Here is a 288358-nt window from a genome sequence, read left to right as displayed (position 1 = left end):
AAAATTCTGTAACAAATGGTTTATTTGAGCTGTTCTTGCCACATTATGGACTTGATCTTTTACCAAATAGGCCTATATTCTGTATACCAGCCCTACCTTGTCACAACACAACTGATTGGCTCAAACACATTAAGAAGGAATGAAATTCCACTCTTTCACACACGTTAATTGAAATGCATTACAGGTGACTGACTACCTCTTGAAGCTGGTTGAGAGAATGCCAAGAGTGTGCAAAGCTGTCATCAAGGCAAAGGTGGCTACTTTGAAGAATATAAAATATATTTTGATTATATACTTTGAAGAATATAAAATATATTTTGATTTGTTTAACACTTTTTTTGGTTAATACATTATTGCGTATGTGTATTTAATATGTTTTGATGACAACACTATTATTCTACAATGTAGAAAATAGTAAAAATAAAGAAAAACCCTTGAATGAGTAGGTGTGTCCAAACTGTTGGCTGGTAGTGTATGTATTCATATCAGTAGGCTGGTAGTGTATGTATTCATATCAGTAGGCTGGTAGTGTATGTATTCATATCAGTAGGCTGGTAGTGTATGTATTCATATATCACAAGGGTTAGTAACTAGTAGGCTGACTCATTTCATATCATCCTCCACTCACTATCACAAGGGTTAGTGGTTAGAGTGTTGGACTAGCAACCGGAAGGTTGCAAGTTCAAACCCCGAGCTGACAAACCCACGACAATCTGTCGTTCTGCCCCTGAACAGGCAGTTAACCCACTGTTCTTAGGCCGTCATTGAAAATAAGAATTTGTTCTTAACTGACTTGCCTGGTTAAATAAAGGTAAAATTAAAAAATATATATATATCAGTAGTCTGGTACTATATGTATTCATATCAGTAGGCTGGTAGTGTATGTGTTCATATCAGTAGGCTGTACAACACAAAAGGGGAATAAAACTATTCTAAAAGTGGGTAAGAGATGAAAGCTAAAAAGGGGTGGAACCTGCTCTTACCATGAGCAACAGATTTCCCAATCTCCTCCTCCTCTTCTTCATCTTTAATGTTGACATTCAGCTCCAGTGTTTGACTGCAGTCTTCCAGCTTCACTGATGCCATCTCTGGATCCTGCAGAGCAAACTGGGCTTCACTGTCACTATCAGGACCCAGTGACTGTAGGTTTGGACTCAGTGTGGAAGGAGAGAGACAGGCTGGGTTTGTCCTCACTGTTGATGTTACTGGCCTCATACATGAGTCAGCAAGGAGTTTAAGTGAAGCAGACAAAAAAGTTATTATTTTGACAGAACTGACACTTTCTTTATTCTCTATTAAATATATTGTATTTTTTCTTGTTCAATTATCTAATTCAATTCACTTGGACTGAAATAGTTGCCGATACTCATTTTGGGTGCCGGTACTGTTTATATTTACAGTGGGGAGAACAAGTATTTGATAACCTGCAAAATCGGCAGTGTTTCCTACTTACAAAGATTGTAGAGGTCTGTACTTTTTTTAAATCATAGGTACACTTCAACTGTGAGAGACAGAATCTAAAACAAAAATCCAGAAAATCACATTGTATGATTTTCAAGTAATTAATTTGCATTTTATTGCATGACATAAGTATTTGATACATCAGGAAAGCAGAACTTAATATTTGGTACAGAAACATTTGTTTGCAATTACAGAGATCATACGTTTCCTGTAGTTCTTGACCAGGTTTGCACACACTGCAGCAGGGATTTTGGCCCACTCCTCCATACAGACCTTCTCCAGATCCTTCAGGTTTCACAAGGCTGTCACTGGGCAATACGGACTTTCAGCTCCCTCCAAAGATTGTCTATTGGGTTCAGGTCTGGAGACTGGCTAGGCCACTCCAGGACCTTGAGATGCTTCTTATCACAAGAGCCACTTAGTAACCCTGGCTGTGTGTTTCCTCGTTGTCATGCTGGAAGACCCAGCCAGACCCATCTTCAATGCTCTTACTGAGGGAAGGAGGTTGTAACTGGCCAAGATCTTTCGCGATACATGGCCCCATCCATCCTCCCCTCAATACGGTGCAGTCGTCCTGTCCCCTTTGCAGAAAAGTATCCCCAAAGAATGATGTTTCCACCTCCATGCTTCACGGTTGGGATGGTGTCCTTGGGGTTGTACTCATCCTTCTTCTTCCTCCAAACACGGCGAGTGGAGTTTAGACCAAAGAGCTCTATTTTTGTCTCATCAGACCACATGACCTTCTCCCATTCCTCCTCTGGATCATCCAGATGGTCATTGGCAAACTTCAGATGGGCCTGGAGATGCGCTAGCTTGAGCAGGATTTTAATCCATGACGGCGTAGTGTGTTACTAATGGTTTTCTTTGAGACTGTGGTCCCAGCTCTCTTCAGGTCATTGACCAGGTCCTGCCGTGTAGTTCTGGGCTGATCCCTCACCTTCCTCATGATTATTGATGCCCCACGAGGTGAGATCTTGCATGGAGCCCCAGACCGAGGGTGATTGACCGTCATCTTGAACTTCTTCCATTTTCGAATAATTGCGCCAACAGTTGTTGCCTTCTCACCAAGCTGCTTGCCTATTGTCCTGTAGCCCATCCCAGCCCTGTGCAGGTCTACAATTTGATCCCTGATGTCCTTACACAGCTCTCTGGTCTTGGCCATTGTGGAGAGGTTGGAGTCTGTTTGATTGAGTATGTGGACAGGTGTCTTTTATACAGGTAACGAGTTCAAACAGGTGCAGTTAATACAGGTAATGAGTGGAGAACAGGAGGGCTTCTTAAAGAAAAACGAACAGGTCTGTGAGAGCCGGAATTCTTACTGGTTGGTAGGTGATCAAATACTTATGTCATGCAATAAAATGCAAAATAAAAATCATACAATGTGATTTTCTGGATTTTTGTTTTAGATTCCGTCTCTCACAGTTGAAGTGTACCTATGATAAAAATTACAGACCTCTACATGCTTTGTAAGTAGGAAAACCTGCAAATCGGCAGTGTATCAAATACTTGTTCTCCCCACTGTAGGTGCAGGAGCTCCACAATACATTTGATCTAAAACTTAACCTGTAGTAGATAAATGCATAAATGACTCAAACTATTTAGTACAAGGTTAGTTTGTTTTAGGCATCACTATGTGATATTTTCGTTAATAACCTTTATTCACTGTTTTACTTCAAAAAACAATTGTATTTCCTGTTCACACCATATTAACGTTTATAGATGAACACAAACTGAATGTGTCAATATTATTACACATGTAGAAAACACAATCATTAAATTTGGTTTCAAAACAGTAAAATTGTCTCTCTGCTGCATCCACACTGTCTGCACTGCAGTCCATTGACGCAGACCGAGCGGGTGCCGCCATTTAACCAGCTTGTGAATTTTTCCTTTCATGGAGATCTACGGACAATTCCTTCCACCTCATGGCTTGGTTTTTGCTCTGAAACGCACTGTCAAATGTGGAACCTTATATAGACAGATGTGTGCCTTTCCAAATCATGTCCAATCAATTAAATTTACCACAGGTTGACAACAATCAAGTTGAAGAAATATCTCAAGGATGATCAATGGAAACAAGATGCTCAATGTCGAGTCTCATAGCAAAGGGTCTGAATACTTATGTAAATAAGGCAATTGTTTTACGTTTTTTTTATAAATGTTTAAACATTTCTAAAACCCTGCGTTTGCTTTGTCATTATGGGGTATTGTGGGTAGATTGATGAGGAACGTTTTTCATTTAATCCATTTTAGAATAAGGCTGTAACGTAACAAAATGTGGAAAAGGTCAAGGGGTCTGAATACTTTCCGAATGTACTGTATGTATTCATATCAGTAGGCTGTGCAATACAAAAGGGGAATAAAATTATTCTAAAAGTACCTCATAAGTCATGAAAATTATGAGCTATATCATCCTCCACTCACTATCACAAGGGTTAGTAACTACACAGACTCACTTCATAGAACTTTAAACACTGGCAGTTTGTCTACTTCACTTCTTTAGTCTCCTCTCTGATCACTCCAGATAGCTCAGTGAATAAAACAAATGCTGACAATACTGGTGTCAAACCACCAAGTCTCAGTCGCATGAAATAATATCTACCTTCTAATTGAAACAGTTCATCATGAAATCCTGCCCTGCCTTTCTAAAGTCTTCGAAAGCCAAGTTACCTTCTCCGCTATGCAATCTGGTTTCCGAGTTGGTCATGGGTGCACCTCAGCCACGCTCAAAGTCCTGAACGATATCATAACCACCATCGATAACAGACAGTACTGTGCAGCCATCTTCATCGATCTGGCCAAGGCTTTCGACTGTCAATCACCTTATTCTTATCGGCAGACTCAACAGCCTTGGTTTCTCAAATGACTGCCTTGCCTGGTTCACCAACTACTTCTCAGATAGAGTTCAGTGTGTCAAATTGGAGGGCCTGTTGTCTGGACCCCTGGCAATCTCTATGAGGGTGCCACAGGGTTCAAATCTCGGGCCGACTCTTTTCTCTGTATATATCAATGATGTCGCTCTTGCTGCTGGTGATTCTCTAATCCACCTCTACGCAGACAACACCATTCTGTATACTTTGGACACTGTGTTAACTAACCTCCAGACAAGCTTCAATGCCATACAACACTCCTTCCAAGGCCTCCAACTGCTCTTAAATGCTAGTAAAACTAGATCCATCCTCTTCAACCGATCACTGACCGCACCCGCCCGCCCGACTAGCATCACTACTCTATACCTACAAATACCTAGGTGTCTGGTTAGACTGTAAACTCTCCTTCCAGACTCACATTAAGCATCCCCAAACCAAAATTAAATCTAGAGTCGGCTTCCTATTTCGCAACAAAGCCTCCTTCATTCATGCTGCCGAACATACCCTCGTAAAACGGACTATCCTACCGATCCTTGACTTCGGCGACGTAATTTACAAAATAGCCTCCAACACTCTACTCAGCAAATTGGATGTAGTCTATCACAGTCTTGTCTGTTTTGTCACCAAAGACCCATATACTACCCACCACTGCGACCTGTACGCTCTTGTTGGCTGGGCCCTTGCTTCATATTGGTCACAAAACCCACTGGCTCCAGGTCATCAATACGTCTTTGCTAGGTAAAGCCCCGCCTTATCTCAGCTCACTGGTCACCATAGCAACACCCACCCGTAGCAAGCGATCCAGCAGGTATATTTCACTGGTCATCCCCAAAGCCAAGTCCTCATTTGGCCACATGTTCTTCCAGTTCTCTGCTGCCAATGACTGGAACAAATTGCAAAAATCACTTTAGCTGGAGACATATCTCCCTCACTAACTTTAAGCATCAGCTATCAGAGCAGCTTACCGATCACTGCACCTGTACACAGCCCATCTGTAAATAGCCCACCCAACTACCTCATCCCCATATTGTTATTTATTTTTGCTCTTTTGCACCCCAGTATCTCTACTTGCACATCTATCACTCCAGTGTTAATACTAAATTGTAAATATTTCACCACTACGGCCTATTTATTTCCTTACCTCCCTAATCTTACTACATTTTCACAACCTGCATATATATGTTTCTATTGTGTTATTGACTGTACGTTTGTTTATCCCATGTGTAACTCTGTGTTTGTGTCGCACTGCTTTGCTTTATCTTGGCCAGGTCGCAGTTGTAAATGAGAACTTGTTCTCATCTGGACTACCTGGTTAAATAAAGGTGAAATAAAATTAAACAGTTCTACAGCAACTTTTCCTGCACAGTGGGAAGTTGGAATGAAAAACACCAACTTAGTTAGACAGAACCTGCTCTTACCACGAGAAACAGATATTCCAATCTCCTCCTCTTCTTCATCTTTAATGTTGACATTCAGCTCCAGTGTTTGACTGCAGTCTTCCAGCTTCACTGATGCCATCTCTGGATCCTGCAGTGCAAACTGGGCTCCACTGTCACAATCTGGACCCAGTGACTGTAGGTTTGGACTCAGTGTGGAAGGAGAGAGGCAGGTTGGGTTTGTCCTCACTGTTGATGTTACCGGCCTCAGACTTAATCTGTCAGCCAGTAGTAATAAAGAGAAACGGACACAAAAGTTAGTGCCAGAACTGTCAAGACTTACTTTATTCTCTAAAAATATGGTTTATTTTAGGTGCAGGAGCTCCACAATACTGTTGAGCTAATATTCTATAAGAGGAACATGAGCTCAAACAGTAGAACATTGAGGTGCTGGTACTCAGCTCTGATGAGCTCCTGTCCAAGTCAAGCACTGATCTCATTTCAATAGATCTGGAAGCTAAGCATTGACAAAACATTAATTAATTCACATAAGACAATGTATACACTTGAAATTAGGCTACACAACTTAAATGCAATTAATCTATAGTAGATTTCCTGAATTCACATAAATGCCTCAAAAACCATTTAGTACAAGGTTGCAGTATGTTTTAGGCAGCACTACGTACTATTTTCCTGAATAACCTTGTCTCACTGTATTATTCATATCAAAAACCAAAAGCATTTCCGTTCACACCATAGTAACATTTATAGATAGACAGATACAACTGAATATCTCAGTTGCACCGAATATCTCTGCTGCACCGAAGTGCGTTGATGCAGACCGAGGGGGAACCGCCATTTTACCATTTCGTGAATTTTACACAAAACCAAAAACGACATGTAAAACGAACCCAGAAATCTCAAATAAATTGATCCTTAATGAAATGACCTTGACAAAATTATATACATCCACTCAGACTAACCCAAAGTCACTATGTGATTTGTAAAAAAAAAAAGGGTGATCACGTTCACTCACGCGTTTTGACATAAAAATAGCACATAAAACCTTTATCAAACGTGATAATAACTTGACGTATTTGTTACCTAGCATGTTATTACATGTTCTTTCGATATTATAACGTGCTATTACATACCAGTAGTAATACATTTGAAAGCGAAACAGAAGTTGTCGTCTCGACTGCACAATTCTGACGTATCCTTTATTCTGAAGAATGATGTGCGCCTGCGTGGAACATCCTGTTCCCCCACTACCAGTTTCTAAACCCAGATACGTAAAAACGCGAGACTTCAGAGAACGCTTGGGAAGCAGACCAAGCCTGGGTTTGAGAAGTCAATGAGAGAAGTGAACAATTCTGATACTTTTGCAGCGGCTAATCCGGATCCTAATAAATACCAAAAAGATTCAGTCGGCACACACTTGAAACATGCCCATTCTTTTATCAATGTCATAACTGCAGTGGTTTATTCGCGTATCTTACATAATGCAGCATCACATGAGTAGGCAGACACTCTTCACTCTTTCAACGAAACTCCATATATAACACATTTTATCGGGGCCCTCCTCCGAAAAACAATGCTCCTCCTACTCTTCTGAGACGCATGAAATCAAACCAAAATCACTGCTGGTCACTCTGACAGACTCTCCCTTTCCTTATGCCTAGTTTACCATCTTCCTGACCGCAAATGATCACCCCAAAATACATAAATGTTGATGAATCGCGCTCCAAAAGAAACCAATGTTCGTTTACAACTTTTGGTCTGTTTGCTTCATTTTTCGTTGTCTCCGTCTTCCATTCCTTCTGACCAACTTTACTCAACTGGGAGATATCAGACTTGAACAGCACATCCGCTTCCGCTTGTCTCACACTGGTGCCCTCTTTACTGTGCCCTTTACATTTCATGATGGCCACATTCCTTGGCAGCTGTATCGCTTCAATTAGTCGATGCACTTCCTGTTTGTGTTTTATGGGTTCGTTTGAGCTGGTCAGGTAGCCCCTCCTCATCCATTGTGGACCATCTATATGTGCAATGCCATGTGCTTATGCAGAATCTGTGTAGATGTTCACTCTTTTCCCTTTGCTCAGTTCCAGAGCTCTTCTTCGTGCTCGGAGTTCAGCCAGCTGGGCTGAGGCCTCAGATGGGTCCAATCTCTTTGCTTCTACCACCTCGTGTGTTCCTGTCCCTCCTCCTTGCTTCACCACTGCATAGGATGCTATGTTACCTTCTCCTGGTGTCTGTGACCTGTAACAACAACCGTCCGTAAACAGAGTCTCTGCTGTTCCTTCCAACGGGACATTCGAGGTCCATCCTGACCTTTACTTGTTTTGCTGCCCTGTCTTCACAAATGTGCGGTTCTCCGTTTCCCATCCCATCCGTCATGTTGGTTACTTCTGTCACATAGGTGATGTGCTTGGCCGTGATCATTTTTGTGATGTTCGACTTCCTCTTGCTCGATAGGGTGAACAGTTTGGAGCCAATACAGACGGTCACCCCGTGATCTGTGTTGATTTCCAGAGGATGTCTCATAACGATATGAGCTGTTGCCTCCCTATTGCCCCTATTGCATTAGTTTGGCTGGAGGAATGTTTGTTACATGCATACCCTGTCCATTGCAGTATATGCTACAGCCAAGTTTAGAGAGTAGGTCCCTTCCCATCAAACCGATGGAACATTCCGGGTTGTATAGGAAGTGATGGGTGACTTTCAGGTCATCCCAGTACACATCCAGTGGCACGGTAAATGGCTTTCTCATAATATTTCCCGAGACCCCTGAGAAAGCTTGCGTCTTGGTGGTAAGGGGGTATGATGCTTGCACAGAAGACCACGTGCATCCTGTGTCAATCAACATACTCTGCTGTTTACCCCCAATCATGCAATTTTAACTACTGGTTCCTCACTAGGCGGAAATGTGTAGTTGGTGGTGTTATTTACGTTAACTGGGGTCTCTGGGCAGCTTCATTGGTGAGGTCTGGTTTCTTGGCCTAGCCAGGCCATACTTGGGATCAAGCTTGGATTAGGAAGTTGTTGCCCCAGCAGGCATACCGGGACCAGATGGCTGCTGCTGGTAGTATGGCTGTTGAGGCTGGTGACCACCTCCATATCCGCCCCAATTTCCCCGCCCAAGTGGTGCCCAGTTACTGCGTCCCCGTGGGGGCCCAGAATATCCCCTGCCCCTTGTTAGGCCTTGTTGATATGCGGGGGTCGTCCACAGTTCCTGGCATAGTGGCCATTTCCACCACATCTGTAACACATCATAATAATTGTATAATGTTGTATGAAGTGTCCCCATTGTCACCTGTTCCTCCTTGCTGCTTTCTCACTTCCTCATTCAGTCTATGTTCCTCTTCCATTCTATCTAGAGTTTGCTTCATGCGCCTCAGCTGTAGCTCCTCCCATACTCTCCTTCGTTCTCTCTCTTTCTCTCGTGTCTGGGTCAGGCTGTCTTCTGTCCATACCTGACCCCTGTCGTTTACACTTTCTCTGTCCATCTCTGCGCTTCCCGAGCATCCATTCCCATGGCTGCCCTCCATACTGTGTTGTTCGCTTGTGCACTCCCTCCCTTTTTCCTCTCTCTGTATTCTGCTCAGCTCCCTTATCCCATCTCTCAGGGAGCGGGATGCTGTTAGTAGCGCATCAATTTCCGGCCCTCAGTCTTGAGCCAAAGGGACCCAAGCTTGGTCGTGATGCCCTTCTGGTCTCTTGTTATAATTGACAGTTGCTGCTACATCCAGTACTGGGGCCATCAACTCCGACCCTTCATAAGGTGGGGGCTCAGGGGCTGTGGGTAGTTGGGAATATAATCTCCCCGTGGAGCTGGGCTTGGGTGTGGATGGTGTAGACTCGCTGCACATTTCCCGCAGCTTCTCCAGCATTGCCAACCCAATTTTCTCCTTCAGTTTGGCCTTTTCAATTGCATTTCCATTGCATCTCTTATCTTCCCTTTATTTGGTTCCCCCCCTGCTTCCATTCGGTGCTTGTCTTATGCACTTTCCGTTTGAGCGAGTCTAGGATGCGCCCCGGCTCGCCCTCTGCAGGGAGCCCGGTGGGGGAGATGATATAGCCTTCCTCAGTCCATTCTTTATACATCGTTTCACCTCGCTGCTTCCATTCCTTGCCTTCTTTACCACCATTCACTTTCAAGGTGGATTTCAATGTTTTCGATACTTTTTCAATAGTTAAGCATTCCATGGTGGGGTGTTGTCGGTTTGTTATCTGCTATACGTTTATATTTATTCGCTTGACTTGGTTAGAACACCCCTCCCGTCTTACGTCGACCACACCCGTCGCCTCGTCTCCGTACCTAGTGTATATCTTATCTATTTCTCAGTGGCTCAATTAAAACCCCACCTCGCAGGGCAAACAGAGAACTGACAGGATGTACGTAAACAGTTGTTCTTATACTGTGATAGACATAGTTCCAACCCGTCTGTTGGCCTATCACAGTAGAGGCTGAGCGTGGTTTTAGACTTGCTCAGCCTATCGCAGGCGCTCAGACTAGTCCTAATCTCTTGGCGCTTCTTGGAGTCCTCCCTCCGTCGATGTATAGATTCTTACTGTTCAGGTATCACACCCTAGTTATAACAGTTGCTCAGTTCCTGCTATTGTGTTGTTCAGTATTTTTCCATCTCAGTTAAACCTCCTCATGATGTCCACCCCTCCCTATATCTGATTAACCACAACTTTGTAAGATACAGCAAGTCACACCATGTGCTCAATATTGTCACATACAAACACAAGGACAAAGCATCTGCCGGGCTGTTATCTACAGTTTTGCAACATGCAGCAGTCTCAGCATGTTGCTCGGTCCTTGACACACACACACACACACACACACACACACACACACACACACACACACACACACACACACACACACACACACACACACACACACACACACACACACACACACAGACAACTGCTGTTCAAACAATTCAATCTTATGTGATATAGTAGTGGGTTATAGAGCATAGACAGAAAACCTCACAGGGTTCGTACAGTGGCAAGTCAAATTCAAGGACTTAAGTACTTAAGTACTTAAGAAACTGAATGTGTCTGAATATTAGTACACATGTAAAGAACTGATAATCATTACATTCAGCTTCAAAACTGTAGAGCAACTGAAATGTTCTCTCTCTGAGGCACTACCTGCACTGAAGTCTGTTGATGCAGACCTCCTATGGTATCATGGAGGTCCACAAACAAACGTTTAAGGTGCATGTCTGTCTAATTCTGTACAAAGAAAATAAACCAAGAAATACCTATTAAATTCTACCACACCCTCCCCTTCCCCAAAAAACTATCCCACACCACCCAATAAACTTGATCAATATATCCCTTTCTGTGTTTGCAAACATTGGGGTCTATATCATGCTGAGACAATCCACCCTTAGGTTATCCAGATTATCAAAAACCATGCCGACAGTAACATCTGTTACCCCCAACAACTCTGCTGCAGTTTACAAGATAACTTTAAACCTGGTATTTCTGCTTTATCCAATCCAAGTTGTTGATAAGCTTACCAATGAATGCTATGAAGTACATTTTATTCACTATTAAAGTACCCTTTGTCACATTTATTTGTCACATTTATGAGCGCAAGATTTCTGAACAGGCCTCAAAGCCATGTCAGGAATAGTAGGACTAGAGTTCTGACAGTAGGTCATCATACTACAGGAGCAGCCATGGAACCTCCATCAGTCTGACAGTAGGTCCTCTTACTACGGGACCAGGCATGGAAGCTCCATCAGTCTGACAGTAGGTCCTCTTACTACGGGACCAGCCATGGAAGCTCCATCAGTCTGACAGTAGGTCCTCTTACTACAGGACCAGCCATGGAACCTCCATCAGTCTGACAGTAGGTCCTCTTACTACGGGACCAGCCATGGAAGCTCCATCAGTCTGACAGTAGGTCCTCTTACGACCGGACCAACCATGTAAGCTCCATCAAAACCTTCTAACACCTCAACAGCACTGATAAGCTTTCACTTCTTTAACCCTCTTTCCTACTGATCAACCTTTAGGCTTCAACCACTGTCTCCCTTCACATGTTCTTTAACAATATCATCCATGGACATAGATATTGGGACCTCAGAGATGATTACTCCCTTCAATGTAGCATCAGCTCCAGGGTCATGGCTTCTGAGCTTCGTCCCATTATGATTTTCTATTTGAAGAATCTTCCCTTGCTGAAACTGACTAGCACAATATATTAACAATCTACCATTTCCAATTTTTTATTTCATCTTTAAACCAGGTAGGCTAGTTGAGAACAAGTTCTCATTTACACGGGTGAAGCCCAGTTTAACTTCACCTCTCTTTTTATGGCCTTGGTTAACCTTACATCAGAGTGTAAATGAGGCCCTGTGGTCTCCTCAAACACCATCCCAACTTTCCACTGTGACATGTTATTACTCTAGCTCCCTACCAGGGGCCTTTTTAGAGTTTCTATACCACATGCGCCACTGCTTCCAGTATCATTATCTCTGTTCTTCCTATGTCTTTCCACTACAGACCATTCACATACTAGGCCCTCGTTCTCACACTCCATATCAGCTTTGCTGTTAAATTAGAGACGTATAAAATAAATGACTGTTGTGCTTTGTAACTACTTTAACATGTGGAACTGTTGCACTAAACATGAAAATATTGATTTGACATATAGTTTAAGATTGTAAACATTGATTTGACATACAATTTAAGATTGTAAACATTGATTTGACATTCGGTTTAAGATTGTAAACATTGATTTGACATACAGTTTAAGATTGTAAACATTGTACAACTTTATGTAAACATTATCTAACTTCATATAGAACAAATTGCACTTGAAATGAACATTTATTTAAAGTTATTTTATATGCATATTCTCACTTTTTTTCTGAGACAATCACTGAATTAGTTATTGATTTCTTCGTCTTTAAATGCAATACTTGATATTTTATGTATTTCTATCAAATCAAAACGGGAATTTCTACTCAAAGCAAAGGTTGTAAAAGTATACTAGACATTAAGAGAATGAATCATACACATTTTGAAGTTTCTGTGACAAACGGTGAATTAGTTATTGATTTAAACAGTTTTAAATGATATTTGATAGATTTTATGCTAGACTTTTATAGAATATTTTTGTTTCTGTGACAATTAATTAATTAGTTATTGATTTTTGCAATTTAAATTGATTTTTTGCGAATGAATGTCTGAATATAAAACCAACTCATGTGATTTATTTAAACTAGGCAAGTCAGTTAAAAAACATCTTATTTACAATGACGGCCTACTAAGGAACAGTGGATTAACTGTCTTGTTCAGGAGCAGAACGACAGATTTTTATCTTGCAGCTCGGTGTTTCGATCCAGCAACCCAACGCAATAACCACTAGGCTACCTGTGATGCTAGGATATTTCATATGCAGTGAGAGCTATTGTGAATAAGCCACTGCAGTTATGAAATTGATAAAAGAATGGCCATGTATCAACTGTGTGACGACAGAATCTTTTTGGTATTTATTAGGATCCCCATTAGCCGCTGCAAAAGTATCAGAATTGTTCACTTCTCTCATTGACTTGTCAAACCCAGGCTTGGTCTGCTTCAAAAGCGTTCTCTGAAGTCTCGCGTTGTTACGTCTCTGGGTTTAGAAACTGGTAGTGGGGGAACAGGAAGTTCCGCGCAGGCGCACATCATTCTTCACAATAAAGGAAACATCGGAATTGTGCAGTAGAGACGACTACTTCTGTGTCCGTTTCAAATGTATGACTACTGGTAGGTAATAGCACGTTATAATATCGAAAGAACATGTCATAACATGCTAGGTAACAAATACGTCAAGGTATTATCACGTTTGATAAAGGTTTTATGTGTTATTTTTGTGTCAAACCGCGTGAGTGAACGTGATGACGTTTTTACAAGTCACAGTTAGAGACTGTGGGTTAGTCTGAGTGGATGTATATCATTTCGTTAAGGTCATTTCATTAACGATCAATTTGTTGTAGCTTTCTGGGTTCGTTTTACATGTCGTTTTTGGTTTTGTATAAAATTCACGAGCTGGTAAAATGGCGGATCCCACTCGGTCTGCATGAACGCACTTCAGTGCAGGCAGTGAGGTTACAGCAGAGAGACCATTTTACGGTTGCGCTAAATTATTAATGTAATCAGTTTTCTACATGTGAACTAGTATTGAGACATTCAGTTGTATCTGTCTATCTATACATGTTACTATGGTGTGAAGGAAAATGCTTTTGGTTTTTGACTGGAATAATACAGTGAAGACCAGGTTATTCAGGAAAATAGTACATAGTGCTGCCTGAAACATACTACAACCTTGTACTAAATGTTTTTGAGTAATTTATGCATTCATGTGAATTCAGGAAATCTACTCTAGATTAAGTTCTGTAGCCTAATATAAAGTGTAGACTTTGTCTGATGTGAATGAACTCGTGTTTTGTTGTCAATGCTTAGCTACCAGATCTATTGAAATGAGATCAGTGCTTGAATTGGACAGGAGCTCACTGGAGCTGAGTACCAGCACCTCAAATTTCTACTGCTTGAGCTCATGTTCCTCTTATAGAATTTTAGCTCAACAGTATTGTGGAGCTCCTGCTCCTAAATATAAACCATATTTTTAGAGAATAAAGTGCCAGAACTGTCAAGACTAATTTAAGTGCCCGTTTCTCTTTATTACTACAGGCTGACTCAGATTAAGTCTGAGGCCGGTAACATCAACAGTGAGGACAAACCCAGCCTGCCTCTCTCCTTCCACACCGAGTCCAAACCTACATTCACTGGGTCCTGATTGTGACAGTGGAGCCCAGTTTGCTCTGCAGGATCCAGAGATGGCATCAGTGAAGCTGGAAGACTGCAGTCAAACACTGGAGCTGAATGCCAACATTAAAGATGAAGAAGAGGAGGAGAAGATTGGGGAATCTGTTAGTCATGGTAAGAGGAGGTTCTGTCTATCCAAGTTTGTGTACTGGCAGTGGTGTGGAGACACTTGCAGAAGTTGGCGTTTTATAAACAGATTTCATGCAATCGTACATCATTTTAGATGACTGGAGACTTTCGCACAATGTTTTTTAAATACCTCACAAATTACAGGCTACATTGACACTGACAAACTGAGATCAATAAAAACAATCCATCAATAGTCTAGGCCAGGTGTGGGGAGAAACACATTGTACAATATGAGGAGGAAGTTATTGTCCTAAACAAAGCTTTCCAGTTTCACTGACTCACCGAATGATGTGCAGCTCACTCACCGGCCAAAAGCTTCTCTCTCTTGCTTTACTTTGTAAAACAATGCTGTTCGCTCAATAGGCCTATTTGAAAGATTACTTGGTAACACAGACAGATTGGTAATTTCTTTTCAGCAGGATCCATTTGCTTTACAACCTGTTTTCCTGCAATTTGTATAAAAAATATTGTGAAAGGCCTGTTAGGAGAGATGAGAGTTGCAGGCTCATGTCTATAACAACACAGAGAGGGAGAGGGATCATAGAAAGTGAATCTCATTTTAGTTCTGTGAGAGATACAGGCGTGCTTCTCTCTCACCACAGCAATGGCTACGCCTTGGTCTAAATAGGCTACAATGTTGCAGTTACGTTTACAGTTATGTTACGTTTTCACGTTGTGTTTTTTATGGGGCTGATAATTACAGAGGAATCCAAATGTGATTACTCTGATTTGCTTTTATGTGGATTTTTTGCATTGCAAACAGTGGAAATATTTTTTTGCGTCGCAAGGTAGGCTACCTGATCTTTGTGAATGGGTTCCGGAACGAAAGACTACAAAACTGAGAGGTGCCGGAGGATCTGGCTCAAATTAAGCACCGCCCTTCTCATATAATGAGGTTGGTCTATCCCAAGGATCCCTAAATGCACGGACGATTGCACTTTTTATAACTAAACCAAGACAGACCACAGCTGGTCGTTTCCAATGGGAACAGATGAGTCATACTGGGCAGAGCCAAGCACGAGTCAGCGAGATCCTATTGGTGTGTTCTACAACACATCTGCATATTTCTGTTCGGGAACGCCTCTGTGAAGCGCTTGTGTGCAATAACTCAATTCACCTTTACGTTCCTTATAAATAACGCAATTATATACACTGCTCAAAAAAATAAAGGGAACACTAAAATAACACATCCTAGATCTGAATGAATTAAATAATCTTATTAAATACTTTTTTCTTTACATAGTTGAATGTGCTGACAACAAAATCACACAAAAATTATCAATGGAAATCAAATGTATCAACCCATGGAGGTCTGGATTTGGAGTCACACTCAAAATTAAAGTGGAAAACCACACTACAGGCTGATCCAACTTTGATGTAATGTCCTTAAAACAAGTGAAAATTAGGCTCAGTAGTGTGTGTGGTCTCCACATGCCTGTATGACCTCCCTACAATGCCTGGGCATGCTCCTGATGAGGTGGCGGATGGTCTCCTGAGGGATCTCCTCCCAGACCTGGACTAAAGCATCCGCCAACTCCTGGACAGTCTGTGGTGTAACGTGGCGTTGGTGGATGGAGCGAGACATGATGTCCCAGATGTCCTCAATTGGATCCAGGTCTGGGGAATGGGCGGGCCAGTCCATAATAGCATCAATGCCTTCCTCTTGCAGGAACTGCTGACACACTCCAGCCACATGAGGTCTAGCATTGTCTTGCATTAGGAGGAACCCAGGGCCAACCGCACCAGCATATGGTCTCACAAGGGGTCTGAGGATCTCATCTCGGTACCTAATGGCAGTCAGGCTACCTCTGTCGAGCACATGGAGGGCTGTGCGGCCCCCCAAAGAAATGCCACCCCACACCATGACTGACCCACCGCCAAACCGGTCATGCTGGAGGATGTTGCAGGCAGCAGAACGTTCTCCACTGCGTCTCCAGACTGTCACGTCTGTCACATGTGCTCAGTGTGAACCTGCTTTCATCTGTGAAGAGCATAGAATTAGCCAATCTTGGTGTTCTCTGGCAAATGTTAAACGTTCTGCACGGTGTTGGGCTGTAAGCACAACCCCCACCTGTGGACGTCGGACCCTCAAAACCACCCTCATGGAGTCTGTTTCTGACCGTTTGAGCAGACACATGCACATTTGTGGCCTGCTGGAGGTCATTTTGCAGGGCTCTGGCAGTGCTCCTCCTGCTCCTCCTTGCACAAAGGCGGAGGTAGCGGTCCTGCTGCTGGGTTATTGCCCTCCTACGGCCTCCTCCACGTCTCCTGATGTACTAGCCTGTATCCTGGCCTCCATGCTCTGGACACTATGCTGACAGACACAGCAAACCTTCTTGCCACAGCTCGCATTGATGTGCCATCCTGGATGAGCTGCACTACCTGAGCCACTTGTGTGGGTTGTAGACTCCGTCTCATGCTACCACTAGAGTGAAAGCCCCGCCAGCATTCAAAAGTGACCAAAACATCAGCCAGGAAGCATAGGAACTGAGAAGTGGACTGTGGTCACCACCTGCAGAACCACTCCTTTATTGGGGGTGTCTTGCTAATTGCCTATAATTTCCACCTGTTGTCTATTCCATTTGCACAACAGCTTGTGAAATGTATTGTCAATCAGTGTTGCTTCCTAAGTGGACAGTTTGATTTCACAGAAGTGTGATTGACTTGGAGTTACATTGTGTTGTTTAAGTGTTCCCTTTATTTTTTTGAGCAGTGTATATTTTTTTGCAAAGGGTAAAGTCTACAAAACTTGGTCCACTCTGTTCATAACAGCTGTTTTCCTGTAGTTCACGATCATCTCCATCTCCTTTCATCTCCGATACCACACTCCGAGGGCCTTCACCTCCTCCCTATAGGCCGTCTCATCATTGTTGATAATCAGGCCTACCACTGTAGTGTCGTCTGCAAACTTGATGATTGAGTTGGAAGCATGTATGGCCATGCAGTAATGGGTGAGCAGGGAGTACAGGAGAGGGCTGAGAACGCACCCTTGTGGGGCCCCAGTGTTGAGGATCAGCGGGGTGGAGATGTTGTTTCCTACCCTACCTTCACCACCTGGGGGCGACCCATCAAAGTCCAGGACCCAGTTGCACAGGGCGGGGTTGAGATCCAGGGTCTCGAGCTTAATAATGAGTTTGGAGGGTACTATGATGTTAAGTGCTGAGCTGTAGTCAATGAACAGCATTCTTACATAGGTATTCCTCTTGTCCAGATGGGTTCGGACAGTCAGTGTGTAGTGTGATGGCGATTTGCATTGTCTGTGGACCTATTGGGGCGGTAAGCAAATTGGAGTGGGTCTAGGGTATCAGGTAGGGTGGAGGTGATAGGATCCTTGACTCGTCTCTCAAAGCACTTTATGATGACAGAAGTGAGTGCAATGGGGCAATAGTCATTTAGTTCAGTTACCTAGGCTTTCTTGGGAACAGGAACAATGGTGAACATCTTGAAGAATGTGGGGACAACAGACTGGGATAGGGATTGGTTGAATATGTCCGGAAACACACCAGCCAGCTGGTCTGCGCATGCTCTGATGGATGCCGACTGGACTGGCAGCCTTGCGAGGGTTAACACGTTTAAATGTTTTACTCACGTTGGCCACGGAGGAGAGCCCACAGGTTTGGTAACAGGCCGTGTCAGTTGCACTGTATTGTCCTCAAAGCGAACAAAGAGGTTGTTTAGTTTGTCTGGGAGCAAGACGTCCGCGACAGGGCTGGTTTTCTTTTCGTAATCCGTGATTGACTGTAGACCCTGCCACATACGTCTCGTGTTTGAATTGTAACTCAACTTTTTCTCTATACTGACGCTTTTGTTGTTTGATTTCCTTGTGGAGGAAATAGCTGCACTGTTTGTATTCGGTCATGTTTCCGGTCGCCTTGCCATGATTAAAAGCGGTGGTTTGCGCTTTCAGTTTTACGCCAATGCTGCCATTAATCCACGGTTTCTGGTTAGGGAAGGTTTTAATAATCAGTGGGTACAACATCGCCGATGCACTTGCTAATAAACTCGCTCACTGAGTCAGTGTATACATCAATGTTGTCTGAGGCTATCCGGAACATATCCCAGTCCACATGATAGAAGCAATCTGATTGGCCAGACCAGCGTTGTATTGACCTGAGCACGGACGTTTCCTGTTTTAGTTTCTGTCTATAGGCTGGGAACAACAACATTGATTCATGGTCAGATTTGCCGAAGGCGGGGCTTTGAATGCATCGCGGAAGTTCGAGTAGCAATGATCCCGAATATTCAGAGTAAAGAAAGCGCCAGAAATGTGATGTTAAAAAGATAACCTTGTGTCTGTTTCTATTTGTTACTAAAGGTATGTAATAGTTTAAACGTCTAATATCAAAAGAACATGTCATACCATGTTAGGTAACATCCATTAAAGGATTTTCACTTTTGGTAAAGGCTTGTTATTTTTTGTGTCAATCCAAGTGAACGTGATAAACTATTTTAAAAGTCACACAGCTAGAATCTTTGGGTTTATCTGAATGGATGGACATAATTTCTTCAAGGTAATTTTAATAAAAAATCTTTTTAGTTGACATTTCTGAGTTTTTTTGGCATGTTATTGGTTTTGTGTGAAATTAACAAGCTGGTAACATGGCTGGGCCCACTCTGTCTGCGTCAACTTCTATATTTATCTGTAAATGTTACTATGGTGTGAACAGGAAATACAATTGGTTTTTGATGTGAAATACAGTGAAAACAAGGTTAAAACTAACTAACCTTGTACTAAATGTTTTTGTCATTTATGCATTTGGGAATTTGGGACATCTACTTTTGATTAAGTTCATTTACGTTGTGTAGCGTAGCTCATTTTAAAGCGTGTACTTTGTCAAATTTGAATGAATTCATGTTTTGTTGTCAATACTTATCTACCTCATCTATTGAAATGAGATGGACAGGAGCTGATTACCGGCACCTCAAATGTTCTACTGCTTGAGCTCATGTTCCTCTTCTAGAATATTACCTCAACAGAGTTGTGGAGCTGCTGCACCTAAATATAAACCGTACCGGCACCTATTTCAGTCCAAGTCAAGCACTGAATTAGATCATTGATCAAGAAGAAATAATAATATAGACAAACCTTTTTTGTCTGTTACTCGTTGTTACTACAGGACGACTAGAATTAAGTCTGAAGCCGGTAACATCCACAGTGAGGACAAACCCAGCCTGCCTCTCTCCTTCCACACTGAGTCCAAACCTACAGTCACTGGGTCCTGATTGTGACAGTGGAGCCCAGTTTGCACTGCAGGATCCAGAGATGGCATCAGTGAAGCTGGAAGACTGCAGTCAAACACTGGAGCTGAATGCCAACATTAAAGATGAAGAAGAGGAGGAGAAGATTGGGAAATCTGTTTCTCATGGTAAGAGCTGGTACTATCTAACTAAGTTTGTGTTATTCATTCCAACTTCCTACTGGGCATGAAAAGTTGCAGTGGAACTGTTTCAATGAAAATGTAGATGTTATTTCATGCTACTGACACTTGCATGGTTTGACACCAGTATTGCCAGCATTTGTTTTATTCACTGGTCTATCTGGAGTGATCAGAGAGGAGACTAAAGAAGTGAAGTAGACCAACTGCCAGTGTTTTAAAGTTCTATGAAGTGAGTCTGTGTAGTTACTAACCCTTGTGATAGTGAGTGGAGGATGACACACCCCTTTTTAGCTTTCATCTCTTACCCACTTTTAGAATAGTTTTATTCCACTGTATTGTACAGCCTACTGATATGAATACATATGTCACCCAGTACAGCCAGAAGTGGACTGGCCACCCCTTTGGGCCTGTTTCTTCCAAAGTTCCTGCTTTCTAGGGAGTTTTTCCAGACCACTGTGCTTCTATATCTGCATTGCTTGCTCTTTAGGGGTTTTAGTCTGGGTTTCTATAAAGCACTTTGTGACAACTGATGATGTAAAAAGGGCTTCATAATATACATTTGATTGACATGTATATCACTCCAACTGATTGGTTCTTCTGATGTTGTTCACACAGGAGACCATGTTGAGACATTCTCTACATCCAGAGAGCAACAGCAGGAAGATCACAGAGCTAAGAGGTCTCACCACTGCCCACATTGTGAGGAGACTTTCCCAATTCTATCAAAGCTAAAAATACACCTAAAAATACACACAGGAGAAAATCCGTATTCCTGTACTGACTGTGGGAAGAGATTCACAACATCAAGGAATCTGACAGTTCATCAGAGTGTGCACAATGGAGTGAAGCCTTACTCCTGCTCTGACTGTGGGAAGAGTTTTTCTCGAATGGACTTCTTAAAAACACATACACGTAGACATACAGGACTGAAGCCTTACTCCTGCTCTGAATGTGTAAAATTCTTCACAACATCAGCTGAGCTAAAAGTTCATCAGAGAACACACACAGGAGAGAAGCCTTACTCCTGCTCTGACTGTGGAAAGATTTTCTCTCAACTTGGCCCCTTAAAAAGACATGAACGTATACATACAGGAGTGAAGCCTTACTCCTGCTCTGACTGTTTAAAATGCTTCACAACATCAGCTGAGCTAAAAATTCATCAGAGAACACACACAGGAGAGAAGCCTTACTCCTGCTCTGACTGTGGAAAGACTTTCTCTCAACTTGGCCCCTTAAAAAGACATGAACGTATACACACAGGAGAGAAGCCTTACTCCTGCTCTGACTGTAGAAATTGCTTCACAACATCAGGTCAGCTAGAAGTTCATCAGAGAACACACACAGGAGAGAAACCTTACTCCTGCTCTGACTGTGGAAAGAGTTTCTCTCTATTGTTTAACTTAAAAACACATGAACGTATACATACAGGAGTGAAGCCTTTCTCCTGCTCTGACTGTGTAAAATGCTTCACAACATCAACTGACCTAAAAGTTCACCAGAGAACACACACAGGAGAGAAGCCGTACTCTTGCTCTGACTGTGGAAAGACTTTCTCTCAACTGGGCACTTTAAAACAACATGAACGTATACACACAGGAGAGAAGCCTTACTCTTGCTCTGACTGTGGAAAGAGTTTCTCTCAACTGGGCCCCTTAAAAAGCCATGAACTTATACATACAGGAGTGAAGCCTTTCTCCTGCTCTGACTGTTTAAAATGCTTCACAACATCAGCTGAGCTAAACGTTCACCAGAGAACACACACAGGAGAGAAGCCTTACTCCTGCTCTGACTGTGGAAAAAGTTTCTCTCAACTGATTCTCTTAAAAAGACATGGACGTATACATACAAGAGTGAAGCCTTACTCCTGCTCTGATTGTGTAAAATGCTTCACAACATCAGGTCAGCTCAAAGTTCATCAGAGAACACACACAGGAGAGAAGCCTTACTCCTGCTCTGACTGTGGAAAGAGTTTCTCTCTACTGTGCAACTTAAAAACACATGAACGTGTACATACAGGAGAGAAGCCTTACTCCTGCTCTGACTGTGGAAAGAGTTTCTCTCTACTGTGCAACTTAAAAACGCATGAACGTATACATACAGGAGTTATTCCTCACCGCTGATCTGACTCTAGAAACTGTTTTAAAACAAGAGCTGAGCTAAAAGTTAATCAGAGACAGACACAGGAGAGGAACCTGACTCCTGCTCTTAATGTGGCAAGAGTAACTCAAGTCACCAAGTAGAATACCACTTGAGTAAAAGTATTTGGTTTAATATATACTTAAGTATCAAAACTAAAAGTATGAATCATTTCAAATTCCTTAAATTAACCTCTACGGGATGGGTGTTCCTAAAACAGGACAGTTGCTAATGTGACTATATTGACATTGTATTCAATAGCTAACTTTCTGGGACATAGACAAAGATTAACAAGAATTTAAGCAAACTTCAGTGTCAAATTAACAGTAGCTATTACAGTGAAAAAATACCATGCTAGTGTTTGGGTAAAGTGTAAAACAACAACTTATCACTGCAACTGGTTTGATACATTCAAACCAGTTGATTTGTCATCCTTAGGGTCCCAGAGATAAAATGTAGCATAGTTTTGTTTGATAAAATCAATTTTCATGTTAAATGTAGGAACTGGGTTCTACATTTTTGAACCCCTGTTGTCTCTGGCTCCACACCCACCCCGCCAGACCATCTAGATGTGTGAAAGTTAGTGAATAAGCTAATGATCCATCATGTATAAAATTCCTGGCAGTGTGTAAACTTAAATGTTTTATTACCATAGCATTTTTATATGTTCTCTATAGTTTTGTACTTAAATGTATCAATTGACCAATTCAGCACATTTGGGGAAACTCCTGGCAGACTTGATACAGTGCAGTAATGTAATTCTTCACTGGATCAGTCAAACTTTTCACACACTGCTGCCATCTGGTGGCCAAAATCTAAATTACACCTAGACTCCTTTCTGAAAGTATGGCCTTTCTTGCATTTCAGAGTTAATGAAAAAGAAAAAGGTTTTGTTTGTATGATTTTACCAGATCTAATGTGTTATTCTCCTACATTAATTTCACTCTTCAAATTGTTTCATTTCAAAAGATATCAAGAATATTCATGTCTTTGCTTCAGGTGCTGAGCTACAGGCAGTTAGATTTGGGTCATTTTAGGTGGAAATGTAAAGAAAAAAAAAGGGTAAAATCCTTAAGAGGTTTTTAGAGAACTAGTGAGTCTGCCAGATCAGAGGCAGTAGGGAGGACCAGGGATGTTCTCTGTTTAGTGAGTCTGCCAGATCAGAGGCAGTAGGGAGGACCAGGGATGTTCTCTGTTTCGTGAGTCTGCCAGATCAGAGGCAGTAGGGAGGACCAGGGATGTTCTCTGTTTAGTGAGTCTGCCAGATCAGAGGCAGTAGGGAGGACCAGGGATGTTCTCTGTTTAGTGAGTCTGCCAGATCAGAGGCAGTAGGGAGGACCAGGGATGTTCTCTGTTTAGTGAGTCTGCCAGATCAGAGGCAGTAGGGAGACCAGGGATGTTCTCTGTTTAGTGAGTCTGCCAGATCAGAGGCAGTAGGGAGGACCAGGGATGTTCTCTGTTTAGTGAGTCTGCCAGATCAGAGGCAGTAGGGAGGACCAGGGATGTTCTCTGTTTAGTGAGTCTGCCAGATCAGAGGCAGTAGGGATGACCACGGATGTTATCTTGATAAGTGTGGGAATTTGACCATTTTCTGTCCTGGTAATCATATAAAATGTAACTAGTACTTTTGGGTGTCTGGGAAAATATATGGAGTAAAAAGTACAATTTGGGCGTTGGAATTTGGTGAAATAAAAGTAAAAATGGTCCAAAATATCTAAATAGTAAAGTACAGATACACCAAAACTTAAGTAAAAGTGATTTAAAGAGCTACTTAAGTACTTTACACCACTGCATGCATCCCTGCCGTGTGTCAGCATTGGAGGCTGGTGGTGTGATGGTTGGGGTGTGTTTTCAGGACACACATTGGGCCTCTTGATAAAAGATGAGCAATGTTTGAATGCCACATGATATCTAAACATCATTGGCAATCAGGTGCATCCCTTCATGGCAGCAGTTTATCCCTCCCACAAGGCTTGTCCAGGAATGGTTCCAATAACATTACACTGAATTCACAGTAATTGTGCATCTGTGGGAGGAGATGGAACGAGCTATTCAGAGTAGATCCACTCCCAGCCAACTTGACACAATTGTAGGAAGCATTGGAGTCCACATGGACCAGCATCCCTGTGTTCTGAGGACAAAGGGGGCTGCAACTCAATATTAGGAAGGTGTTTCTTATGTTTTGTACACTCAATCTATATCAGGTAAGGATGGTGTGATGATCAGTTTTTAGCATTAGTTCGGGTGGATTATTTTATATTACTAAACAACTTTTGTTTAATGATAAACAGGCTATGAATCGACTACTTGTTTATTAAACTGTATTTTAATACTAGATTCATTGTTGTAGTCATTGATGATGAATGTATTTGAATAACTGTTGAAGTTAATTGATCTGGCGGCAGGTAGCCTAGCGGTTAAGAGTGTTGGGCCAGTAACTGAAAGGTTGCTGGTTTGAATCCCGAGCTGACTAGGTGAAAAATCTGTCATTGTGCCCTTCAGCAAGTCAATTAACCCTTATTTGTCCTATAAGTCACTCTGGATAAGAGCATCTGCTAAATGACACAAATATAATGAAAAATGTTTGTACATGAATATATGCTGGGCAACCACTTTTTTCTCTTAAATAAAATAAATGGTTTGAAATTAAATACTGTATATACAATACACAACATTACCACTTTGTTTACCCTGGCCAGAGGGACAGGGCCATAGTAAGTTAGACTATGTAGCTGCTGCTGTTAGTGCAGTATAGCATGTCAGCTCGCTAATGATTAGGTGTACAGGCTGCTACATTTAGTTTTTGCTTGTGTCGGTCGGATGTGATGTGTTATCAGGCTAAATGACTACCAGAGGGAGGTGGAGAGCGCGTCTTGATCTTTGTGCCCGGCCCGCCTTACATGGTCAAGAGACGCAGAGAACCTGCAGCAGCACCCTGATGTGAAGAACAGCCCTTACAAAAATGTAAGATTGTAGTACAATGAAAAAAATACAGCATTGTATTTTCGTGGAATGGTAGTGACCAAAACACTACATGTTTTCCATTGTACTGGGCCTAGAAACATAGAAGAAACTGCCAGATGTGTCATAATAGCCTGGATGTAAAGCTGCACTGGGACACATTTGAAATGGAATACATTGAATACATTCAGCAGGGTGGAAACAATCACAGTAAAACATGATTTAAATGTATTGTTGGAAGGGTTGTGGTCACCATTCATGTAATACATGAAATATATACATCAGATGGTATTGGGGAGCTATTTCATAGGGTTTTCATGGGTACATTATTTACCCATTTCAATCTTTTACCAACCAACCCTATGGTGGTGTGACTGTTATGGTCAGAGCAGACCATCTGATATGCCTTTAAATATTGTAATATGCAACCTGGAATTAAAATGTAAGAGGACCAGTGCTTCTACAGTGAATCACATCTGTGCTGTTTGAGAGAGATGTTGTTAGACTACATTGTATCGTTGTTTCCTCTTCTGAGGGCACTGGTGGGGAACAACATAATTTATATTCACAGAGACAATGAGTCCTTCATGTTTAGCACGATATCCACACGTTTGAATTATCTGATGATGATGGTGAAGGGGAAGATTGAATTTACAATATAGAACAGGGGTTGGCAACTAGGTTTGGCCTCCAGTCAATTTGTTGTTGGGCTTGTAGCTAGTCTGCGGGCCAGAACATAATTGACCTATTAACAAATAGCCTATAGCTTCCCAATTCATAGTCCTACACAGTGTAGGCTACACTACACATTTAACACGTGGTTAGTGGGCTAATCAATTGAATGACCATAACATAATGTTGATCTGATTACAGTGGTAAAATCACCAATGTCTAAATTAATAGGCCTAGCATGTACATACTTTTATTTTTTCCTTGCAAGTCTTCTGCTGAAGTCGGTAGTCGAAGTTTAAGCCCCTTCATTGGTCAACAGCACTCAACATTAATGACAGATTTGAGTTATCTATTTTGAGGAAGTGGCGATAGACCCTTTTTCAGTACTCGACACACTGACGTCACTCACAGAGGTGTGTGACTCTTGGCAGCAGTAGTGTAGATATACGTTTTTATTACTTCCAAACAAATAACTTTGGGTTTATATACCCTTACAATGTTGTTTTTATTCTTTCTTGAACAGTCGCTAAGATTACAGAATGCTCATTGATATAGGCTATAGCGAAAAACATTTTACTGATTAAAGTGTTTAAGTATAATGCAGTTGATTTGTGATGACAAACATTTTATGAAGCAGGACATTCATACAAACCTTAAAATCCAATTATAATTTGTGAACAGAGAAAGGGTTCTATGGCGTCTCAAAATGGACAAACAGTGCTACTGCCACTTTTTCTCATTTTTCAAGCGAAGGTCTTTTAAGGGAGTATGCGAGCACACATTAGGTTCGTCTAGCCTTCTTAAGTGATGACAAAAGCACTTTTATAAAATAAATGAATTTAGCGCATGCTTAGAGCAAATGCATATCTAATGGAACTCTAATTAAAGGGATAGTTCAATCAAATTACAAATGTCCACCTTGGTTTCCTCAAACAATCCAAATAATGTGCACTTCAGCAGTGAAGTTCTGAAGATGGAGGATTTTCAGTACAGCAGTGTTCCCCAATCCTGGTCCCAAAGGGGTGTACACGTGTGTTTTTGCCCTAGCACTATCATACCTTATTCAATTCAAAGGCTTGAGTTGTTTAGTTGAATCCAGTGTGTGAGTGTTAGGGCAAAAACAAACAAGCTCACCTCTATGGATCCCCAGGACCAGGATGGGAAAACAATGTAGTACATACCAAAAGGTGTGATGCAAATTATATGCAATTATTATTTAGCTAATTTACATATAATTTGCATAAGCATCCCACTTTTTTCTCTGTACTGAAAGTGCTCTAACTTGATTGCGAACATGCAACCTTTGGCATTGTATTAACAGTGGACTAATGAACAAAATACAGAGAAATTTTTTTTTGTAAAAACTTTCCTTTCATAGAGCCTACCACTCCATTAACAGTCTGACCCTCTATATAGTCTTTGGTATAGATTGAGCTCTAACAATGGGTCGTGGAAAAGGTCTGTTGAAATGAATACTGTAGTGGTGTGAGAAAGGTAACACAAGCTTCCTCTCTGGTTCCATTCCCCCAATAGTAACTGGGTCATTATTGGATCCTGGTTGTAATGCTGTCCCTGGACTTTGGCACCATAAAAAGACTAATAATGCATTACAATACAATGCTGACATATGGGATGGTTTTAAGAAGATCATACCATGGATTGTTTAGATCATTTATTTGGTATTTTAGGACATTAGGTATAAAAAAAAATATATATTTAAAAATGATTTGATAAAATACAGAATTTGGCCTTTACTACTATATCCCATCAAAACACATTGAATGAAACATTCATTAAATGACTAATGGTGAAAACTGATCAACACGTCATCAATATCTGATACATTTAGTATTTTTATTAGGATCCCCAGCGGCTACTCTTCCTGGGGTCAAACAGGAAACACAAAAAATGCATAGTATACATACAAGCTCTACATTTATCATTGAACAAAGGTTATTTAGTAATGTAAAATAATCCACCCAAACTAATCATCACACCATTCTTTTCTGATATACACAGAGTACAAAACATCAGAAACACCTTCCTAATATGGAGTTTCACCCACCTTTGTCCTCAGAACATCCTCAAATCGTCATGGCATAGACTGTCAAAGGTGTTGTGTGCATTTCACAGGGAACCTGGCCCATGTTGACTCCAATGCTTCACACAATTGTGTCAAGTTGGCTGGGAGTGGATCTACTCTGAATAGCTTGTTTCATCTTCTCCCACAGATGCACAATTACAGTGAATTCAGTGAGCTGTTCTTGGAACCATTCCTGGACAAGCCTTGTGGCATAATACTGCTGAAAAAAAAAACTTGCAGATGGATAAACTGCTGCCATGAAGGGAGGGACCTGATTGGCAATGATGTTTAGATATCCTCTGGCATTCAAACATTGCTCAACTTTTATCAAGTCCCCCCCAATGTGTGTCCTGAAAACACACCCCAACCATCACACCACCAGCCTGCAATGCTGACACACGGCATGGATGCAGGCAGTGTAAAGTATTTAAGTAAAAATTATTTAAATAACTACTTTAGTAGTATCTGTACTGGACTACTTATATTTGACAACTTATTTCACTACATTCCTAATGAAAATAATGCACTTTTTACTCCTTGACACCCAAACGTACTTGTTACATTTTTTTATGATTAGCAGGACAGAAAATGGTCCAATTCACACACTTATAAGATAACATCCCTGGTCCTCCCCACTGCCTCTGATCTGGCGGACTCACTAAACACAAATGCTTCATTTGTAAATGATGTCAGAGTGTTGGAGTCTGCTCCTGGCTATCTGTAATATTAAAAAAACAAGACAGTTGTGCCTTCTGGTTTGCTTAATTTAAGGAATTTGAAATTATTCACACTTTTACTTTTGATTCTTAAGTATATTTACAATCAAATACTTCTAGACTTTTACTCCAGTAGTATTTTACTGGGTGACTTTCACTTTTAATTGAGTCATTTTCTATTTAGGTACTTTTTCCACCACTGGATGTATGTCCTCGTGGTTTCCTCCATACCCCAGTCCTCCCATCAGCATGAAACAGCAGGAACAGGGATTCATCAGACCAGGCAACAGTTTTACAATTTTCAGTGTCCAGTGTTTTCATTCCTTAGCCCACCTGGGTTCAACTGGTCAGTCTGTCATGGAAAGAGCAGGTGTCCTTTTACAATAGAGCGCTCTACGCTTCATTTGCCAATTATTTAATGACGTGACAATTAAGTGGAGTGTCTAATCTTAGCTGGTCTGAGAGAACTGATGAGGCTTCTCTCCTTCATGTATACATTGGTGTCTTTTTAAATGGCCCAATCTGTAGAATCTCTTCTCACAGTCAGTGCAGTGATAAGGCTTCAGTCAAGTGTGTATCCGGTGGTGTGTCTTTACATTGCCCAATCGGGAGAAACTCTTGCCACATTAAGAGCAGGATTAAGGTTTCTCTCCTGTATGTATACGTTCATGTCTTTTTAAGTTGTCCAGTTTAGAGAAACTCTTTCCACAGTCAGAGCAGGAGTAAGGCTTCACTCCTGTATGTACACGTTCATGTCTTTTTAAGTTGTCCAGTTGAGAGAAACTCTTTCCACAGTCAGAGCAGGAGTAAGGCTTCACTCCTGTATGTATACGTTCATGTGTTTTTAAGTGGCCCAGTTGAGAGAAACTCTTTCCACAGTCAGAGCAGGAATAAGGCTTCACTCCTGTATGTATACGTTCATGTGTTTTTAAGTCCCCCAGTTGAGAGAAGCTCTTTCCACAGTCAGAGCAGGAGTAAGGCTTCTCTCCTGTGTGTGTTCTCTGGTGAACTTTTTGCTCAGTTGATGTTTTGAAGCATTTTTCACAGTCAGAGCAGGAGTAAGGCTTCTCTCCTGTATGTATACGTTCATGTGTTTTTAAGTCGCCCAGTTGAGAGAAACTCTTTCCACAGTCAGAGCAGGAGTAAGGCTTTTCTCCTGTGTGATTTCTTTGGTGAACTTTTAGAGCAGTTGATCTTTTGAAGCATTTTTCACAGTCAGAGCAGGAGTAAGGCTTCTCTCCTGTATGTATACGTTCATGTGTTTTTAAGTCGCCCAGTTGAGAGAAACTCGCCCCACAGTCAGAGCAGGAGTAAGGCTTCTCTCCTGTGTGTATACGTTCATGTCTTTTTAAGGTGCCCAGTTGAGAGAATCTCGCCCCACAGTCAGAGCAGGAATAAGGCTTCTCTCCTCTGTGCACTCTCTGATGAACTGTCAGAGCCTTTGAGGTTGTGAAATTCTTCCCACAGTCAGTACAGGAAAACAGATTCTCTCCTGTGTGTATTTTTACATGTAATTTTAGCTTTGATAGAATTGAAAAATTCTCCTCACAATGTGGGCAGTGGTGAGACCTCTTAGCTCTGTGAGCTTCCTGCTGTTGTTCTCTGGATGTCGAGAATGTCTCAACATTGTCTCCTGTGTGAACAACATCAGAAGAACCAGTCAGTTGTGTGATATACACTACAGGTCAAAAGTTTTAGAACACCTACTCATTCAATGGTTTTTCTTTATTTTTACTATTTTCTACATTGTATATAGTAAAGACATCAAAACTATGAAATAATACATATGGAATCATATGTAGTAACCAATAAAGTGTTAAACAAATCAAAATACATTATACATTTTATTTGAGATTCTTCAAATAGCCACCCTTTGCCTTGATGACAGCATTGCGCAGTCTTGGCATTCTCTTACCATGAGAAAGATATTTCTCAATCTTATCTTCTTCATCTTTAATGTTGACATTCAGCTCCAGTGTTTGACTGCAGTCTTCCAGTTTCACTGATGCCATCTCTGGATCCTGCAGAGCAAACTGGGCTCCACTCTCACAATCAGGACCCAGTGACTGTAGGTTTGGACTCAGTGTGGAAGGAGAGAGGCAGGCTGGGTTTGTCCTCACTATTGATGTTACCGGCCTCAGACTTAATTCCAGTTGTCCTGTAGTAACATTGAGAAACAGACACAGAAAGTTGTCTTGACAGTTCTGGCACTTTCTTTATTCTCAATAAAATATATAATATTTCTTCTTGTTAAATGATCTATTTCAGTGCTTGACTTGGACTGAAATAGGTGTCGGTACTCATTTTTAGGAGCAGGAGCTCCAAAATACTGTTAACATTCTGTCCAAGTTAAGCACTGATCTAATTTCAATTTCAATAGATCAGGTAGATAAGCATTTAAAACAAAACATGAATTCATTACATTTAGACAAAGTACCTGTTTTAATTAGTCTACACAACGTAAGTGCACTTAACCTATAATAGATTTTCCCGAATTCGCATAATTGACTAAAAACCATTTAGTACAAGGTTGCAGTGTTTTAAGCAGCACTATGTACTATTTTCCTGAATAACCTTGTCTTCACTGTATTATTCCAATCAAAAACCAATTGTTGTAGTATTTCCGTTCACATCAAAGTAACATTTATAGATAAAGATAGAAGCAACTGAAGGTGTCTGAATATTAGTACACATGTAGAAAACTGATGATCATTATATTAAGCTTCAAAACTGTAGTGTGACCATGAAATGGTCTCTCTGCACCAGCACTGAAGTCTGTTGGAGCAGACAGAGTGGACAGCTCCATTTTACCAGCTCGTGAATTTTACACAAAACCAATAACATGCTAAACAAACTCAGATATCTCAAATAAATAGATTCTTGAGGAAATTTTGTATATCCATTCAGACAAACCCAAAGTATCTAACCGTAGCTATGTGACTTGTAAAATTGTTTATCACGTTCTTCACTCAGTTTGACACAACATAACACATCAAACCTTTACCAAACGTGATAATACCTAAACAGGTTTGTTACCTAGCGTGGTATGACATGTTGTTTTGATATTAGAACGTTTAAACGTGCTGTTACAGACCTGTTGTAATAAATAGAAACGGACACAAAAGTTTATCTTCTTGACATCACAGTTCTGGTTCTTTCTTTATTCTGAAGAATGTTGTGTACCCAGAACTTCCTGTTCCCCCACTACCACAGTGCAGCCACAGGTAGAACAATGAGACAGATATTTCACTGGATGTAGGAATGTGAAGCATCCGCTTAGCGTTTCCACTCACTATCAAATAGGGTAGTGAGAGGAAGCCCACTGGCCGGCAGTGGGAGAAGATGGAACTAGATGGATTTTGGCCGACATTCTGCAAATGTTCTAATCGATGAAACATCTGATCTTAGTACAGTTTTCTGTTCCCAAAACTAAAATCAGTTGTGAACAGAGTGGACCAAGTTTTGTAGACTTCACCCTTTGCAAAAGTTTTTTTTTAAAGACGTTGAGAAGGAACGCAAAGTCGAATTGAGTTATTGCACACAAGTGCTTCATAGAGGAGGCGTTCCCTAACAGAAATATGCAGCTGTGCGCTAGAGCGCGCCAATAGGATCTCACTAGCTCGTGCTTGGCTCTGCCCACTATGACTTATCTCTTCCCATTGGAAACGACCGGCTGTTGTCTATCTTGGTTTGGTGGATACATGGAATGGCCCTACCCTGTTATATGAGAAGGGAAGTGCTTAATTTCAGTTGGATCCTCCAGCACCTGTCACTTTTTTTGTCTTTCGTTCTGGAACCCATTTGCCAGAATCAGGTAGCCTACCTCTTGTGGCATGAACAATAATTTCCACTGTTAGCAAAGTAAACATCCTAATTAAAGGAATCCGAGTAAATGGTTTCCATGTTCAAAGGGTGACATGTCTGGTGAGTATGCAGGCCATGGAAGAACTGGGACATTTTCAATTGTGTACAGATCCTTGCGACATGGGGCAGTGTATTGTCATGCTGAAACATGAGGTGATGGCGGAGGATGAATGGCAGGACAATGGGCCTCGGGATCTTATCATGGTTTCTCTGTGCATTAAAATTGCCATTGTTAAATTCAATTGTGTTCATTGTCTGTAGCTTATGCCTGCCCATACCATAACCCCGATATCACCACAGGGCACACTGTTCACAACATTGTCATCAGCAAACCACACGCCCACACAACGCCATATATGGTGGTCTGCCGATGTGAGGCTGGTTGGGCATACTGCCAAATTCTCTAAAACAACATTGAAGCGGCTTATGGTAGAGAAATTAATATTACGTTCTCTGGCAACAGTAGTCCTTTCGGGCTTGGAGGCCCAAAAATGTCTCAGCTGCAGATATGAGGTCCAGATTCTTGGACTTTTTGTGCAGTACAATTAATAACTGTGGCTATAAATACTAAAAACATCCACCTTCACAGTAAGTGTATCCAGATCACTTGATTGACGTACAACATTTGCAACTAGTTGCGGTGCATCCACCTCCATATCTGCATCAGAACTGTGGTCTTTTGCCCCGATAACTCTCTTCACCACCTCCACATCTATTCCACCTCCACATAAGAGATTTGCTGTACAGCCCTGATCCTTGACACCTCAATCACTTTCACCCTAACAGGGCACTCTGGGAATTCGAGAATATGACCCCCATCACAGTTTCAAAATCTTACATTCACATACTTTCAATAACATATTCCTAGCCTGATACCACAACACAGGGTATTTAGCTTGTAGCTACTGATGGATTCTGGGTACTAACTCCTGACCTTGGGATAGGGTTAATTATCAGGTATCCTATTGAAATATTGAGAGCTTAGGTTTAGAGGGTCTACACCAGAAGTAAATGGTTATCTGTAGGGGAAGGTATATGGTGTGTGCAATTAAGATTGGAATGTGCTGAGTGCAGGGAAAGCAATCACATGTCAGGTATTGATAAGGGGAGAGAGCCATGGATTAGTGATGAAGGGGATTGAGGTCAGGTCACTTTTTTTCATTTTTTTTCAGCAGGTATAGGCTAGTTGAGAACAAGTTCTCATTTACAACTGCGACCTGGCCAAGATAAAGCAAAGCAGTGTGACACAGACAACAACACAGAGTTACACATGAAATAAACAAACAAGCCAATTACACAATAAGTCAATGACACAGTAGAAAAAAAGAAAGTCTATATACAGTGTGTGCAAAAGGCATGAGAAGGTTGGCAATAAATAGGCCATAGTAGTGAATAATTACAATTTAGCAGATTAACACTGGAGTGATAAATGAGCAGATGATGCAAGTAGAGATACTGGTGTGCAAAAGAGCAGAAAAGTAAATAAAATAAAAACAGTATGGGGATGAGGTAGGTAGATTGGGTGGGCTATTTACAGATGGACTATGTACAGCTGCAGCGATCGGTTAGCTGCTCAGATAGCTGATGTTTAAAGTTGGTGAGGGAAATATAAAAGTCTCCAACTTCAGCGATTTTTGCAATTCGTTCCAATCACTGGCAGCAGAGAACTGGAAGGAAAGGCGGCCAAAGGAGGTGTTGGCTTTGGGGATGACCAGTGAGATATACCTGCTGGAACGTGTGCTATGGGTGGGTGTTGTTATCGTGACCAGTGAGCTGAGATAAGGCGGAGCTTTACCTAGCATAGACTTATAGATGACCTGGAGCCAGTGGGTCTGGCGACGAATATGTAGCAAGGGCCAGCCGACTAGAGCATACAGGTCGCAGTGGTGGGTGGTATGTGGTGATTTGGTAACAAAACGGATGGCACTGTGATAGACTGCATCCAGTTTGCTGAGTAGAGTATTGGAAGCTATTTTGTAGATGACGTCGCCAAAGTCGAGGATCGGTAGGATAGTCAGTTTTACTAGGGTAAGTTTGGCGGCGTGAGTAAAGGAGGCTTTGTTGCGAAATAGAAAGCCGATTCTAGATTTGATTTTGGATTGGAGATGTTTAATATGAGTCTGGAAGGAGAGTTTACGGTCTAGCCAGACACCTAGGTATTTATAGTTGTCCACATATTCTAGGTCAGAAGTGTGGCTAAAAGGGCAGCGAACGGTTGAAGAGCATGAATTTAGTTTTACTAGTGTTTAAGAGCAGTTGGAGGCCACGGAAGGAGTGTTATATGGCATTGAAGCTCGTTTGGAGGCTAGTTAGCACAGTGTCCAAGGAAGGGCCAGAAGTATACAGAATGGTGTCGTCTGCGTAGAGGTGGATCAGGAAATCACCAGCAGCAAGAGCGACATCATTGATATATACAGAGAAAAGAGTCGGCCCGAGAATTGAACCCTGTGGTACCCCCATAGAGAATGCCAGAAGTCCGGACAACAGGCCCTCCGATTTGACACACTGGACTATATCTGAGGAGTAGATGGTGAACCAGGCGAGGCAGTCATTAGAGAAACCAAGGCTATTGAGTCTGCCGATAAGAATACGTTAAGTGAGAAAGACACGCTGTATCACTTTGTATCTTAACTGCTTAAGGCAGAAAACTGTTTGTTCAGATGTGTAGGAGGAGACTCAGCCTAGGAGAAAGGGTTAAATATCAGTGCTTGTGTGAGCAATGTCTTTCTCTAATGCAGCTACATCCTCTGAGAAGAATAAACTTGGTTTGAGCTTTCATAGTGTCCGTTGAGTTTTTACTCTGAGAATTAGAACCTAACACTAAGTAACAAAATGGTCCATACATATATAGCGTTATCGTAGTATATATATGTATATATATATATATATATATATCCCATGATACCTTAATAAACCAAGAAAGTATCAAAGATCAGAAATGAACAGCCTGTGGAGAAAAAGTGATACCACTGAATAATGTGCTACGTTACCCAGAGGCCCTTTGCACATGATGTTAGGCTTGCATGTGAGTGACCATCATTTTAGACAAGGATATGATCGAAAATCCTCCATTATTCTTAAATGGAAAAAGTTTGGAACCACCAATAATCTTTCTAGAGCTGGCCGTCCAGCCAAACTGAGATCGGGGGAGAAGGGCCTTGGTCAGGGAGGTGACTGGGGGACTAATCAGGATCGAGTGGAAAGATGAAAGGAGCAAAATACAGAGAGACCCTTGATGAAAACCTGCTCCAGGGTGCTCAGGAGCTCTGACTGTGGCAAAGGTTCACCTTCCAACAGGACAACAACCCTAAATACACAGCCAAAACAACATAGGAGTGGCTTCAGGACAAGTGTCAATGTCCTTGAGTGGCCCAGCCTGAGCCCGGACTTGAACATCTCTGGAGAAACCAGAAAATAGCTGTGTGCCGACACTCCCCATCTAACCTGACAGAGCTTGAGAGGATCTGCAGAGAATATTGTGAGAAACTCCCCAAATACAGGTGTGCCAAGCTTGTAGCGTCATACACAAGAAGACTCGAGTCTGTAATCTCTGCCAAAAGGTGCTTCAACAAAGTACTGAGTAAAGGGTCTGAATACTTATGTAAATGTTTTTGTTTTGTTTTGTCAAATTTCTAAAAACCTGTGTTTGCTTTGTCATTATGGGGTACTGTGTAGATTGACGAGGGAAAAAAACATTTAATCTATTTTATAATAAGGCTGTAACGTAACAAAATATGGAAAAAGTCAAGGGGTCTGAATAAATTTGCAATGTACTGTATGCGGAATCCTTTCAGCAAGCTTCCCCACCTCTCTAAGGAGTGTTTTACTCTCATTCTGAAGCCTGATAAATCCCCAACAAAATGTGAAAGTTAGACCGATTTCCCTTCTGAACTCCGACTCAAGAATTAGTGCTAAAGCCTTAGCCAGGAGATTGCGTATTAAATATGGGAGCACTCTATCCAAAGACCAAAATGGCTTCGAGAAAAACCATCAAGGTTTTCACAATGTGAGGAGAGTACTAAACATAGTGCACATGTGAAGGGTCCCCTGACCCTCCTACTGCCATACTCTCACTTGATGCAGAGAAGTAATTTGATAGAATTGAGTGGTCTTAGTTATTTCAAGTGCTTAAGAGATTTGGGTTTGGGAACTACTTCTGTAAATGGATTAAGATATGATATACCGACCCCACTGCAGAAGTTGCCACTAACAACTTTATTTCCTAACCTTTTAAGCTTTTTCAGGGCACGAGACAAGGATGCCCAGACAGTCCAGTACTCTTTATTTTAGCTATGGAACCCTTTGCCATTGCAGTAAGGGCCCAACCGTCAATAAGTGGAATTAAAACAGATTTTGAACATTGAGTGGCCCTGTATGCTGATGATACCCTCTTATTCCTAACAAATCTAAAGAACTCTTCCTTCTCCATTTTTTTTATTTAACCAGGAAAAGCCTATTGAGACCCAGAGTCTCTTTTTCAAGGGAGACCTGGCCAAGAAGACAGCAACAATCAATACATTACATCATTAAAAACATACAACAACATGATCCAACCAAAAAAAAGCATTTACACTCCTCCATAAGAGTCTCCCATCAATATTTTAAATTAATTCAGTGGCACTAGGCTGCATGCATATACAACAAGTCACCATATCCAACTGCAGAGAGAAAATGTAAGCTTTGTCACAAGATTATCCACAAAAACTTTAAAAGGACAACTTGTCATCTAACCAAATACCTAGGTATTTGTAAGATGACACTTTTCAATGGATAAGCCACCAGATGTGACAATGCTAACCTTCTCTGGCAGAGTTCTAGCTCTGGGAAAGGTCATGAATTTAGTTTTTTGTACATTCAAGACCATAACTGCTGTGCTTTGGCAAAGTGGGTGGGGTTATATCCTTCCTGTTTGGCCCTGTCCGGGGGTATCATCGGATGGGGCCACAGTGTCTCCTGACCCCTCACTCACCCATTGATCATCCAGGCTATTTAATCCAGGATGGCATTGAGTAAAGAGCAGGCACAGTAACAGATACATAATGCTGGATTTTAGAGGTATTTCAGCACAGGTGTGCAACAACCAGTAGTCTGTTGTGCAGAACGTAGATGTTCCTACGGCCCAAGGTGCATCAGGTTTTCCAATCTGATAACCGCTTTTCTGCTCCTAACCTTCAGTGTGACCAGCGCTGGCGTAGCAGGCCTTGCGCGCAGACAGACGCTCCTAACCTTCAGTGTGCCCCAGCGCTGGCGTAGCAGGCCTTGCGCGCAGACAGACGCTCCTAACCTTCAGTGTGCACCAGCGCTGGCGTAGCAGGCCTTGCGCGCAGACAGACGCTCCTAACCTTCAGTGTGCACCAGCGCTGGCGTAGCAGGCCTTGCGCAGACAGACGCTCCTAACCTTCAGTGCGCACCAGCGCTGGCGTAGCAGGCCTTGCACGCAGACAGATGCTCCTAACCTTCAGTGTGCACCAGCGCTGGCGTAGCAGGCCTTGCACGCAGACAGACGTGTGCTCCTAACCTTCAGTGTGCACCAGCGCTGGCGTAGCAGGCCTTGCACGCAGACAGACGCTCCTAACCTTCAGTGTGCACCAGCGCTGGCGTAGCAGGCCTTGCACGCAGACAGACGCTCCTAACCTTCAGTGTGCACCAGCGCTGGCGTAGCAGGCCTTGCACGCAGACAGACGCTCCTAACCTTCAGTGTGCACCAGCGCTGGCGTAGCAGGCCTTGCACGCAGACAGACGCTCCTAACCTTCAGTGTGCACCAGCGCTAGCGTAGCAGGCCTTGCGCGCAGACAGACGCTCCTAACCTTCAGTGTGCACCAGCACTGGCGTAGCAGGCCTTGCACGCAGACAGACGCTCCTAACCTTCAGTGTGCACCAGCGCTGGCGTAGCAGGCCTTGCGCGCAGACAGACGCTGGCAAGTTCCAACTCCAGAAAGGTGTTGAAAACAAAAATAAAGGCCTCTCAATCCGAAATCTTTGTACAAGTATCTTTCGTAAAATAGAGACTGAGATCTAAAAAATAATATTTGTTATATACAGCATCCACCTTCACATCAAAAGTAGTTGCTTCTGTAAACAGGATAAGGGTCATTAAAACATAACTCTTAAAACTCTGATTTCAAGGACCACATACAAACGGACAGACTGATTGGCTACCATCTTGGATTTGTAAATGTAATTAATAACTTACTTAATAAAGTTAAAAAATAAAACCAAATCTTCCATCCTTTTCCTCAACAAGCAAGATACTGAATCCAGTTGTACAGCATCTATTTTTGAATACAGAACATGGTTTCACGTATCTAGGTATTAAAATCACACCAGAAATGAGCTCCTTGAGCTCAACATATTATGAACCAATGGTACCGAGTATAACATAATCCATCAACAGATGAACATTACTGCTTGTATCTACTATTGGTAGAATAAATATCATTAAGATTAATATTCTGCCCAAATTCCTTCATCTATTTCAATCTACACCAACTTTAGATCTGAAAGATACCTGAAGCAACAGAAAACAAAGGCTTAGACTTCCTCTTCTTTATCTGGCCTATGACAGAGGGGGGTTGCAACATACAGTGGTATTACTGGGCTGCACAAATTAGGGCTGCAATGTTTTGGTTCTCCAAGAAACCATACCTACTCTGGCTGCAGACTGAAATGCTATTCACAACAGGCTCAACTTTGGATGGTTAGAGCCTTGGGTCCAGTAACCGAAAGGCTGCTAGATCGAATCCCCGAGCTGAGAAGGTAAAACATGTCGTTCTGCCCCTGAACAAGGCAGTTAACCCACTGTTACTACGCCATCATTGAAAATAAGAATTAGTTCTGACTTGCCTAATTAAATAAAGGTTAAATAAAATAAAAACAACTCTGCTCCCTTTAAGAAACTAAAGAAGAATACTACTAATCCCTTTGTTAAAAACACCAACTATATGCCACAAAGTACAGCAAAAGCTGGATGAATCCCCTGTATTATCCAGTTTTACACCCATTTGGTGTGATGACAATTTCACACCTGGTAGGAATTGTAAAATTCCTCCACTCACTATCACAAGGGTTAGTAACGACACAGACTCATTTCATATCATCCTCCACTCACTATCACAAGGGTTAGTAACTACACAGACTCATTTCATATCATCCTCCACTCACTATCACAAGGGTTAGTAACTACACTCATTTCACATCATTTCATATCATCCTCACTATCACAAGGGTCCACTCATTTCTATCACAAGGGTTAGTAACTACACAGACTAATTTCATATCATCCTCCACTCACTATCACAAGGGTTAGAAACTACACAGACTCATTTCATATCATTCTCCACTCACTATCACAGGGGTTAGAAACTACACACTCATTTCGTAGAACCCTAAAACACTGGCAGTTTGTCTACTCCACTTCTTTAGTCTACTCTCTGATCACTCCAGACAGCCCAGTGAATAAAACAAATGCTGGCAATACTGGTGTCAAACCATGCAAGTCTCAGTAGCATGAAATAACATTAACCTTTCAATTGAAACAGTTCTACTGCAACTTTTCATGCACAGTGGGAAGTTGGAATGAACACAGACTTAATTAGAAAAAACTTGTGCTTACTAAGAGAAACCGATTTCTCCTCTTCTTCATCTTTAATGTTGACATTCAGTTCCAGTTTTTGACTGCAGTCTTCCAGCTTCACTGATGTCATCTCTGGATCCTGCAGAGCAAACTGGGCTCCACTGTCACAATCAGGACCCAGTGACTGTAGGTTTGGACTCAGTGTGGAAGGAGAGAAGCAGGCTGGGTTTGTCCTCACTATTGATGTTAAAAAAGAGAGAAAAGGACACAAAAGTTATTGTCTTGACAGTTCTGTCACGTTCATATTCTCTAAAAAATATTTTTTAAATTGCCAATTATGTAATTAGAATAGATCAGGTAGCTAAGCATTGACAACAAAACATTAATTCATTCACATTAGACAAAGTACATACTTTAAATTAAACAACACAAGTGCACGTAACCATAACATGCCATTTATAAAAAAGAAAACGTCTCCTTTAAGCAGTACTTCAAAGTATTATTACTTAGTTACTTTACACCACTGCCAATTGTATTTCCCGTTCACACCATAGTAACAATTATAGATAAAGATTGAAACAACTGAATGTGTCTGAATATTAGTACACATGTAGAAACTGATAATCATTACATTCAGCTTCAAAATAGTGCGACCGTGAAATTGTCTCTCACTCATGCACCTGCACTGCTACCCCATTCATAGATGCTAACTGCTTTAGTACACCTGCACTGCTATCCCATTCATAGATGCTGACTGCTTTAGTACACCTGCACTGCTATCCCATTCATAGATGCTGACTGCTTTAGTACACCTGCACTGCTACCCCATTCAAGATGCTAACTGCTTTAGTACACCTGCACTGCTACCCCATTCAGAGATGCTAACTGCTTTAGTACACCTGCACTGCTACCCCATCCTCTTCACTTCCAGATTCTACAGTGATGCTGTCTGGAAAGCTGCTAGGAAGAACGCCTTCCTTCAGAGCCATGGTTATGCGTTTCACCGAGCATCTCAGCCCGGAGGAAATAGAAAGAAGGAACAAGTTGTGGCCAACGATCAAGACAGAACGAAGTGAGGGGAAGGCTGCTTACTTCGTCGGAGGGCGAGGCTTCGTCAACGGTTCAGAAATCCATATTCCTCCCTAAAATCTCACCAGAAGGAACAGGTTGATGGTTTCAGCCATGGTATTCTCATTTTCCTTATGTTGTTTACCGAACAAGCATCAGGTGACTATTTTTTTTCTCGGAATACTCAGGTACTTCAATTTATTCGTTTGTTCTTGTATGACCAGAAGACCTATTTTGTTTACAAACTTACAAAGAAGATTGAAAGCTGCATTTATTTATTATGTATACAGTAACTAAGATACTGTTTTAAAGGGCATACAGGTCTGCTCTGACTACACGGTTATTGTTCTATTTAGTTATTAATACTCATTTACAAAAAAATGTCTTAGGAACGTGTAAAGCGTTTTTTATACAATTATTTTATGATCAGTTTTCATATGCACTTAAAATAGTAGGTACCCTTTTATTTAAATTATTATTTTGCATTTTATTTCTCAGAATAGTTCCTGAATTACACTAAAGTGGGTTTTTAGTCTCTCTTACTACAAGAACCCTTGGTTTGGTCTTGAACATAATTTTCAGTTGAGTGGAATTTCAAAACCGGATGACGTCTGGCTCAAAGGTTATGGAATAAGCTATTTTCACTTTAAATTGACTTAAATGGTGCTGATCTCGGTTCCTTATCATTTACGTTCCCTGCTCCTACGTCTTTGACTCATCCTACTACAGTTTATACTTATATATCTTTGTTGTTTTGTCTTTGTCTATAGTTTATCTTAATGCTAGGGGGTTACAAAACAATGTGAATAATAAGGCCTTTGTTTTTATTAGCTAAACAATTTCCAACAGATTTTTGCTTTTTTTCAAGAGTCTCACTCAATTTCGGCTGATGCCAACTTCTGGAGGTCACAGTGGGGCAACGATATTTGGCTTTCCCATGGATCTGAACGCTCTGCTGGTGTCACTACAATGAAAAATACCTTTGGTGGTAATATTCTACACTCGGAATGTGACCCCTTTGGTCACTTTATTTGTCTTGTGATCAGTTACAATGACATTACACTCATTACTGTACACTTCTACGGGTACAACACCAAACATTAGAATGATGAGTTGCTTGAATCTATAGAGAAACATATACTTCATTGGTTATCTAAATTTCCCAATTCGTTATTATTGATAGGAGGGGACTTTAACATTACAATAGATAATTCAACTGATAGATGGCCCCCAGGTAGACCAACCAATCAGAATTTTCGTTTAATACTTTTTATGAAAAAGTTGGATCTTACTGATATATGGAGAGAGAGGTTTCCGGCCAAAGATCATTCACTTGGAGAAACAAAACAGGTTCCAGACAATCCAGACTAGATTTTTGGCTTATATCCAAATGTATTGATAGTGAGTGTGTTACTACAAATATTTGTACAACTCCCCTCACAGACCATAGGGCCATTTACATGGATATCAAAATATTTACCCCTGATACTAACCTGGGTAGAGCATCCTACTGGAAGCTAAATAGCTCATTATTAAATAATGATATAGTAAAATTTGAGGTTAAAGATCTGCTCTCACACTTTTGGGAAAGGGCTTGTGAAGAAAAATCTTATTGCAAGAACTGGGAGCTCTTTAAATTTGAGGTGTCCAAATACCTTAGAAAATAAGGTAGTAATCTTGCGAAGACCAGAAGAGCTGAGGAGGAAAAGGTGATCATTAACTTCCCTTTCTCGGAGGTCCCCAGACGGACTCTCAGGGGAGGAGAAGATGGAACTAATTGAGTTACAAAATAAACTGGATAATATATATTTAAATATATATATATATATATATATATATAAAATAAAAATACATATCATTAAATGCAGACAGATTGCGCACCGCCATTTTACCAGCACGTGGGACTTTTTATATTTTTACACAAAGCCAATAACATCTCAAATACATTGACTCTTTATTAAATTACATATGAATGATACACGTTCAAAAAGAAAAATCTAGCTACGTGACGTTTATCACGTTTTTCACTCACTCAGTTTGACACATAAATAACACACACAACCTTTACCAAACGTGGTAATACCTTGACGGATGTGTTACCTAGCATGTTATGACGTGGTCTTTCGACATTGGAAAGTTTAAACGTGCTATTACATACCTGTAATAATGGACCCAAAAGTTACCGTCTTCACAGCACAGTTCTAGCGCTTCCTTTATCTGAAGAATGGAGCGCGCTTCCCCGGAAATACTTCTCCCTCTGCTTTGGAGTTTAACGGCGGTTGGAATCGAATATGTAGCATTACCGCCCCCAACTGGACTATAAAATAAACCCATTACACTTTATGATACAAAATGGCCAACCTCAATGAAGCATACAGTATATCACTCAAATCAAATCAAATTGTATTTGTCACATGCGCCCAATACAACCGGTGTATTTAAGTATACCGTGAAAGGCATACTTAAAGACCTTTAACCAACAATGCAGTTCAAGAAATAAAGTTGAGAAAATATTTGCTAAATAAACTAAAGTATATATATTTTTTAAGTAACACAATAAGATTACATAACTTCTAATGACTACTGACTTTTGATATATATACACTACCGTTCAAAAGTTTGGGGTCACAAAGAAATGTCCTTGTTTTGAAACGAAAAGCGCATTTTTTTGTCCATTAAAATAACAAAAAAAATAAAGAAATACAGTGTAGACATTGTTAATATTGTAAATGACTATTGTAGCTGGAAATGACTGATTTTTAATGGAATATCTACATTATCAGCAACCATCACTCCTGTGTTCCAATGGAACATTGTGTTAGCTAATCCAAGTTTATCATTTTAAAAGGCTAATTGATCATTTTTCAATTATGTTAGCACAGCGGAAACTGTTGTCCAGATTAAAGAAGCAATAAAACTGGACTTCTTTAGACTAGTTGAGTATTTGGAGCATGAGCATTTGTGGATTCAATTACAGGCTCAAATGGTCAGAAACAAATGACTTTCTTCTGAAACTCGTCAGTCTATTCTTGTTCTGAGAAATGAAGGCTATTCCATGCGAGAAATTGCCAAGAAACGAGGGATCTCGTGCTACTCCCGTCACAGAACAGCGCAAACTGGCTCTAACCAGAATAGAAAGAGGAGTGGGAGGCCCCGGTGCACAAATGAGCAAGAGGACAAGTACATTAGAGGGTCTCAACATCAACAGTGAAGAGGCGACTCCGGGATGCTGGCCATCTAGGCAGAGTTCCTCTGTCCAGTCTCAACGTCAACAGTGAAAAGGCGACTCTGGGATGCTGGCCATCTAGGCAGAGTTCCTCTGTCCAGTGTCTGTGTTCTTTTGCCCATCTTTCATTTTTTTTGGCCAGTCTGAGATATGGCTTTTTTTTTCTTTGCAACTCTGTCTAGAAGGCCAGCATCCCGGAGTCGCCTATCATATCACCTATCATATATACAATACAGTAATTGGCTTGCGGCCATACCAGCTGTAATAAGCCTGGTCTCGGAAGCTAAGCAGGGTCGGGCCTGTTTAGTACTTGGATGGTACGCTGCCTGGGAATACCAGGTGCAGTAAGCTTTTTTGTCCAGCAGGGTGTACTCTTGTACTATTTAATCAGGGAGCAACCGTCTTTATGTATTACAGTTTCTCTCAATCGCAACAAGCGAAACAGAGTCAGCAAGACACACAACTTTTGCAAAACAGTAAATGCTTTTCGAAAAGGTAGTTGTCTTTTTAAAACATAAAAACATTCATTAAAAAAATATATTATACAGTCAAAATTACAAATACATGAATCAAAAGAAAATGAGTGCCTGTAAAAAGCTGGAAGAACAACTATCAAAAGGTGCAGAATTATGGGAAATTACTCTCCTTTTATGCATATTTCACCAAACAAATTCATACACAAAAAAATGAAATAATAAAATGAGCACATTGTGCATGATTCATTCATGGTGTAAGTAAGGACTTGGTGGAGTGTATATTCTTTAGGTTAGGTTCTACTTTATGTATTTCTCTTCCTGGTGCTGGTAAGGGCACAGATGACAGACAGGTAGGATTCCAGTTGAAGTGGTTTAATAACGCTGAAGATGTACAGGCACAGAACAGCACCGCACAGTGTACGTAGTATAGATGGGCTAAGGAACTTAGTGGTCTGGCAACTTTTTTATTTTATTTATTTTACCTTTATTTAATGGTTCCCCACGGCTTGGATCTAGATGAAATCATCCTGACAGAAAATCTAGACTAGGGCAAATCAGACTATTTTAAACCATATCTGCAAAAAGCCATTTTAGTTACTAGAGTTTAAAAGTGCAATTTATTCTAGGATTAGGCTTAATCTATGTCCACAGAACTGCACCATAGAGTTTACTAGATGAATGAAGTGACGATCCATTCAGACCAGCCTTACTGATTGAACTTTCATAACTACATAAGTTGGAAGTTCTTCATGGATGTCTAATGTCAGAATTCAACATAACAATAGACTGGGTCATAATTTATGGAGGTTTAATTTATGAATAGCATTTATATCTAGAACCTGGTTTTACCATGAATAACAGATTTCCCAATGTTCTCCTCCTCTTCTTCATCTTTAATGTTGTCATTCAGCTCCAGTGTTTGACTGCAGTCTTCCAGCTTCACTGATGCCATCTCTGGATCCTGCAGTGCAAACTGGGCTCCACTGTCACAATCAGGACCCAGTGACCTTAGGTTTGTACTCAGTGTGGAAGGAGAGAGGCAGTCTGAGTTTGTACTCACTAGTAATCTGGAAACTCTAAATAGGATCCTAGTCCCGAAATAGAAGTCTGAGATCAATCTCCTGGTCCTCCCCTGTGGAAGCCATTGTTACTGTGTGTATGAACACATTTTGTACAATGGCTTCCTAAAATGCTGTAGTGCTGAATTACACAATAGGAAAGGTTGTGGTAGATGTGGGCCATCACAGGAGAGTTCTCAGCTCTTCCACTCTGGAAAGGGTAACACAAGCTTCCTCTCTGGTTCCATTCCCCAATAGTAAGTGGGTCATACTTGAATTGTGGTAGTAATATTGTCCCTGGACTTTGGCACCATAGAAAACACTTTAAAATGATTTATGAAAACATGGCCTTTATACTGCAAAACATTGTAGAACATACTGGGAGCTAGCTAATTGGCATGCAGAGGTGTAGAGACATGTATTGATTAGATACATAGACATTTAATATATTTATCATGGTATCAATTAGTTATGAGAATTTTGTTCTCAATGTTCATAAACTGAACTTCAATTAAACTACTCTGTCTGTTACTAAGAATATGCAAGGTTCTTATTGAAATTAAACAGACAGAAGCCGGTCTACAATAGTCAGCATGTTTATTTACGAGAGCTCTGCTGTGCATATACAAAGACGTTCCTTTTATAATATTCTCTTACCCTACGCACATACATACACACCAACATTAGGATTTTCTCATGAAGTCTCACCACAGTTTATTACCACTCAGCTGACAGTTCCAGTCTCCCCCAGATACGGGAAACCTGTAGGAGCTCTGCCTGCCCTATCTTATCTTCCCAGAATTACAGCTGGGTCGGTTCAAACATAGTTTAATGATCCTCTTTGTTTTCTTTAGGCACACACATACATTCCTTTCTTCCAGGTCTATGCTACATAACCTTTCTTATGAACAAACATTATTTATCATTATAGAAAGACAGGGTAGAATTCTATAGTTCTATGTTAAATGTATACATCATTTAGTCATTATTCATAAAATTCATAACACAATTAAACAAACACATTTTCTGTATATATAACCCATAGATAGGATGAGCAGTAGAATGTAGAATATTTATTTTTCATTAGCGGATCAATCAAGTTCCATGCAGTTATCCAAACACATTCTTCATCATCAAGGACGAAAATAATACATCTAGTTTTAAAAGACAATTTAATAAACATATGTAGTAGTTTCTTCTCTCTTCAACTGTTGTCCTCATCTCCATGTTGGAGTTCCATATCGCTGGATTTTACAAATGTGCCATCCCGAGAATAACCCAATACTTCATTAATTGGGGTCCCGAGTGCCGCAGCAGTCTAAGGCACTGCTAGAGGTGTCACTACAGACCCTGGTTCGACTACTGATTCCAGGCTGTACAAACATTGTGAGTCCCATGAGGCTCGTCATTCGGTTCAGGTTAGGTCCTCTGGCAGTCCTCCAGGCTGTATCACAAACGGCCGTGATTGTGAGTCCCATAGGGCTGAGCACAATTGGCCCAGCGTCGTTCGGGTTCAGGTTAGGGTTTGTCCATTGTAAATAAGAATTTGTTCTTAACCCAGAAATCATTGCCTTTGTCTCGATTTGACAGTCTGGTCCAGATCATTCATGGAACCTGTAGTTCTTTATGATAGCCACATTAGCAGCTAATTAGCATTTCATTTTGGGGGGGTCCATTATTGAAGAGTTTGTGAATGTAAAATGTTTCAACTGTGGTGGGGATCATATTCCCGAAATTCCAGAGTGCCCTGTTAGGGTGAAAGAGGTTGAGGTGTCATGGATCATGTCTGTACAGCAAATCTCTTATGTGGAGGTGGTGAAGAGAGTTATAGGGGCAAGAGGCCACAGTTCTATAGAAGATATGGAGGTGGATGCACCTCAACCAGTTGTAAATGTTGTACGTCAATCAAGTGATCTGGATACACTTATTGTGAAGAAGGTGGATATTTTAGTATTTATAACCACAGTTATTAATTGTACTGCACATGAAGTTCAAGAAACTGGACATAATTATATCTGCAGCTGAGAGGTTTTTGGGCCTCCAAGACTACAAGGACTACTGTCGCCAGAAAATGTTCCGCCATTAGAGGATCCTTCTGAACCTGTGTAGGAACCTGATTAGAACAGGCTGATTTTAGTTTAATTAACATTTTGTTATTGATAGTTTGTATAATATATATTTTTTTATATTGTATGCACTGAACAAAAATATAAATGCAACTTGTAAAGTGTTGGTCCCATGTTTTATCCTAGAAATGTTCCATACACACAAAAAACGTATTTCTCTCAAATGTTGTGCACACATTTGTTTACCTCCCTATTAGTGAGCATTTCTCCTTTGACAAGATAATCCATCCACCTGACAGGTGTGGCATATGAAGAAGCGGATTAAATAGCACGATCACCATTACACAGGTGCACCTTATGCTGGGGACAAGAGTAGCTGAGTAGGTGCTGCCTTAGCAGCAGCTAATGGGGATCCCTAATAAATATAAATAAAATGTGCAGTTTTGTCACACTACCCAATGCCATAGATGTCTCAAGTTTTGAGAGAGAGCATGCAATTGGCATGCTGACTGCAGGAATGTGCACCAGAGCTGTTACCAGATAATTTAATGTTAATTTCTCTACCACAAGCCTCCTCCAAGTTGTTTTAGAGAATTTGGCAGTATGCCCAACACGCCTCTCAATTGCAGACCACCTGTATGGTGTTGTGTGGGGAGTGGTTTGCTGATGTCAATGTTGTCAACAAAGCACTCCTTGGTAGCATAGCGTTAGGGTATGGGAGATAACGAACACAGTTGCATTTTATCATGGTAATTTGAATGCACAGAGATACCATGACAAGATCCTGAGGCCCATTGTCCTGCCAATCATCCGCCACAATGTCTGAAGGACCTGTACACAATTCCTGGAAGCTGAAAATGTCCCAATTTTTCAATGGCCTGCATACTCACTAAACATGTCACCCATTGAGCCTGTTTGGGGTGGTCTGGATCGACGTGTACCACAGCTTGTTCCAGTTCCCGCCAATATATAGGAACTTCGCACAGCAATTGAAGAGGAGTACCAGCTAGCGATGAGGAATCGGCCCAGAAGCGGCCCTCTTCCAAGGACCGGTGTTATGCCGAAAATCTGGCAGTGTGGGGATTTTCGGTACAATACCGTCAACGAACTACCAGCTGGAGTAACGCAGTAACCCAGTGTCTAAGACACTCTACTTCACTGTAGTAACCCAGTGTCTTAGACCGCTGCGCCAATCGGGACAGTCCATCCGAAAAGTTTTTAATGCTTATCAATTGCCTTGCACAAAGTATCAAAATACTAAAATACAACTTAAACAGGACTCTTAAATAATTTAATTTAAATAGTATTTTTTGATCACAGAAACAATGATAAAATATGGACAAATAAATTAATAATGAAATGTCAATTATATAAAGCAGCCCGTGGAATCATCTGCCAGAGAGTCGCCCCAGTCGGTCCGAGACCCAAGCAATACATTTGGGCCCGATAACTCGGTAATACTGCCTCAGGCGGCCCAGACTCGGGCCATGACGTCGGCCGAGTCTGACTCTCAGCCGGAATCGGCACAGATCCACTGTGCTAGCTGGGATGGGACATCATTCTAAAGGCCACAATCAACTCTATACAAAATAGATGTGTGCCGGAGGAGGCAGCGACCCCATCTCATGTGATGAGGTTGGGTCATCCCAAGGATCCCGAAAGGCACGGACGGTGTTCGTGGGGGAACAGGAAGTTCCGGACAGAAGCGCACCATTATTCAGTGTAAAGAAAGCGCCAGAACGGTGCAGTCAAGAAGATAACATTCTTGTCCTTTTCTATTTATTACTACAGGTATGTAATAGCACGTTTAAACATTCTAATATCGAAAGAACATGTCGTACCATTTTAGGTAATACATCCGTTAATGTGTTATCACGTTGGGTAAAGGTGTGATGTGTTATTTTTGTGTCAAGCCGAGTGAAGAACGTGATAATGTTAACTATTTTACAAGTTACATAGTTAGAGCCTTTGGGGTTTGTCTGAGTGGATGTACATCGTTTTCTCAAGGTACTTTCATAAAGAATATATTGACTTGAGATGTCTGAATTCGTTTTACAATTTATTAGTTTTGTGTAAAATTCACGAACTAGTAAAATGGCGGCGCCACTCGGTCTGCATCAACAACCTTCAGTCCAGGCAGTGTGGACGCAGCAGAGAGAACATTTCACGGATGCACCACTGTTTTAAAGTTTAATGTAATGATTATCAGTTTTCTACATGTGTACTAATATTCAGACTATTTAAGTTATTGCTGTCTATACATGTTACTATGGTGTGAACGGAAATACTATTGTTTTTTGATTGAAATAACACAGTGAAGACAAGGTTATTCAGGAAAATAGTACATAGTGCTGCCTAAAACATACTGCAACCTTGTACTAAATGGTTTTTGAGTCATTTATGCATTTATGTGAATTCGGGAAATCTACCATAGATTAAGTGCGCTTAATTGTGCAGCCTGATTTAAAGCGTAAACGTTGTCTAATGTGAAGCAATTCATGTTTTGTTGTCAATGCTTAGCTACCAGATCTATTGAAATGAGATCAGTGCTTGACTTGGACAGGAGCTCACTGGAGCTGAGTACCATCACCTCAAATTTCTACTGTGTGAGCTCATGTTCTTCTTATAGAATATTAGCTCAACAGTATTGTGTAGCTCCTGCACTTGAATTTAAGTAGTCTTTTTTGAGAGTAAAGAAAGTGCCAGAAATGAGAAGACAATAACTTTAGTTTTTTTCTCTTTATTACTACAGGCCGACTCAGATTAAGTCTGAGGCCGGTAACATCAACAGTGAGGACAAACGCAGCCTGCCTCTCTCCTTCCACACAGAGTCCAAACCTACAGTCACTGGGTCCTGATTGTGACAGAAGAGCCCAGTTTGCACTGCAGGGTCCAGAGATGGCATCAGTGAAGCTGGAAGACTGCAGTCAAACACTGGAGCTGAATATTGACATTAAAGATGAAGAAGAGGAGGAGAAGATTAGTCATGGTAAGAGCAGGTTCTGTCTATCCAAGTTTGTTTACTGGCATAGAGCAGTGGGGTGGAGACACTTGCAGAAGTTGGCCTTTTATGGTAAGAGCAGGTTTCATCTAACTAAGTTTGTTGTTGGTTCCAACTTCCCACTGTGCATGAAAAGTTGCAGTAGAACTGTTTCAATGAGAAGGTAGATGTTATTTAATGGTACTCAGACTTGCATGGTTTGACACCAGTATCGTCAGCATTTGTTTTATTCACTGGTCTATCTGGAGTGTTCAGAGAGTAGACTAAAGAAGTGAAGTAGACAAACTGCCAGTGTTTAAAGTTCTATGAAGTGAGTCTGTGTAGTTACTAACCCTTGTGATAGTGAGTGGAGGATGATATAGCTCATAATTTTCATGATTTATGAGGTACTTTTAGAATACTTTTATTCCCCATTGTATTGCACAGCCTACTGATATGAATACATACAGTACCAGCCTACTGATATGAATACATACAGTACCAGCCTACTGATATGAATACATACAGTACCAGCCAACTGATATGAATACATACAGTACCAGACTGATATGAATACATACAGTACCAGACTACTGATATGAATACATACATTACCAGACTACTGATATGAATACATACAGTATCAGACTACTGATATGAATACATACAGTGCCAGACTACTGATATGAATACATACAGTGCCAGACTACTGATATGAATAGATACAGTGCCTGCCTACTGATATGAATAGATACAGTGCCAGCCTACTGATATGAATACATACAGTACCAGCCTACTGATATGAATACATACAGTACCAGACTACTGATATGAATACATACAGTACCAGAATACTACTGATATGAATACATACAGTACCAGACTACTGATATGAATACATACAGTGATATGAATACATACAGTACCAGACTACTGATATGAATACAGTAGACACTGATATGAATACATACAGTGCCTATTGAATGAATATTTAGACCCCATGACTTTTTCCACATTTTTTATGAATACATACAGTACCAGACTACTGATATGAATACATACAGTGAATTCGCAAAGTATTTAGACCCCATGACTTTTTCCACATTTTTTACGTTACAGCCCTTTTCTAAAATTGATTAAATAAATTTCTCTCATCAATCTACACACAATACGCCATAATGACAAAGTAAAAAAAGGTTTAGAATTGTTTTCACATTTATAAAATATTTAAAACAGAAATAACTCATTGACTTAAGTATTCAGACTCTTTGCTAGGAGATTTGACATTGAGCTCGGGTGCATCTTTTTCCATTGATCATCCTTGAGATGTTGTCAACCTGTGGTAAATTCAATTGATTGGACATGATTTGGAAAGACACACACCTGTCTATATAATGTCTCACATTTGACAGTGCATGTCAGAGCAAGAACGAAGCCATGAGGTTGAAGGAATTGTCCGTAGAGCTCAATGAAAGGAGAAATTCACAAGCTGGTAAAATGGAGGCGCCCAGTCGATCTGCAGTAACAGACTTCAGTGCAGGCAGTGAGGTTGCAGCAGAGAGACAATTTTACGGTTGCACTACTGTTTTGAAACCAAATGTAATAATTATCTGTTTTCTACATGTGTCATAACATTCAGACACATTCAGTTGTTTCTGTTTTTATCTATAAATGTTACTGTGGTGTGAACAGGACATACAAATGGTTTTTGATGTAACCTTGTATTCACTGTTTTAAGTAAAATAGCACAGTGCTGCAACCTTGTACTAAATGTTTTTTGAGTCATTCATGCATTTTTCTACTATAGGTTAAGTATTGTCTCAAACATATTGTGGAGCTCCTGCACCTAAATATAAACAGTACCGGCACCCAAAATGTTTATCGGCAACTATTTCAGTCCAAGTCGAGCACTGAATTAGATAATTGAACAAGAAAAAATAATATATTTTTAGAGAATGAAGAAAGTGCCAGAACATAAGACAATAATGTTTGTGTCCGTTTCTCTTATACCACTTTCCGACTCAGGTATGAGGCCGGTAACATCAACAGTGAGAACAAACCCAGCCTACCTCTCTCCTTCCACACTGAGTAGAAACCTACAGTCACTGGGTCCTGATTGTGACAGTGGAGCCCAGTTTTTACAGCAGGATCCAGAGATGGCATCAGTGAAGCTGGAAGACTGCAGTCAAACACTGGAGCTGAATGTCAACATTAAAGATGAAGAAGAGGAGGAGAAGATTGGGGAATCTGTTTCTCATGGTAAGAGCAGGTTCTAACTAACTAAGTTTGTTGTTGGTTCCAACTTCCCACTGTGCATGAAAAGTTGCAGTAGAATGAGTGTGTAGTTACTAATAACCCTTGTGATGTTGAGTTGATGATATAGCTCATAATTTTCTTGACTTATGAGATACTTTAATAGTTTTTTAGTCCCCTTTTGTATTGCACAGCCTTCTTACATGAATACGTACAGGTAGCCTAGTGGTTAGAGAGTTGGCCAGTCAATTAAAGGCTGCTGGATCGAATGACAAGGTAAATATTGGTCGTTCTGCCCCTGAGCAAAGCAGTTAACCCACTGTTCCCTCGGCGCCAGAGATGTGGATGTCGATTATGGCAGCCCCCCGCACCTCTCTGATTCAAAGCGGTTGGGTTAAATGTGGAAGACACATTTCAGTTGAATGCATTCAGTTGTACAGCTGACTAGGTATCCCCTCTCCCATTCAGAAAGTATTTAGACCCCTTGACTTCTTCCTCGTTTTGTTACATTACAGCCTTATTCTAAATGTATTAAATAAAAAATGTTCCTCAATCTACACACAATACCCCATAATGACAAAGCAAACAGGTTTTTAGAAATGTTTTCACATTTTATACTTAAAAAACCCCAAACTGAAATACCTTATTTACATAAGTATTCAGACCCTTTGCTATGAGACTCGACATTAAGCTCAGGTGCATCCTGTTTCCATTAGATATGTTTCTACAACTTGATTGTTGTCAACCTGTGGTAAATTCAATTGATTGGACATGATTTGGGAAAGCACACACCTGTTTATATAAGGTCCCACAGTTGACAGTGCATGTCAGAGTAAAAATCACATTTTTATTTACACTGACTGCCTAACCGGACGATGCTGGTTCAATTGTGCGTCGCCCTATGGGACTCCTGATCACGGCCAGTTGAGATACAGCCTGGAATCAAACCAGTGTCTGTAGTGATGCCTCAAGCACTGAGATGCAGTGCCTTCGACCGCTGCGCCACTCGGGAGCCCCTTGAAGCGTTGAAGGTCCCCAAGAACACAGGGGCCTCATCATTCATTGTTTAAATTTTTTTGACACATATTTATTAGTTCCAATTAGGACAGTCCACAATTACAGAAATACTATTTTATTTTGGTGCAGCCAGAGGAATTGATTGAAATAGACGAAGGAATTTGGGCAGAATATGAGTCTTAATGATATTTATTCTACCAATAATAGATACAAGCAATGATGTCCATCTGTTGGTGGATTATGTTGCATTTGTTACCATGGGTTCATAATTTGCTGAGCTCAAGGAGCTAATTTCTGGTGTAATTTTTAATACCTAGATATGTGAAACCTTGTTCTGTATTCACAAATAGATGCTGTACAACTGGATTCAGTATCTTTTTTGTTGAGGAAAAGGATGGAAGATTTGGTTTGATTAACTTTAAACCCCAAAAATTGACAAGTTTATTAATTAAATCGGAGAGGGGCGAGTTCTTTAGATCTGTTAGGAATAAGAGGGTATCATCAGCATACAGGTCCATTTTTTTGTTCAAAATCTGTTTTAATTCTACTAATTGACGGTTGGGCCCTTACTGCAATGGCAAAGGGTTCTATAGCTAAAAGAAAGAGTCCTGGACTGTCTGGACATCCTTGTCTCGTGCCCCGAAAAATCTTTAAAATGTTGTGAAATCAAGTTGTCAGTGGCAACATCTGTAGTGGGGTCGGTAAATCATCTCTTAATCCGTTTTACAGAAGTAGTTCCCAAATCTCTGAAATAAGACCACTCAACTCTATGGAATGCCTTTTCTGCATCAAGTGAGAGTATGGCAGTATCAGGGGACCCTTCACATGTGCACTATGTTTAGTACACTACTCACATTGTGAAAACCTTGATGGTTTTTCACATAGCCTTTTTTGGTCTTTGTATATTAGATTTGGGAGCACTCTATCCAATCTCCTGGCTAAGGCTTTAGCACTTAATTCTTGAGTCGTAGTTCAGAAGAGAAATTCGTCTAACTTTCACATTTTGTTGGGGATTTATCAGGCTTCAGAATGAGAGTAAAACACTCCTTAGAGAGGAGGGGAAGCAACCATGCTGAAAGGATTTAGCACACAGTGCATTGGGAAATTATTCAGACCCCTTGACTTTTTCCACATTTTGTTACGTTACAGCCCTATTATAATATATTAAACTGTTTCGGTCCCCCACCAATCTACACACAATACCTCATAATGACAAAGCAAAAACAGGTTTTAAGAAATTTTACCAAATTTATAAAAATCACATACCACATTTACATAAGTATTCCGACCCTTTACTCAGGACTTTGTTGTAGCACCTTTGACAGCGATTACAGCCTTGAAGCTTGAGTATGACGCTACAAGCTTGGCACACCTGTGAATGCACAGAGATACCATGACAAGATCCTGAGGGCCGTTGTCCTGCTATTCATCTGCCGCCATCACCTCATGTTTTCAGCATGACAATGCACAGCCCCATGTCGCAAGGATCTGTACACAATTGAAAATGCTGAACATGTCCCAATTCTTCCATGGCCTGCATACTCACCAGACATGTCACCCTTTGAGCGTGTTTGGGATGGTCTGGATCGATGTGTACGACAGCTTGTTCCAGTTCCCGCCAATAACCGGGAATTTCGCACAGCCATTGAAGAGCAGTGGGACAACATTCCACAGGCCACACTCAAATCAAATCAAATTTATTTATATAGCCCTTCGTACATCAGCTGATATCTCAAAGTGCTGTACAGAAACCCAGCCTTAAACCCCAAACAGCAAGCAATGCAGGTGTAGAAGCACTGTGGCTAGGAAAAACTCCCTAGAAAGGCCAAAACCTAGGAAGAAACCTAGAGAGGAACCAGACTATGTGGGGTGGCCAGTCCTCTTCTGGCTGTGCCGGGTGGAGATTATAACAGAACATTGCCAAGATGTTCAAATGTTCATAAATGACCAGCATGGTCGTATAATAATAAGGCAGAACAGTTGAAACTGGAGCAGCAGCACGGTCAGGTGGACTGGGGACAGCAAGGAGTCATCATGTCAGGTAGTCCTGGGGCATGGTCCTAGGGCTCAGGTCCTCCGAGAGAGAGAGAGAGAAAGAGAGAATTAGAGAACGCACACTTAGATTCACACAGGACACCGAATAGGACAGGAGAGGTACTCCAGATATAACAAACTGACCTTAGCCCCGCGACACATAAACTACTGCAGCATAAATACTGGAGGCTGAGAAAGGAGGGGTCAGGAGACACTGTGGCCCCATCCGAGGACACCCCCGGACAGGGCCAAACAGGAAGGATATAACCCCACCCACTTTGCCAAAGCACAGCCCCCACACCACTAGAGGGATATCTTCAACCACCAACTTACCATCCTGAGACAAGGCTGAGTATAGCCCACAAAGATCTCCGCCATGGCACAACCCAAGGGGGGCGCCAACCCAGACAGGATGACCACATCAGTGAATCAACCCACTCAGGTGACGCACCCCTTCCAGGGACGGCATGAGAGAGCCCCAGTAAGCCAGTGACTCAGCCCCTGTAATAGGGTTAGAGGCAGAGAATCCCAGTGGAAAGAGGGGAACCGGCCAGGCAGAGACAGCAAGGGCGGTTCGTTGCTCCAGAGCCTTTCCGTTCACCTTCCCACTCCTGGGCCAGACTACACTCAATCATACGACCCACTGAAGAGATGAGTCTTCAGTAAAGACTTAAAGGTTGAGACCGAGTTTGCGTCTCTGACATGGGTAGGCAGACCGTTCCATAAAAATGGAGCTCTATTGGAGAAAGCCCTGCCTCCAGCTGTTTGCTTAGAAATTCTAGGGACAATTAGGAGGCCTGCGTCTTGTGACCGTAGCGTACGTGTAGGTATGTACGGCAGGACCAAATCAGAGAGATAGGTAGGAGCAAGCCCATGTAATGCTTTGTAGGTTAGCAGTAAAACCTTGAAATCAGCCCTTGCTTTGACAGGAAGCCAGTGTAGAGAGGCTAGCACTGGAGTAATATGATCACATTTTTTGGTTCTAGTCAGGATTCTAGCAGCCGTATTTAGCACCAACTGAAGTTTATTTAGTGCTTTATCCGGGTTGCCGGAAAGTAGAGCATTGCAGTAGTCTAACCTAGAAGTGACAAAAGCATGGATTAATTTTTCTGCATAATTTTTGGACAGAAAGTTTCTGATTTTTGCAATGTTACGTAGATGGAAAAAAGCTGTCCTTGAAATGGTCTTGATTAATGCGAGTGTAGCATTTCGCTACACTCGCATTAACATCTGCTAACCATGTGTATGTGACAAAATAAAATTTGATTTGATTTGATTTGATATGTTCTTCAAAAGAGAGATCAGGGTCCAGAGTAACGCAGAGGTCCTTCAGTTTTATTTGAGACAACTGTACAACCATTAAGATTAATTGTCAGATTCAACAGAAGATCTCTTTGTTTCTTGGGACCTAGAACAAGCATCTCTGTTTTGTCCGAGTTTAAATGTAGAAAGTTTGCAGCCATCCACTTCCTTATGTCTGAAACACATGCTTCTAGCAAGGGTAATTTTGGGGCTTCACCGTGTTTCATTGAAATGTACAGCTGTGTGTCATCCGTATAGCAGTGAAAGTTAACATTATGTTTTCGAATAACATCCCCAAAAGGTAAAATATATAGTGAAAACAATAGTGGTCCCAAAACGGAACCTTGAGGAACACCGAAATTTACAGTTGATTTGTCAGAGGACAAACCATTCACAGAGACAAACTGATATCTTTCCGACAGATAAGATCTAAACCAGGCCAGAACTTGTCCGTGGAGACCAATTTGGGTTTCCAATCTCTCCAAAAGAATGTGGTGATCGATGGTATCAAAAGCAGCACTAAGGTCGAGGAGCACGAGGACAGATGCAGAGCCTCGGTCCGATGCCATTAACATGTAATTTACCACCTTCACAAGTGCCGTCTCAGTGCTATGATGGGGTCTAAAACCAGACTGAAGCATTTCGTATACATTGTTTGTCTTCAGGAAGGCAGTAAGTTGCTGCGCAACAGCCTTTTCTAAAATTTTTGAGAGGAATGGAAGATTCGATATAGGCCGATAGTTTTTTATATTTTCTGTGTCAAGGTTTGGCTTTTTCAAGAGAGGCTTTATTACTGCCACTTTTAGTGAGTTTGGTACACATCCGGTGGATAGAGAGCCGTTTATTATGTTCAACATAGGAGGGCCAAGCACAGGAAGCAGCTCTTTCAGTAGTTTAGTTGGAATAGGGTCCAGTATGCAGCTTGAAGGTTTAGAGGCCATGATTATTTTCATCATTGTGTCAAGAGATATAGTACTAAAACACTTGAGCGTCTCTCTTGATCCTAGGTCCTGGGAGAGTTGTGCAGACTCCGGACAACTGAGCTTTGAAGGAATACGCAGATTTAAAGAGGAGTCCGTAATTTGCTTTCTAATAATCATAATCTTTTCCTCAAAGAAGTTCATGAATTTATCACTGCTAAAGTGAAAGTCATCCTCTCTTGGGGAATGCTGCTTTTTAGTTAGCTTTGTGACAGTATCAAAAGGAATTTCGGATTGTTCTTATTTTCCTCAATTAAGTTAGAAAAATAGGATGATCGAGCAGCAGTAAGGGCTCTACGGTACTGCACGGTACTGTCTTTCCAAGCTAGTCGGAAGACTTCCAGTTTGGTGTGGCGCCATTTCCGTTCCAATTTTCTGGATGCTTGCTTCAGAGCTCGGGAATTTTCTGTGTACCAGGGAGCTAGTTTCTTATGAGAAATGCCTGATGAACAGCCTGATGAACTCCAGGCAATGGAGATGTGTCCCAGGGTAGGCAGCAGCAGCTACCCACTTCTCCAGCGCCTCATTTGTAAGTTGGGAGGTCCTGGATCCAAAGTGAGCCTGAGAGGGGGGGTGACCTGGGGGTCTGAGGTTCCAGAACACATTAAATAAAATACCTTTATAATAAAGCATTGCATGCATTATCATGGCTTTAGCGTACTGGCATAGAGCAGTGGTGTGGAGCTGCTTGCAGAAGTTGCAGTACATTTATTGTAGCCTGGAGTCCTGGAAAAATGTGGCCTTTTTATAAACAGATTTCATGCAATTCTACATCATTTTAGATGACTGGGGACTCTTGCAGAATATTTTTCAATACCTCACAGATGACCAAAATGACAGACTACTTTGACACTGAGATCAATAAAAACAACCTTGTCTCTAATCCATCAATAGCCTAGGCCAGGTGTGAGGAGAAACACATTGTACAATATGAGGAGGAAGTTATAGTCCTAAACAAGCTTTCCAGTTTCACTGACTCACCCAATGATGTGCAGCTCTTGCTTTACTTTTTAAAACAATGCTGTTCACAGTAGTCATGCCTTGTGATTTGGCTACACACAATTCACAGCTAGGATATTTAAAAAATAAATATCTATTGATCCTCTGTAGCTAAATACTCCTGGTGTTGTATTGGGAATGATTTAGTTTCTTTCTGAACAGACTGCAGAGTCCTGCAGCACCTCAACACACTTCACACAGCTATTATTCTATCAGTAAATAAATGAAGAAGTGCAATGCTGGAGAGATGAGTTGATGGCTCATGTCTATAACAGCACAGAGAGGGAGAGAGATCATAGAAAGTCAATGTCATTTTAGTTCTGTGAGAGATACAGGCATGCTTCTCTCTCACCACAGCATTGTAGCCTATTTAGGCCAAGGCGTGGCCAATGTTGCACAAACCATAAACCTGGGACGGCCCAACATTAATACATTCTTAGAATGTAATTACTCTGATTTTATTAGGATTTTTACATTGCAAACAGTGGAAATTATTTTTCATGCCACAAGGTAGGTTACCTGATCCTGTCAAACGGGTTCCCGGAACGAAAGACTACAAAACTGAGAGGTGCGGTTGGATCCGGCTCAAATGTAGCACCAACCTTTTCATATTATGGGGTAGGGCCATCCCAAGGATCCCTGAATGCATGGACGTTTGCAACAAAGATTTTTTATAACTAAATCAAGATCGACCAGAGTTGGTCGTTTCCAATGGGAACAGATGAGTCATAGTGGGCAGTGCCAAGCCCGAGCTCCTATTGGCGCATTCTAGCACAAATCCTGCATATTTCTGTTAGGGAACGCCTCTGTGAAGAACTTGTGTGCAATAACTCAATTCACCTCAGCGTTCCTTCTAAATAACGTGATTATTTAAAACTTTTGTAAAGTGTGAAGTCTACAAAAGTTAGTCCACTCTGTTCACAACAGATTTTAGTTTTGGGAACAGAACTGTATTAAGATCAGATGTTTCATAGATCCATCTTCTCCCACTGCTGGCCAGTGGGCTTCCTCTCACTACCCTATTGTTTTATCTGAGGCTGCACTGTGGTAGTGGGGGAACAGGAAGTTTCAGGCAGGCACACACCATTCTTCACAATAAAGAAAGCGGTGTGAACGGAAAATACGTTTGGTTTTTAATGTGAAGACAGTTATTCAGGAAAATAGTACATAGTGCTGCTTAAAACAAACTGCAACCTTGTACTAAATGGTTTTTGAGTCATTTACGCATTTGGGAAATCTACTATAGGTTAAGTTAATTTACGTTGTGTAGACTAATTTTAAAGGGTGTACTTTGTCCAATTTGAATGAATTCATGTTTTGTTACCGACTTCCTCTTTTGAAATGAGATGGACAGGAGATTGGACAGGATCTGATTACCGCCACTTCAAATGTCTAGTGTTTGAGCTCATGTTCCTCTTATAGAATTTTAACTGTATTGTGGAGCTGCTGCACCTAAACATAAACGGCACCTATTTCAGTCCAAGTCAAGCACCGAATTAAATAATTAAACAAAAATAAATATAATATATATTTTTGAGAGTAAAGAAAGTGCCTGAACTGTTAAGACAACTTTTTTTCTGTTACTCGTTGTTACTACAGGACGACTAGAATTAAGTCTGAAGCTGGTAACATCCACAGTGAGGACAAACCCAGCCTGCCTCTCTCCTTCCACACTAAGTACAAACCTACAGTCACTGGGTCCTGATTGTGACAGTGGAGCCCAGTTTGCTCTGCAGGATCCAGAGATGGCATCAGTGAAGCTGGAAGACTGCAGTCAAACACTGCTGAATGTCAACATGAAAGATGAAGAAGAGGAGGAGAAGATTGGGGAATCTGTTTCTCATGGTAAGAGCAGGTTCTATCTCACAAAGTTTGTTGTTCATTCCAACTTCACACTGTGCATGAAAAGTTGCAGTAGAACTGTTTCATGATGAACTGTTTCAATGAGACGGTAGATGTTATTTTATGCTACTGAGACGTGCATGGGTTGACACCAGTATTGCCAACATTTGTTTTATTAACTGGGCTATCTGGAGTGTTCAGAGAGTAGACTAAAGAAGTGAAGTAGACAAACTGCCAGTGTTTTAAAGTTCTATGAAATTAGTTTGTGTAGTTACTAACCCTTGTGATAGTGAGAGGAGGACTCTAACCCACTTTTAGAATTGTTTTATTCCACTATATTGTACAGCCTACTGATATGAATACATATGTCACCAGGTACAGCCAGAAGAGGACTGGCCACCCCTCTGGGTCTGGTTCCTCTCTACCTTTCTCCTAAGGACCCTGCTTTCTAGGGATTTTTTCCTGTCCACTGTGCTTCTACATCAGCATTGCTTGCTCATTGGGGATTTTAGACTGGGTTTCTGTAATGCACTTTGATATTTGCTGATGTAAAAAGGGCTTGATTGACATGTATATCACACCAACTGACTGGTTCTTCTGATGTTGTTCTCACAGGAGACCATGTTGAGACATTCTCTACATCCAGAGAGAAACAGCAGGAAGATCACAGAGCTAAGAGGTCTCACCACTGCCCACATTGTGAGGAGATTTTCCCATTTCTATCAAAGCTAAATATACACCTAAAAATACACACAGGAGAGAATCCGTATTCCTGTACTGACTGTGGGAAGAGATTCACAACACCAAGGGCTCTGACAGTTCATCAGAGAGTGCACCCTGGAGAGAAGCCTTACTCCTGCTCTGACTGTGGAAAGATTTTCTCTTGTCCGGGCCACTTAAAAAGACATGAACATATACATACAGGAGTGAAGCCTTACTCTTGCCTTGACTGTGTAAAATGCTACACAACATCATCTGAGCTAAAACTTCATCAGAGAGTGCACACTGGAGAGAAGCCTTACTCCTGCTATGACTGTGGGAAGAGTTTCTCTCGACAGGGTTTTTTAAAAGCACATGAACTTATACATACAGGAGTGAAGCCTTATTCCTGCTCTGACTGTGGGAAGATGTTCTCTCAACTGGGCCACTTAAAAAGACATGAACGTATACATACAGGGGTGAAGCCTTACTCCTGCTCTGACTGTGTAAAATGCTTCACAACATCAACTGAGCAAAAAGTCCACCACAGAACACACACAGGAGAGAAGCCTTACTCCTGCTCTGACTGTGTAAAATGCTTCACAACATCAACTGACCTAAAAGTCCATCAGAGAACACACACAGGCGAGAAGCCTTACTCCTGCTCTGACTGTGGAAAGAGTTTCTCTCAATCGTGCCACTTAAAAAGACACCAAGGTAAACATAAAGGAGAGAAGCTTTACCACTGATCTGACTGTAGAAAATGTTTCAAAACAACAGCTGAGCTAAAAGGTCATCAGAGAACAGACACCGGAGAGAAGCCTTACTTCTGCTCTTAATTTGGCAAGAGTAACTCAAGTAAAAGTCTAAAGGTATTCTGTTGTAAATATACCTTAGTTTCAAAAGTAAAAGTGAATAATTTCAAATTGCTTAAATGAACCTCTATGCGATGGGTGTCCTCTAACCAGGACGGTTGTTGCTAACTTCTCCAATGTGACTAGAATTATGTTGTATACAACAGCCAACTTTCCAGGACATAGACATGTCTTTACAGTGGGGCAAAAAAGTATTTAGTAAGCCACCAATTGTGCAAGTTCTCCCACTTAAAAAGATGAGAGGCCTGTAATTTTCATCATAGGTACACTTCAACTATGACAGACAAAATGAGAAAAAAAATCCAGAAAATCACATTGTAGTGACATGACTTTATATCGTCAGAAAGCTTAAATTCTTGTTAATCTAACTGCAGTCTCCAATTTAACAGTAGCTATTTCATTGAAAAAAATACAGTGCTATTGATGAGTAGAGTGCACAACAACTTTTATCATGGCAACTGGTTTAATACATTCACCTCTGAAGGTCAATAGTGTACTTGCATTCAGTAATCTTTCTCTGATTTGTCATCATGAGGGTCCCAGAGATCAAATGTAGCATAGTTTAATTTGCTAAAATGTTCAAATGTAGGAACTGGGTTCTACATTTTGAACCCCTGTTGTCTCTGGCTCCACACCTACCCCGCCTGGCCATCTAGATGTGTGAAAGTTAGTGAATAAGCAAATTATCCATCATGTATGAAATTCCTGTCAGTGTGTAAACTTAAATGTTTTATTACCATAGCATTTTTGTATGTTCTCTATAGTTTTGTACTTAAATGTATCAATTGACCAATTCAGCACATTTGGGGAAACTCCTGGCAGACTTGATACAGTGCAGTAATGTAATTCTTCACTGGATCAGTCAAACTTTTCACACACTGCTGCCATCTGGTGGCCAAAATCTAAATTACACCTAGACTCCTATCTGAAAGTATGGCATTTCTCTTGCATTTCAAAGATGAAAAAGAAAACGACAGGTATTTTGTTTGTATTATCTTTTACCAGATCTAATATGTTATTTTCCAACATTAATTTCCTCAAACTTCAAATGGTAGCAAGAATATGCATATCCTTCAGGTGCTGAGCTACAAGCAGTTAGATTTGGGTATGTGTTGTATCCTTAAGATGTTTTTAAGCAAACCAGACGGCACAATTGTGTGTTTTATTTGTTATACAGGTAACGCCACTACCCCCCACCCCCAACCCCAGTCTGATGGCCACTCCCTGCAGAGGACAGGTAACCCCCCCCCCACCCCAGTCTGATGGATAACCAGGGGCACACTCTAACACCAGTTACAAGCCAAGCATTTGTGTTTAGTGAGTCTGCCAGATCAGAGGCAGTTCGGAGGACCAGGGATGTTATCTTGATAAGTACGTGAATTGGACCATTTTCTGTCCTGCTTATCATAAAAAATGTACTTTTGGGTGTCAGGGAAAATGTATGGAGTAAAAAGTATTATTTAGTGAAATAAAAGTAAAAGTTGTCGAATATAAATAGTAAGGTACAGATACCCCCCTAAAACTATTTAAGTAGGTCTTTAAATATTTTTTACTTCAGTACTTTACACCACTGCATCCCTGCCGTGTGTCAGCATTGCAGGCTGGTGGTGTGATGGTTGGGGTGTGTTTTCAGGACACACATTGGGCCCCTTGATAAAAGTTGAGTAATGTTTGAATGCCACAGGATCTCTAAACATCATTTGCAATCAGGTGCCTCCCTTCATGGCAGCAGTGTATCCATCTGCAAATAGATTTTCTTCAGCAGGATTATGCCACAAGGTTTGTCCAGGAATGGTTCCAATAACATTATTTATTTGTCCATCTGTGGGAGGAGATGGAACGAGCTATTCGGAGTAGATCCATTCGCAGCCAACTTGACACAATTGTGGGAAGCATTGGAGTCCACATGGACCAGCATCCCTTTGGAACGCACACAACACCTTGGACAGTCTATGCCCCGACGATTTGAGGCTGTTCTGAGGGCAAAGGGGGGTGCAACTCAATATTAGGAAGGTGTTTCAAATATTTTGTACTAGGGATGCACCGATATGGCATTTTTGGCCAATACGATATCCAATATTTTCCTTGCCGAAAGAACGATACCGATATTTACCATGTTAGCGGCCTTTTAAGCATTTTAGCACAGTTAAATAGTTAACACACACACACACGGATGCAGCGGTCTGCAAGAGGCGTCATTACAGTCCCTGGTTTGAATCCTGGCTGTATCAAATCCGGATGTGATTGAGAGTCCCATAGGGCCGGGCACAATTGGCCCAGTGTCGTCCGGGGTAGGCCGTCCTTGTAAATGAGCATTTTGTTCTTAACCGATTTGCCTAGTTAAGTAAAGGTTACACACACCATACCGACCAAAAAGTTATTTTGTTGGCATTTACGTATGTCCCCATTACCAGTAAAACATCATCAAAACCGATTTATTTCATTTGCTGTGCTGTTTCTTTGTTCAGTCGTTTCATTCTCAACCAGGATTTCATCATACATGTCAAGCAGTGAAGTTTCAGCTGTCTGTCCGTAGCCTCTCTTCCTCGTGTGCTCTTTCACTGTGTCAGTTTCCATCTTGTCCAGCTGTTTATGTAACATGAACCCTGTTACTTGTCTGCATCGAAGTAGCGGTCCTTGTACCGAGCATCGAGCGTGATGGCGACACAGTAAAGAGGCTCAGAGAGAATGCCATCGAATCGCTTGTTTACAGCATCAAGTACTTTTGTAAGTTAACCCCACGGTCTGTGTCGGGCAGTTTGGTTGAGCAGGGGTTTCAATGCCATGACAGAGGGTAATTTTAATTTTACCTTTATTTAAAAAAAACAATAATAATAATAAATAAATCAACCTTACGGTTACTAGTCCAATGCACTAACCACTAGGCTACCCTGCCGCCCCGTATAATTTCTGCTGCAGTTGCAATAGGGCTTTCCTCAGTACGAAATCCTCATCAACCCACTGTGCTGTCAGACTCAGTATGCTCGTGGGGCTGACATCGCTGGTCCAAATATCAGTTGTGAAGCTAATAGCAGTGACACCCATAGATGTGCGTTTTAACAATTCTGTGTAACCCCGGTAGGGCACCATATGAAAAATACTGTGTTCTGGGGATTGACCAGTCGGCGAAAGCCAACGTCATCCACGACAGAGGACGGTTGATTGTCAAGGGCAATGAATTCCATTATCTTGGCGTTAACGGATTTCGCCTTTGAGTTGTCTCGCTGAAATGTCCTTACTCTTTCAAATGACTGCTTGACTTGAACTTGTTTAGTTGTTGGAAGTGTGCGCTTAGTATTTTTCTGCTTTTGTTCTGAGTCGTGCTGTATTTTTTTTGTGGCGTCATTACGTCATCTACCAAGGTTATATAGGTATGCATGTCTACTTTGACATCGGTTTTTCACATCCGCATTAAATCGGGCCGATGTTGGCATTTTTAGCTATTGTCGTCCGATTCCGATATGCTCAACGATATACTGTGCATCCCTATTTTGTACACTCCGTGTATATCATATAAAGATGGTGTAATGATCAGTTTTTAGCATTAGTTTGGGTGGATTATTTTATTACTAAACAACTTTTGTTTATTGATAAACAAGCTATGAATCAACTACTTGTGTTCATTAAATTGTATTTTAATACTAGATGTATTATACCATCTGCAGTAACGCGCCACTCGCGACACTCCATCCGAAAAGTTTTTAATGCTTATCAATTGCCTTGCACAAAGTATCAAAATTCTAAAATACAACTTAAACAGGACTATTAAATGATTTAATGTAAATGTTAAATAGTATTTTTTGATCACAGAAGCAATGATAAAATATGGACAAATAAATTAATAATGAAATGTTAATTATATAAAGCAGCCTGTGTAATCATCTGCCAGAGAGGAGCCCAAATCGGCCCGAGCCACAAGTAATACATTTGGGCCAAATAATTCACATCGGAATCGGCCCGAGCTCAATCCCGGTATCCTAGCTTTTAGTAATACTGCCTAAGGCGGCCCAGACTCGTGCCACAAGACTTCGGACGTGTCTGACTCTCAGCGGAGTATCGCGACTCTCTTGAATCGGCCCAGATCCACTCTGCTAGCTGGGATGGGACAACATTCCACAGGCCACAATCAACTCGCTGCAAAATAGATGTGTCCCGGAGGAGGCAGCGACCCCTTCTCATGTGATGAGGTTGGGTCATCCCAAGGATCCCGGAATGCACGGACGGTGTTCGTGGGGGAACAGGAAGTTCCGGACAGAAGCGCACCATTATTCAGTGTAAAGAAAGCGCCAGAACGGTGCAGTCAAGAAGATAACATTCTTGTCCTTTTCTATTTATTACTACAGGTATGTAATAGCACGTTTAAACATTCTAATATCGAAAGAATATGTCGTACCATTTTAGGTAATACATCCGTTAATGTGTTATCACGTTGGGTAAAGGTGTGATGTGTTATTTTTGTGTCAAGCCGAGTGAAGAACGTGAAAATGTTAACTATTTTACAAGTTACATAGTTAGAGCCTTTGGTGTTTGTCTGAGTGGATGTACATCGTTTTCTCAATGTAATTTCACAAAGAATATATTTACTTGAGATGTCTGAATTCGTTTTACAATTTATTAGTTTTGTGTAAAATTCACGAACTGGTAAAATGGCGGCGCCACTCGGTCTGCATCAACAACCTTCAGTCCAGGCGGTGTGGATGCAGCAGAGAGAACATTTCACGGTTGCACCACTGTTTTAAAGTTTAATGTAATGATTATCAGTTTTCTACATGTGTACTAATATTCAGACTATTTAAGTTATCGCTGTCTATACATATTACTATGGTGTGAACGGAAATACTATTGTTTTTAAATTTAAATAACACAGTGAAGACAAGGTTATTCAGGAAAATACTACATAGTGCTGTCTAAAACATGCATTTATGTGAATTCGGGAAATCTACCATAGATTAAGTGCGCTTAATTGTGTAGCCTGATTTAAAGCGTAAACGTTGTCTAATGTGAATGAACTCGTGTTTTGTTGTCAATGCTGAGCTACCAGATCTATTGAAATGAGATCAGTGCGTGACTTGGACAGGAGCTGAGTATCGGCACCTCAAATTTATATTGTTTGAGCACAAATTCCTCTTATAGAATATTAGCTCAACAGTATTGTGGTACTCCTGCACCTAGATTTAAATAATATTTTTTGAGAGTAAAGAAAGTGCTAGAACTGAGAAGACAATAACTTTAGTCTTTTTCTCTTTATTACTACAGGCCGACTCAGATTAAGTCTGAGGCCGGTAACATCAACAGTGAGGACAAACCCAGCCTGCCTCTCTCCTTCCAAACTGAGTCCAAACCTACAGTCACTGGGTCCTGATTGTGACAGTGGAGCCCAGTTTGCACTACAGGATCCAGAGATGGCATCAGTGAAGCTGGAAGACTGCAGTCAAACACTGGAGCTGAATATTGACATTAAAGATGAAGAAGAGGAGGAGAAGATTAGTCATGGTAAGAGCAGGTTCTGTCTGTCCAAGTTTGTTTACTGGCATAGAGCAGTGGGGTGGAGACACTTGCAGAAGTTGGCCTTTTATGGTAAGAGCAGGTTTCATCTAACTAAGTTTGTTGTTCATTACAACTTCCCACTGTATGAAAAGTTGCAGTAGAACTGTTTCATGATGAACTGTTTCAATGAGAAGGTAGATGTTATTTAATGGTACTCAGACTTGTATGGATGACACCAGTATTGCCAGCATTTGTTTTATTCACTGGATCATCTGGAGTGTTCAGAGTGTAGACTAAAGAAGTGAAGTGAACAAACTGCCAGTGTTTTAAAGTTCTATGAAATTAGTCTGTGTAGTTTCTAACCCTTGTGATTTTATTTTTTTAAATTTTATTTCACCTTTATTTAACCAGGTAGGCTAGTTGAGAACAAGTTCTCATTTGCAACTGCGACCTGGCCAAGATAAAGCATAGCAGTGTGAGCAGACAACACAGACTTACACATGGAATAAACAATTAACAAGTCAATAACACAGTAGAAAACAAAGGGGGGAGTCTATATACAATGTGTGCAAAAGGCATGAGGAGGTAGGCGAATAATTACAATTTTGCAGATTAACACTGGAGTGATAAATGATCAGATGGTCATGTACAGGTAGAGATATTGGTGTGCAAAAGAGCAGAAAAGTAAATAAATAAAAACAGTATGGGGATGAGGTAGGTGAAAATGGGTGGGCTATTTACCAATAGACTATGTACAGCTGCAGCGATCTGTTAGCTGCTCAGATAGCTGATGTTTGAAGTTGGTGATGGAGATAAAAGTCTCCAACTTCAGCGATTTTTGCAATTTGTTCCAGTCACAGGCAGCAGAGTACTGGAACGAAAGGCGGCCAAATGAGGTGTTGGCTTTAGGGATGATCAGTGAGATACACCTGCCGGAGCGCGTGCTACGGATGGGTGTTGCCATCGTGACCAGTGAACTGAGATAAGGCGGAGCTTTACCTAGCATGGACTTGTAGATGACCTGGAGCCAGTGGGTCTGGCGAAATATGTAACGAGGGCCAGCCGACTAGAGCATACAGGTCGCAGTGGTGGGTGGTATAAGGTGCTTTAGTGACAAAACGGATGGCACTGTGATAGACTGCATCCAGTTTGCTGAGTAGAGTGTTGGAAGCCATTTTGTAGATGACATCGCCAAAGTCGAGGATCGGTAGGATAGTCAGTTTTACTAGGGTAAGCTTGGCAGTGAAGGAGGCTTTGTTGCGGAATAGAAAGCCGACTCTTGATTTGATTTTCGATTGGAGATGTTTGATATGAGTCTGGAAGGAGAGTTTGCAGTCTAGCCAGACACCTAGATACTTATAGATGTCCACATATTCAAGGTCGGAACCATCCAGGGTGGTGATGCTAGTCGGGCATGCGGGTGCAGGCAGCGATCGGTTGAAAAGCATGCATTTGGTTTTACTAGCGTTTAAGAGCAGTTGGAGGCCACGGAAGGAGTGTTGTATGGCATTGAAGCTTGTTTGGAGGTTAGATAGCACAGTGTCCAATGACGGGCCGAAAGTATATAGAATGGTGTCGTCTGCGTAGAGGTGGATCAGGGAATCGCCCGCAGCAAGAGCAACATCATTGATATAAGCAGAGAAAAGAGTCGGCCCGAGAATTGAACCCTGTGGCACCCCCATAGAGACTGCCAGAGGACCGGACAGTGATAGTGAGTGGAGGATGATATAGCTCATAATTTTCATGACTTATGAGATACTTTTAGAATAGTTTTATTCCCCATTGTATTGCACAGCCTACTGATATGAATACATACTGTAACGACCCTTATAAGCGCGTAAATCAGCCACACGAGCATGACTACTGATATGAATACATACAGTACAAGCCTACTGACATTTGCAACTTGACTTTTTCCACATTTTTTACGTTACAGCCTTTTTCTAAATGGATTAAATAAATGTTTCTCATCAATCTACACACAATACACCATAATGACAAAGCAAAAACAGGTTTTTATAAATGTTTTCACATTTATAAAATATTTAAAACAGAAAACTTATTTACATAAGTTCATAAGTTGATCATCCTTGCTGTTTCTACAACTTGATTGTTTTTAACCTGTGGTAAATTCAGTTGATTGGACATGATTTGGAAAGGCACACACTTGTCTATATAAGGTCCCACAGTTGACAGTGCATGTCAGAGCTAAAACTAAGCCATGAGGTTGAAGGAATTGTCCGTAGAGCTCCATGAAAGGAAAAATTCACAAGCTAGTAAAATGGCGGCGCCTACTCGATCTGCATCAACACACTTCAGTGTGGATGCAGCAGAGAGACAATTTTACGGTTGCACTGCTGTTTTGAAACCAAATGTAATGATTATCGGTTTTCTACATGTGTCATATTCAGACACATTCAGTTGTTTCTGTCTTCATCTATAAATGTTACTATGGTGTGAACAGGAAATATAATTGGTTTTTGAAGTAAAACAGTGAATACGAGGTTAAGTAAAATAGCACGTAGTGCTGCCAAAAACAAACTGTAACCTTGTACTAAATGGTTTTTGAGTCTTGTATGCATTTATCTACTACAGGTTAAGTATTAGCTCAAATGTATTATGAAGCTCCTGCACCTAAATATAAACAGTACCAGCACACAAAATGAGTATCGACAACTATTTCAGTCCAAGTCAAGCACTGAATTAGATAATTGAACAAGAAAAAAATAGAATATATTTTTAGAGAATGAAGAAAGTTCCAGAACTTATGACAATAATGTTTGTGTCCGTTTCTCTTATACCACTTTCTGACTCAGGTATGAGGCCGGTAACATCAACAGTGAGAACAAACCCAGCCTGCCTCTCTCCTTCCACACGGAGTCCAAACCTACAGTCACTGGGTCCTGATTGTGACAGTGGAGGCCAGTTTTTACAGCAGGATCCAGAGATGGCATCAGTGAAGCTGGAAGACTGCAGTCAAACCCTGGAGCTGAATGTCAACATTAAAGATGAAGAAGAGGAGGAGAAGATTGGGAAATCTGTTTCTCATGGTAAGAGCAGGTTCTATCTAACTAAGTTTGTTGTTCGTTCCAACTTCCCACTGTGTATGAAAAGTTGCAGTAGAATGAGTGTGTAGTTACTAATAACCCTTGTGATGTTGAGTTGATGATTTAGCTCATCATTTTCTTGACTTATGAGATACTTTAAAAGTTTTTTATTCCCCTTTTGTATTGCACAGCTTTCTTACATGAATACGTACAGGTAGCCTAGTGGTTAGAGAGTTGGCCAGTCAATTAAAGGCTGCTGGATCGAATGACAAGGTAAATATTGGTCGTTCTGGAGCAAAGCAGGTAACCCACTGTTCTGCCCCTGAGCAAAGCAGTGGAAGACACATAACCCACTGTTCCCTCTCCCATTCAGGCGCCTTCCTCGGAGATGTGGATGTCGATTATGGCAGCCCCCGCACCTCTCTGATTCAAAGCGGTTGGGTTAAATGTGGAAGACACATTTCAGTTGAATGCATTCAGTTGTACAGCTGACTAGGTATCCCCTCTCCCATTCAGGAAGTATTTAGACCCCTTGACTTCTTCCTCGTTTTGTTACGTTACAGCCTTATTCTAAGATTATATTTTTATATCAAATTTAACACTCATCAATCTACACACAATACCCCATATTGACAAAGCAAACAGGTTTTTAGAAATGTTTTCACATTTTATACTTAAAAAAACCCAAACTGAAATACCTTATTTACATAAGTATTCAGACCCTTTGCTATGAGACTCGACATTAAGCTCAGGTGCATCCTGTTTCCATTAGATATGTTTCTACAACTTGATTGTTGTCAACCTGTGGTAAATTCAATTGATTGGACAGGCGCACACCTGTCTATATAAGGTCCCACAGTTGACAGTGCATGTCAGAGTAAAAACCAAGCCATGAGGTCGAAGGAATTGTCCGTAGAGCTCAATGAAAGGAAAAATTCACAAGCTGGTAAAATGGCAGTCGGTTTGCGTCAACAGACTTCAGTGCAGGCAGTGAGGGTGCAGCAGAGAGACATTTTTACTGCTGTTTTGACGCTAAATGTTATGATTATTGGTTTTCTACATGTGTACAATTATTCAGACACATTTGTCCGTAGAACTCCATGAAAGGATTATGTCGAGGCACCGATCTAGGGGAGGGTACCAAAACATTACTGCAGTGTTTATTTGTTTTTTATTTAACTAGGCAAATCGGTTAAGAACACATTTTTATTATTCACTGACTGCCTAACCCGGACGATGCTGGGTCAATTGTGCGCCGCCCTATTGGACTCCCAATCACAGCCAGTACAGCCTGGAATCGAACCAGTGTCTGTAGTGATGCCTCAAGCACTGAGATGCAGTGCCTTCGACCGCTGCGCCACTCGGGAGCCCCTTGAAGTGTTGAATGTCCCCAAGAACACAGTGGCCTCCATCATTCATTGTTTAAAATGTTTTTACACATATTTATTAGTTCCAATTAGGACAATCAACAATTACAGAAATACTATTTTATTTTGGTGCAGCCAGAGGAATTGATTGAAATAGACGAAGGAATTTGGGCAGAATGAGTCATAATGATATTTATTCTACCAATAATAGATACAAGCAATGATGTCCATCTGTTGATGGATTATGTTGCATTTGTTACCATGGGTTCATAATTTGCTGAGCTCGAGCTAATTTCTGGTGTGATTTTAATACCAAGATATGTGAAACCTGGTTCTGTATTCACAAATAGATGCTGTACAACTGGATTCAGTATCTTGTTTGTTGAGGAAAAGGATGGAAGATTATTATTAAATTATTAATTAAATTGGAGAGGGAAGAGTTACCAACATTAATATATTCTTAGAATATCAGGCACGCTTTCACATTACGTTTTTTTAGGAGGCATGACAATTACAGAGGAATCCAAGTGTAATTACTCTGGTTTTATTAGGATTTTTACATTGCAAACAGTGGAAATCATTTTTCATGCCACGAGGTAGGTTACCTGATCCTGTCAAACGGGTTCCCGGAACGAAAGACTACAAAACTGAGAGGTGCGGTTGGATCCGGCTCAAATGAAGCACCAACCTTTTCATATTATGGGGTAGGGCCATCCCAAGGATCCCTGAATGCATGGACGGTTGCAACAAAGATTTTTTAAATAAATAAACCAAGATCGACCACAGTTGGTCGTTTCCAATGGGAACAGATGAGTCATAGTGGGCAGTGCCAAGCCCGAGCTCCTATTGGCGCATTCTAGCACAAATCCTGCATATTTCTGTTAGGGAACGCCTCTGTGAAGAACTTGTGTGCAATAACTCAATTCATCTCAGCGTTCCTTCTAAATAACGTGATTATTTAAAACTTTTGCAAAGGGTAAAGTCTACAAATCTTAGTCCACTCTGTTCATAACAGATTTTAGTTTTGGGAACAGAACTGTATTAAGATCAGATGTTTCATCGATTAGAACATTTGCAGAAAATCGGCCAAAATCCATCTCGTTCCATCTTCTCCCACTGCCGGCCAGTGGGCTTCCTCTCACTACCATATTTGGCAACGCTACGCGGATGCTTCAGTTATACTTCCGGTAAAATATCTGTCTCGTTGTTCTATCTGAGGCTGCACTGTGGTAGTGGAGGAACAGGAAGTTCCGGGCAGGCACACACCATTCTTGAGAATAAAGAAAGCCAGAACTGTGATGTTTGTTTAGCATGTTATTGGTTTTGTGTGAAATTCACAAGCTGGTAACACGGTGGCACCCATTCTATCTGCGTCAACAGACTTCTGTGCTGGTGCAGAGACAATTTCACGGTCGCACTACAGTTTTGAAGCTGAATGTAATGATTATCATGTGTTGTAGTATTCAGACACATTCAGTTTCTATATTTAGCTGTAAATTATGGTGTGAACGGGAAATGCGATTGGTTTATGATGTGAAGACAGTTATTCAGGGAAATAGTACATAATGCTGCTTAACAAACTGCAACCTTGTACTAAATGGTTTTTGAGTCATTTACGCATTTGGGAAATCTACTATAGGTTAAGTTAATTTACGTTGTGTAGACTAATTTTAAAGGGTGTACTTTGTCCAATTTGAACGAATTAATGTTTTGTTACCTACTTCATCTTTTGAAATGAGATGGACAGGAGATTGGACAGGATGTGAGTACCGGCACCTCAAATTTCTAGTGTTTGAGCTCATGTTCCCCTTATAGAATATTAGCTCAACAGTATTGTGGAGCTGCTGCACCTAAATATAAACAGTACCGGCACCTATTTCAGTCCAAGTCAAACACTGAATTAAATAATTGAACCAAAATAAATATAATATATATTTTAAAGTGCCTGAACTGTCAAGACAATTTTTTGTTACTATAGGACGACTAGAATTAAGTCTGAAGCCGATAACATCCACAGTGAGGACAAACCCAGCCTGCCTCTCTCCTTCCACATTGAGTCCAAACCTACAGTTACTGGGTCCTGATAATGACAGTGGAGCCCAGTTTGCTCTGCAGGATCCAGAGATGGCATCAGTGAAGCTGGAAGACTGCAGTCAAACACTTGAGCTGAATGTCAACATTAAAGATGAAGAAGAGGAGGAGAAGATTGGGAAATCTCTTTCTCATGGTAACAGCAGGTTCTATCTAACTAAGTTTGTGTTATTCGTTCCAACTTCCCACTGTGCATGAAAAGTTGCAGATTAACTTTTTTAATGAGAAGGTAGATGTTATTTCATGCTAATGACACTTGCATGGTTTGACACCAGTATTGCCAGCATTTGTTTTATTCACTGGGCTGTCTGGAGTGATCAGAGAGGAGACGTGAAGTAGACAATCTGCCAGTGTTTTAAAGTTCTATGAAATGAGTCTGAGTCTTCTGATGTTGTTCACACAGGAGACCATGTTGAGACATTCTCTACATCCAGAGAGAAACAGCAGGAAGATCACAGAGCTAAGAGGTCTCATCACTGCCCACATTGTGAGGAGATTTTCCCATTTCTATCAAAGCTAAAAATACACCTAAAAATACACACAGGAGAGAATCTGTATTCCTGTACTGACTGTGGGAAGAGATTCACAACATCAAAGGCTCTGACAGTTCATCAGAGAGTGCACACTGGAGAGAAGCCTTACTCCTGCTCTGACTGTGGGAAGAGTTTCTCTCGACTGGGCCACTTAAAAAGACATGAACATATACATACAGGAGTGAAGCCTTACTCCTGCTCTGACTGTGTAAAATGCTACACAACATCAGCTGAGCTAAAACTTCATCAAAGAAAAATACACCTAAAAATACACACAGAGTCCGCACACTGTGGGAAGAGATTCAGCTCTGACAGTTCATCAGAGAGTGCCACTGCTCTGCTCTGACTGTGGGAAGAGTTTCTCTCGACAGGGCCACTTAAAAAGACATGAACATATACATACAGGAATGAAGCCTTACTCCTGCTCTGACTGTGTAAAATGCTACACAACATCAGCTGAGCTAAAACTTCATCAGAGAGTGCACACTGTAGAGAAGCCTTACTCCTGCTCTGACTGTGGGAAGAGTTTCTCTCGACAGGGTTTTTTAAAAGCACATGAATTTATACATACAGGAGTGAAGCCTTATTCCTGCTCTGACTGTGGGAAGATGTTCTCTCAATTGGGCAACTTAAAAACACATGAACGTATACATACAGGAGTGAAGCCTTACGCCTGCTCTGACTGTGTAAAATGCTTCAGAACATCAACTGAGCAAAAAGTCCATCAGAGAACACACACAGGAGAGAAGCCTTACTCCTGCTCTGACTGTGTAAAATCCTTCACAACATCAACTGAGCTAAAAGTCCATCAGAGAACACACACAGGTGAAAAGCCTTACTCCTGCTCTGACTGTGGAAAGAGTTTCTCTCAATTGTGCCACTTAAAAAGACACCAAGGTAAACATGAAGGAGAGAAGCCTTGACACTGATCTGACTGTTGAAAATGTTTTAAAACAGCTGAGATAAAAGGTTATCAGAGAACAGACACCGGAGAGAAGCCTTATAACTCTTCTTAATTTGCCAAGAGTAACTTGATTGAAAGTCAAAGTATTTGGTTATAAATGTACCTTAGTATCAAAAGTGAATCATTTAAAATTCCTTAAATGAACCTTTACGCAATGGGTGTCCCTTAACCGGGACGGTTGTTGCTAACTTCTCCAATGTGACTAGAATTATGTTGTATACAACAGCCAACTTTCCAGGACATAGACATGTCTTTACAGTGGGGCAAAAAAGTATTTAGTCAGCCACCAATTGTGCAAGTTCTCCCACTTAAAAAGATGAGAGGCCTGTAATTTTCATCATAGGTACACTTCAACTATGACAGACAAAATGAGAATAAGAATCACATTGTAGGCTTTTTTTAATGAATTTATTTGCAAATTATGGTGGAAAATAAGTATTTGGTCGCCAACAAACAAGCAAGATTTCTGGCTCTTGCAGACCTGTAACTTCTTCTTTAAGAGGCTCCTCTATCCTCCACTCGTTACCTGTATTAATGGCACCTGTTTGAACTTGTTAACAGTATAAAATACCCTGTCCACAACCTCAAACAGTCACACTCCAAACTCCACTATGGCCAAGACCAAAGGGCTGTCAAAGGACACCAGAAACAAAATTGTAGACCTGCACCAGGCTGGGAAGACTGAGTCTGCAATAGGTAAGCAGCTTGGTTTGAAGAAATCAACTGTGGGAGCAATTATTAGGAAATGGAAAACATACAAGACCACTGATAATCTCCCTCGATCTGGGGCTCCACGCAAGATCTCACCCCGTGGGGTCAAAATGATCACAAGAACGGTGAGCAAAAATTCCAGAACCACACGGGGGGATCTACTGAATGACCTGCAGAGAGCTGGGACAAAGTAACAAAGCCTACCATCAGTAACACACTACGGCGCCAGGGAATCAAATCCTTCAGTGCCAGACGTGTACCCCTGCTTAAGCCAGTACATGTCCAGGCCCGTCTGAAGTTTGCTAGAGAGCATTTGGATGATTCAGAAGAAGATTGGGAGAATGTCATATGGTCAGATGAAACCAAAATAGAACTTTTTGGTAAAAACTCAACTCGTCGTGTTTGTAGGACAAAGAATGCTGAGTTGCATCCAAAGAACACCATACCTACTGTGAAGCATGGGGGTGGAAACATCATGCTTTGGGGCTGTTTTTCTGCAAAGGGACCAGGACGACTGATCCGTGTAAAGGAAAGAATGAATGGGGCTATGTATCGTGAGATTTTGAGTGAAAACCTCCTTCCATCAGCAAGGGTATTGAAGATGAAACGTGGCTGGGTCTTTCAGCATGACAATTATCCCAAACACACCGCCCGGGCAACGAAGGAGTGGCTTCGTAAGAAGTATTTCAAAGTCCTGGAGTGGCCTAGCCAGTCTCCAGATCTCAACACCATAGAAAATCTTTGGAGGGAGTTGAAAGTCCGTGTTGCCCAGCAACAGCCCCAAAACATCACTGCTCTAGAGGAGATCTGCATGGAGGAATGGGCCAAAATACCAGCAACAGTGTGTGAAAACTTACAGAAAACGTTTGGCCTCTGTCATTGCCAACAAAGGGTATATAACAAAGTATTGAGAAACTTTTGTTATTGACCAAATACTTATTTTCCACCAAAATTTGCTAATAAATTCATAAAAAATCCTACAATGTGATTTTCTGGATTTTTTTTTCTCTCATTTTGTCTGTCATAGTTGAAGTGTACCTATGATGAAACTTACAGGCCTCTCATCTTTTTAAGTAGGAGAACTTGCACAATTGGTGGCTGACTAAATACTTTTTTGCCCCACTGTATATAGGCAGAAAGCTTAAATTCTTGTTAATCTTCTGCAGTGTCCAATTTAACAGTAGCTATTACAGTGACAAAATACCGTGCTATTTTTTGAGGAGAGTGCACAACAACTTTTATCATGGCAACTGGTATAATACATTCACCTCTGAAGGTCAATACTGTACTTGCATTCAGTAATCTTGCTTTGATTTGTCATCCTGAGGGAGATTAAATAATAAAAAGATAAAATGTAGCATAGTTTAATTTGCTTAAATTGTATTTTTATGTTCAAATGTAGCAACTGGGTTCTACATTTTGAACCCCTGTTGTCTCTGGCTGCACACCCACCCTGCCCAGCCATCTAGCTGTGGAAGTTAGTGTATAAGCTAATGATCCATCATGTATGACATTCCTGGCAGTGTGTAAACTTAAATGTTTTATTACCATAGCATTTTTGTAAGTAATTGTATCAGTTGACCAATTCAGCACATTTGGGGAAACTCCTGGCAGACTTGATGCAGTGCAGTAATGTAATTCTTTACTGGATCAGTCAGAAACATTGCACACTGCTGCCCAAAATCTAAATTACACCTAGACTCCAATCTGAAAGTATGTATTTTCCTGTTATTTTACCAGGTAAGTTGACTGAGAACACCTTCTCATTTACAGCAACGACCTGGGGAATAGTTACAGGGGATGAATGAGCCAATTGTAAACTGGGGATTATTAGGTGACCATGATGGTTTGAGGGCCAGATTAGGAATTGAGCCAGGACACCAGGGTTAACACCCCTAAATGCCATGGGATCTTTAATGACCTCAGAGAGTCAGGACACCTGTTTTAAAGTCCCATCTGAAAGACAGCACCCAACACAGGGCAGTGTCACAGCATTGGGATATTATTTTAGACTAGAGGAAAGAGTGCCTCCTATTGGCCCTCCAACACCACTTCCAGCAGCATCTGGTCTGCCATCCAGGGACTGACCAGGACCAACCCTTGGCCCTCCAACACCACTTCCAGCAGCATCTGGTCTGCCATCCAGGGACTGACCAGGACCAACCCTGCTTAGCTTCAGAAGCAAGCCAGCTGCATCTGTTCTCCCATCCAGGGACTGACCAGGACCAACCCTGCTTAGCTTCAGAAGCAAGCCAGCAGCATCTGGTCTCCCATCCAGGGACTGACCAGGACCAACCCTGCTTAGCTTCAGAAGCAAGCCAGCAGCATCTGGTCTCCCATCCAGGGACTGACCAGGACCAACCCTGCTTAGCTTCAGAAGCAAGCCAGCAGTGGGATGCAGGGTGGTATGCTGCTGGCTATATGGCCTTTCTCTTGCATTTCAAATATGAAAAAGAAAAACACTGTTTTTTTGTTAGTATTATATTTGACCAGATCTAATGTGTTATTCTCCTACATTCATTTCACATTTCCTCAAACTTCAAATGGTAGCAAGAATATGCATATCCTTCAGGTGCTGAGCTACAAGCAGTTAGATTTGGGTATGTATTTTTATGGCGAAAATGATTTTTTTTTTTTTTTTTAAGTGGTACAATCCTTAAGAAGTTAAGCAAACCAGACGGCACAATTGTGTTTTATTTTTTATATTACGGGTAACCAGGGGCACACTAACACCATTTACAAGCCAAGCATTTGTGTTTAGTGAGTCTGCCAGATCAGGGCAGTGGGGAGGACCAGAGATGTTATCTTGATAAGTGCATGAATTGGACCATTTTCTGTTATGCTAATCATAAAAAATGTAAAGAATAATTTTGGGTGTCAAGGAAAATGTTTGGGGTAAAAAGTACATTATTTACTTTGGGAATTTGCCACAGGATGTCTAAACATCATTACCAATCAGGTACATTCCTTCATGGCAGCAGTGTATCCATCTGCAAATGGATTCTTTCAGCAGGATTATGTCTTATGCCACAAGGTTTGTCCAGGAATGGTTCCAATAACATTACTTCTTTGTCCATCTGTGGGAGGAGATGGAAGGAGCTATTCGGAGTAGATCCATTCGCAGCCAACTTGACACAATTGTGGGAAGCATTGGAGTCGACATGGACCAGCATCCATTTGGAACGCACACAACACCTTGGACAGTCTATGCCCCGACGATTTGAGGCTGTTCTGAGGGCAAAGGGGGGGTGCAACTCAATATTAGGAAGGTGTTTCAAATATTTTGTACTAGGGATGCACCGATATGGCATTTTTGGCCAATACGATATCCCAATATTTTCCTTGCCGAAAGAACGATACCGATTTACCATTTACTTTTAAGCATTTTAGCACAGTTAAATAGTTAACGGATGCAGCTCTGCAAGAGGCGTCACTACAGTCCCTGGTTTGAATCCTGGCTGTATCAAATCCGGATGTGATTGAGAGTCCCATAGGGCCGGGCACAATTGGCCCAGTGTCGTCCGGGGTAGGCCGTCCTTGTAAATGAGCATTTTGTTCTTAACCGATTTGCCTAGTTAAGTAAAGGTTACACACACCATACCACACCACACCGACCAAACAGTTATTTTGTTGGCATTTACGTATGTCCCCATTACCAGTAAAACATCATCAAAACCGATTTATTTCATTTGCTGTGCTGTTTCTTTGTTCAGTCGTTTCATTCTCAACCAGGATTTCATCATACATGTCAAGCAGTGAAGTTTCAGCTGTCTGTCCGTAGCCTCTCTTCCTCGTGTGCTCTTTCACTGTCCGTTTCCATCTTGTCCAGCTGTTTATGTAACATGAACCCTGTTACTTGTCTGCATCGAAGTAGCGGTCCTTGTACCGAGCATGATGGCGACACAGTAAAGAGGCTCAGAGAGAATGCCATCGAATCGCTTGTTCACAGCATCAAGTACTTTTGTAAATTAACCCCACGGTCTGTGTCGGGCAGTTTGGTTGAGCAGGGGTTTCAATGCCATGACAGAGGGTAATTTTACCTTTATTAAAAAAAACAATAATAATAATAAATAAATAAACCTTACGGTTACTAGTCCAATGCACTAACCACTAGGCTACCCTGCCGCCCCGTATCATTTCTGCTGCAGTTGCAATAGGGCTTTCCTCAGTACGAAATCCTCATCGACCCACTGTGCTGTCAGACTCAGTATGCTCGTGGGGCTGACATCGCTGGTCCAAATATCAGTTGTGAAGCTAATATCAGTGACACCCATAGATGTGCGTTTTAACAATTCTGTGTAACTCCGGTAGGGCACCATATGAAAAATACTGTGTTCTGGGGATTGACCAGTCGGCGAAAGCCAACGTCATCCACGACAGAGGACGGTTGATTGTCAAGGGCAATGAATTCCATTATCTTGGCGTTAACGGATTTCGCCTTTGAGTTGTCTCGCTGAAATTTTCTTACTCTTTCAAATGACTGCTTGACTTGAACTTGTTTAGTTGTTGGAAGTGTGCGCTTAGTATTTTTCTGCTTTTGTTCTGAGTCGTGCTGTATTTTTAGTGGCGTCATTACGTCATCTACCAAGGTTATATAGGTATGCATGTCTACTTTGACATCGGTTTTTCACATCCGCATTAAATCGGGCCGATGTTGGCATTTTTAGCTATTATCGTCCGATTCCGATATGCTTAACGATATATTGTGCATCCCTATTTTGTACACTCCGTGTATATCATATAAAGATGGTGTAATGATCAGTTTTTAGCATTACTTTGGGTGTATTATTTTTCTACAAACAACTTTTGTTTATTGATAAACAAGCTATGAATCAACTACTTGTGTTTATTAAATTGTATTTTAATACTAGATGTATTATACCATCTGCAGTAACGCGCCACTCGGGACACTCCATCCGAAAAGTTTTTAATGCTTATCAATTGCCTTGCACAAAGTATCAAAATTCTAAAATACAACTTAAACAGGACTATTACATTATTTAATTTAAGTGTTAAATAGTATTTTTTGATCACAGAAACAATGATAAAATATGGACAAATAAATTAATAATAAAATGTCAATTACATAAAGCAGCCTGTGTAATCATCTGCCAGAGAGGAGCCCCAGTCGGTCCGAGCCCCAAGTAATACATTTGGGCCAGATAACTCACACCGGAATCCACCCGAGCTCAATCCCGGTATCCTAGCTTTTAGTAATACTGCCTAAGGCGGCCCAGACTCGGGCCACAAGACTTCGGACGTGTCTGACTCTCAGCGGAGTATCGCGACTCTCTTGAATCGGACCAGATCCACTGTGCTAGCTGGGATGGGACAACATTCCACAGGCCACAATCAACTCGCTGCAAAATAGATGTGTCCCGGAGGAGGCAGCGACCCCTTCTCATGTGATGAGGTTGGGTCATCCCAAGGATCCCGGAATGCACGGACGGTGTTAGTGGGGGAACAGGAAGTTCCGGACAGAAGCGCACCATTATTCAGTGTAAAGAAAGCGCCAGAACGGTGCAGTCAAGAAGATAATATTCTTGTCCTTTTCTATTTATTACTACAGGTATGTAATAGCACGTTTAAACATTATAATATCGAAAGAATATGTCGTACCATTTTAGGTAATACATCCGTTAAGGTATTATCACGTTGGGTAAAGGTGTGATGTGTTATTTTTGTGTCAAGCCGAGTGAAGAACGTGATAATGTTAACTATTTTACAAGTTACATAGTTAGAGCCTTTGGGGTTTGTCTGAGTGGATGTACATAGTTTTCTCAAGGTACTTTCATAAAGAATATATTGACTTGAGATTTCTGAATTCGTTTTACAATATATTAGTTTTGTGTAAAATTCACAAGCTGGTAAAATGGCGGCGCCACTCGGTCTGCATCAACAGACTTCAGTCCAGGCGGTGTGGATGCAGCAGAGAGACCATTTCACGGTTACACTACTGTTTTAAAGCTTAATGTAATGATTATCAGTTTTCTACATGTGTACTAATATTCAGACTCTTAATAAGTTATCGTTGTCTATACATATTACTGTGGTGTGAACGGAAATACTATTGGTTTTTGATTTAAATAACACAGTGAAGACAATGTTATTCAGGAAAATAGTACATAGTGCTGCCTGAAACATACTGCAACCTTGTACTAAATGTTTTTTGAGTCATTTATGCATTTATGTGAATTCAGGAAATCTACCATAGATTAAGTGCGCTTAATTGTGTAGCCTGATTTAAAGCGTAAACGTTGTCTAATGTGAAGGAATTCATGTTTTGTTGTCAATGCTGAGCTACCAGATCTATTGAAATGAGATCAGTGCTTGACTTGGACAGGAGCTCACTGGAGCTGAGTACCAGCACCTCAAATGTATATTGTTTGAGCTCATGTTCCTCTTTTAGAATATTAGCTCAACAGTATTGTGGTACTCCTGCACCTAGATTTAAATAATATTTTTTGAGAGTAAAAGAAATTGCCAGAACTAAGAAGACAATAACTTTAGTATTTTTCTCTTTATTACTACAGGCCGACTCAGATTAAGTCTGAGGCCGGTAACGCCAACAGTGAGGACAAACCCAGCCTGCCTCTCTCCTTCCACACTGAGTCCAAACCTACAGTCACTGGGTCCTGATTGTGTCAGTGGAGCCCAGTTTGCACTGCAGGATCCAGAGATGGCATCAGTGAAGCTGGAAGACTGCAGTCCAACAATGGAGCTGAATATTGACATTAAAGATGAAGAAGAGGAGGAGAAGATTAGTCATGGTAAGAGCAGGTTCTGTCTATCCAAGTTTGTTTACTGGCATAGAGCAGTGGGGTGGAGACACTTGCAGAAGTTGGCCTTTTATGGTAAGAGCAGGTTTCATCTAACTAAGTTTGTTTCATTCCAACTTTCCACTGTGTATGAAAAGTTGCAATAGAACTGTTTCATGATGAACTGTTTCAATGAGAAGGTAGATGATATTTCATGCTACTGAGACTTGCATGGTTTGACACCAGTATTGCCAGTATTTGTTTTATTCACTGGGCTGTCTGGAGTGATCAGAGAGTAGACTAAAGAAGTGAAATAGACAAACTGCCAGTGTTTTAAAGTTCTATGAAATGAGTCTGTAGTTTCTAACTCTTGTGATAGTGAGTATTTATGAGGATTTATGAGATGAGATTTGAGATACTTTTAGATTAGTTTTAATCCCTTTTGTATTGCACAGCCTGCTGATATGAATACATACAGTACCAGCCTACTGATATGAATACATACAGTACCAGCCTACTGATATGAATACATACAGTACCAGCCTACTGATATGAATACATACAGTACCAGACTACTGATATGAATACATACAGTACCAGACTACTGATATGAATACATACAGAACCAGCCTACTGATATGAATACATACAGTACCAGCCTACTGATATGAATACATACAGAACCAGCCTACTGATATGAATAAATACAGTGCCAGCCTACTGATATGAATACATACAGTACCAGCCTATTGATATGAATACATACAGTACCAGCCTACTGATATGAATACATACAGTACCAGACTACTGATATGAATACATACAGAACCAGCCTACTGATATGAATACATACAGTACCAGACTACTGATATGAATACATACAGTACCAGCCTACTGATATGAATACATACAGTACCAGCCTATTGATATGAATACATACAGTGCCAGCCTATTGATATGAATACATACAGTGCATTCACAATGTATTTAGACCCCATGACTTTTCCCACATTTTTTACGTTACAGCCTTTTTCTAAAATGGATTAAATAAATGTTTCTCATCAATCTACACACAATACACCATCATGACATTTATAAAATATTTAAAACAGAAAACTTATTTACATAAGTATTCAGACTCTTTGCTAGGAGACTCGACATTGAGCTCAGGTGCATCTTGTGTCCATTGATCATCCTTGCTGTTTCTACAACTTGATTGTTTTTAACCTGTGGTAAATTCAGTTGATTGGACATGATTTGGAAAGGCACACACCTGTCTATATAAGGTCCCACATTTGATAGTGCAGGTCAGAGCAAAAACCAAGCCATGAGGTTGAAGGAATTGTCCGTAGAGCTCCATGAAAGGAAAAATTCACAAGCTAGTAAAATGGCGGCGCCTACTCGATCTGCATCAACACACTTCAATGTGGATGCAGCAGAGAGACAATTTTACAGTTGCACTACTGTTTTGAAACCAAATGTAATAATTATCTGTTTTCTACATGTGTCATAACATTCAGACACATTCAGTTGTTTCTGTTTTTATCGATAAATGTTACTGTGGTGTGAACAGGACATACAAATGGTTTTTGAAGTAAAACAGTGAATACGAGGTGAAGTAAAATAGCACGTAGTGCTGCCTAAAACATACTGCAACCTTGTACTAAATGGTTTTTGAGTCATTTATGCATTTTTCTACTATAGGTTAAGTATTGTCTCAAACATATTGTGGAGCTCCTGCACTAAATATAAACAGTACCGGCACCCAAAATGAGTATCGGCAACTATTTCAGTCCAAGTCAAGCACTGAATTAGATAATTGAACAAGAAAAAAATAGAATATATTTTTAGAGAATGAAGAAAGTTCCAGAACTTATGACAATAATGTTTGTGTCCATTTCTCTTCTACTACTTTCCGACTCAGATATGAGGCTGGTAACATCAACAGTGAGGACAAACCCAGCCTGCCTCTCTCCTTCCACACTGAGTCCAAACCTACAGTCACGGGGTCCTGATTGTGACAGTGGAGCCCAGTTTGCACTGCAGGATCCAGAGATGGCATCAGTGAAGGTGGAAGACTGCAGTCAAACACTGGAGCTGAATGTCAACATTAAAGATGAAGAAGAGGAGGAGAAGATTGGGAAATCTGTTTCTCATGGTAAGAGCAGGTTCTATCTAACTAAGTTTGTTGTTTGTTCCAACTTCCCACTGTGTATGAAAAGTTGCAGTAGAATGAGTGTGTAGTTACGAATAACCCTTGTGATGTTGAGTTGATGATTTAGCTCATAATTTTCTTGACTTATGAGATACTTTAATAGTTTTTAGTCCCCTTTTGTATTGCACAGCCTTCTTACATGAATACGTACAGGTAGCCTAGTGGTTAGAGAGTTGGCCAGTCAATTAAAGGCTGCTGGATCGAATGACAAGGTAAATATTGGTCGTTCTGCCCCTGAGCAAAGCAGTTAACCCACTGTTCCCTCGGCGCCGGAGATGTGGATGTCGATTATGGCAGCCCCCCGCACCTCTCTGATTCAAAGCGGTTGGGTTAAATGTGGAAGACACATTTCAGTTGCATGCATTCAGTTGTACAGCTGACTAGGTATCCCCTCTCCCATTCAGGAAGTATTTAGACCCCTTGACTTTTTCCTCGTTTTATTACGTTACAGCCTTATTCTAAATTGTATTAAATAAAAAATGTTCCTCAATCTACACACAATACCCCATAATAACAAAGCAAACAGGTTTTTAGAATTGTTTTCACATTTTATACTTAAAAAACCCCAAACAGAAATACCTTATTTACATAAGTATTCAGACCCTTTGCTATGAGACTCGACATTAAGCTCAGGTGCATCCTGTTTCCATTAGATATGTTTCTACAACTTGATTGTTGTCAACCTGTGGTAAATTCAATTGATTGGACATGATTTGGGAAAGCACACACCTGTTTATATAAGGTCCCACAGTTGACAGTGCATGTCAGAGTAAAAACCACATTTTTATTTACACTGACTGCCTAACCGGACGATGCTGGTTCAATTGTGCGTCGCCCTATGGGACTCCTGATCACGGCCAGTTGAGATACAGCCTGGAATCAAACCAGTGTCTGTAGTGATGCCTCAAGCGCTGAGATGCAGTGCCTTCGACCGCTGCGCCACTCGGGAGCCCCTTGAAGCGTTGAAGGTCCCCAAGAACACAGGGGCCTCATCATTCATTGTTTTAATTTTTTTGACACATATTTATTAGTTCCAATTAGGACAGTCCACAATTACAGAAATACTATTTTATTTTGGTGCAGCCAGAGGAATTGATTGAAATAGACAAAGGTATTTGGGCAGAATATGAGTCTTAATGATATTTATTCTACCAATAATAGATACAAGCAATGATGTCCATCTGTTGGTGGATTATGTTGCATTCGTTACCATGGGTTCATAATTTGCTGAGCTCAAGGAGCTAATTTCTGGTGTGATTTTTAATACCAAGATACGTGAAACCTTGTTCTGTATTCACAAATAGATGCTGTACAACTGGATTCAGTATCTTTTTTGTTGAGGAAAAGGATGGAAGATTTGGTTTGATTAACTTTAAACCCCAAAAATGGACAAGTTTATTAATTAAATCGGAGAGGGACGAGTTCTTTAGATCTGTTAGGAATAAGAGGGTATCATCAGCATACAGGTCCATTTTTTTGTTCAAAATCTGTTTTAATTCTACTAATTGACGGTTGGGCCCTTACTGCAATGGCAAAGGGTTCTATAGCTAAAAGAAAGAGTCCTGGACTGTCTGGACATCCTTGTCTCGTGCCCCGAAAAATCTTAAAATGTTGTGAAATCAAGTTGTCAGTGGCAACATCTGTAGTGGGGTCGGTAAATCATCTCTTAATCCGTTTTACAGAAGTAGTTCCCAAATCTCTGAAATAAGACCACTCAACTCTATGGAATGCCTTTTCTGCATCAAGTGAGAGTATGGCAGTATCAGGGGACCCTTCACATGTGCACTGTGTTTAGTACACTACTCACATTGTGAAAACCTTGATGGTTTTTCACATAGCCTTTTTTGGTCTTTGTATATTAGATTTGGGAGCACTCTATCCAATCTCCTGGCTAAGGCTTTAGCACTAATTCTTGAGTCGTAGTTGGTAACATGGTGGCGCCCATTCTATCTGCGTCAACAGAATGCAGTGCTGGTGCAGAGACAATTTCACGGTCGCACTACAGTTTTGAAGCTGAATGTAATGATTATCATGTGTAGTAGTATTCAGACACGTTCAGTTTTTATATTTAGCTGTAAATTATGGTGTGAACGGGAAATACGATTGGTTTTTAATGTGAAGACAGTTATTCAGGAAAATAGTACATAGTGCTGCTTAAAACAAACTGCAACCTTGTACTAAATGGTTTTTGAGTCATTTACGCATTTGGGAAATCTACTGTAGGTTAAGTTAATTTGCATTGTCTAGACTAATTTTAAAGGGTGTACTTTGTCCAATTTGAATGAATTAATGTTTTGTTACCTACTTCATCTTTTGAAATGAGATGGACAGGAGATTGGACAGGATCTGATTACCGCCACTTCAAATGTCTAGTGTTTGAGCTCATGTTCCCCTTATACAATATTAGCTCAACAGTATTGTGGAGCTGCTGCACCTAAATATAAACAGTACCGGCACCTATTTCAGTCCAAGTCAAGCACTGAATTAAATCATTGAACCAAAATAAATATAATATATATTTTTGAGAGTAAAGAAAGTGCCTGAACTGTCAAGACAATAACTTTTTTTCTGTTACTCGTTGTTACTACAGGACGACTAGAATTAAGTCTGAAGCCGATAACATCAACAGTGAGGACAAACCCGGCCTGCCTCTCTCCTTCCACATTGAGACCAAACCTACAGTCACGGGGTCCTGATTGTGACAGTGGAGCCCAGTTTGCACTGCAGGATCCAGAGATGGCATCAGTGAAGCTGGAAGACTGCAGTCAAACACTGGAGCTGAATGTCAACATTAAAGATGAAGAAGAGGAGGAGAAGATTGGGAAATCTGTTTCTCATGGTAAGAGCAGGTTCTATCTAACTAAGTTTGTTGTTCGTTCCAACTTCCCACTGTGCATGAAAAGTTGCTGTAGAACTATTTCAATGAGAAGGTAGATGTTATTTCATGCTACTGACACGTGCATGGTTTGACACCAGTTTTGTCAGCATTAGTTTTATTAACTGGTCTATATGGAGTGATCAGAGAGTAGACTAAAGAAGTGAAGTGGACAAACTGCCAGTGTTTTAAAGTTCTATGAAATAAGTCTGTAGTTACTAACCCTTGTTATAGTGAGTGGAGGATGACATGCCCCTGTTTAGCTTTCGGGTTTGAACCACTTTTAGAATAGTTTGATTCCCCTTTTGTATTGTAAAGACTACTTATATGAAAAATGTCACCCGGTACAGACAGAAGAGGACTGGCAACCCCTCTCGGCCTGGTTCCTCTCTACCTTTCTTTCTTCTGCTTTCGAGGGAGTTTTCTTCTTCTACATCTACATTGCTCTTTGGGGATTTTAGGCTGGGTTTCTGTAAAGCACTTTGACATCTGCTGATGTAAAAAGGGCTTCATAAATATACATTTGATTGACATGTATATCATACCAACTGACTGGTTCTTCTGATGTTGTTCACACAGGAGACCATGTTGAGACATTCTCTACATCCAGAGAGAAACAGCAGGAAGATCATGGAGCTAAGAGGTCTCACCACTGCCCACATTGTGAGGAGATTTTCCCAATTCTATCAAAGCTAAAAATACACCTAAAAATACACACAGGAGAGAATCCGTATTCCTGTACTGACTGTGGGAAGAGATTCACAACATCAGGGAATCTGACAGTTCATCAGAGAGTGCACACTGGAGAGAAGCCTTTCTCCTGCTCTGACTGTGGAAAGATTTTCTCTCGACTGGGCCACTTAAAAAGACATGAACATATACATACAGGAGTGAAGCCTTACTCCTGCTCTGATTGTGTTAAATGCTACACAACATCAGCTGAGCTAAAACTTCATCAGAGAGTGCACACTGGAGAGAAGCCTTACTCCTGCTCTGACTGTGGAAAGAGTTTCTCTCGACAGGGTTTTTTAAAAGCACATGAACTTATTCATACAGGAGTGAAGCCTTATACCTGCTCTGACTGTGGGAAGATTTTCTCTCAACTGGGCAACTTAAAAACACATGAACGTATACATACAGGAGTGAAGCCTTACGCCTGCTCTGACTGTGTCAAATGCTTCACAACATCAACTGAGCTAAAAGTCCATCAGAGAACACACACAGGCGAGAAGCCTTACTCTTGCTCTGACTGTGGAAAGAGTATCTCTCTACTGTGCAACTTAAAAACACATGAACGTATACATACAGGAATGAAGCCTTACTCCTGCTCTGACTGTGTAAAATGCTTCACAACATCAGCTGAGCTAAAGGTTCATCAGAGAACACACACTGGAGAGAAGCCTTACTCCTGCTCTGACTGTGGAAAGAGTTTCTCTCAAATGTGCCACTTAAAAAGACACCAAGGTAAACATAAAGGAGAGAAGCCTTACCACTGATCTGACTGTAGAAAATGATTTTAAAATGCTGAGCTAAAAGGTCATCAGAGAACAGACACAGGAGAGAAGCCTTACTTCTGCTCTTAATTTGGCACGAGTAACTCAAGTAAAAGTATAAAGGTATTTGGTTGTAAATATACCTTAGTATCAAAAGTAATCTTGATAAGTGCATGAATTGGACCATTTTCTGTCCTGCTAATCATAAAAAAATGAAGTTGAGTACTTGTGTGTCAGGGAAATTTATGGTGTTAAAAGTATTATTTACTCTAGGAATTTAGTGAAATAAAAGTAAAAGTTGTCAAAAATATAAATAGTAAAGAAAAGAACCCCAAAACTACTTAAGTAAAAATTATTTAAAGAACTATAAGTACTTTACACCACTGCATGCATCCACGCCATGTGGCAGTGTGGTGGTGTGAAGGTGTGGGGTGTGTTTTAAGGGCACACATTGGGCCCCTTGATAAAAGTTGTAATGTTTGAATGCCACAGGATATCTAAACATCATTGCCAATCAGGTGCATCCTTCATGGCAGCAGTATATCCATCTGCAAATGGATTCTTTCAGCAGGATAATGTCTTATGCCACTCTGAGGACAAAGGGGGGTGCAACTCAATATTAGGAAGGTGTTTCAAATATTTTGTACTAGGGATGCACCGATATGACATTTTTGGCCAATAAGATATCCAATATTTTCCTTGCCAACAAACTACACCGATATTTAAAATGTTAGCGGCCTTCTAAGCATTCTAATACAGTTAAATAGTTAAAACACGGACGCAGCGTTTCACTACATGATAGAGGAAATTATGGTTGAAATGACTAATTATGTATACATTCCAATCAGAACTGACTAGTCCAAATGCTATAATGTACTGTACATGTGAAGTTTCTCTCTTGCTCCCTTTTCCAATTGTATATAATGTAGTCAGGAGTTTAGTAACAATGGAGGTCTGTTCCTTAGTTCATTCATTGTACAATCTCCAGGTGTCAGGAACTGCCGATCTCCAGACTGTCAAAGAATGCTGATTTATGCTGACTGACCTTGACTTCGTGCTGATAACGCGAAGGCTTGAGAGCTAGAGGGCCCCTCTACTTGTGGAATAGATAGAACGTTTAGAAAACGCTGACGTCATTTTCAGTTTATAACCTGTGGAAATATGTGTATGTGGCAGTACTCTCTGGAATTAAACGCTCTTACCTGGCTTTTAAGACTGGTCTCGATCTACTTCATGCATAATTAATGAACTTACACCACATTAATGAACTAGAGAGAGTGTGAAATTGACTTTGGCTATAAAACATATAGGAATTTAGAAATTCCACTATCACTACAGTCCCTGGTTTGAATCACACCCGAACGTGATTGAGAGCGCACAATTGGCCCAGCCTCGTCCGGGGTTGGTCGTTATTGTAAATAAGAATTTGTTCTTAACTAATTTGCCTAGTTAAGTAAAAGTTACACACCACAAACCACACCGACCAAACAGTTATTTTGTTGGCATTTACGTATGTCCCCATTACCAGTAAAACATCATCAAAACCGATTTATTTCACTTGCTGTATGTACTGTTTCGTTGTTCAGTCGTTTCATTCTCAACCAGGATTTCATCATTCATGTCAAGCAGTGAAGTTTCAGCTGTCTGTCCGTAGCCTCTCTTCCTCGTGTGCTCTTTCACTGTGTCCGTTTCCATCTTGTCCAGCTGTTTATGTAACATGAACCCTTTTTCTTGTCTGCATCGAAGTAGCGGTCCTTGTACCGAGCATGATGGCGACACAGTAAAGAGACTCAGAGAGAATGCCATCGAATCGCTTGTTCACAGCATCGAGTACTTTTGTTAGTTAACTGTCGACACACACAGTGGGGTTTTGTTGAGTGGGGGTTTCAATGCCATGAAAGAGGGTATCACGTCTGCTGCAGGTGCAGTTGATTAGCTTATTTCTCGAGACAGTTGTTGGATTGGCGCTAGGAGTGTGTTCATGTTTCCAAGTTTCAAACACCTTGGAAATGGCAGCAGCGGTATGAGAACCAGCACATTCTTGAACATGCAATACTGTGTTCTGGGGATTGACCAGTCGGCGAAAGCCAACGTCATCCACGACAGAGGACGGTTGATTGTCAAGGGTAATGAATTCCATTATCTTGGCGTTAATGGATTTCGCCTTTGAGTTGTCTCGCTGAAATGTCCTTACTCTTTCAAATGACTGCTTGACTTGAACTTGTTTAGTTGTTGGAAGTGTGCGCTTAGTATTTTTCTGCTTTTTTTCTGTTTAGGGCTGTATTTTTTGAGGCGTCATCTATCCACGTTATATGGGTATGCATGTCAGCTTTAATTAACATCGGTTTTGCACATCGGTGTTAAATGAAACATCGGGCCGATGTTGGCATTTTTAGCTAATATTGTCAGATTCCGATATGCTCAACGATATATTGTGCATCCCTATCCGTGTATATCATATAAAGATGGTGTAATGATCAGTTTTTAGCATTAGTTTGGGTGGATTATTTTATTACTTAACAACTTTTGTTTAATGATAAACAGGCTATGAATCAACTACTTGTGTTTATGAAATTGTATCTTAATACTAGATTCATTATTTTAGTCATTGATGATGAATGTGTTTGAATAACTGTGTTGAAGTTAATTGTTCTGGTGGCAGGTAGCCTAGTGGTTAAGAGTGTTGGGCCAGTAACTGAAAGGTCACTGGTTTGAATCCCAAGCCGATTAGGTGAAACATCTGTCATTGTGCCCTTGAGCAAAGCAATTAACACGTATTTGTCCTGTATGTCTCTCTGGATAAGAACATCTGCTAAATGACAAGAATGTAATTAAAAATTATGTTTGTACATGAATTTATGCTGGGCAACCTCTTTTCTCTTGTGTATAATTAAATTAAATAAACTGTTTGAAGTGAAATACTGTATATACAGTTGAAGTCAGAAGTTTACATACACCTTAGCCTAATGCATTTAAACTCAGTTTTTCACAATTCCTGATATTTAGTCCAAGTAAAACATTCCCTGTCTTAGGTTAGTTAGGATCACCACTTTATTTTAAGAAAGTAAAATATCAGAATAATATTGATTTATTTCAGCTTTTATTTATTTTATCACATTCCCAGTTGGTCAGAAGTTTACATACACTCAATTAGTATTTGGTAGCATTGACTTTAAATTGTTTAACTTGGGTCAAATGTTTCAGGGAGTCTTCCACAAGCTTCCCACAATAAGTTGGGTGAATTTTGACACGTTCCTCCTGCCAGAGCTGGTGTAACTGAGTCAGGTTTGTAGGCCTCCTTGCTTGCACACGCTTTTTCAGTTCTGCCCAAAAATGTTCTATGGGATTGAGGTCAGGGCTTTGTGATGTCCACTCCAATACCTTGACTTTGTTGTCCTTAAGCCATATTGCCACAAGTATGCTTGGGGTCATTGTCCATTTGGAAGACTCATTTGCGACCAAGCTTTAACTTTCTGCCTGATGTCTTGATGTTGCTTCAATATATCCACATCATTTCCCTTCCTCATGATGTCATCTATTTTGTGAAGTGCACCAGTCCCTACTTCAGCAAAGCACCCCCACAACATGATGCTGCCTCCGCCGTGCTTCATGGTTGGGATGGTGTTCTTCGGCTTGCAAGCCTCCCCCTTTTTCCTCCAAACATAACGATGGTCATTATGGCCAAACAGTTCTATTTTTGTTTCATCAGACCAGAGAATATTTCTCTGAGAAGTACTATCTTTGTCCCCAAGTGCAGTTGCAAACTGTAGTCTGGCTTTTTTTATGGCAGTTTTGGAGCAGTGGCTTCTTCCTTCTTTCTTCCTTGCTGAGCGGACTTTCAGGTTATGTCGATATGGGACTCGTTTTACTGTGGATATAGATACTTTTGTACCTGTTTCCTCCAGCATCTTCACACGGTCCTTTGCTGTTGTTGTGGGATTGATTTTCACTTTTCGCACCAAAGTACATTCATCTCTAGGAGACAGAACACATCTTCTTCCTGAGCGGTATGGCGGCTGCGTGGTCCCGTGGTGTTTATACTTGCGTACTATTGTTTGTACAGATGAATGTGGCTGAGCTATTTTGATTTTCCCATGATGTCAAGCAAAGAGGCACTGAGTTTGAAGGTAGGCCTTGAAATACATCCACAGGTACACCTCCAATTGATTCAAATGATGTCAATTAGCCTATCAGAAGCTTCTAAAGCCATGACAATTTTTGCGAATTTTCCAAGCAGTTTAAAGGCACAGTCAACTTAGTGTATGTGAACTTTTGACCCACTGGAATTGTGATACAGTGAAATAATCTGTAAACAATTATTGGAAAAATTACTTGTCATGCACAAAGTAGATGTCCTAACCAACTTGCCAAAACTATAGTTTGTTAACAAGAAATTTGTGGAATGGTTGAAAAACGAGTTTTAATTACTTCAACCTAAGTGTATGTAAACTTACGACTTCAACTTTATATCTCCCTCACTAACTTTAAGCATCAGCTGTCAGAGCAGCTTACCGATCACTGTACCTGTACACAGCCCATCTGTAAATAGCCCACCCAACTACCTCATTCCCATATTGTTATTTATTTTTGCTCTTTTGCACATCAGTATCTCTACTTGCACATCTATCACTCCAGTGTTAATGCTAAATTGTAATTATTTCACCACTATGGCCTATTTATTGCATTACCCCCCTATACTTACTACATTTGCACATACTGTATATAGACTTTTCTATTGTATTATTGACTGTACCTTTGTTTATTCCATGTGTATCTCTGTGTTGTTTTTGTCGCACTGTTTTGCTTTATCTTAACCAGGTCGCGGTTGTAGATGAGAACTTGTTATCAACTGGCCTACCTGGTTAAATAAAGGTGAAATAAATCAAATCCCTATGGATGCGATCCGCCAACCCAATACCGAAGAAGAAGTGTTAGACTTTAGTAAAATATTTAGCTTTTCTTTTTTTAAAGTGTCCTTTCATTGTATATTATTAGATACAGAGGAGAACATGATATCATGGTTTGTTATAGTGTTTAAGTTGATCTTTTAACCTAAACCATTTTACTTGTGAATCTATTGGGATAGGGACATCCCAAGGATCCCGGATTGCAAGTAAAGTGGAATGAACAAGTTCCGGGAATGCACGCACAGTTCTTCAGAATAAGGAGTGTCCGTTTCAATTGTATTACTACAGTTATACAACAAATAGCACGTTTAAACGTTCAAAACATGCTAGCCAAACATCTGAAAAGGAATGATTGGTATATATTTTGTGTTATTTGTGTTTTTAAATCCGAGTGAACGTGATTACTATTTTACAATTCACATAGCTAGAGACTTTGGGTCTGTCGTGAATGTACATCATTTCCTCAAGGTAATTTCATAAGTAATCGATTTATTTGAGGTTTGAGTTCGTTTTGCATGCTATTGGTTTTGTGTAAAATGAGTTTTAATGACTTCAACCTAAGTGTATGTAAACTTACGACTTCAACTGTATATCTCCCTCACTAACTTTGAGCAGCTTACCGATCACTGCACCTGTACACAGCCCATCTGTAAATAGCCCACCCAACTACCTCATTCCCAGCTGCACCATCAAGAGCATCCAGGCCTACCACTGTTGTGTCATTGGCAAACTTAAGGATGGTGTTGGAGTCGTGCTTGGCCGTGCAGTCATGAGTGAACAGGGAGTAGAGGAGGGGACTAAGCACGCACCCATGAGGGGCCCCTGTGTTGAGGATCAGCATGACGGATGTGTTGTTACCTACCCTGATCACCTGGGGGTGGCCCGTCAGGAAGTCCAGGATCCAGTTGTAAAGGTAGGTGTTTAGTCCCAGGGTCCTTAGCTTACTGATGAGCTTTGAGGGCACTTTTGTGTGTAGTCATTTAGGCAGGTTGCTTTTGTGTTCTTGGGCACAGGGACTATGGTGGTCTGCTTGAAACATGTTGGTATTACAGACTCAATCAGGGACATGTTGAAAATGTCAATGAAGACACCTGCCAGTTGGTCAGCACATGCCCGGAGTACATGTCCTGGTAATCCGTCTGGCCCTGCAGCCTTGTGAATATTGACCTGTTCAAAGATCTTACTCACATCGGCTGCGGAGAATGTGATCACACAGTCGTCTGGAACAGCTGGTGCTCTCATGCATGTTTTAGTGTTATTGACTCGAGGTGAGCATAGAAGTAGTTTAGCTTTTCTGGTAGGCTCAAGTCACTGGGCAGCTCTCGGCTGTGCTTCCCTTTGTAGTCTGTAATGGTTTGCAAGCCCTGCCATATCTGACGAGCGTTGGAGCTGGTGTAGTACAATTCGATCTTAGTCCTGTATTGATGGTTCGTCGGAGGGCACATCAGGATTTCTTTAAAGTTTTTGGGTTAGTGTGAAAGCGGCAGCATCTAGCCTTCTGTAATCCAGGCAACATCTGCACAATGGCTTCTGGTTGGGGTATGTAAGTACGGTCACTGTGGGGACGACGTCGTCGATGCACTTATTGATAAAGCCAATGACTGATGTGGTGTACTCCTCAATGCCATCGGAAGAATCCCGAAACATATTCCAGTCTGTGCTAGCAAAACAGTCCTGTAGCTTAGCATCTAAACATCACAAATCTGAGGTAAAAAGGATGTGTAATTCCATTAAATGTTATGGGGTGAAAATACAAGCTTGTGTAAGGTAGTAACAGTAGCACAAAATGTCCAGATTGGAGAAATTAAAGCATTATACAATAGTTCAATGACAAAATAATTTAACATGCCAATTTGAAATTATAGCATATGTTGCCCACTCACAAACTATTGCAACAATGACATCTATTTCTTACTCATTTAACTATTGAGAGTTTAAAATACTCTTAACACACAGTTTAACCAGGTGCTCTAAAGCCTCCATAGACTCTGTGCAGCAGGCTGAACCTTACTAACACAATAGGAGAGGTTGTGGTAGACGTGGGCTATCACATATTCCAGTCTGTGCTAGCAAAACAGTCCTGTAGTTTAGCATCTGATTCATCTGACCATTTTTTTATTGATCTAGTCACTGGTGCTTCCTGCTTTAATTTTTGCTTGTAAGCAGGAATCGGGAGGATAGAATTATGGTCAGATTTGCCAAATGGAGGGTGAGGGAGAGCTTTGCTTGTATCTCTGTGTGTGGAGTATTGGTGGTCCAGAGTTTATTTTCCTCTGGTTGCACATTTAACATGCTGATAGAAATTTGATAAAACGTAAAACATCACAGTATGTCCTTTTGAGTTTTGAATCAGAGTCTTTACACGACAATCATGTTAGGATATATCAGTTATCCTGTTAGAAGACGTGTTTCCGAGGTGATCAGGAGGATTATGATATGGAGTTACGTTGAGATGCCACAAGACCGCTAGCAAAGCTGGGAGAAGAGGAGTATTGGGACAGGGACACAGAGGAGGGAGAAGAGGAGTATTGGGACAGGGCCACAGAGAGGAGGGAGAAGAGGAGTATTGGGACAGGGACACAGAAAGGAGGGAGAAGAGGAGTATTGGGACAGGGACACAGAGGAGGGAGAAGAGGAGTATTGGGACAGGGACATGGAGGAGGGAGAAGAGGAGTATTGGACAGAGACACTGAAAGGATGAAGGAGGAGGAGGGAGAAGAGGAGAATTGGGACAGGGCACAGAAAGGAGGGAGAAGAGGAGTATTGGGACAGCCTCCAGTATTTATGCTGCAATAGTTTATGTGTCGGGGGGCTAGGGTCAGTCTGTTATATCTGGAGTAATTCTCCTGTCTTATCCGGTGTCCTGTGTGAATTCAAGTATGCTCCCTCTAATTCTCTCTCTCTCTTTCTCTCGGAGGACCTGGGCCCTAGGACCATGCCTCAGGACTACCTGGCCTGATGACTCCTTGCTGTCCCCCATTCACCTTGTTGTGCTGCTGCTCCAGTTTCAACTGTTCTGCCTGCGGCTATGGCACCCTGACCTGTTCACCGGACGTGCTACCTTGTCCCAGACCAGCTGTTTTCAACTCTCTAGAGACAGCAGGTGCGGTAGAGATACTCTGAATGATCGGCTATGAAAAGCCAACTGACATTTACTCCTGAGGTGCTGACCTGTTGGACCCTCTACTAACACTGTGATTATTATTATTTGACCCTGCTGGTCGTCTATGAACATTTGAACATCTTGGCCATGTTCTGTAATAATCTCCACCCGGAACAGCCAGAAGAGGACTGGCCACCCCTCATAGCCTGGTTCCTCTCTAGATTTCTTCCTAGGTTCCGGCCTTTCTAGGGAGTTTTTCCTTGCCACCGTGCTTCTACAGTACACCTGCATTGCTTGCTGTTTGGGGTTTTAGGCTGGGTTTCTGTACAGCACTTTGTGACATCAGCTGATGTAAGAAGGGCTTTATAAATACGTTTGATTGATTGATTATTGGGACAGGGCCACAGAAAGGTGGATTTCAGAGGAGGAGGGAGAAGAGGAGTATTGGGACAGGGCCACAGAAAGGTGGAATCAGAGGAGGAGGGAGAAGATGAGTATTGGGACAGCCACAGAAAGGTGGATTTCAGAGGAGGAGGGAGAAGAGGAGTGTCACAGTCTGTCCTTTTGAGTTTTGAATCCGAGTCTTTACCCAACAATCATGTTAGGATATATCAAGTTATCCTGTTAGAGCTTTTGTACCGAATCCATTGCAGTGTTTCAGGTGACACACTTATGGTCATGTCACAGCAGAGTGCAGGAGGGAGATTCCAAGATGTGGGAAGTGTGCAGGAGGGCATCAGACAGGGGATTGTGTAGTTTCGGTGGATAAAGTTGTGTGTCAACCAATTCCACTGAGCAAATTTCAGGTCTTATGAAAATTCTGTTCAACTTCCAGTGCCTGTTTACTGTGAGCACAGAGGCTGTACTCACTTTAAGTTACAGTTTCACCCGTGTCCAAGTAGGCTACTGTGACTATTTGATCATAATGTAGGCTTACCAGGGTGGTATACCATCAAAAAAACAATGGAGAAAATGCATCTCATAATATTTTAACATGGAAATAGCTGATCTATCATTCAGCCTACAGTAGCAGCCAATGAGTGGTGTTCGATGTAGGCCTACATTCCATGAGACTTTTGAAAATAAAAAAAAACACGCAGGGCTTGACATGAATCTGTTTATCCACTTGTCCTTCAGACAATGAGGTGACAAAAAATGTGTTTGATGCAAGAAACCACTTTAGAAAACAAAATTCATTATTATTCCCATACCATTATTACATGATATCAGACAAATTAAGCTACCCTCTAGCTTATTTAAGACCTCAAAATAAAACTGCCCTTTTAAGACATAAAAAAAGCTCTTTACCTGACTTTCTTTTCAAAGATGTCTAGAAATGTATTGTAGGAAGCAATCACTCTCCCATTGTTGACTACAAATCATCTATAACTGGGCTAATAACTCACTAACTAGCAAAGGACATGTCCAAAATGTGCACACGTGGCTACATGCAGCTCCTGCTTTGATTTCAAAACAACCGCATCAACTCACGACCCTTCATGCTGTAAAAACAGTCCAGTTCAAACTAAATGGCACAGATCAATATATGGCATATATCTATATACATATAGGCCTACTGCAGCTCTGATTGGTTAGGCTGCACCAGTCTGCGTCGAGCACGGGCTGAGTTGTGCATGTCAACGCAATAGAATCTTACTCTGATGTGTTCTGCCTACAACAAAGTATCTTGCATAGTTCATTTTGTTTTCGGTATGTTATATTGAAAGTGGCTAATATTGTGTTGATTCAATCATAGTTGCCACAGTAAAGGGAGAAGTTGTTAAATAACAAGGAAAACTCTAGAAAGTTTGAGTGAAATTCAATCTCATGCCTCTCTCCATGGGCTGACACTTCTGTGCTGCAGTCCTGGGGGAGCTGCCTCTCTCCATGGGCTGACACTTCTGTGCTGCAGTCCTGGGGGAGCTGCCTCACTCCATGGGCTGACACTTCTGTGCTGCAGTCCTGGGGGAGCTGCCTCTCTCCGTGGGCTGACACTTCTGTGCTGCAGTCCTGGGGGAGCTGCCTCTCTCCGTGGGCTGACACTTCTGTGCTGCAGTCCTGGGGGAGCTGCCTCTCTCCGTGGGCTGACACTTCTGTGCTGCAGTCCTGGGGAGCTGCCTCTCTCCGTGGGCTGACACTTCTGTGCTGCAGTCCTGGGGGAGCTGCCTCTCTCCGTGGGCTGACACTTCTGTGCTGCAGTCCTGGGGGAGCTGCCTCTCTCCGTGGGCTGACACTTCTGTGCTGCAGTCCTGGGGAGCTGCCTCTCTCCGTGGGCTGACACTTCTGTGCTGCAGTCCTGGGGGAGCTGCCTCTCTCCGTGGGCTGACACTTCTGTGCTGCAGTCCTGGGGGAGCTGCCTCTCTCCGTGGGCTGACACTTCTGTGCTGCAGTCCTGGGGGAGCTGCCTCTCTCCGTGGGCTGACACTTCTGTGCTGCAGTCCTGGGGGAGCTGCCTCTCTCCGTGGGCTGACACTTCTGTGCTGCAGTCCTGGGGAGCTGCCTCTCTCCGTGGGCTGACACTTCTGTGCTGCAGTCCTGGGGGAGCTGCCTCTCTCCGTGGGCTGACACTTCTGTGCTGCAGTCCTGGGGGAGCTGCCTCTCTCCGTGGGCTGACACTTCTGTGCTGCAGTCCTGGGGGAGCTGCCTCTCTCCGTGGGCTGACACTTCTGTGCTGCAGTCCTGGGGGAGCTGCCTCTCTCCGTGGGCTGACACTTCTGTGCTGCAGTCCTGGGGGAGCTGCCTCTCTCCTTGGGCTGACACTTCTGTGCTGCAGTCCTGGGGAGCTGCCTCTCTCCATGGGCTGACACTTCTGTGCTGCAGTCCTGGGGGAGCTGCCTCTCTCCGTGGGCTGACACTTCTGTGCTGCAGTCCTGGGGGAGCTGCGCGTCAGTCTCTGAGTTACTGCGTGCCCAAGTGCAGTTTAGAGGGAACATTGGTGTCAACTGTAGGGGTGCCCATGTTGCTGGGGATTGGAAATGTCTGGTGCGAGAGAAGCAGGTTGAGATGTCCAGAGTCACAGTAGTGCAGAAGGTGTCATGCTGAAGCAGTGAAGAAAGTAGAGGAGATTGGGTCAAAGGTGAGGGATCCTGAATGAGATTTGACTTCAGAAGAGTTACAGTGTGTGTTGAGTGTTGGTGTCCCGTCCTCCCAGGCCGTTGGCGTGGTGCAGGAGCAGATAGGGTTCAAAGTAGTGGAATGGTGTAGTGGGTTTTTAATTGTGTGTAGGGTAAGTTGGAAGAGTGTTATTTAAAAAATATATTTTTTATTTATTTTAGCCTGTTTTCTCCCCAATTTCGTGGTATCCAATTGGTAGTTACAGTCTTGTCCCATCGCTGCAACTCCCTTACAGACTCGGGAGAGGCGAAGGTCGAGAACCGTGCGTCCTCCAAAACACAACCCAGCCAAGCTACACTGCTCGCATAACCCGGAAGCCAGCCGCACCAATGTATCTCTGAGCCTCTCTACACCTGGCGACCATGTCAGCATGCATTGCACCCGGCCCGCCACATCGTGCTACTGCATGATGGAACAAGGGGGGCAATTGTGCAGCATTTGGTGGATGCCAGGTGCAGAGAGAGGCTCAGAGATATAGAATCAGTCATGGTGTATCATATGCAGAGGCTGTAAGACAGACTGGTGGAACTACATTGTGGACTGATGGAGCTTCCATGGCTGGTCCCGTAGTAAGAGGACCTACTGTCAGACTGATGGAGCTTCCATGGCTGGTCCCGTAGTAAGAGGACCTACTGTCAGACTGATGGAGCTTCCATGGCTGGTCCGGTACTAAGTGGACCTACTGTCAGACTGATGGAGCTTCCATGGCTGGTCCCGTAGTAAGAGGACCTACTGTCAGACTGATGGAGCTTCCATGGCTGGTCCGGTACTAAGTGAACCTACTGTCAGACTGATGGAGCTTCCATGGCTGGTCCGGTACTAAGTGGACCTACTGTCAAGGCTGGTGCTTCTGCTGGTCCGGTACTAAGTGGACCTACTGTCAAGGCTGGTGCTTCTGCTGGTCCCAACCTATTGCACATTCCCTAAATACCACTCTCTCTTTATGTTTTAGCACAACCCTATGTTCCCCTATAACTCTGTTTAAATATCCATCATTGTAATGTATGTAGGAGGGATCTTAGACCAACACTTACAAACCCTCCAGTGTATGAGTCTCATAGTATTTACTGAAACAGAAGCAGGCACACCTGGTGGCTCTCCAGGAACAGGGTTGGTGGCCAATGCCCTACATACCATGACAGGTCAGGAAAGCCTGATCCCTAGTATGGGCAAACCTACTATATTTAATAGCACAAATAGTCTCGTGTTATTTTGGTGTTGATCTGGGCCTGAACTCAGAGACCAGGGTCTTGGTTCATTGGCACAAATCCCTGAAAACCCCAATAAACCCCTAGTAGATCTTATTGTGTAGATCTGGAAGTATTGGATAGATGTAAGCAATATGCTGATAGCTCCATCTGGAACTCTGATAGGCCAGGTAGGATTAAGGAAATGTCCTGTTGTGTTGTTTTTTGTATTTGAAATTGGTATTGGTACACACTGTTGTTGGGTTGCTAGCTACAGTAGCTAGGTCTCAAAACAAGCTTGCTGGAGCTCTGATCTTTACTCTGCAAGACACTACTTATCTCTGCAATATAGATACAGACAATTAGTTAGGTATACATGCAGGTAAATATAATACATATAACTATTTGCCTTGTTAACACATTAAATATGCACTATCTATCTATCTCTCTTTCTCTCTATATATATACATCTATCTATCCCCATTTCTGATGATCCATTGATGTCATCCATGATGTCTTACTAGTACAATGTGTTACTATTTTCTTTTTATCTATTTGTTAATTTTCTTATTTTTTAACTACATTGTTGGGAAGGGCTGGTAAGTAAGTATTTCATGGTAAGGTATACGGTTGTTGTATAAGGCGCGTGTGACAAATACAATTTAATTTGATGGCGGTGTCGCAAGCTACATGCAAAAACTTAAGAAAATCGTTAGGACCAATGAGAGTAGAGCTACTGAGTTCGGCGTCACAAACACTTGTCCATATATGGTATTGCGTTGGCAGCCATATTGGATTTCTATCGAGTGATGTCCCTGCAACCGGGAAACGTTATACCTCCTATTCGGGGTTGCCATGTTTGCAGTTTTCCTGTGGGCTACTTGGAAAACGATGTCGGGTGAAAATGTAATGGTGGCGGGTTGCGGGTTTTTGGGCTACTTCTTAATTGCACCGCAGCCGCTATAGCATTTTTCTTTTAAAATATTTATTTCAATGTGACCTGCTGCTGACTATTAGGCAGTGAGGCAGTCTGTTGCTGAGCAAGTGAGTGGTGGGGAGTGGGAGGGCCGGAGGCCGAGGTGTGTGTGGTTTGAGACTGAGCGCTGCAGCAGGCAGCTGAGTAACGTGAGTGACGCCTTGATAGCGTCGTCTGGATATGTGTGCAACAAAAGTTCAACATTCACCTTCTGCTACCATTTCTGTCAAACCGTTTACGCATACAGTTTTACTCACACGTTCGATACATTCAACACCACACATAACGCACTACAACTACCTCTGCAACGCAATGCTGCAAGGCAAACAAAGCGTTCCATTGGAAACAAGTTGTACTTCTGGTGTACAATTCGCTGTCGGTGTGATCGAGGCGTGAGAGGAGACCGAACGGACGCGCGAAAACCATATAAAGCGAAGGGTTTTAAGCATACTCAGTTCTTGGATCTCGAGCGGGACATTTTAAATAGAAGTTATGGAACTCCCTCGCGTGCTTCTGTTACGGAAAAGTCCACAATGAAACTGATATTACATGTGGAGAATGATACATATGTTGGCCATTAAGTAGCCTATTAATTTGTATGCCTATGTAAGCTACTGTAGCCTACCATTTCATACAATAAACATGTTGAGATGACGATATCACTGGAGTCATTGCAAATACATTTGTGCCACTTGTGTAGCCTACCTGGAAATCAAACGGATTTAATCCATAGCCTATAACTTCAGTTTATTGTTCTTGTAGCCTTGTGTAATTATGCTATTATTAATGGCCATGTTTAGTTAATGAAATGGGAAGTTATCAGTTGTGATTATGGTCACAGTTCAATCTATCAGCTGTTGCTAGAATGCATTAGATTGAAGGTAATAGTCAGTCAGATTAGGCTACAGGTAAATATACAAATTATTAATATATGATTCAGTGACTGAAATTCAAGACCCCATCCTCAGTAGCTTATTCCAGGAGGCTATTGGGCAACATAACCCTTTCTTACGTAACAATCGCCTCGCTATTCATGTTAACTAAATGCTCTGTCAATGTGAATTAAGCAAGCTGCTAAATCATTAATCTTATATATTGCCTAGGCTACTGTGGGCTATCTGGCTATATACTATTTGCATCTAGCTAACCAAACCATGGCAAAGTTGAATTACAATCATAAACGCAGATTTGAGTCAGTAAGCCTAGCCTATGCATATTTGAAATGACAAGTCAATAGCCTTCCTTGTAAAGGGTTTAAGTCAATAGCCTAATTCGTTTTTTGAAGTTCGTCCAAGTGTTTCTTGCACAGAGATCTCGAAATCCTCTGTCCAACTTTCATCCCTCAAACTCTCCTGTTGGATTGATCAATAGTTATGCACATGCGCACAAGGGATTTATTTACACTCATAGCAGTTACATCTACATCCAATGACTGAAAATGATCTGGCGAGTTTAATAAGAGCGAATTGTCTTTAGTCTTGAGACATATTCAAATTCCTTTATTAGTCATGTTAGCTTGCAATAATTATTATTTTGATGGAAAACCAAAGGTAACTTCTTACGTCGATATTCCTTCTTAATTCGCTCCATAACGTTGTGGAAAAGGCGATAACTATGGCAAAATGTGTCAACTCCTCTCTTGCGGCTGAAAAAAAAATCGACACGTTTTCAGGCCTTGTGGACTGGTTTTGATCATTGAGCTAGACATTTTGATACACCTGGCAACCCCAATCGCATTCTTCAGAATAAAGAAACGCCATAACTGTGCTGTCAAGAGGATAACTTTTTGTGTCCGTTTCTCTTCATTACTGAAGGTATGTGATAGCAAGTTTAAACAGTCTAACATCGAAAGAACGTCATAACATGCTAGATAACAAATCCTTCCGGTTTTATGCGTTATTGTTTGTGTCAAACCCAGTGAGTGAAAAACGTGATTAAAAACTATTTTACATGTCACGTAGACTTGGGGGTCTTCCGAGTGAATGTACATCATTTCGACAAGGTCATTTCATAAATAATCTATTTGAGATTTTTTTGTTCGTTTTTACATGTTATTGGTTTTGTGTAAAATGAAGCTCCTGAGTTGGTAAAATGGCGGCGTCCACTCTGTCTGCGGAGGAGCCCCTCGACTTCTTTTGGAAGTCTATTTTGGGGGTCTTTTTTGGTGCGGACCGGCGGACTGGATTTCAAAATCCACGGACCGGACCAAACTTATCAAATTATAGACGTTTATGTTTTACAATTTCGGCCGACCCTTGGCTTGGCCCAAACATTTGACTGGTCCAAATTCATGCAGCTTTAAGTAGAGGGGTCCAGCTGCAACGTCATCTCTCAGAGCAGTCGCCCCTCAGGGTCTCTGTGCTGCCTGCCCACTACGGATAGGTCGTCTATCGATGCAGTGCGTCTCTTAGGAAAAGTGGGGCTTTCGAAAGGTGCCACTCAATACTTCGTTTGGGTTATCAGACTTTAGTCATGATCTGCAGAAATTACAGTAAGGAATTTCAGTTATGCAAAAAAAAAAAAACTCTTCACTCACTGAACTGTATCTTTGAACTTTACCTACCTAACCGTAGTTAACCTGTTGTTCGTAAATGTAAATGCTAGCTAACGTTAGCTACCTTATAAAACACATTTATTTGACTATGTATTATTTGTTATTGGATATTTTAACCACCACTTCTCCTGATATTGTTCATTTGGAAACGCCCACTTCTCCATATATCGTTCCTTTGGAAACGCCCACTTCTCCATATATCGTTCCTTTATCCTGAGAGCTGCACTGCACTGAGATGACATATCAGTAGGTGGCAGGCAGCATAGAGACTCTGAGAGATGACGTCACAGCTGGACCCTACTGGCTTTAGGGTTTGTTTGTAAATGTACTCTAGAGTGCGCTCTGGGCGTTGGTAAATTCAGAGGATTGTCAGATTGTCTGCGTTTCGCTCAGTGCAGGTAGTAAGGGGGCAGCAGTAGAGACGGACAGTTTCACACAGTCACACTACAGTTTGGAAGCTGAATGTAATGATTATCAGTTTTCTACATGTGTAGTAATATTCAGACACAGTCACACTACAGTTTGGAAGCTGAATGTAATGATTATCAGTTTTCTACATGTGTAGTAATATTCAGACACATTCAGTTGTTTCCGTCTTTATTTATAAATGTTACTATCGTGTGAACGGGAAATACAAGAGATTTTTGTTAGTTGAAATAATATGTCGGAGACATGGTTGTTCAGGGAAATAGTTCATAATACTGCCTAAAACAAACGGCAACCTAAATGGTTTTTGAGTCATTTATGGATTTATGTGAATTGAGGAAATCTACTATAGGTTAAGAGTACTTATGTTGTGTCATTTAAAGTGTGCACTTTGTGTCTAATGGGAATGAATGTTGAGTTGTCAGTGCTTAGCTACCTGATCTATTCAAATTAGATAATTGAATTAAAAAATATAGAATATATTTTTAGAGAATAAAGAAAGCGCCAGAGCTGTCAAGACTAACTTTTGTATCTGTTTCTCTTTATTACTACAGGCCGACTCAGATTAAGTCTGAGGCCGATAACATGTGAGGACAAACCCAGCCTGCCACTCTCCTTCCACACTGAGACCAAACCTACAGTCACTGGGTCCTGATTGTGACAGTGGAGCCCAGTTTGCACTGCAGGATCCAGAGATGGCATCAGTGAAGCTGGAAGACTGCAGTCAAACACTGGAGCTGAATGTCAACATTAAAGATGAAGAAGAGGAGGAGGAGATTGGGAAATCTGTTAGTCATGGTAAGAGCAGGTTCTATCTATCTAAGTTTGTTGTTCATTCCAACTTCCCACTGTTTTAATCTATTCTGTAATTCTGACATTACACATCCCTGCCAAATTCCAGACTTACATTTGAGTCATTTAGCAGACGCTGTTATCCAGAGCGACTTATCTTCATCAGTTCATTCATGTTAAGATAGCTTGTCAACCACGTCATAGTAAATAAACTCAGTAAAAAAAGAAATGTCCCTTTTTCAGGACCCTGTCTTTCAAAGATCATTTGTAAAAATCCAAATAACTTCACAGATCTTCATTGTAAAGGGTTTAAACGCTGTTTCCCATGCTTGTTCAATGAACCATAAACAATTAATGAACATGCACCTGTGGAGTGGTCGTTAAGACACTAACAGCTTACAGACGGTAGGCAATTAAGGTCACAGTTATGAAAACTTAGGACACTAAAGAGGCCTTTCCACTGACTCTGAAAAACATCAAAATAAAGATGCCCAGGGTCTCTGCTCATCTGCGTGAATGTGCCTTAGGCATGCTGCAAGGAGGCATGAGGACTGCAGATGTGGCCAGGGCAATAAATTGCCATGTCTGTACTGTGAGACGCCTAAGACAGCGCTACAGGGAGACAGGATGGACAGCTGATCGTCCTCGCAGTGGCAGACCACGTGTGACAACACAGGATCGGTACATCCGAACATCACACCTGCGGGACAGGTACAGGATGGCAACGACAACTGCCTGAGTTTCACCAGGAACGCACAATCCCTGCATCAGTGCTCAGATGCTCAGACTGTCCACAATAGGCTGAGGCTGGACTGAGGGCTTGTAGGCCTGTTGTAAGGCAGGTCCTCACCAGACATCACCGTCACAAACCCACCATCACTGGATCAGACAGGACTGGCGAAAAGTGCTCTTCCCTGACGAGTCGCGGTTTTGTCGCACCAGGGGTGATGGTCGGATTCGCGTTTATCGAAGGAATGAGCATTACACAGAGGCCTGTACTCTGGAGCGGGATCGATTTGGAGGTGGAGGGTCCATCATGGTCTGGGGCGGTGTGTCACTGCATCATCGGACTGAGCTTGTTGTCATTGCAGGCAATCTCAACACTGTGCGTTACAGGGAAGACATCCTCCTCCTTCATGTGGTACCCCTCATGCAGGCTCATCCTGACATGACCCTCCTGCATGACAATGCCACCAGCCATACTGCTCGTTCTGTGCGTGATTTCCTGCAAGACAGGAATGTCAGTGTTCTGCCACGGCCAGCGTGTTCTGTGTTACTGTAATTTAAATATACCAATGTGTTTTTATTAATTGAATTCCCTTAATCTATTTCATGAGAATTTGTAAGATTCTTGTTTGTATAAAATAGACGGAGACCAGTCTTATCAATAATAGGTAACAGAATTTATTCTCGGAGCGCGCTGCCACGTTACCACGAGCAACAGTTTATATACAATAACATGATGTCATTTCATTGCTCCTAAAATGAATCTCCTCCTCCAGACCGGGTCAAAGGGAACTTTAAAAGTTCATTCTGAGTTCATTCTGACCCCCCCCCCCAGCACATACACAGGACACACAACACAACTGATTTAACTTTTGACTCCTCACCATTATCGATCACCACTTAGCTGACAGTTCTAATTAACAGAAAAGGCAGTGAGTGCATTCCTAGGTTATCTAAAACACCCCAGAGCTCAGTTTCGTCGGTTCAACCATAGGTTAACTACACTGCTCAAAAAAAGAAAGGGAACACTTAAACAACACAATGTAACTCCAAGTCAATCACACTTCTGTGAAATCAAACTGTCCACTTAGGAAGCAACACTGATTGACAATAAATTTCACATGCTGTTGTGCAAATGGAATAGACAACAGGTGGAAATTATAGGCATTTAGCAAGACACCCCCAATAAAGGAGTGGTTCTGCAGGTGGGGACCACAGACCACTTCTCAGTTCCTATGCTTCCTGGCTGATGTTTTGGTCACTTTTGAATGCTGGCGGTGCTTTCACTCTAGTGGTAGCATGAGACGGAGTCTACAACCCACACAAGTGGCTCAGGTAGTGCAGCTCATCCAGGATGGCACATCAATGCGAGCTGTGGCAAGAAGGTTTGCTATGTCTGTCAGCGTAGTGTCCAGAGCATGGAGGCGCTACCAGGAGACAGGCCAGTACATCAGGAGACGTGGAGGAGGCCGTAGGAGGGCAAAAGCCCAGCAGCAGGACCGCTACCTCCGCCTTTGTGCAAGGAGGAGCACTGCCAGAGCCCTGCAAAATGACCTCCAGCAGGCCACAAATGTGCATGTGTCTGCTCAAACGGTCAGAAACAGACTCCATGAGGGTGGTATGAGGGCCCGACGTCCACAGGTGGGGGTTGTGTTTACAGCCCAACACCGTGCAGGATGTTTGGCATTAGCCAGAGAACACCAAGTTTGGCAAATTCGCCACTGGCGCCCTGTGCTCTTCACAGATGAAAGCAGGTTCACACTGAGCACATGTGACAGTCTGGAGACGCAGTGGAGAACGTTCTGCTGCCTGCAACATCCTCCAGCATGACCGGTTTGGCAGTGGGTCAGTCATGGTGTGGGGTGGCATTTCATTGGGGGGCCGCACAGCCCTCCATGTGCTCGCCAGAGGTAGCCTGACTGCCATTAGGTACCGAGATGAGATCCTCAGACCCCTTGTGAGACCATATGCTGGTGTGGTTGGCCCTGGGTTCCTCCTAATGCAAGACAATGCTAGACCTCATGTGGCTGGAGTGTGTCAGCAGTTCCAACAAGAGGAAGCCATGGACTGGCCCACCCGTTCCCCAGACCTGAATCCAATTGAGCACATCTGGGACATCATGTCTCGCTCCATCCACCACAGACTATCCAGGAGTTGGCGAATGCTCTAGTCCAGGTCTGGGAGGAGATCCCTCAGGAGACCATCCGCCACCTCATCAGGAGCATGCCCAGGTATTGTAGGGAGATCATACAGGCACATGGAGGCCACACACACTACTGAGCCTCATTTTGACTTGTTTTAAGGACATTACATCAAAGTTGGATCAGCCTGTAGTGTGGTTTTCCACTTTAATTTTGAGTGTGACTCCAAATCCAGACCTCCATGGGTTGATAAATTTGATTTCCATTGATAATTTTTGTGTGATTTTGTTGTCAGCACATTCAACTATGTAAAGAAAAAAGTATTTAATAAGAATATTTCATTCATTCAGATCTAGGATGTGTTATTTTAGTGTTCCCTTTATTTTTTTGAGCAGTGTACCATATCTGTTTACTTAATCCACAAACCATTCCTTTCTTCCTAGTTGGAATGGTGTTCATTAACTTTTATTACTCCTTGTACGTGTCACACAATCCCTTCTTATGAACTCATATTGTTCATTAGATATAATAAAACAGAGTATAAGTTTACTTAGTTACGAACCCATTTGAAACGGCCTATTTCTCAGGCCCAGAAACTAGAATAAGCATACAATTGTCAGATTAGGATAGAAAACACTCTAAAGTTTCCAAAACTGTCAAAATACTGTCTGTGAGTATAACAGAACTGATATTGCAGGTGAAAACCTGAGGAAAATCCAACAAGGAAGTGCTGTTTTTCCTGAAAGCTCTCTGTTCCATTGGATGCCTTGCCTCCATTTAAAGGGATATCAACCAGATTCCTTTTCCTATGGCTTCCTCAAGCTGTGAACAGTCTTTAGACATAGTTTGAGGCTTTTCTTTTGAAAAATGAGCGAGAAAGAACCCATTGCGCAAGTTGATGGCGGGTGCCAGCAGAGTTTTTCATGCGCTACAGCCATTTTCTCTCTCTCGCCTATGGAAGAAGCTACATTCCGGTTGACATATTATCGATTATATATTGTAAAAACAACCTGAGGATTGATTATAAAAAACATTTGACATCTCTCTACGCACATTAAGGATACTATTTGGAATTTTCGTCTGCGATGCCGTGACTGCTCAAGCCTGTGGATTTCTGAACATAACGTGCCAAACAAATGGAGGTATTTTGGATATAAAAATAATCTTTATGGAACAAAAGGAACATTTATTGTGTAACTGGGAGTCTTGGGAGTGCAAACATCCGAAGATCATCAAAGGTAAGCGATTTAATTTATTGCTTTTCTGACTTTCGTGACCAATCTACTTGGCTGCCTGCTGTTTGTAATATTTTGTCTACTGAGAGAGATGTTCTTACATAAACGCTTGTAATGCTTTCGCCGAAAAGCTTTATTGAAATCTGACACGCCAGGTGGATTAACAAGCTAAGCTGTGTTTTGCTATATTGCACTTGTGAATTCATGAAAAAAAAAAAGGTCATTTAATTTGAATTTGGCACTCTGCAATTCAGCGGATGTTGATGAAAATGATCCCGCTAACGGGATGGGTGCGTCAAGAAGTTTAAAGCAAAAACTCAAACAGGACATACCAGTGACGCGCTCAATACGGAAGAGGTCCGACGTAGCGGATGCTAAGCTACAGGACTGTTTTACTAGCACAGTGACCGTATGTACATATCCCAACCAGAAGCCGTGGATTACAGGCAACATCTGCACTGAGCTAAAGGCTGGAGCAGCTGCTTTCAAGGAGCAGGACACTAATTCGGACGCTTATAAGAAATCCCGCTACGCCCTATGATGAACCATCATACAGGCAAAGCGTCAATACAGGACTGAGATCAAATCCTACTACACCAGCTCTGACAGTCGTCAGGTTGTGGCAGGGTTTACAAACTATTTCAGATTACAAAGGGAAACCTAGCCGCGAGCTGCCCAGTGACGCGAGCCTACCAGTTGAGCTAAATGCCTTTTATGCTCGCTTCGAGGCAAGCAACACCGAATCATGCATGAGAGCACCAGCTGTTCCAGCCGATGTGAGTAAGACCTTAACATTCACAAGGCTGCAGGGCCAGACGGATTACCAGGATGCGTACTCAGAGCTTGCGCTGACCAGCTGGAAAGTGTCTTCACTGACATTTTCAACCTCTCCCCAACCCAATCTGTAATACTTACATGTTTCAAGCAGACCACCAAGGTAACATGCCTAATTGACTACTGACCTGTAGCACTCACATCTGTAGCCATGAAATGCTTTGCAAGGTTGGTTATGGCTTACATCAACACTATCATCCCAGGACCCACTCTAAATAGCATACAACAGATCCACAGACAACACAATCTGCATTGCACTCCACACTACCCTTTCCCACCTGGACAAAAGGAACACATATGTGAGAATGCTGCCCATTGACTACAGCTCAGCGTTCAACACCATAGTGGCCTCTAAGCTTATCACTAAGCAAAGGACCCTGGAACTGAACACCTCCCTCTGCAACTGGATCCTGGACTTCCTGACGGCCCGCCCCCAGGTGGTGAGGGTAGGCAATAACAAATCCGCCACGCTGACCCTTAACACGAGGCCCCCTCTGGGATCCATGCTTAGTCCCCTCCTGTACTCCCTGTTCACCCAAGACTGCATGAGCATTAAGTTTGCAGACGGCACGACAGTGGAAGGCCTGATCACCGACAATGACAAGAACGCTTATAGGGAAGAGGTTTGAGACCTGGCAGTGTGGTGCAAGACAAAGGAGCTGATCATGGACTACAGGAAAAGGAGGGCCAAGCACACCTCCATTCACATTGATGGGGCTGTAATGGAGAAGGTCGAGAGCTTCAAGTTCCTCGGTATCAACATCACCTTTCATGGTCTAGGCACACCAATACAGTCGTTAGGAGGGCACAACAATGCCTATTCCCCTTCAGGATGGTTAAAAGATTTGGCATGAGTCCTTCGATCCTCTCAACATTCTACAGCTGCACCATCGAGAGCATCCTGACTGATTGCATCACTGCTTGGTATGGCAACTGCTCGGCATCCGACTTCAAGGCGCAACAGAGGGTAGTGCGTACGGCACAGTACCTCACTGGGGCCGAGCTCCCTGCCATCCAAGACCTCTATACCAGGCGGTGTCAGTGGAAGGCCCTAAAAATTGTAAAAGACTCCAGCCACCAAAGTCACAGACTGTTCTCGCTGCTACCGCACGGCAAGCGGTACCGGAGCACCAAGTCTGGTACCAAAACGCTCCTTAACAGCTTCTACCCCCAAAGCCATGAGACTACTGAACAGTTAATCAAATGGCTTCTACCCCCATAAGACTACTGAACAGTTAATCAAATGGCTTCTACCCCCATAAGACTACTGAACAGTTAATCAAATGGCTTCTACCCCCATAAGACTACTGAACAGTTAATCAAATGGCTTCTACCCCCATAAGACTACTGAACAGTTAATCAAATGGCTTCTACCCCCATAAGACTACTGAACAGTTAATCAAATGGCTTCTACCCCCATAAGACTACTGAACAGTTAATCAAATGGCTTCTACCCCCATAAGACTACTGAACAGTTAATCAAATGGCGACCTGGACAATTTGCATTGACCCCCTTATTTCATTCTTATCTATTATTATGTTTTGCACTGACTCCGGCTCGATGTACACTCACTCGACTCTAAACACACACACCACTAATACACACAAAACACACACACATATTGACGGCACACATTCCTTCACGCTCTGAATACTTATATAAATAAGTTATTTTTGTTTTTAATACATTTGAACCATTTTAGAGTAAGGCTGTAAAACATAACAAAATATGGAAAAAGTCAAGGGGTCTGAGTACTTTCGAAATGCACTGTATGTGAATTCAGGAAATCTACTATATAGGTTAACTGCACTTACGTTGTGTAATTTAAAGTGTGCACTTTGTGTCAAATGGGAATACATTTTTGTTGTCAATGCTTAGCTACTTGATCTATTGAAATTAGATAATTGAACAGGAAAAAACATATTTTACAGAATAAAAAAGTTCCAGAACTGTCAAGACAATAATCTTTGTGTCCGTTTGTCTTTATTACTACAGGCCGACTCAGGTCAAGTCTGAGGCCAGTGACATCAACAGTGAGGACAAACCCAGCCCTCCTCTCTCCTTCCACACTGAGTACAAACCTTCAGTCACTGGGTCCTGATTGTGACAGTGGAGCCCAGTTTGCACTGCAGGATCCAGAGATGGCATCAGTGAAGCTGGAAGACTGCAGTCAAACACTGGAGCTGAATGTCAACATTAAAGATGAAGAAGAGGAGGAGAAGATTGGGAAATCTGTTAATCATGGTAAAGGCAGGTTCAATCTATTCTGTAATTCTGACATCACACATCCCTGCCAAACTCCAGACTGCACAGCAATGGTTGTTTTGTACATTTTTACACATACATTTGAGTAATTTCGCTCGGGTTGGGATTTGAGCATAACCTGGAAGTAGGGAGGGGCAGTTCCCTTTGTTTCTCTGTAGGCAAGCACCATGATCTTGTAGTGGATGTGAGCTTCGACTGGAAGCCAGTGGAATGTACGGAGGAGCAGAGTGACATGGGGGAACTTGGGAATGTTGAACACCAGACAGACTGCAGTGTTCTGGATAAGTTGCGAGACAAAGCGACTAGACGTAATTAGTGCCTGAAATAATGTGATTTGCCTTGTATGAGACATGTTGCTAGGCCTATGGGGCGGCAGGTAGCCTAGTGGTCAGAGCGTCGAATCCCCGAGCTGCCAAGGTAAACATCTGTTGTTCTGCCCCTGAACAAGGAAGTTAACCCAGTGTTCCCCGGTAGGCCGTCATTGAAAATAAGAATTTGTTCTTCACTGACTTGCCTAGTTAAATAAAGGTATAAAAAAATATGAGCTGAGGTCCACTAGAGTTAACAATTATTTGTGAGAACTGCAAACTACTTACCCTAAACATCCCCCAAACCTACACGGATGGGAAGCATGTGTGATAAGACCTGTACTCAGAAGCCGACTGTCTAACCCATGAAACTTTGAGACCATGGAAACTGTAGGACCACCCGTGAAAAGGCCCTTGAGTAAAAGTATTATGAAAAACTGAGCGCTAACCAAGGACCGATGAACCAGTAAGGGAACCAATGTGGTAAAAACCCGTTGCTGTGTAGCCTTCATTTGCAACTAGAAAGTGGTGACTGGGACCAAATCGTTGTTAGTAGGTTAGGATGTTGAAACTTGCATAGAGAAGCATTTCCCCGAATAAATTCAGGCAAGGTGAATCCTGGTACATAGAAACTGAAGCAAATGAACAAATTGTTAGAATTATGGAGAAGAAAACCCATGTATTTAACATTAATAGGCTACAGACAAAGTGACTGAAGCTTAAAGCCACAGTTCTTATTCGATACATTATTGACGATAGCCACCTTGACACTTGGTTTGCAGCTGGGAGGAGAATGTATCATTATGAGATGGGGACTAATGGCCAAGACTGATGCAACAAGATATTGCAGAAGACATTTTGTTTATAACGAGATGAAATGCAAGTAAAAATGTAAATACCTAAAATGAGTAAAAGGCAACTAAACTCATAAAGCATGGATGAAGTATTACTTTTATCGCTGAAGAATCAATTGATAAAATGGCTGATATTGTAAATCAACACTTGTAAAATAGGCTACGATTATGCATGTAAGCCAACTTAATGTCAAATATGACTGTGCTGGTGAGAAGAAGAAATAAGGATCCATGATTGCTGGCGATGGCTCTTGGGTACACCTCAGTTCAAGTCCACTCCTATCCAGTTATTAAATAAGAATAGAAGATGTTTCTAAACACTTCTACGTTAATAATTATGAGTGAGAAAGTAACAGATGCAAAACACATCATACCCCTCCGCCAAAACAAATGCTAACCTCCCCTCTTATTTTAATGGTGAGAGGTTAGCATGTATTGTGGGTATGATATTTGTGTGTCTGTAACTTTCTCACTCATCATTATTCACAATATACAAGGGTACTATACTAAGCCTGCTAATGATAATGACATTACTTATTATTTTAACGATGATCATAACAATAGTTATAATAATAACAGGAAGAAGGATAGCAAGAGTGGTACAGTGGTCGTAGACACTGCATCTCAGTGTCACTGCAGTACCTGGTTCGAATCCAGGCTGCATCCCATCCGGCTGTGATTGGGAGTCCCATAGGGCGGCGCACAATTGGCCCAGCGTCATCCCGGGTTTGTAAATAAGAATTTGTTCTTAACTGAGTTCTCTAGTAAAAGAAAAATGAAAAGGATGGTATTGGAGTGAGAGCTGCATGCGTAGCCTATTGTGTGGCAAACAGGTGCTGTTAGATTACAATATTATATTTCTGACCACTTGGAACAGTTGTAAACAACACTTAATAAATTATTATAATGTGTTCTAAAGGAACATTATTGTAAAACCTTTATTACAGCATACCACACATTAAAACCTTTATTACAGCATACCACACATTAAAACCTGTATTACAGCATACCACACATTAAAACCTGTATTACAGCATACCACACATTAAAACCTGTATTACAGCATACCACACATTAAAACCTGTATTACAGCATACCACACATTAAAACCTGTATTACAGCATACCACACATTAAAACCTTTATTACAGCATACCACACATTAAAACCTGTATTACAGCATACCACACATTAAAACCTGTATTACAGCATACCACACATTAAAACCTTTATTACAGCATACCACACATTAAAACCTTTATTACAGCATACCACACATTAAAACCTTTATTACAGCATACCACACATTAAAACCTGTATTACAGCATACCACACATTAAAACCTGTATTACAGCATACCACACATTAAAACCTGTATTACAGCATACCACACATTAAAACCTTTATTACAGCATACCACACATTAAAACCTTTATTACAGCATACCACACATTAAAACCTTTATTACAACATAGCACACATTAAAACCTTCTACAGCATACCACACAATAAAACCTTCTACAGCATACCACACATTAAAACCTGTATTACAGCATACCACACATTAAAACCTGTATTACAGCATACCACACATTAAAACCTGTATTACAGCATGCCACACATTAAAACCTTTATTACAGCATACCACACATTAAAACCTGTATTACAGCGTACCACACATTAAAACCTTCTACAGCATACCACACAATAAAACCTTTATTACAGCATACCACACATTAAAACCTTTATTACAGCATACCACACATTAAAACCTGTATTACAGCATACCACACATTAAAACCTTTATTACAGCATACCACACATTAAAACCTTTATTACAGCATACCACACATTAAAACCTTTATTACAGCATACCACACATTAAAACCTTTATTACAGCATACCACACATTAAAACCTGTATTACAGCATACCACACATTAAAACCTGTATTACAGCATACCACACATTAAAACCTTTATTACAGCATACCACACATTAAAACCTTTATTACAGCATACCACACATTAAAACCTTTATTACAACATAGCACACATTAAAACCTTTATTACAACATAGCACACATTAAAACCTTCTACAGCATACCACACAATAAAACCTTCTACAGCATACCACACATTAAAGCCTTTATTACAGCATACCACACATTAAAACCTTTATTACAGCATACCACACATTAAAACCTGTATTACAGCATACCACACATTAAAACCTTTATTACAGCATACCACACATTAAAACCTTTATTACAACATAGCACACATTAAAACCTTCTACAGCATACCACACAATAAAACCTTCTACAGCATACCACACATTAAAACCTTTATTACAGCATACCACACATTAAAACCTGTATTACAACATACCACACATTAAAACCTTTATTACAGCATACCACACATTAAAACCTTTATTACAGCATACCACACATTAAAACCTTTATTACAACATAGCACACATTAAAACCTTCTACAGCATACCACACAATAAAACCTTCTACAGCATACCACACATTAAAACCTGTATTACAGCATACCACACATTAAAACCTGTATTACAGCATACCACACATTAAAACCTGTATTACAGCATACCACACATTAAAACCTTTATTACAGCATACCACACATTAAAACCTTTATTACAGCATACCACACATTAAAACCTGTATTACAGCATACCACACATTAAAACCTTTATTACAGCATACCACACATTAAAACCTTTATTACAGCATACCACACATTAAAACCTGTATTACAGCATACCACACATTAAAACCTGTATTACAGCATACCACACATTAAAACCTTTATTACAGCATACCACACATTAAAACCTTTATTACAGCATACCACACATTAAAACCTTTATTACAGCATACCACACATTAAAACCTTTATTACAGCATACCACACATTAAAACCTTTATTACAGCATACCACACATTAAAACCTGTATTACAGCATACCACACATTAAAACCTTTATTACAGCATACCACACATTAAAACCTTTATTACAGCATACCACACATTAAAACCTTTATTACAACATAGCACACATTAAAACCTTCTACAGCATACCACACAATAAAACCTTCTACAGCATACCACACATTAAAGCCTTTATTACAGCATACCACACATTAAAACCTTTATTACAGCATACCACACATTAAAACCTGTATTACAGCATACCACACATTAAAACCTGTATTACAGCATACCACACATTAAAACCTTTATTACAGCATACCACACATTAAAACCTTTATTACAACATAGCACACATTAAAACCTTCTACAGCATACCACACAATAAAACCTTCTACAGCATACCACACATTAAAGCCTTTATTACAGCATACCACACATTAAAACCTTTATTACAGCATACCACACATTAAAACCTGTATTACAGCATACCACACATTAAAACCTGTATTACAGCATACCACACATTAAAACCTTTATTACAGCATACCACACATTAAAACCTTTATTACAACATAGCACACATTAAAACCTTCTACAGCATACCACACAATAAAACCTTCTACAGCATACCACACATTAAAACCTTTATTACAGCATACCACACATTAAAACCTTTATTACAGCATACCACACATTAAAACCTTTTACAGCATACCACAAAAAAAATCTCAAATTGGGAAATTGCTTTATCTGACATGTTGCAATTGCGTGAGGCTTGGAGCTCACAGAATCAATAGGCTATCAAACACACTCAAACAGGCAACAGAAGCAGGATCTATCTTCTTTCTGTAAATACAGTGCATTCTGAAAGTATTCAGACCCCTTGACATTTTCCACATTTGGTTAACTTACATCCTTATTCTAAAATTGATAAAAGTTTTTTCCCCCTCACTTGTCCCGTGTAATGACAATGCGAAAACAGATTAGCTCCCTGGATGCAATTCCTATGGCTTCCACAGGGTGTCAGCAGTCTATGTGCAAGGTTTCAGGCTTGTAACTTCCAAAAACTAATAAGAAATATCAGTTTAAGTACAGGGACACAGTCTTGGAAATTTGTGTTTGCGCGCGCCATGAAGACAGTTTCCTATTGAACATACTTCTTTCCGTAAGAAATATTATAGTTTGATTACATTTTAGGGTATCTGAGGAGTAAATAGAAATGTATTTTGACTTGTTGAAACAAAGTTTAGGTGTAGATTTTCGGTTTCCTTTCTCTGCATGTTGAACGAGTGGATTACTCAAATCGATGGCGCCAACTAAACTGACTTTTTGGGATCTAAAGAAGGATTATGTCTAAGAAACGACACTACATGTTATAGCTGGGACCCTTTGGATGACAAATCAGAGGAAGATTTTCAAAAAGGTAAGTGAATATTTAATCGCTATTTGTGAATTTATGAAACCTGTGAAAAATATTTTGATGTGGGGGCACCGTCCTCAAACAATCGCATAGCATGTTTTCGCTGTAATAGCTACTGTAAATCGGACAGTGCAGTTAGATTAACATGAATTTAAGCTTTCAGCCGAAATAAGACACTTATATTTACCTAAATGTTTAATATCCATAATTTGTAGGATTTATTTATTTGAATTGCGCGCCCTCCAGTTTCACTGGAAGTTGTCCCGCTAGCAGGACGACTAGGAACCTTAAATGCTGCAGACAATTTTTAGTGACCTTCTCCAGATCTGTGCCTCTATACAATCCTGTCTCTGAGCTCTACGGACAATTCCTTTGACCTCATATGGCTTCTTTTTGTGTGTGTTTTTTTCAATATTTGGAAGGTGTGCTTAATGTTTCATACACTCAGTAAATATGGATGATTTCTAAAACCCGGTATATTTAACAATTAGGCTATTGATTACAGACCTATTTAAGTTGGTTTCCACACTCCTCAAAAATATTGTTTCAGAATCGCAGACAGTGACCGCTATCTAAACGTGGAAGAAAAAGCAACATGTTATAAAATAATGTCATTTGTATTAGTGTTGCACCATTGTTCTTACATAATATAACCATATACAATTTCAGTAGCACATGTCTTAGTGATGTACTGTGCCATCCCTATGGCCTCCGCAATGGATTAGTCCACCCAGACAGGAGCCAATCAGTCTTGTGCGCCATGAGAAAATGAATCTATTTGTTCGACTGCTACCATACACATCATGTATGGTTCACACTCTCCTTCATGCCCTGGAACCTTCCAGTGCTTGTAGCACTCTATGCCATATGGCCTCAAATGATACTGTTCTGTTTTTCTCATTACACCCTTTCAATATTTGAAATATTACATTTGATTCATCCACTGTCGAGGAGATGGAGGATCTTTTTTCCAAATCATGGATGAGAAAAGCATGGTCTACCCCACGGCACCCCCATATGCCATGTCTTGAAATATGCGGATGGACAGATTCAAAGTAAATTTACATTGTAAAACTTCTGCTAACTTTCTAACTCCGCCCATAACTTTTTAAATGTATTGCACTCCAAGAAGGCATGGATTATTGAGTCATCGTTAGTTTTACACTTAAGACATGGGGAGCAGCCATTGGTGGGCCTGGGAGGGCATAGGACCACCCACTTGGAAGCTAGGCTCCAAAAATCTTAATGAGTTTTTCCCCACAAAAGGGCTGTATTACAGACCGAAATACTCCTCAGTTTCATCAGCTGTCCGGGTGGCTGGTCTCAGACGATCCCACATGTGAAGAACCCGGATGTGGAGGTCCTGGGCTGGCGTGGTTACACATGGTCTGAGGTTGTGAGTCCGATTGGACATACGGGCCAAATGCTCAAATTATGTTGGAGGTGGCTTATGATAGAGAAATTAACATTAAATTCTCTGGCAACAGCTTTGGTGGACATTCCTGCAGTCAGCATGCCAATTGCACACTCCCTCAAAACTTGAAACGTCTGTGGTGGTGTTACAAAACTGCACATTTTAGTGGCATTTTGTCCCCAGCTGAAGGTGCACCTGTGTAATGATCTTGTTGTTTAATCAGCTTCTTGATATGTCACACCTGTTAGGTGGATGGATTATTTTGGCAATGGAGAAATGCTCACTAACAGAGATGTAAACATTTTTGAGAAATAATCTTTTTGTGAATATGAAACATTTCTGGGATATTTTATTTCAGCTCATAAAACCTTTCGACCAACACTTTACATGTTGCATTTATATAGACCACAAGCCAGACTGTTACCCACTTTTAGAATAGATGTATTCCCCTTTGGATTGTACAGCCTACTGATGAGTTCATATGTTACTGGTACAGCCAGAAGAGGACTGGCCACCCCTCAGAGCCTGGTTCCTCCTTTCTAGGGAGTTTTTCCTAGCCAATGTGCTTCTACATCTGCATTGCTTGCTCTTTGAGGGTTTAAGCTGGATATATTTTAAAGCACTTTGTGAAAACTGCTGATGTAAAAAGGGCTTCATAAAATGCATTTGATTGACATGTATATCACATCAACTGATTGGTTCTTCTGATGTTCTTCACACAGGAGACCATGTTGAGACATTCTCTACATCCAGAGAGCAACAGCTGGAAGATCACAGAGCTAAGAGGTCTCACCACTGCCCACATTGTGAGGAGATTTTCCCAATTCTATCAAATCTAAAAATACACCTAAAAATACACACAGACCAGAATCTGTATTCCTGCACAGATTGTGGGAAGAGATTCACAACATCACAGGCTCTGACAGCTCATCAGAAAGTGCACACTGGAGAGAAGCCATACTTCTGCTTTGTCTGTGGGGAGAGTTTCTCTCAACAGGGCCATCTAAAAACCCACCATCGAATACACACAAGAGAGAAGCCATACTCCTGCTTTGACTGTGGGGAGAGTTTCTCTCAACAGGGCCACCTAAAAACCCACCAACGAATACACACAGGAGAGAAGCCTTACTCCTGCTCTGACTGTGGAAAGAGTTTCTCTCAACTGGGCAGCTTAAAAACACACCAACGTATACACACAGGAGAGAAGCCTTACTCCTGCTCTTACTGTGGGGAGTGTTTCTCTCAACTGGGCAACTTAAAAACACACGAACGTATACACACAGGAGAGAAGCCTTTCTCCTGCACTGACTGTGGGAAGAGCTTCACAACATCACAAGCTCTGACAGTTCATCAGAGAGTGCACACTGGAGAGAAGCCTTACTACTGCTCTGAATGTGGAAAGAGTTTCTCCCAATTGGATATGTTAAAATGTCACCAACGAATACATACAGGAGAGAAGCCTTACTCCTGCTCTGACTGTGGTAAGAGTTTCTCTCAACTGGGCAACTTAGAAGCACACCAACGTATACACACAGGAGAAAAGCCTTACTCCTGCTCTGAGTGTGGGAAGTGCTTCACAACATCAGCTGAGCTAAAAGTTCATAAAAGATCACACACAGGAGAGAAGCCTTACACCTGTTCTGACTGTAGAAAGAGTTTCTCCCGATTGGATATGTTAAAATGTCATCAGCGAATACATACAGGAGAGAAGCCTTATTCCTGCTCTGACTGTGGAAAAAGGTTCTCCCAACTGGGCAACTTAGAAGCGCACCAACGTATACACACAGGAGAGAAGCCTTACTCCTGCTCTGACTGCGGGAAGAGTTTCTCCCGATTGGATACCTTAAAACGCCACAAATGTATACATAAAGGGCAGAAGCCTCATCAGTTCTCTCAGACCAGCTAAGACTTAAAGTCACTCCATCACTTAAAGATGCACTATGTAGAAATCACTCCACCATTTCCTGCATGTTAAAATTGCAATAGTTCTAAAATAAGCAGTCCTTGTTGTGTAGTGAAACATTGTACCATCTAAACCACTGTGAAATATATTTTCCATTCTCAAAATATTGTATTTTCAGCTGTTGTACAAAAATGGAAGTAAAAAAAACAAAACTTCAGAACGGGAAGCATAGAAATAGTGCACATAGAACAGATCTACTGCTTCTTAGACTGAGAGAAGCCTTACTCCTTGTCTGACTGTGGAAAAGGCTTCACAGCACTGGGTGATCTAAAAGTTAATCAGCGAACACACACTGGGGAAAAGCTTGTGTGTACTGCACTGCCTGTGGGAATATTTTATCTCTATTGGACACCTTAGCTAGGCTTGGGTGTTATACAGATTGTCATACCTTCATACTGACCTTGTGCCATACCAGAATATTAGATAACTGCACGCAAATATATATATATATATATATATATATATATATATATTAGACAGCATATAATAGACAGCATCCAGGAGAAGTTAGCTAACTAACTACTAAATTAGCAAACCAAATGCACAACTGCAGAGCATTTAGCACATTTTAGACTGTTAACTTAAAGGGATATTCCTCATATCCAGCACCACCCCAACATCAACATGTGAATATTGCGTGTTTCTGTAGTAAAAAAAGATTGAGGAAGATAAGTGTTTCTAATGACATCATCGGTGGGCATCGTGTGATTTTTGACCAATTTATGAGGAGGCATTGCCTACTAATTGGTTGATGATGTCATTTTCACGTGTTGATGTTTGGTTGGTGCTTCATTTCCCTTTAATTAATAGAGCTAGTTATAAGATATTATATATTTGTCACATATATGTACCGACAGATGTAGCCTATTGAATATTATAAAATATGCATTAAATGCATCCTCCAATTGTAAAGTCTGTCTATGCCCATACAGGAGACAGTGTTGAGAGCAACAGCATGAATAGAGCAAAGAGGTCTCACCACCGCCAGTTCTCTCAGAACAGTTAAGATTAGAGTCATAAAATAAGTTGTAACAGTAAATTGGATTAAATGAAGAAAGTGTAGAACACTATTGTAATCCTATAGTTTCTCACTGTGAGAGAACAATGCAGAGGAAAGGGAGTGTTATAGAATGTTAACCTCTTACTTTACATATCACTGTGCACCTTGTCTGTTTTGGTGTGTTTTGTTAGCTTCTAATGTAAAGATATTGAGATGACCTTGGATTTTCACTTAGTGTTAAATATCTTCTGAGGCTTCTCATTTTAAAAACAAACAAGTTTATAGTTTAACAGTTGACGTGGTGGTACTGCTTCCCTCTCAGCCTGGTCTGACTCTTTCTGTGGGGAGAGTTTCAACTGGTCAGCTTAAAAACACACCAACTGTATACACACCGGAGAGAAGCCTTACTCCTGCTCTTTGGATGGCTGGGTGTATAACACGAACATATAGCAACCCAAAGGTTGCATGTTTGAATCTCATCACAGATGACTAGCTTATTTTAGCTAATAAGCAACTTTGCAACGTCTTACTACTTTTTAGATACTACTTAGCATGTTAGCTTAGCATGCCGCTCCTTAGCATGTTAGCTTAGCATGCCGCTCCTTAGCATGTTAGCTTAGCATGCCGCTCCTTAGCATCTTAGCTAAAAGTTTTTCCCCTAACCCTAAACTTAACCCAAAGCATAGCCACCTAGCTAGCATTAGCAACAATAAATTGTAATTCGTAACATATTGAACATTTGTAACATATTTTACAAATTCCAATTCATAACATATCATATAAATTGTAATTTATACGTCCTACAATTTGTATTCTACATTACATGACCAAAAGCATGTGGACACCTGCGCATCGAACATCTCATTCCAAAAACATGGGTATTAATATGGAGTTGGTCCCCCTTTTGCAGCTATAACAGGCTCTTCCGGGAAGGCTTTCCACCAGATGTTGGAACATTGCTGTGGGCACTTGCTTTCATTCAGGTTGTCCCTCTGCAGTTCTCTGTGGGAATGAACTAGTAGACACAACATGTATCAGATAGAGCATTAGTTTGGGGGGATTATTTTTGCTATTAAACAACTGTTTAATGATACACAGGTTATGAAACAACTACATGTGTTTATTAAGTTATCTTTTAAAAGCAGATTTGTTTTAGTCATTGATAATGAATGTGTTTGGATAACTGCATAAGTTAAGTTAATTGATCTGCCAATTAAAAATAAAGTTACATGAATTTGTACTGGTCAAACTCTTCTGTTTTGTATTCAGTTCTTCATGTTAGATCTGACAGTATGAATGTTTCTTATGGTTGTATTCAGTTCTTCATATTAGATCTGACAGTATGAATGGTTCTTATGGTTGTATTCAGTTCTTCATATTAGATCTGACAGTATGAATGGTTCTTATGGTTGTATTCAGTTCTTCATATTAGATCTGACAGTATGAATGGTTCTTATGGTTGTATTCAGTTCTTCATATTAGATCTGACAGTATGAATGGTTCTTATGGTTGTATTCAGTTCTTCATATTAGATCTGACAGTATGAATGGTTCTTATGGTTGTATTCGGTTCTTCATATTAGATCTGACAGTATGAATGGTTCTTATGGTTGTATTCGGTTCTTCATATTAGATCTGACAGTATGAATGGTTCTTATGGTTGTATTCAGTTCTTCATATTAGATCTGACAGTATGAATGGTTCTTATGGGCTGAGTGCCTGGAGTGTTTTGGTATGACTACAATCAGGAGTTCTCTCTGACCCTGTGATGTCACCAGGACAGAACCACATGTCTCTATCCCACTCCAGGCCAGGTGGCAGTGATGCACATTTAACGTTGGTCTGAACACCACCAATAAACACCAAACAAGAAGAACGCACGCTCAGTGATCATGCCCCCTCCCCATGCTGCAAAGCAATCGAGAGCAATAGTAATGGTCTTTTTGTAGGCACTAAAAGAAGGTCTGTGGTAAACACAAGCTTAGGAGATCTCATACGTTTTGTTCTATGAGTTAATCTTCATCAGCTAACATCACTTTTTTTGCGTTTTGCTGCAGTTATGTATCATATAAAGCACATAAAATGCTTCATAATTCATACAGGTCATGTTAAATGACTGATATGATCCTGTAGAACAAAAACGTATAAGATCTCCTAAGCCTGTGTTAACCTCAGACTTATTTCCTGGATTCATCCCAAACCATATTCTTTCCCCATAGAGATGGCTCAACTCCTTTCCAGTCTTTAGGACCACATGCTGGTGAGTTCTATAAAAGATCGCACAGCGAGTGCACACAATCAAACATTTGTAAGTACTTTTAATCTAACAAAATGATGAATACACTTGGTTTCATTGCACAATATAATTTTTATTGAACTGTTATTTAATAAGAAACACATGTAAGTCTTTTCTACTACAAAACATCTTTGTGTGCATTGTAGCTATTACTGGTGGCTAGCAAATTGGCTTGTCCCCATGGTGATGTGTAAAGGTGTAGTGACATGTTTTGAGTAGATAAACATGTCAATTAGAAATTAACATTGTTTTTTGGGTTATCTATACAGAAAATACAAAGGTTGACCAGCACAAATTCATGTAGAATGTTTATTTTTCATTAGCAGATAAATGAAGTTCATTACAGTTATCCAAATGTATTAATTATCAATTACTATAATAATGAATCTAGTTTTAAAAGACAATTTAATAAACAGGGAAGTCGTTTCATAGCAGGTGTATCATTAAATAAAAGTCATTATGTAGTAAAAAAGAATCCACCCAAAGTAATGGTGAAAACTGATCATCACACCATCTCTATCTGATACATGTGTCTACTAGCTCATTCCCAACAGAGAACTGATCATCACACCATCTCTATCTGATACATGTGTCTACTAGCTCATTCCCAACAGAGAACTGCAGAGGGAGAACTTGGTGTCAGAGCAAAACCATACCACTCAATTTAGTATGATACAGTATGTTATGTTACATTGTCCTATGAATGTAATACGATTTCTAAGATGTATGAATTACAATTCGTACAATATGTTACGAATTTGCGATACGTATGATATTTTACAAATTCCAATTTGTTGTTGCAAACATTAATTAACATGCTAAGTACACTATATATACACACAAACTAGTGGATTTGGCTACTTCAGCCACACCCGTTGCTGACAGGAGTATAAAATCGAGCACACAGCCATGCATTCTCCATAGACAAACATTGGAAGTAGAATGGCCTTACTGATACTGAAGAGCTCAGTGACTTTCAATGTGGCACCGTCATAGGATGCCACTTTTCCAACAAGTCAGTTCGTCATGTTTCTTCCTTGCTAGAGCTGCCCTGTTCAACTGTAAGTGCTGTTATTATGAAAACATCTAGGAGCAAGAACGGCTCAACCACAAAGTGGTAAGCCACACAAGCTCAAAGAACGGGACCACCGAGAGCTGAAGCGCTTAGCACGTAAAAATTGCCTGTCCTATCGAGTTCCAAACTGCTTCTGGAAGCAACAGCAGCAGAAGAACTGTTCATCGGGGGCTTCATGAAATGGGTTTCCATGGCCGAGTAGCCGCACACAAGAATAAGATCACCATGTGCAATGCCAAGCATTGGCTGGAGGGGTGTAAAGCTTGCCTCTATTGGACTCTGAAGAAGTGTAAACGTGTTGTCTGGAGTGATGAATCACTCTTCATCATCTGGCAGTCCGACGGAAAAATCTGTGTTTGGTGGATGCCAGGTGAAAGCTACCTGCCCCAATGCATAGTGCCAACTGTAAAGTTTGGTGGAGGAATAATGGTGTGGGGCTGTTTTTCATGGTTCGGGCTAGGCTCCATACTTCCAGTGAAGGGAAATCTTAACGCTACAGCATACAATGACATTATAGATCACTCTGTGCTGCCAACTTTGTGGCACCAGTTTGGGGAAGGCCCTTTCCTGTTTCAATATGACAATACCCCCGAGCACAAATACACGTCCATACAGAAATGGTTTGTCAAAAACGGTTTGAAAGAATTTGACTGGCCTGCACAGAGCCCTGATCTCAACCCCATCAAACACCTTTGGGATGAATTGGAATATCGACTGCGAGCCAGGCCTAATCGCTCAACCTCACTACTGCTCTTGTGGCTGAATGGAAGCACGTCCCCATAGCAATGTTACAACATCTAGTGGAAAGCCTTCCCAGAAGAGTGGGGGCTGTTATAGCAGCAATAGGGGGACCAGGTCCACATTAATGCCCATGATTTTGGAATGAGATGTTCCACGAGCAGGTGCCCACATACTTTTGTCCATGTAGTGTAGTTGGAAAAGGTGCTTATTAGTTAAAATGCAAAAATTGTCCGTGATGAGATTCGAATATGAAACCTTTGGGTTGCAATACGTTCATGTTATATGCTGACCCATCTATCCACCCCGACCAACCACCCTCCTTTTGTTTTGTCTTAAAGGGAAATTTCTTCATATTCATCCTCTCCAGCACCACCACAACATCAACACATGTGCAAATGGCGCATTAAAAAAAAGATAGACTTTCCAATGACATCATTCTATAACGCACTCTTTCCTCTTCACAGTTCCCTCGCAGTGAGAAACAATAGGATTACAATAGTGTTACTCTTTCTTAATGTTACCACTTCTTTTATGAGATGAGGATTAATTGATGGAGTGACTTTAATCTTAGCTGGTCTGAGAGAACTGATGTGAATTCTCTTCTTTACGTATACATTGATGTGTTTTTAAGGTAGCCAATCGGGTGAAACTCTTCCCACAGTCGGAGCAGTAGTAAGGCTTCTCTCCTGTGTGTCTTCTTTGATGAACTTTTAGCTCAGTTGATGTTGTGAAGCACTTCCCACAGTCAGAGCAGGAGTAAGGCTTCTCTCCTTTATGTATACGTTGGTGTGTTTTTAAGTTGCTCTGATTTGAAAAACTCTTCCCACAGTCAGAGCACGCATAAGGCTTCTCTCCTGTGTGTATACGTTGGTGTGACTTTAAGCCACTCTGTTGAAAAAAATTCCTCCCACAGTCAGAGCAGTAGTAAGGCTTCTCTCCTGTGTGTATTCGCTGGTGACATTTTAAGTGGCCCTGTTGAGAGAAACTCTTCCCACAGTCAGTGCAGCAGTAAGGCTTCTCTCCTGTGTGTGTTCTCCGATGAACTCTTAGCTCAACTGATCTTGTGAAACATTTTCCACAATCAGAGCAGAAGTAATGCTTCTCTCCTGTATGTATAAGTTGGTGTGACTTTAAGCTGCTCTGCTGAGAGAAAATCGCCCCACAATCAGAGCAGTAGTAAGGCTTCTCTCCTGTGTGTACACGTTGGTGTTTTTTTAAGCTGCTTGATGAGGTGAAACTCTTCCCACAGGCAGAGCAGGAGTAAGGCTTCTCTCCTGTGTGCATACGTTGGTGTGTTTTTAAGCTGCTCTGTTGAGAGAAACTCTCCCCACAGTCAGAGCAGGAGTAAGGCTTCTCTCCTGTATGTATACGTTGGTGTGTTTTTAAGTTGCTCTGATGCGAGAAACTCTCCCCACAGTCAGAGCAGGAGTAAGGTTTTTCTCCAGTGTGCACTCGCCGATGAACTGTCAGAGCCTGTGATGTTGTGAAACTCTTCCCACAGTCAGTGCAAGAATACAGAGTCTCCCCTGTGTGTATTTGTAGATGTATTTTTAACTTTGATAGTATTGGGAAAATCTCCTCACAATGTGGGCATTGGTGAGACCTCTTAGCTCTGTGATCTTCCTGCTGTTGCTCTCTGGATGTAGAGAATGTCTCAACATGGTCTCCTGTGTGAACAACATCATAAGAACCAGTCAGTTGGGGTGATATACACATGGCTTCATAACAGTAGGCTGTACAATATAGGGAATAAAACTATTAGGGCTGTCCTGACAAAAAAAAAAAAATAATCCTGGTCGACCGAGTCTTTATTTTTTTCGACCAATTGTTCCCTAGTCAATTTAAAAAGTAAAACGTTTATTTTATCATATATATGTGTTGAAATAAAATCAACTATATGGAGGCTACTGAGCTTGTCGGATGCTTTAAGCACTGCGATTAAAAATGAAGACATAAAATACTCAAGAGGGAGCTAGATTTTTTGTAGAAACAGACTTCGCTCACTTGCAATTTTTTATTTGACGGTGAGTCAAGACAATCAGAAATTATATCAGATTCACTCAGACAAATGTCTAGTGTGTCTCAGTCCTAAAAGCTGTTCAGCAGTTGAGGGCAAAAAGGGGTGAATATTATGAGTCATATAATCCTCCACTCACTATCACAAGGGTTAGTAACTACACAGACTCATTTCATATCATCCTCCACTCACTATCACAAGGGTTAGTAACTACACAGACTCATTTCATATCATCCTCCACTCACTATCACAAGGGTTAGTAACTACAGACTCATTTCATATCATCCTCCACTCACTATCACAAGGGTTAGTAACTACACAGACTCATTTCATAGAGATTACTTGTTGGTTATTACTGCATTGTCAGAACTAGAAGCACAAGCATTTCGCTACACTCGCATTAACATCTGCTAACCATGTGTATGTGACAAATAAAATTTGATTTGATTTGAACTTGTTCAAGGATGTCTGTCAGATTTACAGAATTAAACCTATCAATAACTTATGAAGATAACTTATAGACAGAACCTGCTCTTACCATGATTAACAGATGTCCCAATCTTCTCCTCCTCTTCTTCATCTTTAATGTTGACATTCAGCTCCAGTGTTTGACTGCAGTCTTCCAGCTTCACTGATGTCATCTCTGGATCCTGCAGTGCAAACTGGGCTCCACTGTCACAATCAGGACCCAGTGACTGTAGATTGGGTTTGTCCTCACTTTTGATGTTACCGGCCTCAGACATAATCGGAGTTGGCCTGTAGTAATGAAGAGAAAAAGGCCCCCCAAAAGTTATTGTCTTGAGAGTTCTGGTACTTTCTTTATTCACAAAAAATGATATTAGATCAGGTAGCTAAACATTGAAAACAAACCATTTATTAATTTCACATGAGACAAAGTGCACACTTTAAATTACAGTGCACTTAACCTATAGTAGATTTCCTAAATTCACATACAGTGGGGCAAAAAAGTATTTAGTCAGCCACCAATTGTGCAAGTTCTCCCACTTAAAAAGATGAGAGGTCTGTAATTTTCATCATAGGTACACTTAAACTATGACAGACAAAATGAGAAGAAAAAAAATCCAGGAAATCACATTGTAGGATTTTTAATGAATTTATTTGCAAATGATGGTGGAAAATAAGTATTTGGTCAATAGCAAAAGTTTCTCTCACTACTTTGTTATATACCCTTTGTTGGCAATGACAGAGGTCAAACGTTTTGTGTAAATCTTCACAAGGTTTTCACACACTGTTGCTGGTATTTTGGCCCATTCCTCTATGCAGATCTCCTCTAGAGTAGTGATGTTTTGGGGCTGTTGCTGGACAACACAGACTTTCAACTCCCTCCAAAGATTTTCTATGGGGTTGAGATCTGGAGACTGGCTAGGCCACTCCACGACCTTGAAATGCTTCTTACGAAGCCACTCCTTCGTTGCCCGGGCGGTGTGTTTGGGATCATTGTCATGCTGAAAGACCCAGCCATGTTTCATCTTCAATGCCCTTGCTGATGGAAGGAGGTTTTCACTCAAAATCTCACGATACATGGCCCCATTCATTCTTTTCTTTACACGGATCAGTCGTCCTGGTCCCTTTGCAGATAACAGCCCCAAAGCATGATGTTTCCACCCCCATGCTTCACAGTAGGTACGGTGTTCTTTGGATGCAACTCAGCATTCTTTGTCCTCCAAACACAACGAGTTGAGTTTTTACCAAAAAGTTCTATTTTGGTTTCATCTGACCATATGACATTCTCCCAATCTTCTTCTGGATCATCCAAATGCTCTCTAGCAAACTTCAGACAGGCCTGGACATGTACTGGCTTTATGCAGGGGTACACGTCTTTTTGAGTCCCTGGCAGCGTAATCAAACACAGTTGATTTCTTCAAACCAAGCTGCTTACCTATTGCAGATTCAGTCTCTCCAGCCTGGTGCAGGTCTACAATTTTGTTTCTGGTGTCCTTTGACAGCTCTTTGGTCTTGGCCATGAGAGTGGAGTGGAGTTTGGAGTGTGACTGTTTGAGGTTGTGGACAGGTGTCTTTTATACTGATAACAAGTTCAAACAGGTGCCATTGATACAGGTAATGAGTCGAGGACAGAGGAGCCTCTTAAAGAAGAAAATGCATAAATGACTCAAAAACCATTTAGTACAAGGCTAACAGTATGTTTCAGGCAGCATTATGTACTATTTTCCTGAATAACCTTGTCTTCACTGTATTATTTAACTCCAATTGTATTTCGCGTTCACACCATAGTAATATATAAGGATAGATACAACTGAATGTGTCTGAATATTAGTACACATGTAGACAACTGATAATCATTACGTTCTGCTTCAAAACAGTAGTGTGATGTAATGTAACCTTGAAATTGTCTCTCTCATGCACCTGCATTGCCTGAACGGAAGTCCGTTGACACCACAGAGTTAGCGCCACCTGCAGTGCTGGAGTCCTGAACCAATTAGTGTCATTCGGTTATTGGCCACTAGATGGCGGTGTCAAATATTTACAAACTATAGCACCCAATTTGAAGAAGACAAGGCACTAATAATTGGCTGATTGCTCCTAACCCATAGGAATCCCCACCCATTTGACTACTTTAAAATGGTGGAAAGCCTCAATGACAATGTCCATGCTAAAACGGGTTACATAGAGGTTGAGTCTTCTCTCCATCTCTATGCTTTATATGCAGACACAGGCCGGTCCTGGCTGAAATACCGCCCTCCTCCTATGAACTACAATAGTCCTAGTAAGCAAAAAAACATCTAAAATACTTATTTTTCCAAACGTTGAAGTTAGATTCATTTTAGGTTATGAATGAAAGTTGAAAAGTCATATCTGCACATTTAAAATAAGTATTTTCTGGATGTTGAAATCAGTTAATTGAAAGTTGAAAAAACATCTTGAGTGCACAACATTAGAGTAAAGTAGGGTACAATCCAGTACATTATACTCTACTATACTCAGGGCTGGGTGATATATAGAATTCATTCAAATGTATGTTTTTGCGCGACACTCCAAAAGCCTGTATTTACTTTCATTTGTATGAGTGTTTATGTCCTCTTGTTGTCTCGTCTCCTTCGCTCCTCTATGCCGTGTGCACCTTCCCATTTACACCAGAGATCTGTATATAATGACAAGATGCACGTCTTCACCCTAACAATGGGAGTTGTTGTCCCAAAGGCGGAAGTCAGGCAACAAACTTAGGTCCAAAACAAGCCCATAGAAACGCATTGGGCTAATTTTTAGACAGAATTTAGCGAGAGTGAAACCTCTTGCTTCGCCTCTTTCTCTATGACTTACACACACCAAGCCCCTCCCCTGACTTTCACGACAACAAAGTTGTGAGATCACATCTTCCTCTCTGGCAAGCAGTTTCAACTAGCTATTTACATTTGTGGTTTAGTCCAAAAGAATGGTTCATATTGACACCAAAACACATTGAGACATTATTTTACTGTAACAGAGGAGAAGTTACCTTTTCTATCAATACCCTTTTTATGTCTCAACTACTCAGATTGAGAGCAGAGCTTCACTACAAAACGGGAGTATCAATGAACATTTATTCTGGAAAATGAATGCTCAGATTGTCTCGTACGGTATTGGTACCGCTAGCAGAATTTTAGCCAAAGGCTTTTATACTAGCTGTCTAGTCTGTGTTGATTATTATTATACTTTTTTGGGGGGTGGTAGATCAGCTTTAATATTGCAGACAGATTGTGGCTTCCATCAATGTAATTGTCTGCATCATTTCCAATAATCCATTAAAAATTTAAATATACACAGTACCAGTCAACAGTTTGGGCACACCCACTCATTCACTCATTCAAGGGTTTTTCTTTATTTTACTATTTTCTACATTGTAGAATAATAGGGAAGACTTCAAAACTATGAAATAACACATGGAATTGTGTAGTAACCAAAAATAAAAGTGTTAAATAAATCCAAATATATATTATATTTGAAATTCTTCAAAGTAGCCACCATTTGCCTTGATGACAGCTTTGCACACTCTTCGGGCAAACTTAGTGATGGTGTTGGAGTCATGCCTGGCCATGCAGTCATGAGTGAACGGGGAGTACAGGAGGGGACTGAGCACGCACCCCTGAGAGGCCCCTGTGTTTAGGATCAGCGTGGCAGATGTGTTGTCACCTACCCTTACCACCTGGGGACAGTTGCAGAGGGAGGTGTTTAGTCCCAGTGTCCTTAGCTTAGTGATGAGCTTTGAGGGCACTATGGTGTTGAACGCTGATCTGTTGTCAATGAATAGCAATCTCACATAGGTGTTCCTTTTGTCCAGGTGGGAAAGGACAGTGTGGAGTGCAATAGAGATTGCATCATCTTTGGGGCAGTAGTTCTAGGGTTTCTGGGATAGTGGTGTTGATGCAAACCATGACCGGCCTTTCAAAGCACTTCATGGCTACAGACGTGAGTGAAACATGTAGGTATTACAGACTCAGTCAGGGACAGGTTGAAAATGTCAGTGAAGACACTTTCCTGTTGGTCAGTGCATGCTCGGAGTACACGTCCTGGTAATCTGTCTGGCCCTGTGGCCTTGTGAATGTTGACCTGTTAAAAGGTCTTACTCACATCGGCTACGGGGAGCGTGATCACAGTCGTCTGGAACGGCTGATGCTCTCATGCATGCTTCAGTGTTGCTTGCCTGGAAGTGAGCATAGAAGTAATTTAGCTCATCTGGTAGGCTCGTGTCACTGTGCTTCCTTTTGTAGTCTGTAATAGTTTGCGAGCCCTGACACATCCTTGTAAGCAGGAATCATGAGGATAGATTTATGGTCAGATTTGCCAAATAGAGGGCGAGGGAGAGCTTTGTATGTGTCTCTGTGTGTGGAGTAAAGGTGATCTAGAGTAGTTTTATTTGCATCCGTGACATGCTGGTAGAAATGGGGCAAAACAGATTTCAGCTTTCCTGCATTAAAGTTTCCGGCCACCTTTGGATGAGCATTTTCTTGTTTGCTTATGGCCTTATACAGCTCATTGAGTGCAGCCTTACTGCCAGCATTGGTTTGTGGTGATAAAAGACAGCAATGAAAAATATAAATGAAAACTCTCTTGGTAAATAGAGTGGTCTACAGCTTATCATGAGATACTCTACCTCAGGCGAGCAAAACCTTTAGAATTCCTTAATATTAGATTTCGTGCACCAGCTGTTGTTTACAAATATACACAGACACCACCCCTTGTCTTACAAAAGGCAGCTGTTCCATCTTGCCGATGCAGCGCAAACCCTGCCAGCTGTATGCTATCTGTGTCATCGTTCACCCACAACTCCGTGAAACATAAGACATTACAGTTTATTTGTGAACGTAGCTCGTCTATTTTGTCATCCAATGATTGTACGTTGGCTAATAGGACTGAGGGTAGAAGAAGATTACCCACAATGCCAAAAAACACACAATAGCACAATTGGTTAGGAAACCATAAAACAGCAGCCATCTACTCCGGAGCCATTCTAATCCATTTTAAATGAAGTAACAACATTCTAACCATGTTTAGTGTTGCCTAGTCCAAATGTGAAATTATTCCACTATTTTGTATCAGTTTGCATCAATTTCAATGTGGGCCTTTTATGTTGAGGGAGAACCAACAATTGTGGCTATTTGTTATTCTGGCTAGCTTCACATAGCTAGGGACAAGCGGGTACCATGGCTGCTTCCAGGAGGAGGACAGAGACGTTGGCCACATTCAGATAGAAATGTATTATGTAGAACAAACATGCCTCTGATTCGAAGGAATCGTGTCAGTTCTATTCAGGCCATTTCTGTCTGCAACTTTCCACAACGTTTTTATACTGAACATCCCCAGGCGAACACAACTCAGTTATGTATGAACCTGGAACGCCTCACAAATTAACGTGTGGTGGACACCGCTCCGTGTGCTTGTAAAATATTTTTTTTATCGCGTTCTTCACTCACTCGGTTTGACACGAGAAATTACACAAAACCTTTCCCAAACGTGATAATATCTTATACGTTGTGTTATCTAATACGTTATGACGCTCTTTCGCTATTAGACAGTTTAAACGCGCTATTACATACCTGTAGTAATAAAGCGAAACTCACAACACCGTTCTGTTGTTTTCTTTATTCCGAAGAATGGTGGCAGGCAACCCGGAACTTCCTGTTTCCCACTACCGGAGTGCAACAGCGACATGTATTGGACTAACTACTGCTGAACATTACATATGCATTGTAGATGGTCTCTGTGGAAGGCCACAGAGATAATGCCAGTTGAATAATGTTTACATATCTTGCATTACTCATCTCAAACGTATGTATTCTATAATATCTATTGCATCTTAGCCTATGCCACTCTGACATTGCTTATCCATATATTAATACATATTCTTATTCCATTCCTTTACTTAGATTTGTGTGTATTAGGTATTTGTTGTGGAATTGCTAGATATTACTTGCTAGATATTGCTGCACAGTCGGAACTAGAAGCACAAGCATTTCGTTACACACGGAATAACATCTGTTAACCATGTGTATGTGATCAATAACATTTTATTTGGAAGATCAAGAACCTCATCCACCCAAGCCACGGCCTGTTCCCCCTGCTACCATGTAGCAAGCAGAGACGGTACAGGTGCATCAAAGCTGGTACCAAGAGAATGAAACTGCTTCTATCTCCAGGCCATAAGACTGTTGAACAGTCTCACTGATTTGATTTTGAGAATATTGGTGACTAGTAAATTGTCTTGTCCCAGTGTGTAGAGGTGTCATGACATGTATTGAGTAGATAAATACAGATATGTATTTGTTGGAATGTCATGAATTAAACAAAAGCATTATTTACTGTAAAGATAACCCCCGATAACTACAATGATCAATAAAGTTCCAGTACTCTAGCAGGTCTCACAGCTGCTTATGCTGACATAACATGTTAGAGAATAGGTCAGATTTAGCTTTGTGGTGCCCCTTTCAACTTCCTGTCTTGTTCAGCTTCAGAAAAACAGCAAATGTCACTTGAAACATTGTTTTTTGGTAATTCATTATACAAAAGGGAAGAGTTTGACCAGTACAAATTCATGTAAGTTATCTAAACATATTCATCATTAATGACTAAAATAACTCATCTAGTTTTAAAATACAATTTAAGAAACAAAAGGTATCCACCCAAATGAATGGTGAAAACTGATGTTCACACCATCTCTATCTGATACATGTTGTGTCTACCAGCTCATTCCCACAGAAAACTGCAGAGGGAAGCAGTACCACCCAGTCAACCATCCCCATAGAGGATATTCTACCCTAAAGACAAATCCAAGGTAATCTCAACATCTTTACAGTTGAAACTAACAAAACACACCAAAACTGACAAGGTGAATACTCATCAGTAAAGTAAAGAGGCTAACATTCTATAACGCTCCCTTTTCTCACAGTGAGAAACAACAGGTTTACAGGAGTAAGGCTTTTTTTGCCAAGACTTAAACCCCACAGAGCAAAGCAATGCAGACGCCCAGTGGCGATGAAAAACTCCCTAGAAGGAAGGAACCTAGAGAGGAACCAGGATCCGAGCAGTGCCCAGTCCTCTCCTGGCTTACAATAGTGAGCTACTATTTCTTGAGAATTAATCAATCTACAGTCATGGCCAAAAGTTTTGAGAATGACACAAATATTAATTTCCACAAAGTTTGCAGCTTCAGTGTCTTTAGATATTTTTGTCAGATGTTACTATGGAATACTGAAGTATAATTACAAGCATTTCATAAGTATCAAAGACTTTTATTTGCAATTACATGAAGTTGATGCAAAGAGTCGATATTTGTTGACCCTTCTTTTTCAAGACCTCTGTAATCTGCCCTGGCATGCTGTCAATTAACTTCTGGGCCACATCCTGACTGATGACAGCCATTATTGCATAATTAATGCTGGAAGTTTGTCAGAAGTTTGTCAGAATTTTTTTATTTTTTTTATTTATTTAAAAAAAAATAATAATAATTTTTACCTTTATTTTACTAGGCAAGTCAGTTAAGAACAAATTCTTATTTTCAATGACGGCCTAGGAACAGTGGGTTAACTGCCTGTTCAAGGGCAGAACGACAGATTTTGTATCTTGTCAGCTTGGGGATTTGAACTTGCAACCTTTCGGTTACTAGTCCAATGCTCCAACCACTAGGCTACCCTGCCGCCCCGTTTGTCCACCCTCCTCTTGAGGATTGACCACAAGTTCTCAATGGGATTAAGGTCTGGGGAGATTCCTGGCCATGGACCCAAAATATATATGTTCTGTTCCCGGAGCCACTTAGTTATCACTTATGCCAAGGTGCTCCATCATTCTGGAAAAGGCATTGTTCGTCACCAAACTGTTCCTGGATGGTTGGGAGAAGTTGCTCTCGGAGAATGTGTTTGAAGAAGCAACCCCACACATGAATGGTCTCAGGATGCTTTACTGTTGGCATGACACAGGACTGATGGTAGCGCTCACCTTGTCTTCTCCGGACAAGCTTTTTTCCCGGATGCCCCAAACAATCGGAAGGGGGATTCAGAGAAAATGACTTTATCCCAGTCCTCAGCAGTCCAATCCCTGTACCTTTTGCAGAATATCAGTCTGTCCCGGACGTTTTTCCTTGAAACCTTCACAACAATTTTACCACTCTCCTTGACGTTCTTGATGATCCGATAAATGGTTGATTTAGGTGCAATCTTACTGGCAGCAATATCCTTGCCTGTGAAGCATTTTTGTGCAAAGCAATGATGACGGCACATGTTTCCTTGCAGGTAACCATGGTTGACAAAGGAAGAACAATGATTCCAAGCACCACCCTCCTTTTGAAGCTTCCAGTCTGTTATTCGAACTCAATCAGCATGACAGAGTGTTCTCCAGCCTTGTCCTCATCAACACTCACACCTGTGTTAATGAGAGAATCACTGACATGATGTCAGCTTGTTCTTTTGTGGCAGGGCTGAAATGCAGTGGACATGTTTTTGGGTGATTCTGTTCATTTGCATGGCAAAGAGGGACTTTGCAAATAATTGCAATTCATCTGATCACTCTTCATAACATTCTGGAGTATATGTAAATTGTCATCATACAAACTGAGGCAGCAGACTTTGTGAAAATGAATATGTGTAATTCTCAAAACTTTTGGCCACGACTGTAAACACAATACCCCAGAATGACAAAGCAAAAACAGGGTTTTAGAAATGGCTATTTTGATATATTATGGAAATATCACATATCACATTTTCCTACCCTTTACTCAGTACTTTGTTGAAGCACCTTTGGCAGTGATTACAGCGTCGAGTTCTCTTGGGTATGACACGACAAGCTTGGCACACATGTATTTGGGAAGTTTTTCCCCCATTCTTCTCTGCAGATCCTCTAAAGCTCTGTCAGGTTGAAAGGGGAGCGTTGCTGCACAGCTATTATCGGGCCAGCTCTAGCAGGCGTCTTGGTGGTTCCAAACTTCTTCCATTTAAGAATGATGGAGGCCACTGTGTTCTTGGGGACCTTCAATGCTGCAAACATTTTTTGGTACCCTTCCCCAGATCTGTGCCTCCACACAATCCTGTCTGAGCTCTACAGTTATTTCCTTCAACCCCACGGCTTGGTTTTTGCTCTGACATGCACTGTCAGCTGTGGGACCTTATATAGACAGGTGTGTGTCTTTCCAAATCATGTCCAATCAATTTAATTTACCACAGGTGAACTCCAATCAAGTTGTAGAAACATCTCAAGGATGATCAATGGAAACAGGATGCACCTGAGCTCAATTTCGAGTCTTATAGCAAAGGGTCTGAATACTTATGTAAATAAGTTATGTAGAATTTTTTTATTTTAATTTAACAACCTGTTTTCGCTTTGGCATTATAGGGTAGTGTGTGTAGATTGCAGAAGGAAAACTTTTATGTAATCAATTTTAGAATAAGGCTGTAACGTAACAAAATGTGGAAAAACTCTAGGGGTCTGAATACTTTCCAATGCACTGTAGCTAATTTAGAAAAACAGGATTGTCTTTTTCTCCCCTTTTTAACATTACAAATAACAATGGAAATCAACAACTCTGTCTCTGTTGTCATATGTTTCTTTCTGGTAAGCATTTCCCATCCTGGAGACTGAGACCTTGTGGAAATCTGTGGTAGAGAATAATGTATGACAATTTGGACACTATGTTACCCTATAGTAGTTATCATCATCATGCTTTCCATGGTTTAAGCCTATAGCTAGCTATGCCTTGCTAACTAGTTATTGTGTTATCCAGCTAGCTATAAAAGTGCATGCTAACACGAAAGATTTGTATAACTAAAACAAGATAGACCACACCTTGTTGTTTCCAATGGGGGACGTTTATTAGGAAGGCGAACCGTAAATTATACTGTTGTGGATAATCGTTATTGTGGCTAACAAAGGCTAGCTAGCGAGTAGCGACCATAACATAGGTATTTGCCAGTTTATTTTAGGTAATTTAGCTACAGTGGCTAGTCAAGGTCAGAAAACTATCCATCGTGCTAGCTAATCCACACAAAACTCAACATACTACATGGTAAATCTATTCCGTACAATGTGCTATGTTAACCTGTTAGCTAGCTAGCCTAGTTGGTAAGCCTAACATCAACGCCAGCTAACGTTAGGATGCTACAGTTATGGCTCTTCCGTTAGCTAGCTAGCCTTCCATTAGCTAGGTAGCTGCCAAATGCTAGCTAGCTAGTTATCTAACGTCCTATGCTAAATCGTCCAGCACTATTCATGTATTCCCAAAAGGAAACGAAACAAATTGCATGGAAAACGTACCTTTTCTCTTCTGTCTTGACGTTTTTATCTTGTCTATAACACTCTTTTTCCCCCGCGGCAATCTATCATGTCCAGATTTTGCACACTGACCTTCTCGACTCCTGTTCTAAAGACAATCATGTACTTTTTACTCAATACATTTTCCATGACACCCAGAAGTACTCATTACAGTTGGAATGCTTAGCAGGACAGGAAAATGGTCCAATTCACAGTTACCAAGAGAACAACCCTGGTCATCCCTACCTCCTCTGAGCTGGTGGACTTACTAAACATAAATGCTTTGTTTGTAAATTATGTCTGAATGTTGGAGTGTGCCCATTGGCCATCCATAATATATTTTTCAAATTGTGCCATCTGGTTTGCTTAATATAAGGAATCTGAAATTATTAATGCATTGACTTTTGCATTAGACTTTTTTTTGTATATTTAAAACCAAATACTTTTAGACTTTTACTCAAGGAGCATTTTACTGCGTGACTTTCTATTAAGGTGTCTTTACTTTTACTCAAGTATGACAGCTGGGTACTTTTTCCACCACTGGCTATTGGTTCACTGTAATTACAAGTAAGTACCCCACCAGATAGACTTCATTATCACTATCATCAATTTGTTCTTAACTGACTTGCCTAGTTAAATAAAGGTAAAAATTAAAATTAAATATACTCTGTGTTGTACTAGTGTATTTGTTATGTCACTTCCACAAGCTTTAAATTGAGGGCCAGGTTGTCAGGGTGGGTAATGTACAGGTAAACATTAATTACTCCTAAAGATACACTTCATTTTAAATAGCTAAATCCTGTGTAAGAACTAGACATTACATTGCCTAAATACAAAGATTACATGTGCTTTGAATGTTTCTTATTCCTCATCTGGGATGACACTTGTATTATATTTGTTTTCGTAAACTCTACCAAGTTAACCCAGATCGGACACTTTATTTTGGAGGCTAGTGCTAGACACAGCGTTGACTGTAGATATAGTTTGAACAGTGCACATTAATGTTTAAGTAATTACATTTTTATTTTACCAGGGAAGTTGACAGAACACGTTCTCATTTACAGCGACAACCTGGGGAATCGTTACAGGGGAGAGGAGGGGGGATGAATGAGCCTGGAAGCTGGGGATGATTAGATGGCAATGATGGTCAGAATGAGAATTTAGCCAGGACTCCGGGTTAACACCCCTACTCTTATGATAAGTAAGAGAAAGGTAACACAAGCTTCCTCTCTGGTTCCATTCCCTAATAGTAACTGGGTCATTATTGATTTGTGTGAATGCTGTCCCTGGACTTTGGTACCATATACAACTCTTTAAAATGACAATACTTTTCCCCATTTTATTAAACAAGAAACATATGTAAGTCCTTTATACTGCAAAACATCTATTTGTGTGCATTGTAGCAATTACTGGTGGCTAGCAAATTGGCTTGTCCCCATGGTGATGTGTAAAGGTGTAGTGACATGTTTTGAGTAGATAATAGACATGTAAATTATTTTGAATTCCACGAATTAAACAAAAACATTGTATTTTATGTATAGATAACCCAGAGAACAAAGGTTGACGGCACAAATTCATGTAGCATGTTTATTTTTCATTAGTATATCAATTCATTTCATTACAGTTATCCAAATACCTGAATCAATGACTAAAATAATGAATCTAGTTTTAAAAGACAATTTAAGAAAACACATGTAGTCATTTCATAGCCTGTGTATAAATCAAACAAAAGTCATTATGTAGTAAAAAAGAATCCACCCAAAGTAATGGTGAAAACTGATCATCACACCATCTCTATCTGATACATGTACAGTTGAAGTCAGAAGTTTACATACACCTTAGCCAAATACATTTAAACTCAGTTTTTCACAATTCCTGACATTTAATCCCAGTAAAAAATTCCCTGTTTTAGGTCAGTTAGGATTACCACTTTATTTTAAGAATGTGAAATGTCAGAATAATAGTTGAGAGAATTATTTATTTCAGCTTTTATTTCTTTCATCGCATTCCCAGTGGGTCAGAAGTTTACATGCACTCAATTAGTATTTGGTAGCATTGACTTTAAATTGTTTAACTTGGGTCAAATGTTTCGGGGAGTCTTCTACAAGCTTCCCACAATAAATTGGGTGAATTTTGGCCCATTCCTCCTGACAGAGCTACTGTAACGGAGTCAGATTTGTAGGCCTCCTTGCTCGCATACGCTTTTTCAGTTCTGCCCACACATTTTCTCTAGGATTGAGGTCAGGGATTTGTGATGTCCACTCCAATACCTTGATTTTGTTGTCCTTAAGCCATTTTGCCACAATTTTGGAAGTATGCTTGGGGTCATTGTCATTGCCCATTTAACTTCCTGACTGATGTCTTGAGATGTTGTTTCAATATATCAACATAATTTTCCATCCTCATGATGCCATCTATTTTGTGAAGTGCATCAGTCCCTCCTGCAGCAAAGCACCCCCACAACATGATGCTGCCACCCCCGTGCTTCACGGTTGGGATGGTGTTCTTCGGCTTGTAAGCCTCCCTCTTTTTCCTCCAAACATAACAATGGTCATTATGGACAAACAGTTCTACTTTTGTTTCATCAGACCAGTGGACGTTTCTCCAAAAAGTACAATCTTTGTCCCCAAGTGCAGTTGCAAACCGTAGTCTGGCTTTTTTATGGTTGTTTTGGAGCAGTGGCTTTTTCCTTGCTGAGCGGCCTTTCAGGTTATGTCGATATAGGACTTTTTTTACTGTGGATATAGATACTTTTGTGCCTATCTTCTCCAGCATCTTCACAAGGTCCTTTGCTGTTGTTCTGGGATTGATTTGCACTTTTCGCACCAAAGTACATTCATCTCTAGGAGACAGAACGCGTCTCCTTCCTGAGCGGTATAACGGCTGCGTGGTCCCATGGTGTTTGTACTTGCGTACTATTGTTTGTACAGATGAATGTGGTACCTTCAGGTGTTTGGAAATAGCTCCCAATGATGAACCAGACTTGTGGAGGTCTACAATTTATTTTCTGAGGTCTTGGCTGACATCTATTGATTTTCCCATGATGTCAAGCAAAGAGGCACTGAGTTTGAAGGTAGACCTTGAAATACATCCACAGGTACCCCTACAATTGACTCAAAGGATGTCAATTAGCCTATCAGAAGCTTCTAAATCCATGACATCATTTTCTGGAATTTTCCAAGCTGTTTAAAGGCACAGTCAACTTAGTGTATGTAAACTTCTGACCCACTGGAATTGTGATGCAGTGAATTATAAGTGAAATAATCTGTCTGTAAACAATTGTTGGAAAAACGACTTGTGTCATGCACAAAGAACATGTCCTAACCGACATGCCAAAACTATAGTTTGTTAACAAGAAATGTGTGGAGTGGTTGAAAAACAAGTTTTAATGACTCCAACCTAAGTGTATGTAAACTACCAAATTCAACTGTATCTACCAACTAATTCCCACAGAGAACTGCAGAGGGACAACTTGGTGTCAGAGAAAAACGTACTATATGAAGAAAAAAAAAACATACCACACAATTTAGTATGTTGTTACATTACATTACATTGGCCTATAACTGTAATACGATTTGTAGGATGTATAGTATGTTATGAATTACATTTCGTACAATATGTTACAATTTTCTATACGTATGATATTTTACGAATTCCAATTTGTTGTTGCTAACATTAACATGGTAAGCACACTATATACACAAAAGTATGAGGACACCCCTTCAAATTGTGGATTTGGCTATTTCAGCCACACCCGTTGCTGACAGGAGTATAAAAATCGAGCACACAGCCATGCATTCTCCATAGACAAACATTGGCAGTAGAATAGCCTTACTGAAGAGCTTAGTGACTTTCAATGTGGCACCGCCAGTTCATCAAATGTCTGCCCTGCTTGAGGACTGCTGAGTGCTGAAGCATGTAAAAATTGTCTGTCCTCGGTTGCATCACTCACAATCAAGTTCCAAACAGGTTCTGGAAGCAATGTCAACAAGAACTGTTCGTTGGGAGCTTCATAAAATGGGTTTCCATGGCCGAGCAGCAGCACACATGCCTAAGATCACCATGCGTAATGCCAAGCGTTGGCTGGAGTGGTGTAAAACTAAACACCATTGGACTGACGCAGTGGAAACATGTTCTCAGGAGTGATGAATCACGCTTCATCATCTAGCAGTCCGACGGACTAATCTGGGTTTGGTGGATGCCAGGAGAACGCTACCTGCCCCAATGCATAGTGCCAACTGTAAAGTTTGGTGGAGGACAACTAATGGTCTGGGGCTGTTTTTCATGGTTCGGCTTAGTTCCCTTTGTTCCAGTGAAGGGAAATCTTAACGCTACAGCATAAAATGACATTATAGATGATTCTGTGCTGCCAACTTTTTGGCAACAGTTTGGGGAAGGCCCTTTCCTGTTTCAGCGTGGCAATGCCCCCGAGCACAAATAGACGTCCATACACAAATGGTTTGTTGAGATCAGTGTGGAAGAACTTGACTGGCCTGCACAGAGCCCTGACCTTAACCCCATCGAACACCTTTGGGATGAATTGAAACGTTGACTGAGAGCCAGACCTAATCGCCCAACATCAGTGCCCGACCTCACTAATGCCCGTGGTTGAATGGAAAAAGTCCCCAGAGCAATGTTCCAAAATCTAGTGGAAAGCCTTCCCAGAAGAGTGGAGGCCGTTATTGCAGCAAAAGGGGGACCAAGTCCATATTAAGGCCCATGATTTTGGAATGAGATGTTCGACGAGCAGGTGCCCACATACACTACCGTTCAAAAGTTGTTTTTTGTCCATTAAATAACATCGAATTGATCAGAAATACAGTGCGGTCTCAACGTCAACAGTGAAGAGGTGACTCCAGGATGCTGGCCTTCTAGGCAGAGTTCCTCTGTCAAGTGTCTGTGTTCTTTTGCCCATCTTAATCTTTTATTTTTATTGGCCAGTCTGAGATATGTCTTTTTCTTTGCAACTCTGCCTAGAAGGCCAGCATCCCGGAGTCGCCTCTTCACTGTTGACGTTGAGACTGGTGTTTTGCGGGTACTATTTAATGAAGCTTCCAGTTGAGGACTTGTGAGGCATCTGTTTCTCAAACTAGGCACTCTAATGTACTTGTCGTCTTGCTCAGTTGAGCACCGCCTCCCACACCTCTTTCTATTCTGTTCTGTGAAGGTAGTACACAGCGTTGTATGAGATTTTCAGTTTCTTGGCAATTTCTCCCATGGAATAGCCTTCATTTCTCAGAACAAGAATAGACTGACGAGTTTCAGAAGAAAGTTATTTGTTTCTGGCCATTTTGAGCCTTTAATCAAACCCACAAATGCTGATGCTCCAGATACTCATCTAGTCCAACTTAACCAGCACAACTGTTTTTAGCTGTGCTAACATAATTGCAAAAGGGTTTTCTATTGATCATTTAACCTTTTTAAAATGATCAACTTGAAATCGCTAACACAACGTGCCATTGGAACACAGGAGTGATGGCTGCTGATGATGGGCGCCTATGTAGATTATCCATAAAAAAATCTGCCGTTTCCAACGACAACAGTAATTTACAACATTAACAATGTCTACACTGATCAATTTGATGTTATATAAAACAGACAAAAAAAATAGCTTATCTTTCAAAAACAAGGACATTTCTAAGTGACCCCAAACTTTTGAACGGTATACTTTTCATCATGTAGTGTAGTTGCAAAGTTGCTTATTAGCTACAATTGTCCGTGATGAGATTTGAACACGCAACCGTTGGGTTGCTAGACTTTCATGTTTTTGCTGATCCACCCCACCAACCACTATCCTATTGTTTTTGCCTTAAAAAGGGACATTTTAAAATGTTCCAATCAACATATGTGAAAATGGCGCGTTTATGTTTTGTAGTAAAAAAAAGTTGGAGAAAGATGATTTCCAATGTCATAATTCTATAACACTCCCTTTCCTCTGCACAGTTCTCTCACATTGAGAAACAACAGGATTACAAGTGTTCTATGCTTTCTTCTTCTCGATCCAATTCACTGTTACCACTTCTTTTACGAGATGAGGATTAATCGATGGAGTGACTTTAATCTTAGTTGGTCTGAGAGAAGTGATGAGGCTTCTCTCCTTTATGTATACATTGATGTGTTTTTAAGGTAGCCAATCGGGAGAAACTCTTCCCACAGTCAGAACAGCAGTAAGGCTTCTCTCCTGTGTGTGTTCTCCGATGAACTTTTAGCTCAGTTGATGTTGTGAAGCATTTTCCACAGTCAGAACAGGAGTAAGGCTTCTCTCCTTTATGTATACGTTGGTGTGTTTTTAAGTTGCCCTGTTGGGAGAAACTCTTCCCACAGACAGAGCAGGAGTAAGGCTTCTCTCCTGTGTGTATTCGCTGGTGACATTTTAATATATCCAAATGGGTGAAACTCTTCCCACAATCAGAGCAGGAGTAAGGCTTCTCTCCTGTGTGTATTCGCTGGTGACATTTTAAGTTGCTCTGTTGAGAGAAACTCTTCCCACAGTCAGAGCAGCAGTAAGGTTTCTCTCCTGTGTGTGTTCTCTGATGAACTCTTAACTCAGCTGATGTTATGAAGCATTTTCCGCAGTCAGAGCATAAGTAATGCTTCTTTCCTGTATGTATATGTTGGTGGGTTTGTAAGTGGCTCTGTTGAGAAAAACTCGCCCCACAGTCAGAGCAAAAGTAAGGCTTCTCCCCAGCGTGTATTTTTAGGTGTGTTTTTAAGTTGCTTGATACGGAGAAACTCTTCCCACAGTCAGAGCATGAGTAAGGCTTCTCTCCTGTGTGTATACGTTGGTGTGTTTTTAAGCTGCTCTGTTGAGAGAAACTCTCCCCACAGTCAGAGCAGGAGTAAGGTTTTTCTCCAGTGTGGACTCGCAGATGAACTGTCAGAGCCTGTGATGTTGTGAAACTCTTCTCACAGTCAGTGCATGAATACAGATTCTCTCCTGTGTGTATTTTTAGGTGAATTTCTAGTTTTGATAGAATTGGGAAAATCTCCTCACAATGTGGGCAGTGGTGAGACCTCTTAGCTCTGTGATCTTCCTGCTGTTGCTCTCCGGATGTAGAGAATATCTCAACATGGTCTCCTGTGTGAACAGCATCAGAAGAACCGGTCAGTTGGTGTGTTATACATATGACTTCATAACAGTAGGCTGTACAATACAGGAAATAAAGCTATTAGGGCTGTCCCGACATTTAAAAAAAATTCCTGGTCGACCGAGAGTCTTGTTGTCTTTCTACCAAATGTTTACATTTTAAAACGTGTATTTTTCCATACAAATGTGTTGAAATAAAATGACTCAAGAGGCAGCCAGAGATCAATATAGTCTAACCAGAAGTTAAAAAAAAGATATATATTCCCGACTCTCCTCCTCCCGCTGCTGCCGTCTTTCCGTTATGCTCCTGACGTTGCCGGTCGGCAACCTTTTCCATGTTGAGTGCCAGGATATAGTACCATTTCTACTGATCTGTTATGATTTTCATCGGAACAGTTTCATTCAATTTATAATAAAGTTTTCATATCTCAAATCAATGTCATGTGGTTAATCAAAAATGATACAAATCTAAAAGTAACGATATGTAAAACTAGCTTTCATAAAGCCAACAAATAAAAACATTGCAGCGTGCAGGTAGAAAATATCCTGATGAAAATAGTTATCCTATCAATCAAATTGGCTGCACATGGTCTGTCTGTCTGCAAGAAACATTGTATCAACTAATCATCTGGTCTGGCCTGTGTTAGCAAACTTGCATCATTGTATAAAATATTTAGGGCCCTCAGAGTTTCCCGTGCCAGCCAGCGAGAGAGCGAGACAGGCAGACAGACAGAGGCAGACATACATACATACAGACAGACAGAGCTGTAGGCTATTTACACAAAGGATAAGACGTTTCTACCGGATCAATGCATGACATTTCTTCCCCTTTCATGTTGAGTGGTTATCAAAAGGTAGAGAACTGGAATTTTTTGTAGAAACAGACTTCGCTCACTTGCTGTTTGAGATGACATTTTTTTATAAGAGAAACTTCACAGTGACGGTGAGTTAAGACAATCAGGAAGAGTATCAGATCCCCAAATGGGCACATTTATAGGTCTACATTTACACAGAGGCCAGCTAGCCTCTAGGCCTACTTCTATGTGTAATCAGGCCAGCTAGCCTATAGGCCTACTTCAATGTGTAATCAGGTCAGGTAGCCAATAGGCCTACTTCAATGTGTAATCAGGCCAGGTAGCCAATAGGCCTACTTCTATGTGTAATCAGGCCAGGTAGCCAATAGGCCTACTTCTATGTGTAATCAGGCCAGGTAGCCTATAGGCCTACTTCTATGTGTAATCAGGCCAGGTAGCCTATAGGCCTACTTCTATATGTAATCAGGCCAGGTAGCCTATAGGCCTACTTCTATGTGTAATCAGGCCAGGTAGCCTACAGGTGTAATCAGGTGTGTGTCCTTACTCAACATTGACAGGAGCACAAAAGACAAATAATAAATTGTAAACTCGTAAATGAAAGGAAATAAACCAAAACCTTTCACACAAGCATAGCCAAGGTTGTATATGCTCTACAAACAACGTGTCCACTTCTACAATGACAATGGTAAGACTGTAATAATATATTGAATGCATTACCGTAACCAAACAAACATTGTAGATTAGAAATGATGGGAATTAAATGGTAGGCTAAATGTACTACTAGTGAGCCATGCCCTCCGCAATGGACTAGTCCACCCAGACAGGCAAATGGACTAGTCCACCCAGACAGGCAAATGGACTAGTCCACCCAGACAGGCAAATGGACTAGTCCACCCAGACAGGCAAATGGACTAGTCCACCCAGACAGGCAAATGGACTAGTCCACCCAGACAGGCAAATGGACTAGTCCACCCAGACAGGCAAATGGACTATTCCACCCAGACGGGCAAATGGACTATTCCACCCAGACGGGCAAATGGACTATTCCACCCAGACGGGCAAATGGACTATTCCACCCAGACGGGCAAATGGACTATTCCACCCAGACGGGCAAATGGATTAGTCCACCCAGACGGGCAAATGGATTAGTCCACCCAGACGGGCAAATGGATTAGTCCACCCAGACGGGCAAATGGATTAGTCCACCCAGACGGGCAAATGGATTAGTCCACCCAGACGGGCAAATGGATTAGTCCACCCAGACGGGCAAATGGATTAGTCCACCCAGACGGGCAAATGGATTAGTCCACCCAGACGGGCAAATGGATTAGTCCACCCAGACGGGCAAATGGATTAGTCCACCCAGACGGGCAAATGGATTAGTCCACCCAGACGGGCAAATGGATTAGTCCACCCAGACGGGCAAATGGATTAGTCCACCCAGACAGGCAAATGGACTAGTCCACTCAGACAGGCGTGAATCAGACAGATGTCTCGTGTATCATACCTTTTTTATAAATACAGTATCAATCAAAAGTTGACACACTCACTCATTCAAGGGTTTTTCTTTATTTTTACTATTTTCTATATTGTATAATAATAGTGAAGACATCAAAACTTTGAAATAACACATATGGAATCATGTATTAAACAAAAAAAGTGAAATCAAAATATATTTTATATTTGAGATTCTCCAGAGTAGCCACCCTTTGCCTTGATGACAGCTTTGCACAGTCTTGGCATTCTCTCAACCAGCTTCAAGAGGTAGCTAGTTACCTGGAATGCATTTTGTGGATCACATGCAGCGACCAAAAAAAAAAACGACTCAGAAAAAGAGGGAAACGAAGCGGTCTTCTGGTCAGACTCCGGAGACGGGCACATCGTGCACCACTCCCTAGCATTCTTCTTGCCAATGTCCAGTCTCTTGACAACAAGGTTGATGAAATCCGAGCAAGGGTAGCATTCCAGAGGGACATCAGAGACTGTAACGTTCTCTGCTTCACGGAAACATGGCTCACTGGAGAGACGCAATCCGAAGCGGTGCAGCCAGCGGGTTTCTCCACGCATCGCACCGACAGAAACAAACATCTTTCTGGTAAGAAGACGGGCGGGGGCGTATGCCTTATGGCCAACGTGACATGGTGTGATGAAAGAAACATACAGGAACTCAAATCCTTCTGTTCACCTGATTTAGAATTCCTCACAATCAAATGTAGACCGCATTATCTACCAAGAGAATTCTCTTCGATTATAATCACAGCCGTATATATCCCCCAAGCAGACACATCGATGGCTCTGAACGAACTTTATTTAACTCTCTGCAAACTGGAAACGATTTATCCGGAGGCTGCATTCATTGTAGCTGGGGATTTTAACAAGGCTAATCTGAAAACAAGACTCCCTAAATTTTATCAGCATATCGATTGCGCAACCAGGGGTGGAAAGACCCTGGATCATTGTTACTCTAACTTCCGCGACGCATATAAGGCCCTGCCCCGCCCCCTTTCGGAAAAGCTGACCACGACTCCATTTTGTTGATCCCTGCCTACAGACAGAAACTAAAACAAGAAGCTCCCACGCTGAGGTCTGTCCAACGCTGGCCCGACCAAGCTGACTCCACACTCCAAGACTGCTTCCATCACGTGGACTGGGAGATGTTTCGTATTGCGTCGGACAACAACATTGACGAATACGCTGATACGGTGTGCGAGTTCATTAGAACGTGCGTTGAAGATGTCGTTCCCATAGCAACGATTAAAACATTCCCAAACCAGAAACCGTGGATTGATGGCAGCATTCGTGTGAAACTGAAGGCACGGGTGAAACTGCGGTCTCTCCTTCACTGCAGCCGAAGTGAGTAAGACATTTAAACGTGTTAACCCTTGCAAGGCTGCAGGCCCAGACGGCATCCCCAGCCGCGCCCTCAGAGCATGCGCAGACCAGCTGGCCAGTGTGTTTACGGACATATTCAATCAATCCTTATACCAGTCTGCTGTTCCCACATGCTTCAAGAGGGCCACCATTGTTCCTGTTCCCAAGAAAGCTAAGGTAACTGAGCTAAACGACTACCGCCCCGTAGCACTCACATCCGTCATCATGAAGTGCTTTGAGAGACTAGTCAAGGACCATATCACCTCCACCCTACCTGACACCCTTGACCCACTCCAATTTGCTTACCGCCCAAATAGGTCCACAGACGATGCAATCTCAACCACACTGCACACTGCCCTAACCCATCTGGACAAGAGGAATACCTATGTGAGAATGCTGTTCATCGACTACAGCTCGGCATTCAACACCATAGTACCCTCCAAGCTCGTCATCAAGCTCGAGACCCTGGGTCTCGACCCCGCCCTGTGCAACTGGGTACTGGACTTCCTGACGGGCCGCCCCCAGGTGGTGAGGGTAGGCAACAACATCTCCTCCCCGCTGATCCTCAACACTGGGGCCCCACAAGGGTGCGTTCTGAGCCCTCTCCTGTACTCCCTGTTCACCCACGACTGCGTGGCCATGCACGCCTCCAACTCAATCATCAAGTTTGCGGACGACACAACAGTGGTAGGCTTGATTACCAACAACGACGAGACGGCCTACAGGGAGGAGGTGAGGGCCCTCGGAGTGTGGTGTCAGGAAAATAACCTCACACTCAACGTCAACAAAACTAAGGAGATGATTGTGGACTTCAGGAAACAGCAGAGGGAACACCCCCATCCACATCGATGGAACAGTAGTGGAGTGGGTAGCAAGTTTTAAGTTCCTCGGCATACACATCACAGACAAACTGAATTGGTCCACTCACACAGACAGCATCGTGAGGAAGGCGCAGTAGCGCCTCTTCAACCTCAGGAGGCTGAAGAAATTCAGCTTGTCACCAAAAGCACTCACAAACTTCTACAGATGCACAATCGAGAGCATCCTGGCGGGCTGTATCACCGCCTGGTATGGCAACTGCACCGCCCTCAACCGTAAGGCTCTCCAGAGGGTAGTGAGGTCTGCACAACGCATCACCGGGGGCAAACTACCTGCCCTCCAGGACACCTACACCACCCGATGCTACAGGAAGGCCATAAAGATCATCAAGGACATCAACCACCCGAGCCACTGCCTGTTCACCCCGCTGTCATCCAGAAGCGAGGTCAGTACAGGTGCATCAAAGCTGGGACCGAGAGACTGAAAAACAGCTTCTATCTCAAGGCCATCAGACTGTTAAACAGCCACCACTAACATTGAGTGGCTACTGCCAACACACTGTCAATGACACTGACTCTACTCCAGCCACTTTAATCATGGGAATTGATGGGAAATGTAAATATATCACTAGCCACTTTAAACAATGCTACCTTATATAATGTTACTTACCCTACATTATTCATCTCATATGCATACGTTGATACTGTACTCTATATCATCGACTGCATCCTTATGTAATACATGTATCACTAGCCACTTTAACTATGCCACTTGGTTTACATACTTATCTCATATGTATATACTGTACTCGATACCATCTACTGTATCTTGCCTATGCTGCTCTGTACCATCACTCATTCATATATCCTATGTACATATTCTTTATCCCCTTACACTGTGTATAAGACAGTAGTTTTTTTGGAATTGTTAGTTAGATTACTTGTTCGTTATTACTGCATTGTCGGAACTAGAAGCACAAGCATTTTGCTACACTCGCATTAACATCTGCTAACCATGTGTATGTGACAAATAAAATTTGATTTGATTTGAATTAACAGGTGTACCTGTCTTCCAGCTTCACCTCGGATGGCAGACCAAATAAATGCTTCACAGAGTTCAACAGACACACCTCAACATCAACATTTCTGAGGAGACTGCATGAATCAGGCCTTCATGGTCGAATTGCTGCAAAGAAACCACTACTAAAGGACACAAATAAGAAAAAGAGGCTTGCTTGGGCCAAGAAACACGAGCAATGGACATTAGACCGGTGGAAATCTGTCCTTTGGTCTGATGAGTCCAAATGTGAGATTTCTGGTTCTAACCTCTGTATTTGTGAGACGCACACTAGGTGAACAGATGATCTCCACATGTGTGGTTCCCACTGAGAAGCATGGAGGAGGAGGTGTGATGGTGAAACTGTCATTGATTTATTTAGAATTCAAGTCGCACTTAACCCGCATGGCTACCACAGCACTCTGCAGCGATACGCCATCACATCTGTTTTGTGGGATTATCATTTGTTTTTCAACAGGCAAATGACCCAAAACACACCTCCAGGAGTGATGGAGTGCTGCATCAGATGACCTGGCCTCCACAATCACCTGACTTCTATCCAACCCAATGGTCTGGGATGAGTTGGAGCGCAGAGTGAAGGGAAAGCATCCAAGAAGTGCTCAACATATGGGAACTCCTTCAAGACTGTTGGAAAAACACTCCATGTGAAGCTGGTTGAGAGAATGCCATCGGATGGGGCCACAGTGTCTCCTGACCCCTCCTGTCTCAGCCTCCAGTATTTATGCTGCAGTAGTTTGTGTGTCAGGGGGCTAGGGTCAATCTGTTATATCTGGAGTATTTCTCCTGTCTTATCCTGTGTCCTGTGCAAATTTAAGTATGCTCTCTCTAATTCTCTCTTTCTTTCTCTCTTTCTTTGTTTCTCTCTCTCAGAGGACCTGAGCCCTAGGACCATGCCTCGAGACTACCAGGCATGACGACTCCTTGCTGTCCCCAGTCTACCTGGCCGTGCTGCTGCTCCAGTTTCAACTGTTCTGCCTATGGCTATGGAACCCTGCCTGACCTGTTCACCAGACGTGCTACCTGTCCCAGACCTTTCAACTCTCTAGAGACAGCAGGAGCGGTAGAGATACTCTCAATGATCGGCTATGAAAAGCCAACTGACATTTACTCCTGAGGTGCTGACCTGTTGAACCCTCGACAACCACTGTGATTATTATTATTTGACAATACTGGTCATTTATGAACATTTGAACATCTTGGCCATGTTCTGTTATAAACTCCACCCGGCACAGCCAGAAGAGGACTGGCCACCCCTCATAGCCTGGTTCCTCTCTAGGTTTCTTCCTAGGTTCTGGCCTTTCTAGGGAGTTTTTCCTAGCCACCGTGCTTCTACACCTGCATTGCTTGCTGTTTGGGGTTTTAGTCTGGGTTTCTGTACAGCACTTTGAGATATCAGCTGATGTAAGAAGGGCTATATAAATACATTTAAATATATTTTGATTTGTGTGTCCAAACTTTTGACTGGAACTGTATATAAGCTAATTATATATTTCCCGCTGCTCGATTTAAAAAAGCTTAGTAGACCAACATCCTATCTATCGACCAAACAATTGACCAGTCTTCTAAATGGGGTTGGCCCTAAAAGCTGTTCAACAGTTGAGGGCAAAAAGGGGATTTTGAGTCATATAATCCTCCACTCACTATCACAAGGGTTAGTAACGACACAGACTCATTTCATATAATCCTCCACTCACTATCACAAGGGTTAGTAACGACACAGACTCATTTCATATAATCCTCCACTCACTATCACAAGGGTTAGAAACTACAGGCTCATTTCATAGAACTTGTTCAAGGATGTGTTAGGTTTCATTCTGTAAATCTGTCATATCAATAACTTATGGAGGTCTAATTTATGAAGATAACTTATAGATAGAACCTGCTCTTACCATCATAAACAGATTTCCCAATCTTCTCCTCCTCTTCTTCATCTTTAATGTTGACATTCAGCTCCAGTGTTTGACTGCAGTCTTCCAGCTTCACTGATGCCATCTCTGGATCCTGCAGAGCAAACTGGGCATCAGGACCCAGTGACTGTAGATTGGGTTTGTCCTCACTTTTGATGTTACCGGCCTCAGACATAATCGGAGTTGGCCTGTAGTTATGAAGAGAAAATGGCCCCCCCAAAAGTTAGTCTTGAGAGTTCTGGTACTTTCTTTATTCTCAAAAAATGATATTAGATCAGGTAGCTAAACATTGAAAACAAACCATTTATTCATTTCACATTAGACAAAGTGCACACTTTAAATTACAGTGCACATAACCTATAGTAGATTTCCTAAATTCACAAAAATGCATAAATGACTCAAAAACCATTTAGTACAAGGCTAACAGTATGTTTCAGGCAGCACTATGTACTATTTTCCTGAATAACCTTGTCTTCACTGTACTATTTAACTCCAATTGTATTTTCTGTTCACACCATTGAAACATTTATAGATAAAGATGGAAACAACTGAATGTGTCTGAATATTAGTACTAGAGGTCGACCGATTAATCGGAATGGCCGATTAATTAGGGACGATTTCAAGTTTTCATAACAATCGGAAATCAGTATTTTTGGGCGCCAAGTTGCCGATTTAAAAAAAAAAAAAAAACATTCATTCAAACAGCACTTTCGTGCGTTTTGCCAGCAGCTCTTCGTTGTGACTTCAAGCCTATCAACTCCCGAGATGAGGCTTGTGTAACCTAAGTGAAATGGCTAGCTAGTTAGCGCGCGCTAATTGTCGTTGTGTTGCTGGTTCGAGCCCAGGGAGGAGCGAGGAGAAGGATGGAAGCTATACTGTTACACTGGCAATACTAAAGTGCCTATAAGAACATCCAATAGTCAAAGGTTAATGAAATACAAATGGTATAGAGGGAAATAGTCCTATAATTCCTATAATAACTACAACCTAAAACTTCTTACCTGGGAATATTGAAGACTCATGTTAAAAGGAACCACCAGCTTTCATATGTTCTCATGTTCTGAGCAAGGAACTGAAACGTTAGCTTTCTTACATGGCACATATTTTACATGGAACATATTGCACTCTTACTTTCTTCTCCAAGACTTTGTTTTTGCATTATTTACTTGAGGCTAAATTGATTTTATTGATGTATTGTATTAAGTTAAAATTAGTGTTCATTCAGTATTGTTGTAATTGTCATTATCACAAATAAAATAAAATAAAAATTGCCTGATTAATCGGTATCGGCTTTTATGGTCCTCCAATAATCAGTATCGGCGTTGAAAAATCATGCTGGAGTCCTGAACCAATTAGTGTCCTTCAGTTATTGGCCACTAGATGGCGGTGTTCAATATTTCAATATTTACAAACCATAGCACACAAGTTGAAGAAGACAGGGCACTAATAATTGGCTGATTACTCCTAACCCATAAGAATCCCCACACATTTGACTACTTTAAAATGGTGGAAAGCCTCAATGACAATGTCCATGCTAAAACGGGTTACATAGAGGTTGAGTCTTCTATCCATCTCTATGCTTGATGCAGACACAGGCCGGTCCTGGCTGAAATACCGCCCTCCTCCTATGAACTGCAATAGTCCTAGTAAGCAAAAAAACATCTAAAATACTTATTTTTCAAAACGTTGAAGTTGGATTCATTTTAGGTTATGACTGAAAGTTGAAAAGTCATATCTGCACATTTAAAATAAGTATTTTCTGTACTTTGAAATCAGTTAATTGAAAGATGAAAAGACGTCTTGAGTGCACAACAGAGTAAAGTAGGGTACAACACAGTACATTATACTCTACTATACTCAGGGCTGGGCGATATATACACTGCTCAAAGAAATAAAGGGAACACTTAAACAACACAATGTAACTCCAAGTCAATTACACTTCTGTGAAATCAAACTGTCCACTTAGGAAGCAACACTGATTGACAATAAATTTCACATGCTGTTGTGCAAATGGAATAGACAACAGGTGGAAATTATAGGCAATTAGCAAGACACCCCCAATAAAGGAGTGGTTCTGCAGGTGGTGACCACAGACCACTTCTCAGTTCCTATGCTTCCTGGCTGATGTTTTGGTCACTTTTGAATGCTGGCGGTGCTTTCACTCTAGTGGTAGCATGAGACGGAGTCTACAACCCACACAAGTGGCTCAGGTTGTGCAGCTCATCCAGGATGGCACATCAATGCGAGCTGTGGCAAGAAGGTTTGCTGTGTCTGTCAGCGTAGTGTCCAGAGCATGGAGGAGCTACCAGGAGACAGGGCAGTACATCAGGAGACGTGGAGGAGGCCATAGGAGGGCAACAACCCAGCAGCAGGACCGCTACCTCCGCCTTTGTGCAAGGAGGAGCACTGCCAGAGCCCTGCAAAATGACCTCCAGCAGGCCACAAATGTGCATGTGTCTGCTCAAACGGTCAGAAACAGACTCCATGAGGGTGGTATGAGGGCCCGACGTCCACAGGTGGGGGTTGTGCTTACAGCCCAACACCGTGCAGGACGTTTGGCATTTGCCAGAGAACACCAAGATTGGCAAATTCGCCACTGGCGCCCTGTGCTCTTCACAGATGAAAGCAGGTTCACAATGAACACGTGACAGAGTCTGGAGACGCCGTGGAGAACCTTCTGCTGCCTGCAACATCCTCCAGCATGACCGGTTTGGCGGTGGGTCAGTCATGGTGTGGGGTGGCATTTCTTTGGGGGGCTGCATAGCCCTCCATGTGCTCGCCAGAGGTAGCCTGACTGCCATTAGGTACCGAGATGAGATCCTCAGACCCCTTGTGAGACCATATGCTGGTGCGGTTGGCCCTGGATTCCTCCTAATGCTAGACCTCATGTGGCTGGAGTGTCTGCAGTTCCTGCAAGAGGAAGGCATTGATGCTATGGACTGGCCTGCCCGTTCCCCAGACCTGAATCCAATTGAGCACATCTGGGACATCATGTCTCGCTCCATCCACCAACGCCACGTTGCACCACAGACTGTCCAGGAGTTGGCGGATGCTTTAGTCCAGGTCTGGGAGGAGATCCCTCAGGAGACCATCCGCCACCTCATCAGGAGCATGCCCAGGCATTGTAGGGAGGTCATACAGGCACGTGGAGGCCACACACACTACTGAGCCTAATTTTGACTTGTTTTAAGGACATTACATCAAAAGTTAGATCAGTCTGTAGTGTGGTTTTCCACTTTAATTTTGAGTGTGACTCCAAATCCAGACCTCCATGGGTTGATACATTTGATTTCCATTGATAATTTTTGTGTGATTTTGTTGTCAGCACATTCAACTATGTAAAGAAAAAAGTATTTAATAAGAATATTTCATTCATTCAGATCTAGGATGTGTTATTTTAGTGTTCCCTTTATTTTTTTGAGCAGTGTAGAATTAATTCAAATGTATATTTTTGAGCTAAATTCCAAATGCCTGTATTTACTTTCATTTTCATGAGTGTTCATGTCCTCTTGTTGTCAAATTGTATTTTTGCTCCTCTATGCCGTGTGCACCTTCCCATTTACACCAGAGATCTGTATATAATGACAAGATGCATGTCTCCACCCTAACAATGGGAGTCGTTGTCCCAAAGGCAGGAAGGCAGGCAACATGGTTAGGTCCAAAACAAGCCCATAGAAACGCATTGGGCTTATTTTGGACAGAATTTAGCGAGAGTGAAACCTCTTGCTTCGCCTCTTTCTCTATGACTTACACACACCAAGCCCCTCCCCCTGACTTTCACGACAACAAAGTTGTGAGATCACATCTTCCTCTCTGGCAAGCAGTTTTAACTAGCTATTTACATTTGTAGTTTGGTCCAAAAGAATGGTTCATATTGACACCAAAACACATTGAGACATTATTTTACTGTAATAGAGGAGAAGTTACCTTTTCTATCAAAACCCTTTTTATGTCTCAACTACTCAGATTTGAGAGCAGTTACACTACTAAAACCAGAGTATCAATGAACATTTATTCTGGAAAATGAATGCTCAGTTTGTCTCGCACGGTATTGGTACCGCTAGCAGCATTTTAGCCAAAGGCTTTTATACTAGCTGTCTAGTCTGTGTTTATTATTATTATACTTTTTTGGGGGGGTGGTAGATCAGCTTTAATATTGCAGACAGATTGTGGCTTCCATCATTGTAATTGTCTGCATAATTTCCAATTCCCCATAAAAAAATGTAAATATACACAGTGCCAGTCAAACATTTGGGCACACCCACTCATTCAAGGGTTTTTCTTTGTTTTACTATTTTCTATATTATAGAATAATAAGACATCCAAACTATGAAATAACACATGGAATCACAAATCAAAATACATTTTATATTTGAAATTCTTCAAAGTAGCCACCCTTTGCTTTGATGACAGCTTTACACACTCTTCGGCAAACTTAACGACTGTGTTGGCGCCACGCATGAGTGAACGGGGAGTACAGGAGGGGACTGAGCACGCACCCCTGAGGGGCCCCCGTGTTTAGGATCAGCGTGGCAGATGTGTTGTTACCTACCCTTACCATCTGGGGACAGTTGCAGAGGGAGGTGTTTAGTCCCAGTGTCCTTAGCTTAGTGATGAGCTTTGAGGGCACTATGGTGTTGAACGCTGATCTGTAGTCAATGAATAGCAATTTCACGTAGGTGTTCCTTTTGTCCAGGTGGGAAAGGGCAGTGTGGAGTGCAATAGAGATTGCATAATCTGTGGATCTTTGGGGAGGTATGCAAATTGTTGTGGGTCATGAGATACTCTACTTCAGGCGAGCAAAACCTTTAGAATTCTTTAATATTAGATTTCATGCACCAGCTGTTGGTTACAAATATACACAGACGCCACCCCTTGTCTTACAAAAGGCAGATGTTCCATCTTGCCGATGCAGCGCAAACCCTGCCAGCTGTATGCTATCTGTGTCATCGTTCACCCACAACTCCGTGAAACATAAGACATTACAGTTTATTTGTGATCGTAGCTCATCTATTTGGTCATCCAATCATTGTACGTTGGCTAGTTGGACTGAGGGTAGAGGCAGATTACCCACAAATAATGCCAAAAAACCCCACAATAGTTTTGAAAACCATAAAACGGCAGCCATCTACTCCAGCGCCATTCTTCTCAATTTTAAATTAAGTAACAACATTCGAACAATGTTTATTGTTGCCTAATCCTAATTTGAAATGATTCCACTAATTTGTATCAGTTCGCATTGCTTTCAATGAGGGTCTTTTATGTTGCGGGCGAACCGCAAATTCCATTATAGTGGCTAATCGTTATTCTGGCTAATTTTTACGTAGCTAGGGACAAGCGGGTACCAGGGCTGCTTCCATGAGGGGGACGGAGACGTTGGCCACATTCAGATAGAAATGTATTATGTAGAACAAACATGCCTCTGATTCTAAGGAATCATCTCAGTTCTATTCAGGGCATTTCTATCTGCAACTTTCCACAACGTTTTTGTACTGAACATCCCCAGGAGAACACGACTGAGTTATGTATGAACCTGGAACGCCTCACAAATGAACGTGTGGTGGACACCGCTCCGTGTGCTTGTAAAATATTTTTGATCACGTTCTTCTCTCACTCGGTTTGACAGAGAAATTACACAAAACCTTTCCCAAACGTGATAATATCTCGAGGATGTGTTATATAATACGTTATTTCGATAATAGACTGTTTAAACGTGCTATTACATACCTGTAGTAATAAAGCAAAACGCACAACAACGTTCTGTCGTTTTCTTTACTCCGAAGAATGGTGGCAGGCAACCCGGAACTTCCTGTTTCCCACTACCGTAGTGCAACAGCGACATGTATTGGACTGATGGACTAACTACTGCTGAAGCATGTAAAATATAAAGGGAATTTGATTAGCAAGACAAATAAACCTTGGTTCAAGAAAACTAAAGGTGTGTCTGTTTTAATGTCTAAGTTTTTTTAAACATTACATATGCATTGTACATGGTCTCTGTGGAAGGCCACAGAGATAATGCCAGTTGAATAATGTTTACATATCTTGCATTACTCATCTCATATGTATATACTGTATTCTATAACATCTATTGCATCTTAGCCTATGCCGCTCTGACATTGCTTATCCATATATTCATTTCTATTCTTATTCCATTCCTTTACTTAGATTTGTGTGTATTAGGTATTTGTTGTGGAATTGCTAGATATTACTTGCTAGATATTGCTGCACAGTCGGAACTAGAAGCACAAACATTTCGTTATGCTCGCAATAACATCTGTTAACCATGTGTATGTGATCAATAACATTTTATTTGGAAGATGAAGAACCTCATCCACCCGAGCCACGGCCTGTTCCCCCTGCTACCATGTAGCAAGCAGAGACGGTACAGGTGCATCAAAGCTGGTACCAAGAGAATGAAACTGCTTCTATCTCCAGGCCATAAGACTGTTGAATAGTCATCACTGATTTGATTTAGAGAATATTGGTGACTAGTAAATTGTCTTGTCCCAGTGTGTAGAGGTGTCGTGACATGTATTGAGTAGATAAATACAGATATATTTATTTGAAATTCATGAATTAAACAAAAGCATTACATTTACTGTAAAGATAACCCCCAAAAAACTACAATGATTCAGTAGATCAATACAGTTCCAGTACTCCAGCAGGTCTCACAGTTGCTTACGCTGACAAAACATGTTAGAGAATAGGTCAGATTTAGCTTTGTGATGCTCATTTCAACTTCCTGTCTTGTTCAGCTTCAGAAAAACAGCAAATATGTCACTTGAAACATTGTTTTTTGGTAATTCATTTTCCAAAAGAGAAGAGTTTGACCAGTACAAATGTACAAACTTTATTTTTAATTTGCAGATAAATTAAGCAGGTTTCAGTGAATACTGATCAGTAAAGTAAAGAGAGGCTAACATTCTATAAACGCTCCCTTTCCTCTGCACAGTTCTCTCTCAGTGAGAAACAATAGGATTACAATAGAGTGTTCTACGATTTCTTGATAATTAAGTGAAGGAATGATTTTAATCTTAGATAGTCAGAGAACAGATGAGGAATCTCACATTTATGTATATGTTGGTGTGTTTTTAAGTGGCCATGTTGAGAGAAACTCTTCCAACAGTCAGAGCAGGAGTAAGGCTTTTCTCCAGTGTTGAATGTTGAACTGTCAGATCCCTTGAAATTTTGCAGCTCTTCCCACAGTCAAAGCAGGGATAAATATTCTACATTGTCTGTATTTTTAGGTGTATTTTTAGCTTGATAGAATTGGAAAATCTCCTCACAACGTGGGAAGTGGTGAGACCTCTGAGCTCTGTGGTCTTTCTGTAGTTGCTCTCTGGATGTAGAGAATGTCTCAACATGGTCTCCTGTGTGAACAACATCCAAAGAACCAGTCAGGTGGTGTGATATACATTTCAATCAAAAAAATGTATAAAGCCCTTTTTACATCTGCAGTTGTCATTAAGTGCTTTACAGACACCCTAACCTAACGTATAACCTAATGTATAAGGTGTACAGATATACGTTAGATATACGTTAGGTTAGGCTAAGGTGTAAAAAAAAAATGCCTCAATGAGGTTGACAGAAACCAGAAGCTTCTAGGTTTCAGGCTTTGGCTTCCTCTCTGCCTTCTTCCTGAAAAATGGATGCTCCCGGTGTTTGATCGACTCCACTGAGGGGGCAGGAACCAAGACTAAAACCCCAAAGGGAAACCAATACAGAAGCAGAGGGACTAGTAAAAACTCCTTAGAAGGAACCTAGGAAAACTCTAGAGAAGAACCAGGCTCCGAGCAGTGGCCGCTCCTCTTCTGGCTGTACTAGGTGACAAATGACTTGATATATAGTGCCTTCGGAAAGTATTCAGACCCCTTGACTTTTTCCACATATTGTAACGTTACAGCCTTATTCTAAAACAGATTAAATAGTCCCCCCCCCCCTCATCAATCTACACACAATACCCCAGAATGACAAATAAAAAAAAGTTTTTTAGAAATGGCAATTTATATATTTTTTTAAACCGGAAATATCACATTTTCCGACCCTTTACTCAGTACTTTGTTGAAGCACCTTTAGCAGCGATTACAGCATCGAGTTCTCCAGGGTATGACGTTACAAGCTTGGCACACTTGTATTTGGGGAGTTTTTCTCCCATTCTTCTCTGCAGATCCTCTCAAGCTCTGTCAGGTTGAAAGGGGAGCGTTGCTACACAGCTATTTTCAGGTCTCTCCAGAGATATTTGATCGGGTTCAAGTCCGGGCTATGGCTGGGCCACTCAAGGACATTACAAAACTTGTCCCGAAACCACTCCTGCTGTGTCAGAGTGACCATCAGGTTCTGCTCACCTACCTGACCAAGGCCCTTCTCCCCTGCTTCCTCAGTTTGCCCGGGCTGCCAGCTCAAGCAAGCATCTTGGTGGTTCCAAACTTCTTCCATTTAAGAATGATGAAGGCCACTGTGTTCTTGGGGAACTTCAATGCTGCAAACATTTTTGGTACCCTTCCCCAGATCTGTGCCTCCACACAATGCTGTCTCTGAGCTCTAAGGACAATTCCTTTGACCTCATGGCTTGGTTTTTGCTCTGACAAGCACTGTCAACTGTGGGACCTTATATAGACAGGTGTCTGCCTTTCCAAATCATATCCAATCAATTGAATTTACCACAGGTGGACTCCAATCAAGTTGTAGAAACATCTCAAAGATGATCAATGGAAACAGGATGCACCAGAGCTCAATTTCGAGTCTCATAGCAAAGGGTCTGAATATTTATGTAAATAAGGTATTGATGTTTAATTTTTTTGAAAAAATATCTAAAAACCTGTTTTCGCTCTGGCATTATGGGGTATCGTGTGTAGATTGTAGAGTGGAAATCTGTGGTAGAAAAAATGTATGACAATTGAGACACTACGTTACCCTATTGAAAGATTAGTGGAATCTGTGTGGGTAGCTGGACAGGTAGGATGACTGACAGTGAAGGTGAACAGGTGGTCACGTGTCAGGTGACAGAGGAATGGATGAGACTGAGGCAGGAATTAGTGGATTCATGGATGCACAGAACTTCTGGATCAGACAGAGTTAAGGAAGAGAAAGCAGTGAGCTCAGGCGATGGCAATATCCTCCTTTTATGGAGTTGAGATCTGTCTGACATTTCCACCTGACCTAATTAAAGCGCCCCTGGCCCAGCTGAGTAAGTGGCAATGAATTAAAGGATTATTCCACCAACTCCATGGGCCTTTTCTACAGACACCCTGGAAATTTGTTAAATTCCACACTCCTCAAAAAAGGCTCATTGCTCCCCGTCCTCTGTCATCTCAGGGAGAGGAATTAGTCGGGCAAATGGCCGGATATATGTCCGGATTCTTCACCTGGATCTCCACTGATCTAACACGACCATCGGTTCCAGGCATGGTCTTAGTGATATGGCCCACCGGCCAGGAGGCTCGAGGCAGCTGAGGGTCCACCAGCTAAGATCTGGCTGTGTCGCCACCGGCGTCTGCCAACGAGGTTGGTATGAGCATACATGGCTTGAGGAAGTGATGCATCTCTGCGTCCCATCAAGGGCATATTCGGTGTACCGGATCGGGGTCAGCGATGTCTGCAGAGAGATATCCCCAGGGTTTGGAGTTCAGTATCTCTTCCACCTCTATCAGGACGTACTAGGGGACAGTTTGGTCCCCTAGTACGACTCGTAAGGCTGTCTTTTTCAGATTTGATCTCTTGCTCCCATGTTCCTCCAAAATGAGGAGCTCCTGGAGGGTTAAATTTGAATGAGATTTGTTGGTCCATCAGCTGATCCTGGAGGCTGGGTTCCATGGCTTGGAAGGCTTCCTCCAACCTGGCTTCTCCTGCCTTGAAGTTCGTACCTCTGTCAGCCAGGATCTCGTAGGGTTTCCCCCGTCGGGAGATAAACCGCCATGGGGCCATGAGGAAGGCTTCAGTATCCAAACTCTCCAGTAGGTCCAGGTGGACACATCTAGTTGTCAAACACTTGAATAGAATGCCCCAGCGCTTTTCCACACGGCGTCCTAGCCTGATCATCAAGGAACCAAAGCAGTCTACTCCTGTTGACCAGAAGGGTGGTTTAAGGAGGCGCAAGTGAGCAGGGGGTAAATCTGCCATTTTGGGCATCGTGGCTCCGGCCCGCCATCTCTGACATTCTACGCAGGCGTATTGGTGCTTACGAATGACTCCTCACCCTCCAATTATCCAGTACTTCCACTTCATCTCCCCATAGACCCTCTCTGGCCCTGGGTGGAGAAGCCTCTCATCATAACTCTTAATGAGGAGCCTGGTAAGAGGGTGTCTGGAGTCAAGGATAATTGGGTGGATAGCATCGGGGTCCAAAACTTCTGCTTGGCGCAGCCTCCCCCCGACTCTGATCACTCCAAGGATTGGATCATATTCTGGGGCGAGAGAGAGAAGACGGCTCTCCTTAGCAACTTCCCTACCGGCTTTCAGAGCTTTTAACTCCTCAGGGAAGCTAACTGCTTGTGCATGCTGGAGGAGTAGTGTCTCTGCCGCAAGGGAGGTGGGTATAGAAGCCACCCCATCTGAGGTCTGGTTTGTGGCGGCGATCAGATCCGGCAGTGTTTGGGATTGTGCTAGGTCAGGGAGAGCTGTTGTTGGTTCCGTAGAGATGCTGTAGCATTGGGCGGACTTGCTTAACTCATGAGCTTCAGTTGGTTGCGGAGGGGCCACACACCCGGGGGCTGTCGGTCACTCGTTCTCTGGTTGGGACAAGAATGGTGGTCCCAAGCTCCAGCGATGGGGTTGAGCCAGTTCCTTAAGGGTTTTACCGCAAGTAACGTCATCAGCAGGATTGTTTATGCTATCAACATACCTCCAGTCCTGGACTTCTGTTAGGTCTTGGATTTCCGCAATGCGGGTTCCAACGAACACCTTATACCTGCAGGACTCCGACTTGAGCCAGGTCAATACAGTGGTTGAATCACTCCAGTAGATGACCCTTTGGATTGGCAAGGTGAGCTCGGCTCGCAAGGTAGAGGTCAACTGGGCTCCGGAAAGGGCAGCACTGAGTTCCAGCCTAGGCATTGACAACTGCTTCTTGGGTGCGACCCTGGACCTGGCCATGACAAAGGAGACATGGGTGTGGCCTGCCTTATCCTCCAACCATGTGGCCAGGTCTCTGAGAGCATTGGTGCTTCTCGAGCCCTCTCTCAGGATGCCCTTATTCAAACAATGTTCAATGAAACTGTCTCTGAGGTACACTGGAAGTTTGATAAGAAGCCTGTCCATGTGGGAGCCACATTTCAGCGATGAAGTAGTTATCATCATCATGCTTTCCATAGTTTAAGCCTGTAGCTACCTAGGCCTTGCTAACTAGTTATTGTGTTATCCAGCTAGCTATAAAATTGCATGCTAACACAAAAGATTTGTATAACTAACCCAAGATAGACTACACACTGTTGTTTCCAATGGGGGACTTTTATTATGAAGGCGACCCATAAATTATACTGTTGTGGATAATCATTATTGTGGCTAGCTTCACACAAAAGTGAGCCCAGCTAGCTAGCGAGTAGCGACCATAACATAGCTATTTGCCAGCTTGATGTTAGGTAATTTAGCTACAGTGGCTAGTAAAGGTTAGAAAACTATCTAGCGTGCTAGCTAATCCAAACAAAACTCAACATACTACATGGTAAATCTATTCCGTACAATGTGCTATGTTAACCTGTTAGCTAGCTAGCCTAGTTGGTAAGCCTAACATCAACGCCAGCTAACGTTAGGATGCTACAGTTATGGCTCTTCCATTAGCTAGCTAGCCTTCCGTTGGCCTTCCACCACTGGCTATTGGTTCACTGTAATTACAAGTAAGTACCCTTCAAGATAGACTTCATTATCACCGGCCAAATCCTGTGTAACACCTAGTAATTACATTGTACTTGTGCAGATATTAAATATACTCTGTGTTGTACTAGTGTATTTGTTATGTCACTTCCACAAGCTTTAAATTGAGGGCCAGGTTGTCAGGGTGGGTAATGTACAGGTACACATGAATTACTCCTAAAGATATACTTCACTTTAACTAGCTAAATCCTGTGTAAGAACTAGACATTACATTGCCTGTGCTTTGAATGTTTCTTATTCCTCATCTGGGATGACACTTGTATTATATTTGTTTTCGTAAACTCTACCAAGTTAACCCAGATCGGACACTTTATTTTGGGGGCTAGTGCTAGCAACAGCGTTGACTGTAGATATAGTTTGAACAGTGCACATTAATGTTTAAGTAATTACATTTTTTAAAATTATATTTATTTGACCAGGGAAGTTGACAGAACACGTTCTCATTTACAGCAACAACCTGGGGAATCGTTACAGGGGAGAGGAGGGGGGATGAATGAGCCTGGAAGCTGGGGATGATTAGAGGGCCATGATGGTCAGAATGAGAATTTAGCCAGGACTCCGGGGTTAACACCCCTACTCTTACGATAAGTAAGAGAAAGGTAACACAATCTTCCTCTCTGGTTCCATTGCCTAATAGTAAGTGGTTCATTGTTGATTTGTGGTGGTAATGCTGTCCCCTGGGCTTTGGTACCTTATAAAACACTTCAAAATGACAATACTTTTTTTTCCATTTTATTTAACTGTTATTTAATAAGAAACATATGTAAGTCCTTTATAATGCAAAACATCTATGTGTGTGTATTGTAGCAATTACTGGTGGCTAGCAAATTGGCTTGTCCCCATGGTGATGTGTAAAGATGTAGTGACATGTTTTGAGTAGATAATAGACATGTAAATTACTTTGAATTCCATGAATTAAACAAAAACATTGTATTGTCTGTATAGATAACCCAGAAAACAAAGATTGACCAGCACAAATTCATGTAGAATGTTTATTTTTTCATTAGCAGATCAATTAAGTTCGTTACAGTTATACAAATGCATTAATGATCAATGACTAAAATAATGAATCTAGTTTTAAAAGACAATTTAATAAACATGTAGTTTCATAGCCTGTGTATCATTAAACAAAAGTTGTTGTGTAGTAAAAAAAGAACTGACACCATCTCTAGCTGATACATGTGTCTACTAGCTCATTTTCACAGAGAACTGCAGAGGGACAACTTGGTGTCAGAGCAAAATGTACTGTATGTAAAAAAAAAAAAAAAGATTTAAAAAAAAAGAACATTGCGCACTATTTAGTATTTTACGGTATGTTATGTTACATTGGCCTATAACTGTAATACGATTTGTAGGATGTATAGTATGTTACGAATTAGATTTTGTACAATATGTTACGAATTTGCTATACGTATGATATTTTACGAATTCCAATTAGTTGTTGCTAACATTAACATGGTAAGTAGTTGAATGCTAGGCTAACATGTTAAGCAGACTATATATACAAAAGTATGAGGACACCCCTTCAAAATAGTGGATTTGTATATTTCCGCCACACCCTTTGCTGACAGGAGTATAAAATAGAGCACACAGCCATGCATTGGCAGTAGAATGGCCTTAATGAAGAGCTTTGTGACTTTCAATGTGGCACCGTCAGTTCATAAAATTTCTGCCCTGCTTGAGCTGCCCTGTTCAACTGTAAGTGCTGTCATTGTGAAATGGAAATGTCTAGGAGCAACGGCTCAGCCGTGAAGTGGTAAGCCACACAAGCTCAAAACACAGGACCGCTGAGTGCTGAAGCATGTAAAAATGGTCTGTCCTCGGTTGCAACACTCACTATCAAGTTCCAAACAGCTTCTGGAAGCAATGTCAACAAGAACTGTTCGTTGGGAGCTTCATAAAATGGGTTTCCATGGCCGAGCAGCAGCACACATGCCTAAGATCACCATGCGCAATGCCAAGCGTTGGCTGGAGTGGTGTAAAACTAAACACCATTGGACTGACGCAGTGGAAACATGTTCTCTGGAGTGATGAATCACACTTCATCATCTAGCAGTCCGACGGACTAATCTGGGTTTGGTGGATGCCAGGAGAACGCTACCTGCCCCAATGCATAGTGCCAACTGTAAAGTTTGGTGGAGGACAACTAACGGTCTAAAACGAATGGTTTTTCATGGTTCGGACTAGTCCCCTTAGTTCCAGTGAAGGGAAATCTTAAAGCTACAGCATACAATGACATTATAGATGATTCTGTGCTGCCAACTTTGCAGCAACAGTTTGGGGAAGGCCCTTTCCTGTTTCAGCGTGACAATGCCCCCGAGCACAAATAGACGTCCATACACAAATGGTTTGTCGAGATCGGTGTGGAAGAACTTAACTGGCCTGTACAGAGCCCTGACCTTAACCCCATCGAACACCTTTGGGATGAATTGAAACGTTGACTGCGAGCCAGACCTAATCGCCCAACATCAGTGCCCGAACTCACTAATGCTCTTGTGGCTAAATGGAAAAAGTCCCCACAGCAATGTTCCAACATCTAGTGTAAAGCCTTCCCAGAAGAGTGGAGGCCGTTATTGCAGCAAAAGGGGGACCAAGTCCATATTAATGCCCATGATTTTGAAATGAGATGTTTGACGAGCAGGTGCCCACATACACTACCGTTCAAAAGTTCGGGGCCAATAAGAAATGTCCTTGTTTTTTTTAAAGAAAAGCCTTCTTTTTTTCCCATTAAAATAACATCAAATTGATCAGAAATACAGTGCAGTCTCAAATTCAACAGTGAAGAGGCGACTCCGGGATGTTGGCCATCTAGGCAGAGTTCCTCGGTCCAGTGTCTGTGTTCTTTTGCCCATCTTAATCTTTTCTTTTTATTGGCCAGTCTGAGACTGCCTAGAATGCCAGCATCCCGGAGTCGCCTCGTCACTGTTGACGTTGAGACTGGTGTTTTGCGGGTACTAATTTAATGAAGCTACCAGTTGAGGACTTTCTCAAACTAGACATTAATGTACATCTTGCTCAGTTGTGCACTGGGGCCTCCCACTCCTCTTGATATTCTGGTTAGGGCCAGATTGCTCTGATCTGTGAAGGGAGTAGTACACAACATTGTACGAGATTTTCCGTTTCTTGGCAATTTCTCCCATGGAATAGCCTTCATTTCTCAGAACAAGAATAGACTGACGAGTTTCAGAAGAAAGTTATTTGTTTCTAGACATTTTGAGCCTGTAATCGAACCCACAAATGCTGATGCTCCAGATACTCAACTAGTCTAGTTTTATTGCTTCTTTAATCAGCACAACTGTTTTCAGCTGTGCTAACATAATTGCAAAAGGGTTTTCTATTGTTCAATTAGCCTTTTTAAATGATAAACTTGGATTAGCTAACAACGTGCCATTGGAACACAGGAGTGATGGCTGCTGATGATGGGCCTCTGTACACCGATGTAGATTTTCCATTTAAAAAATCTGCTGTTTCCAGCTACAATAGTCATTTACAACATGAACAATGTCTACACTGTATTTCTGATCAATTTGATGTTATTTTAAATGGACAAAAAAAAAGATTTTCTTTCAAAAACAAGGACATTTCTAAGTGACCCCAAACTTTTGAATGGTAGTGTACTTTTGGTCATGTAGTGTAGTTGCAAAGTTGCTTATTAGCTAAAATGCTAAAGTTGTCCGTGATGAAATTTGAACACGCAACCGTTGGGTTGCTAGACTTTCATGTTATATGCTGACTCATCCATCCACCCGACCAACCACCATCCTATTGTTTTTTCCTTAAAGGGACATTTTAAAATGTTTCAACTTCCTATTCATCATCCCCAGCACCACCCCAACATTAACACATGTGAAAATGGCGCATTTCTATGTTTTGAAGTTTAAAAAAAGTTGGAGGAAGATGATTTCCAATGTCATCATTCTAGAACGCTCCCTTTCCTCTGCACAGTTCTCTCACAGTGAGAAACGTGTTCTAAGCTTTCTTCATTTGATCCAATTCACTCTTACCACTTCTTTTATGAGATGAGAATTAATTGATAGAGTGACTTTAATCTTAGTTGGTCTGAGAGAAGTGATGAGGCTTCTCTCCTTTATGTATACATTGATGTGTTTTTAAGGTAGCCAATCGGGAAAAACTCTTCCCACAGTCAGAGCAGTAGTAAGGCTTCTCTCCTGTGTGTGTTCTCTGATGAGATTTTAGCTCAGTTGATGTTGTGAAGCATTTTCCACAGTCAGAACAGGAATAAGGCTTCTCTCCTTTATGTATACGTTGGTGTATTTTTAAGTTGCCCTGTTGGGAGAAACTCTTCCCACAGTCAGAGCAGGAATAAGGCTTATCTCCTGTATGTATTCGCTGGTGACATTTTAATATATCCAATCGGGTGAAACTCTTTCCACAGTCAGAGCAGGAGTAAGGCTTCTCTCCTGTGTGTATTCGCTGGTGACATTTTAAGTGGACCTGTTGAGAGAAACTCTTCCCACAGTCAGAGCAGCAGTAAGGCTTCTCTCCTGTGTGTGTTCTCTGATGAACTCTTAACTCAGCTGATGTTGTGAAGAATTTTCCGCAGTCAGAGCAGAAGTAATGCTTCTCTCCTGTATGTATATGTTGGTGGGTTTGTAAGTGGCTCTGTTGAGAGAAACTCACCCCACAGTCAGAGCAGAAGTAAGGCTTCTCCCCGGTGTGTATTTTTAGGTGTGTTTTTAAGTTGCTTGATACAGAGAAACTCTTCCCACAGTCAGAGCATGAGTAAGGCTTCTCTCCTGTGTGTGTACGTTGGTGTGTTTTTAAGCTGCTCTGTTGAGAGAAACTCTCCCCACAGTCAGAGCAGGAGTAAGGTTTTTCTCCAGTGTGGACTCGCAGATGAACTGTCAGAGCCTGTGATGTTGTGAAACTCTTCCCACAGTCAGTGCAGGAATACAGATGATCTCCTGTGTGTATTTTTAGGTGTATTTCTAGTTTTGATAGAATTGGGAAAATCTCCTCACAATGTGGGCAGTGGTGAGACCTCTTAGCTCTGTGATCTTCCTGCTGTTGCTCTCCGGATGTAGAGTATATCTCAACATGGTCTCCTGTGTGAACAACATCAGAAGAACCGGTCAGTTGGTGTTATACATATGACTTCATATCAGTAGGCTGTACAATACAGGAAATAAAGCTATTAGGGCTGTCCGTACAAAAAAATGATTCCCGTTCGACCGAGAGTCTTGTTTTCTTTCAACCAAATGTTTTGATTTTAAAAACGTGTATTTTTCCATATATATGTGCTGAAATAAAATCACCTATATGGAGGCTACTGAGCTTGTCTGATGCTTTAAGCACTGCGATTTAAAAATGAAGACACACAAAATACTCACGAGGGATCCAGAGATCAATACGGCGTAACCAGAATAAAATACATCTGTTCTCGACTCTCCTCCTCCCGCTGCTGCGTTATGATTTTCATATCATTTATAATAAAGTCTTTATATCTCAAATCAATGTCATGTGGTTAATCAAAATTATATCTAAATTAAAATGAATCTAAAAGTAACTTCTATTGCCGATATGTAAAACTAGCCAACAAATAAAAACATTGCAACCTGCAGGTAGAACATACCCCGATGAAAATAGATATTCTATGAATCAAATTGGCTACACATGGCCTGTCTAGCAAACTTGAAACATAATTTCAACAAATCATTTGGTCTGGCCTGTGCTAGCAAACTTGCAACATTGTATAAAATATTCTGGGCCCTTATGAGTTTCCCATGCCAGCGAGCTCCAGACAGACAAGAGCTGTAGGCTATTTTGCGTAAGGGATAAGAAGTAATCAGGTCGGCCTATTTTATGACATTTCCACTGGATCAGAGCATTACAATTTTTACCCTTTCATGCTGAGTGGTTATCAAAAGGGAGAGAGATGGAAAGACTTTTTAAATAGGCTACATTGAGGAACTATTTTCATTCTCAATGGATATAGAAACAGACTTTGTTTACTTGCTGTTTGATGTGAAGACATTTTTTATTTGAGAAACTCCACAGTGACGGTGAGTTAAGACAATCAGAAATAGTTTCAGATCCCCAAATGGGCACATTTATAGGCCTACATTTGCACTGAGGCCAGCTAGCCTATAGGCCTACTTCTATGTGTAATCAGGTCAGGTAGCCTATAGGCCTACTTCAATGTCTAATCAGGCCAGCTAGCCTATAGGCCTACTTCTATCTGTAATCAGGCCAGCTAGCCTATAGGCCTACTTCTATGTCTAATCAGGCCAGCTAGCCTATAGGCCTACTTCTATGTGTAATCAGGCCAGCTAGCCTATAGGCAGGCCAGCTAATCTTCTATGTGTGTGTGTAATCAGGCCAGCTAGCCTATAGGCCTATTGGCCAGCTAGCCTCTTAATCAGGCCAGCTAAAAAAAATCAGGCCAGCTAGCCTAAACTTCTATGTGTAATCAGGCCAGCTAATGGAACTTCTATGTGTAATCAGGCCAGCTAGCCTAACCCTACTTCTATGTGTAATCAGGCAGCTAGCCTATAGGCACTCTAAAAGGTTGGCCTATACACTCTGTGTGTGACCACTCCTACATTGACAATGGTAAGACTGTAATAACAAATATTGAATGCAAAACTGGTGAAAAAATAATTGTCAACTCGTAAATGGAAGGAAATACACCAAAACCGTTCTCACAAGTGTAGCCTAGGTTGTATACACTCTGCAAACAATGTGTCCACTCCTACAATGACAATGGTAAGACTGTAATAATAATATATTGAATGCATACACTGGTGATAGTGGTGTGCCATCCCCTCTGCAGTGGACGAGTCCACCCAGACAGGCAAATGGACGAGTCCACCCAGACAGGCAAATGGACGAGTCCACCCAGACAGGCAAATGGACGAGTCCACCCAGACAGGCAAATGGACGAGTCCACCCAGACAGGCAAATGGACGAGTCCACCCAGACAGGCAAATGGACGAGTCCACCCAGACAGGCAAATGGACTAGTCCACCCAGACAGGCAAATGGACTAGTCCACCCAGACAGGCGTGAATCAGACAGGTGTCTCGTGTATCATACATTTTTTATAAATACAGTATCAATCAAAAGTTGACACACTCACTCATTCAAGGGTTTTTCTTTATTTTTACTATTTTCTATATTGTATAATAATAGTGAAGACATCAAAACTTTGAAATAACACATATGGAATCATGTATTAAACAAAAAAGTGAAATCAAAATATATTTTATATTTGAGATTCTCCAGAGTAGCCACCCTTTGCCTTGATGACAGCTTTGCACAGTCTTGGCATTCTCTCAACCAGCTTCATGAGGTAGTTACCTGGAATGCATTTCAATTAACAGGTGTACCTGTCTTCCAGCTTCACCTCAGATGGCAGACCAAATAAATGCTTCACAGAGTTCAACAGACACACCTCAACATCAACATTTCTGAGGAGACTGTGTGAATCAGACCTTCATGGTTGAATTGCTGCAAAGAAACCACTACTAAAGGACACCAATGATAAGAAGAGACTTGCTTGGGCCAAGAAACACGAGCAATGGACATTAGACCGGTGGAAATCTGTCCTTTGGTCTGATGAGTCCAAATGGGAGATTTCTGGTTCTAACCTCTGTCTTTGTGAGACGCACACTAGGTGAACAGATGATCTGACCCCTCCTGTCTCAGCCTCCAGTATTTATGCTGCAGTAGTTTGTGTGTCAGGGGGCTAGGGTCAGTCTGTTATATCTGGAGTATTTCTCCTGTCTTATCCTGTGTCCTGTGCAAATTTAAGTATGCTCTCTCTAATTCTCTCTTTCTTTCTTTGTTTCTCTCTCTCGGAGGACCTGAGCCCTAGGACCATGCCTCGGGACTACCTGGCATGACGACTCCTTGCTGTCCCCATACCACCTGGCCGTGCTGCTGCTCCAGTTTCAACTGTTCTGCCTGTGGCTATGGAACCCTGCCTGACCTGTTCACCGGACGTGCTACCTGTCCCAGACCTTTCAACTCTCTAGAGACAGCAGGAGCGGTAGAGATACTCTCAATGATCGGCTATGAAAAGCCAACTGACATTTACTCCTGAGGTGCTGACCTGTTGAACCCTCGACAACCACTGTGATTATTATTATTTGACAAAACTGGTCATTTATGAACATTTGAACATCTTGGCCATGTTCTGTTATAATCTCCACCCGGCACAGACAGAAGAGGACTGGCCACCCCTCATAGCCTGGTTCCTCCTCTACCACCTGGCCTTTCTAGGGAGTTTTTTCCACCCAGACAGGCAAATGGACTAGTCCACCCAGACAGGCAAATGGACTAGTCCACCCAGACAGGCAAATGGACTAGTCCACCCAGACAGGCAAATGGACTAGTCCACCCAGACAGGCAAATGGACTAGTCCACCCAGACAGGCAAATGGACTAGTCCACCCAGACAGGCGTGAATCAGACAGATGTCTCGTGTGCCATACATTTTTTATATATTCAGTACCAGTCAAATGTTTGGACACACCTACTCATTCAAGGGTTTTCTTTATTTGTACTATTTTCTACATTGTAGAATAACAGTGAATACATCAAAACTATGAAATAACACATATGGAATCATGTAGTAACCAAAAAAGTGTTAAACAAATCAAAGATAATTTTATATTTGAGATTCTTCAAAGTTGACACCCTTTGCCTTGATGACAGCGCTACACACTCTTGGCATTCTCTCAACCAGCTTCATGAGGTAGTCACCTGGAATGTATTTCAATGAACAGGTGTGCCTTGTTAAAAGTTCATTTGTGTAATTTCTTATCTTCTTAATGCGTTTGAGCCAATCAGTTGTGTTGTGACATGGTAGGGGTAGTATACAGAAGATAGGGCTATTTGGTAAAAGACCAAATCCATATTATGACAATAACTGCTCAAATAAGCAAAGAGAAACAACAGTCCATCATTACCTAAATACACAGTCAGTCAATCCGGAAGATGTCAAGAACTTTTAAAGTTTCTTCAAGTGCATTCGCAAAAACCATCAAGTGCTATGATGAAACTGGCTCTCATGAGGACCGCCACAGGAAAGGAAGACCCAGACTCTGCTGCAGAGGATAAGTTCATTAGAGTTACCAGCCTCAAAAATTGCAGCCCAAATAACTGCTTCACAGAGTTCAAGTAACAGACATCCCAACATCAACTGAGATTTTTGATATAAAACCACTGTGTCTTTGTGAGGCGCAGACTAGGTCCTCCTTCCCACCGTGAAGCATGGAGGAGCAGGTGTGATTGTGTGGGGGTGCTCTGCTGGTGACACTGTCAGTGATTTATTTAGAATTCAAGGCACACTTAACCCACATGGCTACCACAGCATTCTGCAGCGATACGCCATCCCAACTGGTTTGCGCTTAGTGGGGCTATTATTTGTTTTTCAACAGGACAATGACCCAACACCTCCAGGCTGTGTAAGGGCTATTTGACCAAGAAGGAGAGTGATGGACTGCTGCATCAGATGACCTGGCCTCCACAATCACCCAACCTCAACCCAATTGAGATGGTTTAGAATGAGTTGGAGCGCAGAGTGAGGGAAAAGCAGCCAACAAGTGATCAGCATATGTGGAAACCCCTTCAAGACTGTTGGAAAAGCATTCCTCATGAAGTTGGTTGAGAGAATGCCAAGAGTGTGCAAAGCTGTCATCAAGACAAAGGGTGGCTACTTTGAAGAATCTAAAATATATTTTGATTTGTTTAACACTTTTTTGGTTACTACATGGTTCCATGTGTTATTTCGTAGTTTTGATGTCATCAGTATTATTCTACAATGTAGAAAATAGTAAAAAATAAAGAATGGGTGTGTCCAAACTTTTGACTGGTACTGTATATTTGCTCGACTAAAAAAAATCTTGGTCGACTAACAGCCTATTGACCAACAATTGACCAGTCAACTAAATGGGGTCTATGGCCCTAAAAGCTACTCCACAGTTGAGGGCAGAAAGGGGTAAATATTATGAGTCATATCATCCTCCACTCACTATCACAAGGGTTAGTAACTACACAGACATTTCATATCATCCTCCACTCACTATCACAAGGGTTAGTAACTACACAGACTCATTTCATATCATCCTCCACTCACTATCACAAGGGTTAGTAACTACAGACTCATTTCATATAACTTTAAAACGCTGACAGTGTGTCTACTTCACTTCTTTAGTCTACTCTCTGATCACTCAAGATAGCCCCAGTTATTCAGGGATATGTTGTCAGAATTCAACCTATCAATAGACTGGGTCATAACTTATGGAGGTCTATTACTCAAACTTCTGAAGATATAGTTAGAACCTGCTCTTACCATGAGAAACATATTTCCCAATCTTCTCCTCCTCTTCTTCATCTTTAATGTTGACATTCAGCTCCAGTGTTTGACTGCAGTCTTCCAGCTTCACTGATGTCATCTCTGGATCCTGCAGTGCAAACTGGACTCCACTGTCACAATCAGGACCCAGTGACTGTAGGTTTGGACTCCGTGTGGAAGGAGAGAGGCAGGCTGGGTTTGTCCTCACTGTTGATGTTACCGGCCTCAGACTTAATCTGAGTCGGCCTGTAGTAATAAAGAGAAAAGTACACAAAAATGAGTCTTGAAAGTTCTGACACAATCTTTATTCTCAAACTATATTAGATCAGGTAGCTAAGAGCTGACAACAAAACATTCAATTCATCCTTACATTAGACAAAGTTCACACTATAAAGGGTTCACTACGTAAATGAACGTAGCGTATGCTAAACTAGATTTCCTAAACAGTGCATTCAGATAATATTCAGAACTCGACATTTTACACATTTTGTTACGTTTCAGCCTTATTCTAAAATGTATTAAATAGTTTTTCCCCTCATCAATCTACAGACAATACACCCCATAATGACAAAGCGAAAACAGGTTTTAAGAATTTTTTGCAAATGTATTAAAAATTTAAAACAGAAATATCATATTTACATAAGTATTCAGACCCATTTACTCAGTACTTTGTTGAAGCACCTTTGGCAGCGATTACAGCCTTAAGTCTTTTTGGGTTTGACATTATAAGCTGTATTTGGTGAGTTTCTTTCATTCTTCTTTGCAGATCCTATCAAGCTCTGTCAGGATGGATGGGGAGCGTCGCTGCACAGCCATTTTCAGGTCTCTCCAGAGATGTTCAATCTGGATCAAGTCCGGGCTCTGGCTGGGCCACTCAAGGACATTCAGAGACTTGTCCCAAAGCCACTCCTGCATTGTCTTGACTGTGTACTTAGGGTCGTTGTCCTGTTGGAAGGTGAACCTTTACCCCCAGTCTGAGGTCCTTAGCAGGTTTTCATCAAGGATCTCCCTGCTCCATTCATCTTTCCCTCGATCCTGACCTTTCTCTCAGTCCCTGCCGCTGAAAAACATCCACACAACATGACGCTGCCACCACCATGATTCACTGTAGGGATGGTGCCAGGTTTCCTCCAGATGTGACACTTGGCATTCAGCCCAAAGAGATTCATCTTGGTTTCATCAGACCAGAGAATCTTGTTTGTCATGGTCAGAGTCCTTTAGGTGCATTTTGGCACTCCAACCGGGCTGTCATGTGCCTTTACTAAGGAGTTGCTTCCGTCTGGCCACTCTACAATAAAGGACTGACTGGTGGAGTGCTGCATAGATGGTTGTCCTTCTGGAAAGTTCATTCTCCCATTTCCACAGAGGAAGTCTGGAGTTCTGTCAGAGTGACCATTGGGTTCTTGGTCACCTCCCTGACCAAGGACCTACTCCCCCTATTGCCCAGTTTGGCCGGGCGGCCAGCTCTAGGAAGAGTCAATCCTGTCTCAGAGCTCTACGGACAATTCCTTCGACCCCATGGCTTGGTTTTTGCTCTGACATGCACTGTCAAATGTGGGACCTTATATAGGCAGGCGTGTGCCTTTCCAAATCATGTCCGATCAATTGAATTTACTAGAGGTGGACAACAATCAAGTTGTAGAAACATCAAGGATGATCAATGGAAACAGGATGCACCTGAGCTCAATTCTGAGGCTCATAGCAAAGGGTCCGAATACTTATGGAAATAAAGAATTTGTTTTGAATTCTTTTGTAAATTTGCAAAAAACTCGAAAACATGTTTATAACATTTCTCATATCTGCCGCCGCAAAGATTTTTGTCAAATTACTTTTGTCGAACGCACCCGGGTCAATGAAAACCTGCCTAATGATGTGATTGGTTCAGATCTGGTCCGGTCTAATGTTTGGGCCAAGTCAAAAAAGGCATCCTAAAGACGTCGGTCCATGTTTACTGGGGTGTATCCTACAGTGTCGGCCTATAACTTTATGAATGTCCATCCATGTGGAAGGCCTAGCGTTTGTAAAACAGCCAGTTGCATTGGCTTTATTAGTCCTGGTTCCTGTGACTAATCATGTTGTCTATTTAAGCTCTGAATAGGCCCATCAGCTAAACAACTTCATCAGGAGTTATCCTGAGCCTTTTGGCAATGAGAATCAATGTGTTTAACACAGCGGGAAATGCAGAAGTATTCATTTATTGCTGTGATCATCTCCTCAAAAATGTACAGAGAAACTTGAAACCACTGATGATCATGACAATTTAGCTGACGGGGTTCAACTCCCAGACAACAGAGGTTTCAGAGTCCTGCAGTAGAGCTGAGATGCTAATATTTGTGTAAACTCTACATAGTTGTGTTCTGTGGGTGTCACTGAGTAGGCTGAACAATCCATAGGTAAGACTGTAGAGTGCAATATGAATGTCCAACATAAACAAAAGACCCTCCATACTCAACTGGTGGACCTCGGTCCGGGTCCAGAATCCAGAATGGGGTCAATACGGACGACGGTCCGGCTCCAGAATACGGACCACGGTCCGGATCCAGAATGGGGTCACGGATACGGACGAATGGGGTCAATACGGACCACGGTCCGGCTCCAGAATGGGGATCAGATACGGACCACGGTCCAGCTCCAGAATGGGGTCAATACGGACCACGGTCCGGCTCCAGAATGGGGTCAATACGGACCACGGTCCGGATCCAGAATGGGGTCAATACGGACCACGGTCCGGATCCAGAATGGGGTCAATACGGACCACGGTCCGGATCCAGAATGGGGTCAATACGGACGACGGTCCGGATCCAGAATGGGGTCAATACGGACCACGGTCCGGCTCCAGAATGGGGTCAATACGGACCACGGTCCGGATCCAGAATGGGGTCAATACGGACCACGGTCCGGATCCAGAATGGGTCAATATGGACCACGGTCCGGCTCCAGAATGGGGTCAATACGGACCACGGTCCGGATCCAGAGCGGGTCAATACAGATCACGAGATCCAAAAAATATACATAATATTTTTTGGGGTTGGGTTTCAACCCCTGGTGTCATATAAACACATAAGACATGGAAACGTGTAGAACTGTAGGAAATTAGCTTTAAAACTGCAACAACAGAACATTTTGCCCCATCGCAAAATGTGTAGAATTGTGTGATATTACATTTAAACCTGCCAACAAGAGGGTTGTGAAGATTTTGGGGTTGCAAGTTGGGAGTTTGTTACTACGGCAATAAATGACAATATCCATCTGGACCTTTGCCACCTAGGAAACTTGTGTGACCGGACCTTCGCAAATAGTACTGGAGAACCCCTGTAATAGACTGACTGGGAAGGTGAGTTTTCAGACAAAGTCCTGCAATAGGAGCTAAGACATTAATATGTGTTAACTCTCGGTAATTGTATTCTGTGGGTGTCACCCGTTATATGGATGCACAATCCAACCCGCTTCATAAGTTCATATAAAAATGTCCCCAATGCAATTATGTGGTCTATAACATCCACAGTGGGATTTCAAACGTTGTTTTCTCTTTATTTTCAATTTAATTAATTATTGTAATTCATTTTAAATTAACATTCCAAACATGTTATCATTATCTAGCCCAAATATGGAATGATTCCACTATTTTCTATCCGTTTGTCTCACTTTCAATGAGGTACTTTTACTTTGAGGTTGAACCGCAAATTCCACTATTGTGGCTAATCGTTATTGTAGTTATCTTCACATACGTAGGGACAAGCGGGGAGGACGGAGACGTTGGCCACGATCAGATATACTTGTATTATGTAGAACAAACATGCCTCTGATTCTAAGGAATCATGTCAGTTCTATTCAGAGGATTTCTATCTGCAACTATCCACAACGTTTTTGTACTGAACATCCCCAGGCGAAACACACTGAGCTAAGTACGAACAATGAAAGCTTTACAATTGAAAACGTGTGGCGGACACCGCGCTGTGTGCTCGTAAATGTTTTTTTCTCACGTTCTTCACTCACTCGGTTTGACACAAAACCTTATCCAAACGTTATTTCGATGTTAGTCCGTTTAAACGTTATATTACATACCTGTAATAATAAAGAGAAACGGTCAGCACAGTTCTGGCGTTTTCTTTATTCTGTAGAATGGTGGGCACCAACCCGGAACTTCCTGTTCCCCCCACTACCACAGCGACATTATTGGACTGATGGACTAACTACTACTAAACCATGTAGAATATAAAAGGGAGATTGATTAGCTAGACAAATAAGCCTCGTTTTTTTTTAACTAAGGGGGTGTATGTTGTAGTGTCTAAGTTTTTCAACTCATTACATATGCATTGTAGATGATCTCTGTGGAAGGCTAGGAAGATCATCAAAAACTTCAGCCACCAGAGACACGGCCTGTTCACCCTGCTACCATCTTGGAAAGGGGGATATCTAGTCAGTTGTACAACTGAACAGCTTCAACTGAAATGTGTCATCAGCATTTAACCAAATCCCTCTGAATCAGAGAGGTGCGAGGGGCTGCCATAATTGACATCCACGTCTTCGGCGCCCGGGGAACAGTGGGTTAACAACAGATAGTTAACTTGTCAGCTCACTCTGACCACTAGACTACCTGCAGTCCCTAGCAGTTGGAGACGGTACAGGTGCATCAAAGCTGGGACCGAGAGAATGAAGCCACTTCTATCTCCAGGCCATAAGACTGTTAAACAGTCATCACTAATTTGATTTAGAGAATATTGGTGACTAGCAAATTGGCTTGTCCCAGTGTGTAGAGGTGTCATGACACATATTGTGTAGATAAATACAGATATATTTGTTGGAATTTCATGAATTAAACAAAGCATTATATTTACTGTAAAGTTACCACCCCAAAACTATGATGATTCAGTAGATCAATAAAGAGAATAGGTCAGATTTAGCTTTGTGATGCTCATTTAAACTTCCTGTCTTGCAAGCTTCAGAAAAGCACTAAATATGTCACTTAAAGTATATATTTTTTGTAATTCGTTACCCAAAAGAGAAGGGTTTGGCCAGTACAAATGAATGTACAATCTTTACTTTTCATTGGAAGATACATTAAGCAGGCTTCAATTAAGTTATCCAAACATATTTATAATGAATAACTAGTCTAGTTTTAAAATACTATTTAATAAACAAAAATAATCCACCCAACCAAATGGTGAAAACTGATCATCACACCATCTCTATTTGATACATGTTGTGTCTACCAGCTCATTCCCACAGAACACTGCAGAGGGAAGCAGCACCACCCAGTCAACCAGCCTCACAGAGGGTATTCAACCCTCAGGGCAAATCCAAGGTCATCTCAACATCTTTACAGTAGAAGCTAACAAAACACACCAAAACTGACCAGGTGAATACTCATCAGTAAAGTAAAGAGGCTAACATTCTATAACGCTCCCTTTTCTCACAGTGAGAAACAACAGGTTTACAGGAGTAAGGCTTTTTTTTGCCAAGACTAAAACCCCACAGAGCAAAGCAATGCAGACGCCCAGTGGCGATGAAAAACTCCCTAGAAGGAAGGAACCTAGGAAGAAACCTAGAGAGGAACCAGGATCCGAGCAGTGCCCAGTCCTCTCCTGGCTGTACTGGGTGACAAATGACTTAGGGAAAGTATTCAGACCCCTTGACTTTTTCCACATTGTTACATTACATCCTTATTCAAAAATGTATTAAATTTTGTTTTTTTATTCTTCATCGATCTACACACAATACACAATAATGACAATAATGAACAGGTTGAGACTTTTTTTATAAATACATTTTTGCTAATCTACCATAAAAGCCTGATTGTTGGAGTGCTGCAGAGATGGTTGTCATTCTGGAAGGTTCTCCCATCTCCACAGAGGAACTCTAGAGCTCTGTCAGAGTGACTATGAGGTTCTTGGTCACCTCCCTGACCAAGGCCCTTCTCCCCCGATTGCTCAGTTTGGCCGGGGCGGCCAGCTCTAGGAAGCGTCTTGGTGGTTCCAAACTTCTTCCATTTAAGAATGATGGAGGCCACTGTGTTCTTGGGACCTTTAATGCTGCAGAAATATTTTGGTACCCTTCCCCAGATTTGTGCCTTGATACAATCCAGTCTCGGAGCTCTACAGACAATTCCTTCCACCTCATGACTTGGTTTTTAATCTGACATGCACTGTCAACTGATGGACCTTACATAGACAGGTGTGTGCCTGTCCAAATCATGTCCAATCAATTGAATTTACCACAGGGGGACTCCAATCAAGTTGTAGAAACATCTCAAGGATGATCAATGGAAACAGGATGCACCAGAGCTCAATTTCGAGTCTCACAGCAAAGTGTCTGAATACTTATGTTTATAAGGTTGTTTTTTTAAAGATATATTTTGAAAAAATATAAATATAAAAACCTGTTTTCGCTTTGGCATTATGGGGTATTGTGTGTAGATTGCAGAGGACATTTTAACTTAATCAATTTTAGAATAAGGCTGTAATTTAACAAAATGTGGAAAAAGTCAAGGGGTCTGAATACTTTCCGAATGCACTGTAGCTAATTTAGAAAAACAGGATTGTCTTTTTCTCCCCTTTTTAACATTACAAATAACAATGGAAATCAATAACTCTGTCTCTGTTGTCGTATGTTTCTTTCTAGTAAGTATTTTCCATCCTGGAGTCTGAGATCTTGTGGAAATCTGTGGTAGAGAAGAATGTATGACAATTTAGACACAACATTACCCTACAATAGTTATCATCATCGTGCTTTCCATAGTTTAGGCCTACAGCTACCTAGGCCTTGACAACTAGTTATTGGGTTATCCAGCTAGCTACAAAAGTGCATGCTAACACTTAATATTTGTGTAACTAACCCAATATTGACCTCAAATCAAATCTATTTATATAGCCCTTCGTTCATCAGCTGATATCTCAAAGTGCTGTATAGAAACCCATCCTAAAACCCCAAACAGCAAGCAATGCAGGTGTTGAAGCACGTTGGCTAGGAAAAACTCCCTAGAAAAGCCAAAACCTAGGAAGAAACCTAGAGAGGATCCAGGCTATGAGGGGTGGCCAGTCCTCTTCTGGCTATGCCGGGTGGAGATTATAACAGAACATGGCCAAGATGTTCAAATGTTCATAAATGACCAGCATGGTCAAATAATAGGTCTGGGACAGGTAGCACGTCTTGTGAACAGGTCAGGATTCCATAGCCGCAGGCAGAACAGTTGAAACTGGAGCAGCAGCACGGCCAGGTGGACTGGGGACAGCAAGGAGTCATCATGCCAGGTAGTCCTGAGGCATGGTCCTAGGGCTCAGGTCCTCCGAGAGAGCGAAAGAGAGAATTAGAGAGAGCATACTTAAATTCACACAGGACACCGGATAAGACAGGAGAAGTACTCCAGATTTAAGAAATTGACCCTAGCCCCCCGACACATAAACTACTGCAGCATAAATACTGGAGGCTGAGAAAGGAGGGGTCAGGAGACACTGTGGCCCCATCCGATGATACCCCCGGACAGGGCCAAACAGGAAGGATATAACCCCACCCACTTTGCCAAAGCACAGCCCCCAGACCACTAGAAGGATATATTCAACCACCAACTTACCATCCTGAGACAAGGCCGAGTATAGCCCACAAAGATCTCCACCACGGCACAACCCAAGGGGGGGCGCCAACCCAGACAGGAAGATCACATCAGTGACTCAACCCACTCAAGTGATGCACCCCTCCTAGGGACGGCATGAAAGAGCACCAGTAAGCCAGTGACTCAGCCCCTGTAATAGGGTTAGAGGCAGAGAATCCCAGTGGAGAGGGGAATCGGCCAGGCAGAGACAGCAAGGGCGGTTCGTTGCTCCAGAGCCTTTCCCTTCACATTCACACTCCTGGGCCAGACTACACTCAATCATACGACCCACTGAAGAGATGAGTCTTCAGTAAAGACTTAAAGGTTGAGACCGAGTCTGCGTCTCTCACATGGGTAGGCAGACCATTCCATAAAAATTGAGCTCTATAGGAGAAAGCCCTGCCCCCAGCTGTTTGCTTAGAAATTCTAGGGACAATTAGGACAATTTCTAGGGACAATCTTGTGACCGTAGCGTACGTGTAGGTATGTACGGCAGGACCAAATCAGAGAGATAGATAGGAGCAAGCCCATGTAATGCTTTGTAGGTTAGCAGTAAAACCTTGAAATCAGCCCTTGCCTTGACAGGAAGCCAGTGTAGGGAGGCTAGCACTGGAGTAATATGATCAAAAACATTTTTGGTTCTAGTCAGGATTCTAGCAGCCGTATTTAGCACTCACTGAACTTTATTTAGTGCTTTATCCGGGTAGACGGGAAAGTAGAGCATTGCAGGAGTCTAATTAACAAAAGCATGGATTAATTTTTCTGCATCATTTTTGGACAGAAAGTTTCTGATTTTTGCAATGTTACGTAGATGGAAAAAAAGCTGTCCTTGAAACAGTCTTGATATGTTCGTCAAAAGAGAGATCAGGGTCCAGAGTAACGCCGAGGTCCTTCACAGTTTTATTTGAGACGACTGTTGTTTCCAATGGGGGACTTTTATTATGAAGGAGACCCGTAAATTCCACTGTTATTTATAATCGTTATTGTGGCTAACTTCACACAAAGGTGAGCACCGCTAGCTAGCGAGTAGCGAACTTAGCATAGCTATTTGCCAGCTGTAGGTTGGGTAATTTAGCTAGCCACAGTAGCTAGTCAATGTTAGAAAACTAGCTAGCTAATACAAAAACAAACTCAATATACCACATGGAAGGTATACTCTGTACAATGTGCTATGGTAACTTGTTAGCTAGCTGGCCTAGTTGTTAGGCCTAATAATATCGCCAGCTAACGTTTGCTACCAAGCTAAATTTAGTTAAGTACGTTTGCTAACGTTAGCTAGCTACAGTTATGCCTTTGCAGTTAGCTAGCCAACACTTGGTGAGCATAATAATAAAGAAATCCCCATCAAAAACCTTCTGTTTAATAAGCATTAGATGTATTCTTGCATGGGCTGCGTCTCAATCCACCGATGTCTTTCCGTGGCAGAGCTGCGGTGTTGTTTGTCAGACCAGGAGACACCAACTTCTGTCTGTATCGGCCGTTCGGCCTACAAGCTGAGACTCACGAACAAGTACATTTTTCTCTAGGACGCCCACAAGTGTCTGAATGTAGCAGGTACCAGTAAAAAAACATATTTTAAGTATATATTGAAGTACTTTAGTTTTTAAAAAAGGTGCTAAATACAGGTAAATATGTTTTACTGATCTTAATCTCTCAGATTCAGAAACTTCAATACCAACTTCCCTTTGAAAAGTGTTAGCTATATCATCCCCCACTCATTATCGCAAAGGGTTATCAACTGTCAGGGTCAATTCCATTTAAATTAGTCAATTCACAAAGTAACCCAAATTCCAATTCCACATTTTCCTCATTCAAAAGCGTTGAAGAGAATTGGATGTCAGAATTACAGAATTCAACCTAATAATAGACTGGGTCATAATGTATGGAGGTCTAATTTATCAAGATAGTTAGATAGAACCTGTTCTTACCATGATTAACAGATTTCCCAATCTTCTCCTCCTCTTCTTCATCTTTAATGTTGACATTCAGCTCCAGTGTTTGACTGCAGTCCTCCAGCTTCACCGATGCCATCTCTGGACCCTGCAGTGCAAACTGGGCTCCACTGTCACAATCAGGACCCCGTGACTGTAGGTTTGGAGTGTGTAATTTGTCAACTCTGAATAGTATCCCAGTCCTAAATAGAAGTCTGGGATCAACTTCCTCCCCTGTACATGCCACCACCCCCTCTCATTGTAATGTACATATAAACACAATTTGAACAACAGCTTCCTAAAATGCGGTGGTGCTTACTAACACAGTAGGAAAGGTTGTGGTAGATGTGGGCCATCATAGGTGAGTTCACAGCTCTTTCACTCTGAACATTCATATCAATGACTCACCCTCAAATGAACCATCAATACCAGAGTTCTCCAATACTATTTACATAATCAACTGGGCATTACAACAGTCTGACCCTCTATATAGTCCTGGGTATATATTGAGCTCTAACAATGTGTCGTGGAAAAGGTCTGTTGAAATGGATACTGTAGTGGTGTGTGAAAGGTAACACAAGCTTCCTCTCTGGTTCCTTTCCCCCAATAGTAACTGGGTCATTGTTGATTTGTGGTGGTAAATGCTGTCCCTGGACTTTGGTACCATATAAAACACTTTAAAAATGACAATTTATTTTGTTTTATTTAACTGTAATTTAATAAGAAACATTTAAGTCCTTTACACTGCAAAACATTCATTTGTATGAATTGTAGCAAATTGGATTGTCCCAATGGTGATGTGTAAAGGTGTAGTGACATGTTTTGACTAGATAGATATTTTGAATGGCATGAATTAAACAAAAACATTGTTTTTTGGGTTAACTATATAGAAAATACAAAAGGTTAAACCAGCACAAATTCATGTAGAATGTTTATTTGTCATAGTCAGATCAATTATATTCATTGCAGTTATCCAAATAAATGTATCAATGACTACTAAAGTAATCAATCTTGTTTTACAAGACAATGTAATAAACACGTAGTCATTTCATAGCCTGTGTATCATTAAACAAAAGTCATGTCGTAAAAAAAGAACCCCACCCAAACTAATGTTGAAAACTGATCATCACACCATCTCTATCTGATACATGTTGTATCTACTAACTCATTCCCACAGAGAACTGATCATCATCACACCATCTCTACCTGCAGAGGAATAGCTTTTTATTTTATTATCATTGTTGAATATTGAAAACATACAATCTATTTGCAGTGAAGCCGCTCGACATCTACATCACATTAGTCATCTGACAGATGCCCATCCAGGGCGAGCCACAGATGCAACAATGGTCAAAGCCCTGAGGGACAACTTGGTGTCAGATCAAAACGTATTATATCTTACAAAAATCCATACCGCTCACTTTAGTATGATACCAGTATATTATGTTACATGACATTGGCCTACGAATGTAATATGAGTCGTACAATATAATACGATTTGTAGGATGTATAAGTATGTTACGAATTACAATATGTAATACGTATGATATTTTACTAATTCCAATTTGATGTTAACGTTAATTAACATGCTAAATAGTTGCATGCTAACTTAACATGCTGAGTACACTATATAAACTCAGCAAAAAAATAAACATCCCTTTTTCAGGACCCTGTCTTTCAAAGATAATTTGTAAAAATCCAAATAACTTCACAGATCTTCATTGGACTGCAGATGTGGCCAGGGCAATAAATTGCAATGTCCGTACTGTGAGACGCCTAAGACAGCGCTACAGGGAGACAGGATGGACAGCTGATCGTCCTCGCAGTGGCAGACCACGTGTAATAACACCTGCACAGGATCGGTACATCCGAATATCACACCTGCGGGACAGGTACAGGATAGCAACAACAACTGCCCGAGTTACACCAGGAACGCACAATCCCTCCATCAGTGCTCAGACTGTCCCCAATAGGCTGAGAGAGGCTGGACTGAGGGCTTGAAGGCCTGTTGTAAGGCAGGTCCTCACCAGACATCAAAGGCAACAACGTCGCCTATGGGCACAAACCAACCTTTGCAGACAGGACTGGCAAAAAGTGCTCTTCACTGACGAGTCACGGTTTTGTCTCACCAGGGGTGATGGTTGGATTTGCATTTATTGTTGAAGGAATGAGCGTTACACCGAGGCCTGTACTCTCGAGTGGGATCGATTTGGTTGAGTGTCTGTCATTGGTCTGGGGCGGTGTGTCACAGCATCATCGGACTGAGCTCGTTGTCATTGCAGGCAATCTCAACGCTGTGCTTTACAGGGAAGACATCCTCCTCCCTCATGAGGTACCCTTCCTGCAGGCTCATCCTGACATGACCCTCCAGCATGACAATGCCACCAGCCATACTGCTCGTTCTGTGCATGATTTCCTGCAAGACAGGAATGGCCAGCGAAGAGCCCGGATCTCAATCCCATTGAGCACGCCTGGGACCTGTTGGATCAGAGGGTGAGGGCTAGGGCCATTCCCCCCAGAATTGTCCGGGAACTTGCAGATGCATGGGTGGAAGATTAGGGTAACATCTCACAGCAAGAACTGGTAAATCTGGTGCAGTCCATGAGGAGGAGATGCACTGCAGTACTTAATGCAGCTGGTGGCCACACCAGATACTGACTGTTACTTTTGATTTTGACCCCCCCCCCTTGTTCAGGGACACATTATTCAATTTCTGTTAGTCACATGTCTGTGGAACGTGTTCAGTGTATGCCTCAGTTGTTGAATCTTATGTTCATACAAATATTTACATGATAAATTTGCTGAAAATAAACGCACTTGACAGTGAGAGGACGTTTCTGTTTTTGCTGAGATATATATATATATATATACACACACACAAAAGTATGTGGACACCCCTTCAAATGAGTGGTTTCGTCCATTTCAGCCACACCCTTTACTGACCGGTGTATACAATCGAGCACACAGCCATGTAATCTCCATAGACAAATGTTGGCAGTAGAATGGCCTGAAGTGCTCAGCAACTTTCAAAGTGGCATTGTCATAGGATGCCACCTTTCCAACAAGTCAGTTTGTCAAATTTCTGCACTGCTAGAGCTACCCCGGTCAACTATAAGTGCTGTTATTGTGAAGTGGAAACATCTAGGAGCAACAATGGCTCAGCCACGAAGTGGTAGGCCACACAAGCTCACAGAACGGGACCGCCAAGTGCTGAAGCGCGTAAAAATAATTTGTCCTCGGTTGCAACACTCACTAATGAGTTCCAAACTGCCTCTGGAAGCAACGTCAACATAAGACATTTTTGTCGGGAGCTTCACAAAAAAGGTGTTTCCATTGGCCGAGCAGCTGCACAGAAGACTAAAATCACCAAGATGTGCAATGCCAAGCGTCAGCTGGAGTGGTGTAAAGCTATTGGACTTTCTGGAGTGATGAATCACGCCTCATCTGGAAGTCTGATGGACAAATCTGGGTTTGGTGGATGCTAGGCGAACGATACCTGCCCCAATGCATAATGTCAAATGTAATGTGTGGTGGAGGTATAATGGTCTAGGGCTGTTTTTCATGGTTCGGGCCAGGCCCCTTATTTTCAGTGAAGGGAAATCTTAACGCTACAGCATACAATGACAGTCTTGATGATTCTGTGCTTCCAACTTTGTGGGAACAGTTTGGGGAAGGCCCTTTCCTGTTTCAGCATGACAGTTCCCCTCTGCACAAAGCAAGGTCCATACAAAAATGGTTTATTGAGATCGGTGTGGAAGAACTTGACTGGCCTGCACAGAGCCCTGACCTCAACCCCATCGAACACCTTTGGGATGAATTGGAACGCTGACTTTGAGCCGAATGAAAGAAAGTCCCCACAGCAATGTTCCAGCATCTACTGGAAAGTCTTCCCAGAAGAGTGGAAGCTGTTATAGCAGCAGAGGGGGGGGAACCAAGTCCATATTAATGCCCATGATTTTGTAATGAGATGTTCGACGAGCAGGTGTCCACATACTTTTGGTCATGTAGTGTAGTTGCAAAGTTGCTTATTAGCTAAAATGCAAAAGTTGTCTATGATGAGATTCGAACATGAAACCTTGGGGTTGCAATACGTCCATGTTATATGCTGACCCATCCACCCCGACCAACCAACCACCCTCCTTTTGTTTTTGCCTTAAAAAGAAAATGTTTAAACTTCATATTCAATATTCATCTCCAGCACCACCCCCTCTGCACAGTTGTCAATGAGAAACAATAGGATTACAATAGTGTTCGTCTTAATGTTATCAAATTCCCTGTTACCACTTCCTTTACGAGATGAGAATGAAGCGATGGAGTGACTAATCTTAACTGGCCTGAGACAACTGATGAGGCTTCTTGCCTTTATGTATACGTTGATGTGTTTTTAAGGTAGCCAATTGGGAGAAACTCTTCTGACAGTCAGAGCAGGAGTAAGGCTTCTCTCCTGTGTGTCTTCTTTGATGAATTTTTAGCTCAGTTGATGTTGTGAAGCACTTCCCACAGTCAGAGCAGGAGTAAGGCTTCTCCCCTTTATGTATACGTTGGTGTATTTTTAAGCTGCCCTGTTGGGAGAAACTCTTCCCACAGTCAGAGCAGGAGTAAGGCTTCTCTCCCGTGTGTCCTCTTTGATGAACTTTTAGCTCAGTTGATGTTGTGAAGCACTTCCCACAGTCAGAGCAGGAGTAAGGCTTCTCTCCTTTATGTATGCGTTGGTGACATTTTAAGTTGCTCTGTTGGGAGAAACCCTTCCCACAGTCAGAGCAGGAGTAAGGCTTCTCTCCTGTGTGTATTCGCTGGTGACATTTTAAGTGGATCTGTTGAGAGAAACCCTTCCCACAGTCAGAGCAGTAGTAAGGCTTATCTCCTGTGTGTGTACGTTGGTGTGTTTTAAAATTGCTCTGTTGAGAGAAACTCTCCCCACAATCAGAGCAGTAGTAAGGTTTCTCTCCAGTGTGCATTTTCTGATGAACTGTCAGAGTCCTTGATGTTATGAAACTCCTCCCACAGTCAGAACAGAAGTAAGGCTTCTCTCCTGTGTGTGTTCTCTGATGAACTCTTAGCCCAGTTGACGTTGTGAAACATTTTCCACAGTCAGAGCAGTAGTAAGGCTTCTCCCCTGTGTGTATACGTTGGTGTGTTTTTAAGTTGCTCTGATGAGAGAAACGCTCCCCACAATCAGAGCAGGAGTAAGGTTTCTCTCCAGTGTGCACTCTCTGATGAACTGTCAGAGCCTGTGATGTTTTTAAACTCTTCCCACAGTCAGTGCAGGAATACAGATTATCTCCTGTGTGTATTTTTAAGTGTATTTTTAGTTTTGATAGAAATGGGAAAATCTCCTCACAATGTGGGCAGGGATGAGACCTCTTAGCTCTGTGATTTTCCTGCTGTTGCTCTCTGGATGTAGAGAATGTCTCAACATGGTCTCCTGTGTGAACAACATCAGAAGAACCAGTCAGTTGGTGTGATATACATATGACTTCATAACAGTAGGCTGTACAATACAGGGAATAGAGCTATTAGGGCTGTGCCGACAAAAAAAAATACATCCTGGTCGACAGTCGTCTGTTCTTTCGACCAATCGATTGGTATACATTTTAAAACGTGTATTTTTCCAAATTTTAGACACACCCTTTGTTTGAATAAAATCAACTATATGTAGGCTAGTGAGCTTGTCTGATGCTTTAAGCACGGCAATAAATTAAGACATACATTCCTAAAGAGGAAGCCAGAGATCAACCTGTTCCCGACCCTCCTCCCCCCCACTGCTGCTGGCCTTCTCAGATTCTGCTGTTACCCTCCTGACGTTGCTGATAATAGGCTACACCAGCAGTCAACAGATTTTTCCATTTGGAGTGGCAGATTATCGTGCCATTTCTACTGATCTGCGTGTCAGTTATGGTTTTCATGGAACCTTTTCATTTAATTTAAAATAACGTCTTCATGTCTCAAATCAATGTCACGTGGTTAATAAATTATATCTAAATTAAAATGATTCCATTCAAAAAAGTTACTTCTATTGCCAATATGTAAAAACAGCCTACAAACAGCCAACAAAAACACTACAGCCTGCATGTAGAACATATCCTGATGAAAATAAATATTCTATAAATCACATTGGCTACACATGGCCTGACTGCAAGGAACTTGAAACATTGCATCCAACTAGTAATTTGGTCTGGCCTGTGCTAGCAAACTTCCAACATTGTATAAAATATTCTGGGCCCTCAGAGTTTCCTTGGCCAGCGAGCTCCAGACAGACAGAGCTGTAGGCTATTTGCGCAAGGGATAAGAAGTAATCTGGTAGGCCTATTTTATGACGTTAAACCGCATCAGAGCATGACATTTTTCCCCTTTCATGCTGAGTTGTTATCGAAAGGGAGAGAGATGGAAAGATGAGTAAAATAGGCGACGTTGAGGAACTATTGTCATTCTCACTGGTTGTAAAAACAGACTTTGTTTACTTGCTGTTTGAGGCGAAGAAAAATGACTTTGAGAAACTCCACAGTGATGGTGAGTTAAGACGATCAAAATTGGAAAGAAGTTGAAGGTGCTCAACCAACGTGAGTAGAGGTGCAACCTAAAAATGTGTAAACATCATTACACAGGAAAAGGCGCAACACTCTCACCATTTAAAAAAAATCGTAGTTTTGTTAAGCAAGTTTAAAAGAGTGACGTTTCGTTCTTCAATGCCCTTCAAACGGAAATATTTTAAACTTGCTTAATTTAAACAAAAACAAAGTCATTATGAGTGAGAGTTGCGCCTTTTCCTGTCCAATGAGTTAAGACATTCAGAAATATTATCAGATCCCTAAATGGGCACATTTATAGGCCTACATTTACACAGAGGCCAGGTAGCCTATAGGCCTACTTCTATGTGTAATCAGGTCAGCTAGGCTATAGGCCAACTTCTATGTGTAATCAGGTCAGCTAGCCTATAGGCCTACTTCTATGTGTAATCAGACCAGGTAGCCTATAGGCCTACTTCTATGTGTTATCAAGCCAGCTAGCCTATAGGCCTACTTCAATGTGTTATCAGGCCAGGTAGCCTATAGGCCTACTTCTATGTGTAATCATGTCAAGTAGGCTATAGGCCAACTTCTATGCTTAATCAGGCCAGGTAGCATAGGTGCATGTCCTTACTCAAGATTGTTTCATGTTTGGAGCGCTCCTGTCAATGAATAAATTGACAACTCGTAAATGCAATGAAACAAACCAAAATGTTTTTCTCACAAGTGTAGCCTAGGTTGTTCCTTTGCAAACAATGTGTAAACTCTTACAATGACAACGGTAAGACTGTAATAATAATAATAATATATTGAATGCATTACCATAATTAAACAAACATTGTAGATTAGAAATTATGTGAATTAACAGTAAAAGTACTACTGGTGATACTGGTGTGCCATCACCACGGCCTCTGCAATGGACTAGTCCACCCAGACAGGTGTGAATATGACAGGTGTCTTGTGTGCCATACATTATTTTATTTATATATATATGCCACTGCTCGACTAAAAACATATTGGTCGACCAACAGCCTATCGACCAAATTGGGTCAGCCTTAAAAGCTACTCAACAACCTAAGCCAAAAAGGGGGCGAAAATGATGAGTCATATCATCCTCTACTCACTATAACAAGGGTTAGTAACTACACAGACTCATTTCATATCATCCTCCACTCACTATCACAAGGGTTAGTAACGACACAGACTCATTTCATAGAACTTTAAACACTGGCAGTTTGTCTACTTCACTTCTTCAGTCTCCTCTCTGATCACTCCAGACAGACCAGTCATTCAGGGATATGTTGTCAAAACTACAGAATTAAACCTAACAATAGACTGGGTCAAAACGTATGGCAGTCTATTACTCCTGCTCTTACCATGAGTAACAGATGTCCCAATCTTCTCCTCCTCTTCTTCATCTTTAATGTTGACATTCGGCTCCAGTGTTTGACTGCAGTCTTCCAGCTTCACTGATGCCATCTCTGGATCCTGCAGTGCAAACTGGGCTCCACTGTCACAATCAGGACCCAGTGACTGAAGGTTTGGACTCGGTGTGGAAGGAGAGAGACAGGGTGGGTCTGTCCCCACTGTTGATGTTACCAGCCTCAGACTTAATTCTGGTCGGCCTGTAGTAATAAAGAGAAACGGACACAAAAAGTCTTGAAAGTTATTTTCAAACTATATTAGATATTAGTACCTAAGCATTAACAAACCATTCAATTAATTTAAAATTAAACACAAGGTTCACCCTATAAATTAGTCTACACAACGTAAATGCACTAAACTTAAAGTAGATTTCCTAAATTCACAGACAGTGCAATCAGAAAGTATTCAGACCCCTTGACTTATTCCACATTTTGTTACATTACAGCCTTATTGTAAAAGGATTCAATTGTCCCCAATTTACCACAGGTGGACTCCAAGTTGTAGAAATATCAAGGATGATCAGTGGAAACAGGACGCACCTGAACTCAATTTACAGTCTCACAGCAAATAGTGTACAATGATTTTATTATTTTACAAATTTGCAAAAAAATCTAAAAAACGGTTTGCTTTGTCATTATGGGGTACTGTGTGTAGATTGACGAGGTAAAATTTGAATAAGGCTAACTTAACAAAAAGGGTCTGAATACTTTCCGAATGCACTGTAAGGAATTAGCCACTCGTTCTCATTCTGAGAAATAAGGTAGGCCCCTTTATTTAACATCTGAACAAAGTGGACAGGCTAACATGCTTTTCAAACAGTTGGAGACAGAAAGAAGGGTGTGTTCATAACAATTCAACTGTTCAACCTTGTTATCTAACAAATGGATCCAATTTGGCTAAACTTGAAATATAAAGATTAGCTGGCTAATCACTAGCATGTGGGCTTGAGAGATTGTTGATGAGACGTGTTAATATTCTGTAGCCTAATGCCTGCTACAAGAAGTAAGTCATTGTTAGTGAATGTGCATTATGCATGGTTCTAGTTACATTTGTAACTAAAAAAAGGGCATTTTCATAGACTTGAAAGCCAGATCAGTGATTGTAAAAACAATAAAAACCAGGTTAAACCATTTTGATAAAATAATACAATTATTAGTTGGTCTTATGCTTGTGGAAGGCTTTTATTTAGCCTCGGTTTAACTTCACAAGCCCTGAATTCATTTGATTATTGACTGTTAGAAAGGCAGTGTATTCAACCTTTAATTGTACAACGCTTATTTAGAGAAAAACTAAATGTAGATATCTTGAATCACCCAGAAGTTTGAAAAACTGAAGATACAGCTGTATGATATTTAGTCCATATCGCCCAGCCCTAACGGAGAACATTAGAGTAGAGTACAATACAGTACGTTATACTGTACTATACTCTGTACTGTTGTACTCTACTGAACTAACTGTTACTTTTCTTTCCTGTACTCTACTGTACTGTTGTACTCTACTGAACTAACTGTTACTTTTCTTTCCTGTACTCTACTGTACTGTTGTACTCTACTGAACTAACTGTTACTTTTCTTTCCTGTACTCTACTGTACTGTTGTACTCTACTGAACTAACTGTTACTTTTCTTTCCTGTACTCTACTGTACTGTTGTACTCTACTGAACTAACTGTTACTTTTCTTTCCTGTACTCTACTGTACTTCTTTCCAACCTTGTGAAATATTAGCTATGTTTCCAAAAACTTGTCCAGTAACTTTTTTGTCGACATTTAGAAATCGTTTGCATAGAAAACAGATCCGACAATTGCCAGCTAGGTTGTTTCCATTTAATTATCTTGTGTTGATAAAAACAGCTGGACTTAATGACGCACCTCGTACTGTCAAAATGATCCCACAATCATTATTATATATATTTTTAACACTTTCTATCCTCAAATGCTCATTTTATTTTGAGCTTTTGAACATTTCTCCTGCCGTCCAAGTCAAAAAATGACATCCAAAAGACGTCGGTCTGTGCTTACTGGGGAGTATCCTAGGATCGGCCTGCAATGGAATTTTATGAATGTCCATCCATGTGGAAGGCCTACCGTTTGTAAAACAGCCAGTTGCATTGGCTTTATTAGTCCTGGTTCCTGTGACTAATCATGTTGTCTATTTAAGCTCTGAATAGACCCATCAGCTACCCAACTTTATCAGGAGTTATCCTGAGCCTTTTGGCAATGAGAATCAATGTGTTTAACACAGAGGGTTCTACTCCCGGACAACAGAGGTTTCAGAGTCCTGCAATAGAGCTGAGATGCTAATATTTGTGTAAACTCTACATAGTTGTGTTCTGTGGGTTTCACTGAGTAGACTGAAAAATCCATAGGTAAGACTGTAGAGTGCAATATGAATGTCCAACACAAACAAAAGACCCTCCATACTCAACTGGTGGACCTCGGTCCGGGTCCAGAATGGGGTCAATACGGACCTCGGTCCGGATCCAGAATGGGTCAATAGGGACCTCGGTCCGGATCCAGAATGGGGTCATACGGACCTCGGTCCGGATCCAGACTGGGGTCAATACGGACCTCGGTCCGGATCCAGAATGGGGTCAATACGGACCTCGGTCAATACGGACCTCGGTCCGGATCCAGAATGGGGTCCGGACCTCCGGAGAATGGGGTCAATACGGACCTCGGTCCGGATCGGATAGAGAATGGGGTCAATACGGACCTCGGTTCGGATCCAGAATGGGGTCAATACGGACCTCGGTCCAGAGAGGGTCAATACGGACCTCGGTCCGGATCCAGAATGGGGTCAATACGGACCACAGAACCCAAAATATATATAATAATACTTTTTTGATTGCAAAAAAAATGTTGCTCCATCGCAAAATGTATAGAATTGAGTGTTATTACATTTAAACCTGCCAACAAGAGGGTTGTGAAGATTTTGTGGTTGCAAGTTGGGAGTTTGTTACTATGCCAATAAATGACAATATCCATCTGGACCTTTGCCACCTAGGAAACTTGTGTGACTGGACCTTCTCATAGTACTGGAGAACCCTTGTAATAGACTGACTGGGAAGGTGAGTTTTCAGTCAAAGTCCTGCAATAAGAGCTAAGACATGAATAAGTATTAACTCTCGGTAATTGTATTCTGTGGGTGTCACCCGTTATTTGGGTGCACAATCCAACCAGTTTCATAAGTAAATGTCCACAATGCAATTATGCGTCTAATACATCCACAGTGGGATTTCAAACGTTGTGTTCGGTCTATCTTCAAATTAATGAATTGTAATTCATTTTAAATTAAGTTACATTCCAAACATGTTTAGCGTTTCTAGTCCAAATATGACACGATTCCATTCAGTTGAATCAGTTTGCATCATTTTCATTGAGAGCGAAACGCAAATTCCACTATTGTGGCTAATCGTTATTGTAGTTATCTTCACATACGTGGGGACAAGCGGGGAGGACGGAGACGTTGGCCACGATCAGATATAAATGTATTATGTAGAACAAACATACCTCTGATTCTAAGGAATCATAACAGTTCTATTCAAGGCATTTCTATCTGCAACTTTCCAAAACGTTTTTGTACTGAACATCCCCAGGCGAAACACACTGAGTTATATACGAACAATGAAAGCCTCACATTTGAAAACGTGTGGCGGACACCGCGCCGTGTGCTTGTAACATATTTGTTATCACGTTCTTCACTCACTCGGCTTGACAGAACCACAAACCCTTTCCCAAACGTGATAATACATTGACGGATTTGTTTTTTAACATGTTATGACGTTCTTTCGATGTTAGACAGTTCAACGTGCTATTACATACCTGTAGAAACAACGATAAACGGACAGCACAGTTCTGGCGTTTTCTTTATTCCGAAGAATGGTGGGCACCTACCGGAACTTCCTGTCCCCCACTACCACAGTGCAACAGCGACATTATTGGACTGATGGACTAACTACTACTACTACTACTAAACCATGTAGAATATAAAAGTGAGATTGATTAGCTAGACAAATAAAACTTGGTTTAAAAAACTAAACTGGTGTCTGTTTTAATGTCTAAGTTTTTCAACTCATTAGATATGTATTGTAGATGATCTCTGTGGAAGGCTAAGAAGATCTTCAAGAACCTCCGCCACCCGAGACACGGCCTGTTCACTCTGCTACCATCAGGCGGAGACAGTACAGGAGCATCAAAGCTGGTACCAAGATAATGAAACTGCTTCTATCTCCAGGCCACAAGACTGTTAAACAGTCATCGCTGATTTGATTGAGATAATATTGGTGAATAGCAAATTGGCTTGTCCCAATGTGTAGAGATGTCGTGACATGCTCATTTCAACTTCCTGTCCTCCTTGGCTTCAGAAACAAACTAAATATGTCACTTGAAACATCGTTTATTGTAATTCATTATACAAAAGTTTGACCAGCATAAATTCATATACAAACTTTATTTTTCATTGGCAGATCAATTTAGTCGACTTGAATATGGTTTTCCCAAACACATTAATTATCAATGACTAACATAATAAATCTAGTTTTGAAAAGACAATTGAATAAATACATGAAGTTGTTTCATAGACTGTTTATCATTAAAGAAATAGTCATTTAGTAGTAAAGAATGATCCCAAACTAGTGGAGAAAACTGATCATCACACCATCTCTATCTGATACATGTTGTCTACCAGCTCATTCCCACAGAGAACTGATCATCACACCATCTCTATCTGATACATGTTGTCTACCAGCTCATTCCCACAGAGAACTGATCATCACACCATCTCTATCTGATACATGTTGTCTACTAGCTCATTCCCACAGAGAACTGATCATCACACCATCTCTATCACCATCTCTATCTGATACATGTTGTCTACCAGCTCATTCCCACAGAGAACTGATCACACCATCTCTATCTGATACATGTTGTCTACTAGCTCATTCCCACAGAGAACTGATCACACCATCTCTATCTGATACATGTTGTCTACTAGCTCATTCCCACAGAGAACTGATCACACCATCTCTATCTGATACATGTTGTCTACTAGCTCATTCCCACAGAGAACTGATCATCACACCATCTCTATCTGATACATGTTGTCTACTAGCTCATTCCCACAGAGAACTGATCATCACACCATCTCTATCACCATCTCTATCTGATACATGTTGTCTACCAGCTCATTCCCACAGAGAACTGATCATCACACCATCTCTATCTGATACATGTTGTGTCTACCAGCTCATTCCCACAGAGAACTGATCATCACACCATCTCTATCTGATACATGTTGTCTACTAGCTCATTCCCACAGAAAACTGATCATCACACCATCTCTATCTGATACATGTTGTCTACTAGCTCATTCCCACAGAACTGATCATCACACCATCTCTATCTGATACATGTTGTCTACCAGCTCATTCCCACAGAGAACTGATCATCACACCATCTCTATCTGATACATGTTGTCTACCAGCTCATTCCCACAGAGAACTGATCATCACACCATCTCTATCTGATACATGTTGTCTACCAGCTCATTCCCACAGAGAACTGATCATCACACCATCTCTATCTGATACATGTTGTCTACTAGCTCATTCCCACAGAAAACTGCAGAGGGAAGCAGCACCAAAGCACCCCCACACCATCACACCTCCTCCTCCATGCTTTACGGTGGGAAATACACATGCAGAGATCATCTGTTCACCTACACCATGTATCACAAAGACACAGCAGTTGGAACCAAAAATCTCCAATTTGGACTCCAGACCAAAGGACAAATTTCCACCGGTCTAATGAACATTGGTCGTGTTTCTTGACCCAAGCAAGTCTCTTCTTTTTATTGGTGTCCTTTAGTTATTGGTGTCCTTTAGTTATTGGTGTCCTTTAGTTATTGGTGTCCTTTAGTTATTGGTGTCCTTTAGTTATTGGTGTCCTTTAGTACTGGTTTCTTTGCAGACATTTGACCATGAAGCCTGATTCACACAGTCTGCAATGAACAGTTGATGTTGAGATGTGTCTGTTACTTGAACTCTGTGAAGCATTTATTTGGGTTGCAATTTCTGAGGCTGGTAACTCTAATGAACTTATCCTCTGTAGCAGAGGTAACTAATGAACTTATCCTCTGTAGCAGAGGTAACTCTAATGAACTTATCCTCTGCAGCAGAGGTAACTCTAATGAACTTATCCTCTGCAGCAGAGGTAACTCTAATGAACTTATCCTCTGTAGCAGAGGTAACTAACTTATCCTCTGTAGCAGAGGTAACTCTACTTATCCTCTGTAGCAGAGGTAACTCTAATGAACTTATCCTCTGTAGCAGAGGTAACTCTAATGAACTTATCCTCTGTAGCAGAGGTAACTTATCCTCTGTAGCAGAGGTGAACTTATCCTCTGCAGCAGAGGTAACTCTAATGAACTTATCCTCTGTAGCAGAGGTAACTCTAATGAACTTATCCTCTGCAGCAGAGGTAACTCTAATGAACTTATCCTCTGTAGCAGAGGTAACTCTAATGAACTTATCCTCTGTAGCAGAGGTAACTCTAATGAACTTATCCTCTGCAGCAGAGGTAACTCTGGGTCTTCCTTTCCTGTGGCGGTCAAAACGCTTGATGGTTTTGCGACTTGAAGAAACTTTCAAAGTTCTTGGCATTTTCAGTATTGACTGACCTTCATGTCTTAAGGTAATGATGGACTGTCATTTCTCTTTGCTTATTTGAGCTGTTCTTGCCATAATATGGACTTGGTCTTTTACCAAATAGGGCTATCTTCTGTATAGGTATATTGATTGAGGGATCAATATCTTGTCACAACACAACTGATTGGCTCAAACGCATTAAGAAGGAAAGAAATTCCACAAATTGACTTTTAAGAAGGCTCACCTGTTAATTGAAATGCATTCCAGGTGACTACCTCATGAAGCAGGTTGAGAGAATGCCAAGAGTGTGCAAAGCTGTCATCAAGGCAAAGGGTGGCTATTTGAAGAATCTCAAATATAAAATATATTTTGATTTGTTTAAGCCTTTTTCGGTTACTACATGATTCCATGTGTTATTTCATAGTTTTGATGTCTTCACTATTATTCTACAATGTAGAAAATAGTAAAAATAAAGAAAAACCCTTGAATGAGTAGGTATTATAAAACATTTGACCAGTAGTGTGTATATATATTTTTTGATGTATATATCTATATATATATATGTTTGTGTGCAGCTTTATTAACGCAATATATATTTTTTTACATTGTTTGCAAACTGATAAGTGACACGTATTAATGCCAAAATAACATTTTATTTTTAGCTAAACAGGTGGGGCTCAAAACAGGCTCTGTTCCACCTGCCCTGAATGAAGCGTCACCACTATTATCACTGCGCTTTCAACCATATAAAAGCACAACAAAGTTCAAATGGGAAAACAATGAGATATTTTGTTTATTTATCCAACAACAATGTGTTCTCACTGTGAGTTTGCATTAATAGTACATGGTGCAAGTGATAAACGCTGTTCAATAAGGTTCTGACAGATTATTACAACAATTATGAAGATCTCACAGAAGTAAACCTGCTGTCCTGAACAAGCACATTTTCTCTGATTACATAAGACAATTATAATTACAGTAACCCCAAAATATGTCCATGGTTGTTTTATTTGTTTAAAGGTTGAATAAATACTTTTACATTAGTTTGTAAGAACCAAAAAAGTCAAAAGTGAAGGTTAGTACATGATTCCATATGTGTTATTTCATAGCTTTGAGGTCTTCACTATTCTACAATGTAGAAAATAGTACAAATAAAGATATATTTGAGTTAAGGGGTTGGTGATGTTCTCTAGTTTCCTCGTGATTGGCTCAATGTTCTGTCACTCATGGGGACACAACGTCACCGCAAAATCTATGGGTAGAGTTAAAAAATCCTAGGCCCTTGGGTGCTGGCATAGACTCCCATTATAAATGGCCACCCAAGAAAGCTCAAGGTCAGATAAAATGACGTCAAATCATGTGCGCTGCACTATGGGACCCCTGATCACAGCCGGTTGTGACCCAGCCCAGGATCGAACCAGGATCTGTAGAGCAGAGAAATTATAGATAAAACGTATATTGGTGCTCATTGGCCATAAACATTACACAACAAGTTGGAAATTGCAAATTCAACAATGAGTGCCAAGGCGCCACTGCAGCCCTGGGATCGATCCAAGGCTGGATCACATGACCCATGAGGAGGCGCACAATTGGTCCAGCATCGTCCATTTTAGGGAGGGATTGGCTGGCCGGGATGTCTTTGTCTCATGGAGCTCCAGCGACTCCTTGTGGCGGGCTGGGGCGACTGCAAGCTGACTCATCAGTTCAACAGTGTTTCCTCTGACACATTGGTGCGGCTTGGCTCTAGAGTTAAACGAACAGTGTGGTTTGGCTCTCGACCTTTGTCAAGTCCGTAGGGGAGCTGCAGCAATGAGAAAAAAGGGGGTAACGCCAGGGGCCAGAAAAGTGTGAATACATTGGCCATAATGTCAATCCAGCATGACTTCTGTTGCGTTCAAAACAACTGGAAAGTCAGAACTGGGAAATCTCAGACTTCAGTGAGTTCAAGACAACTGGGAAGTCGGACAAAACTAGCTCCAACTGGTGAAAATACAGAAAAACAAACATTTTGAACGGTCATCCAACTCTGAATTCCAAGTTGGGAACTCGGGCCTCTTTCTAGAGCGCACAAGAAGGACCGTCGCGCCACATTCCTGTTCAAGTGAACACGGCACAACAAGGCGAGTCCAAAAATGTCTTGTATGCTGGTGCATAAATGATGTAATATGCCAGGGAGATGTGTATACTGTAGCTAAGAAAGTAATACTAAGGGTATGTTGTGTAGTAAGATGTTAGTAGCCCATGTGCCTCACCCTATTTTCAACACAATTGGCTGGAAGACCTCAATGATTCAGGAAACTTTGATTCCCCATCACTGGAAACAATTAACAAAAAAACCTGATGTTGTTAAAATAAATGTACTTACAAAATGTTTAATTGTGTGTGGTCACTGAATGCACACTCATTGTTTTGCAGCATGGGGAATGGGTGTGGTCACTAAGTATACATTCTTCTTCTATGGTGTTTAGTGGTAGTGTGCAAACCAACATTAACTGTACATCACTGCCACATTCTGGGCTGGAGTGTAATAGAGACATGTGGTTCTGTCCTGGTGACATCACAGGGTCAGAGAGAACTCCTGATTGTAGTCATACCAAAACACTCCAGGCACTCAGCCCATAAGAACCATTCATACTGTCAGATCTAATATGAAGAACTGAATACAACCATAAGAACCATTCATACTGTCAGATCTAATATGAAGAACTGAATACAACCATTCATACTGACAGATCTAATATGAAGAACTAAATACAACCATAAGAACCATTCATACTGTCAGATCTAATATGAAGAACTAAATACAACCATAAGAACCATTCATACTGTCAGATCTAATATGAAGAACTGAATACAACCATAAGAACCATTCATACTGTCAGATCTAATATGAAGAACTAAATACAACCATAAGAACCATTCATACTGTCAGATCTAATATGAAGAACTGAATACAACCATAAGAACCATTCGTACTGTCAGATCTAATATGAAGAACTGAATACAACCATAAGAACCATTCATACTGTCAGATCTAATATGAAATAACTAACTTTAAAAGAAAAGTGTTTGAACAGTACACATTCATGTACAATTGAATGGTTTTTTTTTAAATTCTTTTTTTAAAGTTGGCAGATCAGTTAAGTTGCAGCGATCTAAACATATTCATCATCAATGACAAAAATAGCGAATCTAGTTTTAAAGTGCAACTGAATAAACAAATGTAGTTGTTTCATAACCTGTATATAATTAAACAAACAGTTGTTTAATAAATCAAATAATCCCCCCAAACTAGTGGTGAAAACTGATCATCACACCATCTCTATCTGATACATGTTGTGTCTACTAACTCAATCCCACAGAAAACTGCAGAGGGAAGCAGCACCACCAGCCTCACAGAGGATATTCAACCCTAAGGGCAAATCCAAGGTCATCTCAATATCTTTACAGTAGAAGCTAACAAAACACACCAAAACTGACAAGGTGCACACTGATCAGTAAAGTAAAGAGGCAAACATTCTATAACGCTCCCTTTCCTCTGCATTGTTCTCTCACAGTGAGAAACAATAGGATTACAATGGATTATACTACGATTTCTTGAGAATTAAGTGATGTAATGACTTTAATTTTAGCTGGTCTGAGAGAACTGATGAGGCTTCTCTCCTTTATGTATATGTTGGTGTGTTGTTAAGGTATACAATCTGGAGAAACTCTTCCCACAGTCAGAGCAGTAGTAAGGCTTCTCTCCTGTGTGTGCTCTTTTATGAACTTTTACATCAGTTGATGTTGTGAAGCACTTCCCACAGTCAGAGCAGGAGTAAGGCTTTTCTCCTTTATGTATAAGTTGGTGTGTTTTTAAGTTACCCAGTTGGGAGAAACTCTTCCCACACTCAGAGCAGCAATAAGGCTTCTCTCCTGTATGTATTCGCTGGTGGCATTTTAAAATATCCAATCGGATGAAACTCTTCCCACATTCAGGGCAGGAGTAAGGCTTCTCGCCTGTATGTATTCGCTGGTGACATTTTAAGTGGTTCTGTTGAGTGAAACTCTTCCCACAGTCAGAGCAGCAGTAAGGCTTCTCTCCAGTATGAATATGTTGGTGTTTTTGTAAATGGATCTGTTGAGAGAACCTCTTCCCACAGTCAGAGCAGGAGTAAGGCTTCTCTCCAGTGTGCACTCTCTGATGAATTGTCAGAGTTCCTGATGTTGTGAAGCTCTTCCCGCAGTCAGTACAGGAATACGGATTCTCTCCTGTATGTATACGTTCATGTATTTTAAAGGTATCCAATCGGGAGAAAGTCTTCCCACAGTCAGAGCAGGAATACGGATTCTCGCCAGTGTGTATTTTTAGGTGTATTTTTAGCTTTGATAGAATTGGGAAAATCTCCTCACAATGTAGGCAGTGGTGAGACCTCTTAGCTCTGTGATCTTCCGGCTGTTGCTCTCTGGATGTAGAGAGTATCTCAACATGGTCTCCTGTGTGAAGAACATCAGAAGAACCAGTCAGTTGGTGTGATATACATGTCAATCAATTGTATATGATGAAGCCCTTTTTACATCTGCAGTTGTCAGAAAGTGCTTTACAAAATCCCCAAAGAGCAATGCAGATGTAGAAGCACAGCAGCCAGGAAAAACTCCCTAGAAGTCAGGAACCTAGAAAGAAACAGAGGAACCAGGCTCAACGGGGTGGCCAGTCCTCTTCTGGCTGTACCGGGTGACATATGTATTCATATCAGTAGGCTGTACAATACAGGGGAATAAAACTATTCTAAAAGTGGGTAAGAGATGAAAGCTAAAAACAAGGGTAACTACACAGAGTGTCATCCTCATCCTCTACTCACTATCACAAGGTTAGTTAGTAACATCCTCTACACTATCACAAGACTTATTTCATATCATCCTCCACTCACTATCACAAGGGTTAGTAACTACAGACTCATTTCATATCATCCTCCACTCACTATCACAAGGGTTAGTAACTACACAGACTCATTTCATAGAACTTTAAAACACTGACAGTTTGTCTACTTCACTTCTTTAGTCTACTCTCTGATCACTCCAGATAGCTCAGTTAATAAAACACTCCCTTTACAAGTGTTAAACCATGCAAGTCTCAGTAGCATTAAATAACATCTACCTTCTCATTGAAACAGCTCATCATGAAACAGTTCTACTGCAACTGTTCATACACAGTGGGAAGTTGGAACGAACAACAAACTTAGTTAGATAGAACCTGCTCTTACCATGAGAAACAGATTTCCCAATCTTCTCCTCCTCTTCTTCATCTTTAATGTTGACATTCAGCTCCAGTGTTTGACTGCAGTCCTCCAGCTTCACTGATGTCATCTCTGGATCCTGCAGTGCAAACTGGGCTCCACTGTCACAATCAGGACCCAGTGACTGTAGGTTTGGACTCAGTGTGGAAGGAGAGAGGAGGGCTGGGTTTGTCCTCACTGTTGATGTTACCGGCCTCAGACTTAATTCTAGTCCTGTAGTAACAATGAGAAACAGACAAAAAGTTATTGTCTTGACAGTTCTAGCACTTTCTTTATTCTCTAAAAATACATGATTATTTCTTCTTGTTCAATTCTCACTTCAATAGATCAGGTACCTAAAGCATTGAGAACAAAACATTCATTCATTCACATTAGACACAAAGTACACACTTTAAAATGACACAACGTAAGTCCACTTAACCTATAGTAGATATCCTGAATCAAAATAAATGACAAAGCCCATTTAGTACAAAGTTAGTATGTTTTAAGCAGCACTATGTGCTATTTTACAATAACCTGGTCTTAACTATTATTTCAGTCACACACATTGTATTTCCCATTCACACCATATTAACCATTATAGATCAAGACAGAAACAACTTAAAAGTGTCTGAACATTAGTACACATGTAGAAAACTGATAATCATTACATTCAGCTTCAAAACAGTAGTGCGACCGTGAAATTGTCTCTCTCTCTCTCTCTCTGATCAGAGCTCATTCTGACTGGGGCACGGAGCAAGATTCCCACCGGCTGGAGTGTCAGCCTTCTCGCCCGCTCCAAATCTCTCTCCAGCAGCACACACTTCATGAGCTCAGGGCCCAGCTTGTATTGGTAGTGTACTTGTGTGCTGCTATAACCCCGTGCTTTAGCTACAGTCATGGAGTTCGCTAAATATTTTCATAAAGAAACAAAATCAAGGTGACTTACAAAGATGAGGACCAAGAGCCATTTCTTGTGATGTAAATGTCCACAACTAAAGAACCATAGTGGAATCTGAAAAGACATATCCTGAAAGCATGATGGTGTACTTTACTACATGCACATGCTAAAAGAAAGGAACGAGGTGGGTAGCTAATGAAGTGTGTCATTGTAGCAAAGTATTTATAAACTAAAAATCAGATATCTTAAAAGTTTCCTTCATTTTGGTTCTATTATCTATTCAATAGGCCATAATTGAATTAGGCCCAATAGGCCTGGCATAGTCACACTTTCAAGGAGCTTTATATTTAGGTTTGAGTTATTTTGCCTAAAAACTTTAAGGCCTATCTATAGGAAAAACAACAACTCTGCATCCCTGCCCAGCCTGGAATGAGTGGCCAAAAAGGTGTTTGCCATCCCCAGCGGCTCTGCAAGCGCAGAGAGGATATTCTCCGCTGCTGGCCTGCTCTCCAGGCACCATCACATGAACCAGAAGCAAACAAACTCTGGCCAAACTGGTGTTTCTAAATATAAATTCAAAGTCACTGAGCCTAAGCAAGTCACAGCCTACAGTACATTCAGAAAGTATTCATACCCCTTCCTTTTTTCAAAACATTGTTACGTTACAGCCGTATTCTAAAATGTATTAAATCATCCCCCCCCCATCAATCGACACACAATAACCCAGAATGACATCACAATAACCCAGAATGACATCACAATAACCCAGAATGACAAAGCAAAAACAGGTTTTTATACATTTTAGCAAATATATTCAAAAAATATATATAGAAATACCTAATTTACCTAAGTATTCTGAACCTTTGCTATGAGACTTGACATTGAGCTCAGGTACATCCTGTTTCCATTTATCATCCTTGAGATGTTTCTACAACTTAATTAGAGTCCACATGTGGTAAAAATCAATTGATTGAACATGATATAGAAAGGCACACACCTGTCTATAGAAGGTCCCACAGTTGACAGTTCATGTCAGAGCAAAAACCAAGCCATGAGGTCGAAGGATTGGTCCATAGAGCTCCGAGACAGGATTGTGTCGAGGCACAAATCTGGGGAAGGGTACCAACAACATTTCTGAAGCATTGAAGGTCCCCAAGAATAGCGGCCTCCATCATTTTTAAATGGAAGAAGTTGGAACCACCAAGACTATTCCTAGAGCTGGCACCCCGGCCAAACTTAGCAATCGGCGGCGAAGGGCCTTGGTCAGGGAGGTGACCAAGAACCCGATGGTCACTCTGACAGAGCTCCAGAGTTCCTCTGTGGAGATGGGAGAACTTTCCAGTAGGACAACCAACTCTGCAGCACTCCAACAATCAGGCCTTTATGGTAGAGTAGCCAGATGGAAGACACTCCCCAGTAAAAGCCACGTGACAGACCGCTTGGAGTTTACCAAAAGGCACCTAAAGGACTCTCATACCATGAGGAACAAGATTTTATGGTCTGATTAAACCAAGATTGAACTCTTTGGCCTGAATGCCAAGCGTCAAATCTGGTGGAAGCATCATGCTGTGGGGATGTTTTTCAGAGGCAGGGATTGTGAGACTAGTCAGGAACGAGGGAACGATGAACAGAGCAAAGTACAGAGAGATCGTTGATGAAAACCTGCTCCCGAATACTCAATACCTCAGACTGGGGCGAAGGTTCACCTTCCAACAGGACAATGACCCTAAACACACAGCCAAGACCACACAAGAGTGGCTTCGAGACAAGTCTCTGAATGTCCTTGAGTGGCCAAGCTAGAGCCCGGACTTGAACTCGATCGAACATCCTGGGAGAGACCTGAAAATAGCTGTGCAGCGACGTTAACCATCCAACCTGACAGAGCTTGAGAGGATCTGCAGAGAATGGGAGAAACTCTCCAAATACAGGTGTGCCAAGCTTGTAGCGTCATACCCAGAAGCCTCGCCTCAAGGCTGTAATCGCTGCCAAAGGTGCTTCAACAAAGTACTGAGTAAAGGGTCTGAATATGGAAATGCTATATATATATATATATATATACTTTTTTATAAATTGACAAAAATGTCTAAAAACAGTTTTTGCTTTGTCATTATGGGGTATTGTGATGTCATTATGGGGTATTGTGATGTCATTATGGGGTATTGTGATGTCATTATGGGGTATTGTGTGTAGATTGATGAAGGAAAAAAACGATTTAATCCATTTCAGAATAAGACTGTAATGTAATAAAATGTGGGAAAAGTCAAGGGGTCTGAATGCACTGTATATTCTATATTATTATAGACTGATTTAATACAACTAAATGCTGTTAAAATGCTGAGCGCTTAAAGTCCCTGACTCCCTACCAGTCTAGTGTCGCACTTAGGGTTGCCAACTGTCCCGTATTAGCCGGGATGTCCCTTATATTGGGCTAAATGGGTTTGTCCCATACGGGACCTCCCTTGTCCCGTATATTCATCACAGTATAGCGTAAACGCGCCAATTCCTGCAAAGTAATGTATGTTGTTGTTCGCTCGGTTTTGCATATCAAGGAAATATGGATAAACCTGCAAAAAAAAGAGAAGGCTGTGCAGCTACAACAAACAATGTGAATTAACAAAGTCGTGGGTTAAGCCCGTCAGTGGTGACTCGACGAAAGCTTTCTGTACTTTATGCCGTCAGGAATTCTCAATTGGCCAATGGAGGGGAGAGTGACCTAACTCCGCATGCATCCACAGAAATGCACAAGAAGGCCACGCTAGCTAAAGGTGCTAGCAATATCGGCGCATTCTTCGTGACGTCTACTGCGGAAAATGATGATCTGCCTCCTACGGAAGGTGAGCGTGTATTTCTCAGTTGCCAGTGATGCCTCAAACAAGGGATGGTGCAGTGCAAGTTTCTTTACTTTTAATGAAGACAGTGATGAAACTGCAAATGGCAAACATCAAGCTCTGATGAACTGTCTGGAAAAGCATGAACAGGATATTAGACACATCACAGCCTATGCAGCAGATAATGCCCATGTCAACTTTGGAAAACACCACTCCGTTTACCAGTTATTGAGCAGTGACAACAATCGCATTCTGAAAGCTACTTGCCCAGCTCACATAACTCATAATGCCTTTTGCCTTTCCAATTGAATACACTGTATATTCATACCCACACCGCCGTGTCACCGTGCACGCCACCTTTTGTACCTTATTTGGTAGTGAGAAAGTTGGCAACCCTAGTCGCGCTCGCTTCACAATGTATTTCTTTGTTGGCTATAGCCTTGAAATAAATCATTGAAATAATATAACTTAAATGATTCATTTCCTTCTTAGGCTCCCTGTCTGGCACCTGGCCTATTTATGGTGTTATATGCTGTTTAATATGACAGGTAGCCTATTTATGGTGTTATATGCTGTTTAATATGACAGGTAGCCTATTTATGGTGTTATATGCTGTTTAATATGACAGGTAGCCTATTTATGGTGTTATATGCTGTTTAATATGACAGGTAGCCTATTTATGGTGTTATATGCTGTTTAATATGACAGGTAGCCTATTTATGGTGTTATATGCTGTTTAATATGACAGGTAGCCTATTTATGGTGTTATATGCTGTTTAATATGACAGGTAGCCTATTTATGGTGTTATATGCTGTTTAATATGACAGGTAGCCTATTTATGGTGTTATATGCTGTTTAATATGACAGGTAGCCTATTTGAAATGAACGCTTCTTACATTCACCTTTTCATGTTGATTAACGTTTAATTCAAATGGCTTGGTTTCAATACTTCAAAACCAAGATGGTAGGTCCGTGTAGTCACAAAAATAGACGGGTGATGGTTACATTGTGATTTTAATGAATGGAGCGGCAATTTTCTTTCCTGTAAATTATAAATGCAGTTGTTAGCGGAGCATTTGGAAAGAACGTGGAACGCCGGAGCAGTGAGCGGGATTTCCGAGCGCTCATCTACTCTCTGTCTCTGATGCATCCTTTTGTAATTGTTTTTATTAATATCAAATCAATACATAAAGCACATGATGGAACACAAGCATGCATAGATTACAAATAATAGACAATCGAGCTAGGGGCGGGGCTAGGGGCGGGGCTAGGGGGTACAATATCACATTACAATTACATAAGGACCTTAAGGGACATGCATATACTTACAATTCTAATAGCTTTTTTGTTAGTAGAGCATTTAACTGTCTTAAAATACAGTTCAATTTCTTTTTGTAGGGTACGAAAATGTGGTTTTCTGTTTGTAAATTTACATTTGTGTATATGAAATTTGGCCAAAAGAATAATGAAATTAATGACATGATTCTGCTTATTTCTATTGTATGTAAAGAATCCAAACAGTACATCTCTCCACAATAGTGTAAAATCTTCATAAATGTGTTCAATTATAAACCTACTGATGTCTTGCCACAGTTTTCTTACATGCATACAATGCCAAAAAAGATGCAACACTGTTTCTGGGTGGTCATTACAAAAGGAGCAATTTGAGTTGATGTTTTCCTTAAACTTCTTCATATAGTGGTTGGCAGTCTCTGATGCATCCGCACTGCCTGTACTGAAGTCTGGTGACGCAGTTGTTGGCGCCGCCATTTTAGCAGCTCGCGTCACTAATTTAGAAATGTCAAATAAATGGATTCTTTATGAAATGACCTTGCTGAAATGTACATTCACTTAGACAAACCAAGGTCTCTAGCTATGTGACTTGTAAAATAACTTTTATCGCGTTCTTCACTCATTCGGTTTAACGGGGGGGAAAAACAGCACATAGAAACCTTTACCAAACGTTACACCTAACATGATACTATACCGATTTGTTACCTGATATGTTATGACATATTCTTTCGAAATGAGGTTTAAACGTGCTATTACATACCTGTAGTAATGCAAAAGCTATCGTTTCGACAGCACAGTTCTGCGGCTTTCTTTGTTTTGTTTTTACTTCCTGTTCCTCCACTACCACAGTTCAACAGCGACATCACAGATAGAACAATGAGACCGATATTTCACCGGATGTATAAATGTGAAGCATCCGCTTGGCGTTCACACTCTGGCTGGCAGTGGGAGAAGATGGAAAGAGATGGATTTGGGCCGACATTTAGCATTTTCTCATCGAAGAAACATCTGATCTCAATACAGTTTTTTGTTCCCAAAACTAAAATGCTATGAACAGAGTAGACTGCGGGTAGTAGACCTCACCCTTGCAAAAGTTAACAATCGCGTCGTTTATAAGGCGTGCAAAGGCGAATTGAGTTATTGCACAAGTGTACTTCAAAGAGGAGGCGTTACCGAACGAAATATGCAGATGAATGCTAGAATGCGCCACTAGGATCTTGCTTGCTCGTGCTTGGCTCTGCCCAGCTCCTTGCTTATTCTGCACACTATGACTCATTTGGTCCCGTTGGAAGGCTGTAGTTTATCTTGGTTATAAAACCCTTTGGCGACATCTAATTTTTGGTATAATGGCATTCTGCCACCTACACTACAGGTGGGTAATAAATAAATAAATATAAAGACGAATCCATACAAACTATCAACATTTAAATTAGACTGAATCAGCCTGCTTTTCTGTTGCAGTGAGGTCTTGGAGGCCCAAAAACTCCTCAAATGCAGATATAAGGATGTCCATCTTACTGAATTTCTTGTGCAGTACAATTAATAACTGTGGCTATAAATGCTACAAAATCCATCTTCTTCGCAATAAGTGTATCCAGATCACTTGATTGACGTACAATATTTGCAACTGGTTGCGATTTTCTTCAAAACTGTGGCCTTTTTCCCCTTCAACTCTCTTCACTGTCTCCACATTGGCGATTTGCTGTACAGCCCTGATCCTTGACCCCTCAACCTCTTTCACCCTAACAGGGCACTCTGGGAATTCAGGAATATGACCCCCACCACAGTTGAAACATTTTACATTCAGACTCTTCAATAACATATTCCTACTGTCTGCAAACACTTGACACTTTTTAGACTTCTTCCATTGCATCAGGTTTTACACAAACGCTCTTACTACGTAACTGATATATCCCGGCTTTACATAGTGTGGTGACAGAAATTAAGATTATTAGGAATTAAGGTTTGTTTGTGATTAAATGCTTAAACTACTGCATTAATGAACTTGTGTGTGGGAAGACAGACCTATGACCATAAGAGAACAAGCACTGCAGACTTCACAAGTTTCTCTGTGGCTTCCTCTTAGGACGAAGGCTCTGTTCCTCTTTCTCCTAAATATTCTCTGTACCTCTTTCTCCTAAATATTCTCTGTACCTCTTTCTCCTAAATATTCTCTGTTCCTCTTTCTCCTAAATATTCTCTGTACCTCTTTCTCCTAAATATTCTCTGTTCCTCTTTCTCCTAAATATTCTCTGTACCTCTTTCTCCTAAATATTCTCTGTACCTCTTTCTCCTAAATATTCTCTGTTCCTCTTTCTCCTAAATATTCTCTGTACTTTCTTAAATATTCTCTGTACCTCTTTCTCCTAAATATTCTCTGTTCTTTCTCCTAAATATTCTCCTAAATATTCTCTGTACCTCTTTCTCCTAAATATTCTCTGTACCTCTTTCTCCTAAATATTCTCTGTACCTCTTTCTCCTAAATATTCTCTGTACCTCTTTCTCCTTAACGTCTAGATGTAGCACCAATATAGCTTGCAACCATGATAATGTATGGGGTCAATTTCACGCCATATGTATTGAATTCAAAAATCATTTGTGAACATAAAAATAAAGTTGAGAATGTAAACATATTTTTGAGGACGGGTGAAATAATAGATGTTTAAATCAAAAACCAATCAATTGAAAGCAAAATGTAATAGAATTGTAAACAAAAATAAGACGTCAAAAGCAAAACCCCAAAACTTGTAAGCAAATCATTTTAAAAACTGACAAATTCTTTTTTTAAATATTTGAATTGACTAGTTTTTGATTTAAACATCCATTATTTCACCCGTCCTCGAAAATATGTTTACATTCTCAACTTTATTTTAATTTTTCACAATTTATTTTTTTGAATTCAATATGACGTGAAATTGACCCCATAATAATGCATCCTATTGTTGAGACGAACAAAGTAACATAGTCAACATGACTCAGCATAATGAGCTGGGGGGGCCCTGGCATGTGTCCTGTTGGCTAGGGCCTAGAGAAAAGGAGAACGACTCTTCACTCTGCACCTATGATTATTGGGTAGAATGTTGTGCAAAGGGCGTTTATGCATGTACTATAAAATAACTTATCTTTGTATCATTGGGCTCTCAACCATACACCATTGAGGTGATGTTTCACCAGTCTCAGTTTTGCAAATCTTAATTCAAATTCAGGTTGTTTGAAGAATCTAGTCTCTCTCCTTTCTCGTTAGAATTTCCATGACAACAAGGCGGTACACACTCAGCAAAACATCAATACTACAGATAAACTTTGCTTCTATTCCCCACTCTCCATACAGCGGTACACACTCAATAAAAGAGCTTTTACCGGTGTCCTGCTCTGAAAATCAAAGCAGTCCACTTCATGCGTTAACTTCGTGATCCACAATGCACGCTCATTTTGCTCTTTAGATACACACGATATCAACACCATACCACTCTTGGTTACTATGACTACACGATATCAACACCATACCACTATTGGTTACTATGACTACACAATATCAACACCATACCACTCCTGGTTACTATGACTACACGATATCAACACCATACCACTCCTGGTTACTATGACTACACAATATCAACACCATACCACTCCTGGTTACTATGACTACACGATATCAACACCATACCACTCCTGGTTACTTAGACTGCATCCACTTCTCCCCGCGCCTTCTTCACTGTCCCCGCGCCTTCTTCACCGTCCCCGTGCCTTCTTCACCGTCCTCGGGCCTTCTTCACCGTCCTCGGGCCTTCTTCACTGTCCTCGGGCCTTCTTCACTCCCCGTCCTTCTTCACTGTCCCGTGCCTTCTTCACGTGCCTTCTTCACTGTCCCCGTGCCTTCTTCACTGTCCCGTGCCTTCTTCACTGTCCCCGTGCCTTCTTCACCGTCCCCGCCTTCTTCACCGTCCTCTTCACCGTCCCCGTGCCTTCTTCACCGTCCCCGTGCCTTCTTCACTGTCCCCGTGCCTTCTTCACTGTCCCCGTGCCTTCTTCACTGTCCCCACTGTTCTTCACCGTGCCTTCTTCACCCCGTGCCTTCTTCACCTTCCCCGTGCCTTCTTCACTGTCCCTGTGCCTTCTTCACCGTCCCCATGCCTTCTTCACCGTCCCCGTGCCTTCTTCACCGTCCTGTGCCTTCTTCACTGTCCCTGTGCCTTCTTCACTGTCCCTGTGCCTTCTTCACTGTCCCTTCACCGTGCCTTTCTTCACCGTGCCTTCTTCACCGTTCTTCACTGTCCACCGTCCCGTCTTTCTTCACCGTCCCCGTGCCTTCTTCACTGTCCCCCGTGCCTTCTTCACTGTCCCCGTGCCTTCTTCACTGTCCCTGTGCCTTCTTCACTGTCCCTGTGCCTTCTTCACCGTCCCTGTGCCTTCTTCACTGTCCCTGTGCCTTCTTCACCGTCCCCGCGCCTTCTTCACTGTCCCTGTGCCTTCTTCACCGCCTTCTTCACCGTTGTGCCTTCTTCACCGTCGTGCCTTCTTCACCGTTCTCGTGACTTCTAAAGGGTTTCCCAAATGAACATCCTTTTCCTAAAAAACGTTCTCCAACAAGCAACGATTCATCAGAATCATTTTCCACACCAATTTTTAGCCCTTTTTTTTTCCATTCTGGGATGGAAAGTAATTTGCCCTTGTAGTTGGTAGTTTAAAGCAAGGTTTACATCCTATCACTGATGAAGAACAGTCTGGTTTTCTGCATGGTCAACACATTAGTAATAATCTCAGGTTGATCTTAGATATGATTGACTATAATGACCTCATCCTTTATGATAGTTTTCTTATGTTTATTGATTTTTATAAAGCATTTATCCCGCTAAACATGTTTTGGAAAGATTCAAGCTGAATAATGAGTATAATTGGGATTTCTGTGGATGTTTATTTTGCCTGTATTTATAGTATAATTGTTTTAATTAACATGCATAACTTTGTTACAAAGATAACAGGACATGTTGTACAATTGAATGGTTTTGATATGATTTAGTTTAGAAATTCAGACATGGATAAGGAATTAGTATATTTCAGTCTTCTCAGGAGACTGAAAAGATTTGGTATGGGTCCCCAGATTCTGAAAAAGTTCTACAGCTGCACCATCAAGAGCATCTTGACCAGTTGCATCTCTGCCTGGTATGGCAACTGTTCGGCATCTGACCGTAAGGTGCTACAGAGGGTAGTGCGTACGGCCCAGTAAATCACTAGGACCAAGCAGGACCTATATACTAGGCGGTGTCAGAGGAAAGCCCCAAAAATTGTCAACGACTCCAATCACCCAGGTCATAGACTGTTCTCTCTGCTACCGCATGGCAAGAGGTACCGGAGCAAAAAGGCTCCTTAACAGCTTCTACCCCCATATGTCCGTAAACACTCCAGCCAGCTGTACACAAGAATAATACAAAAGAGAAGAGATTGACCAACACAAATACACGTACCAAATGTATTGGCAGATCAATGCAGTTATCCAAACATGTTCATCATCAATGACTAAAATAACAAATGTAGTTTTAAAAGACAACTTAATAAATATGTAGTCGTTTCATAGCCTGTGTATCATTAAACAAACAGTAGCAACAAATAATCCAGCCAAATTTATGGTGAAAACTGATGTGATGATCTCTATCTGATACAACATGTATCTACTAACTCATTCCCACAGAAAACTGACCATCACACCATCTCTATCTGATACATGTTGTATCTACTAACTCATTCCCACAGAAAACTGACCATCCCACCATCTCTATCTGATACATGTTGTATCTACTAACTCATTCCCACAGAAAACTGACCATCACACCATCTCTATCTGATACATGTTGTATCTACTAACTCATTCCCACAGAAAACTGACCATCCCACCATCTCTATCTGATACATGTTGTATCTACTAACTCATTCCCACAGAAAACTGACCATCACACCATCTCTATCTGATACATGTTGTATCTACTAACTCATTCCCACAGAAAAGTTTAGATGAAAGCAGTACCACCCAGTCAACCCTCAGACTTTATTGTTTCAATGAGAGACACCTCAGAGGGAATCCAACCCTAAGGGCAAATCCATGGTGATCTCAATATCTCTACAGTAGAAGCTAACAAAACACACTGATCGGTAAAGTAGAGGCTAACGTTGTAGAAAACGCTCCCTTTCCACTGCACAGTGAGAAACAACAGTGTGCTACGCTTTCTTCTTTTGATCAAATGAACTGTTTGTTACTACTTCCTATATGAGATGAGAATTAAGTGATGGAGTGACTTTAATCTCCACTGGTCTGAGAGAACTGATGATGCTTCTCTCCTTTATGTTGGTGTGTTTTTAAGGTATTCAATCTGGAGAAACGCTTGTCCACAGTCAGTGGTAAGGCTTCTCTCCTTTATGTATATGTTGGTGTGTTTATAAGGTATTCAATCTGGAGAAACTCTTGTCCACAGTCACAGTGGTAAGGCTTCTCTCCTGTGTGTTCTGCGATGAACGTTTACCTCAGCATTTATCACGAGCAGAGCAGGAGTAAGGCTTCTCTCCTTTATGTATACAATGGTGGGTTTTTAGGTTGCCCGATATGGAGAAACTCTTCCCACAGTCAGAGCAGGAGAATGGCTTCTCTCCTGTGTGTATACGTTGGTGGGTTTTTAGGTTGCATGATACAGAGAAACTCTTCCCACAGACAGAGCAGGAGAATGGCTTTTCGCCTGTGTGTATACGTTGGTGGGTTTTTAAGGTATTCAACCTGGAGAAACTTTTCCCACAGTCACAGTGGTAAGGCTTCTCTCCTGTGTGTGTTCTCCAATGAACATTTACCTCTGCTGATGTTTTGAAGCATTTCCCACAGTCAGAACAGGAGTAAGGCTTCTCTCCTTTATGGATACGTAGGTGGGTTTTTAAGTTGCCTGACATGGAGAAACTCTTCCCACAATCAGAGCAGGAGAATGGCTTCTCTCCTTTATGTATACGTTGGTGAGTTTTTAGGTTGCCAGATACTGAGAATACCTTCCCACAGTCAGAACAGGAGAATGGCTTCTCTCCTGAGTGTATACGTTGGTGGGTTTTTAAGTTGCCCAGTTGAGAGAAACTCTTCCCACAGTCAGAGCAGACGTAAGGTTTCTGTCCTTTGTGTATTAGTTGGTGACTTTTTAAGGCATCCAATCGGGAGAAACTCTCTCCACAGTCAGAGCAGAAATAAGGCTTCTCTCCAGTGTGCACTCTCTGATGAATGGTTAATTTAGCTGATTTAATGAAGCATTTCCCACAGTCAGAGCAGGAGTACGGCTTCTGTCCTTGATGTATTAACTGGTGATTTTTTAAGGTGTCCAATCGGGAGAAACTCTTTCCACAATCAGAGCAGAAATAAGGCTTCTCTCCAGTGTGCACTCTCTGATGAATTGTCAGTGCCCTCGATGTTGTGAAGCTATTCCCACAGTCAGCGCAGAAGTATGGCTTCTCTCCGGTGTGTATACGTTGGTGTGATTTTAAGTGGCCATATTGGGAGAAACTCGATCCACAGTCCGAGCAGGAGTAAGGCTTCTCTCCTGTGTGCACTCTCTGATGAATGGTTAATTTAGATGATCTATTGAAGCATTTCCCACAGTCAGTGCAAGAGTAAGACTTTTCTCCAGTGTGCTCTCTCTGATGAACTGTCAGAGCCCTTGATGTTGTGAAGCTCTTCTCACAGTCAGTGCAGGAATACAGATTCTCTCCTCTTTGCATTTTTAGGTGTATTTTTAGCTTTGATAGAATTGGGAAAATCTCCTCACAATGTGGGCAGTGGTGAGACCTCTTAACTCTGTGATCTTCCTGCTGTTGCTCTCTGGATGTAGAGAATGTCTCAACATGGTCTCCTGTGTGAACAACATCAGAAGAACCAGTCAGTGAGATATACATATGACTTCATATACAGTGTGTTCAGAAAGTATTCACACCCCTTGACCTTTTCTACATTGTGTTGTGTTTCAGCCTGAATTTAAAATGGATTAAATTGAGATTGTATCATTGGCCTACACACAATACCACACACATGCAAGGGCATGGATACATGACTAGATATTGGATATCGTTGTATCAACATGAATTCTACAACGACTATTTACCATCTGAATATGAAAACCACATCTGTAGATTCTAAACCACCAGTTGGCCAGAAAGTGTTATATATGGCAGGCCTGTAAACAGTTTAGTCTTTACCCCATAACGCCAGTGGAGTACCCCATAACGCCAGTGGAGTACCCCATAACGCCAGTGGAGTACCCCATAACGCCAGTGGAGTACCCCATAACGCCAGTGGAGTACCCCATAACGCCAGTGGAGTACCCCATAACGCCAGTGGAGTACCCCATAACGCCAGTGGAGTGGAGTACCCCATAACGCCAGTGGTGTACCCCATAACGCCAGTGGAGTACCCCATAACGCCAGTGGAAGTACCCCATAACGCCAGTGGAATACCCCATAACGCCAGTGGAGTACCCCATAACGCCAGTGGTGTACCCCATAACGCCAGTGGACGCCCCAGTGGAGTACCCCATGGTGTACCCCATAACGCCAGTGGAGTACCCCATAACGCCAGTGGAGTACCCCATAACGCCAGTGGAGTAGTAACCCCATAACGCCAGTGGAACGCCCCATAGTGGAGTACCCCATAACGCCAGTGGAGTACCCCATAACGCCAGTGGAGTACCCCATAACGCCAGTGGAGTACCCCATAACGCCAGTGGAGTACCCCATAACGCCAGTGGAGTACCCCATAACGCCAGTGGAGTACCCCACGCCAGTGGAGTACCCCAGTGGTGTACCCCATAACGCCAGTGGAGTACCCCATAACCCCATAACGCCAGTGGAGTACCCCATAACGCCAGTGGAGTACCCCATAACGCCAGTGGAGTACCCCATAACGCCAGTGGAATACCCCATAACGCCAGTGGAACCCCATAACGCCAGTGGAGTACCCCATAACGCCAGTGGAGTACCCCATAACGCCAGTGGAGTACCCCGCCATAACGCCAGTGGAGTACCCCATAACGCCAGTGGAGTACCCCATAACGCCAGTGGAGTACCCCATAACGCCAGTGGAGTACCCCATAACGCCAGTGGAGTACCCCATAACGCCAGTGGAGTACCCCATAACGTTGAGTCAATAAGTATTCAACCCCTTTGTTATGGCAAGCTTAACAAGTCACATGGTCTCACTCTGTGTGAAATAATAATGGTTATCATGATTTCTGAATGACTACCTCATCACTGTAACCCACAAATACAATTATCTGTAAAGGTCCCTCAGTCAAGTAGTGAATTTCAAACACAGATTCAACCATAAAGACCAGGGACATTTTCTAATGCCTCACAAGGAAGGGCACCTATTAGTAGATGGGTAAAACATTTTATAAAAGACATTGACTATCCCTTTGAGCATGGTGTAGTTATTAAATTAACTCTGGATGGTATATCAATACACCCAGTCACTACAAAGATACAGCCGTCCTTCCTAACTCAGTTGCCAGAGAGGAGGGAAACTGCTTAGGGTTTTCACCATGAGGCCAATGGTGACTTTAAAATAGTTAGACTGAGGATGGATCAACAACATTGTAGTTACTCCACAATACTAACATTAACAACAGAGTAAAAAGAAGCAAAGCTGTACAGAATAAACATATTCCAAAACATGCATCCTGTTTGCATTAAGGCACTAAAGTAAACTGCAAAAAAAACATGTAAAAAATAATTAACTTCAAATCAAATTTTATTAGTCACATGCGCGCCGAATACAACAGGTGTAGGTAGACCTTATAGTGAAACGCTTACTTACAAGCCCCTAACCAACAATGCAGTTGAAAAAAATACAGATAAGAGTAAGAAATAAAAGTAACAAGTAATAAAAGAGCAGCAGTAAAATAACATGTGCGGGGGAACCGGTTAGTTGAGGTAATATGGACAAGGTAGAGTTATTAAAGTGACTATGCATAGATGATAACAGAGAGTAGCAGTGGTGTAAAACAGGGGGGGGCACCTCCGGCACCTCCTGGTACAGAGGTCCTGGATGGCAGGTAGCTTGGCCCCAGTGATGTACTGGGCTGTTCGCATTACCCTCTGTAGTGCCTTGCGGTCGAGAAGTTGCCATACCAGGCAGTGATGCAGCCATATTCATATCCTGAAAACAAAGCGTTATGTTTGGGGCAAATCCAACACATCAAGAGTCCCACTCTACACATGGTGGTAGCTGCATCATGTTATGGATATGCTTGTCATCAGCAAGGACTTGAATGTTATTGGGGGATAAAAAGAAATGGAATAGAGCGAAGCACCGGCAAAATCCTAGAGGAAAACCTGGTGCAGTCTGCTTTCCAACAGACACTGGGAAACAAATTCACATTTCAGAAGGGCAATAACCTAAAAAATAAGGCCAAATATACACTGGAGTTGCTTACCAAGACCATATTAAATGTTCCTGAGTGGCCTAGTTACAGTTTTGACTTAAATCGGCTCGAAAATCTATGGCAAGACATGAAAATCGCTGTCTAGCAATGATCAACAAACAACTTGACCGGGCTTAAAGAATTTGTACAACATTGTACCATCCAGGTGTGCAAAATTCTTAGAGATTTACCCAGAAAGACTCACAGCTGTAATTGCTGCCAAAGGTGTTTCTACAAATGATTGACTCGGGGGTGTGAATACTTATGTAAATGAGATATTTCTGCACTTCAATTTGTATAAATTTGCAAACATTTCTAAATACATTATGTATGTCATTATGGGGTATTGGGTATATTAAATATCAATTTCATCCATTTTGAATTTAGGCTGGAACATAAAATGTGGAATAAGTCAAGGGGTATGAATACTTTCTGAAGGCTCTATACTGTCCAATACAAAAGGGGAATACAACCATTCTAAAAGTGGACAACAGCTGATAGCAAAAAGGAGTGAAAATTATGAGCCATATCATCCTCCACTCACTATCACAAGGGTTAGTAACTACACAGACTCATTTCATATCATCCTCCACTCACTATCACAAGGGTTAGTAACTACACAGACTCATTTCATATCATCCTCCACTCACTATCACAAGGGTTAGTAACTACACAGACTCATTTCATAGAACTTTAAAACACTGGTAGTTTGTCTACTTCCCTTCTTTAGTCTACTCTCTGATCACTCCAGATAGCTCAGTTAATAAAACAAATGCTGACAATACTGGTGTTGGAAAGAACAACACAAGCTTTGTTGTACAGTCTGGTGTTCTTCAGGGATGTGATGGCAGAATTACAGAATTTACAATAGCAATAGACTGGGTCATAACTTAGTAAGATAGAACCTGCCTTTACCATGATTAACAGATTTACCAATCTTCTCCTCCTCTTCTTCATCTTTAATGTTGACATTCAGCTCCAGTGTTTGACTGCAGTCTTCCAGCTTCACTGATGCCATCTCTGGATCCTGCAGTGCAAACTGGGCTCCACTGTCACAATCAGGACCCAGTGACTGTAGGTTTGGACTCAGTGTGGAAGGAGAGAGGCAGGCTGGGTTTGTCCTCACTGTTGATGTTACAAACCTCAGACTTGATCTGAGTCGGCCTGTAGTAATAAAGAGAAACGGACACAAAAGTTATTGTCTTGACAGTTCTGGCACTTTATTCTCTAAAAATATATTATATTTTTTCTTGTTCAATTATCTAATTTCAACAGATCAGGTAGTTAAGTATTCACAACAAAACATTAATTCACATTAGACACAAGTGCACAAATTTACACAACGTAAGTGCACTTAATCTATAGTAGATTTCCTAAATTCACATAAATGACTCAAAAAAACATTTAGTACAAGGTTGCAGTATGTTTTAGGCAGCACTATGTGCTATCTTTCTGAAAAACCTTGTCTTCACTGTGTTATTTCACTCAAAAAACAACAGGATTTCCCGTTCACACCATAGTAACAATTATAAAGATAGAAACTGAATGTGTTGAAATTCTACTACACATTCATCTTCAAAACAGTAGAGCGACCTTGAAATGCTGTCTCTCAATCACCCACTTTGCCTGAACTGAAGTCCGTTGACGCTACTGAGTTAGCGCCACCTGCAGTACTGGAGTAAACATATTGAATGAATATGAATTTGTTTTTGCGCTATATTCCATATGCCTGTATCGCAAGGCTTTGTTATTTTTCATTTTTATGAGCGTTTTGTCGGCTTGTTGTCATGTTGTATTTTTGGTCTCTGTTGCCGTGTGCACCTTCCCATTTACACCAGAGATCTGTATATAATGAGGAGATGCCCGTCTCCGCCCTGACAATGGGAGTCGTTGTCCCAAAGGCGGGAAGGCAGGGGACAAGCTTAGGTCCAAAGCAAGCCCATAGAAAAGCATTGGCCTTATTTTGGACAGATTATTTGTGAGAGTGAATTCTCTCGCTTCGCCTCTTCCTCTAGGATATCCAAACACACCAAGCCCCTACCGTTCACGCCAGGAAAGTTGTGAGACCACATCTACCTATTTTTTGACAGCCAAACCCGGACGACGCTGGGACAATTGTGCGCTCTGTCAAGCGGTTTCAACTAGCTATTTACATTTGTGGTTTGGTCCAAAATAATGGTTCATATTGACACCAAAACACATTGAGACATTATTTTACTGTAATAGATAAGTTACCTTTTCTATCAAAACCCTTTTTATGTCTCAACTACTCAGATTGAGAGCAGAGTTACACGACTAAAATGGGAGTATCAATGAACATTGATTCTAGAAAATGAATGTTCAGTTGGTCTCATGCGGCATTGGTACCGCTAGCAGTATTTTAGTCAAAGACCATCATACCAGATGTCCAGTCTGTGTTTTATAAATGTGTAATAAGCATAAAAACGCAATTATATAAAGTATTGGCAACTCGTTCTCATTCTGAGAAATAAGGTAGGCCACTTGATTTTAACATCTGAACAAAGTGGACAGGCTAACATGCTTTTCAAACAGGGTGTGTTCATAACAATTCAACTGTTCTACCTTGTTAGCTAGCAGATAGATCCTTGTTGGCGGTCCGGATCCAGAATGGGTCAATACGTACCACGGTCCGGATCCAGAATGGGTCAATACGTACCACGGTCCGGATCCAGAGTGGGTCAATACGGACCACGGGTCCAGCTCCAGAATGGGTCAATACGGACCACGGTCCGGATCCAGAATGGGGTCCGGATCCAGAATGGGGTCGGACCCGGTCCGGATCCAGAATGGGGTCAATACGGACCTCGGTCCGGATCCAGAATGGGGTCAATACGGACCACGGTCCGGATCCAGAATGGGGTCAATACGGACCACGGTCCGGATCCAGAATGGGGTCAATACGGACCACGGTCCGGATCCAGAATGGGGTCAATACGGACCACGGTCCGGATCCAGAATGGGGTCAATACGGACCACGGTCCGGATCCAGAATGGGTCAATACGGACCACGGTCCGGATCCAGAATGGGTCAATACGGACCACGGGACCCAGAATATATATAATAATAAATCATTGATATATATATATATGTAAAATATATAACACTTTTTTTGGTTGGGCTTTGACCCCTGGTATCATATAAACACACATAAGACATGGAAATGTGTAGAACTGTAGGAAATTAACTTTAAAAAGAGAACAAATCTCAGCCCCATCCTAATGTGTAGAATTGTGGGATATTAGCATTAAAACGGATAAATGTTCTCTCTGCCAACAAGAGGGTTGTGAACAGTTTGAAGAATTGCAAGATAGTTTGTTACTACGCCAATAAATGACAATATCCATCTGGACCTTTGCCACCTAGGAAACTTGTGTGACCGGACCTTCCCAAATAGTACTGGAGAACCCCTGTAATAGACTGACTGGGAAGGTGAGTTTTCAGTCAAAGTACTGCAATAAGAGCTAAGACATGAATAAGTATTAACTCTCGGTAATTGTATTCTGTGGGTGTCACCCGTTATTTGGGTACACAATTCAACCCGTTTCAGTTCGTAGAAAAATGTCCCCAATGCAATTATGCGTCTAATACATCCACAGTGGGATTTCAACCGTTTTTCCTGTTTATTCTCAATTTAATGAATTATTGTAATTAATTTTTAATTAGGTAACATTCCAACCATGTTTAGCGTTTCTAGTCCAAATATGGCATGATTCCACTATTTTCTATCCGTTTGTAATCACTTTCATTTGGGACTTTTATTTTGAGGTCGAAACGCAAATTCCACTATTGTGGCTAATAGTTATTGTAGTTATCTTCACATACGTAGGGACAAGCGGGGAGGACGGAGACGTTGGCGACGATCAGATATACATGTATTATGTAGAACAAACATGCCTCTGATTCTAAGGAATCATGTCAGTTCTATTCAAGGCATTTCTATCTGCAACTATCCAAAACGTTTTGTACTGAAATCCCCAGGCGAAACACACTGAGCTGTATACGAAAGCCTCACAAATGAAAACGTGTGTGCTTGTAAAATAGTTTTCTTCACGTTCTTCACAGAAAAACAAGACAAAACCTTTCCCAAACGTGATCCTACCTTGAAGGATGTGTTATCTAACACGTTATGACCTTATTTCGACATTAGACAGTTTAAACGTGCTATTACATACCTGTAGTAATAACGATAAACTGACAACACCGTTCTGGCGTTTTCTTTATTCCGAAGAATGGTGGCAGGCTACCCGGAACTTCCTGTCCCCCACTACCACAGTGCAACAGCGACATTATTGGACTGATGGACTAACTACTACTAAACCATGTATAATATAAAAGTGAGATTGATTATCTCGACAAATAAACTTTGGTTCAAGAAAACGAAAGCAGTGTCTGTTTTAGTGTCTAAGGTTTTCAACCACATTACATATGTATTGTAGATGATCTCTGTGGAAGGCTAAGAAGATCATCAAGAACCTCCGCCACCCGAGACACGGCCTGTTCCCCCTGCTACCATGTAGCAAGCAGAGACGGTACAGGTGCATCAAAGCTGGTACCAAGATAATGAAACTGCTTCTATCTCCAGGCCATAAGACTGTTGAACAGTCATCACTGATTTGATTTAGAGAATATTGGTGACTTGCAAATTGATGTCATGACATGTATTGAGTAGATAAATACAAATATTATTATTTTGAATTCCAATAATTAAACAAAAGCATTACATTTACTGTAAAGTTAACCCCCAAAAAACTACAATGACTCAGTAGATCAATACAGTTCCAGTACTCTAGCAGGTCTCACAGCTGTTTATGATGACAAAACATGTTAGAGAATAGGTCAGATTTAGCTTTGTGATGCTCATTTCAACTTCCTGTCTTGTTCAGCTTCAGAAAAACAGTAGATATGTCACTTGAAACTTTTTTTTTGTAATTCATTACAGAAAAGAGAAGAGTTCATTCAGAATAAATTCATATACAAACTATATTTTTCATTGGCAGATGAATTTATTTGGCTTGAATGTGGTTTTCCAAACACATTTATTATCAATGACTAAAATAACAAATCTAGTTTAAAAAAAACTATTGAATAAATGCATGAAGTCGTTTCATAGCCGTTTATCATTAAAGAAATAGTCATGTATTAGTAAACAATTATCCCAAACTACTGGTGAAAACTGTTCACATCATCTCTATCTGATACATGTTGTATCTACCAGCTCATTCCCACAGAAAACTGCAAAGGGAAGCAGTACCACCCAGTCCACTGTCAGACTCCGTTGTTTACATTATTATGAACCGTCCTCCTCTCAGCAGCCTCCATTGAGATCATATCTATTTCAATGAATAACAATGCAACTGTCTACACTTCACTTCCATGGCTTTGTGAAGTCCAGAAAACTGATGCTGGATGCTGGTTGGGCCAAGTGTGATTGTTCTGGGTAGCTGCATCATGTTATGGGTACCTTTTATTTAACTAGACAAGTCCGTTAAGAACAAATTATTATTTACAATGACAGCCAAACCCGGACGACGCTGTGCGCTGCCCCTCTGGCAAGCGGTTTCAACTCGCTATTTGTGGTTCGGTCCAAAAGAATGGGTTCATATGGACACCAAAACACATTGAGACATTATTTTACTGTAATAGAGGAGAAGTTACCTTTTCTATCAAAACCCTTTTTATGTCTCAACTACTCAGATTGAGAGCAGAGCTTCACTACTAAAACCAGAGTATCAATGAACATTTATTCTGGAAAATGAATGTTCAGTTGGTCTCATGCGGCATTGGTACCGCTAGCAGTATTTTAGTCAAAGACCATCATACCAGCCACCCAGTCTGTGTTTTATAAATGTGGAGCGCCAAGTCTAGATCCAAGAGGCTTCTAAACAGCTTCTACCTCCAAGCCATAAGACTCCTGAACATCTAATCAAATGGCTGCCCAGACTATTTACACTTTACACCGCTGCTACTCTCTGTTGTTATTATCTCTGCATAGTCACTGAAATAACTCTACCTATATGTACATATTCCCTCAACTAACCGGTGCCCCCGCACATTGACTCTGTACCGGTACCCCCCTTTATATAGTCTCACTATTGTTATTTTACTGCTGCTCTTTAATGACTTGTTACTCTTATTTCTTATTCTTATCTGTATTTCTTCTTATACTGCATTGTTGGTTAAGGGCTCGTAAGTAAGCATTTCACTGTAAGGTCTACTACACCTGTTGAATTCGGCGCATGTGACTAATAACATTTGATTTGATAATAGGCTGGCAGCACCTCCTAGTGGAGAGTTGATGTATCTACAGTTATCCTTCTGGTCTCTGGGTGGACATACTAAAATGAGTAGGTGAGCTGATGTCACCTCACCTGAGGCGAAGCAATACACATGATTGGCTGTTCAGATATAGCTCAACAGACCATAATATTGATAGATTTAATTAGTGATTTTTCCAGACTTTGGTGATTACATCTGCCTTCGTTCCAAATAAATACAATATAAATGTAGTTTTCACTGTGCATTCCCTTCATCCTAGACCTGCTTAGCAGGTCACTGTCACTGACTATAATCAATGTTCTATCTTGAGATGAATTATTAAGGCACAATGTTCCCTCTAATCTGTGCGACTTGCTCGGGCACTCAGCTCCCCTCAGGCAGCCCTGCAGAAGAAATGTCAGCCAGCGCAGAGAAGCACAAGATTGAACTTCACTCAACTTTCCAGAGTTTTCCCCCCTTTAGTTAACACTATCAACGTTTCACTCTACTGTGGGAATTGTGCTCGAATCAACGCAATATTAGCCACTTTCAATGTAACAGACCCAATCAAAACAAACTATGCAAAGACTTTTAGTACGATAAACTGTGCAAGGAATGTTCTTGTAGACAGAGCGCATTGGAGTAAGATTCTATTTCATTGACAGACAATATGCAGGTCATTACTCTACACAGACCATTGCGCCAAAACCAATCAGAGCTGCTGTAGACCTAAATGCAAATAGCCCATGGATCTGCCATTCACTTTGAACTGGACTGTGTTTACAGTACGAGTGGTCACAAGTAGATGTGCTTGTTTTGAGATCAAAGCGAGAGCTGCATGTAGTCACCTGTGCACCTTTGTTCATAATCTTTGGTAGTTAGTGAGTTATTATCCCAGTTATAGATCATTTCTAGTGAACAATGGGGGACTGGTTGCTTCCTACAAGAGCACAAAATGTCTGCATTTATAGCCATCTTTGAAAAGCCAGTAAAGGTAAAAAGCTTATTTTTTTTAAAACCTCTTAAAGGGGCACTGTTGTATTTTGAGAAGGTCTTGAATAAGCCAAGTAGCCAATAGGCAGAGGGTAGCATAATTAATCCCATTCTTTATGATAATGATATGGGAATAATAATGCATTTTGTTTTCTAAAGTGATTTCTTGCATCAAACAACATCTGTTTAGTCACTTCCTTGTCTGACTTTGTTGTGCTTTTATATGGTTGAAAGTGCAGTGATAATAGATTTAGGACAGTGGCCACGTGACAAGTGGATAAACAGGTTAATGTCAAGACCTGCATGTTTTTATTTTAAAGTCTCATGGAATGTAGGCCTACATTGAACACCACACATTTTCTGCTACTGTAGGCTGAATGATAGAACAGCTATTTCCATGTTAAAATATTATGGGATGCATTCTTCTCCATTGTTTTTGATGGTATGCCACTCTGGTAGGCCTACATTATGATTAAATAGCCACAGTAGCCTACTTGGCCACTGTTAGAACTATAACTTAAAGCAGGTACAGGAAGTTGCAAAGAATTTTGACAACATTCATGTTTTTTCTCAGCAGACCTGAATTTTGCTCAATGCCCAAAACAATTATAGGGAACATTGATTGAGGGATCTCAATAATTGACATGTTCGATTCACGTCTCCATCTCAACCAATAATCCAAGTTAAAGAATAGGACTAAGCCAGTGGCACATATGGAACTATCCAAGCAGCATAAACATCTCCTTCAAATGTTATTATTAAATGCAATTCAATATTACTTTTGTGATAAAGTATATAGTCAGAAGTGAAGGTTAACTTACAAACTAATGTAATAGTATTTATTCAACCTTAAAACAAATAAAACATCCCATGGACATATTTTGGGGTTACTGTAACTATAATGTTCTTATGTAGTCAGAGAAGGTGTGCTTGTTCAGGACAGCAGGTTATACGTCTGTGAGATCTTCATAATTGTTGTAATAATCTGTCAGAACCTTATTGAACAGCGTTTACCACTTGCACCATGTACTATTAATGCAAACTCAACTAAAGCACAGTGAGAACACATTGTTGTTGGATAAATAAACTAAATATCTAACATTGTTTTCCCATTTGGACTTTGTTGTGCTTTTATATGGTTGAAAGTGCAGTGATAATAGATTTAGGACAGTGGCCACGTGTCATTCAGGGCAGTGCCTGTTTTGAGCCCCACCGGTTTAACAAAAAATAAATACATGTTAATCGCAAATTCAACAATGAGTGCTAAGGCGTCACTACAGACCCGGGTTCAATCCCAGGCTGTGTCACAGCCGGCCGTGACACCCATGAGGTGGGGCACAATTGGCCCAGCATCATCTGGGTTAGGGGAGGGTTTGGCCGGCCAAGATGTCCTTGTCTCATGGTGCTCTAGCGACTCCTTGTGACGGGCTGAGTGCCTGCAAGCTGACTTGGTCATCAGTTCAACAGTGATTCCTCCAACACATTTGTGTGGCTTGGCTCTCGGGTTAAGCGAGCGGTGCGGCTTTGCTCTCGACCTTCGCTGAGTCTGTAGGGGAGGTGCAGCGATGAGACAAGATCGTAACTACCAATTGGATATCACAAAAAATGGGGTAACGCCATGGGCCAGAAGAGTTTGAATACATTGGCCATAATGTCAATCCAGCATGACTTCTGTTGCGTTGACTTCAGACTTCAGTGAGTTCAAGACAACAAGGAACTCCGATAAAACTAGCTCGCAACTGGGAAAATATGGGAAATAATTTTGAACGGTAATCCAACTCGGAATTCCAATTCGGGAACTCTGGCCTCGTTCCCACAAGAAGGATCGCCGCATCACCTTCCTGTTCAAGTGAACACGGCACAACAAGGCGAGTCCAAAAATGTCTTGTATGCTGCTGCATAAATAATGTAATATGCCAGGGAGATATGTATACTGTAGCTAAGAAAGTAATACGAAGTGTATGTTGTGTAGTAATCTGTTAGTAGCCCCTGTGCCTCACCCTAATAATTTGGTCCCTTTCCACCCCATAACTTAGCCTACTGACTTGGTGGTGCACATGTAGCCTATAGCCTGTTTTAGAGAACTGTAATCATTGAATATTGTACGAGCTTTCATTGTCTCCTTACATTACCCCTTTATTTATCCTACAGTTCTGACTTGGTATACAAGGGGAATACTTTAAGAACGGCCCATGTTCTGAATTCTGTCACTGTACATTTCAAAAGTGCTGAACAAATAGTTATTGACTACGTCCGTCCTGGCTCGCTCATTAATGTCTCATTAAATTTATGGATTGCCTCTTATCCGCTCATTGTCCCCTTATGCCATAGTTTGTACATCTGAATTGTCAATAGAAACCACATTTGTTTAAGCAAGTCAGCCATATCAGCTATGTTTTATATAGGCAGTAAATTAGGCTGGATGTCTGTTTCACTGCCAGACAAAGGTCTGGTGTAGCAGTGGTAAGAATTCACTCCATGTTGCTGAAATAAAAGCTCTGATGTTGGGACAGCTTTATGTAGGCCCTAACAGTTTGTGTGTTATAGTGAAATTGATGTATTGTGCAGTGACATTGCAGGCATGCATCAAAAACATTTTGAGGGAGTATTCCCCACCAAGATTTACATGCTAAAATCAACACTGCATTTAGGTGACAATTAGTGATGTTAGGTTTAATGCCAGAGCACTGAGGCATGCGTCATAATCGCTAAGCAGTGTACTTGGAAGAAGTGTGCTGATGCCTATTTCACTTTATCAGAAGGACGTGATCAATGACGTCCGAAACTTTGTTTCTTCAAACAACCACCTCATTGGTTTGCTTGAAGGGAAAAAGACTACGGTGCGCACGCGCTACAGGACAGTAGATCTCCAGGAAGAGGGTCGGACTGAACACCTACAGGACAGTAGATCTCCAGGACAGTAGATCTTGGCTGGAACACCTCAATGATTCAGGAAGCTTTGATTTCCCATCACTAGAGACAAACCAAAATCTGACATCGGTGTTAAAAAAAAAGTACTAACAACTAAACTAAAGTTTAATTGTGTGCAGTCACTGAATGCACATAAATTGTTTTCCTGCATGGGGAGGTGGTTAGGTCACTAAGTATGCAGTCTTCTTCTATGGTCTTTATTTGTAGTGTGCAAACCAACATTAACTGTGCTTCGCTGCCACCTTCTGGGCTGGAGTGTGATAGAGACATGTGGTTCAATTCTGTTGAGATCACCGGGTCAGAGAGAACTCCTATCTGTAGTCATACCAAAACACTCCAGGCACTCAGCCCATAAGAACCATTCATACTGTCAGATCTAATATGAAGAACTGAATACAACCATAAGAACCATTCATACTGTTAGATATAATATAAAAGAACCAACTATAAAAGAAAAGAGTTTGACCAGTACAAATTCATTTACAATTTCATTTACTTTTTATTGGCATGTCAATGAAGTTGGCTTCAATAGAGTAACCTAAACATATCCATCATCAATGATGAAAATAACTAATCTAGTTTTTAAATACAATGTAATAAAACACATGTAGTTGTTTCATAAACTGTATATAATTAAACAAATAGCTAAAATAATACCCCAAAATAATGGTGAAAACTGATCATCACATCATCTCTATCTGATACATGTTGTCTACTTACTCATTCCCACAGAAAACTGATCATCACAATCTGATACATGTTGTGTCTACTAATTCATTCCCACAGAACTGATCATCACACCATCTCTATCTGATACATGTTGTATCTCTTTCCTCACAGAAAAATGCAGAGGAAAGCAGTACCACCCAGTCAACCAACCTCACAGAGGATATTCAACCCTAAGGGCAAATCCAAAGTCCTCTCAATATATGTAAAGTAGAAGCTAACAAAACACATCAGAACTGACCAGGTGCACACTGATCAGTAAAGTAAAGACAGGCTAATGTTCTAGAACGCTCCCTTTTCTCGGTACAGTTCTCTCACAATGAGAAACAATAGGATTACAATAGTGTGCTATGCTTTCTTGAGAATTAAATGATGCAATGACTTTAATCTTAGTTGGTCTGAGAGAACTGATTAGGCTTCTCCCCTTTATGTATACATTGATGTGTTTTTAAGGTATACAATCTGGCAAAACTCTTACCACAGTCAGAGCAATAGTAAGGCTTCTCTCCTGTGTGTGCTCTTTTATGAACTTTTACATCAGTTGATGTTGTGAAGCACTTACCGCAGTCAGAGCAGGAGTAAGGCCTCTCTCCTTTATGTATAAGTTGGTGTGTTTTTAAGTTGCCCAGTTGTGAGAAACTCTTCCCACAGTCAGAGCAGCAATAAGGCTTCTCTCCTGTATGTATTCGCTGGTGGCATTTTAATATTTCCAATCGGATGAAACTCTTCCCACATTCAGAGCAGCAGTAAGGCTTCTCTCCTGTATGTATTCGCTGGTGAGATCTGAAGTGGTTCTGTTGAGAGAAACTCTTCCCACAGTCAGAGCAGCAGTAAGGCTTCTCTCCTGTATGTAGACGTTTGTGTTTTTGTAAGTGGATATGTTGAGAGAACCTCTTCTCACAGCCAGAGCAGGAGTAAGGCTTCTCTCCAGTGTGCACTCTCTGATGAATTATCAGCGTCCCTGACGTTGTGAAGCTCTTCCCGCAGTCAGTACAGGAATACGGATTCTCTCCTGTATGTATACGTTCATGTATTTTAAAGGTATCCAATCGGGAGAAAGTCTTCCCACAGTCAGTACAGGAATACGGATTCTCTCCTGTATGTATACGTTCATGTGTTTTTAAGGTATCCAATCGGGAGAAAGTCTTCCCACAGTCAGAGCAGGAGTATGGCTTCACTCCTGTATGTACATGTTGGTGTATTTGTAAGTGGAACTGTTGAGAGAACCTCTTCCCACACTCAGAGCAGGAGTATGGCTTCACTCCTGTATGTACATGTTGGTGTGTTTGTAAGTGGATCTGTTGAGAGAACCTCTTCCCACATAAAGAGCAAGAGTAAGGCTTCTCTCCAGTGTGCACTCTCTGATGAACTGTCAGAGATTGTGATGTTGTGAATCTCTTTCCACAGTTAGTGCAGGAATACGGATTCTCTCCTGTGTGTATTTTTATGTGTATTTTAAGCTTTGATAGAAATGGGAAAATCTCCTCACAATGTGGGCAGTGGTGAGACCTCTTAGCTCCGTGATCTTCCTGCTGTTGCTCTCTGGATGTAGAGAATGTCTCGACGTGGTCTCCTGTGTGAACAACATCAGAAGAACGAGTCAGGTGGTGTGACATACATACGACTTCATATACAGTGCGTTCAGAAAGTATTCACACCCCTTGACTTTTTCTACATTTTGTTGTGTTTCAGCCTGAATTTAAAATTGATTAAATTGGAGGATTTATGTCATTGGCCTACACACAATACCACACACATGGATACAACATTGTACCAACATGAATTCTACTATGACTATTTACCATCTGAATATGAATACCACATCTGTAGATTCTAAACCACCAGTTGGTGGACCGATCAGGACAGAAAGTGGTAGGCCCGAAAAGTGTGTAGTCCTTACCCCATAACGTCAGTGGATTACCCCATAACGTCAGTTTATTACCCCATAACGTCAGTTTATTACCCCATAACAGCAGTTTATTACCCCATAACAGCAGTGGAGTACCCCATAACACCAGTTTAGTACCCCATAACACCAGTTTAGTACCCCATAACGCCAGTGGAGTACCCCATAATGTCAGTTTATTACCCCATAACGTCAGTTTATTACCCCATAACGCCAGTTTAGTACCCCATAACGTCAGTTTATTACCCCATAACGTCAGTTTATTACCCCATAACGTCAGTTTATTACCCCATAACGTCAGTTTAGTACCCCATAACGTCAGTTTATTACCCCATAACGTCAGTTTATTACCCCAGTTTATTACCCCATAACGCCAGTTTATTACCCCATAACGTTTATTACAGTTTTATTACCCCCCCATAACGCCAGTTTATTACCCCATAACGTCAGTTTATTAGTACCCCATAACGCCAGTGGAGTACCCCATAACGCCAGTGGAGTACCCCATAACGCCCCATAACGCCCCATAACGTGGAGTACCCCATAACGCCAGTGGAATACCCCATAACGCCAGTGGTGGAATAACCCCCCCATAACGCCAGTGGAGTACCCCATAACACCAGTGGAGTACCCCATAACGTCAGTAGAGTACCCCATAACGTCAGTGGTAGTACCCCATAACGCCAGTGGAGTACCCCATAACGCCAGTGGAGTACCCCATAACGCCAGTGGAGTACCCCATAACGCCAGTGTGGAGTACCCCATAACGCCAGTGGAGTACCCCATAACGCCAGTGGAGTAGTGGAGTACCCCATAACGCCAGTGGAGTACCCCATAACGCCAGTGGAGTACCCCATAACGCCAGTGGAGTACCCCATAACGCCAGTGGAGTACCCCATAACGCCAGTGGAGTACCCCATAACGCCAGTGGAGTACCCCATAACGCCAGTGGTGGAGTACCCCATAACGCCAGTGGAGTACCCCATAACGCCAGTGGAGTACCCCATAACGCCAGTGGAGTACCCCATAACGCCAGTGGAGTACCCCATAACGCCAGTGGAGTACCCCATAACGCCAGTGGAGTACCCCATAACGCCAGTGGAGTGGAGTACCCCATAACGCCAGTGGAGTACCCCCAGTGGAGTACCCCATAACGCCAGTGGAGTACCCCATGGAACGCCAGTGGAGTACCCCATAACGCCAGTGGAGTACCCCATAACGCCAGTGGAGTACCCCATAACGCCAGTGGAGTACCCCATAACACCAGTGGAGTACCCCCCATAACGCCAGTGGAGTACCCCATAACGCCAGTGGAGTACCCCATAACGCCAGTGGAGTACCCCATAACGCCAGTGGAGTACCCCATAACGCCAGTGGAGTACCCCCATAACGCCAGTGGAGTACCCCATAACGCCAGTGGAGTACCCCCAGTGGAGTACCCCATAACGCCAGTGGAGTACCCCATAACGCCCCAGCCAGTGGAGTACCCCCCCATAACGCCAGTGGAGTACCCCCATAACGCCAGTGGAGTACCCCATAACGCCAGTGGAGTACCCCATAACGCCAGTGGAGTACCCCATAACGCCAGTGGAGTACCCCATAACGCCAGTGGAGTACCCCATAACGCCAGTGGAGTACCCCATAACGTCAGTAGAGTACCCCATAACGCCAGTGGAGTACCCCATAACGCCAGTGGAGTACCCCATAACGCCAGTGGAGTACCCCATAACGCCAGTGGAATTAAGTTTTTCTGAATGTTTACAAATTAATTTTAAATGAAAAGCGGAAATCTCGAGTCAATAAGTATTCAACCTTTGCTAAAATGTTGCATAACAAGTCACATAAGCAGCGTGGACTCATTCTGTGGGCAATAAATAATAGTGTTTAAAATTAATACTGTGGTAGCAGGATTACAAGATTGTTAAGATTGCACCAAATGGTAGTTTTATTAAATAAATCCTAATGGCGCAGAGTGATGATGTCAGAGAGGGATGTGGTGAGAATGGGATGGTCTGAGTAAGGTTCTTAGGACTCTCTCTCTCTCCCTTTCTTTGTTAACTGAGAGGAGTCTTTTTGAAGCTTGGGCTGGCAACTAATAAAGAGATAGTTTCCAGTCTAGCTTCCTGCAGTTAGTCTGGGTGTAGGGTCAAGGAAATGGGTTTTTGCTAGATAGCTTGGGCTGACAATGACTTGGTGATAATTACCTAAAGCTGTCATTCCATAGACAATATGTGGTGTGTGTGACCCGAGATAGCCTGGAAGGGTTTAGAACAATGCCTCATTGTCTCATCTTCCTGGCATCTGGGAAACTAAGCCGGGTTGGGGGTAGAACACCATCCTGTGTAAATAACCAAGGTGGCTTATGGGAGTTGGAACCAGCCTGACTTAGCATTTTTAAGTCTCGGTTTTATCATTATCGGTTAGGCTGCTCAGCTCAACAGTCAAGACTGTTGGGCTGACTGGTGTCATTATTGCAATAATTAATGAATATTAAAAAATAGGATTTTTTAAAAGAAATGACCAAGTCTCTTACTTGAATAGAATATTCCACCACACTACCTCATCTCTGTAACCCACACATACAAATATCTGTAAGGTTCCTCAGTCAAGCAGTATATTTCAAACATAGATTCAACCACAAAGACCAGGGAGGTTTTCTAAGAGCACCTTTTGGTAGATGAGTAAATGTTTTAATAAAAGACAATGAATATCCCTTTGAGCATGGTGAAGTTATTCATTTCACTTTCGATGGTGTATCAATACAGCCAGTCACTCCAAAGATACAGGCGTCCTTCCCAACTCAGTTCCCGGAGAAGAGGCCAATCTTACACAACACATCATTGAGTACCACTCTTCACATGGTGGTAGCTGCATCATGTTATGGGTATGCTTGTCATCGGCAAGGACTTGGATGTTAATTTGGGGATATAAAATTAAACGGAATAGAGCTAAGCACTGGCAAACTCCTAGAGGAAAACCTGGTTCAGTCTGCTTTCCAACAGACACTGGAAGACAAATTCACATTTCAGCAGGACGATAACCTAAAACATAAGGCCAAATATTCACTGGAGTTGCTTACCAAGACAACATTGAATGTTCCTGAGTGGCCTAGTTACAGTTTTGACTTAAATCGGCTTGAAAATCTATGACAAGCCTTGAAAATGTCTGTCTAGCAATGATCAACCAACTTAAGAGAGCTTTAAGAATTTAAAAAACAATAAATGTGCAAATATTGTACAATCCAGGTGTGCAAAGCTCTTAGAGATTTACCCAGAAAGACTCACAGCTGTAATCACTGCCAAAGGTGCTTCTATAAAGTATTGACCCAGGGGTGTGAATACTTACGTAAATTAGATATTTCTCTATTTACATTTCAAAAAACATGTTTTGTCTGTCATTTCCCTAGGGTATTGTGTGTGCAGATGGCTCAGAAAAAATATAAATTTAATCCATTTTGAATTTGGGATGTAACATAACAAAATGTGGAATAAGTCAAGGGGTATGAATACTTTCTGAAGGCCCTGTAAGTAAGTATACTGCACAATACAAAGGGGGAATACAACTACTCTAAAATAATGAGCCATCTCATCCTCCACTCACTATCACAAGGGTTAGTAACTACAGACTCATTTCATATCATCCTCCACTCACTATCACAAGGGTTAGTAACTACAGACTCATATCATCCTCCACTCACTATCACAAGGGTTAGTAACTACAGACTCATTTCATATCATCCTCCACTCACTATCACAAGGGTTAGTAACTACACAGACTCATTTCATAGAACTTCAAAACACTGGCAGTTTGTCTACTTCACTTCTTTATTCTACTCTCTGAACAATCCAGACAGACCAGTTAATAAAATAAATGCTGGCAATACTGGTGTCAAACCATGCAAGTGTCAGTAGCATAAAATAACATCTACCTTCTCATTGAAACAGTTCATCATGAAACAGTTCTACTGCAACTTTTCATACACAGTGGGAAGTTGGAATGAACAACAAACTTGGTTAGATAGAACCTGCTCTTACCATGACTAACAGATTTCCCAATCTTCTCCTCCTCTTCTTCATCTTTAATGTTGACATTCAGCTCCAGTGTTTGACTGCAGTCTTCCAGTTTCACTGATGCCATCTCTGGATCCTGCAGAGCAAACTGGGCTCCACTGTCACAATCAGGACCCAGTGACTGTAGGTTTTGACTCAGTGTGGAAGGAGAGAGGCAGGCTGGGTTTGTCCTCACTGTTGATGTTACCGGCCTCAGACTTAATCTGAGTCGGTCTGTAGTAATAAAGAGAAACAGACACAAAAATTATTGTCTTGACAGTTCAGGCACTTTCTTTAAAAAAAATATATATATATTTTTTTTTCTTGTTCCAAGTATCTCATTACAATAGATCAGGTAGCTAAACATTGATAACAAAACATTCATTCACATTAAACAAGTGCAAACTTTAAATTACACAATGTAAAGTGCACTTAAAGTGGAACTGACAGCGTTTTCACTACTTTGCAGATATAAAACAAACAGACAATCACTATATCAGTCAAAAATATTTTAAAAAATCACAGTTTATGCTCCAAAACCCACTTCATAAGACGTTTTAAAAACAGGTCCATTTGACTCAACATTCCATGACGTACAGTAAGACATTGTTGGCAGAATAGATGGATGCAGTTCAATGTGTCATGGTTTTCCCTTCTGGGTGACAATCAGAGAGAGCCCCCCCCCTCCCACCAGAGAGGAAGGGGGGAATGGGGTAAAGTTGGCCAGTTTGATGACGGTCGTAAATACCTTACAGAAACTCTCTCTTCCTTGTCATGCAATAATGAGGGAGAGAACCTTTGTGGAACAACGGGAGTCCTCCCTCAAACTCCCAACATCAACAGACTGGATAATGATACAATGTCTCTGTAATCCAATCATTTGGAATGGTCCCGTGGGTCCTTAGAGAACAATCCTGTTGAATTCATTACGCATTTGTGATGTCACTAAGGACAGTAGAACAACATAACTGTATCTCTGAAAGTGTACATTTCCCAGTTATCAGATTCACATCTAAATGTTGGGGAGACTTATATGATTAAATATGAAACTATTTGTGAGGAGATGAAATGTGATGTGAGCCTTCTAAATGAGAATAGTTTTTCATATGAAAGTTCTACCCAGTCAGTGACCACACCCGCGAGAGCACAGGCGTTATTTCGGCGTCATGGAACACCCCCTTTTGTGAGTGCATAAAACCACTCGTTAACTAAATCTACAATAGACCAAGCACGCAGACGTAAGCCGGACGTCGGGTAATGGTTAAAACTATTAGACCAGTACATTGCCGGGTTGCTACTGGCATTTAAAATGGTCGGGAGCTGAACCCTGAATAATCAACCATTGAGACCAGCGTGACTGACAGCATGACCGACAGCGTGACCGACAGCGTGACCTGATCCCTGAATAATCAACCATTGAGACCAGCGTGACTGACAGCATGACCGACAGCGTGACCTGAACCCTGAATAATCAACCATTGAGACCAGCGTGACCGACAGCATGACCGACAGCGTGAGCTGAACCCTGAATAATCAACCATTGAGACCAGCGTGACTGACAGCATGACCGACAGCGTGACCTGAACCCTGAATAATCAACCATTGAGACCAGCGTGACTGACAGCGTGACCGACAGCGTGACCTGAACCCTGAATAATCAACCATTGAGACCAGCGTGACCGACAGTGTGACCGACAGTGTGACCGACAGCGTGACCGACAGCGTGACCGACAGCGTGACCGACAGCGTGACCTGAACCCTGAATAATCAACCATTGAGACCAGCGTGACTGACAGCATGACCGACAGCGTGACCTGAACCCTGAATAATCAACCATTGAGACCAGCGTGACTGACAGCGTGACCGACAGCGTGACCTGAACCCTGAATAATCAACCATTGAGACCAGCGTGACCGACAGTGTGACCGACAGTGTGACCGACAGCGTGACCGACAGCGTGACCGACACCGCGTGACCGACAGCGTGACCTGAACCCTGAATAATCAACCATTGAGACCAGCGTGACCGACAGCGTGACCGACAGCGTGACCGACAGCGTGACCGACAGCGTGACCGACAGCGTGACCGACAGCGTGACCGACAGCGTGACCGACAGCGTGACCGACAGCGTGAGCTGAACCGTACGAAATGGTTAGAAACTCTGAAACATTCAACAAAGAAGAAGACTAGACTCCACATTCAGTCTGCAGCTGGATATGTAAAATACTCTAGTAAACTCAACCGAAGACGAGAACAACATATTCCTCTCATCAAGACGAGAGGAGAACAACATATTCCTCTCATCAAGACGAGAGGAGAACAACATATTCCTCTCATCAAGAGGAGAACAACATATTCCTCTCATCAAGACGAGAACAACATATTCCTCTCATCAAGACGAGAGGAGAACAACATATTCCTCTCATCAAGACGAGAGGAGAACAACATATTCCTCTCATCAAGACGAGAACAACATATTCCTCTCATCAAGACGAGAGGAGAACAACATATTCCTCTCATCAAGACGAGAACAACATATTCCTCTCATCAAGACGAGAGGAGAACAACATATTCCTCTCATCAAGACGAGAGGAGAACAACATATTCCTCTCATCAAGAGGAGAACAACATATTCCTCTCATCAAGACGAGAGGAGAACAACATATTCCTCTCATCAAGACGAGAACAACATATTCCTCTCATCAAGACGAGAGGAGAACAACATATTCCTCTCATCAAGACGAGAACAACATATTCCTCTCATCAAGACGAGAGGAGAACAACATATTCCTCTCATCAAGACGAGAGGAGAACAACATATTCCTCTCATCAAGACGAGAGGAGAACAACATATTCCTCTCATCAAGACGAGAACAACATATTCCTCTCATAAAGACGAGAGGAGAACAACATATTCCTCTCATCAAGACGAGAGGAGAACAACATATTCCTCTCATCAAGACGAGAACAACATATTCCTCTCATCAAGACGAGAGGAGAACAACATATTCCTCTCATCAAGACGAGAACAACATATTCCTCTCATCAAGACGAGAACAACATATTCCTCTCATCAAGACGAGAACAACATATTCCTCTCATCAAGACGAGAACAACATATTCCTCTCATAAAGACGAGAGGAGAAGAACATATTCCTCTCATCATTGTGGTACTCTTGTAGTATTAATTCTAACGAACACTCCAGAACAAAATCCTAATACAACTACAAAAGACATTGTGACCTCCGGGTTACAAACCAGAGTCTTCTGTTGAACTACTCTCCACAGAGGGACCGGCGATTTCAACAGAGAGACAACAAAGACATACAAGCGTAAATACGTACGTAGCAATTATTTTCGAATGAGCGGCCGTTCATATGCAAAGTATTAGAATTTCCATGAGCATAGTTATCAACTGTATGTAGAGGGTCCATTCTGTCTTTCCCGCTCTTTATCTGTCCCCACCTCTTTCCATTGTCTACAAAGCCGTCATATCGGGTTAGTCCACTAGGGACCTTTCATTGCATTATGTTAGTATTCTATAATCATCCTGTGTGTGTGTTTATGTATTTCTGTGTGAATTTTTCATTAGTTAGTAAATAAATTATAATTAATTGAAACGTTCATTATGAGACTGATGAGGTAATAATTAATAATTGATTAATATGATGACGGGTAGGATATTGAGATATTCTGATCTACATTTGAGTTAATTTGGGAAACGGTAACTCGTTAAATAAACTTTTCCCGTGGTGCCCCAGGTTACTACTTAATCAATTGTTATATGATTAATTTAACCGCGTAATAATTGACCGTGGTATGTAATTATTAGATGAATAGCCATCATTGCATTAATGGTAGCAACAACACGACAAATGCATGATTTATATAATTCACCAATACATTCTAAATGTTTTATTTCATTGAATATTACAACATACAATCTACCTGCAGTGAACAGTAGGTAACAATATGGTTATGTCATTACCTTGCCTTCCTATTGATGGGGCATCAAATAAACAATACACATGTTATGTTACCAACGTTATGAGTTTAGAAAAGAGGTTATAGCAGAGGGCCATTTCTGAGCCTTCGGCAAATTAGATTACTGTTCTACTGTAATGGTCCCGGTCAATGCACGTGTGGTGAGGGAAGTCAATGTGATTGGCTTAGAGCTCGGGTGAGAACACAGGTAATTGTGTTAGTATTGGATGAAGCATTAGGATGACAGGAACCCCTCCAAAAGGGACAAAGTGTGCCATGGAGGTACTGCTCGGCCCCCTGGGTATCAGTGACTGTACCTGGATCTTTCTAGGTTAGTCATTTATTTAACAGGTCTGGTGTCATGTATTTGGTTGGATCACCATGTCTTCCTCTACAACTCACTGTATACTGGATCCATTGTGGGTTACAGCGGAACTGTAATACTGGATCCATTGTAGGTTAAAGAGGAACTGTATACTGGTCCATTGTAGGTTACACAGGAACTGTAATACTGGATCCATTGTAGGTTACACAGGAACTGTATACTGGATCCATTGTAGGTTACAAAGGAACTGTATACTGGATCCATTGTAGGTTACAAAGGAACTGTATACTGGATCCATTGTAGGTTACAAAGGAACTGTATACTGGATCCATTGTAGGTTACAAAGGAACTGTATACTGGATCCATTGTAGGTTACAAAGGAACTGTATACTGGATCCATTGTAGGTTACAAAGGAACTGTAATTCTGGATCCATTGTAGGTTACAAAGGAACTGTAATACTGGGTCCATTGTAGGTTACAAAGGAACTGTAATACTGGATCCATTGTAAGTTACACAGGAACTGTATACTGGATCCATTGTAGGTTACACAGGAACTGTATACTGGATCCATTGTAGGTTACACAGGAACTGTATACTGGATCCATTGTAGGTTACACAGGAACTGTATACTGGATCCATTGTAGGTTACACAGGAACTGTATACTGGATCCAAAGCTACCTTTCACTGGTGACTGTCAGCAGCATTACTTTGAAAGACATACTACTGGGCTTATTGTCTGTGTCTCTCTCTCTGTGTCTCTCTCTCCTCTCTCAAATTGGACCTCTGGGAGATAACACTGACAGGAGATTTATGATGTCTTCTGGGTGATAAAACCTAAAGAGCATTCCAGAGCATGAGTTAATGTTTCTGTTCTATACCATACCAGGGAGAGATGGTTCCAGTAGGGCCAGACACTGGTCTCTACCATACCAGGGAGAGATGGTTCCAGTAGGGCCAGACACTGGTCTCTACCATACCAGGGAGAGATGGTTCCAGTAGGGCCAGACACTGGTCTCTACCATACCAGGGAGAGATGGTTCCAGTAGGGCCAGACACTGGTCTCTACCATACCAGGGAGAGATGGTTCCAGGAGGGCCAGACACTGGTCTCTACCATACCAGGGAGAGATGGTTCCAGTAGGCTAACTAGTTAGGGGGTTGCGCGCTAATAGCGTTTCAAACGTCCCGCGCTCTGAGACTTGGAGTAGTTGTTCCCCTTGCTCTGCATGGGTAATGCTGCTTTGAGGGTGGCTGTTGTCGATGTGTTCCTGGTTCGAGCCCAGGTAGGAGCGAGGAGAGGGACGGAAGCTATACTGTTACACTGGCAATACTAAATTGCCTATTAAGAACATCCAATAGTCAAAGATATATGAAATACAAATCGTACAGAGAGAAATAGTCCTATAATTCCTATATTAACTACAACCTAAAACTTCTTACCTGGGAATATTGAAGACTCATGTTAAAAGGAACCACCAGCTTTCATATGTTCTCATGTTATGAGCAAGGAATTTAAACATTAGCTTTGGGGCGGCAGGGTAGCCTAGTGGTTAGAGCGTTGGACTAGGTTGCAAGTTCAAATCCCCGAGCTGACAAGGTACAAATCTGTCATTCTGCCCCTGAACAGGCAGTTAACCCACTGTTCCTAGTCCGTCATTGAAAATAAGAATTTGTTCTTAACTGACTTGCCTAGTTAAATAAAGGTAAAAAATAAACATGGTACATATTTCACTTTTACTTTCTTCTCCAACACTTTGTTTTTGCATTATTTAAACCAAATTGAACATTTTTCAATATTTATTTGAGGCTAAATTGATTTTATTGATGTATTATATTAAGTTAAAATAAGTGTTCATTCAGTATTGTTGTAATTGTCATTATTACAAATAAATAAATAAAAATATTGCCAGATGAATCGGTATCAGCCTTTTTTTGGTCCTTCAATAATCGGTATCTGTATCTGTGTTGAAAAATCATAATCGGTGACCTCTAGGCTTGATCACCAACAAGTAAAAATTGCCTCTTCTCGGGTTGCAACACTCACCACCGAGTTACAAACTGCCTCTGGAAGCAAAGTCAGCACAAGAACTGTTACTCGGGAGCTTCACGAAATGGGTTTCCATGGCCGAGCAGCCGCACACAAGCCTAAGATCACCATGCACAATGCCAAGCGTCGGCTGAGTAATGTAAAACTCGCCACCATTGGACTCTGGAGCAGTGGAAACGCATTCTCTGGAGTGATAAATCACGCTTCACCATCTGGCAGTCTGACGGACAAATCTGGGTGTGGCGGATGCCAGGAGAACGCTACTTGCCCCAATGCGTAGTGCCAACTGTAAAGCTTGGTGTAGGAGGAATAATGGTATGGGGCTGTTTTTCATGGTTCAGCCTAAGCCTCGTAGCTCCAACCTCCCTAATGCTCATGGCTGAACGGAAGCAAGTCCCCTCAGCAATGTTCCAACATCTAGTGGAAAGCCTCTGTTGTGGAAAATGACATAATTAGTCATGTTATCCCATGTTTTACTGCTTAAAGAATAGTCTCTTGTTATATGCTAGTGTTATTTCTAACCTGATACAAACTTGTCTTTGTGGGACTCAGCCATAAGCCATAACTAAGGTCCGTTTGGGTGAAACCGCAGCATGTGACATCCCGTGGGTTTACTATCTACAGGAAGTCACATGTAAGGAAACTTGCAGAAAGGAGCACATTATAGTGTTTACTGTTGGGAATACAGTTAGACGGTGGAGACCTCGGGCTATCAACCTCGTGCTATCTTAAATCTGCACAGACAACTAATGACCTTTTACACACTATCTGCTCACTGCCACGTATACAGAAAGGATGTACTTCTCCATAAAAAGCAGACACCCGACTGTTTGTTAAGCTTTCAACTCTGAACCTTTCTTGGTGATGGTTGATTGCTTCATTTTTGCAAATCTTATAATAAAGCTGTTACAAGAATCTAGTCTCGCTCTTCCTATAGTATTGCTACCACACCTTCCCAATGCAGTGGAGGCTGTGATAGCAGCAAAGGGGGGACCAACTCCATATTACTGCCTATGATTTTGGAATGAGCGGTTTGACGAACAGGTGTCCACATACTTTTGGTCATGTAGTGTAGTTATGGGATAGCTAGGCTAATATTCTCCTTTGCTTGCTAGCTAGAAAACTAAAGCTAACACACAATCACATCAAGCAGCTGAAATGACAGCAAACTATGTGAATTTTCATTTGTTTTAGCTACTACCTTTGCTTCTATTGCCAATTCTATGGATATATCATTAGAATGATCCAGATAAATGAATTGGCCTGGATCAGAGAAGCTGTCAGTCTCGTCACGTCCATATGCATGGCACAGTGGAGATGCAACATGTTGCACAGGTCAGATAGACTAGTAGCATGGAGAAATATTGTCCAGAGGCGCTTTTTTCCAAGGGAGGTTTATAAATTGACTGGCTGGGCTGTGGGACAGTGGATGTGGTAAAACTAATGGAACTGCTAACAGGCATTATGCATGAATATTGGTGATAACTCCTTGCTATCAACCAATCAGCATCCAGGATCCAAACAACCCGTTTTATAATGTGACAAAGAGATTGGTAAATGATATAACACTCCGTTATGACATCTGGTATGTAGACACTTATGTCCTATTCTATTGCATGCTACATAAGTTGTCATGCAGACCGTGTAATACCAGTTGTTATTAACAGTAGACATTAGCGCATATGACAACAGGATAAACAGTCATCTATAAACACCCATTATGAACTAGTTTCATAAGATTGTATGCCGTTACTCATTACTGTTGTTATATAGGTGTTATAAAAGGCTTTATTAACACATGACTAAGGACACCTACAGTAAAGTGTTACCCCAACTTCTCCTGATCATTTCATAGAACTTCAGAACACTGGCAGGTTGTCTATTTCAATTCTTTAGTCTGCGCCAGGTCACAGTTGTGAATGAGAACTTGTTCTCAACTAGCCTACCTGGTTAAATAAAGGTGAAATTTAAAAAATAATATAAAGTCTACTAAAACTTTCAACGCAGGTTGAAGTTGAAATGAACAACAGTCTGGAGCTCTTCAGGGACGTGTGAGTCAGAATTATAGAATCAACCTGAAGATAGAACCTGCTCTTACCATCATAAACAGATTTCCCAATCTTCTCCTCTTCATCTTTAATGTTGACATTCAGCTCCAGTGTTTGACTGCAGTCTTCCAGCTTCACTGATGCCATCTCTGGATCCTGCTGTGCAAACTGGGCTCCACTGTCACAATCAGGACCCAGTGACTGAAGGTTTGGACTCAGTGTGGAAGGAGAGAGGCAGGCTGGGTTTGTCCTCACTGTTGATGTTACCTACCTCAGATTTGACCTAAGTCAAAAAAAATGTTTTAATAATTTTCACAGAACAGTAGTTCACCTGCCTCACAATTAATGCTTGGGTTGTTTGCTTAAGAATCTTTCCTGGTAAATATTTAGCTATCCTTCTGATAAAGCATGCAGTTTATGCAGCACTATTTACTATGTTCCTGAATAACCATGTCCTCACTGTATTATTTCACCTCACAAAAAAATATATTGTATTTCCCATTTGTCACAACATAGTAACAATCATAGACAAAGATAGAAACACCTGAATGTCTGAATATTGTTACACATGTAATAATAATAATAATAATAATAAGTGAACCCGCGCTGCCTGCACTGAATTCAGTTGACGTAGACACAAGGGGAGCCGCCATTTTACCATCCCGTGAATTTTACACAAAACCAATAACGAACTCAAAAATCGCAAATAATTTGATTTTTTAAATTGAAATTAGCTTTACTAAATGCTTTTCATTCAATCAGCCAAACCCAAAGTCTCTAGCTATGTGACTTATAAAATAGTTATGCTCACTCGGCTTGAGACAAAAGTAACACGTAAAACCTTTACCAAACGTGATAATACCATAACGGATGTGTTACCCAGCACGTTATGACATGTTCTTTGGATATTACAAAGTTTAAACGTGCTATGACATACCTGTAGTAATACATGTGAAACGGACACAAAATATATCGTCTTCACCACACAGTCCTGGCGCCTTCCCGGAACTTCCTGTTCCACCACCGCAACAGAGCAAATGCGACAGATATGTCATTGGATGTATAAATATGGTAGTGAGAGGAAAGCCCACTGGCAGAGAGTGGGAGGAGATGGAACGATATGGGTTTTGGCCGAAATTCGGCAAATTTTCTCAAGGATTAAACATTTTATCTCAATATAGTTTTCTGTTCCTTTAAACTAAAATCTGTTATGAACAGAGTGGACAACGTTTGCTTAGGAATCCAAAGGCAAATTGAGTTAATGCACACAAGCGCTTCCCCCGAGTAGGCGTTGCCTAAAGGAAATAATCAGAGGTTTGCTAGAACACGCCAACAGGATATCAAAATCAAATCAAATGTATTTATAAAGCCCTTCTTACATCAGCTGATATCTCAAAGTGCTGTACAGAAACCCAGCCTAAAACCCCAAACAGCAAGCAATGCAGGTGTAGAAGCACGTTGGCTAGGAAAAACTCCCTAGAAAGGCCAAAACCTAGGAAGAAACCTAGAGAGGAACCAGGCTATGAGGGGTGGCCAGTCCTCTTCTGGCTGTGCCGGGTGTAGATTATAACAGAACATGGCCAAGATGTTCAAATGTTCATAAATGACCAGCATGGTCAAATAATAATAATCACAGTAGTTGTCAAGGGTGCAACAGGTCAGCACCTCAGGAGTAAATGTCAGTTGGCTTTTCATAGCCGATCATTAAGAGTATCTCTACCACTCCTGCTATCTCTAAAGAGTTGAAAACAGCAAGTCTGGGACAGGTAGCACGTCCGGTGAACAGGTCAGGATTCCATAGCCGCAGGCAGAACAGTTGAAACTGGAGCAGCAGCACGGCCAGGTGGACTGGGGACAGCAAGGAGTCATCATGCCAGGCAGTCCTGAGGCATGGTCCTAGGGCTCAGGTCCTCCGAGAGAGAGAAAGAAAGAGAGAATTAGAGAGAGCATACTTAAATTCAGAGGACACCGGATAAGACAGGAGAAGTACTCCAGATATATCAAACTGACCCTAGCCCCCGACACATAAACTACTGCAGCATACATACTGGAGGCTGAGACAGGAGGGGTCAGGAGACACTGTGGCCCCATCCGATGATACCCCCGGACAGGGCCAAACAGGAAGGATATAACCCCACCCACTTTGCCAAAGCACAGACCCCACACACTCCCATCAGTGCAGTGCAATTGATCACAATGACTATAACCACAAGGAATTCGACCTTACTAAAACTCATCCTCAGCAAGACTACAAATTCCTGCAGGAAGCTCCCACAGGTAGTCTCTAGCCGACACTGTCAGCTACCGTTCACCACCGCGATCAGCGAGACCTCCTGGGTCCAATCCATGAATGTACATCCCCTTTCTCTGTTTTAGCTACTCACTGGCTACATGTTAGCTAGCTAGTTAGCAGAGCAGTAGATCAAACATCATTGTTTTACTTAGCCTAGGTAATTGTTTGTATAGTATGTCAACGTTGGTGTCTATTTCAGACCTCATGGTATTTTTCAAGGATAAGCATAAGAGCATTGGAAGAGGAGAAGACCACTAGAAGTCTAGCCATGTGGAGAAGTGCAGCTATAGTAAGCAACAATTTACCGGTTAGATCATACCCAGCATGAGGGATAAAGATGATCCTGTGTCTGGTGAGTGTAGCTATTAAATGAAGTTTGAGCATCTTTGCAATACAATATGTTCTATACAGTTGTCAACATTCTACAAGGAAAGAGCCACTTAACTATATAATCATTAACCAGATTACCCTGGATACCAGATTACCCCGGATACTAGACTTCGATGAGTGATAACTTAGTTCTAGAATGTTGCCATTGATGAGAATGAATCTAAATCTATTGACATTCAGAATTGATTTGGTTTAGACATCCAGCCTGTTTTGTAGTTTAATGACCAGACACAGATCTTCAAAAGGCACTGTATTTATTTATTCAGAGGGGTACATGCATTCACAGTCTTGATCTTGTCGTGTCTTTGGCATCATTAAAGTGAAGACTTATTTTATCAAATCAATTCTCTGTAATTATTAAAATGTGATTAAACTAATCATGTAAATGTAATTATCTAGGAAGTCAGGGGAACCAAGAAAAATCTTCAGATTACAAAGTTATAATTTTCCTAATAACTCTTCAGATATTTTAATATCTGATCAATTAGTCTTCTAATTAATGAATTATTCTTTACCTCACATTAGTCTCATTCCAAATGTCATAAATTGTTGGTTATCTGCACGAACCCAGCCTTTACTATGAATCATCCATACATCAATTCTCTTAATCATTTATTTACTAACTAACTAAACAATCACAGAAATGCATAAACAAACAACAGTAGCTATGGTTACAAGGAAATGATAGGGGAGGTTCCCTAGTGGGCTAAGCCAATATGAAGGCTTGATGGACAAAGGGAAGTGGGTGTGGACTGAAGAGGGCGGGAAAAACAAAAGGAGTTAAGACACAGTTGATATTTATATTAATTGAAATGCTAATCCTTTGCACATTCGGGAATAATTGCAATCAATATATATTTACGCCCAGTGTGTCGTCGTGATCTCTGTTGGAATCGTCCGTCTGTCTGTTGGAGAGACAGTTCATCATTATCTCTCTCGCTGCCTCCCTGAAGATCAAGTCTTTTGTGGTTAAAATGGATACTTCAGAAGACTATTCAGAAATGTTTTCATAGAATAGCTGTTTCGGCGGTTGTCGGTCTTCGCATCCCAGTTTGACATAATTTGTAGCTGCAGACTAGTAAATAGTATCTAAGATTTTCTCTTATTCTGTCGGGATCGATAGTCTCAGAGTTTAACCATTTCCACCCATGTAGCCAATGCTCCATGTGGTATGGTTAGGAATTCAATAACCATTACAACCTTAGCTTATAGTGAGGTTTTTGAGTCATTGGCTTACTAGGGCTCTTTCATACCGTCCCTAGGAGGGGTGCGTCACTTGAGTGGGTTGAGTCACTGATGTGATGTTCCTGTCTGGGTTGGCGCCCCCCCCTTGGGTTGTGCCGTGGCAGAGAACTTTGTGGGCTATAGTCGGCCTTGTCTCAGGATGGTAAGTTGGTGGTTGAAGATATCCCTCTAGTGGTGTGGGGGCTGTGCTTTGGCAAAGTGGGTGGGGTTATATCCTTCCTGTTTGGCCCTGTCCGGGGGTGTCCTCGGATGGAGCCACAGTGTCTCCTGACCCCTCCTGTCTCAGCCTCCAGTATTTATGCTGCAGTAGTTTATGTGTCGGGGGGCTAGGGTCAGTTTGTTATATCTGGAGTACTTCTCATGTCCTATCCGTGTCCTGTGTGAATTTAAGTATGCTCTCTCTAATTCTCTCTTTCTTTCTCTCTCTCGGAGGACCTGAGCCCTAGGACCATGCCTCAGGACTACCTGACATGATGACTCCTTGCTGTCCCCAGTCCACCTGGCCGTGCTGCTGCTCCAGTTTCAACTGTTCTGCCTGTGATTATTATTATTTGACCATGCTGGTCATATATGAACATTTGAACATCTTGGCCATGTTCTGTTACAATCTCCACCCGGCACAGCCAGAAGAGGACTGGCCACCCCACATAGCCTGGTTCCTCTCTAGGTTTCTTCCTAGGTTTTGGCCTTTCTATGGAGTTTTTCCTAGCCGCCGTGCTTCTACACCTGCATTGCTTGCTGTTTGGGGTTTTAGGATGGGTTTCTGTACAGCACTTTGAGATATCAGCTGATGTACGAAGGGCTATATAAATAAATTTGATTTGTGGTCTGAAGAGGATTTCCTCAGGAGAGGGTTTTATTCCTAACAGTTGAAAAGGGCTGTTCCATGACGCCAGATCGTGTCTGTGTTCACGGGGGCGGGACAATGACTTGGTTGAACTTTAAAGGGTATACAATTCTCTTTCATTAAAGGCTTAACATCATTTCACAAATCGTTTCATCTTTACTCATTCATTTTATACAAGAATTAGATGCAAACCCCATAATTGAGAAATGTACATATTCAGAGATATAGTCATGTGTTTTTCCTGTCCTCTCTGAGGTCATCAAATGAAACACATTCGTCATACCCATCCCTTAAGTGTCCACGGACCATTCCCACCTTCTCACATGTGGACATATTGTACCAAATCCTAATTTTGGGAATTTAGGAGTTCGCCATGTGAAATCCTTTGTTCTCTCTAGTTGTCCCTTTCTGCATGCACAGGGGGAGAGTCTCCTTCAGGAATTTACGATATGAGATAAAAGAACCTGGGTGTTGGAGAGAGAGAGAGAGGAGGGGGAAGCCACTAGCTATGCCCAGAAAGGGCCACGTCATGACAATCTATAGGGTCCTTCCCACTGTGTGATTGATGCCAAGTGATAAAATCCCAAGTTATCAATTAAAAGGTCATGGAAAAACCACTTGTCCTGAAAATGACAGTTTATTAAATATTCTACAGCGGTAATGTCATCAATCAAATCAAACTTTATTTATTTGGCACATTTCTTACAACGAATGCATTTCAAGGTGTTCCAAGTCATTCATTGAAAGGAATGTGTCACTTAACATCCTTCCTGTTGGCAGGTCTCTATAGGTGACCAGGGGATTCTCTCTACCACATGAGAATGCCTCCGCGGAGCTCATCAGTGGAGCCATGCAGCCTATTTTGTCGATTCACAATATCGTCTTTACGGATGCCAGCCGTGCCCAACCAGGTGCAGTCAGTGGAGGACCTGTACCCGGCTGAAGACTACAGCCCTCTGTCCCGAGAGCTCACAGAGGAGGATCATCAGAGGGTAAGGAACAGTCTCTGGGGCAGGTTCAGTGGAAGGAAATGTCTTCTTGAACCTGAGCCAGAACAACCGCTACCCTCCACGTCATCCCTGTCTGTACCGGACATTGTTAGAACAAGGGCACCTGGGGCATGCAGGCGTCCTGGCTGGCAGGGTGCTGTCGGTGGAGCAGCAGGAGGCTAAACGACAGGCAACAGGTGGACAGCGCACCAACAGTCACACCGCGAGGAGGGAGGATGACGGACAGCAATTATGGAGTATTGGTTATGACCACGGGCGTTACTCCGTTACTGCTAAAAACTGTCCTCAGATCAGTCGTTGGATTGGATGTTGTCTGATAACGAAGAGGCATTCAAATGGCTAGAGGGATGGATGTGCAGGAGTCAGAGTTTTGGGTCGCAGGGTCTGGGTGCCTCACCGGATGGTCTGGTGGGCCTCACAGCAATGTCTTTATGGTGCAAGGGACCTTACTATTGAATAGGACGGATTTCAACTTCACTGAACAATGTGAATGTTCTAACATTTAGTTTCCCTGGCTGATATGGTTGCTACTTAGAAATACTAGAACAGTACATTCATTAGATTACATTCACTGCTATAAAATCGATCTCCAATTTAAATCGCATAGTTACATAGGTCCATGGTGGACCTTTGACAAATAAATCTGTGTAAGAAAAGGATTTCCACGGTCTGTTTTGTCAACGAACTCAATGTATTCCAAACACTGGTGGTATTAGATGGTCCTAATAAATGATGTAGCCTAGTAAACGATGCCCTCCTCTGGTGTGTTCTATTGAACTGCCTGGGCCTCGTTGTTTCCCTGCTTACTACTCAAAGATATTTCCCTGATTAGGTCAAAGAAGAAATTAACTTCAATGCACTGGTCTCAAATGTATTAGCATAACTAGGCTACACAGAACCAAGGCTGACCCATTGTAGAATGAGAGGCTTTATTATATGAAAAGGTGTCCCAGTCCAACGTGCCTAGCTCCGCCCACTGGGGCGTGGTTTCCGGAACGCTCTCTGAAATAAACGCTCTTATCGCCTCATTCCAACAGATGGAGTTCTCACCACACCTGTGGTTCCAAAACGTGGAGTCATGTTTCTGTCAAGCCGCTTTGTTGACAACTCTAACCATCTCGCCAAGTGCCTTTGAACGGGGTAATGTAGTAGGTGCCAGGCACATCCAGCCAACTTGACACAATTGGGAAGCATAGGAGTCAACATGGGTCAGCATCCCTGTGGAACGCTTTTGACACCTTGTAGAGTCCATGCCCCGACGAATTGAGGCTGTTCTGAGGGAATAAAGGTGCAACTGAATATTAGGAAGGTGTTGTTAATATTAAATACCTGTTATGCTGACGACATAACATAAACACTACCATGGATACCTGCTATGCTGACGACATAACATAAACACTACCATGGATACCTGCTATGCTGACGACATAACATAAACACTACCATGGATACCTGCTATGCTGACGACATAACATAAACACTACCATGGATACCTGCTATGCTGACGACATAACATAAACACTACCATGGATACCTGCTATGCTCATGAGGAAACGTTATAATCATTACCATTGCCACAGGAAGTAGAGGTGCTGGGATCCAGTCACCATCAGGAACCAGTGACTGTAGTAGTGATGGGTCGTTCGCGAACGAGCCGGCTCTTCTAGGTGAACGTTGGGAGCCGGCTCGCATATCAGAAGAGCCAAATCTATTTATAAAATATAAAACAATTAAGATATGAAAATTAATAGAATTAACTAATTAACTAACACAATAATATAGGCCTAAATGCTCAAGCACACACACATTCGTTCTGAAAGATCTCCAGATCCTCTGAGCTGGTGGAAGAACAAGGCCTCTGTCTACCCTCGGCTTATTAAAGTCATGACAGGGAGACTCTGCATAGTGGCCACATCCGTTCCCTCTGAGAGGGTCTTCTCGAAAACGGGACAAATAATTACAAAGAGAAGAAACCGCATCAGCCCCTTGAAAGCGAGGCAGCTTGCATTTCTGAATGCAAATCTCTCATAAAAGCTCAATCTGGTCAGCATTGCTGTGTGCTGCTGGTAATAACATGGCAATAAAGAAGAGAATAGAGGGACCAGTTTAATGTTTTAAGTGGGATGCTGCAGTTTTGCAAATTGTAATTTTTCTTTGATATGGTGCAATATTATATTATGCTTTTCCGATTGTATTAATTTTGAATGGTTAGATTTATATGCACTTTGTTAAAATACATTAAAAAGTTATACTTTAAATGCAAATGTTTAATAGCAATCTATTTCATTACAAACCAATGCATTTTTAAATACATTGTGGTTAAGGTAGAGTATGATTTCATTAAATCATTTAATTAGAATTGTTTTAACACCAATCATAGTCAAACTATCGCAAACTGTTTGACTTGAAAAATAACAAAACATACTTTTTTTAAAGAGCCGTTTGGGAGCTGTCATGGTAATCGCCTGTATTACTAAGTGAAAGGAGAGTTTACAAACCACACACCAGACTGAGTTATACATAAACTTCATATTTTAATTAAATGAGCTTCACCATAGACCTGTGACTCTCAGATCAATTCAGTGTCTATAAATGAATTCTGAGAGTCAACATTATGGCAACTGGGATCTTTTATAGCAAAGATCCACCCCTCCCAACTCACAATGATGAACCACAGGTCTTAGGAAAACTGCACACAGGAATACTTTTACTTGAGAGAGGAGTATCCCATAGCCAGACAGCATTAGCTATAAATTATTGTTCAGTTCCCTCTCTTAGACGAGGTTCTACTTCTCGTTCTTGGTCCTTCCCATTACCAAACATTACCTCATCCAATGGCATATATCAATTGTCAATTCTAGATACTCTCATCTCAAATACACCCCCTCCACCTGGACAAGCTCACAGAGGAGAGTGAGCCTCTAGGTCATATACTAGGTCAAGAAAAGGGCAACATCAGAGGGGACATACAACGGTTCCAGACACTGCCATACTCTTCCCCCAAATGGGAAAAGTAGGGAGTGACTAGCACACAGACATTGTGGAGCCAAGAGATAATTGGTTCCCCCTCAATCATCCCTTCACGTGTTTTAAAAGATACGTTCACACATGAAGACAAGCCTGACCCCTCCCCTCTCTGGGGCCCAAGTCATTTCCCCACATAAGCATATTTATGAAAGTATATGTTACCTATCAATGTTACCTAACTAATTCTGATTCTGCTACGACAGAGCCAAAAGAGCCGGCTGGAATGCCCATCACTAGACTGTAGGTTTTGACTCAGTGTGGATGGAAAGAGGCAGGCTGGGTTTGTCCTCACTGTTAATCTGTGAACTCTGGATAGAATTCCATAGATAGAAGTCTGAGATCAACCTCCTGGTTCTCCCCTGTGCAGGCCAAACCCCCGCACCATTGTACTGTATGTATGAAAACATTTTGAACAATGGCTTCCTAAAATGCCGTGGTGCTTACTAACACAATAGGAAAGGTTGTGGTAGACGTGGGCCATCACAGGTGAGTTCACAGCTCTTCCACTCTGAATAATGAGGCAGGGAAAGGGTAACACAAGCTTCCTCTCTGGTTCCATTCCCCAATAGTAAGTGGATCATACTTGAATTGCGGTAGTAATATTGTCCCTGGACTCTGGCACCATAGAAAACACATTACAATTATACATTGACAAAATAAATGTTATTTTATTTAACTTTTATTTAAATATGAAAACATATCCTTTAAACTGCAAAACATTATTTGTATGTATTGTAGAACATACTGGGGACTAATTGGCATGTAGAGGTATAGTGACATGTATTGACTAGATACATAGACATTTAAATTAGTTTGAATAACATCAATTAAACAAAAAACATTGCATTGTCTGTATAAATAACCCAACGTTTGACCAGCACAAATTCATGTAGAATATTTATTTTTCATTCGCACATCAATTAAGTTCAATGCAGACATCCAAATACATTCATCAATGACGAAAATAATACATCTATTTAAGACAATTTAATGAACATATTTATCGTTTCAAAGTATGTATATCACTAAACAAAAGTTGCTTAGTAGTAAAACAACAAAACAACAACAAAAAACAACCAAACTAAATGGTGAAAACTGATCATCACACCATCTCTATCTGATACATGTTGTCTACTAACTCATTCCCACCATCTCTATCTGATACATGTTGTCTACTAACTCATTCCCACAGAAAACTGATCACCCACAGAAAACTGATCATCCCACCATCTCTTTCTGATACATGTTGTCTACTAACTCATTCACACCATCTCTATCTGATACATGTTGTCTACTAACTCATTCCCACAGAAAACTGATCATCCCACCATCTCTATCTGATACATGTTGTCTACTAACTCATTCCCACCATCTCTATCTGATACATGTTGTCTACTAACTCATTCCCACCATCTCTATCTGATACATGTTGTCTACTAACTCATTCACACCATCTCTATCTGATACATGTTGTCTACTAACTCATTCACACCATCTCTATCTGATACATGTTGTCTACTAACTTATTCCCACCATCTCTATCTGATACATGTTGTCTACTAACTTATTCCCACCATCTCTATCTGATACATGTTGTCTACTAACTCATTCCCACCATCTCTATCTGATACATGTTGTCTACTAACTCATTCCCACCATCTCTATCTGATACATGTTGTGTCTGCTAACTCATTCCCACAGAAAACTGATCATCACACCATCTCTATCTGATGCATGTTGTGTCTACTAACTCATTCCCACAGAAAACTGATCATCACACCATCTCTATCTGATACATGTTGTGTCTACTAACTCATTCCCACAGAAAACTGATCATCACACCATCTGTATCTGATACATGTTGTGTCTACTAACTCATTCCCACAGAAAACTGACCATCACACCATCTCTATCTGATACATGTTGTCTACTAACTCATTCCCACCATCTCTATCTGATACATGTTGTCTACTAACTCATTCCCACCATCTCTATCTGATACATGTTGTCTACTAACTCATTCCCACCATCTCTATCTGATACATGTTGTGTCTGCTAACTCATTCCCACAGAAAACTGATCATCACACCATCTCTATCTGATACATGTTGTGTCTACTAACTCATTCCCACAGAAAACTGATCATCACACCCTCTCTATCTGATACATGTTGTCTACTAACTCATTCCCACAGAAAACTGATCACACCATCTCTATCTGACACATGTATCTACTAACTCATTCCCACAGAAAACTGATCATCACACCATCTCTATCTGATACATGTTGTGTCTACTAACTCATTCCCACAGAAAACTGATCATCACACCATCTGTATCTGATACATGTTGTGTCTACTAACTCATTCCCACAGAAAACTGACCATCACACCATCTCTATCTGATACATGTTGTCTACTAACTCATTCCCACCATCTCTATCTGATACATGTTGTCTACTAACTCATTCCCACCATCTCTATCTGATACATGTTGTCTACTAACTTATTCCCACCATCTCTATCTGATACATGTTGTGTCTACTAACTCATTCCCACAGAAAACATCATCACACCATCTCTATCTGATACATGTTGTGTCTACTAACTCATTCCCACAGAAAACTGATCATCACACCATCTCTATCTGATACATGTTGTGTCTACTAACTCATTCCCACAGAAAACTGATCATCACACCATCTCTATCTGATACATGTTGTCTACTAACTCATTCCCACCATCTCTATCTGATACATGTTGTCTACTAACTCATTCCCACCATCTCTATCTGATACATGTTGTCTACTAACTCTTCCCACAGAAAACTGATCATCACACCATCTCTATCTGATACATGTTGTGTCTACTAACTCATTCCCACAGAAAACTGATCATCACACCATCTCTATCTGATACATGTTTTGTCTTCTAACTCATTCCCACAGAAAACTGATCATCACACCATCTGTATCTGATACATGTTGTCTACTAACTCATTCCCACAGAAAACTGATCATCACACCATCTCTATCTGATACATATCTACTAACTCATTCTCACAGAAAACTGATCATCACACCATCTATCTGATACATGTTGTGTACTAACTCATTCCCACAGAAAACTGATCATCACACCATCTCTATCTGATACATGTTGTCTACTAACTCATTCCCACAATCTCTATCTGATACATGTTGTGTCTGCTAACTCATTCCCACAGAAAACTGATCATCACACCATCTCTATCTGATACATGTTGTCTACTAACTCATTCCCACAGAAAACTGATCATCACACCATCTCTATCTGATACATGTTGTCTACTAACTTATTCCCACCATCTCTATCTGATACATGTTGTCTACTAACTTATTCCCACCATCTCTATCTGATAATGTTGTCTACTAACATCCCACCATCTCTATCTGATACATGTTGTCTACTAACTCATTCCCACCATCTCTATCTGAAAACTACTAACTCATTCCCACCATCTCTATCTGATACATGTTGTGTCTGCTAACTCATTCCCACAGAAAACTGATCATCACACCATCTCTATCTGATGCATGTTGTCTACTAACTCATTCCCACAGAAAACTGATCATCACACCATCTGTATCTGATACATGTTGTGTCTACTAACTCATTCCCACAGAAAACTGATCATCACACCATCTCTATCTGATACATGTTGTGTCTACTAACTCATTCCCACAGAAAACTGACCATCACACCATCTCTATCTGATACATGTTGTCTACTAACTCATTCCCACCATCTCTATCTGATACATGTTGTCTACTAACTCATTCCCACCATCTCTATCTGATACATGTTGTCTACTAACTCATTCCCACCATCTCTATCTGATACATGTTGTGTCTGCTAACTCATTCCCACAGAAAACTGATCATCACACCATCTCTATCTGATACATGTTGTCTACTAACTCATTCCCACAGAAAACTGATCATCACACCATCTCTATCTGATACATGTTGTGTCTACTAACTCATTCCCACAGAAAACTGATCATCACACCATCTCTATCTGATACATGTTGTGTCTACTAACTCATTCCCACAGAAAACTGATCATCACACCATCTCTATCTGATACATGTTGTGTCTACTAACTCATTCCCACAGAAAACTGATCATCACACCATCTCTATCTGATACATGTTGTGTCTACTAACTCATTCCCACAGAAAACTGATCATCACACCATCTCTATCTGATACATGTTGTCTACTAACTCATTCCCACCATCTCTATCTGATACATGTTGTCTACTAACTCATTCCCACCATCTCTATCTGATACATGTTGTCTACTAACTCATTCCCACCATCTCTATCTGATACATGTTGTGTCTGCTAACTCATTCCCACAGAAAACTGATCATCACACCATCTCTATCTGATACATGTTGTCTACTAACTCATTCCCACAGAAAACTGATCATCACACCATCTGTATCTGATACATGTTGTGTCTACTAACTCATTCCCACAGAAAACTGATCATCACACCATCTCTATCTGATACATGTTGTGTCTACTAACTCATTCCCACAGAAAACTGATCATCACACCATCTCTATCTGATACATGTTGTGTCTACTAACTCATTCCCACAGAAAACTGACCATCACACCATCTCTATCTGATACATGTTGTCTACTAACTCATTCCCACCATCTCTATCTGATACATGTTGTCTACTAACTCATTCCCACCATCTCTATCTGATACATGTTGTCTACTAACTTATTCCCACCATCTCTATCTGATACATGTTGTCTACTAACTCATTCCCACCATCTCTATCTGATACATGTTGTCTACTAACTCATTCCCACCATCTCTATCTGATACATGTTGTGTCTGCTAACTCATTCCCACAGAAAACTGATCATCACACCATCTCTATCTGATACATGTTGTCTACTAACTCATTCCCACAGAAAACTGATCATCAAAAATCTGATACATGTTGTGTCTACTAACTCATTCCCACAGAAAACGGATCACCACACCATCTCTATCTGACACATGTATATACTAACTCATTCCCACAGAAAACTGATCATCACACCCTCTCTATCTGATACATGTTGTGTCTACTAACTCATTCCCACAGAAAACTGACCATCACAATCTGATACATGTTGTCTACTAACTCATTCCCACAGAAAACTGATCACACCATCTCTATCTGACACATGTATATACTAACTCATTCCCACAGAGAACTGATCATCACACCATCTCTACCTGATACAACATGTATCTACTAACTTATTCCCACAGAGTACAACACAGTCAACAATCAGACTTAATTGTTTCAACGTAAGGATATTCAACCCTAAAGGCAAATCCAAGGAACTCTCAATATCTTTAGAGTTAAAGCTAACAAAACACAATAAAAAAACTGACATGGTGCTCACTGATCAGCAAAATAACAAGAAGCTAACATTCTATAACACGCCCTTTCCTCTGCACAGTTCTCTCACAGTGAGAAACAATAGGATCACAATAGTGTTTTATTCTTTCTTAAATGTTATCAAATTCACTGTTACCACTTCATTTATGAGATGAGAATGAAGTGATGTAATGACTTTACTCTTAGCTGGTCTGAGAGAACTGATGAGGCTTCTCTCCTGTATGTATACATTGGTGACATTTTAAAGGTATCTAAATCAGGGGAAACTCTTCCCACAGTCAGAGCAGAAGTGAGACTTTGTCTATTTGTATTCGCTGGGGACATTTTAACTCTTCCAATTGGGAGAAACTCGTTCCATTGTCAGAGCAGAAGTAAGGCTTCTCTTCTGTGTGTGTTCTTTGATGAACTGTTAGCTCAGTTGATGTTTTAAAGCACTTGCCACAGTCAGAGCAGGAGAATGGCTTCGCTATGTGTATTAGTTGGTGACTTTTTAACTTATCCAATCTGGAGAAACTTTTCCCACAGTCAGAGCAGGAGTAAGGCTTCTCTCCAGTGTGCACTCTCTGATGAATTGTCAGAGCTTGTGATGTTGTGAATCTCTTTCCACAGTCAGAGCAGAAGTAAGGTTTCACTCCTGTGTGTGTCCTCTGATGGACCTTTACCTCAGTTGATGTTTTGAAACATTTACCACATTCAGAGCAGGAGAATGGCTTCTCTCTGTGTATTTGCTGGTGACTTTTTAACTTATCCAATCGGGAAAAACTTTTCTCACAGTCAGAGCAGGAGAAAGGCTTCTCTCCAGTATGCACTCTCTGATGAATTGTCAGAGCTTGTGATGTTGTGAATCTCTTTCCACAGTCAGAGCAGAAGTAAGGCTTCACTCCTGTGTGTGTTCTCTGGTGAACTTTTACCTCAGTTGATGTTTTGAAGAATTTACCACAGTCAGAGCAGAAGTAAGGCTTCTCTCCTGTGTGTGTTCTCTGATGAACTGTTAGATCAGATGTTGTGGTGAAGCATTTTCCACAGTCAGAGCAAGAGTATGGCTTCTCTCCTGTATGTACACGTTCATGTACTCTTAAGGTATCCAATCGGGAGAAACTCTTTCCACAGGCAGAGCAGAAGTAAGGCTTCTCTCCTGTGTGTGTTCTCTGGTGAACTTTTACTTCGGTTGATGTTTTGAAGCCTTTGCCACAGTCAGAGCAGGAGAATGGCTTCTCTCTGTGTATTAGTTGGTGACTTTTTAACTTATCCAATCTGGAGAAACTTTTCCCACAGTCAGAGCAGGAGAAAGGCTTCTCTCCAGTGTGCACTCTCTGATGAACTGTCAGAGCCTGTGATGTTGTGAATCTCTTCCCACAGTCAGTACAGGAATACAGATTCTCTCCTGTGTGTATTTTTAGGTGTATTTTAAGCTTTGATAGAAATGGGAAAATCTCACAATGTGGGAGGTGGTGAGACCTCTTAGCTCTGTGATCTTCCTGCTGTTGCTCTCTGGATGTAGAGAATGTCTCAACATGGTCTCCTGTGTGAACAACATCAGAAGAACCAGTCAGTGAGATATACATATGACTTCATATACAGTGTGTTCAGAAAGAATTCACATCCCTTGATTTTTTTCTACATTTTGTTGTGTTTCAGCCTGAATTTAAAATGGATTAAATTGAGTCATTGGCCTACACAATACAAGGGCATGGATACATGACTAGATATTGGATATTGTTGTACCAACATGAATTCTACTATGACTATTTACCATCTGAATATGAAAACCACATCTGTAGATTCTAAACCACCGATCAGGACAGAAAGTGGTAGGCCCGAAAAGTGGGTAGTCTTTACCCCATAACGCCAGTGGAGTACCCCATAACGCCAGTGGAGTACCCCATAACGCCAGTGGAGTACCCCATAGAGTACCCCATAACGCCAGTGGAGTACCCCATAGAGTACCCCATAACGCCAGTGGAGTACCCCATAACGCCAGTGGAGTACCCCATAACGCCAGTGGAGTACCCCATAACGCCAGTGGAGTACCCCATAACGCCAGTGGAGTACCCCATAACGCCAGTGGAGTACCCCATAACGCCAGTGGAGTACCCCATAACGCCAGTGGAGTACCCCATAACGCCAGTGGAGTACCCCATAACGCCAGTGGAGTACCACATAACGCCAGTGGAGTACCACATAATGTAAAACAAAAACAAGAGAAATAACAGACATTGAATATCCCTTTGAGCATGGTGAAGATATTAATTACACTTTGGATGGTGTATCAATACACCCAGTCACTACAAAGATACAGGCGTCCTTCCTAACTCAGTTGCCGGAGAGGAGGGAAACCGCTCAGGGATTTCACCATGAGGCCAATGGTGACTTTAAAACAGTTAGACTGAGGATGGATCAACAACATTGTAGTTACTCCACAATATTAACATCAATAACAGAGTGAAAAGAAGGAAATCTGTACAGAGTAAAACTATTCCAAAACATGCATCCTGTTTGCATTAAGGCACTAAAGTAAAACTGCAAAAAATGTGGCAAAAATAATTAACTTAATAAGTGTTATGTTTGGGGCAAATCCAACACAACACATCACAGAGTACCACTCCTCACATGGAGGTGGCTGTATCATGTTATGGGTATGCTTGTCATCGGCAAGGACTTGGACGTTTTTTGTTTGTTGATAAAAAATAAATGGAATAGAACTAAGCACTGGCAAAATCCTAGAGGGAAACCTGGTTCAGTCTGCTTTCCAACAAACACTGGTATGCAAATTCACCTTTCAGAAGGACAATAACCTAAAACACAAGGCCAAATACACACTGGAGTTGCTTACCAAGACATTGAATGTTCCAGAGTGGCCTAGTTACAGTTTTGACTTAAATCATCTTGAAAATCTATGGCAAGACATGAAAATGGCTGTCTAGCAATGATCAACAACCAACTTGACAGAGCTTGAAGACTATTTTTCCAGAATAAATGTGCAAATATTGTACAATCCAGGTGTGGAAAGCTCTTAGAGATTTACACAGAAAAACTCACAGCTGTAATCACTGCCAAGGGTGCTTCTTCCAAGTATTTACTCAGGGGTGTGAATACTGTGGTGGTTAATTTCTTTACTATCAAATGAGGAGAGACAAACTTATCACACAAGTCAGAGTTATACTTAAACTAAATCTTTAAATCTCTTATTAATAAGGGAGCAGGTTAATACAACGCACACATATATGAAGTGAATCGATTGAGTGCTCTACGATACTGATGGCTGGTCATGGCTGGTGGACAAATTCACGCTCACATGATTCATTGAGAGCCCAGAGACAAAAGTACAAAGTCCATCCTCTTTCAGTCTACATGACACACGACAGATGTATAGAATGGGTCATAAGGTTAAGATCTGTATGAAATATACCTATAATATATAGCAGACAGCATATATTGTGTCAACAGTTTTCATTGTGTAGAGACCAGTGTCTGGCCCTCCTGGAGCAATCTCTCCCTGGTACCATATAGAACAGAAGCATTAACATGCTATGGAATGCTCTTTAGGTTTTATCACCCAGAAGACATCGTAAATCCCCTGTCAGTGTTATCTCCCAGAGGCCCTTCCTCAGTAGAACACACACACACACAACAGTTCAGAATACTCTGTTCTGTCGAATAAAACAACCATTTGATGCAATAAAAGTATTATAACATAACCTTGCAATCTTCCACCATAATACTTATGTAAATGAGATATTTCTGCATTGTTATATATTTTTTAAACATTTACAAACATTTTAAAAAACATGTTTTGCCTGTCATTATGGGGTATTGTGTGTAGATGGCTCATTTTTTTATATTTTTTTTATTTAGGCTGCAACATAAAATGTGGAATAAGTCAAGGGGTATGAATACTTTCTGAAGGCTCTATACTGTCCAATACAAAAGGGGAATACAACCATTCTAAAAGTGGACAACAGCTGATAGCAAAAAGGAGTGAAAATTATGAGCCATATCATCCTCCATTCTAACAAGGGTTAGTACACACAGACTCATTTCATATCAACTCACTATCACAAGGGTTAGTAAAAACTCATTTCATATCATCCTCCACTCACTATCACAAGAGCCATATCATCCTCCACTCACTATCACAAGGGTTAGTAACTATACAGACTCATTTCATATCATCCTCCACTCACTATCACAAGGGTTAGTAACTACACAGACTCATTTCATATCATCCTCCACTCACTATCACAAGGGTTAGTAACTACACAGACTCATTTCATATCATCCTCCACTCACTATCACAAGGGTTAGTAACTACACAGACTCATTTCATATCATCCTCCACTCACTATCACAAGGGTTAGTAACTACACAGACTCATTTCATATCATCCTCCACTCACTATCACAAGGGTTAGTAACTACACAGACTCATTTCATATCATCCTCCACTCACTATCACAAGGGTTAGTAACTACACAGACTCATTTCATATCATCCTCCACTCACTATCACAAGGGTTAGTAACTACACAGACTAATTTCATATCATCCTCCACTCACTATCACAAGGGTTAGTAACTACACAGACTCATTTCATATCATCCTCCACTCACTATCACAAGGGTTAGTAACTACACAGACTCATTTCATATCATCCTCCACTCACTATCACAAGGGTTAGTTACACAGACTTTTCAATCATCCTCCACAGACTCATTTCATATCATCCTCCACTCACTATCACAAGGGTTAGTAACATCCTCCACTCACTATCACAAGGGTTACTCATCATTTCATATCATCCTCCACTCACTATCACAAGGGTTAGTAACTACACAGACTCATTTCATATCATCCTCCACTCACTATCACAAAGGTTAGTAACGACACAGACTCATTTCATAGAGCTTTAAAACACTGTCAGTTTGTCTACTTCACTTCTTTATTCTCCTCTCTGATCACTCCAGACAGCCCAGTGAATAAAATAAATGCTGACAATACTGGTGTCAAACCACTTTTCATACACAGCGGGAAGTTGGAATGAAAAACAAGTTTTGTACAGTCTGGTGTTCATCAGGGATGTGATGTCAGAAGGACAGAATTCACAATAGCAATAGACTGGGTCATAACGAATGGAGGTATAACCTATGAAGGGAACTTATCGATAGAACCTGCTCTTACCATCATAAACAGATGTGCCAATCTTCTCCTCCTCTTCTTCATCTTTAATGTTGACATTCAACTCCAGTGTTTGACTGCAGTCTTCCAGCTTCACTGATGCCATCTCTGGATCCTGCAGTGCAAACTGGGGTCCACTGTCACAATCAGGACCCAGTGACTGTAGGTTTGGACTCAGTGTGGAAGGAGAGTGGCAGGCTGGGTTTGTCCTCACTGTTGATGTTTCTGGCCTCAGACTTGACCTGAGTCGGCCTGTAGTAATAAAGTCAAACGGACAAAAGTTGTCTTTTAGTTCTGGCACTTCCTTTATTCTCAAAAAAAAAAAAGAAAAAAAAAATTGTTCAATGATCTAATTTCAATAGACCGGGTAGCTAAACATTGACAACAACAAAAATTAATTCACATTAGACGAGGGCACACTTTAAATTACACGGTAAAAAAAAATTGCGCTTAAAAGAAATTAAAAGTGCAACTGACAGCGTTTGAACTACATTTCAGACATGAACGTGACAGACAGACAATCATAATATCAGTAAAAAATATCAAATTCCCAGTTTCTGCTACAAAACCAACTTCATAAGAGGTTTGTCTCAACATTTCATGACGTCCACTAAGGCATTGTTGGTAGAATAGATGGGTGCAGTTCAATGCATAATTCATATAATTTACTAATACATTTATTATTAAGAGAGGCCCACAGACCCCCACCCAGAGAGGCCCACAGACACCCACCCAGAGAGGCCCACAGACACCCACCCAGAGAGGCCCACAGACACCCACCCAGAGAGGCCCACAGACCCCCACTCAGAGAGGCCCACAGACCCCCACCCAGAGAGGCCCACAGACCCCCACCCAGAGAGGCCCACAGACCCCCACCCAGAGAGGCCCACAGACCCCCACCCAGAGAGGCCCACAGACCCCCACCCAGAGAGGCCCACAGACCCCCACCCAGAGAGGCCCACAGACCCCCACCCAGAGAGGCCCACAGACTCCCACCCAGAGAGGCCCACAGACTCCCACACAGAGAGTCCAACAGGAGCAACCAGGGTCAAGCACTCTGCCCAAAGGCAGGTCAACAGATCTCCCGAACCAGCGACTTATTGGCCACCAGCCCAAGCTCCCAACTGCCAGGCCACCAACCATCCACAATCCCCCTACAGATCCCTGAGAGCTGCCCCTCAACCTTCCCAGAACAACCACGCTTTTGGGCTTGTACACCAGCTTCAAAGCTGAAAATACGGTATTTTTGGTTATCAGAAAAATATATATATTTCACAGCGCTTCAGATGGTGCAATGATTCTCTACACAATGACTGCTTGTTTTGCTCTATGGTAGGTTAGCCTACCACAGAGAGAGAGACCCAGACTCAGCGGTTAGCCTACCACAGAGAGAGGACCCAGACTCAGCGGTTAGCCTACCACAGAGAGAGAGAGACCCAGACTCAGCGGTTAGCCTACCATAGAGAGAGAGACCCAGACTCAGCGGTTAGCCTACCACAGAGAGAGACCCAGACTCAGCGGTTAGCCTACCACAGAGAGAGACCCAGACTCAGCGGTTAGCCTACCATAGAGAGAGAGACCAGCGGTTAGCCTACCACAGAGAGAGAGACCCAGACTCAGCGGTTAGCCTACCATAGAGAGAGAGACCCAGACTCAGCGGTTAGCCTACCATAGAGAGAGAGAGACCCAGACTCAGCGGTTAGCCTACCATAGAGAGAGAGAGACCCAGACACAGTGGTTAGCCTACCATAGAGAGAGAGAGACCCAGACTCAGCGGTTAGCCTACCATAGAGAGAGAGACCCAGACTCAGCGGTTAGCCTACCATAGAGAGAGAGACCCAGACTCAGCGGTTAGCCTACCATAGAGAGAGAGACCCAGACTCAGCGGTTAGCCTACCATAGAGAGAGAGAGACCAGACTCAGCGGTTAGCCTACCATAGAGAGAGAGAGACCCAGACTCAGCGGTTAGCCTACCATAGAGAGAGACCCAGACTCAGCGGTTAGCCTACCATAGAGAGAGAGACCCAGACTCAGCGGTTAGCCTACCATAGAGAGAGGACCCAGACTCAGCGGTTAGCCTACCATAGAGAGAGAGAGACCCAGACTCAGCAGTTAGCCTTCCATAGAGAGAGGACCCAGACTCAGCCCTACCATAGAGAGAGAGACCCAGACTCAGCGGTTAGCCTACCATAGAGAGAGAGACCCAGACTCAGCGGTTAGCCTACCATAGAGAGAGAGACCCAGACTCAGCGGTTAGCCTTCCATAGAGAGAGGACCCAGACTCAGCGGTTAGCCTACCATAGAGAGAGAGACCCAGACTCAGCGGTTAGCCTACCATAGAGAGAGGACCCAGACTCAGCGGTTAGCCTACCATAGAGAGAGAGAGACCCAGACTCAGCAGTTAGCCTTCCATAGAGAGAGGACCCAGACTCAGCGACTCAGTTAGCCTTCCATAGAGAGAGGACCCAGACTCAGTGGTTAGCCTACCATAGAGAGAGGTCCCAGACTCAGCGGTTAGCCTTCCATAGAGAGAGAGACCCAGGCTCAGCGGTTAGCCTACCATAGAGAGAGAGACCCAGACTCAGCGGTTAGCCTTCCATAGAGAGAGAGACCCAGACTCAGCGGTTAGCCTACCATAGAGAGAGGGACCCAGACTAGGCGGTTAGCCTACCATAGAGAGAGGACCCAGACTCAGCGGTTAGCCTACCATAGAGAGAGAGGACCCAGACTAGGCGGTTAGCCTACCATAGAGAGGAGGACCCAGACTAGGCGGTTAGCCTACCATAGAGAGAGGGACCCAGACTAGGCGGTTAGCCTACCATAGAGAGAGGACCCAGACTCAGCGGTTAGCCTACCATAGAGAGAGAGACCCAGACTCAGCGGTTAGCCTACCATAGAGAGAGACCCAGACTCAGCGGTTAGCCTACCATAGAGAGAGGACCCAGACTCAGCAGTTAGCCTTCCATAGAGAGAGAGACCCAGACTCAGCGGTTAGCCTTCCATTTGAAGTATTTCATTTGTCCTATGTGGTCTAAAAAATGAAGGACGATACAATCACGAGGATCCACTTGTATAGACAATATACAATATATTATTGGGACTGAAAGCACATTGAGCAAACAAAACTACCCTTGCAATATGAACTGGAATAACATGGGTCTATTACTGAACCGTCTGTTGAACAAGAGACTGTCACTGGCAACCATGGTTACGAGGGGATACTACAATATAATGTTGTTGGGTCTGTAACTTACCACCCTCCTCGTAGAGAAAAGCACCAGAGATAATTATATAACACACAAAGTAAGAAAAACAATGAAATGCATCGTTCTCACGCTGCCTAAAATGATGAATAAGATACTAATGAGATGGACCTTTATGAGAAATATTACAATGCTGATGTACAAACTATGACATAAATGGCTATAAGAGGGTAAGAGGAAAGCCGTCATTTCCATTAAGACATGAGCGAGCTGAGACAGATGTAGTCTATTTATTCAGCATTTTTTAAATGGACAACGACATAATTCAGAACATGGGCCATTCTTACAGTTTTGTCCCTGTACACCAAGTCAGAACAGGAGGATAAATTAACAGGGGTACATAAGCAGACAATGAAAGTTCTTACAATGGGGGCAGGTACGCAGCCTGTTACAATATTAAATTACATTTTTCTAAAACAGGCTATAGGCTACATGTGCACCACCAAGTCAGAACAGTAGGCTAAGTTCTTAGGGGGGTACCAAATTCTTAGGGTGAGGCACATGGGCTACTAACATACACTTAGTATTACTTTGACATTCTCTGGATGATGTCATGCTGGATTGACAGCATGGCCAAAGCATTTAACCTTTCTGGCCCATGGAGTTGCGTATGACGGTTTTTATCCTTTTAAAAAGGTAGAAAAGTTTCTCTCTGACTCGGCAGTTGTCATCAGAGTGGTGATGATGATGATTTTGAGAAGAGAGACCGTCTCAGACAAGGCCTCCTGCAGGTTATTCTGGTAGAGTGATTTCAATAAAGAAAGTGCCGTCTTTCCAGTGTGCAGCTCAGGATGCCGGTAGACAGTGAACAGCTCCCTTTTCATCTTCTCCTGGTTACCCACAAGCCACAGCTGGGTAGAACACTGGAGTTCTGCAGTCCAGAAAGGAATCCATCAGCAGCGGTTGGACACCACGTACATTACCACTCATCAGCGCTGACCAATCGTAGGTTTGTGCAACCAGTTTCTCCTTGACATTCAGTGGAGCTAGTACTTGTTTGATGGTGTTGGAGAGGCCAACACCAGTTTTGTCCTTCACCTCTACAAACACCTCTCACACACACTGTTGTCTGGTGTTGGAATCGGCTAAACTTTGAACATTGAGATATTAAATAAATGATAGAGACAAAGCCTTGAATAGAAAGAGTTTGTAAAAAGCCAGGCTTTGGAATGTGTTTGATGGAGGAGAGGAGAGCGATGTGTTGATATAGGGAAGACAGATGGATATCTGTGGGTCAGGAGGTGAGAGGTGAGGACAGTTCCCCTTAAGGGAGTAATCAGGGTTGCTACAGTGGGGAGAACAAGTATTTGATACACTGACAATTTTGCAGGTTTTCCAGACATGTAGATGTCTGTATTTTTTTATCATAAGTACACTTCAACTGTGAGAGACGGAATCTAAAACAAAAATCCAGAAAATCACATTGTATGATTTTTAAGTAATTCATTTGCATTTTATTGCATGACATAAGTATTTGATACATCAGAAAAGCAGAACTTAATATTTGGTACAGAAACCTTTGTTTGCAATTACAGAGATCATACGTTTCCTGTTGTTCTTGACCAGGTTTGCACACACTGCAGCCGTGTGTAAGTAGGAAAACCTGCAAAATCGGCAGTGTAACAAATACTTGTTCTCCCCACTGTATCTGGTTACCTTCTTTCCTGTGGAGCCATAAACTGTAAGGAAGAGGAGTGTCTTATGTAGGATGTATATAAACTGTGATGTCTGAAATGTTTTGTCTGATTTCAGCTGCACAGAACCTTTGGAAAGATTAAACTTGGTTAAAGCTTCTCTAGTGTTTGTGAGTTATTTACTCACAACAAAAAATAAGAACCTAACAGTTGGCGTTGTCCAGGATTCACCACGATTTTTTTATCAAACCAAAGAGTCCAGAACAGTGGAACAGGAGCCTGCACAGCAAATAAGGTAGGCACATTCCTACACCTGTTACCACTCATTCTGACATCTTGGGGAGATGAGAATCGTAGGCTGAAGAATTATAGAATACGGCCTTTTGAAGCCTGAGTTTATTCAAAAGGCCCATTGTGTAACGACCGGTCGTAGCTTTATAGTAAATGGTAAGGCCCGGAAGGTAAACTCATACAGGCTGCTGTGTTTAGGGAATAATAACTATTGATATGGCGACAAACGGACCCGTTTCTCCCTGTAATATAGAGAAAGCGGTATTAAATAAAGCCATGGAGGCGCTAAAAGAAGTGCACGTTAATTCTACCAATTATGTTATGCTTTTTGACTTGTGTCTTGGAGATGGTATGAAGGAAAGGTTAATGTCATAATTCATCATATTGTCAATTTTTGTCTAATTTACTGAAACAGAAATGTAATGAATTTAACTGTGTTTTCGTTGTTGTTGAGATTATCCTGGAAGCTGAAGTCAGATCGTGTTTAAATTGAAGATAGAAATCATTTGACAATAGACAGTCAACCTCAAAACCCTCCCTAACCGGCTGAAGAAAAAGAGAAGAAGGCGGTGCTATGAGAGACAATGACTTTTACCACTCCTATCTGAGTCCGAACCAAAACCAGGGCCGGGGTGCTGAGAGCGCGTGTGGAGTGAGCGTGGAGAGAGAGAGAACAAGCTCAGGTGAGAGACTCGTGGTGCTGAGAGCGCGTGTGGAGTGAGCGTGGAGAGAGAGAGAACAAGCTCAGGTGAGAGACTCGTGGTGCTGAGAGCGCGTGTGGAGTGAGCGTGGAGAGAGAGAGAACAAGCTCAGGTGAGAGACTCGTGGTGCTGAGAGCGCGTGTGGAGTGAGCGTGAGAGCAAGCTCAGGTGTGGAGACTCGTGGTGCTGAGGTGTGGAGTGAGCGTGGAGAGAGAGAACAAGCTCAGGTGAGAGACTCGTGGTGCTGAGAGCGCGTGTGGAGTGAGCGTGGAGAGAGAGAGAGAACAAGCTCAGGTGAGAGACTCGTGGTGCTGAGAGCGCGTGTGGAGTGAGCGTGGAGAGAGAGAGAACAAGCTCAGGTGAGAGACTCGTGGTGCTGAGAGCGCGTGTGGAGTGAGCGTGGAGAGAGAGAGAACAAGCTCAGGTGAGAGACTCGTGGTGCTGAGAGCGCGTGTGGAGTGAGCGTGGAGAGAGAGAGAACAAGCTCAGGTGAGAGAGGTGCTGAGAGCGCGTGTGGAACAAGCAAGCTCAGGTGAGAGACTCGTGGTGCTGAGAGCGCGTGTGGAGTGAGCGTGGAGAGAGAGAGGACAAGCTCAGGTGAGAGACTCGTGGTGCTGAGAGCACGTGTGGAGTGAGCGTGGAGAGAGAGAGGACAAGCTCAGGTGAGAGACTCGTGTACGTGGAAAAAACAGAAGTATCTAACTGGATATTAAAATCGGGACATTATCAAGGGCCATGAAATGCGACAGGCAAAAGTTACATGTGCCGTTGGGAAAATGAACTGTAAACGATACGCTAGAATGATAAGTGCCAGGTGAAGGGGGGGGTATACGCCCTGCTAACTATTTAAACTGAAAACGCATTGAGATACTGATTTTTCTTTACCAGGCCTGTAATGGGAAGAGTTATGACCGGCAATAAAAGGTTGTTTATAAATGTATGTTCTAACAGGGGTGATGGGGGCGGAGTTGATCAACTGGAATTTGTGCCTTCGTCTCAAAGAACACACTGAGTTCAGTCATTCTAAATTCTAAAGTGATAAAACGTTTTCGTTGTGATGGGACACTGAACGCACTGAGGTCAGTCATTCTAAATTCTAAAGTGATAAAATGTTGTCGTTGTGATTGGGACACTGCGAGAGAGAATGGCTAAAGCACGATGAGGGGCTGAGGCACTGCTAACAGTTATGTGGCTGCCGAGAGAGTTTTTAAGAAACGTATCTCTCTCTGGGTGTCATCGTGACGGGAGGTGGTTTGTTAGGGAGACTCACTGGATGACAGCTTGGGACGAACATGAAAGTTTGGTTTTTGTATTACCCTGTATTAAGAGTTCATGTTACATCAATGCAAAGTTATTAAACATGTACTTAGTTTCTCTTTTCTTTTCAAGTCAATATGTTTTTAGGTTTGGTGGAACATGAGGGTGTTCAACTAAATTGATTTGAGAACGTGTTAGTAGGTTTGTAAAATGTAGAAAATGATTTGGGAGTATAGTGTGTTATGGGTTAGATGTAATGATAGAGGAGTATCAATCCCAGAGACTGTATATTGTTGCAGGAGATAGCTGCTCTCTTTCTTCTATGAGCTAACGGGACACAACATGGGGATTTAATTGAACGTTACACATACACAGATAATGGTGAAAGTAGAAGAGATAGTGTTGTCATTTCAGACACTATTGGCAACTTTCAGTAATGAGTTTATCACAGAAGGCATAACACTTGAAAGAATAGCTACAGATCCCTGTATACAGGAGGCCACATCGCCAGAAGGACTAGCTACAGATCCCTGTATACAGGAGGCCACATCGCCAGAAGGACTAGCTACAGATCCCTGTATACAGGAGGCCACATCGCCAGAAGGACTAGCTACAGATCCCTGTATACAGGGGGCCACATCGCCAGAAGGACTAGCTACAGATCCCTGTATACAGGAGGCCACATCGCCAGAAGGACTAGCTACAGATCCCTGTATACAGGAGGCCACGTCGCCAGAAGGACTAGCTACAGATCCCTGTATACAGGAGGCCAATGTGTTTAGAGTCCAATGGGGTAGAGTCCAGTGGGGGGGATAGATAGGCCTTGGGGTAGATCGGCCTTGGGGTAGATCGGCCTTGGGGTGAGAGATGTGTACCTAACTTAAGCACAGGGGTGTAATATCCACAGGTACCAACTGTAGCAGAATACAGGAGATCAGTGGAGATGTTGGTGGCTAGAGACTAAGGGATAAATTGGGAAACAGGTAGGGGGTATCTGAAAGTTCAGTCCTAGACTTATCAGTAAAACACGAAGACAATAGGAGAGCAGGAGACAAATTCCGGGCAATAGCTAGTCTCACAGCAGTCCCTGTGGGGCCAGTAACAGAAGGAACAGTAGTAGAAGTGTAGAATGCTATATTAATAGCATGAACTTGGACTACTGCGCAAATGGGGGGTATTGTGAGACGATAGTCACGGGCCATGTTGGAAGTAGCAATGGTTACTTTTGTAGCATTGTTGGTATATCAGTAATGACGACACGTCACATGGATTGGTAAGTGGTAACTGGGGGACCAATGGGAGAACAGGGGATGCTGTTATTCAAATATCACTAATGATGTTGTCAGGAAATAACCTGTGTGTTGCAGTGTGCATATGTCCTCAGGTGGAACCAAGATATAACCGAGGGCACGGGCTGAATTCTGGAGATTGAGTGTACATCAAGAGACACCAGGCGGGGGTGTTGGAACAGCATTGATTTGAGAGACACTACTTCGAACAGTACCTACAGTGGTTAAGATCGTCATGTCTCTCCTTGGGGGGGGTGCATAGTTTTCACGTGAAGTGAGGTCCAACTGCATAATGGGTGAGTGAAGACACCATGACACAGGAAGTGAAGACACCATGACACAGGAAGTGAAGACACCATGACACAGGAAGCGGAGCGGGAGAGAGACTAGATTCCATTGTAAGACATACAGAATGGTTGGGTCTGGGAACTACTATAAACATCATAGTTGGTTTGGGGTTTAACTGCTTTATGGGTTAATGCATCATATGATAGAGGATATTATTTACATATTTATTTCACCTTTATTTAACCAGGTAGGCTAGTTGAGAACAAGTTCTCATTTGCAACTGCGACCTGGCGAAGATAAAGCAAAGCAGTTCGACACATACAACAACACAGAGTTACACATGGAATAAACAAACATACAATAAATAATACAGTAGAAAAATCTATATACAGCATGTGCAAATGAGGTAGGACAAGAGAGGTAAGGCAATAAATAGGCCATGGTGGCAAAGTAATTACAATATAGCAATTAAACACTGGAATGGTAGGATGTGCAGAGGGTGAATGTGCAAGTTGAGATACTGGGTGCAAAGGAGCAAGATAAATAAATAAATAAATACAGTATGGGGATGAGATAGCTCATCTGTAAATAGCCCATCCAATCTATGTACAGGTGCAGTGAACTGTGAGCTGCTCTGACAGCTGGTGCTTAAAGCTAGTGAGGGAGGTAAGAGTATCCAGCTTCAGAAATTTTTGCAGTTCGTTCCAGTCATTGGCAGCAGAGAAATTAAAGGAGAGGCGGCCAAAGGAGGAATTGGATTTGGGGATGACCAGTGAGATATACCTGCTGGAGCACATGCTACGGGGGGGGGGGCAACGAGAGCATACAGGTCGCAGTGGTGGGTAGTATATGGGGCGTTGGTGACAAAACAGATGGTACAGTGATAGACTGCATCCAATTTGTTGAGTAGAGTGTTGGAGGCTACTTTGTAAATGACATCGCCGAAGTCGAGGATTGGTAGGATGGTCAGTTTAACGAGGGTATGTTTGGCAGCATGAGTGAAAGAGGCTTTGTTGTGAAATAGGAACCCGATTCTAGATTTAATTTTGGATTGGAGATGTTTCATGTGAGTCTGGAAGGAGTTTACAGTCTAACCAGACACCTAGGAATTTGTAGTTGTCCACATATTCTAAGTCAGAACCGTCCAGAGTAGTGATGTTGGACGGGCGGGCGGGCAGGTGCGGGCAGCGATCGGTTAAAGAGCATGTCCAAGAAATTGGCCGATGGATCAGCTAACAGCCCAATATGCTCTAGATAGCTAGCAAGCCACGGTTAGCAGAAGGGCCTTCAGGGGACGTCGCGCCTGAGTGGCCTGTTGGGATCCCCGGGCAGATTACGTCGGTATTCCAGTCGTGAAGGATCGGCGGGGCCCCGTACCAGCAGTAGAAGGGGTCCGGATATTGTAGCCGAGGAGTGGGCTTCAGGGGTAGCCCAGGAGCCCTAGCCGGGAGATGGGTCTAGCATGGGCTAGCTCCAAGCTAGTTGGTGCTAGCTCCGGGACGGAAATGTTAGCCAGGAGTAGTCAACCGGGGTTGCGGTTAGCTAACTGCGATGATCCAGATGAAAAGGTTCAGAGTTTGCTGGTAGGAATCCGGGGCTTTGGAGAGAAAAATAGGTCCGGTATGTTTCTGGTTTGAAACGCGTTGTAAGAACTGGCGAGAGCTTTCCGAGCTAAAGGTTAGCTGATGACATCTAGCAGTGGTTAGCTGACTGACAGCTGATAGCTAGTTAGCTAGTTGGCTTCAGTTGGCAGTGTTCTGAAGTTCTATGAAATGAGTCTGTGTAGTTGCTAGGGTTGCTGTCAATTCCACTTGAATTTCACTCTATTCAGGAAATAACTCGTTCTAATTTCAATTCTCTGCAATGCTTTTCGATCAGGAAAAGTTGGTGTCACACTTTACTGTAGGTGTCCTTAGTCATGTATTAATCTTCTTCACTTCTTTAGTCGACACTATGATAATTCCAGACAGCCCATTGAATAAAACACATCCTGACAATACTGATGTCAAACCATCCAGATCTCAGTAGCATGAAATAACATCTACCTTCTCATTGATTCTATAGCAACTTTCAACACACAGTGTGAAGTTGAAACAAACAACAGTCTGGAGTTCTTCAGGGATGTGTGAGTCAGATAGAACTTAACCCAGCAATAGACTGGGTCATAACTTACGGAGGTCTAACTTATGAAGAAAGAATCTGCTCTTACCATGATAAACACATTTCCCAATCTTCTCCTCCTCTTCTTCATCTTTAATGTTGACATTCAGCTCCAGTGTTTGACTGCAGTCTTCCAGCTTCACTGCTGCCATCTCTGGATCCTGCAGTGCAAACTGGGCTCCACTGTCACAATCAGGACCCAGTGACTGTAGGTTTGGACTCGGTGTGGAAGGAGAGTGGCAGGCTGGGTTTGTCCTCACTGTTGATGTTACCGGCCTCAGACTTGATCTGAGTCGTCCTGTAGTAATAAAGAGAAACGGACACAAAAGTTATTGTCTTGACAGTTCTGCCACTTTCTTAATTCTCTAAAAATCAATGATATTTGTTCAATTATCTCATGTCAATAGATCAGGTAGCTAAGCATTGACAACTCAACATTCATTCCCATTAGACAAAAAGTACACACTTTAAATGACACAATGTAAGTGAACTTAACCTATAGTAGATTTCCTACATTTACATAAATGCATAAATTACAACAAAAAAACAATTAGTACAGGTTGCAGTTAGTTTTGATTTTATTGGGATATATTTTACTTCTCATTTGGACTAATCTTCCAAGAGTCCTTAAAACATTTTTTTTTAAATGTATAATGTGATCACATTTTCACATAACACACACAGAGACAAAGAGACATAACACACACAGAGACAAAGAGACATAACACACACAGAGACAAAACACACACAGAGACAAAGAGACATAACACACACAGAGACATAACACACACAGAGACAAAAGAGACATAACACACACAGAGACAAAACACACACAGAGACAAAGAGACATAACACACACAGAGACAAAGAGACATAACACACAACAAAGAGACATAACACACACAGAGACATAACACACACAAAGAGACAAACACACACAGAGACAAAGAGACATAACACACACAGAGACAAAGAGACATAACACACACAAGAGACATAACACACACAGAGACATAACACACACAGAGACAAAGAGACATAACACACACAGAGACAAAGAGACATAACACACACAGAGACAAAGAGACATAACACACACAGAGACAAAGAGACATAACACACACAGAGACAAAGAGACATAACACACACAGAGAAAGAGACAAAGAGACATAACACACACAGAGACAAAGAGACATAACACACACAGAGACAAAGACATAACACACACAGAGACAAAGAGACATAACACACACAGAGACAAACAGAGACACACACACAGAGAGAGACATAACACACACACACAGAGACATAACACACACAGAGACAAAGAGACATAACACACACAGAGACAAAGAGAGACAAAGAGACATAACACACACAGAGACAAAGAGACATAACACACACAGAGACAGAGACATAACACACACAGAGACAAAGAGACATAACACACACAGAGACAAAGAGACATAACACACACAGAGACAAAGAGACATAACACACTGACATATTGACCAGATAAATACTCTTAACAGTCTGAAAAGTTGGATTGATTCTTCCATAGTCCTGCACAACCTTCCAATGTATTATAAATAAATGATTCTAAAGTAATGTTTGAATTTATATATTAAAACGTTTCTGGTTCGCTCAGATAAATTATTCAATTTCGTTATCACTCTGAATCTAAATGTTATTTTTGCCTAATTTTCGTTTCTGTCTGGATAACAACAGATTGTGGACAATCTATTCCTGGTATTGACTGAATGTCTGTCTCTAACCAACGGAGTACTGTTGTGAATAGAGTTTGTCCGTTTTAAATGGTGTGCATTGTGAAATAAAATGAGCATGGTGCATGACTACAACAGAAGAAACATATCTCCACCTTTAAAACAAACCTTGTTGCTTTGTTGTGTCCAATCTGCAGCCTCCTAACTTGACTTGCTGATGCACGTGCCCATATTTAGCTATGCTTCTGATAATGTATGCAATTTAGGCAGCACTATGGACTATGCTCCTGAATAGCCATGTCCTCACTGTATTATTTCACCTCACAAAAAAATCTATTGTATTTCCCATTTTTCACAACATAGTAACAATCATAGACAAAGATAGAAACACCTGAATGTCTGAATATTGTTACACATGTAATAATAATAATAATAGGTGAACCCGCTCTGCCTGCACTGAATTCAGTTGACGTAGACAGAAGGGGAGCCGCCATTTTACCATCTCGTGAATTTTACACAAAACCAATAACGAACTCAAAAATCGATTTTAAAAATGAAATTAGCTTTAGTAAATGATGTTTATTCCCTCAGCCAAACCCAAAGTCTCTAGCTATGTGACATAAAATAGTTATGCTCACTCGGCTTGACACAAATATTACACATAAAACCTTTACCAAACGTGATAATACCTTAAATTGTGTGTTACCCAGCACGTTATGACATGTTCTTTCGATATTACAAAGTTTAAACGTGCTATTACATACCTGTAGTAATACATGTGAAACGGACACAAAATATATGGTCTTCACCACACAGTTCTGGCGCCTTCCCGGAACTTCCTGTTCCACCACCGCAACAGAGGCAGTGTTGCCAACTCCTCAGTAAGGAAAGTAGCTATTGGCTGTCTTTTTTTTCTCTTTTTTTATTAACAACAAATCAATACAGGAAGTACATGAGGGAACACAAGCATATATGAATAATATATAATGGATAATTGTGCTAGAGGGTACAATATCACATTACACAAGGACCTTAAGGGACATACATACACTTATAATTCTAACAGCTTTTTTGTTAGTAGAGTATTTAATTGTCTTAAAATACAGTTCAATTTATTTTTTTATGGTAAGAAAATGTTTTTTTTTGTTTGTAAATTTACATTTGTGTATATGAAATTTGGCCAAAAGAATAACGAAATAATTTACATAAAAATGTTCATTTTATTTCTATCGTAGGGAAAGACTCCAAGCAGTACATCTCTCCACAATAGTGTAAGTTCTTCATAAATGTGGTCAATTATAAATCTACTGAGGTCTTGCCCCAATTTTCTTACATGAATACAAGGTCAAAAAAGATGCAACACTGTCTCTGGGTGGTCATTAAAAAAGGAGCAATTTGAGTTGATGTTTTCCTTAAACTTCTTCATATAGTGGTTGGCAGGATAATATTTATGAACAATTTTAAAGGAAACTTCCTTAATTTTGTTAACAAGTAGGTATGTGTGTGGCAACAGCCAAACTTTTTCCCAACAGATATTATCAATAAATCCATTCCAATAAGGCATAACATAAAGTATAGATACAACATCCTGCTGAAACAAGGTTCATATCGCTCTGTTGTTGAATGGACCAAAAGTGAAACAAATCTTTCCTACTGATGAGTCAACAGGGTCAACGGAAGGTAGGCACTGAGGGTCTTGACACGTTCCTGAATAATAAAGCAACACCTGAAGGAATGGCATCTAAAACAATTGTAAAATCTTTAGGTGTTACAGGGACCTTGTAAAGTGATAAGAATTCCTTATAACTGAATAAAAGACCCTTTGAATTTACCAGTTGGCTCAGCAATAGGATATTATTTCGGGACCAATATTCTGAAAACAAAGAAGTATTTCTATACAATACATCCTGATTATTCCATATATAATATCTGTGTGGAGAAACATTGTGCTTAGAAATTAAGGACCATGACAACAAAACCTGCCGATGAAAAGCATAAAGTTTCACTGGAGCTTTGTCAATATCATAATTGCAAACCAACATGAAAAGTAGAGAAGACATGATGAGGAATAAAATTCCACATAGAAGTTGGTCTTCTTGGGAATTGTTTTATCCAATTGATCTTAAAAGTATTATTTAAAGTAGTAAAATCCAGAAAATTCCACCCACCATTCTCATAAGTGTTCATTACAACAGTTTTCCTAATGTAATGGGTACGGTTTCTCCACAGAAAGTTGAAAAGCATCTGGTCTATCTCCTTGCTTATTTTACTGTTAAGATATAAAGATAGAGCGCCATGTGTTAGTCTAGAGATACCTTCAGCCTTGGTTATTAGGACTCTTCCTTTTAAAGATAAGTCCCTCTGTAGCCATTGATTTAGCTTCTTCTGGGTTTTTTTTAATAAGAGGGTTAAAATTGAGTAAGCCTCTAGACTTCTGATCCTTTGTAATGGTTATGCCTAAATATGTAAGTTCTTCTTTTACTGGAATTAATATGAAGGTGTCACACAATCTTTGACGTATGAGTTTACATTTATTAATGTTAAGATATAGATGAGACGCTTTGGAAAAGGATTGTAATCACATTGATCGATATGGAAATTTGGTTAGAGTCTTTCAGAAAAAGTGCCTATTGGCGGTCCTAAAAGTCGCTAAATGACGCCATCGCCTAATTTGCATAATTGTGATGGACGCTGTGGGAGAGACAAAAAGTGAGTAAAAAAAACACTCTAAATATGTTTAGAACAACAAATTAACTTTTTTTTCTGTCGATTATTGTTTTATTTTATGTCACAATTCCAACCCTCCTCCTTTATCCGGGCTTGGGACCGGAAAAAGTGACCCAAAAGCGACACTGGCGGAGTTACTTCGTTTTTTTATTTTATTGGTTTATATAATTTGGTTTGGTTTTTAACCTTATGGTCCACTTAGGAGCCAACAACAAGTCACAGTAAAACATGAACATTTTTAACCATAACATTTTTTACATGTTTGTGTGGCTGATATGGTTGCTACTTAGAAATACTAGAACAGTACATTCATAGATTACATTCACTGCTATAAAATCGATCTCCAATTTAAATCGCATAGTTACATAGGTCCATGGTGGACCTTTGACAAATAAATCTGTGTAAGAAAAGGATTTCCACGGTCTGTTTTGTCAACGAACTCAATGTATTCCAAACACTGGTGGTATTAGATGGTCCTAATAAATGATGTAGCCTAGTAAACGATGCCCTCCATTGGTGTGTTCTATTGAACTGCCTGGGCCTCGTTGTTTCCCTGCTTACTACTCAAAGATATTTCCCTGATTAGGTCAAAGAAGAAATTAACTTCAATGCACTGGTCTCAAATGTATTAGCATAACTAGGCTACACAGAACCAAGGCTGACCCATTGTAGAATGAGAGGTTTTATTATATTAAAACGTGTCCCAGTCCAACATGCCTAGCTCCGCCCACTGGGGCGTGGTTTACGGAGCGCTCTCTGAAATAGATGCTCTTATCGCCTTATTCCGACTTTGGAAGGACAAGAGTTTCAAATCGCCTTGATTTTAACGCTTGTTATGGGTATTTTTTTACAAGCGTTCATTACACCTGTTCAGAGGGCATTTACAGGTGATTAGAACGTTTGAATATTGTACTTTGACGCATGAAATGGTGACACGTTTTGAACGCCTGTGTAGTAAAGGTTACTTTTCATGCGCCTGAAAGTACCACATTGTAGCCCCTCCCATCTCCATTTCCGTGAGTTTGACTTCCGGCCTGTTGCGATCAAAACAAATCAAATGTATATTGCCCTTCTTACGTCAGCTGATATATCAAAGTGCTGTACAGAAACCCAGCCTAAAACCCCAAACAGCAAGCAATGCAGGTGTAGAAGCACGGTGGCTAGGAAAAACTCCCTAGAAAGGCCAAAACCTAGAGAGGAACCAGGCTATGAGGGGTGGCCAGTCCTCTTCTGGCTGTGCCGGGTGGAAATTATAACAGAACATGGCCAAGATGTTCAAATGTTCATAAATGACCAGCATGGTCAAATAATAGTAATCACAGTGAACGGGTCAGGGTTAAATAGCCGCAGGCAGAACAGTTGAAACTGGAGCAGCAGCACGGCCAGGTGTACTGGGGACAACAAGGAGTCATCATGCCAGGTAGTCCTGAGGCATGGTCCTAGGGCTCAGGTCCTCTGTGTGTGAGTGAGTGAGTGAGAAGGGAATTAGAGAGAGCATAATTAAATTCACACAGGACACCGGATAAGACACAAAAAATACACAAAATATAACAGACTAACCCTAACCCGACACAAACTACTACAGCATAAATACTGGAGGCTGAGACAGGAGGGGTCAGGAGACACTGTGGCCCCATCCGATGATACCCCGGACAGGGCCAAACAGGCAGGATATAACCCCACCCACTTTGCCAAAGCATAGCCCCCACACCACTAGAGGGATATCTTCAACCACCAACTTACTATCCTGAGACAAGGCCGAGTATAGCCCACAAAGATCTCCACCATGGCACAACCCAAGGGGGGTGCGCCAACCCAGACAGGAAGACCACGCCAATGAGTCAACTCACTGAAGTGACGCACCCCTCCTAGGGACGGCATGGAAGAGCACTAGTAAGCTAGTGACTCAGCCTGTAATGGGGTTAGAGGCAGAGAATCCCAGTGGAGAGAGGGGAACCGGCCAGGCAGAGACAGCAAGGGCGGTTCGTTGCTCCAGTGCCTTTCAGTTCAGCTTCACACTCCTGGGCCAGACTACACTCAATCATAGGACCCACTGAAGAGATGAGTCTTCAGTAAAGACTTAAAGGTTGAGACAGAGTCTGCATCTCTGACATGGGTAGGCAGACCATTCCATAAAAATGGAGCTTTATAGGAGAAAGCCCTGCCTCCAACTGTTTGCTTAGAAATTCTAGGGACAATTAGGAGGCCTGCGTCTTGTGACCGTAGCGTACGTGTAGGTATGTACGGCAGGACCAAAATCAGAAAGATAGGTAGGAGCAAGTGTAACAGTATAACTTTAGACCGTCCTCTCGCCCATACCTGGGCGCGAACCAGGGACTCTCTGCACACATCAACAACTGACACCCACGAAGCATCGTTACCCATCGCTCCACAAAAGCCACGGCCCTTGCAGAGCAAGGGGAACTACTACTTCAAGGTCTCAGAGCAAGTGACGTCACTGATTGAAACGCTATTTAGCGCGCACCGCTAACTAAGCTAGCCGTTTCACATCCGTTACACAAGCCCATGTAATGCTTTGTAGGTTAGCAGTAAAACCTTGAAATCAGCCCTTGACTTAACAGGAAGCCAGTGTAGGGAGGCTAGCACTGGAGTAATATGATCAAATTTTGGGGTTCTAGTCAGGATTCTAGCAGCCGAATTTAGCACTAACTGAAGTTTATTTAGTGCTTTATCCGGGTAGCCGGAAAGTAGAGCATTGCAGTAGTCTAACCTAGAAGTGACAAAAGCATGGATACAATTTTCTGCATCATATGTGGACAGAAAATGTCTGATTTTTGCAATGTTACGTAGATGGAAAAAAGCTGTTTATTATGTTCAACATAGGAGGGCCAAACACAGGAAGCAACTCTTTCAGTAATCATAATTTGGAATATGGTCCAGTATGTATCTTGAAGGGTTAGAGGCCATGATTATTTTCATCATTGGGTCAAGAGATATAGTACTAAAACACTTGAGTGTCTCTCTTGATCCTAGGTCCTGGCAGAGTTGTGCAGACTCGGGACAACTGAGCTTTGGAGGAATACGCAGATTTAAAGAGGAGTCCGTAATTTGCTTTCTAATGATCATGATCTTTTCCTCAAAGAAGTTCATGAATGTATTACTGCTGAAGTGAAAGCCATCCTCTCTTGGGGAATGCTGCTTTTTAGTTAGCTTTGCGACAGTATCAAAAATACATTTCGGATTGTTCTTATTTTCCTCAATTAAGTTGATCGATGATCGATAAGATGATCGAGCAGCAGTGAGGGCTCTTCGATACTGCATGGTACTGCCTTTCCAAGCTAGTCGGAAGACTTCCAGTTTGGTGTGGCGCCATTTCCGTTCCAATTTTCTGGAAGCTTGCTTCAGAGCTCGGGTATTTTCTGTATACCAGGGAGCTAGTTTCTTATGACAAATGTTTTTAGTTTTTAGGGGTGCAACTGCATCTAGGGTATTGTGCAAGGTTAAATTGAGTTTCTCAGTTAGGTGATTAACTGATTTTTGTCCTCTGATGTCCTTGGGTAGGCAGAGGGTGTCTGGAAGGGCATCAATGAATCTTTGGGTTGTCTGAGAATTTATAGCGTGACTTTTAATGCTCCTTGGTTGGGGTCTGAGCAGATTATTTGTTGCGATTGCAAATGTAATAAAATGGTGGTCCGATAGTCCAGGATTATGAGGAAAAACATTAAGATCCACAACATTTATTCCATGGGACAAAACTAGGTCCAGAGTATGACTGTGGACAAAACCCACTGAGTCGATGATGGCTCCGAAAGCCTTTTGGAGTGGGTCTGTGGACTTTTCCATGTGAATATTAAAGTCACCAAAAATTAGAATATTATCTGCTATGACTACAAGGTCCGATAGGAATTCAGGGAACTCAATGAGGAACGCTGTATATGGCCCAGGAGGCCTGTAAACAGTAGCTATAAAAAGTGATTGAGTAGGCTGCATAGATTTCATGACTAGAAGCTCAAAAAACAAAAACGTCTTTTTTATTTTTTGTAAATTAAATTTGCTATCGTAAATGTTAGCAACACCTCCGCCTTTGTGGGATGCGCAGGGGTTATGTCACTAGTGTAACCAGGAGGTGAGGCCTCATTTAACACAGTAAATTCATCAGGCTTAAGCCATGTTTCAGTCAGGCCAATCACATCAAGATTATGATCAGTGATGAGTTCATTGACTATAACTGCCTTGGAAGTGAGGGATCTAACATTAAGTAGCCCTATTTTGAGATGTGATGTATCACGATCTCTTTCAATAATGGCAGGAATGGAGGAGGTCTTTATTCTAGTGAGATTGCTAAGGCGAACACCGCCATGTTTAGTTTTGCCCAACCTAGGTCGAGGCACAGACACGGTCTCACTGGGAATAGCTGAGCTGACTACACTGACTGTGCTAGTGGCAGACTCCACTAAGCTGGCAGGCTGGCTGACATCCTGCTGCCTGTCCTGCACCCTATTTCATTGTGAAGCTAGGGAGTTAGAGCCCTGTCTATGTTCATAGATAAGATGAGAGCACCCCTCCAGCTAGGATGGAGTCCGTCACTCCTCAACAGGCCAGGCTTGGTCCTGTTTGTGGGTGAGTCCCAGAAAGAGGGCAAATTATCTATAAATTCTATCTTTTGGGAGGGGCAGAAAACAGTTTCAACCAGCGATTGAGTTGTGAGACTGCTGTAGAGCTCATCACTCCCCCTAACTGGGAGGGGGCCAGAGACAATTACTCGATGCCGACATATCTTTCTAGCTGATTTACACGCTGAAGCTATGTTGCACTTGGTGACCTCTGACTGTTTCATCCTAACATCGTTGGTGCCGACGTGGATAACAATATACCTATACTCTCTACACTCGCCAGTTTTAGCCAGCACCACCTTCAAATTAGCCTTAACATCGGTAGCCCTGCCCCCTGGTAAACAGTGTATGATCGCTGGATGATTCGTTTTAAGTCTAATACTGCGGGTAATGGAGTCGCCAATGACTAGGGTTTTCAATTTATCAGAGCTAATGGTGGGAGGCTTCAGCGTCTCAGACCCCGTAATGGGAGGAGTAGAGACCAGAGAATGCTCGACCTCAGACTCCGACTTGCTGCTTAATGGGGAAAACTGGTTGAAAGTTTGTCGGCTGAATGAGCGACACCGGTTGAGCATTCCTACAGCATCTCCCTCCAGAAGCCATGAGAAAGTTG

At 41.6% G+C, this 288358-nt stretch overlaps 6 protein-coding genes across 26 annotated transcripts in view; 2 read left to right on the top strand and 4 right to left on the bottom strand.

Moving 5' to 3' along the window:
• Positions 1–6969, bottom strand: part of LOC112267657 (zinc finger protein 501-like) — an 11947-nt gene extending 4978 nt beyond the window's left edge. Inside the window, exons 1-3 of one of the 2 annotated variants that reach the window (XM_042318359.1) lie at positions 6862–6969; positions 5750–5985; positions 984–1205 (exon numbers count right to left, since the gene is read on the bottom strand). In XM_042318359.1, the coding sequence (XP_042174293.1) occupies positions 984–1205; positions 5750–5849 (322 nt within the window). In that variant the 5' untranslated portion in view covers positions 5850–5985; positions 6862–6969. Of the gene's footprint in view, positions 1–983; positions 1211–5749; positions 5986–6861 lie in introns of those variants that run through there. The other variant, XM_042318360.1, reaches the window with a different exon arrangement.
• Positions 1–124115, top strand: part of LOC112239018 (zinc finger protein OZF-like) — a 139173-nt gene extending 15058 nt beyond the window's left edge. Inside the window, exons 2-11 of one of the 12 annotated variants that reach the window (XM_042318342.1) lie at positions 11370–11376; positions 14424–14662; positions 19795–20043; positions 61120–61134; positions 71240–71473; positions 83670–83906; positions 85819–86052; positions 88700–88948; positions 114469–114717; positions 122417–124115. In XM_042318342.1, coding sequence (XP_042174276.1) covers positions 11370–11376; positions 14424–14662; positions 19795–20043; positions 61120–61134; positions 71240–71473; positions 83670–83906; positions 85819–86052; positions 88700–88948; positions 114469–114717; positions 122417–123600 — 2897 coding nt within the window. In that variant the 3' untranslated portion in view covers positions 123601–124115. Of the gene's footprint in view, positions 1–11369; positions 11377–14423; positions 14663–19794; positions 20044–20670; positions 22732–52960; positions 53195–61119; positions 61366–66265; positions 67280–68192; positions 68224–68374; positions 68430–71239; positions 71474–74815; positions 74838–82213; positions 82706–83669; positions 83907–85818; positions 86053–88699; positions 88949–105422; positions 105579–107298; positions 107543–114468; positions 114718–122416 lie in introns of those variants that run through there. The other 11 variants (XM_042318343.1, XM_042318349.1, XM_042318344.1 and 8 more) reach the window with 11 other exon arrangements.
• LOC121845944 (zinc finger protein 501-like) lies at positions 28616–43343 on the bottom strand. Its single transcript, XM_042318364.1, has 5 exons — positions 43288–43343; positions 41154–41203; positions 40101–40298; positions 30539–30781; positions 28616–30256 (listed from the first exon to the last, which is right to left on the bottom strand). Coding segments are annotated over exons 2-5 (1437 nt in total). The 5' UTR covers positions 41155–41203; positions 43288–43343; the 3' UTR covers positions 28616–29261.
• Positions 61926–63156, top strand: LOC121845945 (gastrula zinc finger protein XlCGF17.1-like; the record flags this gene model as incomplete). Its single annotated transcript, XM_042318373.1, has 1 exon — positions 61926–63156. A coding segment is annotated over one exon (885 nt), but the record flags the coding sequence as incomplete, so codon positions are not given.
• Positions 124116–128834: 4719 nt separating the features above from the next.
• On the bottom strand, positions 128835–187922 carry LOC112240468 (gastrula zinc finger protein XlCGF17.1-like). Of its 9 annotated transcripts, XM_042318369.1 has the most exons (4): positions 182369–182737; positions 178431–178549; positions 156096–156225; positions 128839–130435 (listed from the first exon to the last, which is right to left on the bottom strand). In XM_042318369.1, the coding sequence occupies exons 3-4, from the start codon at positions 156196–156198 to the stop codon at positions 129336–129338; spliced, it is 1203 nt and encodes a 400-aa protein (XP_042174303.1). In that variant the 5' UTR covers positions 156199–156225; positions 178431–178549; positions 182369–182737; the 3' UTR covers positions 128839–129335. The 9 variants fall into 9 exon arrangements, 8 of the variants coding, with proteins under 8 accessions (XP_042174301.1, XP_042174304.1, XP_042174303.1 ...); XM_042318367.1 differs by lacking the exons at positions 178431–178549; positions 182369–182737 and adding an exon at positions 161841–161948 and having other exon boundaries at positions 128835–130435; positions 156096–156301; XM_042318365.1 differs by lacking the exons at positions 156096–156225; positions 178431–178549; positions 182369–182737 and adding exons at positions 131324–131541; positions 141541–141763 and having other exon boundaries at positions 128850–130435.
• A 3806-nt stretch (positions 187923–191728) lies between these two features.
• LOC112243494 (zinc finger protein 721) lies at positions 191729–279070 on the bottom strand. Its single transcript, XM_042318374.1, has 11 exons — positions 278770–279070; positions 267841–268089; positions 239978–240226; positions 224026–224274; positions 219193–220545; positions 213435–213557; positions 207640–207885; positions 206028–206872; positions 199575–199665; positions 195705–195953; positions 191729–193247 (listed from the first exon to the last, which is right to left on the bottom strand). The coding sequence occupies exons 1-11, from the start codon at positions 278870–278872 to the stop codon at positions 192148–192150; spliced, it is 4857 nt and encodes a 1618-aa protein (XP_042174308.1). The 5' UTR covers positions 278873–279070; the 3' UTR covers positions 191729–192147.
• Between the last annotated feature and the right edge of the window lie 9288 nt (positions 279071–288358).

This window comes from Oncorhynchus tshawytscha, unplaced genomic scaffold (genome assembly GCF_018296145.1).
Source record: "Oncorhynchus tshawytscha isolate Ot180627B unplaced genomic scaffold, Otsh_v2.0 Un_contig_2903_pilon_pilon, whole genome shotgun sequence".
NCBI classification, from domain to species: domain Eukaryota; kingdom Metazoa; phylum Chordata; class Actinopteri; order Salmoniformes; family Salmonidae; genus Oncorhynchus; species Oncorhynchus tshawytscha.
This window is presented reverse-complemented; position numbering and strand designations above follow the sequence as displayed.

What these genes read in the sequence shown, in the direction of transcription:
- LOC112240468 (XM_042318365.1), bottom strand. Translation starts at nt 131,528, where the DNA reads ATGTCTGAGGCCGGTAACATCAAAAGTGAGGACAAACCCAATCTACAG. An exon ending in TGGGACATCTGTTAATCATG is followed by an intron (nt 130,436 to 131,323) that starts GTAAGAGCAGGT and finishes TTGTTCACACAG; the next exon opens with GAGACCATGTTGAGACATTC.
- LOC121845944 (XM_042318364.1), bottom strand. An exon ending in GGAGAAATCGGTTTCTCTTA is followed by an intron (nt 30,782 to 40,100) that starts GTAAGCACAAGT and finishes ATGTTACTACAG; the next exon opens with GACAACTGGAATTAAGTCTG. An exon ending in TGAGAAATATCTTTCTCATG is followed by an intron (nt 30,257 to 30,538) that starts GTAAGAGAATGC and finishes TTGTTCACACAG; the next exon opens with GAGACAATGTTGAGACATTC.
- LOC112243494 (XM_042318374.1), bottom strand. Translation starts at nt 278,872, where the DNA reads ATGGCAGCAGTGAAGCTGGAAGACTGCAGTCAAACACTGGAGCTGAAT. An exon ending in TGGGAAATCTGTTAGTCATG is followed by an intron (nt 224,275 to 239,977) that starts GTAAGAGCAGGT and finishes TTATTACTACAG; the next exon opens with GCCGACTCAGATCAAGTCTG. An exon ending in GTTTATCGTTGTTTCTACAG is followed by an intron (nt 195,954 to 199,574) that starts GTATGTAATAGC and finishes TTATTACTACAG; the next exon opens with GCCGACCAGAATTAAGTCTG.